The 288,358-nt window shown below is 45.7% G+C and overlaps 1 protein-coding gene across 1 annotated transcript; it reads left to right on the forward strand.

The window, feature by feature from the left end:
• Positions 1–46,346: 46,346 nt before the first annotated feature.
• On the forward strand, positions 46,347–207,318 carry GAL3ST3 (galactose-3-O-sulfotransferase 3). Its single transcript, XM_086938497.1, has 3 exons — positions 46,347–47,017; positions 196,556–196,826; positions 204,978–207,318. The coding sequence occupies exons 2-3, from the start codon at positions 196,684–196,686 to the stop codon at positions 206,176–206,178; spliced, it is 1,344 nt and encodes a 447-aa protein (XP_086794623.1). The 5' UTR covers positions 46,347–47,017; positions 196,556–196,683; the 3' UTR covers positions 206,179–207,318.
• The last annotated feature ends 81,040 nt before the right edge of the window (positions 207,319–288,358 follow it).

The following is a 288,358-nucleotide window of genomic DNA, read 5'->3' on the forward strand; positions in this document are numbered from 1 at the left end:
AGGAGGGGACAACTTTCTGCACAAAAGCAATCAATGGAGGCGATGTCCTCCTTCTATGTATGCTGCTGAACGCACCACACTTAGAAAGAGGTTATTTCTTCTAGTTGTACCTCTCCCATGTCACCCCTGGGGAGGTATAGGCTTTTGACACATTCCCATAGTACGTTGTACATCTGGGAATGTGTCAAATGCCATGGGTGCTATGTGGGAACACCCATCGTAATCCATGGAACGCTTCCTCATTGCCGTGTGAGAAAACGCAGCGACTTGCGCTGCGTTGCCTCACATCATATCTACAAGGCCATGAAAAACCACTCAGGGTGGCTTTCTATGGCCTTGTAGATATGGCACTGCACTGTGCGCCACTGGAACATCAATAAAACAATTCTGTGGCACACAGAGGCTTGGAGATTAGGCCCACAGTGTTCGCATCTCCCTACACTGGTTGTATATCATGACAACGCGTGATATTACCAGGCGTGCCATTACAACGCGGGGATTACAACGAAAGTCGTTACAACGACTTTCGCTGGAGGGCGGTGGATAGTGGAATAGTTTAATTTTGTATTCCAACTCCAGCCCACGTTGAGAGTAGGGAAGGTGTTGGATAGAAAATTAAACTATTCCCTATCCAACAGCACCCTCCAGCGAAAGTCGTTGTAACGACGATCGTTGTAATCCCCGCGTTGTAATGGCAGTGCGGGGTAATCTCCACATTGTCATGGCTGTTCCCCTCTACACTCAGACTCTACCCACCTGTACGTAGCACATGAATACTCAAAGTATAAAACACAACTCACAGGGTCAGAGCTGATTTGCATATAGCCAGTGTCTAACCCAGGGTGGTGTGGAGTGCAAAAAAACGATGGATTTAGGCCCAGATCCTTGTACTGGGGTGAATGTATGACATTGTTCTACATTCTGTCCATCAACTGTGTGTTTTGCAATTTTTACCCCTAGTGGGCTGGGTATGCTCAGATGTGAGTCCCAGGCTCTCCACACCACTGGAGTCAAGCTATCCAGGCTGAAGAAGGCTGATAGCCAGAAACCGGTCCTTGGATGCTTGATTCCGGTCTGGGAAAGACATGGCTTGGTAGTTCGGACTGGACTGTTCCCATGAGGCACAGGGTCAGAGCTGATTTGCATATAGCCAGTGTCTAACCCAGGGTGGTGTGGAGTGCAAAAAAACGATGGATTTAGGCCCAGATCCTTGTACTGGGGTGAATGTATGACATTGTTCTACATTCTGTCCATCAACTGTGTTTTTTGTAAAACACAACTCACGCAATCACTAGTTTTTCTCAGACTTTGATCCCAGCACTTACTAGCATCCACCCTAACCCCCCATCCCTCACTTCCAACTATACTCTCACATGAGCCCTTTATTTTGTGATTGGGTACCATCTCACTTTCTTTTTATTACAGACGCTGTTTCCTCTTCAGGGCTTTTGTGTAACTCCTAATGAGTTATGGCCCTTGGATTCTTAATCCGCTTTCATTCAACTAGTTAGAATGTAAATCATGATAATCAGGAGTTTTAGATGAATAGCCAGTATTGGAAATAGTGTTTATGACAACCTGGAGACTAAGATGGCCGCTCTAAACAGCAGTCGTAGCCACTCTGTGATAAACTGCCTTTCTTTCATATAACACCCTCTCAGGATCCTCTAATTTGCCTGTTATCCCCGAATTATAGAATTGCACACCATACCGTGTCTGTCGTCTGCAAATGCAAAGCTGTCAGTGGACCCATGTCATGTGTGACACATTCAGCCCGATCTGTATTTTTATCTGGCAGCACATTGCATGTTGGGATTCTTACATTACTGAAAATTCCCAGAATGCAAAGTAATGCAGTTCAATACCTAGAACTGTCTGAGGAACGGCCACCTGACAGGCAAGTGAATGCTTAACTACACTAAAACGGCACGCACTGCCTCAAACTGCATCCCCGAAATACAACCACTACCCAGCCTCTTCAACTTCTTAACAGGTAATTCATTTTTTTAGCATTGTATTGTATAATTTATAGAGCAATGTACACCCCACAAAGTACTCCCATTCACATCAGGTTCTTGTTGTCCTTTTCGAATTTGTGTTTTTTTTAACAACAATTTTTATGATGTCAATCGTCAAATACAATGCAGAGCTCTGTGACCCAGAGACAGACTGCCACATAGTACAAAAGAAATATTGCATTGACTTTTAACATGTGCATTCTGCAAACAACTGAAACAATAAAAAACAAAATCCCCCCCCCCCCCCGCACAGTCTGCACCACACAATGAATCACACCAATTCGCGGGCACATAAGAACATTCTCTGCAGGACCCAAAAGGTACGGGACCACAACTCCTGCCCAATTTAACCCTCAACAGCCACATCCCTCATGGCAAGGGGCTCCAGGTCCAAACCCCGGAACGTCGCCCACCACTTCCAGATTTTAAAATGCTTCAATGGGCACCCTTGTAACTGAAAAATAGGGACCTCCAGACCCATATTAAAATCCAAAACATTTTTCCATGCTGAAAGCAGGGGTGGGGCCCCTGCCTTCCACCTACGAGCAATGTCCCGTTTAGCCAGCGTAAACCCCAGGAGCATCAGATGACGCTTATAAATATTTCCCCCACCCCCTCCATTATATGTAATAGAACCACTTTTGGGGAGTAAGGGAGCTCCCATCCCAGGACCTCAGCAAGGCAGGCTAAAACCCACCGCCAGAACCTTTCGAGCCCCGCGCATTGCCAAATTGTATGAAGCAGAGTACCATCTGTGAGAAGTTGGCCCGATATGCAACGTTCGCTATTCTAGCGACCGCTATGTATCGTTCCAACGACCCTTATGGTGATTGGTTGTAAGTCAACCTTAGACCAGCTATCCTAGTAGCGTGGATACGAGCAGTCTTCGGGCTAAACTCTAGAGGGCGTGTTAAGCCAGCTGTTATACCATCACATACCCCTTGAACCCCAAGTGAAAGGACACCACACAAGTGTTATGAAAATAAACAGAATATTTATTAAGAATCACAACAGCCCTGGACTCTTTATGAGGACAGGGTACTAAGCACAAACCAAAACTCTTAGGAGAATACTTCAAGTGCACAATTTAAACAAGTGTCCGGGGACACGGGAAGTTTAGCGGTCTCGGGCGGACCCGATAAGGCAAGTCGGAAGCGAGGGACTCGGGACCCTAGAGTAAGGAGGCTATGCAGGCACCGAAATGCCGAAGTTACCTAGCCACGAGGGCTGCGGCTGCACAAGTCTTACAGGCGTCGGGGTCTTCGCTGACGAGCCAGGAGCCGGAAGAAAAGGAGTTGCTGGCCGGCGACCAGTGCTGAATAGTTCGTAGAGATCCAAGCCTGGATCAGAGATCGTTGATACCTGAAAGCAGAGGGGACCAAGTTCGTACTACTAGCCAGTAGTCAGAGGGTACCAGGAAGGCACCGGTTGGCCGTCACCTCGACTAGGTGAGTGGGCGACGCTGGGCTCTGCAGTCTCACGGACCAGGAGGTGTTGTCGGCGACCAGGATGGAGGTGCGAGCTGTCCCACGGAGGTTGATGCTGTCGGCGTCGCTGGGCCCAGGATTGGGGCAACAAGCCTTGGCAGATTTCAGGGCCACGGGGTGGGCCTAAAATGGCGTCTTGAGTGGACCAGGAGGGTCCGGGGGGCTTCTCTCAAAGATGGAAGCAAGAGCCAGTCTGGAGCAACCAGACCAGCAGCGTTGGTTGTCGGATGTCGCCAGGGAAGGGCACAAGCCAGCGGCTAGTGACCAGACAACGTGCTGAGCAGCGAGCAGAAGGGCCCCACGCAGTTCGTGGAGATGCTGGGAGACTGCACTTCGGTGCTGGAGCTACTCAGGGTCGGGGCTTCTCGGACCCCAGAGCACTCACCAGAGAATTGATTCGATGGTCGTGCTGATTAAGAAAACGTGCAGGTTTTGTTGATGGCCGGTCCCTCGAGGTCTCGTCGCACCCACAGATCACAGCTGAGCTGATGACGTGGGTAGAGGTCAGAGGTGCCAGGGAAGCCGGTTCTCGTCGAGCTGGGCTGTCGGATTCCTTGAGGAAGGACTTGCAGCAAACCGCAGAGTTCTTAGATGGTGCCCGCTGGTGCAGGGTGACTACTCCTTAGCCACAAGGGAGAAATCTTGAGAAGAGTCTCGAAGTCCTTTCGTAGAAAGTATTCTTGATTCAAAGATGATCTAATTTGGAAGGGTCCCCGCTCCGGCCTTTATCCTAAAGAAAGGGGTGGGTACATGACTAGGTCCTGCCCTAAGGGTGGGACCAGGAAGGGGGGTAGTTACACCCCTCTCCCCTGCCGGACTGTCCCCAGGTCAGGGGCTGGCGCCCCTGGAACTGGTTCTGACCGGCAGATGCGTAGTGAGCACCGGGGTGCCACTCCGCAGTCACCTTCTCGCAAAGCCCTACCTACCCAGAATACACAAACCCTGTCTGGGACGGTGCGAACACCGCCCTTGACAGGAAACCCTTTGTACAAGCTCTCCTCGCTGGAAGGACTCCCAGCAGCAGGAGTTCAGACTCGTGTCTGTGGTGGCAGCATCCATTTTGTGGAGCTGAGGCTTTAGTTAACTTTAACCGGGGTTCACAGTTACATACATGTCGTGTCCCTCTGGAAGGGCGGAATGCTAACCTCGTCGCCAGAATTGGTGAGGGGGTAGCATCCCGATTCGTATGACACCTTACTCGACATGTCTGGATAACGCAATACCGAAGTTACCGATATGGCACGCGTTATCATGGAACAGCCATTGGGTCTTGGTTCCGCCAGCTGCAACCGGGCTCGGCTCGGGCCAGAACCCAATTCACACGATTCCAAGCACTCTGCCTTCAGGATTGTCAAGGCCTGCCATAGGAGTGTCTGATAGGAACTCGGGTGTCCATTGTGGTTAGATATAGGGCTACTATACCTAAAGCAACGAGCGGGTACGCTACGTTGCCCCAGCTGTCGTGCAGCCAGTTGTGTCAGATTTAGATGGCCATCCAGGGGTGGCATAATACATGCTTCAGCCCCTGGTAGGCCCTGGGTACACCGATGCCCTGAGTTACAGGGTCTGACAGGGTGGCCCAGTTCCAATTGGGTAATGCACCTAAGGTACATGCATCAATTTAGAGAGAGAACAGCTAGGCTGTGGGTCTGATTAGCAGGCCCGCAGCCCGAGAAAGTCGTAAACCAGTGAAACAAAAGCAAAAAGTCCGGGTGATCATAGGATTGCAGACCCTACTCTCCTACATGACCCCCCCCCCAAACGTTGGGACAATAAGCTAACCTTGACCAGGTGAGTCTTCTTGTTCTAAGTGGAAATACCTGGAGAGCCCATCTGCATTGCCATGATCAGTACCAGGTCTATGCTCCACTGTGAAGTCCATCCCCTGTAGGGAAATGGACCACCTAAGCAGTTTGGGGTTTTCACCCTTCATCTGATTTAGCCATAAGAGGGGCTTATGGTCGGTCTGAATTTTGAAATGAGTGCCAAACAAGTATGGCCTCAGTTTCTTCAGGGCCCACACCACAGCGAAGGCCTCCCTCTCTATAGCTGACCAATTTTTCTCTCTGGGGGTCAGCCGTCTGCTTATAAAAGCAATGGGCTGGTCATTACCATCAAAATTCAGTGGAGATAGAACAGCTCCCACACCCAACTCAGAAGCATCTGTTTGGACAATGAATGGTTTGGAGTAGTCTGGACTCCTGAGGATAGGTGCCGTGCACATGGCCTGTTTTAGGTCATCGAATGCTTTTTGACAGCTCGCTGTCCACTGAACCTTTTTTGGCATTTTCTTACTCGTCAGTTCATTGAGCGGAGTCACAATCGATCCGTCATTTCTGACGAACTTCCGGTAGTAACCAGTCAGGCCCAAGAAAGCTCGAACCTGAGTCTGGGTGGTTGGAGGAGCCCAGTCCCTGATTGACTGTATCTTGCTCTCCAGTGGCTGAACTTGACCTCCCCCGACGAGGTGGCCCAAGTATACAACCTGTGTCTGCCCTATCTGGCACTTGGTAGCCTTGATAGTGAGACCTGCCGCTTGCAGAGCCTCTAACACTTTCCGCAGGTGGACCAGGTGATCCTCCCAGGTGGAGCTAAAGACAGCAATATCGTCAAGATACGCCGCACAGAAGTCGTCCAGCCCAGTGAGAACGTGATTCACCAACCGTTGGAAGGTGGCAGGTGCATTTTTCAAACCAAAGGGCATCACCACAAACTGGTAGTGCCCACCAGGGGTAGAAAATGCGGTCTTGGGCTTGGCATCCTCAGCTAACCTGATTTGCCAATACCCAGCTGTCAGGTCAAACGTACTTAAGTAGTTGGCCGAAGCCAATCTATCGATAAGCTCGTCTGCCCTTGGTATTGGGTGGGCATCAGTCTTAGTGACTGCATTGAGACCCCGGTAGTCTACGCAGAACCTCATCTCTTTCTTACCGCCCGGGGTGTGAGGTTTCGGCACTAGAACTACGGGACTAGCCCAGGGGCTGTCCGAGGGTTCAATGACTCCCAGCTCCAACATTTTCTGCACTTCGTTCTTAATGCAGTCTCTAACGTGATCTGGCTGCCGGTAGATTTTACTCTTCACGGGCAAGCTGTCACCAGTGTCGACCTCATGGGCGCACCAATTGGTCTGACTGGGTGTTAGAGAGAACATATGCCGGAAGGATTGAAGAACCTGTTTACAATCCTCCTGTTGATGTTCGGAGAGGCTGCCACAAAAGACAACACCATCTACCGATCCATCGTCAGGATTCTGAGTGAGCAGGTCGGGGAGAGGGTCACTCTCCTCCTCCTGTCCCTCATCCATGGCCATGAGCAAACTCATGTCCTTCCTGTCGACATATGCCTTGAGCCTGTTGACATGGAGCACCCTGTGGGGGCTCCGGGGAGTTCCCAGGTCTACCAGGTAGGTGACCTCTCCCTTTTTCTCCAGGATGGTGTAGGGCCCGGACCATTTGTCCTTGAGTGCTGCCGGGGCCACTGGCTCCAGCACCCACACCTTCTGTCCGGGCTGATAAACAGTCAAGACAGCCTTTTGGTCATGCCAAGTTTTTGGGAGTTCCTGGCTGGCCTTAAGGTTTTCGGATGCCTTCTCCATGTACTCAGCCATCCGCGAGCGGAGGCCCAGCACATAGTCCACTATGCTGGTTGCAGGCTTTTTGAGAGGTCTCTCCCATCTTTCCTTCACCAAACACAGGGGTCCTCTCACAGGATGCCCGTACAAAAGTTCAAAAGGGCTGTAGCCAACCCCCTTCTGTGGGACTTCTCTGTAAGCGAATAAAAGGCAGGGGATCAGGACGTCCCATCTACGCCGAAGCTTTTCAGTTAGTCCGTGAATCATCCCTTTCAGGGTCCTGTTGAATCTCTCAACAAGCCCATTGCATTGTGGATGATAGGGTGTAGTGAATTTGTAGTTGACACCACATTCCTTCCACATAGCAGTTAAGTAGCTCGACATGAAGTTTGCACCCCTGTCGGAGACGACCTCCTTAGGGAAGCCCACTCTGGAGAATACTCCAACTAGGGCTCTTGCCACAACAGGCGCTGTAGTGGTCCTAAGGGGAATAGCTTCAGGATACCTGGTGGCATGATCCACTACCACCAGTATAAACTTGTGCCCTGATGCTGTTGGTGGTTCCATGGGACCGACGATGTCAATCCCCACCCGTTCAAAGGGCACCCCCACCACAGGCATTGGTATAAGGGGGGCCTTCGTCGTGCCACCTGACTTACCACTGGCTTGGCAAGTGACACAGGAGCGGCAAAACTCCTTGGTATCTTCGTTCATGTGAGGCCAGTGAAAGTGTGAGACAAGCCTGTCCCACGTCTTCGTCTGGCCTAAGTGCCCTGCTAAGGGAATCTCGTGGGCCAAGGTAAGCAGGAAACCACGCTGAGACAAGGGGACGACCAGCCTCCTGGTCATGCCAGGCTTGGGGTCTCTTGCCTCAGTGTACAGGAGTCCATCTTCCCAGTATACCTTGTGGGTACCTGTGGCGTTCCCAGCAGCCTCAGCAGCAGCCTGCTGTCTGAGGGGTTCAAGAGAAGGGCAGCCTAACTGGTCCTTCCCCAGGTCCTCTCGTGTGGGTCCCCCTGAGCCCAGAAACTCAACTTGATCAAGTTCGAGTTCTTTAGGTTCAGTTTCCCGCAATTCTTGGAGGTCAGCCTCCTCTGAGTCCTGATCCTCGACCTGGGGCAAGGGGGAAGGCGAAGCCTTAACCCGACTGCTCCTCTTCTTGGGAGGTGTCTGGTCCGTTGTTCCAGGATCCAGCACCTGCTCAGTGGGGCATCGTCTGACCTGTGACCTGGTCACAGCAAACACGTGTGCTGGCAAGCCTAACATCTCCATGTGAGTCCGTTGCTCCACTTCTGACCATCGTGATGACTCCAAATCATTGCCCAACAAACAATCCACTGGGAGGTCTGAACTAACAACAACCTTTTTCTGGCCATTTACCCCTCCCCAGGAGAAAGCAACAATCGCCATACTATGACGGGTAGTGGCGTTGCTGGCATTGGTCACCAGGAATTCTGTACCTGGCATGATCTGTCCAGGGTCCACAAAGTTAGGCGTCACCATGGTGACGCTGGCACAAGTGTCACTATAGGCCTGGGCCATTCTTCCATTTATTAAAGGCGTCTGTCGGTATTTGCCCAAAGTATTGGGACTGATATCAGGGGATATATCCACATCCCCTGTACAGACAAGGACAGCCTGAGTGAGTGTACCAGCTAAGCCGTCACACCCCTCAGAACCCAAGGTTAACCCAACTAGTCCCTTGGGAGGCGCACTACTACTGCTGGCTGTACTAGGGGGCACAGGTGCCGTAGGGGCTGCAGTAGCAGGAGTCTGCCCTCCTTTCTTGGTGCACTCACTAAACCAGTGAGTTTTACTTTTACAGTATTGGCACCACCTTTTCGATTGACCTTCTTGATTCTTCTTTTTCTGGGAAGCCTGACCCCCCCCCCTCTTTGGGTTGTTGGGGACCTGTCAAAGACTTCTGGTCAGTTTGTTCCCCTTTTGAATCTTTACCCTTCTGGTCTGCTTTCTTCTGACCACCCTGGTTCTGGCCCTGGTTTTGCTTAACCCTTGTTCTGACCCATCTGTCTGCCTTCTTTCCCAATTCTTGGGGAGAGGTCAGATCCGAGTCGACAAGGTGCTGATGCAACAACTGGTTCTGACAATTGTTTAAAATCTGTTCTCGCATGATCAAATTATACAATCCTTGGTAATCAGTAACCTTACTGCCCAGCAACCAGCTCTCAAAAGCCTTAGTGGCACAATCAACGAAATCAGACCAGTCCTGAGACTGAGTTTTCTGGGTATCCCTGAACAGCAACCTGTACTGCTCAGTGGTTAGGCCGAACCCATCAATCAGTGTGTTCTTCAGGATCTGGTAATTGTTAGCGTCCTCGACCCTTGTGGTGAGGAGCTTATCTCTACCTTTACCTTCAAAGGAGAGCCACAAGACAGCTGCCCACTGACTCTGGGGGACGCACTGTACAGTGCAGGCCCGCTCCAAAGCAGTAATCCACTTGTGGATGTCGTCCCCTTGCTTAAAGGGGGGCACTATCTTATTCAGGTGCTTAGTGTCTAAACTCCTGGGTTCCCGTGGGGGAATGCTGCCACCAGTGGGAATCGTCCCACTCAACTCTTGCTCTCGGGCAAAGGCGAGTCTCTCTTTGGCTAGGGCAAGTTCTTCCCTTTCGATCCGCAGATTGACTTCCCGCTCCTTTGCTTCGTACATTCTCCTCTGAGGTGATGTCATCCCTCTTCGAGCCGAACCTCGAGAGCCATTGGTTCGAGCGGATCTGTTAGAGCCTCTCGACAGAGACCTAACTCGTCCGTTGCCAATGTTAAGCTGGCCCGAGAGAGGCCCCAGGGGTCTCCTAGTACCAAACTCGTGCCGGCTTAAGTTGTCCTGAGTTAGCTGACTAACTATGACTGGACCTTTGTCTGCCTCGTCCCCAGATGTCTCTGGTTCCTCGTCCTCCTCTTCGCCCTCGGCAGAGAGATGGATAAGGTCAGGGTCACCTCGGGTTCCCTCGAGGGGAGGCATTTCCATTTCGGGATGAGAAGGGTCGGTGTTACCCGCCTTCTTGGCATCATAAGTCTCCAAGAGACCAATCAGAAACGGAATGGTAGGGTTTGCACCCTGCTTAATCTTTCGAGACGTACAGATCTGTCGCATCTCATGAAAGCTAAGCGCAGCATATCTGGAGGTGACCTGTGGAAGGTCGACTGACACGAGGGGAGACTCAGAGTTTCCGCCTTTGTCCGACATGCTGTTTCTAGTGTGGTGTAAGTGATGTACCTACCTACACTATGGGTTTACCTACTGAGCCCTTGCTAAGAGTTGTAGCCAAGGTGTGCTAAGCCTTGAAGAGCTACAACAGCTGGTTCAGTAGAACTCAGAGTATTCTAATCTAGGTTATATGTACCTGGAGTACTTATGCGATCTTTCACAAGATGTTCTTAGGATACACGTGGTAAAACAACAGCAAGCTCAGTACCCAACCGCTGCTCACCAATGTGAGAAGTTGGCCCGATATGCAGCTTTCGCTATTCTAGCGACCGCTATGTATCGTTCCAACGACCCTTATGGTGATTGGTTGTAAGTCAACCTTAGACCAGCTATCCTAGTAGCGTGGATACGAGCAGTCTTCGGGCTAAACTCTAGAGGGCGTGTTAAGCCAGCTGTTATACCATCACATACCCCTTGAACCCCAAGTGAAAGGACACCACACAAGTGTTATGAAAATAAACAGAATATTTATTAAGAATCACAACAGCCCTGGACTCTTTATGAGGACAGGGTACTAAGCACAAACCAAAACACTTAGGAGAATACTTCAAGTGCACAATTTAAACAAGTGTCCGGGGACACGGGAAGTTTAGCGGTCTCGGGCGGACCCGATAAGGCAAGTCGGAAGCGAGGGACTCGGGACCCTAGAGTAAGGAGGCTATGCAGGCACCGAAATGCCGAAGTTACCTAGCCACGAGGGCTGCGGCTGCACAAGTCTTACAGGCGTCGGGGTCTTCGCTGACGAGCCAGGAGCCGGAAGAAAAGGAGTTGCTGGCCGGCGACCAGTGCTGAATAGTTCGTAGAGATCCAAGCCTGGATCAGAGATCGTTGATACCTGAAAGCAGAGGGGACCAAGTTCGTACTACTAGCCAGAAGTCAGAGGGTACCAGGAAGGCACCGGTTGGCCGTCACCTCGACTAGGTGAGTGGGCGACGCTGGGCTCTGCAGTCTCACGGACCAGGAGGCGTTGTCGGCGACCAGGATGGAGGTGCGAGCTGTCCCACGGAGGTTGATGCTGTCGGCGTCGCTGGGCCCAGGATTGGGGCAACAAGCCTTGGCAGATTTCAGGGCCACGGGGTGGGCCTAAAATGGCGTCTTGAGTGGACCAGGAGGGTCCGGGGGGCTTCTCTCAAAGATGGAAGCAAGAGCCAGTCTGGAGCAACCAGACCAGCAGCGTTGGTTGTCGGATGTCGTCAGGGAAGGGCACAAGCCAGCGGCTAGTGACCAGACAACGTGCTGAGCAGCAAACAGAAGGGCCCCACGCAGTTCGTGGAGATGCTAGGAGACTGCACTTCGGTGCTGGAGCTACTCAGGGTCGGGGCTTCTCGGACCCCAGAGCACTCACCAGAGAATTGCTTCGATGGTCGTGCTGATTAAGAAAGCGTGCAGGTTTTGTTGATGGCCGGTCCCTCGAGGTTTCGTCGCACCCACAGATCACAGCTGAGCTGATGACGTGGGTAGAGGTCAGAGGTGCCAGGGAAGCCGGTTCTCGTCGAGCTGGGCTGTCGGATTCCTTGAGGAAGGACTTGCAGCAAACCGCAGAGTTCTTAGATGGTGCCCGCTGGTGCAGGGTGACTACTCCTTAGCCACAAGGGAGAAATCTTGAGAAGAGTCTCGAAGTCCTTTCGTAGAAAGTATTCTTGATTCAAAGATGATCTAATTTGGAAGGGTCCCCGCTCCGGCCTTTATCCTAAAGAAAGGGGTGGGTACATGACTAGGTCCTGCCCTAAGGGTGGGACCAGGAAGGGGGGTAGTTACACCCCTCTCCCCTGCCGGACTGTCCCCAGGTCAGGGGCTGGCGCCCCTGGAACTGGTTCTGACCGGCAGATGCGTAGTGAGCACCGGGGTGCCACTCCGCAGTCACCTTCTCGCAAAGCCCTACCTACCCAGAATACACAAACCCTGTCTGGGACGGTGCGAACACCGCCCTTGACAGGAAACCCTTTGTACAAGCTCTCCTCGCTGGAAGGACTCCCAGCAGCAGGAGTTCAGACTCGTGTCTGTGGTGGCAGCATCCATTTTGTGGAGCTGAGGCTTTAGTTAACTTTAACCGGGGTTCACAGTTACATACATGTCGTGTCCCTCTGGAAGGGCGGAATGCTAACCTCGTCGCCAGAATTGGTGAGGGGGTAGCATCCCGATTCGTATGACACCTTACTCGACATGTCTGGATAACGCAATACCGAAGTTACCGATATGGCACGCGTTATCATGGAACAGCCATTGGGTCTTGGTTCCGCCAGCTGCAACCGGGCTCGGCTCGGGCCAGAACCTAATTCACACGATTCCAAGCACTCTGCCTTCAGGATTGTCAAGGCCTGCCATAGGAGTGTCTGATAGGAACTCGGGTGTCCATTGTGGTTAGATATAGGGCTACTATACCTAAAGCAACGAGCGGGTACGCTACGTTGCCCCAGCTGTCGTGCAGCCAGTTGTGTCAGATTTAGATGGCCATCCAGGGGTGGCATAATACATGCTTCAGCCCCTGGTAGGCCCTGGGTACACCGATGCCCTGAGTTACAGGGTCTGACAGGGTGGCCCAGTTCCAATTGGGTAATGCACCTAAGGTACATGCATCAATTTAGAGAGAGAACAGCTAGGCTGTGGGTCTGATTAGCAGGCCCGCAGCCCGAGAAAGTCGTAAACCAGTGAAAGAAAAGCAAAAAGTCCGGGTGATCATAGTCGTCAATTACAATGCAGAGCTCTGTGACCCAGAGACAGACTGCCACATAGTACAAAAGAAATATTGCATTGACTTTTAACATGTGCATTCTGCAAACAACTGAAACAATAAAAAACAAAATCCCCCCCCCCGCACAGTCTGCACCACACAATGAATCACACCAATTCGCGGGCACATAAGAACATTCTCTGCAGGACCCAAAAGGTACGGGACCACAACTCCTGCCCAATTTAACCCTCAACAGCCACATCCCTCATGGCAAGTGGCTCCAGGTCCAAACCCCGGAACGTCGCCCACCACTTCCAGATTTTAAAATGCTTCAATGGGCACCCTTGTAACTGAAAAATAGGGACCTCCAGACCCATATTAAAATCCAAAACATTTTTCCATGCTGAAAGCAGGGGTGGGGCCCCTGCCTTCCACCTACGAGCAATGTCCCGTTTAGCCAGCGTAAACCCCAGGAGCATCAGATGACGCTTATAAATATTTCCCCCACCCCCTCCATTATATGTAATAGAACCACTTTTGGGGAGTAAGGGAGCTCCCATCCCAGGACCTCAGCAAGGCAGGCTAAAACCCACCGCCAGAACCTTTCGAGCCCCGCGCATTGCCAAATTGTATGAAGCAGAGTACCATCCACCGAGCCAAAACGTAGGCACACCAGGGACTCTATCAAACAAGCCCTCGACAGACTAACACGTGTATAATATACACAATGAAGATAATTAAATTGGATCAACCTAAGACGCATAGCGATCGGGGCTGCTCTAGGGGACGCAAGTGCCTCCGTCCAGTCCTCCTCATCCAGGGGGCCGAGTTCTTCCTCCCACCTCTCCCTAAGTTTATCTAACATAGTGGGGCAATTCATCACCAACATTTGATATATCTTGGAGATTTTAAGGTCTTGGAGGTCACCCATAAATACTTTAGCCTCAACTGGACTGAACTCTGGAAGAGACTCCAATTCCGCTATGCTGGGAAGTTTAGCATGTCTAAACTGCAAGTATTTGAACAATTGTGTTTTCGGCATCTGATAGTATTGCTGGAGATCCTGGAAAGATTTTAAAAACGTTCCACGCATAACGTCCCCTAAGGTAGAGATCCCAATATTATCCCAGTCTCAGAAAACCTCCAAACCTGCAAGTTGTGGCAATCTACCATTGGACCAAAGGAGAGTCTCTCTTGTCATCCCCATCTTGCGCAGGGCCTGCCTCCACACCTGGAAAACTACCCTGGTAGCGGACGGCAGTGTCTTGCGTACAGAAGCCAAGTATAATACAGTGTAACCTTCCGCCTCCAGGCCCTCTCGGCTGGCTGGCTCAGTGCGGGAGCGTTTGTGATGGGTGACCTATTTCAGCACAAATATTCTCTAGCGGGAGTTGCTGCGGACGAATCCAGTTCAGAAAGCACCTGACTTGATGCAAACTACTTCCGGGGGAACGGGGAAGACAGAGGTGCCCAACCGCTCGGTGAGTGACATCGGTGCGAATCAGGCAAAGACCCAGCCGCCATTTTCCACTTGATGAAGCACAGCGTGGGGAGAGGTGCAGGCCACCCAGGAAGGCATTGCAATGGCTATCTGGGGGCTGTGGCAGGCACAAATACGGGTGTGAATTGCCCGGGCAATGGATATATTCTACAGATCTCTTATTCAAACTGGAATCGGCGCTGCCTGACTTCAAAATGGCGCCTGTGACTGACATAATGCCTCGAGATAACTCCGGACCGTCTCACCAGCCAGTCCCTCTACAGTAGTGGCAGGAGGCGTCACCTATTCCCCAGCGGGCGCTCCATTTGAGCCTTCAGCCGCCCATAGCCCTTTGACACTACAGAAAACATTCCAGCTTTGAAAACCAAAGAAAAAAATTCAGATGCCCACCTGAGACTGGGGACCAGCCAAATGGAACACCAGAGGCAGAATCTCTTGCCTGACCCCATGTTGGCCCCCATGAGATCAATTTGACTCAACTGCCTGACTATAACATGGCAGCCTATCCTCATTCCCTTTCCTATCCTGCCACCCTCTTCTTCTACACTCGCCCGTCGCCTTCGTTCTCTTCCTGATCTTCACACTAAGCCGTCTGAGCATGAATCACATGGCCGATTCCCGGTGGACCTGCTCCAACAGCTATAGGGGAGATTGGCTCTGGCACACCACTATGGCCGTCACCTACCCAGCCGGACTTCGGACATTTGCCTCATCAGTTTCTCCGCTGCTGTCTCCCTCCTGTGGTCTCCCAACTCTCCTTGGTACTTTTTGGGTCTTGATTTTCTTGTTCGCTAGTAACTGATCTTCACTCTAATCCGGCTGAGCACGAATCACATGGCTGATTCCCGGTGGAGCTGCTCCAACAGCTATAGGGGAGATTGGCTCTGGCACACTGCTATGGCCGTCACCTACCCAGCCGGACTTCAGACATTTGCCTCATCAGTTTCTCCGCTGCTGTCTCCTTCCTGTGGTCACACAACTCTCCTTGGTCTTTTGTTGGGTCTTCATTTTCTTGCTCGCTAGTAACTCCTGTCTTGACTACGAAATCATGCTGTAACTAATGTGAAAGATTTGTAACTTGTAACATGCTGTTTCCTTATGTAAAGCGCTCTGATACCTCCGGGTCTAGCCAGCTTTATATAAAATTAAAATAAATAAAAAAGAGCGATCCCCATACCACCGAATTTGTGGTTTTTAGGGTGCAAGTTGAAGTTTGGCCTTATGCTGATGTTGGGTAAGGAGTCACTCAAAATCAAAAGGGAATGGATCACTTGACTTGAGTAACCAGGGTTTGCAATATTAGTCTAGGTTGTCAATAAAACACCCTGATTCACGTACTCAAATCGTAAGGCGGTAAATCTTGGTTCTCAGCCCTGTGTTAAAAACGTGAAAGCATCATCATTGGGTTTAATTTTTGTCATATGCTTCCTCCATCCGGAGGGTAACCACTGGTTATTGCAGTAGTGATCAACTTAAAAAGGGGGATAGTGAACAGTGCTTTAGGAAAGTGGGGGTTGGTTGTGAAGTTTACAATCTTGTGTACCTAGATTGAGAATTTTAATCGGTCTAGGTACAAGACTGTTTAAAAACCGTGTTGTGCGTGTGTGGACTTGTTATTAGTCCGACGCAATATAGCGTCCATAAAAAGGTCTACATGTTTCAGCCCTTGATTGCCCAGGAGGGTCAGGGGGGCTTTCTTCAGGACCTATGAAGAGTGTGGGATCTGTGTATTGTCACATTTTTGATGAAACAGAGTGTTTTTTACCCGTTTCTAAAGGTCAATAAGTACCTGTTCGAAAAGAAAAGAACAGATGGGGAAAGAAACATAAAGGAATGTTGTGCTTCATTTTCCTAAGATCATGCTGTCTCTCAAAGTGTCGTTTACATTCATGACATTGTGTTGAAAGGTCTCAGATATACTCCCAGAAGAAATTAAAAACTATAAACTAAGTAACTATGAAATGGCAATTCTTTAAACCCAAAGTGGACTATGAAATGGAAAATCTTTAGATTCTTTAAAAAACTGCAGTTGATAGGCATCGTTAGTAAGTTTCACATTATCCCACAGGGTGTAAAGTCCAATGCGTTTCAACTAGGTGTCTCATGTTTGTCTTTATGGTGGAGTTTCATATTTGTTTATATTCGATTTTCTAAGCACGCTAAAGTGAGGGTGCGGTTGTCTCTATTTATAGCCTTCCGCATTGTCCCAATTTATGTACGGATGAGGTCTCGATTCTGTGTGGTAATGGGGTGGGAGGCATTGACGCGCATTTTAGTAATCCCTGTGTGGCACATCCATGTGGTGTAATGTACAGTGATCACGTTTCCCAGTAAAGCGTAGTGCGTGTATCGTAAATGAAACTACTATCTTCATATACTCCACCTGTTTGGTGCCTAAATGTGGTTTTCACATAGCGCGGTGTACGTCTCTGAGGTAGATTTATAAAAAATCACTAAAGTTTGTGTGTGGGCTCTTTATGTTTATGGTAATTTTTTTTTTTTTTTACTTTATTTAGCATTTTGAGAATACAAAAACACAGAGCACTGAGTTTAGACACATTACATATCATATATATATATCTCATGTTTAAGGTAATTCGTAATGCTGCCTATGCTTGCTTATCAACGCTCTTTAATTCGGGTTAATTTTTTAAAAGTGGCTGGCAGTTTTGGCATAGCGCGAGCAGCGTCTGGCTACCTACGCTCCTGTGCACTTAGGTAGAAATTTATAAAAACAGTGTGTGCGTATGCTCACAGTGTTTGCGGTCGTAGGAAACTTTATCTATTTTTGCTTAACAACGCTCTTTTGTACGGGTTATTTCTAGAGACTCACTCGGCTGAAAGACTACTTGAGGCATTCAATAAGGGAAATGGGGTTATGCCGATTGTGCGTACCTTTAAGTTCTCGATTGTGGACTTCTGCAGTATTGCCATAGAGCGTACTTGCCTGTTGGGAGAAAGGATTAGTAATTCACATAATCAGTCAATGATAATACGTTACGTGTTGTCATTTTCCTTCTTTTCCTCTGTCCTTGTGCAATACCTTCTGCAGGGCGCAGCGTGACTTGTGCTTGCTCTTCCCTTGGCAACCTGGATATGGTTGGCCTGGGAACTTGCAGTGAACTTGTATTTGGGAAAATACAGGGAAGAGAGACTTAAGTCTCTCTTTCATGGTGTCAGTGTGAAAAAGTTTCTGATAAAAACTTTTGTTATTTTGCGATTAGGTTATTATTTTCGCTACAATTATAAAGGTTTTGTTTAATTCGTAAGCGGGCATGGTAGGTGGTTTTTTGCATTATTCTCTATTTATGTGGCAATATTTCTTTCTCCATGTGGCAATGTTCCTTTTCAGTTCAGATTAGTTCAGGGGAGTCTCTCTTGTCAGCCCCATCTTGTGCAGGGCCTGCCTCCACACCTGGAAAACTACTCTTGTAGCGGACGGCAGTGTCTTGCGGATAGAAGCAGAGTATAAGACTGTGTGTAAAGAATAGGAACCCATCCAGCACCGCTCCACTGCACATGCAGGATCAGAGCAATCCCCATACCACCGAATTTGTGGTTTTTAGGGTGCAAGTTGAAGTTTGACCTTATGCTGATGTTGGGTAAGGAGTCACCACTTCTTTACCAACTTCACCTTTTTCTACTCTAGTTCCAATTTCCTGCTCAGCCCTCTCAACCTACTTTGCTTATTTTGTTTGCTATGTAGAGCAGGTAGATGTGATAAAATATAGAGACTACAATGCAGGACAGCTGATTGTGAAAGGTTGGAGGAATCAAACTCAGTCACAATCAGATGCAATGGCCTGGCTAGAGATATCACAATTTAACATGAGACAGCCAACATATGATGGTAAAGTCTCTCAGGCCATTGTAACACCTAAGAGTGCCATTTGTCACAGAGAGTGTGCTCACTCTCATAGGACCTGTACCCTCCAGATATGCCCCCGCTGCCCAACTACCCTAGACATGCAAGATCCCCACATTTGAAATCACCAGAGATTCAGGTGGGGTTAAAAAGGCCATGTTTATTCACCACATTGTATAAACATGACAAGCAATAACATGTATATCTAAAATCACAAGTTATAACATAACTACATTTATGAGCATATCATGCTCCATCACCTTCCCAACCCTAAGGGAGGAACACCATCTGGTTCGCATCTCGCAACTGGGTATCCCTACGCCAAGTGCCGTGCACCTGCCCCTTAGAGTGGTGGGTCCCGCCCTTTTATCCTTGTCCGCCATTACCGGGGCCCACCTCTCGACCACCAGGCTGCCCAGGGTCGCCCGGGAGGCTCGAATTCTGTCGCCCTAGCCTCCCTAGCCGGTGGTCACTTCCTCCCAGTGGAGAGCTTGCCATATCCCCCCTCAGAGCTGGCCTATGGAGCCCGGCAAGCGGGCTCCCATCCATCTTGTTTAGCCACTATTTACTGATCGCAGGTCTCTTCTCTGCCACAAGGGTGGCCACAGGTCTGACACCCTCCCCACCTGCGTTCAGAATAAATGACCAAAGTTCTCGGATAAAAGTATCAGTTCCATAGTTCGACAAATGTACCCCATCCTGGTGGTACATTGCTTCTCCAGAAATCATCCGGTGCTGGAGGTAGCGCCAGCGGCCCTTCACTGAGCACAACCTTGCTAGTTCGCCGTTCAATCGCCTCACCGAGACGTTCAAAGATCTAGGACGTACTCCTGGGCCCCATGCCCTGCGTGATATCATGCCAGACCAGACTATTTTTGTTGATGGGAGCTCATGCCCCAGCCAGGCAAATTCTGCTAGTAGGGCTTCCTTGACAGCCAAGCGCCCTCTGTCGACCATGTCGTTGCCACCCAAGTGTAGAATAATCCAATCCAGCGATTTGTGCTCTTGTGCCCTGAGCTCCTTGACGATCCGCCTCAAGTGTCGGATACGCATCCCTCCAACGCCGTGGCATACGAAATCGGTCTCGCCCAATGCGGCCGGTTTCACCACCTCTCTTCGCTGCAAGCGCACCGCCGCGCGACGCACGAAAGAGTGCCCGAGTACCCATACCACGGAAGCGGGCATACTAATCAGAAAGGAGAGAGATGAAGCCGTTAGATACTGCACACAAATGTTTTTACAACAGTTCAGGCCTCACATATCGCTTATAACAGTCAGAGGTCCAGCGACCTACACCTTTCACTACGTTGGGGGCGAGACCGGCCGCTGCCGCCAAAGTTGCGGCGTCAATCCTAAAGGAATGAGAAGAATAGCCCACTGCTCCCAGACCCAGTTTCCCCAAGGCCAACCCGAACACTGCTTTAAATTGGTATTGAGACAGGCAATCCCCATTTTCGTGGACGAAGAGAGCCAACCCCCCCGCTGCTGGGCGTCGGGCCAAGTACGCCTGCATACGGGATACGGGGCAGGCTGCTATCCCTGGGGCTGGCAGCAAACTGATGGTGACCCCCCCTTCCTGTTTGGTCTGTCTTGGAACGACCCAACCGCAGTACTAGGCCCCCCGAGGAAAGGGAGATATCCCTGAACTGCAACCCTCCCCCATGGTCCACCTTGGAGGCCCCAACTATCTCACCCAGGCGAAAGGCCCCGTAAAAGGCTAGGCAGAATGCCGCCCCCAGCATGATTCCCTCGAACGATGACTGGCAAATAACAGGCAGTACCCCCAAAATATCAATCAAGGTCGGGAGATCCAGAGGCCTACGACAGTCCCGCCGTGGCCCGTCCAATCGGGCCCAACCCGCTAAGGCCTTCCTGATCAAAAATGAAGCCCCAGGGTACAGCTCCCCAGCCAGTTTAGCGAAGAAGCCTATCGCTGCCAAGGAGGCCCTAGCATAGGACACTGATTTGCCCTGATCCCGCAGAACCTGTAAGAAGGCATACATTGTTTCAGTTGAGAAGATCCTAGCCTCTCCGGCTTGTTCCACAAATGATCTGTAAACATTAAACTGTGACTGATAGGCACGTTTGGTGCGGTCACACAGAGCGGCACCTACCAGCCCCGCTAAAGCGGGGCTCCAATTTTCCACAGTGACGTAGGGAACGTCGTCATGCGCTCTTCCGCCTGCGGGTGGAACCTCCGGAAGTCCTGCAACTTGGAACGAGACAAAGCGTCAGCAGCATGGTTATCAACACCAGGTATATGCGCAGCCTTAAAGGTCAAATTAAATTTCAAGCATGCCAACACCAACAACTTCAGCAACCTCAGCACATGTGGGCAAGTCGCCCCTTGCCGATTGATAACCTGAACCACTGCCATGTTATCCGACCAGAAGGTCACGACCCTGTCCCTGAAGCGCTCCGCCCAAACCGTAACTGCCACCCAGATGGGAAAAAGCTCTAGAAAGGCTAAATTCTTAGTCAAGCCTGCTAAGTGCCACCCCGTAGGCCAAATCGCCCCACACCAGGCAGGGCCCAAGATTGCCCCAAAACCAACACTTCCCGCTGAATCGGTGTATAATCCTAGCTCCACACTGGACACCGGCGGCGCGGGCCATACTACCCGCCCGTTGAAATCTGCCAGGAAGGCTTGCCACACCTTGGGGTCCTCCTTAACCCCTGCTTTTAACCTCACCCGGTGATGCTTCTGGGTAAGACCCACCACCGCTCTGGCTATAGACCTCGAGAAAGGGCGTCCCATGGGAATGATACGCAAAGCAAAGTTTAGCTGACCCACAAGAGCTTGTAACTGATGCAACGTCACCTTTGGACACGCCAAGGCAACCTCAATTGGCTAGGGAAAATGGCTTCACTTTATCCATTGGCAATCTACATTACCCCGCTACTGTGTCAATTTCGATGCCCAGGAAGGACATGCACGTGTCGGGGCCGACCGTCTTGCTCGGTGCCAGCGGCACCCCAAAATCCTTTAGCATAGCCACCAGCTGATTTAGGGCCAACGCGCAGGCATCCGACAATGCGGGACCCATCACCATGAAATCATCTAAGTAATGCACCACATCTGTACATCCTGACTTTTGCGAAAACACCCATTGCAGCATGGAGCTAAAGGTCTCAAAGTACTTGCAGGAGACCGCACAACCCATAGGCATACATCTGTCGTAATAAAATTGCTGTTGGACCTGAAAGCCTAGCAAATGGTAGTCCTCAGGGTGTACCGGTAACAAGCGGAATGCTGACTCAAAGTCGGTTTTCGCTAACAACGCTCCACGGCCTAGCTCCCTCACTTTCTGAACCGCGGCATCGAAGGACGAGTACGTCACTGAACATATTGCCGGGTCGATGGCATCGTTTACAGATGCACCCTTCGGTGCAGATAAGTTATGGATCATTCTGAATTGTCCCTGCTCCTTCTTGGGCACTACTCCCAGAGGGGAGCACACATAGTTCTCCCAGGGAGGAGCCGGGAACTGGCCTGCCACTCGGCCTAAGGCCCGCTCTTTTTCCACCTTTGTAGCCACTACTGAGGGATGGGTTCTTGCTGAAACTTGGTTCTTACACTGAGTAATAGGGGGGACATGCGATGCTGGGATACGGAAACCACTGGAAAAACCCTCAAACAACATCCTAGCAGCTGCCCTGTCTGGATACCTGTCCAACCAAAAGATCAGCTTCTCAATATCAACAGGAGTAGGCAGTTTAGACTTGGGGAGGCTTGATATCCTTAGAGGCATTACCTCCCCGTTCTTTGGATTTCTTGTTGCACTTTGGTTCGGGATGGGACGGGTGACCGCAGTAGGCGCATGCGTGTTTAAACTTGCACTGCCCGGGGGGCCATTGTGCACCCTTTGCCATTGAATGCCCAGCATGTACCTTTCTTCTCGCCCGGCCCTCCCTGGGAAGTCCGAAAGGGCTGCCTAGCAGGGTGTTCCCTAGTGCTCACGCTCTCTAACCAGGCATTGACCTCAACCTGATCCCAACAAATGGAGGGGTTTTCTTCCTTCGCCCAGCGAAACTCCGTATCGTATGTCAACCAGGCTGAACCACCATGTGTGGAGTGAGCCTTCACGATCTTATTGGTATAAAACACCAGCGGAATCGCCAACTCTGGCCTTCTTTCCAACAACACTGTCATATAAACGTGAAAGCCGCACAACCAATTGGTAATCGTCTCTTCAATCCTCGGTCTCCGCTCTCGGAAGGAGTGTTTTTCCCCTCCCTGTCTTTGCAATCTTCCTCTCTTCTCTTTGGCCTGATAAGGGAGAATATGTCTACGTAGGCACCCTTCCAAATCTTCTCTCGCATTTCCACACTCACATGCGTAGCTAACATCCCTGACTGGGACAATACGTTCCCCTGACTAACCCCCACTTCGCTGCTCCTTGCTGTAGCGTCACCAGGCTTACCTCCTGAAGGTGTTACAGCTATCGCTGTCGCGGGGGGATGGGATCCAATCGCTACACTAGGCAACGCCTTGCGCGACTCGACTACGAGGGCCAACTGCCTCTGAATGTCCTGCAACGCGCCCTGCTCTGTGGCCGGAGGGGGCCCCCACGGTGCCGCCGCTCCAGCGCTCACTCTCTCCAATACTTTTTCCGGAGCTGATAGTTGGCCCACTAATGTGGAAACCGACATCAGCAAGCTATCTAACAGATCGCCCACGGCCGCCACTGCGGCCACCGGCTGCGGTGGGAGTGGGGCCGGGGGGACCGTGACTACTGGTCCCGGGCCTCCCGGGGCCAACGCCCAGCGCCTCCCTAATCTCGGACAACACTAAACCCACTGAGTCTACTGGCGCGGGTACATTCGGACTGGGGACAGAAGGGTACACCTGCTCTGCATCTAACGGAGGCGTGGGGACGGGACCTACTGATCCCTCGTCCTGTTTCCCCCTGACAGGGCTAGGCCTACCCTTCCCCTGCCTGGCTCCCCCTTTCCTTTTAGGCTGTGCCTTGGGTTTCTTCTTTAATGGAGGATCCGCGACCTTTGGTGGCACCCCCCTGCGCGGCCGCTCTACGACCTCGGGCTGATCCCCCTGAGAAGAGTCGCTCTCATCCCCGCTATCGGGAGCCTCCTTGCTCAACTTCCTCAGCAGTAATTTCATAATCTGCGCCAATTCAGGCTCAGAGTCCTTCCGCTTTTGTCCTCCCTTTTTGGGCACCATGCTAACTATCTCGCGCTTCGCGCTACCTAGCTATAACTCCTAGCGCGCCCTGCGTTCCCTGCTCCCGCACCCCTAAGCACCGTTCACGCCGCCCGGCAGGAGCCCGCACCCCGAGGATCCACGCACACAGCCGTAAACCCCGTAAGGTAGCAGCACTCCTATCCCCTCCCAGCACCCACTGTGACTCACGGCTGCCCACAACGCCCCCCGAGGCACTCGACCCCTTACCTGGCTACGCGAACGATGCTCGAGCCTTCTGCTTCTAGAGTTTCGGAAAGCCGGCCCGGATCACGAGAATGGCCAGGTGCCGGCGTAAGCAGTCGGGTATCAAGGAGTGATAGCGGGAACAGAGAACCCAGTCACAGGGAGTTGACCCTAAATAGGCCCAGAGTCTCCACCCCCTAACCCTCGGGTCACGCGATATCGCCGGACCGGAAATGGGTCGGCCTGACGCCGATTGGGCCGTCCGCCCGACCAACCACCAGAGACCAGGAGCAGGCGGGGTCCGGAGAGGCCGGGTCCTAAGTGCGCGCGTCGCGATTCTCCGCACTTGTCAGTTTCTGTCTTTACTGGATTCTGTGGGAAACATGCTATAAGGGGTTGTAAAAGGAAGGGGTGTGCAGAGTATCAAGGGAGTTGCATATTTTATACTGCTCAAAATTACGTATGATTATTTCTCTTTTTTTCCACAAAACATTTCACTGCTATTGTGTGGTAAGAGTGAAACAGTAAAACAAAACATATATCAAAGTTTGTTTAAAAATTGCCAATCTCCCTCCTGATTAGGGAGAGTTGTCAATTGTTCATACAGTACCATGACCCTTTGCTGATGGCTAAAAAGCATGTAGGATACAATTAATAATGCAGTTATACAATAGTTTTTACAAGTGCTGCGTATAATCAGTTTTGTTATTTACATGTACGGATACAGTGCCTCACCTTTTGTTAATTTACAATATTGAAGTTTAGGTAGGGGAAATAATTTGCTAGGGATGACAGAAATGAGAACTTCTGGATTCAAAGCACAGGCCTAAAGGCATGCAAAGAAGTGCTTTGCACTCCTTTGATTCACTTTGCGTCACATGAGCGTCCCATGGATGGCTCATGGGCAGTCTTACACATCCGCCCATGGTTTTTGATGCAAAGCCCTATCTACTAAAACAGGTTGACAGCACGGGCACAAAGTGAAAAGAATTGTTTTCTCCAAACTTTTCAACTTTACAAGTGTGCTGCACAGTACAGCACATAAAGGGCTGTATGACGAAACAACACTGGGAAATACTCTGCATGCATTTATCACACATTTTGCACCCCACAATTTTTTTAAACGCATAAGCTTTTACCACATATGCCTTTACCACACATTGTTTGTATATATATTTATATATAGAAACAATGTATTTGTGGGGGGAGACCTCCCACTCCCCTGAACTTACTTAAATGTGTGGTAAAGGCATATGTTGTAAAAGCATATGCGTTCTAAAACCATGTTCTAAAACCATGTAAGGTAAAACATGTGTGGTAAAGGTGAAATGTGGGAAAAACCTTGTTGTAAAGGTAGTTTCCCATTTTGAAGTATGCGTGAGCATATGGTATTTTACTAGAAGGTAAGTATTCCAGTGCAAAACATGTGCTAGATATAAAACACATACCTTCGCACTATAAAAACATTTCTTTCTTAGGGAGACGTTATTTTTTTTTTAAGTCACGTGCGACAATGTTTGTAGATCATGCTTTGCATCAAAAACATGGATGGTAGCGTTGGAATGCCCAAACACCTCTCAGGGAACACCCCTTTGATACGATGTAATGTAAAACAGAGCATAACACTATTCACACTACAAAAAAGGCATCTTTTTAGTGCAAAAAAAGTTTTGTGGCGGAAAGTAAATCCCCAATCAAAACTTTGCACCACTTTGTGTGAATTTCCATAATTTTGTGAAAGCATACCATCTTTATAAATCTGTGTACCCTTGTGTTATGCTCCTGCCCAAACCCCTTCAATCAAGTTAGGCAACAAGAATTGTGATGAAGTTTAATTCTGAAAAAAATCGATGGATTTAGGCCCAGATCTCTGTACTGGGTTGAATGTATGACACTGTTCTGCATTCTGTCCATCAATTGTTCTTTTTGCATTTGTCACCCCGAGTGGGACGGGTTTGCCCAGACTTGGGTCCCTTGCTCTCCATGCCACTGGAGTCAAGGTATCCTGGCTGATCTGGGGTGAAACCCTGAAACCAGTTCTCGGATGTTTGTTTCCAGTCCAGGGAGGACGTGGCCTGGCAGTTCGGGCTGGACTGTTCCCATTGGACGCAGGGTCAAGACTGAGTTGCATATGACTGGGTTCAAACTGGAATAGCATGGTGAGCAAAAAAAATCGATGGATTTAGGCCCAGATGTCTGTACTGGGGTGAATGTAAGACACTGTTCTGCATTCTGTCCATCAATTGTTCTTTTTGCATTTGTCACCCCGAGTGAGACGGGCATGCCAAGACGTGGGTCCCTTGCTCTCCATGCCACTGGAGTCAAGGTATCCTGGCTGATTTCGAGTGAAACCCTGAAACCAGTCCTCGGATGCTTGTTTCCAGTCCAGGGAGGACGTGACCTGGCAGTTCAGGCTGGACTGTTCCCATGGGGCGCAGGGTCAAGACTGAGTTGCATGTGGCTGAGTCCAAAATGGAATAGCATGGTATGCAAAAAACGATGGATTTGGGCCTGGATGTATGTACTTGGGTGAATGTATGACATTGTTCTGCATTCTGTACATCAATTGTTCTTTTTGCATTGTGTTTTATGTTAACAAAAGAAATTACATTTGTAATTTAGAAGGTATCAATAGTATTCATTTAATATACATACCTATATGATGTCCCTTACCGTTCACTTACATTCTCCTTTCCATTTAGTTTCTGTGGATTACCACTAGTACCTGTTAGTTAAAAAGTTGTATAATAACCAGCTCTTTATTATAATAAATCTGAAAATTGTTCTAACAAGAACTTTTCTTCCTTCTTTTTATCTTGCGTTTTTTTTCATAAACTATAGATCAACGGGACCAACTATAAAATGAAAAAAGTGCACCCAACAGGGCACTAAAAAGCCTGTGTAAGAAAAACAAATCTGAAGGTTTTTTGGGAGGACTGCATCGAGCTATCACAAGCTCGCAGTGGTTTAAGTTTTAAATTTATTGTACAGTTAATAGAAACTCACAATATTAAAATGTACAAATATTAAAAGTTAATGACTTCTTTCAAAACAAAGGGAGCCGTGGCTCCAGTGTTTAAGAGCATAAAAGTCTCAGCTTGGGTTGCGTAAGGACCAACCAGTAGGGTTTACGTGGATGTGATGCTTCCAGATTTCGAAGCGAGGATAACCAGGGGAGTTTACTTTGTTATTGTTTGGCTAATGTTTTGACTACACCCTCTGGATTTTTTATTTAGTCTTGTGGCCACTATGTCGAAGTGGATATTTAGGTGACTCTCCCCTGCGACAATAACTGTTCAGCAAAATAAACAGTACATTGCTGTAGACTACATACGGTTCAACAGTGCTACGCTATTGGCAAAGGCGGTTGACTGCAACTTGAGAGCCAGGTGGTGGAATGGAGGGTGGGGCCGAAGTACGAGATTGTGGTCATACTTGAGTGGCCACTGCAGAGGTGGAAGGTGCAGCAGGTGGAACATCCCAAGATCCACCACAGGTCCCCTCCTCGAGTTGGGCCAAATCCAACTCTCACTTCCTTTCTGAAAGTGCCAAACAGGTGGAATGCATGGCACACAGGTGTTTACATATTCCTGTGGTCCCTAAGGAGTATTGCTCTCCTATTCCACAGTATATTACTTTCTGGCATGATGAACATGTCGAATCAATCAAAGGAGAATTAAACCTCACCATTCTAATTCCAGAATCTGCCTAGGCATTTCTTAGAGACCCTCACCCACTAATTCTAGCCAGAGGTGTATATAATCTCCACTAGTGTATTATTACTGGACAGCTTCATCATCAGGTTCCCTACCTGGGCATGGCCTAGCCCACTTAAGTGACGCCTCCACCAGGAGGGTGAGTGTCTGGATGTAGAATTAAGGTTGGGTCTGTGGGTATAGTTGAAATTACCTCCTATACCAGTACATCTCCTTTAATGTGAATCAGAATAGGGGTATGGTGAAAAACTGAGAGATGCTTTCAGGACATACTACTAGTCCTTCAGATCGCACAACAACGGTTTACATGTTTCAGCCATTGGTGCCCTCTTGGGTCAGTTGGCTTTCACCAGGACTTGTAAAGTCAGATCCCTTCTTTGGTGTAAAGGACAATGCCTTTCTGACGCTTTTCAAATGTTAAAGTGAATACATCCACTCACAGATCTTCTTAAATGGAATTTGTTACCCATATCCTGGGGAAACAAGAGAACACTACGGATGTATGTCGTTACTACGCATGCTTTTACAATGCATGCCTTTACCAGGCAACTTTTACAACGCAAGTCGTTACAACGACTTGCGTTGGGGGCGCTGGATAGTGAATAGTTTAATTTACTATTCCAACTCCAGTCCCTGTGGATAGTAGGGAACGTTTTGAATAGTAAATTAAACCATTCCCTATCCTACAGCGCGCCCCAGCGCAAGTCGTTGTAACGACTTGCGTTGCAAAAGTTGCGTGGTAAAGGTAGTGCGTGGTAAAAGTTGCGTTGTAAACGCTGTTCCCCGAACACTACTTTACTGTCCCAAACATCTTTTATGTACACTAGAACATCATCAGCTTATAGGGAGACGATGTGGACACTGGTGCCTGCAGAAATAACCCAGCCAGCACTAGACTGCTGAAGGCACTGTGCCAGGGGCTCTGTTGCCAGGACAAAAAGCAACGGAGAGAGGGGGCAACCCTGGAGTGTGTCCCTACTAATGGGAAATGGGCTAGATATCCTATGCCAAATACTTACCCTCGCTGACAGTTCATTGTAAAGAAGTTTGATTAATTCTAAAAACATACTCATGATGCCCATTTTTTGTAAGACCCCAAACAAGTAGCACCAATCAAGGGTGTTAAAAGCTTTCTTGAGGTCTATCACCAGGCAAGTGGGGTAGAGCCAGTGTGTTGAAGCTCCCTTCAATATTCTATGCAATCGACAGAGATTGAGGGTCGTAGATCTGCCGGGGATGAATCCGTTCTGATCGGAGAGGACTAGTGTCGGCATATGATCCAATAGCTGTGCCGCCAGCCCCTTACTAAGAAGCTTATAATCAGTACCCATCAATGACAGTGCCCTATAGGAGCAGACTTCCAGGGGTTCCTGCCCCGACTTGGGGACTGACACGAGAAGGGCATCCCTCATGGATGGGGGAAAATGCCTCACTGCAAGGGCAGTAGTGTACAATTCCACCAATTTGTGGGAAATAAGGCTTCAAAAGTAAAAATAAAAACCAATTGTCAAGCAGTCAAGCCCCTGGGTTTGTAGGTAGGAGAGTCCTGTATAGCACCCCAATTTTCTTGCTCTGTTACAGGAGAGAAGTGTGGCTCAATGGTTAGAGCGGCAGACCCTCATGCAGAGGTCTGGCCTGGGAGCAGGTTTCAACTCCCCGCCTCGGCGGGTCTTGGGCTAAAAAATTCCACGGACCTGATAATTCTTGCCTCGGTGCCTATTCCAATCATGGAGTCCCACTCTGCAACTCTGGGCAATAGCTTGCTTAATCTCCACAACGCTAAGGATGCCTGGCCTCCACCTTGGAGGTGCCCAGGAGTGGACGCCTCACAGGGAAAGCCAGGATGGGTTCCAAAGCAGTATTCGTACAAGCGCCTTGAGACCCTAGCGGGTGAGTAGTGCGCTATACAAGTATCAATTTACATTTTTTACTATTCATGGCCTCTCTGTCCTGTAGTCTGGGAGCCTGAGTCATTAAAAATGGGCCTCAGGGTTATAAAGTGCCTGGTAGTGCACACAGAATTTTTAATGTATCGCTTCTTGGGTGGTGGCGATTCTGTCTGGGAAAATATAGGGATGTCGGTCACCGGTACGATGTCCGATGCACTCCGTAGCAACCATGCCAGTAGGCATCCCCTCCCGCATGGACCTGGCCTGATACGCCTCGTAGTCCAGGCCCCTCAATGACTCTAGTAGTTGGGCATGGTGGTTCTTAGAATATGTTTGTGAGACCCTAGTGGACTCATCCTCAATTGCAGCTCACTCAAGATCATGCTAGAAGGTGTCTACCTGGATGTGGTCCTGGCTGAACGAGCTCCACGCTCCTATAAGTGCGTGTATGCAATGCCCTCTAATCACAGTTTTTAACGCGTCCCATTCTACCAACCGTGTGGAGGCTGTGCCACTGCGCCGTGTTATAAAATTAGCTAGTGTATAGGGGACGGAGTCCCAGAACACAGCGTCCTTTAGCGCTGTGAGCTGCATACGCCATGCAATAGCAGCAGATTGTGATCAGATATGGTCTTCCCCAAGCATGCCGCTGACATGACCTAAAACTGTGTGGCATTGGCAGAGGAAACGGTCAAGCTAGACATGGAGATCATGGGGTTAAGCGTAAAAGGAATATTCCATAGCAGCTGGATTCCTGGCTCACCAGCCACCCACTAAGGACCAGTGTGCAAGCCATTACGACAGGTGGCCGTCTACCAATCGATTCATAGAGTTGTTACCTATCCCACAGACGAATACCTGCCATTTGTTTACATTTTAAAAATTTACAAAGGTAATTATGAATAGTTATTGATATAAAATCGTCTGTTTTAATTTTTAACATGGCCTTTCTGTTTTTGTTTACTTCGATTATCAGTCAGGTATCATTATGGCAGCTTTAGCACAGATTTTACATTTTTTTCCTCTTATATTTACTATTTTATGTACGTCCTAATAAGGGGGAAAAATACTGGCTTTCGGTGACTTTCCTAATATTTGTACCGGGTCGGGACATTACATGACTTGTCATGCCGGTACAAAACCAACCAGGTGGCTACCCTACCTGTGCAGCGAGGACACGTGGCTGAGGTGATATCTGACAACCCGTGTAGCATTTCAATTGAAGGGAAGTTCGACAATCCAGGTAACAAAGAAAGGAATCACACTTGGCAGAGCCCCTGTGGCTGCCTGTGCAACCTGCAGGCCGTATGGCAGCAGTAAGAAGAAGGGATAGTGATTGTAAACAGGTATAGGCATCATTATGTTTTGTTATGCATATTTGTTGAGCGCGAGGAGGGTGTCCTGGCCCATTACTGCTAGCTCTTAAGTGTGATAAGAGGAAGATATCGTAGACAAAATGAATTATTATAATAATTATTGAATGAAAAGAAGGCAAAATGTGAATATAGCAGTTGGTGGGACCATGATGAGCCTATGAGAAGGACTGGGTGCATAGTGCCACATTGTTGGAAATGGCCGCCAGTGAATCTTGGTAATTCCAGAAGTGCACATCGCAGTCGACCTCTGGCATGCATACCTCTCACCCTTGTACCTTACTCCTAATACCATGTATGGCATAGACTCTCGTCTCATAGCAACAACATTCGAGCAGATGCACACTGAACCGTTTTCAACGAGTAAATGACTCATGCAGGCGATTATTTGACTTAAAAAAAGGTCTTATGTATCGGGTCGGACAAAATCCTGGCCGATCGGTATAGCGAAGAGCCCATTTTATAGTAAGTAAATGTATTAACCGTTAAATTATTTAAAATCTCTACAGAAAAATGAGCTTAAAGGCGGCACCCCTCAACCCTGGTCCCCCCGCCCGCCCCCCCAACCACAGTCACTTAGTTTCGTAAATCCAGCGATTCATACTGTTTCCTTTTTGCTGATAAAATCCTTCATTTCCAACAAGGAGGGGTTTGATTTTATATTACGCCTCATTTCATTAAAAATAAAAAAAAACATCTGTGAGTTCAAAGTTCCTCTAGTTAAGCGCGGGAGACCCGTGAAGTGAGTCATTAAGGGTCGCCTTACTGGTGTGTGGGCGCTCAGCTCTAGTTCATGGCCTTCAACCCGGCCATTGGATGTTCAAGCGTAGAGGTCACGAATAGGGTACTACTTCCCCATACCACGTTGCTGTCATGATAACTCAAAATACTCAAATAAGATCCCATCTTATGAGGAAGATATATCGAGGGCCGCTGGAACTGTCCCGCAGGGGAGGACCAAATTATGTGGCATGGTTCAATAATTTAAGCGTCAAGAAAAGTGAAATTATGTGGCATAATAAGCCTCATTTTGAAACAGTATCACCTAATTTGTTTGTCTTTTTTACACGTTGACACTATCTGAGCTACGGTGTTACCTCAGTAGTACCAGTTTGACACCCAAATACAGCAAAAAGCAACAGGAATGTGACCAGTCATCCTTTGCGAAGGGCCTTCCACTGCACAGCAGCGTGTTGCCACATTTTTAGTAACTTTTCATTTGTTTGCGCTAGAAACATTTTTTTGTTCAAACCTGCAGATTAGGCAAATTTAAAAAAATGTCTCAGCTGCAAAATCACATACTTCTTGTGGCCCTAGATATATCACCTTTGTAAGCAAAGCTATATTGATTATCACTTCCCACTACCTACCTGGGAGCAGCAATGGTACCCATATATGACAAAGGTGTTAGAAATGAGGCAACCATGGCCCAATAAGCCTTTTAGACAACTTCTAAAAAATGAGTGCCTGTGTATTGACCTCTAGAATAGAACAAGCATTGGCAATAGCCAATAGGTCTCGCCTATGTGAGATCTATTGGCTTTGTCAGTGGTTTTTTTAAAATATGTTGTATGGTATGGTTTGGTATGGTGTGTCTTTGTATAGTATGGATTGGAATGGGCTATCGTGTAGTATGGCGGGGCCTGTAATTCTATGGTATGGTGTGGCTTGCCATAGTATGCTATAGTATTGTATGGTTTGGTATGGTATGGTATGGTATGGTATGGTATGGTATGGTATGGTATGGTATGGTATGGTATGGCATGGCATGGTATGGTCTGTCATTGTTTAGTATATCAAGGTATGGTGTGTTGGCATTTAGTATGGTATGATATATAGTATGCCATTGTATAGTATAGGATTGTGGGGCTGGCATGGTATGGTATGATGTCATTGTTTCATGGTATGATATGGTATATTATTGTATAGGATGTTATAGTATGGCCTGTCATTATATGGTATGGTTTGACCTTTCACTGTATAGTATACTATGATTAACACCTTCCCAGCTTCGAACGTTCAGCGCCCAGTGCTGAATGTTCGAATAACGAATGCTGACCCGTCGGCCAAAGGTCGTGCGCAGCACTGGCAAGGTAGTGCTCATGACGACCGTTGGCCGACGGAAGCACTTAAAGGGTTAAGAAAATGACAACACTTGCATTGTTTACAATTTTTTTAACTTAACGATAGATTGTTACAAAGGACAGCGCATGTGCCGACTCAACAATATCTAAAAATGGGCTGACGAAAACAAGATTCTACCACCTTGCAAGGTGGGTTTTAGGGGAAAAAACCCATCATGATCAATAAGCTATTCATGTTTTACATTCTTCCGCCGAATAATGTGGTGCTTAGGAGGGAACAACTTTATGCTCTATTTGTGGACTTGCGTCTCCTTTGTTTTGATAATATCACACAGTACCTTCTGTGGATCACACTTGAGGTATTTCCTTGGGTCTTGGCGAAGGTGTCAGAGATGGCACTCATTGGAGGGTATATCTTCCAGCCAACGTGAGCTGTAGAGCGATGGCACTCAACAGAGTGTGTATGTAGGAAAGTAGGATCTGCTTCTTATGGTTACCCCCAATTTTTGCTAAATGTAATAATGTTTTTGACTAGTCTGACTGGAACCATGCTAATCAGGGCCCCAGTTTATCTGCTTTCTCCGTACACGGTTATGCTATGTACTAAGGTACACTCCAGATTAGATACTGGGGTACCCTTGTAAGTCCTAGTATATGGTACCCATGTACCCAGGGTATAGTTACCCCAGAGGCCTCCCATGTGCTAAAGCATGTATTATGCCACCCATGAACGACCATGCAAAATGGAACCACACGCCTGCCATTGTAGCCTGTGTAAGTTGGTGCATGCACCACTTACTTAAGATATAGGTTTACTATATCTGAGGGTCACCGCACTTAAAGCCTATAAGTCACCCCCTATAGCAGGCCTTTACAATCCTGAAGGAAGGGTGCTTGGTTATTAGTGGTAGGGTTCCATTAAATGAGCAGAACACCTCCGCAGCCTACGGAGTCCATTCTCCCGGGTTGTCAGTGAAGCAGCCATATATAACATATAGAGGGGCATAATGTGACCGCGTGATGACCAATTCTAAAATGGCTGAAACGAACCCTATCGTGTTTGGTGTCAAACATGTTGGAATCATACCCCCACACTGGTAACCGCGGTGCAAGGTATGATTCCACCCCTCAGAAGAGAGCTTCATGGGGTCTCTGGTGTTCCTGGTACCAGGGGCGTAGCTAGAGCTTGTGGAGCCCTGGGCTATCCCTTGGATTGCCGCCCCTGGAGGGGGGGATGCTGGGGAAAAAGGACGGCGAGCACTTGAAAGAGGTCCAAGAGACACGTAATATTGCCGCTAATAGTTACATCGATCATGCAAGTTGCATGCACATACATGACGCGGTCCAAGGCTACACAGTTGAATACACCGGTGACTGGCAGTACAAGAGAGAACACACAGACAATTGCTTTCTTCCAGACTTGAGGTTCCACACCCCTCTTCAAAGATTGCTTGCACGCCTGCAGTGTAAGAAGAGTGAGATCATCGACCAGCTCTTTCCAAATCCTCAGAGGTTAGGGGATCCAAGGGAGATCCCGAGGTAGTGGACCAGGTGATACCTAAGAAGGTCTCCGAGATAGCATCACAGGTTAAACCTGTCATCATGGTTGTCAGCAGAGTCCTTTAGGGTCATAGGTTCACTTAGCACCGATAATTCAGTACAGCTCTGGTCACCAGTAGCTCTGAACAGTGTCTCAGATCAGGGGATGCTGTCTTAACAGATGTAATTATGTCCTCCAAAATCTGTATGATATTTTTAATCAAAGAAATCAGCCAGATCATCACAGAGTTCCTAGGAAGATGTAACCTCTTGCTTTGAGCAATCCAAGTCTGTAAGTCCCCGAAGAATTTCAAAACCCTTTTCTGCCTCATTGTTGGCTCCAAGAATATTATTAGCATAAAATGGCTTTACCGACCTCTCTTTTATAATCACCTACCACACTCTTAAGACACTTTTTATCTGCACCGGAATAACCCCTAGGCCATTTGCCAATATACATCAGCCTAACACTTCTATGCGTTACAACTCTGTGTCTTGTGGGGTGATTGGCTCAGCCTGCTGGGGATCCACTGATGCAAAAACTGGTGACGTGTTTAATATTGGTATAAAACTGAATGCCCAAAAGGCATTTGTGTTTATGTGCTAATAAACATGAAAACTTGTCAGTGAGTCCCTCATCAGTTACAGAATTGATATTAGACTTGCTTCTTTCAAAGGACCTGGGTTTGAATTTAGGACTATAAGGCAAATTTTAGGGGCCATCTTTAAATCTGAATAGCCTTATGGCCGTCACTAAGGTGGCACATTAAAATGCAAACAACAATTAAAAAAATAAGAAATTGAAATGCACCCCCATGTAAATTTCATAAACAGATCAAAGCAATCGACTGAACGACCTTTGAATGCACGGAATCCGAAATGAGCAAACAATGATGGCCAATCATGTGAGTGCAATCCCAGGTAAACACCATACACAGGTCAAGCAGTGGACCTCTGAAACTCTTGCTAAGAAGCAGTGCTCCTAGAGCATGATGTATGACATATCTGAATGCAATGACAGAAACAGCAAAATACAAGTCAGTTGACACACCATGGTAAACACAGCTTTTTAGGGTGTTTTAAAAACACGCCCTCAGCGCTCCTAGACAGAGTGAGCATGATGTATCACATATCTGAATTCAATGACAGAAACAGCAAAATACTAGTCAGTTGACACACCATGGTAAACACAGCTTTTTAGTGTGTTTTAAAAACACGCCCTCAGAACTCCTAGACAGAGTGCGCATGATGTATCACATATCTGAATGCAATGACAGAAACAGCAAAATACAAGTCAGTTGACAGACCATGGTAAACACAGCTTTTTAGTGTGTTTTAAAACGACGCCCTTAATTTGAGAGAACCCCCCCCCCCATTTTTTTCATCCCACTTAAAGCCCAGTTGGTATCTATGCTGCCCATTGAAAGCTCTCTTACCTCACTCGTGAATGACTCGCTCCAAACTCCACAGTCTCTATACCAGGCAGCCAGGGGTGGTTGACTAGAGAGCAGCACAGCGCCGACTGCCCCAGGCCAAAATGAGCACGAGAGCGCGTAGCGGTGAAGCGCCTGACGCTCACTGCTACGTCCTACTCATCGCGACGCGGGGGCAGGGCTAGCAAAAATAATACATTATGGGCCGTCATTGGTAATGCTTGCGCGCTACAAGTCTGATTGACAGCCCTGGGGGCTAGGACGGACGGACAGCAGCAAATTAAAACGCGGGAGTCGGGATCGGGACGTTGTGGCCGCAATTTTTGAAGAACTGACCTGACCTGCTGCTGGTGTTATAACTGCGGCAGTCACACTTCAGGTGTGCGCATCGCGCACTTTCAAACTGGGCCACGCACAGCCTTTCTAATTTATTTGTGGACAGTACACATTGTCCCAAGGCCCAAATAAATTATAAAGGCCGCAACAGGCCCATAGCTGCCAAGGTTTCAGATTGGCTTGTGTGACATTTTTTAAATGACAGTGTCATTATGAGTGACATTTCAATGACTATGAGTGACACTTTCTTGTGAACAAAATTCGCCTGGCTATACCCTGTACACCAGAACGCTATTCCCAATATGAAACAACCTTCCTCAATAAGTGCATTTAAACACTACAAAGTCACTAGAACTAACTCCATTTATATCCACCGGAACCAATCTGCCCCTTCCCAGCCCATCTTAACCCCATGTACATCCGCAGTGTTCAGCTCACCTTTGCCAGGCAAGACTCATGCCAGGTTGAGATGGGGGTAGGGGCCAACTGGGTTTCTTTGCTGATTATTGCAGGACTGGCGTCATATAGTATTGACCGGTGCTCCATTATGGCTACTGTTTTCATCCTTTGGGCTGTATCAGCAGAGATGGGCCGCTGCCTGTGTATCATGGGGGTTGCACTGCTCTGAGTCCTCAGGTAAGCAGCACTGAGTAGCACTTTGAGTATCCGCTCGCTGTCACCTGGGCCTCATGGTGACCCTGAGGCCAGTGCAGTGTAACTGTCACATGACTGATGTTGAGTCAAAAACTGAACAAAATTCGGCTAAATAAACCTTGATTGGGGGCTGCAGAGGAAGTAAAGGGAAGAGAGTCACAAAAGACTGAATTTGAGAGTTGGAAAAGCAGGGACATTCAAAGAAAAGAGAAATCAGCAGTAAATGAAAGAGAAGAGGAAACACTAAGAAGAGGAATTAGGCTTGTTCCCAGGCCCAGGAGAGCCCTATGCAGCCCCAAAGGTAGGATCGCACTGCCTGGTCCTCACATGGATGTTGGTTACATGGTCTGAGAAGACAGCCCTGGCTTCTGAAGTCTCCGAAGCAGCCATGGCTGACAACCAAGCTTGTCTCTCGTACCTTTCCTGCAATTCTTCCAAATAGTATGATTGCAACCCATAGTTTGTGAAGTTTTTAAAGTCAAGACTTTTGTGTCCCTTTTCAAGTGGCTTGAAGAAAATATTCACCATTTTCCATCGGGTTTAAAAGTTGAGGTGTTTACAATGTTAAAGTTAACTGACGAGAAAAGGACACATTCCTTTCCGACACCATGTAGCTCTTGCAAGGTCATATTATTTAGTTTAGGGGAAGAAACTACACTAGTGCATACATTATGTAAGAAAAACTGGAAACACCAAACTGTAAAATAGCAGTAGCTCACAAAATGACTATGCTCATTGTAGAGTAGGTGCTGTGTAACACGTGTTACGTTCTGAGGGTGGTTTCATCATAGCTGTTAACTGTTCCTCTGCTATGTTAGTTGTTGGAACCACCTTATAGGAGAACAAGGCTTTTCTGGAGTTATTAAATAATACAAATGTTGCCACGCACACTATTTAAAACGAGTCTAGAAGAAGGCAAACGAACGAAATGAGAAGCACTCAGCACTGAAATAATAAAAGGAGAAATGGCGAAAGGGGAACAAACAGTAGAGGGCAGTTAAAGATTTGATGGTCAAACACATCCTGGGGTGCTCTGCACAGCACTTTCTCAGTGACTAGCAGTAAACACAGTCTAGAAGGCTCTGCAAGTGACTGGGCTGCACAGGAAAAAGCATTACAGGCGTGATTTGTTTATTTAACCCACACTTGTGTGCCGGGCTGCTTTACGGCGGGGCCGCCGCCCTCAGACTTAGCAAGCTAAGCTTGCGGTGATGATGATCAGGCCTCTTCAACAGCATGCCATAGTTTTCTGCCAGCATGACCAAGTGAAGGCTAGTTGCACTGTGGAGCTCACCTGTTACTTTCACAATACAAGCAGCAGTCCCCTGTGATGACTCACTCCCCTGCAGGGGCCAGGCTGCTAGGCAGCGGGTGAGGTCCAGGACGAAACAAGGACGATGCCTCAGCCTCTCATGACTCTGTGTGGCGCCGGCCATGCTGAGGACTTACTGGTCGATGCTGCAGCTGGCTTCCCGCTGGGAAACGGGGTATAAATGTATGTGCAAACAGCAGCGCACCAGGACTCTTGACTCTCAGATTCAAGTCCCCCGCTGATTTTTGTTCTGACTAACCTCACTTCCTTCTCCTGTGTTCCAGGACGTGACGGAGGGAGAGGTCATATCCCGAGAAACCCCCCCCCCCCATGGTGACAGCCAGTAGCAACCACTGCTGAGGGCAGACCCCGCCCGGGTTTCGGTAATTCAGCAGCGCCAGTAGTCTGAAGTCAGTGACTTCAGTGAAGTCAGTGATACGGCCGCAGATTTGTAACATTGTACCAGAGCTGAGCTGCACTTGCAGACAAGCTCTTTAACTGTTTTTTGACTGAGCAACTACCTGCTGGCAAGTATGAGGGGAGCAGCAGAGCCGGCGCCCACTGGTGCCACAGGTGCCGGCGTGCGCGTTAGCACCCTGGAGAGCTAGGTTCAGAGTGCCATAAAAAATGTGTGACAATGCATTTCAGTGCAGTGATGCGGAACACTGCACTGAAATGCGTTAGTGCCACACACCTAATACGTGATACTTGGCAGGCCTGCAGGCCACCAGTGCCACGCGACGCCCCCGAAATTGTGCTGCCTGGTGCGGACCGCCCCCCCCCCCCCCCCCTTGGCCCCCCCTAGCTACGCGGCTGCCTGGTACCAGCCTTCTAGTCCCGAACAACCCAAAATGGTTGATACCGACCAGAGACACAATTCTGCACTGCTGCTGCTAAGCCAAGCTCAAGCAGGGATGGCAGAACAATAGACATCCTGTCACAGTGAGGTGTGACCACTTCCCAGATGGGATTTAGTGTGTTAGAGCTGGGTGAGTGCATTTGCCAGCAACTGAAAGTCTGCATGAGGGGCACATTTAGGGTCCCTATGCATAGTCCAGTTCAAACCAGTCGCTCCGGTGCGAAACTGGGCAAAGGACATGGGAGTAACCTGCCCACTGTCCAGGCCCTCCCTTTGGAGGGTCCCCTGAATCTTTCCAATCCTCTCCTGTGGGTACATAAGGGCTTACCTGGATGTAGGACCTTTGATTCGATGTGGACAAGATTCTGAACAAGAAACCACTGCACTTCGATGGTCTCAACACTATGGACTTCGCTGGACTTCGTTTGGGCCCAACTTCTTCCCCCTCTCAGTCTGAAGCATCGTCTGTGCCCGTGCACCATACAGGATCCATGTAGGACCTGTGGAGCATCAAGGACAACCAAAAATAAACTCCCTTGGATTGAAGGAGTCACTCCCCTGCATTCACAGGCATCTCAACACTGCTGACGGGTCTGCTGATCCTGAGCTCCTACAGACTCCGATGGGTCCAGCAACACAGGAGGTGGGTTTCTACATCCCTCAAGGCCCAAGCTACCCTCTTACCAAGTTTGAGGCCAGTGTCCTTCGTGGACGCTGCAATTCTTGAACCCCTGGCAAACCACGTGTATTTGTAAGTGCATGTGCTTGTTGGCAATTCCCAAACAAATACACTGGCCTCCGAGTAGCCCCAACCTCTGGAACCATTTCATACCAAGAACTTTGAACTACTTGCACTGAGTTCTCCGTGGCCTGTTGTTTGGTGAAATTGCTTGAGGTCCTCATGTGACTTGTGTGCCTCTGGCCTATGGGTCCAATTGAGGGTCATCTTTGCTTTTCTTGGGTTTCCCTTGTTGCTCCAGGCCTGCCCTGACTCACCTGTGTTTGGTGAGTCTCCTGGGCTCTGCTGGTCCGAATCGTACACTGCCTTGACCTTCTGCGTAGGTTGCCGTTGCCAAGGCATGTTGCTGCTCCCGCTGGACACCGACCCCTCAGCACTCGACATCCATCGTGGGTCAGCTCGCATCCGGCTCCTGGTCATCCCCAACATCTCCTGGTCCCCCCAGCTGCAGAGTCAAGGACTCCATCAACCAAGCACCAGACATCGGAGGGCTTTCGTTTACTGAGCCCCTGGTTACTCCCAAGGGACCCAGACTCTGTCCCCTCTGCTTTCAGGTACTTCTCGACAAGAATCCACCTTTAGATTCCAACGGACACTTTTCTTCCTTCCAGCAACGGCTCTTCTTCAAAGTCCTCCATTGGGTTTGACTGCGGTTTCTGACGCCACTTCAGACCTATGCATCCCGCTTTCCTGGGATAGGTAACTTGATTACCTCACTATCCACAGGTGGGGCGGCTCTCCAACCTCTGTCTTACACTGGATTTCTTTGAAGTCCACAGGGTAGTAGGGTCCTTACTCTATAAAACTTCAACCGCGACTTCCCCATAGACTTGTACGGAGCACGCAGTTGTGTTCCCACACTGCACACGCATTCCGCGGGGTCCCTATCAACTCACCTTGGTGGTTCCTTGGGGTACCAGCAATTCTTCGTTCTCTCTGCACTGTCTTGACTAGAGTAATGGTTCTTATACCACTTTCTTAGTATGTGGTTTGGTTCCCCCTGTGGCCCACTGTGTATTAGTGCTATTTACTGTCATTTCTGAGCTTAAGTATTGTGTGCTTTGTGATTATCTCCATATAGGAGATACTGTGTCATACTAGATAGTGTTATATTAATAAATACATATTGTTATAACTGGTGTGTGGTTCTCCTTTCATTTAACCAATACTATAAGATTGCATTCTGGTAAAACAAGCTGCTTAACATTCCTTGAAGACTAAGCCTGAAGGCTGCTCTCCACGGCTACCTCTTGGATGGCTTTCAAACGGTTATCTTTGACCTCTTAAATCACCATAAGGGTTGTTTGGACTGGTGCAAGGTGCCCCCTTTAATTAGTGAATAGCATATACCACACCAACGGCTCACTCACAGTGTATGTAGCAACATATGTAAGCTCTAGATAGAGTGGGACACAAATGGGGCCGCTGGTAGACTGCCTGAGTTGTACAGAGATGGCACTCAGCAGAGGGGGCGTCCGTAATGTGTGAGCTGTGGGAAGATGGCACTCTGAGGAGCCAGTTGGTAGCATGTGTGAATGCTGGAGTTGGCATTCATTGCCATGACCGTCTGCCAGCCTCAGTGGGCTGTAGAGAGACAACACCCACCAGAGGCAGCGTCTGCCATCATATGGGAGCAGTAGAGAGATGGCCCTCATCTGAAGGTATGTATGTCAGCCAAAGTGAGCTGTAGAGAGATGGCACTCATCCGCAGGTGTGCCTGTCAGCCAGAGTGAGCTGTAGAGAGATGGCAGTCAGAAGACGGCGCATCTCCCAACCTACGAGAACTGTAAAGAGATGGCGCTCATCCGAAGTTACGTCTGTCAGCCAGAGTGAGCTGTAGAGAGATGGCACTCATCCGAAGGTGTGCCTGTCAGCCAGAGTGAGCTTTAGAGAGATGGCAGTCAGAATACGGCGTATCTGCCAATATACGAGAACTTTAAATAGATGGCGCTCATCTGAATGTACGCCTGTCAGCCAGAGTGAGCTGTAGATAGATGCCGCTCATCCGAAGGTATGCCTGTCAGCCAGAGTGAGCTGTAGAGAGATGGCACTCTTTCGAAGGTGTGACTGTCAGCCAGAGTGAGCTGTAGAGAGATGGCAGTCAGAAGACGGCGCAACTGCCAACATACGAGAACTGTGAAGAGATGGCGCTCATCCGAAGGTAGTCCTGTAAGCCAGAGAGAGCTGTAGAGAGATGGCATCCATCCAAAGGTGCGCCTGTCAGCCACAGTGAGCTGTAGAGAGATCAATCAATCAATCAAGAGTATTTGTAAAGCTCGCTACTCACCCCCTAGGGTCTCAAGGTGCTGGGGGGGAGATGCCACTCATCCGAAGGTGCGCCTGTCAGCCAGAGTGAGCTGTAGCGAGATGGCACTTGTCCGAAGGTATGCCTGTCAGCCAGTGTGAGCTGTAGAGAGATGACACTCAGTCAGAAATAGTTTATTCGTTTCATGACAAAAACCACAAAAGTATACAAATGTCCAAAGAAGGGCCGAGGTACCAAATTACAATAAGGTTAACAGACAGCAAAAAGATATATAATGAGATAAAAACTGTACAGAGTAGATACCAAATTCATGTGCAAATTTAAAAAACATACACAGTCGATCCAATTTAATTAAAAATTCATTATTAACCAACTCTAAAAATAGACCATGCAAGACTATTATCTCAGACTAACTAGTTTTTTCACTCATCTGAAGGTGCGCCTGTCAGCCAGAGTGCGCTGTAGAGAGATGGCACTTATCCAAAGGCATGCCTGTCAGCCAGAGTGAGCTGTAGATAGATGGCGCTCATCCAAAGGTACGCCTGTCAGCCACAGTGATCTGTAGAGAGATGGCACTCATCTTAAGGTACGCCTGTTAGTCACAGTGAGCTGTGGATAGATGGCACTCATCCGAAGGTAAGACTGTCAGCCAGAGTGAGTTGTAGAGAGATAACACTCATCCGAAGGTACGCCTGTCAGCCAGAGTGAGTTGTTGATAGATAGCACTCATCTGAATGTACGCGTGTCAGCCAGAGTGTGCTGTAGGGAGATGTCACTCATCCGAAGGTATACCTGTCAGCCAGAGTGGGCTGTAGAGAGATGGCACTCATTCGAAGGTGCCCCTGTCAGCAAGATTGAGGTGCAGAGAGATAGCACTCCTTTGAAGGTGTGCATGTCAGCCAGAGTGAGCTGTAGAGAGATGGCGCTCATCCGAAGGTACGCCTGTCAGCCAGAGTGAGCTGTAGAGAGATGGCGCTCATCCGAAGGTACGCCTGTCAGCCAGAGTGAGCTGTAGAGAGATGGCGCTCATCCGAAGGTACGCCTGTCAGCCAGAGTGAGCTGTAGATAGATGGCGCTCATCCGAAGGTATGCCTGTCAGCCAGAGTGAACTGTAGAGAGATGGGACTCATCCAAAGGTGTGACTGTCAGCCAGAGTGAGCTGTAGAGAGATGGCAGTCAGAAGACAGCGCATCTGCCAACATACGAGAACTGTAAAGAGATGGCGCTCATCCGAAGCTAGGCCTGTAAGCCAAAGAGAGCTGTAGAGAGCTGGCACTCATCCGAAGGTGCACTTGTCAGCCAGAATGAGCTGTTGATAGATGGCACTCATCTGAAGGTACGCCTGTCAGCCAGAGTGAGCTATAGAGAGATGGTTCTCATCCGAAGGTGGACCTATCAGCCAGAGTGAGCTGTAGAGAGTTAGCACTCCTCTGAAGGTATGCCTGTCAGCCAGAATGAGCTGTAGAGAGATTACACTTATCCGAAGGTGCGCCTGTAAACCAAAGTGAGCTGTAGAGAGATGGCACTCATCCGAAGGTACGCCTGTCAGCCAGAGTGAGCTGTAGAGAGATGGTTCTCATCCGAAGGTGCACCTGTCAGCCAGAATGAGCTGTAGAGAGTTAGCACTCCTCTGAAGGTGTGCATGTCAGCCAGAGTGAGCTGTAGAGAGATAGCACTCCCCTGAAGGTCAGCCAGAGTGAGCTGTAGAGAGATGGCAGTCAGAAGACGGCGCATCTGCCAACATACGAGAACTGTAAAGAGATGGTGCTCATCCGAAGGTGTGTCTGTCAGCCAGAGTGAGCTGTAGAGAGATGGCAGTCAGAAGACGGCGCATCTGCCAATATACGAGAACTGTGAAGAGATGGCGCTCATCCGAAGGTAGGCCTGTAAGCCAGAGAGAGCTGTAAAGAGATGGCATCCATCCGAAGGTGCGCCTGTCAGCCACAGTGAGATTAATCAATCAATCAAGAGTATTTGTAAAGCGCGCTACTCACCCCCTAGGGTCTCAAGGCGCTGGGGGGGAGATGCCACTCATCCAAAGGTGCGCTTGTCAGCCAGAGTGAGCTGTAGTCAGATGGCACTTGTCCAAAGGTATGCCTGTCAGCCAGTGTGAGCTGTAGAGAGATGACACTCATCTGAAGGTGCGCATGTCAGCCAGAGTGCGCTGTAGAGAGATGGCACTCATCCGAAGGTACGCCTGTCAGCCACAGTGATCTGTAGAGAGATGGCACTCATCTTAAGGTACGCCTGTTAGTCACAGTGAGCTGTGGATAGATGGCACTCATCCGAAGGTAAGACTGTCAGCCACAGTGAGCTGTAGAGAGATTAATCAATCAATCAATCAAGAGTATTTGTAAAGCGCGCTACTCACCCCCTTGGGTCTCAAGGCGCTGGGGGGAGATGCCACTCATCTGAAGGTGCGCCTGTCAGCCAGAGTGAGTTGTAGAGAGATAGCACTCCTCTGAAGGTGCGCCTGTCAGCCAGAATGAGCTGTAGAGAGATGGTACTCGTCCGGAGGTACGCCTGTCAGCCAGAGTGACCTGTAGAGAGATGGCACTCATCCGAAGGTGCCCCTGTCAGCCAGAGTGAGTTGTAGAGAGATAGCACTCCTCTGAAGGTGCGCCTGTCAGCCAGAATGAGCTGTAGAGAGATGGTACTCGTCCGGAGGTACGCCTGTCAGCCAGAGTGACCTGTAGAGAGATTACATTATCCGAAGGTGCGCCTGTCAGCCAGAGTGAGCTGTAGAGAGATGACACTTATCCGAAGGTGCACCTGTCAGCCAGCGTGAGCTGTAGAGAGATGGCTCTCATCCGAAGGTGCCCCTGTCAGCCAGAGTGAGCTGTAGAGAGATAGCACTCCTCTGAAGGTACGCCTGTCAGCCAGAATGAGCTGTAGAGAGATGACACTTATCCGAAGGTGCACCTGTAAGCCAAAGTGAGCTGTAGAGAGATAGCACTCCTCTGAAGGTGCGCCTGTCAGCCAGAATGAGCTGTAGAGAGATGGTACTCGTCCGGAGGTACGCCTGTCAGCCAGAGTGACCTGTAGAGAGATGGCACTCATCCGAAGGTGCCCCTGTCAGCCAGAGTGAGTTGTAGAGAGATAGCACTCCTCTGAAGGTGCGCCTGTCAGCCAGAATGAGCTGTAGAGAGATGGTACTCGTCCGGAGGTACGCCTGTCAGCCAGAGTGACCTGTAGAGAGATTACATTATCCGAAGGTGCGCCTGTCAGCCAGAGTGAGCTGTAGAGAGATGACACTTATCCGAAGGTGCACCTGTCAGCCAGCGTGAGCTGTAGAGAGATGGCTCTCATCCGAAGGTGCCCCTGTCAGCCAGAGTGAGCTGTAGAGAGATAGCACTCCTCTGAAGGTACGCCTGTCAGCCAGAATGAGCTGTAGAGAGATGACACTTATCCGAAGGTGCACCTGTAAGCCAAAGTGAGCTGTAGAGAGATAGCACTCCTCTGAAGGTGTGCATGTCAGCCAGAGTGAGCTGTAGAGAGATAGCACTCCTCTGAAGGTACGCCTGTCAGCCAGAATGAGCTGTGGACAAATGGCAGACAGAAGAAGGCGCGTCTGCCATTTGTGAGCTGTAGAGAGAAGGCACTCAGATGGGGCATCTGGTAGCATATATGAATTTCAGCGATATGGCATTTCTCGAAGTGTCACGTTTTAATCTGAGTGAGCTGCATAGCGAAGGCACGAATTAGCGACGAGACGAGCGTCAATCAGCGGAGCTGGCGTCTGTGACAAGAGTGAACTGTGGAGAGAGGGCCCTCGGTGGGGTCGGCTGGTAGCCTGGGTGGATGGTAGGGTCATGGCACTCATTGTAGGGTACGCCAGCCAGCCAGCGTACCCTATGGCGAGGGAGGGGGGCAATATATATGAGCTACAGAGAGATGGCGGTGAGCAGAGGGGTCGTCTGTAACATCTGTGAGCTGTACAGATGTGGCACGAGAGGACAGAGAGGACGTTGCCAGCCTATGTACCGTAAAGGGTTAGGGCTCACAGGGATGTATCTGCTAGGATAGATAGTCCTGTAAATCCTTTATTTTAACGCGGAGGAAGAATTATTCCAGTATGTGCCAGAAAAAAAAGCCCGGATCTGCGCTCCCTCCGCAGTGCCCAATCCCTGGAAGATTTTATTAATAATCTGAGAGGGGAGGAGGCATGGGGGGCTTTGTGTCCTACTCCCCTCCCCCTCTCGGCCCAAAGAGCCGCACCGCCACCTGATCACAGATGGAAAGATGGAGCGTTAAAAGGAGGAGGGCGGGGACAGAAGGACAGGGGAGCACGGGCGAGGAATGAGGAAGAATGCGGGAGAGGGGGGGAGAGAGGAGGCGCTAGACCACTGGAAGGAGGAAGGCAGGTGCAGGTGGATTGAGGGGAGGGAGGAGAGAGATATAGAACAGAGGGGGTGGGCGGGGTTATAAGCCAGATGCACTAGGAGGGAGGCAGAGAGGCGGGGAGATCGGCTCCACTTTGAATTAAACACCCTGATGAGAGAGCGGGCCACCGCGGCTCTCCAGAGCTTCATCCGGGAGCTGGCCCCTACAGAGAGCGGCAGCATCCCTCGGTGCTGCTGCACCCTAGCCCCGCTCCCCTCGCCAGCCGCCCGTTCTCTCCCTCCTCCCCGCAGCTCCTTCGGCACACCCACCCCTCAGAAGCCACATGCGCTGCTCCCCGTTATCCGTGTGCCCCTTCTTCCCCGTGAATCTCCTCTGTTGACGAATTTTCTTTGCCCTCCATCCCAGCATCCCCCTCCTGCCCCCCTCGCCTCATCGCGCATCCTTCCTCAAGGCTCCCGGACATGACGCGCTTCTCAGCCGGCACCACTGCCCCCCATCTTTATTTGGGAAGCCTCAGTCCCCGTGCCATGTAGACCCACGCTGAGAGGGGCGTATATTTTCTGTTCTACGCCTCCTTGTACTCCTCCCGGGTGGTCCTTATTTTCCAGTATCCCCTCATCACCAGAGACAACCCCCTGGCACACGGCCTTACATCCTCACCTTCCTCCAATGAGCTGGTGACCAGGACCGACGACGGGCACACAAGGGAGGCGGTGGAAGAGGACGCCGACCGTGCCTGCTGACGGTGAGTACCTACCTGCAGGGGTGTACACGCAGGTCGGGGAAGGGGGCTGGTGTGGGGGCGGCACCCTCCACTGTTTACGAAGGTAGTGGTGGGCTGCTCCTAGAAATAAATACATTTAAAGAAAAAACATCATTGGGATGCGCGCTCTGCCTCCCGTGTTTTTAAGTAATAGGTGAAAATCCTTCCGCCTCAGATGCACCGTGAAACAGGCCGGGAATAGGCAGGTCAGACCGGGATAGAGACTGGTTTAGTAGAGATCTATTACCAGTGGCGTAGCCAGTGTGTCAGGCTCCCTGGTGCAGGTAAGGAAATGCCCCCCCCCCCCCACCCCGGCCGCAGTCTGAACTCTGAAGTGCACCTGCTGCACCCCGCCAGCGGCTTAGCCAATGTGTCACGAGCCCTAGGGCAGGAAAGGAAATGGCCCCTGGCAGCAGTTAGAATTATGAAATATAGTAATATTCATGGTTTAGTGGCCCCCTCGCACCTTTGCACCCGGTGCCGCTGCACCTGCTGCACCCTTCCAGCGGCGTAGCCAATGTGTCACGAGCCCTAGGGCAGGAAAGGAAATGGCCCCTGGCAGCAGTTAGAGTTATGAAATATAGTAATATTCATGGTTTAGTGGGCCCCTCGCACCTCTGCACCCGGTGCCACTCCACCTGCTGCACCCCGCCAGCGGCTTAGCCAATGTGTCACGAGCCCTAGGGCAGGAAAGGAAATGGCCCCTGGCAGCAGTTAGAATTATGAAATATAGTAATATTCATGGTTTAGTGGGTTCCTCGCACCTTTGCACCCGGTGCCGCTGCACCTGCTGCACCCTTCCAGCGGCGTGGCCAGTGTGTCACGAGCCCTAGCGCAGGAAACGAAATGGCCCCTGGCAGCTGTTAGAATGATGGAATACAGTAATAATCAGAATTCCGTGGGCCCCTGCGCCACCAGAGTTGCTGCACCAATTGGAGCTATGCCCCTGTCTATTGCAGGAGTCAGTCGAGGCCCAATCACCGAAGGCAGAATGAGGCTATTAAAGCTTTCTTATGCACCTGGTGCCTTTCCATTTGCCCATTGTTTGGAAGGCAGCACCAAGCAATTGTAGGATTAATTCCTTTGTGGACGTGCCCCCCCCCTTCCCGGAGGAGGTGTGGGCTCAGAGAAGAAATCATTTTAAAGCTCAGCAAGACGCAAAACGGGTGCAAGTGAATTTGCAATAGGCTCGAGGTAAGCGTGCCAATGAAGGCTCGCGCCTGCTCCAGCCGAGATGTCTGACCTGCCTCTTGCTCGGTCCTTCCTCCCATAGGACTGCTGAGTCAATATAGCGCCTAGCATCCTACCCCATGTCGGCATCCCTAGCAATATCGCTCAACCCAAATGCACTATTGAAAACAAACAGACACCGGCATCCCCTCTGGACAGCTGTGTCTTATGCAAGGCTATGCCAAGGCGCCCGACCATTCCAAATAGAAAAGTGTGTTTCTTTGTGCCGTTTTTCCGCTGAGAAGTAGTAGCCACGTGAAAGCGTACCTACAGGATGCAGCGCTACTGCACTTGGCAGGTGTATTACATTGTAAGCCCGTATAATTCTCTTCCTTACATATAGCTTTTCACTCAGCTAATCTGCAGCATGCACCTTTTAACCTCATTGTTAGCTAAACTGACCAGCCCTCCTGGCCTGAAAGTTAATCCTCTTTTGTACTTTTTCACCCTTTGAGAGTGACTCAAAATCAGTCAGTTTAACTTATTCTTGTAAGATTATTGCTTTTATCTATGTATTTTGCGAGGTGTGTACTTAGCAAGCCTGCCTAAGTGAGTTCTGCTTGTGCTACTCCTTTTTTGAAAGACTAGTATGCAGAAGGGGTTGATTTTCGGTGTAAAATTGGATACCTGAGAACATAACACCCAGCCAATGCAAAACAGACTCCAATCCAGGCTACCCTGCTATACCAAATTGTGTGTTTTTAGGCAAACTACATCCCTTCACTGTGTCTCCTTTTGCACCACCGCACCATTTAAGAGCACACCTGAGCTCAAAGTGCACTTGAAAATACACTCAGTTATTTTCAAACTCTGTTTGTTTAAAAGTCATTAATTTTGAGTGTTCATTCTTCATTTCTTGACATCACAAACGCTGCCCGTGAGCACTGTGTCCTGGCGATACAAAGGATTTCGCTGAGTGTGGGTCTCTGTGACCCATAGGGAGGTGTGTGGTAAGGTGACGTGGGTGCCCGAGGGGGGGGGAGGGGTAGACTCGTCAGAGCTCTGCACGTCTCGGTTCTGATATAATACATAGCGCATGGCCATTGTAGGACCCTGGTAGGTATCTGAAGTAAAATGACGTGTCAAAACTCTGTTGATGCTTTCACAGTTTTGTAGCCTCCTGGATTCACACAAGCTTGCTTTCACATCCTGCGAGGTATCGAGCCAGCACCTTATTATCCTTTGTGAGCATTCCAAGTTGAAATGTGGCCTTACCTAATTAAATTGACTTCGAGTTCTCAAAATGTATCATTCGGGTCACACCGTCTCCCTATAGCTTCACCTTCCGAACTGCATTGTATTGTATTTTCTTGGCATTTGTGTAGTGTGTACCACACTCCTCCAGGGCATAGCGGCCTTTCCTGGGTGGTTTGGTTGTATCGTTTTGTAGTGCCTTATGCTCATGGCTCAAAGTCTTCTAATTTCCGTTGGGTTCCTGGGTGCCCTCAGAACGCCTGGATTGGTCTATTTGAGATATGGCGATGTTTCTGTGCATGGCTCGATGGTGTGGTTGGTGCACAGTTGATCAAGTGTCACTGCGCATAAGCATGGGTGTTGCAGAAAACTATGAAAGTTGAAGGTATTGGCACTGAGACATCCACATATCTCTAACAGTTCATCTCTATACTGATTTGCACTCTGCACAAGATCTTATAATCAACATATTGATACCTAACATTTGCATTATGATATTAGACCTCAGCTATATAACGAGCTCTTACAGTCAGGGTCACTTGAATTATGAGATTGTGCAGCTGCAGCGATTTTTGAATTTTTATAGATTTGCCACATTTGCCATATAATCCATCAACTGCCACATAATGTGCAGATTAAAAAAAAATGTTTCTAGCTCATATGGTTCAATTGTTTAAAAAAAATGCAGCAATGGAAGGCCCTTTGCAGTACTGGACTGATCATCTTTCTGTTGCTTATTGCTATATTTGGGTGTTAAACTGATACTAATGCGGCGACATCAGTGCCAATATAGTCTTACCAAGTTAAACAATTTGAAAGAATGAAGTAACAGTGTTACAAAACGTGCTGCATTATGCCGCATAATTTGCCCCTTCTTGTCGCATGATTTACTCAATACTGCTGCATAATGTGGCCTTCTCCTGCCGCATAATTCCAGTGGCCCTGCTTACAGTACAGCCTCGCCTGACCCGCAGCACGTGCCATTATAGTAAACAGATATACACAAAGTTCTGACGTTTTTCCTTTTCACTTCCCTGTAGTGCACAAGGCTTTGTCAGTACTGAGATATTCACCGAGGGGGTTATATACAAACCCTGGGCGCCGCAGGAATCATACTTATAATGAATGAATGAACCTTTTTCTAGAGATTTATAGGTATGCTGGAGTTAATATTATTGTTGAAATGTGGAGTAATGCTACCCCAAAAAAAGGTGTGTGGTGGTTGTGCTATAAGCAACAAGGATGTGTTTAGTGCACTAAATGTATTAGGTTGCAGCAGCAGCATCACGAGCAGAAGTAGACATAAATAGTAGCCCCAATTTAAGGCTGAGCAACAATGTTATTATTAATGAAAATAAATGAGAGCCCCAATCTGCGGCCATAGAAGCATTAAGTAACGAGAAAGGGCGAATTAGCCAGTGTCCTCCAATACAAGGTCCCATGGTGTTATTATTTAGGAGAAAGAGTGTGTGTGACCCCCCCCCCCCCCCCCCCCACACACACACACCCCCACACACACTCTGTGACCTTAAGGGCAGGTTCAATGCTTGAGGCTAAGGATGCCCCAAGGGGTTGTTCTGCATTGTATTGTATTTGCACTATATAGCTCTTACTATCCCGTATGAGCGCTTTACAGCCAGTAGACGCTACACTGAAACCAGAGGCTAGCGGGACGGTGGTTTTAGAGAGGATTCGTCCAGGCCAGGCCTGCGTGGCGGAAGCTGGACAGGGCATTGGCAGGGCCTCCCGTCGGTAAGGTGCACTCCTCCCACCCGCTCACCCGACTTCTAAAGCTCCCCCCGCTCTACAACCGTGGCGCATTGTATACGGCATCGTCAGTGTAAGGGAATATCGCAAGGGCGCATTATAGGCCCGAATCGAGGCACGCAGTCAAAAGAACGGGAACAGCGCGCCTTTGTGCTCTGAAGAGACCGTAACCCTGATACCAGGCGTCAGAAGCGAAAGAGGAGCAGCCGTGCAACGAGACACAAGAGGAGACTGGAGAAAGCAGGGGGAGAGGAGAGGCATGGTAAAACCAAGGGAAGAAAGAAAACATAGGAGAAAGGGAGAGAGAGCAAAAGCGCGAGTACAGGACTAAAAGGAAAAGACAGAAAGGAGAGGGTAAAGGGACAGAGAGAGTGAGAAAGGAAGAACTAAACTGAGACAAAAAGGAGAAGAAGAATAACAATGAATAATGGAAAAATAAGGCTGATATGGTGACAAGGGAATAACGCAGAAAAAGATAACATTGATAAAACGATCGAGAGATAAAAAAGAGAGAGGAGACAACTTTATAAAGAAGCGGTAAGGAAACAACCAGCAGGACATTTGGAGGAAGGCCAAACGACACCGAGAAATGTAGAGAATAGGTGCTACTGTCAGCCCTGTATACTTTTCCCTGCATCCTATATGTATTCTTTGTCTCGTGCATTTAAAACTCTCTCTCTCTCTCTCTCTCTCTCTCTCTCTCTCTCTCTCTCTCTCTCTCTCTATATATATATATATATATATATATATATATATATATATATATATATATATATATATATATAATGTGTTGGGAGGTTATATAGCTCAGACACGACCCAAAGGTATCAGAGCTCTTTCCACGAGCACCAGTTGCTTTACAGACTGACGCATTCATTTTGTTAGGCACCGGGAGATTGGGAGATTAAGGGGCATATGTAGGAAGGCGTTTGCGATTCGCAAACGCCGGAATTTGCAGAATTCCGGCGTTTGCGAATCGCAAACGGCCATTTGGTATGTAGGTGCCACATAGCAAAATGAGGAATCGCTAAAATTGCGATTCCTTTTTTTGCTCAAGCATTTAAGGAATCACAATATTGCGATTCCTTAAATGCTATGTAGGGGTGACTTTTAAAATGCAATTTTGGCTTCAGAAATCGCAAAATATCACCTACTCCAAGTAGATGGTATTTTGGTATTTCCTGTCAAAATGCATTTTTTTTTTAATTCAAAGTGCCATGTGGTGCACAGACATGCCCTTAGGGCATGTATGTGCACCACATGTACTTACAGGCACATTCCAGGGGTGCAACAGGTGTCTTTTGGACACCCTGGCACCCTTGGAATTGTGATTCTCAAATTGCGATTTTCTCATAGAAAATCGCAATTTGAGAATGTATCCCCATTCATTCCTATGGGCCTCTTGGCCCTTAGGAATGAATGGGACACTCATTCCTTAATTGCGATTCGCAATTTGCTAATCGCAACTAAGGAATTTTAGCAATTCGCAAAAATATTGCTATTTTTTACCTACATTCCATTTTGCAATTGTCAAATAGTGATTCCTTAAAAATCGATATTTGAGAATTGCAAAATGGAAATTTCCTACATATGCCCCTAAGTGATTTGCCTAGAATCACAGGATGTTGAGAGTCCCTGCCGAGACTCGAACCTTTTCCCCAGCTTCAAGGTGGACGCTCTAGCTGTTAGTGGCTGTAATATATTCTGTGGTCAAACCATTTAGACCATACAGAAGTCAACTCTGTGAAGCTACCACACTAGCCAAACAGCAGAAAGAAAGAAATGCAACACAAAGATGCTTAAATATCCAAATTATTGTTATTTATAGAAAATTGTCCCGGTTGGTTCATCAGTTTACAGAATAAAACATAGAAGATTCCAATGTACAAAGAAAATATCAATTGATCCAATAGTACAAAAGAATAACGTCCCAGCTATTACATATAAGGTCCTTCACGTCCACTCCTGCTATCATTGACACGCGGCATCCAGTTTCTCACTGCAAATTCAGCAGTAGTCACTGTACTATATGTAATACCTGGGACGTTATTCTTTTGTACTATTGGATCAATTGATATTGGAATCTTCTATGTTTTATTCTGTAAACTGATGAACCAACCCTGACAATTTTCTATAAATAATAATAATTTGGATATTTAACTACTTCGACGCTACTGACGGAACCGTTCCGTCACGCCCCTCGGGTGGGCTGTGCTCATGACGGAACGGTTCCGTCACGGCCCGGCCGCCGCGCCTGCGCGGCGCTGATTTCGCGCCTGCGCGGCGGGTTTCATTAAGCGGGCGGGGCCGTGACGGAACCGTTCCGTCACAAGCACAGCTCACCCGCGAGCCGTGACGGAACGGTTCTGTCACCAGCGCAGGTGAGCCGCGCGCCTGCCCGCGACTGTTAGTGCTGCGGCGGAATAGCCGTCGCAGCGAAAGAGTTAAGCATCTTTGTGTTGCATTTCTTTCTTTCTGCTGTTTGGCTAGCGTGGTAGCTTCACAGAGTTGACTTCTGCATGGCCTAAAATGGTTTGACCACAGAATATATTACAGCCACTGATGTACATAGTTAGGATCTACAACTCTATTTACTAGAGATCCTTTTTGCTGCAAATAATATCGTGAAACAAACCCCTTGCTGGCATTTTTTTGTGATACATTATCTGCCCAAGCCCGCAAGGGTTTATTGGGTTACCCACCCCTCTTTGCCTATTGCTCTAGCTGTTAGCCCGCATATTACTAAAACACATTCTTTAATGAGTGTGGTGCACTTATCATGTAGCCATGTGGAGGTTCTGATGACATCTGCAACAGGGATGGAAGGGGCAGCGACACACACTCAACAACGGTAAAAAATAACATAGTGCGTCATAAATCAACGTAATCTATATGTCCCGCTCTCCACTCAGCCATAAAAAGTCCTAGCTCCAACGGCCCTCGTAAAAAAATACTTCCAAGCAGCATAAGACGCTGTGGTAATGCATGCACCGGCAGGCTGCGCGTTATCGCACATATGGTCGCTGTTGAGAAGTCCGTTTGATTTGTGGCCTGCGTCACCCCGCTCGCAGGAGCCATCATCCGAAAACGAAAAGGCACGCGCCATGGCGCGGATAAACAGCTCCGAGGGATCAAGCCTCGAGTGGGGTGTGACATGGCCCTCTTCAAAATCTATTGCCCGTAACCTAATGACTCCATAGGCAATCCCACTCATGGCGTCTTTATGACTCCTGGGAGCAGGAGGTGAAGGCCCTACTCTGAGGTAAACGTCTTTCCCCGTGTTTGTACAAGCGGTGCTTGGTTTAAGCTGGCGGTCGCTAGTGGGCGACTCTGGCATTCTTTTCCGCATTAGACGTTTTGTTTATTTTTATTCTTTTTGCATATTTTATATAGCGCGAACTTGACCCGAAGGTATTGGAGCGCATTACATGAGCACCTTATTTACATTACACATTCAGACACGAAGTAAGAGAGAGGGAAAACAGTAAACACACCAAGTGTAAAGACGTGGTAGAGACAGACTGAAAACCGTCACAAAGAGAGAAATCCGGAACCCCAGAGTGAGATAAAAAGGCGGGGAGTGCCTGGTAGTGGATTAAAGAGACATGCGGGAGATTTAAGACTACTCAGCCTTGTTAATCGGACATGAGGCAGATTTAAGACGACTCAGCCTTGGTATTTGGAAAGCCACCGTTTAATTTCGCCGGTCAGGGGCTTCTGATCAGAGCTTTGGGCACCAGCAGTCATTCTTTTACAAATTCAGCACCGTGTGAAAGGATTCCCTGCACTTAGATCTTTCTAGAATATGACATTGGATAAATGTCACCACACCCTCTCACGACTGCCCAAATCCTTCTATCCTGGCACTCATTCAGAGGGCCGCACAGTTCTGGAGGCAAATTGTGCACTTGGTTAATCTTGAGTTTTAGGGTATGGTATTTATCATCTGCAGAATTCATGCCTAATTCTGAGGTTATGTTTTTGCTTTGTTTCCCCTAAATTGGCAGGGTATGCCCAGACGTGGGCCCCGTGCTCACTTTACCACTGGATTCCAGCTAGCCTGGCTGATGACAGCTGATTACCAGAAACCGGTCCCAGTGAAGACATGGCTTGGCAGTTCGGCATGGACTGTTCCCATGAGGCACAGGGTCAGACTGATTTGCATATAGCCATGTCTGAACTAGGGTGGCGGAGTGAGCTAAAGAATGCTGATGGATTAAACCCAGATCAGTTGACTGGGGGTGAGTGCTTGCAATGTTCAACACTCCGTCCATCATCCCCTTTGGTTTTGCCGAATTCTGAGGTTAAGACATGAGGATGTGCAAAAAAGTGCTAACTGTGCATGTTTTCCACCAGTTCGAGGTGCACAAACTCAAAATGTCTGGTTTGCCAGCATCGTATATCAGTGGCCTAACAAAACTTGAGGGGGCATCCTGCAAAGTACATGGAGGGGGCCCCCATGCTCTGGATCCAGTCATAAGCTCCCCGGCCAGGGGCCCGTGGGAGCTCGCCCCCCCCCCCCCCCCCCCCACACACACACTACATGGGCTGCGGGGCTATTGCTACACAACTGCCGTTTATGCCTGAGTTAACCTGCGCAAACTATTCTAGTTAGAACACTGTGGTGAATTGGAAGCGCTATTCAGGTGCAAATGGGAGTTGCCACCAAAACTGCGATTTGTGCGGCCTTGAATGACGACAACCTTAATCTTTGCTTTGTCTTACGGTCCCCCATCCAACTCCTCCGCTCTGAATTGTAGGCATCTGAGATTCTGTTTCATAGATGACCATAAAGTTTTCATGAAGTTTTCTTAGGCTGAACTTGTCAAAGAAATACCTATTCTAAGCATGCTTTCTTTTGCACTCCATGGGCCTTGACATGACCCCCCCCCCAAATCCTGGGTGGGGTAATTACTAATGCCATTGGATGTCCTATTTTCCAGAGAAGTTATTCTCTCCCTAATTTTTGCCCACCCCAAAGTTGGGGATAGTGTAATGATAGTAAATATATTTTCTCTCGTTCCAACTTATGCATATTGAGTTTTGCAGACACATTTTGGACCAGCTGCATATCAAGTGGATAAAAACGCTTGGTTTGGTTTTACAGCACCAGTTATAACCGAGGCCACTGAATTTATGTAATTTGTCATTTAAATTTGAAAAGCGCATAAAACCATAAGGCATCAACTAGCTATAACCAGCAGGAGCATATGGGGGACCAACAAAGGCAATTATAGTTGTGAGAAAAGCCAAGTCTTCACATTCTTGCAAAATACAGAATATGAAGAAATGCTAGCGATGTGTACAGGCTGAGTGTTCCATTACCTAGCAGCTGCCATAGAAAATGCACACTCACCCCATATTGCCTTTCTAAAATAGAGAACAGTCACTTTCCCAGTAGCAGCTGCTACCAAACAAGGGAGGTGGGTCAGGGCGGTTTGAACGGATTGAGGGGGTGGGAAATAGATTTAAAAAAAACACTTACCTATATCGCTGACCACCGCCTGTTCTTCCTCCATCCTCCTGTTTTCACTCGGCAGGGAGCACACAGCCTCCAAGAATGCCCTGACCAATCACAACGCTGCCTTACATCAGCGTTGTGATAGGTTTGAGCGCCATGGTTTGGTCCTCAGACAGGGGCTGGCAGGCTGTGCATGTTCTCCACCCAGGCTGTAATGCAGCCTGGGTGGAGAACATGCAGAGTGCGCATGGCAATTTGGCTGGCCGGAGATGGCCTGCCAAACCATCATGCGCGCTTTAGGTGCTGCCACTACTCCTTCCCCAGTGACGCGTGGAGGCCAGCCCCTCCCACCTAGCTTCAGCTGCACGCTGAATACAGAAAACAATATGGTAATAGCGAACATTATTGTCATAACATTTTTTTTTAGCTTGCAGTTCAATCAGTGGGCAACACTCTCATCCTTAGCGGAAGAGCCGGCACTGCACTTTCCTCTGACCGGCCGATTTCAACTGTCTGTTGGGAAGATACCAGTTGAAAACAGTTCTTAAATAATATGAGCCTTGCTGGTTAAGGGCCTTAACAGCCCAACACAGTGCTTTGGAAAGCAGCCTCTTCCCCACTGGAAGCCAGTGAAGAGTCCTGAACCCCTCCCTCACCAATAGATGTTTAGGAACGCCCAAAACCGGTAGCACAGCCGCATTTTGGATAATCTGAAGTTTATTAAGGGATTACTGGTTGGTGTTCAAATACATAGCATTGCAGTAGTCAAGGCGAGATGTTATTAGCTCAATGACCACCGGGTGAAAAACATATACAGCAGGGTTGACTAAATTATGAGGCAACAAAAGTCAAATTATGCTAAAGAATGCAGACGATTATGTGATAGTAGGGGAGTATTGTTTACAACGCGGTGTTTACACCGCAGTGCCTTTGCGACGATGCCATTACAACGCAAGTCGTTACTACGACTTGCGCTGGATGGCGCTGTTGGACAAGGAATGTTGTAATTTTATATTCCAACACCTTCCCTACTGTTACGTGGACTGGTGTTGGAATATAAAATTATAAAATTCCAAAATCCGCGCCCTCCAACGCAAGTCATTGTAACGACTTGCGTTGTAATGCCCGCGATGTCAAGTACCGCAATCTAAAAGATCGCGTTGTACTGACATACATCCGTGATAGTATTACTTCATTATTTTAAAATGTGTACACATGTTAACACTTTCTGGGTAAATGATTCACCTCATTAGTCATTAGTCCCACGTTGACACCCAAATACAAAAACAAACTACAGAGAGGTGACCAGTCAACCTTTACAAAGAGCTTTCCCCTCCGCAGTAGCTTGTGTTGCCGCATTTCTAGTAACCTTTGATTCATTTAAGATTGAAACAATTTTTTCCTGAAATCTGAAGATTGTGAAGCAGATTTAGGAGTTTGTGGAAAACGCAACAATGCCATAATAATTGCAGAACACAGCGAAGACACAAAATTGCATAATTCCAGTGGCCCTGGTTAACATTTCTTTTCAACTTAAACTACCTTTTGCTCTCCATTCAGGATCTATGCTTTTGCTCTCCATTCAGGATCTATGAGTTATTGGGATTGAGGACCTTTGTCTTCCTCAAAGCTACCGTACACCCCAAGGGTGGATGACCATTCCCTCCAGCAGCCCCTCCTTTGGCACCCTCTGACGTAACTGACTCTGAAAATTACGATGCAAATGCTCTCTGTATACAAGCTGAGGCATGCACATCGGTATCACAGCAGTCCTGAGGTCAAATCGCTATTTATGGATAATGAAAGTCCACAACTCACTGTCGGTAGCAACAAAATTGGAGGACTCAAAGGCCTTTAAATTACAAAAAAGGTTCAACTAAGTTAAACATTAATTCTGCATGCTATGGCTCATATCCAAGTTAACAACTCTGAATTAGAAGTATTTCCTACATGTGGAAATGACCTAATCCTTTGGTAATGGTGTTCCATATGTGTGGTAAATCGCTCACCCTCTTCCGCCCTACTATAATGAGTCCCAGGTAAATATTGAGATCCCAGGTTCTGATATCCCTGGGTGCAACATTTACCCAGGTGGCAAATACTTCATATTCCAAATTTTGATTTAGAACCAGAATATTGTGGGTGGAATATCATCTCAAAAATATATATTGTGCCCAAAAAAAAGAATATTAAAATATTGTGTAAGTAAGTAGATATAGGGCAAGTATAGTTCTACTATACTTAGCTCGCCATCATTATACCTGGATGATATACATATTCAAAATGTGAACCTGAAAAAAACAAAGGTTAACCCCTTCTACGCGGGGCTGATTCCCCTGCAGTGCGGGGCCGCGCGAGCGCCGCGGTGCTCGTGACGAGCCCAGCTCGTCATTCTGCACAGTGGAGCTGTGCTCATGACGAGCTGAGCTCGTCACGTCCACTCCCGTAGAACGACCGCGCAGGGGGGGAATTAGCCCCGCGTGGGCCGTCCGCGGCCGTTATGACGGGCTTAGCTCGTCATGAGCACAGCTCCACTGTGCCTCATGATGAGCTGAGCTCGTCATAAGCACGCAAGGAGTTAAAGTGGTATAGTTAGGTAATGTAATAATATCTTACTTAACACAAAAACCTTACAAATTCTGTGAAAGAATCACATGTTTAAGTTATGGTATAGTTAGGTGAAAATATCAGTTTACCCAAACATTTTAAATTAAAACCCCCCCACTGAGCTTTGGCCTCACATAATACGTAACCCATGACATGTTCTATGACATCATTGATAACATCACTGATGACATCTGAAACTAGATCATTGATGATATGACTGTGCGTAGCAGGAGGTTACAAGTTATAGTTAATTCAGTTAAATATAACTGGTGAATTTCAGTGGTTTTTACCAATTAAAATGTAACATTTAAACTAACATTTATCGCCTAATTATAACTTCACTTTAACCTTTGATTTTTCAGTGAATTTCTAAGTTTTTTTAAATGGAAAGCAAATAATTTTTGCCATACCTCCATAGCTCAATACAACGTCACCATAAACTAAGCTATGTCTATCTATCTATCTATCTATCTATCTATCTATCTATCTATCTATCTATCTATCTATCTATCTATCTATCTATCTATCTATCTATCTATCTATCTATCTATCTATCTATCTATCTATCTATCTATCTATCTATCTATCTATCTATCTATCTATCTATCTATCTATCTATCTAAATACAGCAGAGTAAGGACAACTTCGCAATATTATCCAAGCAACTAAAAAAGAATACACCACACTCCTCTTGGATTTATCAACTCAACTTTTAACGACCTACACCTCCTCTCCACCTACGCGTTTCGAACTTTTGCAGTTCCTGATCACAGTAGTAACATTAGTCTTATGTTTGTATCACCAGTTATACCACGGCTCCCCACTCCATTATGTTTGTATCACCAGTTATACCACGGCTCCCCACTCCATCCCATAATGAGGCATTATGGGCTTGGTAGTTCCTTCACTACATTGTGCACGCATTTTGTGCTTACTAATCCTCAGTTTGTATTGCCTTCTGACATAGGCGTTTCACATCAGTATGTTAAGAGCCTTATCTGTACCTGAGTGGTGTACGATTACCAAAGAGCCCATAAAGAGTGATAAAAGTTTGTCACTCTGTTTTTACATGCATAGCACAATAATTAATTATGCGCATATGGGGCTCACAGTAGAGCAAATGCTCACTGTTGATTTTTGACTGAGTGTCAAACTGGTCTCGGCTGAGTGCCTATTAGTGATTCTTAATTCAATCAGTGTTCTGCACGATGTCATGACAGCAGCACAAACCAAGGACAAAAATTATACTAACAGTGATTTTATCTTTAACTCATCAAGATTTTCCAATCAATTCATGTGTTCATATTTACAGTGATTATAGAGCAGCAAAGAAAGAGGAATAGCAAAAGAAGACTTCTGGAGTAAAGTCAGTCCATTTTCAAAGTTTGAAATTCAGAATATATTATTTACAAATGTACATGCCTCTCTTCGTCTCCATTGAGGCCCTGAGGGCTTCTGGTCTTGAAACAAATTATTAGTTTGGACTCTAGGCGTCTCAACTTTTGAATTCTGTTTCCTTCTCTTTTATGTTCAAAGATGGTGGCTAAGCCTGAGTATTTGATATCCTGTCAAGTTTTACCGGTATGACTTAGTACATGCTTGGCTATGGCTTTGGTTGCATCTTTATTCGGGATCGCTCTAATGTGTTCTAATATTCGTTTTTTCAACTGAGATATAGTAGAACCTATGTAGCGTTTGCCACAACAACATTCTATAAGGTACACCACAAATTGTGTTTCACATGTGATTGTATCTTTGATTTCAAATGTTAAACCTCTAGGGTCCTTGATGCTCTTAAGATTTTTAACTACTTTGCAAGCTTTGCAAGTCATACATTTTGTGAATCCCCTTTGTCGTTTCTGTAGCCACGTTTCTGTTCGATCTCCTATTGTGGGACCAATATCTGGATCTTTCTTGATCACGTTCCAATATTTCATCAGAGTCTTACGAATTTGAAAGCTCTCCTTGGAATAGGCTAGGATTAATCGTGGCTTTTCTTCACTCTATGTTTTTTCATCATCTCTGTGTTTTACAATGAGGGTTTGAGCTCTTGTTTTCTGTCTTGCTCTAATCTATCTATCTATCTATCTATCTATCTATCTATACATCCATCTATCCATATATATATATATATATATATATATATATATATATATATATATATATATATATATATATATATATATATATATATATATATATATATATATATATATATATATATATATATATATATATATATTTATATATATGTATGTGTATATATATATATATATATACTTATCAACTTCTCCTCCCATCCAAGCAGAACAAGGGACACAGCGGGGCTTCACAGGTCGTTTATTGCCATGCCATGCATGCTGAGCTAGAAAGGGACAAAGACTTGCCATTCCTGCAGCAAAGGCTACAAGTATAGGATTGTCCAGAGCGATAAAAGGCTTTTGCCATTTTACAGCTCAGCATGGATAGCACTGTGCTAATCTTATGCTTAAAGACTTTGCTTTAAGACTCTGCTGAAGAAATAAATGGCAAAAGAGTTTGACCCTTTCTCGCTTGGCTTGGATAGCAGTGTGCTAATTCTATGCTTAAAAACTTTGTTTGATGTTATTTGGGTTGTCAATATTCTGGCCACAATATTTTCGTGAGCCAATATTTATGTGCTTGAGTTCCTGACATGTAACTGAAAGTTTCCTCTGAAAAATGTGGAGCAGCATACAAAAATACAAAATCAGTGTTTTCTACTCTCTCTCTCTCTCTCTCTCTCTCTCTCTCTCTCTCTCTCTCTCTCTATATATATATATATATATATATATATATATATATATATTACTATTAATAGATATATATACACACACACACATACATATATATATTTGCATATATATACATATATAATATGTGCTCTTTACAACACTGATACTTTTCAAACGGCATCTCATGTTTCATTTACTTAGTAAGCGTAGCCATTCACAGATCATCTGATGTTTTTGTGTATATTTCCACGAGGAAAACAGAAAAGTAACAAACCACTGTATAAGGATGATTACAATTTACAGGAACAGGAAGGGGCGATTAGGAGAATTCTCCAACCACACTGGGATTTGAACAAGGGAGGCATTATGGTGGGACCTGCTATGTGCAAGACACCCCAAATAACCTTTAGGATGGCCCTTCCATGCAGGATATGTTGGTACGCAATAGTCCCGAAGTTGCGAGCCCAAGAACCTGATTACAACAGGACAATGGGTTCCACAAATGTCATAAGTTCAATACATGCATACAGGGAGTGAACTCCAGAGAGTTCCATCTAACATGTCAACAAAGAAGGGACTGAGGGCATTGTTCAAAGTCCAGCATACGCGTCCCCGGTGAGACAATAGTATCAAATGGAGTATGCTGTTCCTGGAAAGCAAAGGTAGTCAAACGAGGAGGCTCGGAAGGTCTTGCCCTGAGCTGATACTGGAGACAGGGTGTCCCCCAATATAGGAAGTGGAACCCTCACACACACGGCTGGGTGTCATGCTTCATCATAGGGCTTGCTCCATGTCAGGCCGGCACTGCAATGCCTGATGGGCACCCTATAAGGGTCTCTTTCTCTGAGATATTTGGTCACAAGCCATTTGATGTAGTGAGGGTAAGGGGTCCTGGAAGTGTAGAAAAGTGAGTGCAGATGTGTGGTGAAGTTGTGAGGGGGGTTTTAGATAAAAGGGTAGCCCGTGGTACTCCAGAGTAACATTTTTTTTCAGATGAGCTCCTGGTCCCTATTAAAATCAAACAGTGAGTGCCACTTTAGGAATAATGTTCACTGGTGGCTATGAGGTGACATAGATAAGTCAATGTTTCATAATCTGTACCTATTGGTCAAATGGTTAAAATAGGGTGAAGATAAAGAGAATAAACTTCAGCATGTGAAAACATAATTACGTCATCAGTAGCCCTACTGCTATTCACTAATCTCACCTAAAAGAGAAAGGTTGCACAAGTAGGTTGGACATCTCTCTCCTGTGCTGATTAACTGTCTGTACATGGCTAATTTCTGGTCTTCAGTACGCTCAGCCCAATGGCCATGTAAGAAAATAAATATGTATTGTTAAAGTACAAAATAGACTCAATTCATATGAGACACTCAGGCCAAAATCAATAAAGTGGAAATCTAGTTTGGTTACTTTGGTTAGTTATCCTCTGTCTCCTGTGTCACTGTTTTTCTACCCACTTTCACCTCAGTCAAAAATATATACTAACAATGTAAATAAATGTTAAAGCTGTGTTTATTGCAGAGGCTCATCAACATTAAGCATGGGCGAATTTTGCGAATCTCGCGTTCGCGAATTTTGCGGATTTGCGAATTCTCGCGAATTTGCGGATTTTTTTTTTTGTGTTCGCGCGGGTTTCTGCCAGTTCGTGAGGGTTTTGTACAATTTCGCAAACGCGAACTTACCTGTCGGGTCGCAAGTTTTGCGAACTTGTTGTTTCTACGTGTCCAGCCTGTTTGGGACACTCTTCCTTCATCACTGCCACCCTCTGTCACCACTGCCACTCTCTGACTACTCATGCCACCCTCTGGCCCACCCATGCCACCCTCTGTTTCATCACAGCACCCTCTGGTTGTCCAGTGTACATTATTGTGGCAAAGCAAAGCACACCTTCCCTGCCTCAAGTGACCTGAATTAATTTGGGGCTGATTAATGTGTCACAGAATATTTTTTTAGCTGGCACCTGCTTCCTTAGTGCTTCCTGATTAGTGATCTTTTGCACTTGCTAAGTGCTTTCATTGTTGCAAAATTAGTTACAACACCTGTCCTGCCCCAACTGACAATAATGAATTAGGGGCTGATTAATGTGTCACTGGATTTGAACTTCCAGCCTGGCTCCTGCTTGTCTCCCTTAGCTGTAATTCAGGACCTTTGTGGCATATGTGTAACTATTCTGAGGGTCAGAGCAGGGTCACATAATAGTTGCAAGTAGGCAACTGAACTCTGGAGGGGCCCCTCAGGAAGCACTACAGGAAATGGCTACTAATGATGAGCTTGAACTTTTGAACCTGGTAAGTAGTTTCAGTTTTGCTAAGATCGTATTTCTGCAATTTAGCGCTTATTCGTGGGGCGCGAAGTTGAACTGGGAAGCCGCGAACTCACGCGAACAGTGCGAGCAAGCCATAAAATCCGCTGCTCGCGATTTGCGGATTTTGCGGGAAATTCACGAATCTCGCGGATTGCGAATTTACCGAAAATCCGCAAAATCCGCGAGCGGAACGGATTTTCCGCCCATACTTAATCAACATTATGCCCTTAAAATGTGAATGTAATTTTTCATAGCTATTTATCCCCTGCGGGATAATACAACAAGCATGAGGATGAATCAGGATTCCAGTCTATGTAATGAGAACAATCTGTTCCCACCTCTGGAGTGTTTAGGTACTGAATCAACACCAAAATATCTGCCTGTCGTCCAGTCCACATTTTTTGCTTCCTGGAAATGTTTGGCAGTGCTATAGCTTTGGTCATTGTTGGTTATCAATCTCCAGTGTTCCAGGATGCATTTCTTGACGGGGAAGGTTGTTGAGGCAACGTACCACTTCCCACAAGGGCAACTTATCACATAGACTACAAAGTCAGTCTCACAAGTTATCAATCTGGGAATCTGCTACTTTTTGTTCAGTCTGTGCAGGGTGACTTCCTGAATGTTGCGGCTATACTTACATTGTTTGCATTGCCTGCAACAACGGAACTGACTCAGTCAGTTAGTAGTTTTGGGTGTAAAGTGACTATGGACTAGCATGCCTTTCAAGGACACATTTCTTTGGTAAGTCATTGTGAGATTACACCCAATTTTTCTTTCAAGATGTTATCCTGTGTCAAGATGCCCCATCCATGTTCAGAATATTCCTCAGCTTACCTGCTTGGTTGTGGAATTTCATTATGAACCAAATAGGTTCACTGCCTGCTTGGCCTCTTGTTGGGGTGTGGGGTGGGGGTGTGTGTGTGGAAGAGGAGCAGAATAGAGCTTCCTCTCTCCTGAATTTGTCTGCCCTATGACTTTCCTGTTTCAGTTACTTGCATGGGTATTCCCTTGCTACAAGTCTCTTAGTCATCTTACTTTTTGTTTTCTGGTAACTATGTTTTAGCTTGGAGATACACACTGTAAGGGATACTCCATCTGAAAGTGGGTGGGTGACAACTTGATGGATGCAAAATGGAATTACCCACTGTTTGTTTCCTGAACAAATCAGTGTTTAAAACCCCATCAGTAATCCTGAGTCTGATGTCTAAGAAATCAATGGTATTTTGACTGTATTGCATGGTGAATTTTAAGTTAACTTTGTTTCTATTCAGATGTTGTACCAAGGTATTCAATTCCGTTTCATCACCTTTACAGATAAAGAAAATATCTTAAATATTGAACTAAAATAAACAAAGAAATTCTCCAGTTATAGTTAGCAGAGCCAAGTATAACCTAAGAACCAGACATGCACTGCATATGATCTTACATATTACATCACTCATGAAGTTTTCTGACATAATTTATGACTTCACTGATCACATCTTATGCCATCACAAATGACATCATCCAATGACTGCGCTAGTTTGTTTTATGGTTTATATAGTGCCGATTGGGTACCTGTTGGACTTGGCCCTTTTTGCAGGGTCATCCCTAAACTTTTTGCCTTTCTCCTAGCCTTTTCTCTGACACGGTGTTAGTGGTTTTAGGACTCTGGGCACTTTAGCACTGCTGTCCAGTGTAAAGTGCGTGTGCTCTCTGTGTTACATATGGTAAGTGTTAGAAATGGGATCCCTGGCTGGCCAGGGCTTGCGCCAAAGTCAGTCAGAGACCACCACTCCTAAGTCAGGGCAAGGGAGTTACACGCCAAGATAACCGCTGCTCACCCTCTAGGTAACGTGGCGCGAGCAGCAAGGCTAAACTTGGAGGCGATATGAGTTAAGTATTTGCGCACGCAGCCCAGCAACAACACCCAAGGCCCACCACAAAGGAAACTCCACACAAGGTTATATTGAAAAATAGCCTTTGTATTACAATAAACACATTAGATAAAAACACACACTTTACAATGTGCCAGGGGCACGGGCAGAATTTACAGGGGATATTTACAAGACAGGGCCACCTGGACCACTGTCAGGAATCAGCACTTTTAGAAGTAACACTTTTAGAACATAGCACATAGAATGTAAATTACTGTAGCACAAAATATAAAAATAGAGCACACAACCAGTAATCACTGGTAACCAGGACCTCACTAGCACCACCTGCACTAGGAGAAAAACCACCTAAGTATCACAATACCTGTAGGGGTGTAAGAACATAACACATGATGCAATGCATAACATTCATTCAGAGGTGTAAGGAAGGAAAACACATGATGCACCAACAATACATTCAGAGGTGGATAACAATAACAATTGCGCCAAACTCACAAGTCACCAACTGTGACTGTCCCTAGGCCAACTGGCCTCTCTAGGGCTAGTACGCCCTGTGTCCCAATGTCAGGGGGCCTAAATGGAGCAGCTGCCCACGAAGTGCTGGGCAGCTGGGTAACACTGTTGGGCCACTGCTGGAGCCTCGCAGGCTCTGGCCAGAACAATGTGAGCAAAGAGTGAGCCTCTCAGGGCTCTGTAGAAAAAGAGATATGCCTCCCTGGGAACCTCTCAGGGCTCCAACAACAAAGGTGCAGCCTCGCTGGGCTGTGGGGGTCCCTCACGGGGGACTCAGAATTATTGGCGGTGCCTCGAGCATCGACGGGCTCTCAACAAGGGGGGGGGGGGGGCACTCCAGAGCCTCTCGTGGCCTCACAGGAAATGCCCGGTTTCACAGGAGTCCCCCTCGGGGGACTCGGAATTACTGGTGGTGTAGAGCCTCGCAGGCTCTCAATAACTACCGGCGCGAGGTCGCGCTACGGGGGAGGGGCGGACACCGACAATGTGTCTCGACACCCCTCTCCCTTTGCTGCCCTTCTGGTTGGAGTCCCCAACGGGGACTCGGAATGCACTTGAGCCCCTCAGGGCTCGTCCAGATCGGGCCCGACACTGCCCCAGGCAGAGGCGCGACCCGGGGAACGCCCGCACTCACCGTTAGCTAGAGGCGGCGTCTCCTCGCGGCGTCGGCTCTCTCCGCTGGGCTTCCCCTTCTGGCTGTGGCGAGGTGTCCTCTCCTTGGTGCGGGGCTTCGTAAGCACCGCAGCCCTGCTCCTCGGGGCCCCGGCTGCAAAGGCTGGACTTCCGGTTTCCTCTCTCGGGGCCGCGCTGCAATTGGTCGGCCGGCCCCACTACTTCCGGGTCGTCGCGGGCAGCACGGCGGCCCGTCTCCGGCATTTCCAGGCGGGGGGTGAGTTTACCGAGGAGTGGGCTCCCTCGAGGTAAACTTAACAGATATCGGCAAGGTCCCTGGCAGGGTGGGCACCTGCCAGAGGGCAAATGAATCAAAAATAAGCGAGGTGGGCACTCGCTAGGCAGGCAAAGCGCTCCTCAGCGCTAAAAGGCAATTTACAGCGCTCCCTGCGCTAAATGCAAGATACAGCGCTCTTAAGCGCTAGTAGGGGAAAGAAAAGCGCTCCCAGGTGCTAGGAACATCAGAAAGCGCTCCCCAGCGCTAGCAGTAGATAAAGGTCCAGAAAAAGTCATTTCAAGGGGCAGGGGGCAAGGCTGGGCCCAGAGCTAGCTCACTGGGTCTCCAGGCAGGGAGACACTCCAAGTGGCGGTCCTCTGGCCCAGCAGCAGCAACAGCCCCCTTAGGATCCTGGCAGAGAACAACTTCTGTGGGGACACAGCCCCATTTTTATACACCTAAATCCTTTGTTTGGAGGTGCAGGGTGGGGGAGAAACCAGTCGCAGCTGGTTTGGGAGTACCCTTGATGGCCCAACCACCCCTTTCTTTCACTGGCAGGGCTAGGGTCATCAGTCACACCACAGGGGGGCGGAGCCAGCATTGTGTGGGGAAAACCCAGCTCATCCAGGACACAGGTACACTCCTCCCACACATCACTCATGCTAATCTCACACTCACCACCGGGCAGACCCACCCAGCCTTCCTGGAGCCAGGCTCACCAGCCAGCTCCAGCCAATCACACGCCAGGCATATTTTATATTAATATGCCAACTCCTAGAAGTGGCACTTCTACATATGACACACTCATGCAGCACACACCATTGCGAAGCATTCACTCTCACGAGTTCGCACATATCAAATTCGAACCTGTACACCCAACGCATCAGGAACTACCAGGGACACATACATTCCCCATGCATGCCATGGGAGGGCAGGCCTATCTCATCACATGCACTCAGAGTGCGCACGCACTTTCCACTGGGACACAGTGAAAGTGCGCAGAACCCCAAAAATCATCATCACCAGGTCACCATTACAAGCAAAAAGTCTAGGGGCGAACCTGCCAGAAGGGCCAAGTCCAACAGTAAGATTGGTCTACACCTGTTTGGTCTATTTAATTTACCTGTCAGTCCCTTGTAAAGTGGTATCTCATATATCCAGGGCTGTTAATTAAGTGCTACTGGTGGGCTTGCAGCACTGGTTGCGCCACCCACCAAAGTAGCCTTTCAAAACCTGTCTCAGGCCTCTGCCATTGCTGGGCCTGTGTGTGCAGTGTTACTGCTGCTATGATGTGGTACCTCAAGTGTGTGCCATGTCTGTGACCCCCCTCTTTCTGCATGTCAGTCACCCCCTAAGGTAGGCCCTAGCTAGCCCTATGGGCAGGGTGCATTGTAGGTAAAAGGTAGGACATGTACCTTAATTGTGTGACATGCCCTGGTAGTGACAAACGGCCATTTTGTTTTCTCACTACTGTGAGGCTGCTCTCCCATAGGAATGCATTGGGAATTCCCTGATAAGTGTTTCAGTGGTAATTCCTGATATGAGAGGAGCAGCAAGGTCAAGTTTGGTATATTTGGAAACGTGATAATAAATGCTACGCAATGGTGTGCGCAGATTTATTATAACTAGAAATGGCACTGTTAGATGTTGGCATTTCAGTGTGCTATGTGTCTGTCTGCCTGATGTGGATTGCATGTCTGACTTCTGAGTAACAGGAGCTGGTGAGGTGTGTGTGGCTCCAGGAGGGGCAGGGTGAGTCAGCACTAGGCTGAATTGGACGTCTGCATTTGGAGTAGTGGGAGGAGAAGTCCCTGGTCCCTGAATAGGTCTGTGCCTAGCCTGTACAATGCTGGCTCCACCCCTGTGGTGTGTCTGATGATGAGCCCCCACCTGACAAAGGGGAAAAGAAGCATGGTAACCAAAGTGCTCCAAATATCCCCTGAACCACTTTTGGCTGGTTCCCCCAAGCCCTGTGCCAGGGCAGCCAAAGCCAAGATGCCATATAAATATAGGGGCTAAGACCCCATGAGATGTGCTATTCTTGTGCCTATGGGCTTGTTGCTGTTGCTGGACTCCAGGAAGAACCGCCACGAGGGACTGCCTCCCTGCTGGAGGGCCCTGTGTGCAGGCCTACCTGGGCCTAGCCTTCACCACCTTTAACTTTCAGGACTTTCTAAGGCTGTGTGCTTAGCGCCTTGTGAGCGCTACGCTGATGAGGAGCGCCGGTTCCTTGCAGGTCTGTGCTGCGTGGTGATTATGAGGGTATCTTGGCATGAGGGATTCCCCCCATGCTGCTGGGGAAGAGTGGGGAGCCCACCCCACATTGGTGCATCTCCAGCGGGTGCCAACCCCAGGTTTCTGCATCTTTAAAGTGCGGGTGCCCACCCGACGTATTTGTGCTCTCTAACGGGAGCCTATCCCCGCATTGGTGCTTCTCGAGCGGGTTCCCACCCCACAATTGCTTTTATTTACAGCGGGAGTCCACTCCACTTGTCAAGTGAAGAGCGGATGCCCACCTGCACTTGCTTTTATTTGAAGCGGGTGCCCACCCCGCACTTTGCTGAGAGGAAGACAGGAGCCGCTGAAAATTACCGCTGCGGCCTGGAAGCCAGGCATCCTCCCTGGTTGGGTGCGGAGCTTCCTGCTACCAGGAGGGAAGTTGCGCCGGAGCCTCGCAGGCTCCACGACAGGAGGGAGCAGTGCTGCCAGAAGCCAGGCGGCTGTTGCCTGGCCGTGGGCGGTGCTCCCCGTACTACAGAGGAGAGCCCCACGTATTGTTAAGGTGGGGACCGAGCCTCGCAGGTTCACCGGTGAAAGAGTGCTCCACGAGTCTTCGCTGAGGAGTCCCCGCGCAGCTCCAACAAGTAGGGGCTGGATCCCCTTGTGCAGTGTGGGTGCGGCCAGAGGCACCAGAAGAGTCCCCGGTGAGTGGGGGCATTTGGTTGGAGTACCAGAGGGGAGCTCTCCCTGAGGCACAGTGGTTCCAGTACAGCCTACATTCTTCACAGCTGCACCACCATTGTGGGCAGCTGCACCGAGGGGGTACTTTTGTTTTTTACGAGTCCCGGAGTGGGGCTCAGGTGGCACAGTGGTGCCAGGCCTTTTCCACAGCTGCACCGCAGTTGCGGGCAGCTGTAACGTTAGGCTCCTTTGTTGTGAAGAGTCCCAGTGGGGGACCAAGGCCACAGGAGTGCCAGTGCCATTATTTCTTTGGGGGCATTTTGGAGACCGGGGTGAGTTGCACCCCACACCCCAGCGCAATTGCACACTTTGATTTTGCTGCATTGGCAGCCAAGCCCTGACATTCTGGACACAAGTGCATTGGGCACCAGAGAGAGGCTAGTTGGCCTGGGATCATGGTGGGTACCAGTGTTGGTAGGGCGCAAGGCCCTGATGTTATGCCTACTGGGATTGTTAGTGTTTATGCTAGGATATTATTGCATAATGTATTTTACGCCTAATTTATTTATTTTATTTGGTGATTTATAAAGCGCCTGGTGACCCGGAGGCATCCCCGCGCTATGAGGGTTTGTATATCCAGAAGAGATGGAAGAGGGGGAAGGCATTACTTGGGGAATAGAAGAGTTTTCAGTTTTTTTCTGAACCCTAAGTAGTTGGGTTCGAGTCTGAGGGCACGTGGGAGAGAATTCCAACCTGTGGAGGCTTTAACAGAGAATCGTCGACCTCCCGTGCGAGTCTTTTTGAATTTGGGGATGTTAGCTAGATGTTCATTCTCGGACCGCAGGGATCTGGAAGCTTTATAGGGCGTAACTAGGTCGCTGAGGATGGAGGGGCCGCTTCCGTTAATCAGTTTGTACGCCGTACACATGGCTTTGAATTCCACCCTTTGACGAACAGGGAGCCAGTGCAGGGCCTTAATGGCAGGTTTCGCTGATGCTCTGGCGGGAAGATTCATGATTAGACGGGCTGCTGCATTCTGAGTACGTTGCAGTTTCGCCAGGGTGTACTCGGGGGCCCCCAAGTAGACCATGTTGCTATAGTCCAAGCGTGATAGTATAAGCCCTTGGACTAATAGTTTCCTGGATGCAAGGGGGAGTAGGGGGAGGATCTTGCGTGTGGTGCGCATGAGCCCAAAGCAAGTACCTGCGGTTTTGGCCGCTTGTGTTTTCATTGATAGCTCGGGTTCGATCCATACTCCCAAGGTCTTAATTTCGCGTTTCGGGATGGGAGTTTCTCCGAACACTTCTGGCCAGACTGTTGAGGGAATAGTCGCCCACTGTTTCCCCATGAGCATCACTTCGGTCTTTGACCCGTTAAGTTTTAGAGATGACTCACACATCCAACCATGGATCTCTGTGAGGCAGTTAGCCAGGTTGTCTGGGTGGTCGTCAAGTTGTGAAAGGGAGACGACCAGTTGTGTGTCATCGGCGTAGCTCACAATTTTTATACCGTATGGTGTTACCACGTCCTCCAGGGGGGCCATGTAGGCATTAAAGAGCGTCGGGCTCAGGGACGAACCCTGAGGGACTCCGCTCGTGAGGGGAAGGATAGAAGAGCGATGGTTGCCGTCCCACACTTGGAACGTACGCCCGGCAAGGAAGGACTCCATCCATCTGAGTGCCGTTCCGGTGAGCCCTGCTGCTGCCAGCCGCTGGAGAAGGACACGGTGGTTGACAGTGTCAAAGGCAGCACTGAGATCCAGGAGGATCACTGCCACTGACCCTCCTGAATCTAGAATGCGCCTTGCCTCCTCGATGACGGCAAGAAGGGCCGTGTCCGTGCCGTGGCCCGGGCGGAACCCAGTTTGGGATTGTCGAAGGATGTCGTTATCCTCCAGAAACTGAGACAGTTGTCCGTTGATCAGTCTCTCGGCTATCTTACTAATGCCTGGGAGGAGTGAGATTGGCCGATAGTTTGCCAAGTCTGCTGGGTCTAGCTGGGGTTTTTTGAGGAGTGCCTTCACCACTGCACTCTTCCAGCTGGCAGGAACAGATCCCTGGGCAAGTGAGGTATTTATAAGCTCCGTGATAGTAGGGATGATGACGGGTGCTACCGTTTTGAGGACTCTGATGGGTGCTGGGTCCAAAGGAGATCCGCTTTTCATTTTAGTTAGCGTGTCTTTAACCTCGTTGCAGGTTACTGGCCTAAATGTTGCCAGTTGGGGGTGTGAACTGTCATCAATCTGCCTACGGGGTGGGTCATTGTCCGTGTGACTGGAGGGGTGGGGAGGTGGAAGTGATGCTAGGATACGGGCAATTTTATCATTAAAGTAGGTGGCTAATTCATTGCTCCGGTCTACCAGGGGGGAGTTGGTGGGAGGGGTGGAAGGGACTTTCAGAAGCTCTTTTACAATTAGGAAAGATTCCCTGGCTGAGTTAGTGGATTCTTTTATCCGTGTATCGTAGTGTGCGGTTTTAGAGCGCCTAATGGCAGTTTTGTAGAGTTTGACTGCATTTTGATAGGCTTCCTTGTTGGAGTGCTGCCAATTTTTCCTCCAACATCGTTCGGCTTTCTTGCACTCTTTGCGTAGTGAGCGGAGTTCCGCGGTATACCAAGGTGCAGAAACTGGTTTGCCAGTTTTGTTCTCCCGATTTCTAAGTGGGAGGACAGAGTCCAGGGAGGTGGTGATCCACTCTCTATATTTACCGTCGGCGATGGCCGGGTCATCTGCGTAAGCAGGTGTAGATGACTTTAGGGTCCTGGTCCAATCTTCAGTGGAGAGTTTGGGCCATGCCCTGTCCCTGGAGTATGTAGGTGGATTTTGGGGTTTCTTAAACATTCCCGGTAGTTGGAATGCAACTAGGAAGTGGTCCGTCCAGGGGAGAGGGAGGGGTTCATTCGCATGCATAGTGAGGGTGCTCGTGAACACAGGGTCCAACAGGTGCCCTTTGTTGTGAGTGGCCCCGGAGTTTAGGAGGTGGATATCGAGAGCCTCTAGATCGGCGATCAGGTCGACAGCCACCGAGTCTAAAGGGTCATTAAAATGAATATTAAGGTCCCCTAAAATCATGAAGTTGGTGATGGCATGGGCCTGTGTGGCAACCGTATCCAAGAGGGCGCTAGCAAAGATGCCTGGGGAGCCCGGAGGGCGGTACACTAGGAGCCCTGTAAGTGAGATGGTCGGGTCTAATTTAATAATGAAATGCAGGCTTTCAGATTCGGGGATCTGCGCATCATTAGTTTTGCAGAGAAAATGATCTCGGTGGATGATGGCGACCCCACCACCCCTGCCTAAGGGACGCGGTAGGGATTGAATGAGGAAGCCAGGTGGAGTTGCCAGCACCATATCTGACGCCGAGTGTGGCGAAAGCCAGGTTTCCGTCAGGAACAGGACGTCTATATCAAGGTCTTCTATAAGGTGGTTAATCCGAGTTGCGTGCTTGGGGAGCGAGCGACAATTTAGCGTCGCGAGTTTAAGGGCTGAGGGTTTTTGGGGTTGGGTGGGGAGTTTAAGCTGGACTGGGTGACAGTGAGTGCAGCTACTGAATATTCCGTTTAACTCGTGCACATATTTGCAGGAGGGAGCCCTAGGGGGTCTTAGACTGAGGAGGTCCCGACGAGAGTATCTTACCTTTATGGCGGATTTATCAGACAGGGGTTCTGGCCCTAGGCCCGGCCGTGCGCAGACGGGCGCAGACGGGCTTGCCTTAGGCGCGCCTTCGGCGCGCAAACGGCGCTCCCGCTGCGCTCGTCCGCTGCGCTGGTATGGCCGGCACATTTGTAGTGGGTATAAAGGGCGTGGTCACGCAGTGGGCGTGGCTAAGCCTTTGACCGCGCTGGCGGTGAGGTGAGGGCGTTCCCCTGTATCAGCGGTGGGCTCGCTGTGTCAGGAGAGTTGGGAGGGCTGCTTAGCGCTGACAAGCTGGCGCTGTGTTTAAGGTGAGCTTCGTTCGATTTTTAAAAGCACAGATAACAATGAAAGTGACAATTTTTAAAATCAAAAGTCAAGTGTGAGTGTGCAGTCCTCCGGCTTCCGCCTCAGAGGATATTCAAATGCGAGTGGATCGTTGCACTGTCTAACAGCGTTTAAGTACTATTTCCTGGTGGGCGTGGTCACGCAGTGGACGTGGCTAAGCCTTTGCCCGCGCTGGCGGTGAGGTGAGGGCGTTCCCCTGTATCAGCGGTGGGCTCGCTGTGTCAGGAGAGTTGGGAGGGCTGCTTAGCGCTGACAAGCTGGCGCTGTGTTTAAGGTGAGCTTCGTTCGATTTTTAAAAGCACAGATAACAATGAAAGTGACAATTTTTAAAATCAAAAGTCAAGTGTGAGTGTGCAGTCCTCCGGCTTCCGCCTCAGAGGATATTCAAATGCGAGTGGATCGTTGCACTGTCTAACAGCGTTTAAGTACTATTTCCTGGTGGGCGTGGTCACGCAGTGGGCGTGGCTAAGCCTTTGACCGCGCTGGCGGTGAGGTGAGGGCGTTCCCCTGTATCAGCGGTGGGCTCGCTGTGTCAGGAGAGTTGGGAGGGCTGCTTAGCGCTGACAAGCTGGCGCTGTGTTTAAGGTGAGCTTCGTTCGATTTTTAAAAGCACAGATAACAATGAAAGTGACAATTTTTAAAATCAAAAGTCAAGTGTGAGTGTGCAGTCCTCCGGCTTCCGCCTCAGAGGATATTCAAATGCGATGCTGATTGCATAATGTGATTTATTGCATAATGTGCTTGTGCTGCTAAGGTGATATAATGATGCGCACAGTATTTTACCAGTAGCAACTGGTTCTGCTTTCTGAGGTCATTTTTATACCAGTAGATATCGGTTGTGCGTTATTTGCTACTTGTTACTAGTGCTTTCTACAGGTTCTGACCGTGGCCCGATTGGCCCTGTCTTGTGTATATAATCCCCTGTAAATGTTGCCTAGTGCCAGTTGGCACATTGTATATTGTGTGATTAGTATTCTAATGTGTTTTGGATAATACAAAGGCTATTTTTATATAACCTTGTGTGGAGCTTCTTTTGTGGTGTGCCCAGTGTGTTGCTGCTGTGTGTGTGTTGTGCAAACGCTTTACACATTGCCTCTGGGATAAGCCTTATTGCTCGTGCGCCAAGCTACCAAGGGGGTGAGCAGGGGTTATCTTCAACGTGTTACTCCCTTACCCAGACTAGAGTGGTGGTTTCTGCCTGGCTTGGGCGCAAGCCTTAGCCAACCAGAAATCCCATTTCTAACAGTACCATATTACTTTTCTACCTATATTTGCACAGCCTGGGCGTACATGTTTACAACAAAACAGATACACTTCTAATCCATCATAGACCTCGGGTCCCCATCCCCATGCCATAATAGACCCCAGGGAGCCCACCCCAGGGACAAAACATACAAAAAAAGGGGAGGGGCCACACAGTCTCACTCCCCGAGTCTCTTTAGGCCCTGGGGACCCTACAGCTTTTTTTGTATTAAAGGGAAACTCAGAGTTAATTTTGTCCTTGTGTTCCCGAATGCTGTTTGGTGCCAACATTTCGCTTTCACCTTGCGCGGAGGTTGTGCCCGCACAACAACTAGAAAATGACATTTGAAAGAGATCCACCCCAAATCAAATGCTCAGCCTTAGACAGTAGATTTAGAGCCCCTGTCTTCTGTCTGAAAAATGAGTATAAAAGTATAAACCAAACCATCTCACTTTGTGCCATTTCTCAGATCTTCTTGAAGAAGTAAAGGAGTACTCCAAAAAGTACTCAAGGTCTGCTGTGTAACAAGGGCTGGTGTCTGCATGACAGCCTAACTTCCAGATGTGAGGGGGCATCCCCTTAAATCTGCAAAATGTACTAAAGAAGCAGCAGGTCTGCCTACTCTATAGAAGAATGCAAGTCTGCTTAGAGAAGGACAGTAAGTGTCTGGCCCAGCAGGAAGAAAAAAGACTTTTCAAAAGGAGAATCCCAGCCGTTTATGCACGGAACACCCAGAAGAACCTAACTTGTGTGTGGGAATGCTGTTGTGAGATGAAATATGGTACCCCTCCCTTCCCTCTATTGTTATTCTGGCAAACTATGTAAAGCGACATTAACTTTCAAAATCAGTGTGCCATCCAGCATGTCCTCCAGGTGCTGAGCTTTGTGTCCAGACCTCATCACTGCTGCAACAAAGGGCTTCCTCATGGCTTGCAGACCTCACCCGCCATGGAGACACAGCCTCTTATCCCATCCTGCTGACCTGAATCGCAGTGACCTGAGGGGCTTCCTGCTGCTGTACACAAGGGGTGTGTCCAGCCGGCATCGCTCAAGCAGCAGAGGACTACCATGATGCCCCCGAGCCTGCGTCTGCCACAGAGGGACAACCACTGATCTCAGTCTGTTCTGCTGCAACTCCAATGTGACCCAAAGAGCGAGGCCGCCACTGTGATCCAGTTCCCGCTGCCAGAGGACTTTGTCAGAACTTTTAGCACGAATACTAGACTAAGTGGATCTACTGGTCTCCCCGCTGGGCAATTGACCACACAACCATACCAGTGCCCTTGCACCCGTGCCAATCCTTGCCGGAGATTCCCATTATTTAAAGCTGTGAATGGAGCAGCAGGAGCTACAGCCATAGAAGGATAGTGCTGTGATGCCAGGCTGGTGTGGGCACTGTGCTCATTGGTTACATCCCATTAAGATTTGAATAACCCTGTAACTGAGCCCCGTTACTGTGTGTAAAATAAAAATGTACAGTCTTCTTAAACTACTTCCCTTTTTACACAGCACTGAACTGAACTGAAACACTTTGTTTATTTAGACCATGGTCTATAAACACTACAAGAATCACAATAAAAACAATCAGTACATTAAACATTCCTTACAATAAAATTCCTAAAAAGGATACAAAAACAACTTCATACCAAATTCATACACCAATAGCAGCAATTATTACATTTCACACCATTCAATGAGATATATCTTTGTCTAAAATGTTTTGCCTAAGCTAGATGGGGAAACTAAAGAAGGAGGGACAGATTTGCTAAACCCCCTTCAAACTGTCCCTCAGAAAGGTTTTTATGCTTTTCATACAGTTTCATACAGTGGCAATTACTGAATCAGTAAATACCGATTCGGTAAAAGGGGGAAAACATTGAAGGGTGGCAGGGTGTCACTTTGACACCCTGTTGCACCTCTCAATTGTGTATGGGTGCACATGTGGCACACATACATGCCCCAAGGGCATGTATGTCTGCCACTTTGCACTGTTGGAAAAACAAAAAAAATGCTTTTTCAAAGGTTTTCATTATTTACCACCAACTTGTAGTTGGTGGTAAATAACAAATCCTTAACTGAGGAATGCACCAACTTGAGTGCTCCCTACATCCTGGATTCGGTAATTTACCGAATCGGTATGTTAAGAATTCAATATTTTACAGAATCCTTAAATTACTGATTCTGTAAAATACCGAATCCTAAAAAAAATGCAACCTACATCTAAAAAGCCCAATACCGGTCGGTAACGGCCGAAATTCGGTAATTTCGGCCATTACGGACCAGTATTGGGCGACCTACATCTGGCCCTAAATGTCTTCGCTGTGGATAAGATCTTCTTTTTTACCTCTCTTGCCCACTTTAAGCTACTACTTCAGATCTCCTCCCTACACCATTGTGATACCTTCTTCACACGCCCCGGGTCCTGGCGTTTCCAGAATCTTAACAGTGACATTTGGATCTGCATGTTCCAGGCTGTTGTTCCTGTCTCCATTCTTACAGCCTGGATCATAGCAGAGCTTGGTAAAGACAGTAAGGTTTTTAGGATCTTCCCTTCTTCCTGGTCCCATCTACATTTGCTGCTTAGGTACAGGACTTCCGCCCCGTACAAAAACTGCGGAGGTATCATGGCATCAAATGCTTTTAGCATAGGTCTGTGGGACATTTCTCCATATTCTTTATTAAACTTTTACTGCCCACAGATTGAGGAAAAGGTTTTTGCTTTTTGTGCTTCCATGTGGGTATACCATTTAAGGGCACTGTCAAACCAGAGGCCTAAATATTTATATTCCTTTACAATCTCCAGTTTGATATGCCCTAAAAACCAGCAAAAATTTTTTTGTCTTTTCCCGAAGAATAAAATCTTATTTACAACTAATGATGAGTGTGGTGGTGTGCCCACCATATGAACCAAATTAATCCAATCCAAATTTCTTTAGCATGTTTGACCTTTTGCGTGCAACATGGGTTTTGCCTTGCCATCGCGCAATTTGAAAAATTCCAAAAGTGGGGAGAGCAACATTCACACTCCACACCCTAGTGCACTGCATTTATTTCGGATACTAGATCCACCATATATTTATACGTTTGTCTCTTGCATATTTATCCATATTTTATCCTTCACTTTGTCATATTATCTTCTATGATTCCGTCTGTTCCACTTTGTCGCCAAATTGCTTTTAAAACTTTACGTATCAACATGTGCTCATCCAGGCCTCCTTGTAAATATGATCCATACACAAAAAGTAGTTGTCAGCAGCATTCTTTTATTCGTGACCCAATGCATTTCGAGCAATTGCTTGCTCTTCGTTAGTAGGCCATTAGGCCACATATTTAGGCCACAGGCGTCCCCATTACCTATTCGACATCTTCTAAGTAACCCTCTTCTCCATACTCCTCGCTATACCTATTGGAAGGACCTACATAGCTAGAAACTTGGCTCCAATTTCCCCATCATTTTTCTGTGTCTGAGTTGTTAACATCTATTTTGAGGTTTCCCAAACTTACAACTACTTCTTTCTCTATTATCCTCACCTGTCTCTTACCTAGGCCGGCATGGCACCTTAGGAAATCCTTTCCTTGTGGCTTTGTTCGTTCAACCTTTATTTCTACAGCTTCTTCGCGTATTAGCATTATCCCTTCTTTTAATATCTCTCTCTCCGCTTTCTGAATTGCAAAATTCACCATGTCCGAATAAACCAATACCCTAGTGACCTCCTTTCCTTCCTCATTCTGTGTAAATCCAACTTGATTTTTTGTCCCTATGCCCTTGAAATTTGGGCATTGGGCAAATGAGTGTAAAAGTTGTGCCCTATTTAGCGTCCCCCTCTTCCTCTGTTTCTTACCACCTTCACCTGTTTGAATTGGTACAAGGTATAGCCACTTGCTCTCTACACCCTCTTTTCTTATCCCAATTGGTACCATATATGACTGTCTGGAATGCCTTCTGGTTCCTATCTCTAAGGGACTACCTACTTGTGGGCTTACTTTATTACTATCAATGTTGTTGGTGTTCTTGGTCCCTGAATGTGGTAGATACCGTGCTTGCTTCTCCTGGCCCACTGGCTTGATTTGGGGTGGCACCTTTTTCACCTGCTTCTTTATTGCCATCCTCGTTCCTATTTCTCTTTGAGTTTTACTTGGCAGGATTTCCTGCTCAGAATTTCTCAAGCTTACCTCTCTAACCCCACTTCTTTTCCTTTGTTTAAAAAATCCCTTTTTCTCTAAATTCATTCCAGTTAGTCTCATTAGGTTATGTTGACCATTTCTAGAGTTCTCTCCCCTTCTTATCACCCTCATCGGCCACCTCGAGATATAAACCTCCTGATTTATCTTAGTGGGGTCAACCGTCGCTACCTCGGCCCTAGCTGATGCAGGGGACTGCGGAACCGGTACTGGTCTTACCAATGCTGGCATTTGGCTTCTAATCCCTTCCAACTCCCCCTCAATCTTAGCTAGATGTTTTTTTTGTACTTTTAAAATTTCATTATTTGACAAAGTGACTTCTAAAAGCCCCTGGAAAATTCTCTGTAGAATTAGCATTAGGTCTATCATAGAGGATGCAATTGTTGCTGAGAGTTCTAGGTTCAACACTGAGGTTTGATTTCGGTCAAAGCTTTCTTTTCCCACCGAAAGCTGGTTCTCATGCTGGCCTTGCTTTTCAGACTCATTCCCCCTTTTCTCGATGTCTGGTAAAATCTCTCCATCAGCTCTTTCATCCTCGCTGTTTGAGTCTGGGCAATCCTGAAATATATCCTCTAAGTCCTGCATAAACAACCCATGCGGGAAGAGGACAGCCGAGGAGATATTTTATCCTTTTGTCCCAAAAGAGATTGGAGAGTCTGGTTAGCCAAAATTACTGACTCCATCGTAGACTCCTCAAAGACTAGTGAGGTATTCCCAATTTGCAAGTCGGGCTCTGCCTCTACCTCAGCCTCCTCTAATACAGAGGTCTTTGCAGGAGAAAATACTTTTTTGAAATGCTTCCCCACAAAGTCTTTTAGTGAGCTTGAGGCCGTGCCCCCCCTTTTTGCGCTTGCGCTTGTGTCTATGGCCCTGTTTCTTTTCCCCCTTTTGTTTCACTCCTTTTTTTTGGTCCTACTCCTGGGCTCTTTATGCTCTCCACAGAGTCTCCCAGGTCTGCTAAGGCCTCTTTTGGTTTTGGCTTTGGGTCCTGAGTATTTTTAGTTTTTCTGGGTGCCATTGCTAGTATCTATACGTGGCCAAAGCTGTTATCAGCAGTTCCATCCAGTTCAGCTGTCCTCTTCTATGATAGTCCAAGCAGCAAGCAGGTTTAAGCTCAACAACTTTTAAGGTAGCAGTCCAGAAAACATAGGCCCAAGCTCTCACTTACCTCTGATTGTGCCTCAGTCCAGTACTCCCCCTACCCTTTTATCTCGCTGCAATTGACGTCTCCGCCTTAATTCAAATTCTTTATCAAGAGTAGATATTGTATTTAAATTTGTATCCGTATGCTGAGTCCTTCCTTCCACCTCCCGGTATTCTCAGTGCTGCTGCCTGGGCTTCACTCTCTGCAGGCGTCTCTCAGCACAGGTCCCCACCCAGGACGAGGCAAAAGCGCTCTCAGACAGCACGCAGTTCGATACTGGGGGGGTCTCCTTCGCTGCAGCGGCTGGACCCACTGTGGTGGCTATCCCTGCATCCTGCAGTGGGCGGCGTCCCGCGGCGGGCAGCTTTGCATCGGCGGTCTCAACTGCTGTCTCGTTCTCGCCCTCCGCTTCTGCGGTTTCCGCGTCAAGGCGTAGGGCAGGGCTACGTGGGTCAGCACGGCATGGCACGGCACTGCACAATCAGAGTCCTTGCTCCACTGTCTAAGACCTTCAGCAGCACAGACATCCCAGCTTATATACTCAGCACTGTGCTGGAGGCTCTTATTGTGTCTGTTGGTTGAATGTTGAGTTCTGAGTTCTTACCCCCCCCTCCCCACACACACACACACACTAGCTCCCTGGGAAGTCTTTCACCGCTTACCCTCACTACCTTGACAGTCAACGTGCAGAAAGGGTATACTTGGCCTGGTAAGTAGAGCCATAGTAGGACGGACCACAGGACACCCAATGCAAACCACCCCAAAAAACACGATTGTCGCCCAGTAGGCCACGTTTGCACTGTGGCCCTCCCAAAGCGGTGCGTACAGTGTGCCAGCAAAGGCACATTTTGTATACAGGTCCAGGTCATACCGCGTTACTAATGCCAAAACACATTATCCATTTTCAGTGAATACGTTGCCAGTCTATTGCAGACTCCAGGCCATGTGAATTGGTTATTGCATGTTGTTGCTGCATGCACACTACATATCTGCCACAGAGACTCCCTTGTTTTTTTGTGGACTGTTTCGTTTGGAAGTCGCTGGAGCAGGTCTGGATTATTTGATCTCTTTCCTTTCTGGATTGTGTTTACATCGATTCACCCAGACTTGGATTACAGGTGATATGTGACCGGTGTTGCCAGAGTTTGGTGTGTTATATTCTTGGTCCTATATAATTTGTTAGTGCAATTTATGTGTTTGTTGTTTAGTCCTGGTGGGCATGTCGCTAACGTTATATTGCAGGTCTTGGATTTAGCCTAGGGCCCGGTGCTTGTACGTCGATGTTTAGTTATGAAAATTAAATATATACTTGGATGTTTGTGACCAATATTTAGACCACTATATTTGTGTATCACAATATTTTTTTCCTCGATATTCTGACGTGCACACATGAGTGGAGGGTTGTTAGTGTGACTCTGCTGTTTTTTTAGGTCACCCCACTTCTAGAGTAAGACTGTCTTAGTACGACTGGGCTGTCTGATTGCGACTCCGGCTTGATATAGTAGGCAATGGATTTCAAAATACGTCATCTTTGCATTCCTCTACACAGCATGAGAACATCAGTTTTGAATAACTATCAGTCAGTCCAAGCCAGAAGCCTGGCACAATTAAGTCTCTATATTAAGGTTGCTGTACCTGGGACAGACTACAAGGGACAAACATACAGAGAAACCTAACGCATTGGAAAAGCTAATAGAGTTGTGGTGGTTTATCAGCCAACATATTTATTTATCTGCTACTGTTTCGCAACAAATCAAAGCGAAAAAGGATATGAGAGTCGAAGACGCAGGGGGTGGCACACCTACCTCCAGAGGTAGGCAGACCCAGTTCAGAAGCTAACACCACGCGGTAAGGTAGAGCCCTGCAGGCACCTTTATGATTCACCGATAATATCCAAGAGCCCACAGTAACATTCAGACATGAACTTCAAACACCTGGTCACACCAAGCCCACCAGAAGTTGGTCAGTGACATCTATATTCCCCAGGCTCCTTGCGTTTATTTGGTCCTCGTGCTGTTGCTGCGCCCCTTACGTAGATATTTTAACCCAAGCCTGCTCTAATTATTAATGATGATGCATCTAACATGGCTGTTACCTGTTTTTAGGCACCAAGGGCCAGATGTAGGTAAATCCTATTTACCGACTCTAAAATACAGAATTTTACCGATTCGGTATTTTAGATTCGGTAAATAAGATGTAGGTAATTATTCGGTAAATTTTACAGAATCTGAATGATTCGGTAATAACCGAATCGGTATTTACCGATTCGGTAATTGCCATTGATTCCTATAGGCCTTGAGGCCCATAATGGGCCCGATGATGAAGCGTGCCACCAACTAGGTTGGTGGGTGAGGGCTTCATGACCAAACCAAATGGTTTGTCAACATACGTACCCATTGAGTCCTTTTACACAACTTAGCTAGTCCTTCTTGATAAACTACATGATTGGCTGAGCGCCATGGTTCGGTGCTCTGACAGGAGCTGGAAGCCTGGGAATGTTCTCCACCCAGGCTATGCAATACAGCACGGTGGATAGATTGCTAAGTGCACATGACTGTTTGGCCAGCCCAAGATGGCCAGCCAAACCTTCATGTGTACTTAAGTGCAATAACCACTCCTCCCCCTGCTGGCTGACTGTAGCCGAGCCCTGCCTGCCCCAAAACTGGCTTCAGCATGGAAAAAAATATTCATAAAAACAACATGTTATTATCACTTTATTTGTTGTTTTTTCCATTGCTGACAAGCAGCGGGGTAACACCCATTCACCTGAGCAGAGGAGCCACCACTGTGCTACCTGTCTTTATCTGCCTTCTTTGACTGTGACACGAGTGCTTCAAGCTGTTTATCTGTATCTACCTGATTGTAATGTGCGTGACAGAGTTGCACTTTGCTGCCACATGTATCTTTCTCTTTGACATAAGCTAGACACTGTGCATTTCCAGCTGGTCACCTGTATGTGTGTGCTTCCATCTGTCTGTTTTGGCTGTGATGTGTGTGCCCCCACCGTTCATTCAAGCTGTCACTGATTAGTGTTAGCGACTGAGTTTGTTCTCATCTTTACATTTGGCTTAATGACAAAAATCACTCACGCTTCAACATAGGCTCTGGAAGTCGGGGTGCTGGATGTGCCCCAGCACCCCCAAAATAACAATGCCGGCATTCAGAAGGTGAATGAGCAATAAAGATGCCCTTACATTTTTCTTTTAATTTGACACATTTGCAGTGCAGGTAAAATGTCGAGCCGTGTCTTCTGACAAAATGCTGCTTATTTCTTTTAACCCCTTAAGTGCTGCTGACGGCCAATGGTCGTCAGCAGCGCTACCTCCCCAGTGCTGCGCACGACCATTGAACGTCCATTCAGCACTAGTTCTAATGGACAGCGCAGCACTGGGGAGAAATGTTTACACGCAGCTAAGGTGTTAACAAGGACTTTACTGTTTACATTTCTTTCTCTGATTGCAAAGTGGCAGGCTTTTGTAAAGTGAACTATGTGACAGCCTTGCTAACAATCTTGCTGGGACACAGCAAGTGAGAAACGAAGGCTGTAGGATTTTATTGTTTTTCTGAAACGCAAATTTGCCTGTAAAGGAATTGTACAGATATTTCAAAATATATCAGCATCTAAGAAAGCACACATGAAGCACACTTTTAATTCTGTGTGATGTAAGCAAAGATTTTAATAGGATCAAAACACATCAAGACACCAGTTGGTGAGGCACTAATGAGAAATATTCGCTGAAACCAATTTTATTTTGTGCATTATAGTTGTATCAGTAAAACTGTATGTCTGTGCAAATATAGTGTCCATTTCAATGGGAAAAATTGAAAATGTACAGTGTGTAAATGACAATGCACTACTACATCATGCTATCGTTATATATTTTAGACAGTGTGCTCCAAAATGCACCACCATCTACATACCACACCTTTACCACTCTCCTGCTAAATGGGCATTGTTCATTTGTTATACTTGCTGGATGCTTGGATTTTTCACAATCCCTATGACTTCAGAGATGTAACATTGATAGCAGCACCACTACTCTGGAAATTGTTCCAGCACCACTGCCTTTCAATGATTTAAATGATTTCAAAGCTCACTCTTCTCCTTTAAATAGGTCAGAGGTTATTAACCTTTTGACTTCTGAGCCCCCCATCCACCCCGAATCACTGTTGAAATCCGGGGACCGCTCCTTGAATCTTACCCTCCAATTTCTAAATCCTTCACCTATACAGAACTTTAAATAAAAACTCTGTTTTACATTTTGTTTCTTCATTTACATATATTAATTTCCAAATATTATTTAGTTTTCTTAACAGTTGCGGATGCTCTGAGTAGGCTTTGCGGTCACCCAGGGGTCTGCGGACCACAGGTTAAGAACTGTTAAATTAGGTGTTCAGTAGTTTACATGACAAATAAAACCGCAATGTTGAATTTACCCATCCTCTAAAGCATCCGAGGAACAAGCTGTAAACCATACAACAAGGTATTCATTTCAATATATTTCCATCTTATTTGTCAACTTGCTTATTCATGGAGAGTAACAACAATGCATTAGTGAGTCATTGAATTTTTATACTTTGATGCATTTTCATCCCTCACCTGGTGAGGCTTTGATTTAATTTCAGATTAACAGCAGTACCACATTACAACCCTATAACATAATCTATAATATAATATACCCTGTGAAGGTTTTTAGTTCTTGGTTTTTTTTAAAAACAGAATTTTTCCTAATTTATTTTTTGGAGTCACAGAATGAACATTTTCAAGCATTCATTTGACAGTGGAAAGCACTCTGCAGTTTATGGACATTTGGATTTGGGTTTTCAGTTATTTAAACACACAGAGAGCATCTACTTTGAAATTATTAATACTTCTCTGGGACTGTTAAATGGATTATTGAGTCCCGATTCTCCATTGACAGAATATCGCTACAACGATATTAGCTCATGTGTTGAAAGCGATAAGCCATGGCTGGGTGCGTATGTAGGGGAATAGAAAGCTCTAGGCTGTGCTCAAAGAAAGCAGTAACCTCAGTATCACAGCAATGCAGGAAAATATATGGGTAACTAATGCTAACATTGAAAATGGTGGAGATTGTCTGATGTTGGTCATCCTCATGTGTGGCTCCGAGAATTAATTACAAAAGCAAGTGGGTTCCATTTGGATGTGTCTGCTTTGGCATGGGACAAGTTAAAGATAAAGGGCAAGTACAACTTCCATAGTAACTTGAGGAGAATTCCATTTGCTGTGGAGGAGGCAGCTAATGCCACTCCAAGTGTCCAGGGCCTTGTCCAGGAACTTAAGCACCTTTTGGGGATCAGGAACTCAATCCAGCAGATGTCAACGGGGCTCAGGCAGGTCCAAACAGCAGATCAAGGCAGCAGGTCAGCTGCACAGTTGCAGGGACAGCTCTGGAGCCTGTTGCACCCCTGTAGCTCAGAACATGAGGTCAGTCAGCTGACCCTTAGAGTCACTTCTGCCTAGGATGAAGGGTGCAGGTCCATCCTTCCTTCTAAGAGAGTAGGGCAGCAGTCAGCAGGGCAGCAGTGTAATGGGGCATCAAGGTAGCTGTTAGTTCTTCTTCTGTAGTGTCCACATTTCCAGGAGTGTACTGAAGAATGGGTGTCAGAAGTGTGTGGAATTTCTTGCTTCCCTGCCCTGGTACCAATCTGACTGGGGGCACAGTAGGTTATTGTGAAGTACTTTGTGTGTGAGCTGGGACAGTGCCTTTAAAGTGCAAGGGTGGTAGGTGGCAGCACCACCCTCCCACCAAGTCAGGATCGTCAATTCTTCCAACACTCAGAATCTCTATTATGATATTGTCAGGAATAAATACACCAAGACCAACTGCCATCTAAACCTAGTCATGTGACCCAAAATATAGACTTAAGGCACTAAATGGTTAGGACAAGAAAATACCAACTTTCTAAAAGTGGCATTTTCTAAATAGTGACTTAAAATCAGTTTAGGCTTAGCAAAATGTTTATTTTGCCATGTCGAAATGGCAGTCTAAAACTGCGCAACATGCTGCATTGTCAGGCATGAGACATGTTTAAAAAGGGCTACAAAAGTAGGTGGCACAATAACTGCTACGGGCTCACTATGGTATTGAATTTACAGGCTCTGAGTGCATGTAGAACCACTTTACTAGGGACTTATAAGTATATTAAACGTGCCAATTGGGTGAAAGCAAATTTGACCATGTTTAAAGGAGGTGGCACAAGCACTTTAGCACTCTTTAGAAGTGGTAAAGTGTGCAGAGTCCTAAAGCGAACACATTTAGCAAAACTGGGGGGTTGAAGGCAAAGCGTTTGTGGGTGACTCTGCAGAGTGGGCGAGGCTCAACAGCAGGTTTATCCAGGCCCATATTTTTAGGCTGAACTGAAATCGCTCCAGGGTTGGGTCAGGCCTTGTCAGCCTTTAGGTTCAGAGGCCTTTTCAGCATCAAGGGACAGGATAGACTTTGGGAGCTCAGTATTTCTCATTTTGTCTAGCGAGTTGTATAGACACCGATTCAACCTACTGGGTCTTTGCGGCATAAAACCCAATTAGTCATGGTGGATTGGCATTGTGGTTATTTTAAAAATGGGATTTCCTGTCACTTAACCTTCATTTTGAGAAGTGAAATCAACCGATAAGATGAATAATCGGACCAAGGCCTCATTGCGTGATGGTAGTTGTAATGATGGCATGCTGAAGATCCGTAGGCAGCCCACCCTTTGCCACTAACTTAGTGAACATGTTAAGCAGATTGGGCCCCAACTAGATGCTAGTGTTTAAAGTGCTCAGCAGGGTGACAGTTTAGTCCGGAGAGCCTGCTGCTTTGCATCTGGTGGATTGGCCCAGTCACCACTTCATCCGTTACATTGATATCAAGGTCAGAAGAGACCTGTGTTGTTAGTCCTGAAAGGATCAGATATAACAGGAAGTTGCAAGTGTTTGATACTGTATAATTTTCCCTTGCACAGTAGAGATCTGTATAATATTTTGTGAAAGTTTGCGCTATCTCTTAGTCAGAGGCAGTACTAGTAGTTCCTTCGCTAGTCATTATTTCCTCTCTTCACCATAAACTCTTCCATCTTACTGAGCCAGGCCAGGAAATGACCTGTCTTAACCCCCACTTCATAGAGCCTTTTATGCTCTGGAAGCAGAAGTAGTTGGCTGCTGTCAATCACCCAGGCAGGTCGCGCCAAAGCTGCTTTACCACACTCTTGATGATTCCAACTTCAGGATGCAGGAACACAGCAGCAGGGGTCATTGCAGACATTGGTCGCTGTGAGGAACTCTCGGGCTGGAGATGTTGTCCAAGGGATCGATCACCCAACTGGTAATCACCAAGCCTTGGCTGCAGCAAATGTAATCCACTATTACTTCAGCCGCTGGAGGTTGACAGGAGTGAAGAAGCAGCTTGAAACTTGGGGAAAGAAAGGCTACCACTCCGTGCTTGCAGAACACCACTTCTCTTTGGGCTCACTCTCGATAGGCCCAGCAAGTTGCAATTCTTGTCATGCAGCAGGTTGATTTTTCTGCAACTTGCAGGGTACTGGTCCCAATAATCTATGGGAGTCGGCTTCAGTTTCTGGCATCCACTGGAGTCCCTCTTGGTGGGAGCAATGAGCTTTTGCCACAGACATACTTTGAAAACATGGATCCAGCTTATGGTCTCTTCAGTGCATTAAGTGTCCTATCTTCGCCCGGCTGCAGAGTCCAAAGTCCTGTTGTCGGTGACGGCGTCTTCGTTGTGCCTCTTCTCTAACTCAAAGTCAGATCTGAGGTTCTCATGTCAGGGGAGCTCCTTAAATCCTAGTTAAGGGGGCATTCAGGGTGTGGGGGCTAGTGGCCAGTGGGCTACTTGCCCCTGTGGTTAACCCAGCCTAGTAGTGACAACATACTGTGGGTGTACTTCACATTTCTACCCAGAGTCCTTTAATTTAGGGTCTTCCAACATGGCACGATCCTACCTTGGTTGTACAGACATCCTAGCCCATACCAAAGGTGTGGCTAGCCTTTTGAAGTTGTATGCCTCCTGAATACCTAACTTACTGCCTGTTGGGCTGGACAGAGTGGGATGGGCTTTGTCCTCAAAGGGGGGACAAGGGCATCAAGGGCAGTGAAAACCTTTGAGAGTCACTCCCTTGTTGACTGTAAACACTAGCCACCCTGGGAGGGAGGAGGTGTGACTTCCTTCCTGCCCAGGCTTTTGTCTCCCACCAGGGGAAATGCTAGCACATCCCACCAGGAGGTCAGCCTCTTGTCCTGGTGGAAAACAGCTTGGGGAAGCCCGTGAAGGCACCGCCTCACTGTATCCTGGGGGGTACCCACTCGCGGTGGCACCCCTGTGCATGCCAGCTTACTGTCGACATGAGAATCGTGTTGGGGTGAAAAATCACTGTGTTTGACCTGGTTCTCCCAGAGATAGATGTGAGAGACACCTAATACCTCTCTTTTCACAACTTGCATTTTTTAATCATACCACTACCATTGATATTCTTAATAAAATGTGCCCTTTCTAAAGGTACATGGCGTTCTTTAACTTTATTTTTCCCTCACATGGTGGATCCCATAGGTCTCAGATTCAAGTGCACTATCAGAGTCAAATACCAGCACCTAGCAGTCTAACGCGGGGCAAAAAGTAGGGGGCATCGGCAAAGAAACTCAGTTTGCAAAACACACACTGTTTTCAGTCAAACCAGCTCAGTATTCCAGTGATATGATCACAGATTTTGGAGCTTATGCAGGTAGTATAGTGGACCCTTATGGAAAGATAGATTGCATGCAAACAAAGCACAGTACAATCTCAATCAAAATGTGGAAAAAACAAAACCCAACAACCAGTTATCTGATTCAAAAACTCATTCAGAACCATAGCATAGACCAAATGTACCCCAGTCCTGCTTCTGCCAAACAATTCACAAACAGAGAATTCTTGGCCCTGTACCTTATGTGTGCTACCATTAAAGATGAGTAGAGAGAAATGGGAAACACGTTCAGGGCCTCTGTAAGAATGGAACTAGGTAGTCTGATATGACTCTTGCAGTATAATGGATCATAAGAGGTACTTTAGCTCAGATAATCTTTAAACCCCAAAGTGTCAACAACGAACAAGTGGAGGTGGTGGCGGTCAGCTCTGCTTGAACAGGTTGTGAACGGATGCAGAAAAGATTGCAGAGAGGATGCTTGTGCCGGCCATCTCAAATAATTTTCCCAATGAACTTTGAACTTTTATCCACTTTTACAGCACCCACTCAAAGAATAATCATTAGGGTTGGGCAATAATTCTGCTTCACCAGCGGAGTTAGTGGAGGTATGGCCACTCTGTGTTAAGCATGTTATGCGGAGTTCCGGACAAATTCCGCCAACTGTCGCGTGGTGGAGTTTTTTCTTAGCACGTGGTTCGCCACGGGTAAGTAGCAAAGCACAAGCGAGAATTGGTGTCCTCTACAGCGATTTTTGGGTGCTAGGAGGGCGCCCAAGAGAGATTTCCCGTTGTGGGCCGTCATGACCGCTGGCAGTGAGAAATCTGCCAATCAAGTACAAAATCTACTGGAGCAACAGCAAAACCAACTCAAAAAGCTACACTCTTTGGCCAGCCTACGGTGCCATTCATGTGGAAATTTCAGCGTGGAACAAGGGCCCAGTGCAAGAAATAATCTAAAGCAGCGCGACATGTCAGTTTCCGCCCGTTCATGGAACTCTGTGAAATCTCGCTGAGGTTGCAGGTAACTCCGCAGAATTCCTTGGCGTGAAACTCAGGCTATCCAGCCCACCCCTGATAATCAATCTCTTCTTTTTTCTTTATCTACTGAATTGTGAACCCTACATCTTTGCAAACATCGTGTCTTTTTGTGGTATCAGTTTTTTTTATTAATAAGTTGTATGCTGTCTCTATTGAATCCCGCCCCCACTGCACCATGTGCTATTGCTGTTATGTGCCCACCTGGTGGCCGCCACTCCTACAAAATATTGGTTTAATCTGTCAGTGGGTTGAGTGGCCAAGAGTTAGGAGTCTTGCTCCCTTCTGCCAATAAACTGACAAAGTTGTTTCAGAGTTGAAAACTGCTCTTTCCCTGTGCCCAATGCTGGAACCATCAAAGTCTATAAGGAATGGGCATTGCATCCATATGGCAATCCCCTGAGACCACCCAGCCATCAAGATGACAGGCTTTTTATGTAGTAGTTTAAAGGGCTTGTTTGCTCACGGCAAACCCATAATCTCTTCATGTCCTAGGGATGCCCCTGTGTCAACCCCATGAGGATTCCAACACTACAAATGAACGACTCACTCCGTATTCTGTGTCAGTGTTGTACATCATGCATCCTGTTAAGTTTTAGGAACCGTAAACCTGAGCCAATCACCTAGCCCATCTAGCACTAACCCTGCCAATCTCATGAGTACGATCACCTATAGAAGTGACAGGTCCTGTAACTTCTCCCAGTGTTATTAAATCATGCAGCCATATTGGCAGGGCCACTGGAATTATGCAGCTGGGTAAGGCCACATTTAGTGAGAGGATTTAGAAAAATTATGTGGCAAAAAAAGGCAAATTATGCAGCACAATGCAGCACATTTTTGGAAAGTGTTACTTCATTATTTTGTACTTTTTACACTTTAACAATGTCTTGGCATTGGGTGCACTTTATTGGTACCAGTTTAACACCCAAATATAGCAATAAGCAACAGATAGGTAACCAGTCAAGCTTTGTAAAGGGCCTCCATTGCACAGCAACATATCGCTGCGCTGTTAGTAACTTTGGAACCATTTTAGATAGAAATAATTGGTTCTTTTGTTAAAATCTGCCGATTATGCAGCAGATAATGGGTTATGTGGTAAATGTAGCCGGCTGCACAATAGCATAACTCCTGTGGCCCTGCATATAGGTGAAAGTCTTAGATGAGAGACGTTAGGCAACTCTGCGCCAATCCACTGAAACACCCAGTCCTCGATTTGGAAGACTGGAAATCTAGGAACGCATCTCTCTAACTCATCCAAGCACATAGCATATAAGCTCAGTACCCAAATACATTAACCTAAGTGCAGCCATCTTAAAAGTGAAAGGCAATGGCATCCTGCTGCATGTACACTAGTATGTAGAGAACAACATGTATGTAAGCATACACAGATAAACCTTTGGAAATCCAGCCTCCGTTACATACCTCTGTCCCTGTTCCCTCACTCTGGCAGCTCTCCTGACCTTGCACACTGGGAGGATGACCTTGAACAAAAATATCCCTCTATCGATCTGGACCAGTGCTGATTCCTCTCCCTAATGATCAGCCTCTTCAGAGCAGTCGGCCGAGGGACTCAAAGGACACATAGGCGAAGGGCGGGTATGATGCTCTTGAAAAGGGAGTTTCAGGGAAAATGTGAGTGAAGACAGGGAAGGAGAAGGGCTGGGATGCTTAACTTCTAAAAGTGTTTTTCACCTCCATATGCAACACACTAACATCCATAATGACGCATTACTGCAAACGACTAAAATACATGCAGCTGAGCCTAGATACACTATATAGTTTCGATCACATGTGCGGGCGTTATTATAATGAGTTTATTTTATATCAACCTACAGTTGTTAACTTATCCTTTGCGTATCCATCTTGTGACTCCCTTCCGCGTGTCTCCAGGAACGGCATGCTCCGCTGCCGCAACTCTGCAGCCACAGCCCTTGCATCTTTTTTCTTTGATTGGTGCCTCTATTAGCCGCACGGCTTCAAGAGCTTAGGGCCAGATGTAGGTGGCCCAATACCGGTCGGTAACGGCCGAAATTACCGAATTTCGGCCGTTACCGACCGGTATTGGGCATTTGGGATGTAGGGGCCAGATGTAGGTAGGACTCAGTTACCGATTCTTAATTACCGAATTTTACCGATTCGGTAATTAAGAATCGGTAAATAAGAAGGGGGGGTATGTAGGAACAACCAGATGTTCCTTTTACCGAATCGGTAAAAATCGGTGAAGCCCGAATGGGGCATTACCGGTCGGTATTTACCGAATCGGTAAATACCGATTTTGACAAGGGTGCAGGGGGTGTCACTTTGACACCCTCTAGCACCCCCAAAAAAGGTTCGGGGGCCATGTGGCAGGCATACCTGCCCTAAGGGCAGGTCTGCCTGTCATATGGCACAGGTGTGCATGCACACATGTGCATGCACACCGGAATCGGTATTTTACCATCAAATATATTTGATGGTAAAATACCGATTCGGTAAGGGTTGTGGGACTCAGAAGAGTCCCACCTACATATCAAATTTACCGAATCGGTAAAAATACCGAATCGGTATTTTACCGATTCGGTAAATTTACCGATTCGGTAAAATACAGGGCCCTACATCTCAGATTGCATTTACCGGTCGGTAACGGCCGAATTCGGCCGTTACCGACCGGTAAATGCCTACCTACATCTGGCCCTAGGTGGCTACATTTCAGATTCGGTAATTTACCAAATCGGTAAGTTAAGGAATCGGTAAATTACGGATTCCTTAAAATACCGAATCGGTAAATTACCGAATCTGAAATGTGGGGAGCACTCAAATGAGTGCATTGCACAGGTAAGGATTCGGTAATTACCACCAAATAAAAGTTGGTGGTAAATTTCGAAAACCTTAAAAAAAAGGCAAATTTGTGCTTTTTTTACTGTGCCGTGTGGCAGACATACATGCCCTTAGGGCATGTATGTGTGCCACATGTGCACCCATGCACTATTCAGGGGTGCAACAGGGTGTCAATGTGACACCCTGCCACCCTTGCATGATTTCCCCCTATTACCGATTCGGTATTTTCCAAATCGGTAATATTGAATGGCTTCCCATTCATTCCTATGGGCCTCCAGGCCCGAATCCTACAGATTCTGTAGTTTTTACAGAAAATGTATCTACATCCCATTTACCTATTCTTAAATACCGAATCGGTAAAATTCCGTATTTAAGAATAGGTAAATTGGGATGACCCTACATCTGGCCCTTGGTTTCTCACCCGACCCGAGCTGTGTTCCAAGTCTAGGTACTCGGTGGTGGCTCTGGAGGACACACAAGGGCTGTGGAGGTAAACGGGGGGGTGGGGGATTTATGTTTCTTGATGTTCTATGGCTATTGTTGCTGGTGTGTGGTGAGTTTGGGGGAAAACATTTTTGATGGTTTAGTGGACTAGCTTGAAGGAAAAGTATAGGCAGGCCCTCAAATGCCCCTTTAACTTTAGGTCATGAATGTCGGGGGCCCACCGCAATGAGGCATCTCTGACTCCGAGTGGACCACTGCTCACAGCTGCTAGTGGAAATGAGTAAAATGAGAGATTTGCATGCAGGGATTTTTGAGTCAACAACAACAAATATGTTAAAGAAAAAACTTCAAATCCCAGAATTCAATGTTTTGCTGTCTAACGAGTCTTCCTAAAATGTAGAAACCCCATGCAGTGTATGTTCAAGTCATTTGAGCTAACATGCCTGAATCATCATGGGAAGCTAAGCCCTTTCCTGCAGTATGGATTTTTATTTGTCATTTACAAAAAAAGTGCTTTTCCCCTGCCTGTGTCTGTTTACAAGAATCCATCCACCCGTAGCCAACCTATTATCAACAGAAAAGAGAAGATACAGATCCCTGGGGTGTGGGGGTCAGGGGAAGGGTGGGGAAAACCACCCCACTAAGGGGAGCAGAATACATCGATAACTAACATTGAGGCCGCCAGAGCTGGGGTCCTCTTAGCCTTCCAAATGTAACTATGGTTGAGAGAGGCTCAAGGGGATTGGGTGGGGAAGGTTCTGACACCAGCAGAATTCCAAATGTAATTCCTTATTTTCTGTGTAATACTTGAAATAGGAGGCATTTATTACACCTGCTAAATTCATCAAGCAGGGAAATTGAATTTTCTGGGAGCAATAAGTGATCCACTCGGGTCTACGCTGGCTATCATAGAACCCAACTTAACTTGCCACTAAGACAACACATACATAAATTGTGATCCTCTATGGCCTCAGCCCACACACTACCAAGTCATACATCAAGGATATAGAATGTACTAAAAAATAGAAGCAGATCACAACACGTCTAATAAATCCTCAAAGGCGGGACCAGATTCCAGTCTGTGTTGGGATCCTCTGAAGCATGTGGAGTGTCACCAGGCAGTTGATACTGCTATAATTTACCGCAGTGGTGGCTCCTCGAGGGAGGGCTGCGGGGTTCTGGGGCGAGGAAGGGGCAGGGTGGGGGTAGTAAACTCCGACATATGACCATACGGAGTAAAGTAAATAAATAAATAAAACCAATTATATTGCACACACTACAACACCAAAGGGTGATGCAGCGCGCCAATGTCATTCGTTTTACTTATTTATTTAACTCTGTACGGCCGTATGCCGGAATTTAGTACCCCCACCATGCCCCTCCCCCACCCCGCTCCACCGCCCTGCAGCTCTCCCTCGAGGAGCCGCCACTGACTTACAGGCCATCCCAATGGCACTATGAGTGATTCATAAATTCTGATAAGAGTGCACTATACACATGTTAGTAACAAAGTGTAATATAACATCTTGCTGACTTCTGAGAACTGAAGAAGGGGAGCAATTTTCTTTAGCTCCCAAGCTCTTTTCATTAAAATGAATGTGAAGATAGATGAAGAGGGCTGATTTATTGAGATCAGAGGACACTTACTGGTGTAATGATAATATATTTTTTATTACCATAGCATGCCTATTTGTAAAGCACACATTCAGTCTTCAGAGCATCTAGATGCTGAGTAACAGGCGTTTGTTATCACCCAACTCTATGGTGTTTATTAATCAACCTCAGAAGGATGAACGTCTAACTAGACTGGCCAGAATTTGAACCTGTGGCCATGAGGTGAAACGCAGATACTTGGAGTGGTCACCTTAGACAACTGAACCACCATGCCCAAACTATGAGCAACCACTCTCAGCTTTGTATATGTCGGATGTGCTTCGATGTGGAGAGCAGACAATACCTTTCTCATGGAATGGCCATTTTTGAAGAGGCTGTGTGATTGCAAGGACCGGTGCAAATACAGTTGTTGATCATTTCATGGACAGATCAGGATGAAACATACCTGGAAAAGCTGTGCTAAGGCTTTAGGACTTGACTTACAGGAGTTGGGATGGGTGGCCAGCTGGAGGGAGCTCATTCTTCCTCTCAAACAATTTTATAACAACTATTCATGTTTATGGTTTGCTTGACAGTGCAGCTCTCACCAGACAATTATGTGGGTATCACTAGAGAGGAACTTTGGCTCTGCCCACATGTTGGGAACCAGGAGTACTTGTTTTGATTGGGAAGAAGTTGTGTGCTTCTACAAAAAAAGTGCTTGCCCTCTATACAGCTGGGATCATTTTATTTATTGATCTGCTTGAGGTTGAACTTTCAGGGCTGCAAACATTGTAATGCTACTAAAGTGTTTTAGATATCTAGATCATTTATGTGTTTTTTCTCTAGCAGCAGCACAGGTAGGATGAGAGCAGTCCTTAAGCTATATGGATGTTTAGGTCTAGCTTGCCAATACAACCGTCACTTGACCTTTCAACCTGCACCAATGTTACTCTACAGTTCTTTGCTTCCCCACAAATCCATTTTGATTCCCATGCTGTTTTCTTGTAGAGCTTCACATCCCCATACAACATTAATTTGAAGTCAGACCTATTGGCTTTGCAATGCTTGTTTGTGTTTTCACCTATAAACAAGATAACTATGTGGGCCTATAGATGCTCAACCGTTAAGGCTTAAGTATTTATTTTATTCTATTATACTTTTTCCTACGTTTTCTGAAAAGCACAGCAAAACACCTTGCAGAAGCCTTGATAGGGGGAGGGGGAAACAAGAATAGTGTACCCTAATTTTTGTAAACGATATTTAGAACCCAATATTTATCTAATTTGCTAATTTTGTAAACAAAATTCTGACGTGCATTTGATTGATATTGGTATTGTAAGGAAGGTGACAGTTCTGAATAAATAGCCAGACAGTCAATTATCTAGTTGTGATTTATAAACATCTGACATAAGCTCCTCTATAGTGCTAACAATTCGGAATCATAGAGAGCATAGGATGAAATCTTGAAGGGGCGTACGCCTTCTATGTCTGCTGGGTGAACAACCTTTACAACGAAACTTTTACAACGCACTACCATTACAACGCAGACATTACAACGCAAACCATTACAACGCATTGCGCTGGGGGGGCGCTCTAGGATTGGGAATAAGCTTAATTTTCTATCCAACACCTTCCCTAGTGTCCACGGGGACTGGAGTTGGAATAGAAAATTAAACTTTTCACTATCCAGCACCCCAAAGCGCTATGCGTTGTAAAGGTTTGCGATGTAAAAACCGCGTTTGTAAAGGCATGCGTGGTAAAAGTATGCGTTGTAACGTCATACATCCGTCTGCTGTCCTTAATTATTTTTTTAGTTAATTACATAGTGCCACTAGTTCCAGATGACGTGTCAGGGCACTTTACAAGAAACACTATCCAAATAGCACAACAGAAGCTGAGGACATAGGAGGACGCTTTAAATTGAACTTTATTTTTATAGCGCACCCAGGACCAGAGGAGGCATGAAGGCGCTTTGCATGAGACCAAATGTTCTAGTCCAATATATAATACAGCGATTTAATAAAATCAATTCTTCATTTGAAAGGACACGGCCAGAGAGCTGATGATTAACGAGAAAGAAGATGATACAATTAAATAACAATTAAACCCTAATACACATCTAATAAAATAAGAAGCGCTGAAGAGTGTGAACCCGGAATCTAGAAGAACAGGAAGGACTATTCATCATTCTGTTATTAAAATTGATTGCAATAAAAAAAAACGCCAGCAAGGATTTGGGAAATTTCACACTTGGTAAATATGGAGAAATGTTCTACCTCAATTAAACTCTGCCTTTATGCACATACATTTAAAAAAGAAATTTTGGGATTGAATTTGCACCCAAAGCATTTTTGAGAGAGAATTGTACAACTAAAGAAGAGGGTTTTTTGCTGAGAACGTTTCCCGACAGAGCCAAAGTTCTTGCATTCTTTTTTCACAGATAGAACTCTGCAAACTTTGTAAATCCTCGCAAAGATTTCAAAGTACTGACAAAAACTACACGGTATTTCCTGAAAGAAATCTGTGGAGCTTTGCCACACTTACAGGTATGCATTCATTTACACTCTTTTAGAAAAATAATTTGCATTGTCTCTTGGCCCTTGGGTCAGCTTCTTTACATCAGACACTTTTTGGGCTCAGATCTTTAATCAATTTCACAGGCCCAGGTGAATATGTCAGGGGAAAGTAATATGCACCTCGCTCCCAACTTCTTTTGTAAGTACCTGGCTTTAAATTCTCATTCTTGTCCATAACGAGGGCCACTGGAATTATATGGTTCTTCAGCCATAACATCCTTTGCATAATTTACTGCACTTTCTACATAATGCACAATCTGGTGCATAATTTGCAGATTTAAAAGAAATATTGATTATTGCTCAAATTGAATCAAAAGTTACTAAAAATGCTGCAAGTGGTACAGCACAGTGGCAGACCCTTTGGAAATGTTAACTGGTCATCTTAAGTTCCTGATAGGTGTAATGAAGTGTAAAACGTGTTTGAACATCTTGTGCCCAGATAGTCGGAATGTGTAATGAAAAGACAAACAAGTGAACGAATACTTCTACAGATCTTGCTATCTTATGCCACACAATTTGCTTTTTCCTATTGCATACAGTGTGTCCACCAGAGTGTTCCTTTATTTTGCCTTTGAGCGGGTAGGCTGGTTCAAGTAGACACAGGAGAAATATTTTTTATACATTCTTTAAATTGGCCTCCTTTTTTCACTTTGGCTACCCTACAGATATTTGCAGTTGGCGATTTTTTTATGGCCTTTTTTTCATGTTACTATATAGCTTCTGCACAACAGCTTTCAAAAATGTCCCAACTCTCTCCTCATTTTCTTAATTTTTTTTCAGGTTTCCTCCCAAAGCCCTGTACCTCACTCCATCATTTCTAATTTATGTTTGACTTCTGTGGCTGGAATTTGTAGGCCACATCTGGGTCTCCACGCACAGCGTTTTGGCATGGTAGGGTATATTTTCGAGGGGATAGCGCCACCAGAACGTCTCTTTTAGCACTGTTCTGGTTGTGCTATGCCCTTCTCCATATTTACAAAGCAGCGCTAAGCCACTTTAAGTGGCTTAACGCCACCTTGTAAATACAGCCCTTTACACGCATCACTTTGCGTGAGGGGGGCGTGCAATGGGTGTTGCTGTGGGTGCTCCTACACAGTTCCAGATGAATCTGGTGTGAAAGATCTTAAACTCTGCTTGGTCTAGGCCGCCTATCTAGTGGAGATAAAAATCTGCTTCTTAGGCCTTGATTACACTTTGCTCTTTAAATTCTGACCCATGCATAACCCCGTTTACGCCTGGGGCAGAATTACAAGACTGGTATAGTTAACGTATCTGATATTTATCAAATTCGTTAAATAACTCAACATTCATTAAAGTTTGGCAGGTCAAACCTGCCGAAATTGAATGGGAGAAGCATTTGGTATTAACCATATCATGCAGATTTTGGTGGGTTAAATACCAAACACCCTGAGTATTATGTCTCCAGCAAGTGTACTAACCATAAAAGTTAACCTGCCACTATTATACCTTGAAACCTGCTTAACAGATCTCTGCTGCAGCAGCCTTAACACCTTAGGAGCGTCGAACGTTCAGCTACCAGTGCTGAACGTTAGAATAACGGGTGTGGCCCCGTCGGCCAACGGTCGTGCGCAGCACTGGCATGGTAGTTCTCGCGACGACCGTTGGCTGAGGGAAGCACTTAAAGGGATAAACCAAGAGTTTTCAGTTGGCGAGTTCTACCAGTGAAAAAATGGGTGATGCTGGTGTAATGAACATAATTTTGCATTACTCTTCTTAAGCAAAATTCCCCAAATTACGCATTATCACATAATTATACACAATTCACTGTAAAACTATTCAGCAAATGCGCCATTCATGGAAATCATTTACAGAGCATCAAAGGGAACAAAAAGGAACAGAGCACAAGTACCTGTTGTTAGCAATACTTTTGTTGTTTTGCACAAATTGTTTAGCACAAAATGCCTTCTTGCATCCAAAGTGGATGCAAGGACGCATTCCGTGTTACAATACAGTGCCAAATGCCAGTTTTGTATTTCAAGGAATTACACATCATTTGATTAATTTTGCAGAAAATACGTGTACATTTGCGAAGCAAATTACGTGAATGTTGTGCACACCTAGAAGAGTCCAAGCTGTCTTTCTTTATCTATCCTCCAGCCCATGGGTCCCAGGTTAAAAAGCTGCAAACAGCTAACAAATAGAAAAAAGCCTGAATGATAGGCTTCAAAGTGACCCAAGGTTCATTTCAGGGATCAAGAGGAGGAGCACCTGGAAGAGGAGGGCGAGAAGTACCCGCAGGAGGACTATCAGCAGGATCATGTGAACCAGGATAATGAGGGGAACCAGAAGAACTAGGACCAACACAATCAGAAGTGAAGATCTGAAGTGTCAGAACCAGGATAATCAAAAGGATCAGGGAGAAGAAGGGAAGGGTTCAGAGTATCTGGATGGGTGGAATGCAAAGAACCCAAACCCAGATGGCCATGGGACAAGGACTTGATGACCCTTGTCATTAGAACCAAGGCCAATAGCACTATAACTAGGAAGACCAGGACAAGGAAAAACAGATGGCCATGGCAAGGCGCAACAGCCCCACTTGGCGGACAGGCATCAGAAAGGCTAGGACTAAGAGGACCAGAAGGAGCTAGGGAGGTAAGTATAGAACCAAGCATCGGACGACAGGATCAGGATTATGGTCTGAAGGAAAGAGTATAGTCCAGGGGCCTTATAGTTTGTAGATTTAAAAAGCGCAGCTCATCACCCATCAGGATATCCAGGCGCTGTCCATGGGCCTGGGAGATTAAGTGATTTACCCAGAATCACAGGCTGTTGCCCTAACGCTGAGACTCAAACCCAGATCCCCTGGTCCCGATTCGACAGCTTTGCCTGCTGCGCCACATCTTCTCCACAGGACCTTATGGAGGATCGGGACCATAAAGACCATCTGGACAACCAGAACTAGAAGGAACAGTAGGCTCAGGACCAGAAGGACCAGCAGACCAGTGTTACCATGACCATCAGGTCCAGGACCAGGAGGTAGGAAGACTAGAACTAGAAAGATCACAGCCATTGGGGCCAGATTCAGAAGGACCAGGCATAAATAATGTTAGAGGGGGCAAAGGAGAGGATTAGGGGCACATTGGAGGGTGGTACAGAGGAACTCCATCAAGAGAGAGTGCATTGTAGGGGGCACCATCAAAGATTGTTGCACTGATTGCCACCAATTCTAAAGCCGGCACTGCAACTATGTTTGTATGTATCTATATACATAAGTATAGATAAGTTACTTTACTCCTACTGTAAAAAATCCTTTGACTCTCTCCAATGCATTACCATATGTTTCATCCTATACCTCTCGAAATATATCCTTTACCTCCACTCTCTTACTCATCCCAAACCTCATCTTACTACTATGATTTCTCAATAAACACTTTTTAGACTCTTCCCTCATCTATCCCTGCATTATCATTTCAATCCAACCAACAGACTCACATGTCTGGCGCTCAAATGAACTCATATTTCCCTACACTAATCCACCACTAATCCTTTTTGGGTTCCGGAGTAGCGTGCTACTCGCCGCAAAGAACTTCAACACCTCGTCAGGGGTAGTAAGAGATATATAAATACAATTACAATTTCAATCTAAAACCACTTACCAGGCAATACCCAACAGTTCGGGCACAGAGGATTCACAGACTCCAGCACCGATGATCAGATCAAATCCAGGATATATAACAAGATTTTAACCTCATTAGCAGGGCGCTAAATGATTTAAATCGGACCAAAAGACACATTTCATATACTGTCCTGCCATTGGTTGTTAGGAAAGAACTTAGTTGCATTCATTTGTAGTGTTTGACAAACTTCATTTAACTAAAATATTTGGCTTAAATTATGTGGGGTGATAGTAGGGAAAAGAACAGCTTTAGTGGAATGCTGAAGGACTAAAGCATAGGGGAATGTTTTGCAGGCAACTCCTTCAAATGGCCAGAATATTAAGTCTGATTGGATATCTGTCACGTTTGTGATGGAGTACCTGTTCATTAATCCATACTTTCGTGACTAGACTAGTTATAGTATGTGCATATTCCTCAACCTGCCCTTGCCACCCGTTCTTCTGTATATCCACTGGGACTGCACCAGATTTAAGCCTTTGTATAATTTTTTATCATCAGTACCCTCAACTAGACTAGTAATTTGTGAATTTGCATAATATGCATTTTGCACAATTACGCGAAATCTCAGAAAAATTACATGAAATAATGTAAATTGACGTAATTAAGCAAATGCTAATTCGGCATTTGCTGCTATAATTTAGAGTCAGATACATCCATAATAATACTGAAGGTGCAATTTGTTCTACAAATAACACAAAGAACACAATCTCTACAGCCATCACTCATGTTCTAGTTGTTTGTGTTTTCCCTGTGCTAAATTCTTACTACTAATGGCGCATAAGTATGTGACATGGCATAATAGCATCATTTTGGGAATTTCACAAGCGTAATTTAAAATTATTGAAAGTATGCAAGATTAAGCCAGCGTAACAGAAATATTGCCATGGCCTAAAATAGACCCTGATTATTGTCACTCATAGCTTGTGTAATTTCCTTATTTTTTCTACTTCTACACTGACTGTGTAGCATTTTCTCTGGTGATATTTGGTTCAAGCGAAAATGTTTTATGGGAGCTAAGCAAACAATGTGGCCCGCAGGTGCTGTATTACCTGTGCTGACTGATTGATCATCAAATCAAATAAACTTTATTTGGTTTCACATTGAGAAAACCATAAAAGTTACAAACCTTCAAAATACATTAAAAACATGATTCCATAAAGTTACAAGACAATTAAAATACGATTAAAAAAACCATAGCACAACCTCCCATAATAATCTCTACCAATAAAGTGCACAATTCGGGATCAAACAAAGTACCCCTAAAGTTCAGGCTTACCCTCTGCGGGTATCCTACCCTTCATAGACATTCATTTACCGAGCATAATCCTCCTTTAGATCATTATTCGTCTAAACAAGCTCTGGTTTTCACAACGGATTTCAAGTAGCCAACAATAAAAAAGATACAATCAGCCTTCAACAGTTGTAGATAAAGGAGAGCTGGACGAGCCTGATTAAAATTCATGTTCTTTAAAATAGGTACTAAAAACTATCTCTGGGGCACCTCTTAAAAGTTACAAAAGAACATAAAATGTAGCACATCCTGTGGAGACTCTCCATTGCAGCCACAGGGTGCTAAGAAGTGACCTCTGCTGCACCCTCTTGGAATGTCAAGCAAGAGGTGGAAAAGATCCAGGGGAAACCAGGACAGGAAAAACCGCTCATAAGTGGATAAGGACCCCCGGGGATAAGGCTCAGCAGATGGGATTGTTTTTAACATTAGGAATTTGCAGACACTAGGCTTCTGCAATTCCCGCTCATCCCTTGCCAATTTCCATAAAGTTGGGAAGGATTTCCTATTTATTTCCACATCCTTTTTTACAATAGATTCAGGGTTGGAAAATAGGTCAGCACGCCCTACCCCTTCAAAGCTACTTTTGATATATCTGAGCCACGGGATTCCGGATGCATTGTCGAGAGACATGCATTCTTTTAAAATCAGGTGACTAAGATTTATCTCCTTGTTCAACCAACAGTTTAGCCAAAACACAAGGGGGCGCAATGCAAGGGTGTCTCTTAAGTAAGGCACCCCCAGTTCCTCTTGGACCACCAGATTCAACAGACTGCTCGGAACACCCAGTAGGAGCTTCAGGAAGGTGTTCTCAACCACCTGAAGTGCGACTGTGGCGGTATGCCCCCAGACTTCACTGCCGTAACAGGCTATAGCTATACTTTTGGCCTGATAAACTTTCAGCATAGCTGCAATTGGTCGCTTGCCTAATTTAGACGTAAAGTTAAAAATGGCCGCATTTACTTGAACCAAATCCCCCTTTTTCCTCTGAATCAGGGGTCCCCTTTGAATTGCTCATCCAGTAGGACCCCCAGGTGTGAAAAAACATCTGTCTGGAGAACTTTGGCAGGGCCAACTCTAAATTGAAAACTTATTTTAGGGCGAGTCCCCACCTGCATTATGTAGGATTTCGAGTTATTTATAGATAAATCTCGGTCAGACATAACATTTGAGAAGGGGTCTAGCAAAGATTGAAGACCCCTAGCAGTCCTAGAGAAAAGCACTGCGTTGTCCGTGTATTGTAGGACGGGAAGCCCACGTCACCCTACATATGGGTAATCTACCCCTGTTGCTAATAAAACTCTATCTAGTTCATTAATATAGAGGTTGAACAAAAATGGGACCATAATACAGCCTTGTCATACACCTCTCTTTATATCAAAGTCCCTGGAGACACGGAGGTCCTGAGAAAATCTAACATTGGACTTTGTTGCCCTATGGAGGTCCTCAAGGAGGTTAACAATATTGCTCTCTACCCCCAAGCCCTTCATGGACTGCCACAATTTGACCCTATTTACGCAGTCAAATGCGGATGATAAGTTCATGAAGGCTAGGTAAATGATTCCGGTGCGAGCGACCGTGTATTTACTAAGTAGCATGGTTAAGTTAAGGCATTGGGACACGGTTGACCTACCCGGGAGGAATCCAAACTGGGTATCCGAAATTATCTGGTGCTCTGCAGCCCAAGTAGACAGTCGGTGTAGTAATACACGGCCCACAACCTTAACCACTGAATCAAGAAGTGAGATCGGCCAATAACAAAAAGTGCTATTACGATCACCCTTCTTGAAGATGGGTACGATGGCTGAGGTGCCCCAGGACTCAGGGCAACCAGCCCTGGCCGCTGCATTAAAAACAGCAGTGAGTACCGGGGCCAAGAAAAGTGGATCAGACTTAAAGAGGTCCGGGGGGTTGCCATCTGGACCTGGAGCTTTATTGCAGGTTAAACCGGCAATACCAACCTCAACCTCTCCCTGCTCAAAAACCACTACGGGGAGTCCCTATCCCAACCTGTCTGACTAATTTGCTCCACTGGACTTTCAAACATGGTTGTAAAGTGGAGCACCCATTCGCCCTCTGAGATGTAGGATCCTAATTCACACCCTGCTTCCTTCTCAGGAAGCGGTCTGTTAACAATGCTCCATAACCTAGAGCTATTCCTAAGGGTACTAGAGTCTATCAGCTCTCTCCATGCCTCCTCCTTTAGGACGCCTTTCCGTTTAGCCAGTGACTGTTTATACTCTTTACGAAAGGCTCTAACTAGAAGTTGGTTTCTCGGGTAACCATTCAGGGCTTCCCTCAACTTCCTCGCCGCCTGAAAACATGTTGAATCAAACGATCTGGGGATTGAATTAACTACTTTACATGCTGGAGAACTTAAAAGTTCACCAACTTTAGTAGAGATAATGTTGAAAGCGCTGATGACCTCCCCCGGGGGAATACCTGGGGAGGTACACAACGCCAATTCCGAAGTACAGCATTCTCTAACTTCACTATAAAAGTCATCTGGCGAGATCTGGGACCATTTAAGCCTATGTCTACCATCTGTTGGTCTTACCCCTATTTACCACCCTTCTATTTCCCTGTAATAAGGGACCATGCAATTGGACGTAGAGCGGATTATGGTCACTAAAGACACTTTCCACGATAGTGAAACCACAGAATAAAGTCTGTAAAGAAGTTGAAATTAAATTATAATCAATAAAAGTACCACTACCTAGCAATTGTGACAATGAATCCAACCAATGGTAAGCAATAGGTGGGCTCACAGCCCCATGTTGTATACAGTATCTCTCACAAGCAACAGCGCATGCTCGCTGTCGTAGGCGAGACCTAAAAGCACCTAGCACAGGAAACAGCCTGGCAGCGCAACACAGAAAACCATCATCAGTGTTTGAAAAATGGGCAGACCAAGTGCAAACACTGGCTGGATTTTAAGGTCAATTAGGGTTTTTGCAATGTTAAACTACAATCTCCCCTATGAGGCATACAACCTAATAGGTACCTCCCAGTATAATGCACATCTGCACTCTTGCCATTGCCTACAAATCAGCGAGCAAAATATGCAGGGTTTGGAACCTGAGTCCTACGCATGCCAAAACACAAGTTCCAACCCTAACCAGACAAAAACACATAGAAGGTGGCCTTGAAGCAACCATCTTTGAAACTTAGGTCAAGGTCCTTTATTTATTTATTTATTTTTTGCTATTTTTAAAGCGCGCAAATACCCATACGGGTGTCTCGGCGCTAAAGATCAGAAACTCCTTACTCTTTGAGGGTAGTTAGGCAGAGGAGAAAAGCCATGTCTTGAGGCTCTTTCGGAATTTGATGAGGGTGGGGGCAGTTTTGATATGCAGAGGGAGGGTATTCCATAGTTTGGCCGTAGCTGTAGTAAAGCACCTGTCTCCCCAAGTGGCCTTTTTTGTCCGAGGGACAGACAGCATGCAAGTAGTAGAAGATCGAAGTGTTCTACTATGCTCCGGAGGATGAAGAGCTATTTTTAGGAACTTAGGCCCTGGATAATTAAGGGTCTTGTAAGCTATACAAAGAGCCTTGAATTTTATTCGGTTCCTGATTGGGAGCCAGTGGAGCTCTTTGATGCGGTGGGATACCGATGTAAACTTGGGGATTGAAAGTAAAATTCTTGCAGCCGCGTTTTGAACGGTCTGGAATTTGTTAAGGACTCCTTCCTGCGCATTAAGAAGCAGAGAGTTACAATAGTCCGTTTTTGAGAATACAAGGGTACTAATGAGGGTTTTGCCCGCTGACTGAGGTAGATATGGAAGAAGTTTCTTGATTTTTTTGAGTACAAAGAATGCAGATGATGTCACGGCATTGGCGTGGTGGTGAAAGGTCAGTTTGTTATCGAAGATAACTCCCAAATTGCGCACCTTCATCACCGGTTTGGTGGGGGATCCCAGCTCCGGAGGCCACCATTGTGGGGACCATGCTGGTCTCAGGCTCCCGAATGTCATCACCTCCGTTTTATCGGTGTTAAGCTTGAGGCAGTTTGATGACATCCAGGAGCTTATTGCCTTCATACCTTCCTGGAAGTTGGCTGCTATGCTAGCTCCGTTATCATGCACCGATAGCACTAGTTGCGTGTCATCGGCGTATGTGGTCAGTGCAATGCCATAGGATTTTATCACCCTCGCCAAGTCCGATACATAGATATTAAAAAGCGTCGGACTTAGCGAGGAGCCTTGTGGGACTCCACAGGGGAGAGAGAAGGTCTGGGAGGTGTAGTTACCCATTTTGACAATCTGTGGCCGGTTGGCGAGGAAGGAAGCGATCAGGTCTTTGGCTGTTCCTCCTATTCCCAGGGCTGCGACACGGTCGATCAAAATGATATGATCGACCGTGTCAAATGCAGCGGAGAGATCTAGGAGTATCAAGACAGCTGATCCTCCCTTGTCCATAGTTGTTCTAATTTCGTCCGCGGCTTTTAGTAGTGCCGTCTCAGTCCCGTGTCCCTGCCTAAAACCGAACTGAGTGTCGTCTAGCAAGTAGTTGTCGTTTATGTATTTTGACAACTGCAAGTTCATGGCTTTTTCAAAAATCTTCGCTGGAAATGGGAGACAAGCGATAGGTCTATAGCTTGCTGGAAGAAGAGGGTCTAGCGTGGATTTTTTTAGCAAAGGTTTTATGATCGCTTCTTTCCAGACTGACGGATATGTTCCCGTAGTGAACATGGCATTACATATAGTGAATAGTGAAGGGGAGATTGCTTCCGGTATGCGATTGAGAATGGAGGGGGGACAAGGGTCCAAGGGGGAGCCGGATTTGGTGCTGGCTACTAGACGTTGAATATGATCTTTATCTACAGGGTTAAAAGATAAAAAAGTTGGTAAATTGCTAGTAGAGGGGGAAGTCACAGATTGTGGAGAGGTAGGTCGCGAAAAAGTCTGGAAGATGGAGCTGACTTTTTCCTCAAAGAAACTGGCCAAGGCGTTGGTCAGTGATTGAGAAGTCTCTAAGGGAGGCGTCGGGGGGTTGGATAAGGTGGTGACTACCCTGAATAATTCTCCTGATGAATTTTTTGCCTGATTGATCTGAGTGATAAAGTAGTGACTTTTCTCGGTAGTTATCGCTCTTTTGTAGATAGCGAGGGCATTTTTGTAGTTGGATTTGTCTGGCGGGCTGTAATTGCGACGCCATTGTCTTTCCAGGTTCCTGCAATGTTGTTTCTGCATGCGTAGGGCCTCCGTGAACCATGGGGCTGAGGGTGTAGTTCTATTTCGGCGTGTTGATATGGGAGGGGCTAGTGTGTTACAGGCCAAGTCCAGGTTGGTCAGGTAGTTTAGAGATGCTATGGTGGGGTCTTGCTCAGTAGGGATATATGTATCCTGTATCATCTCTGCTAATTGCGATATATCAATGTTTTTCCAGTCTCTGTATGTTGATCGAGCTGGTACATCAGTGTTTGATTTAGTGGCAGTTGTTTGTATTGTGAAACAAATAGCTGAATGGTCTGACCAGATCAAAGGGATTATCTGGGTAATATTTACAAGAGGACTATTTGTAAATATGCCGTCTAATGTGTGACCGGCCTGATGAGTCGGAGAGTTAATGAGCTGTGTTAGTCCCACAGTTTCAAGATCTGAGATAAGTTGCATGGTATCTAGGTTATTTGAAATCTCAAGGTGAAAGTTAAAGTCACCTAGTAACGTAAACTGGGGGGTGCCAGCGACTGCTTCCAGTAAGGTACCTATGTTAGATAAAAACTTCGCTCTTGAACCAGGAGGGCGGTAAATCAGCATCCTGAGTGCAAATTACTTAGTGGAGACCATGCCTGCACCCTGGACCAGAGAAGTGATAGTGTCAAACCATTCATTGCGTGCTATGTGGCCCCTAGTCTTAACCCTGATACATTTGTTAAAGCCTGAGCACCTCGAGAAGTGTACACACCCCCAGCTCCCTACCCCTTTTCTAACCTCTTCTTCAGTTGTGGACAATATGAATAGACTGAAAACATTGTTGAGGTGGGCACAATCTCCTACCTGGCATAAACTTATTGTATAAATATCTTAAATAGTTCACCATGTTTTTTAAACCTCTGTTCTGCCTTACCTCCCTCTCAAACTCTTTTTCTTATCTTATAGCTCATTTAGACCCAATTACAGGTACTCCTTGCATATGGCTCCCTCCCTTCCTGTCAGAGCAAATCCCCAAGACTGCCAACTCTCAACATATGAATGCTTTGTTCGGTTGAGATACTGGTGTGTAGTGGATGAGCAACGTCATCCTCCTTTGTAGGCCAACCTCTACCTCGGATTCTGTCTCTCTCTCTTTACCGAGTGTCAGTCTAAGGATTTTGTTACCCCATCCAAAACTGATATTGGCTGTTTTTCTTTGAACCGGTACAGAAAATCTAACACATCATTCAATATATTTTGTAATCTTGCTGGCTTGAATGAGCAGAAAATAGGTAATAAAATTCAAAGTTATTCTGAACAGGGAGCACCAAACTATTTCTTTCCCCGCAACCATTTTTTTAGATAACACTGGTCACCCTAAGTGTGCCCCAATCTTTTGAAGTGATTCTGTCGCGGGCCAACTGAGACTTATCGAGGCACGTGCTTAGCAGGAGTCCCCTTATGTTCCTGTGGACCTAGAAGCTTCCTTACAGTATCCTTTCCTGGCGCTCCGCACACAGTACTGTAGTTTCGATGTCAGTCCTATCCGGTAATCAAAGAGCAGAGTTGGTATCACACACACAGCACACTGGGGATCCGCTTACCACAGGAGGAGAGTCTATTATTCACTTCTCGAAGGCAGCGGGATGCCTGCCAACTCTGCACTGCTAAATTGTAATTATACGTGGCTTGTCCATGTGTATGTGATGCTTAACCATAGCAGAAGTTCATTTGTAAAAAAAATAAGCGCAGGGCTCTCGTCAGGAGGCAGCTTGCACCAGCCCATTTCTCCTGTTAGTGCAGCCTAAAACAGAACCAACTACTAACCGTGAAGGCTAGGAGAGGATGTGGTGTAATGGCCAGAGCTACTGACTTTAGAGCTGGGGAACCAGGTTTGAGTCTGGGTGTCTGCTGTGATTCTGGGCAAATCCCTTAATCTCCCAGTGCCTACCACGAATATGTCCTCAACTGGTGCTCAAACAAAGCACCACCGGCTCAAATTAAGCAATGGCTTAGCAACAGGGGTCGGTGGGATCAATGAGGGGGCTTTTCGAGGGCCTAGTGATCAAACATGTGAAAAGTAGTGCATTCAGGTGTATAGGTCCCTTCTACACTGTAGATGGTGACAAGCCTGTGTCTCTATATACTTTTTAAAGTGCGGAGACTTGCCCTAGACCGCATTTTGAAATACAGTAATCCTCTTTTTACCACTCTTTCAGAGAAAACCTTCCCCTTCTGAACCACGAGTGGATTCCCTGTGACAGTTTGGACGGATTATCCTTGAAGAGCTGCAACAGCACCTTCATTGACAGAAGAGCGCCACAACCAGGGCTAGAGTCGGGGTACCACATGGGTAGACGCGTTCCTCCACTTATTTTGCTGGGGGGACACCGTCTCCCCTGCCAAACAGCTGGACTTCACTCTTTGGCCTCTCTGGGACGAGGAGCTCGGAGCTCACAGCATGCTGCTCACGAGCTGGCTTCTCAGATGCAATTGAGTCTAAGGGGTGAGCGAGGGGAGGCAATGAGCCCGATGGTGCAAGCCACCTTTTGTGATGCCACTTCCTGTCGTGACGTCACTTCCGGTGACCGCATCCCCCCCACTTCTTTTTTTAGGACTTGTGCCCTGGCCACAACCACTGGTCAGATTGTAAGATGCTGCAAATGCAACTCACAAGATGTTACACCAACCTCAGGCCTCCCTTATTATACCAGCCCAGGATGATAAAAAGAAATACTTGCAGAATAATGTCCTCCGTCATTATACGAGTTGTCCAATCAACTTCTGTCTGCTGTGCTAAAACATACTATTATTGGTGGCTTGCCATGCTTCACGAACCAGCTCGGCTTAAGCAAATCATCATCTGGCTGCCACTACTGACAAGTCTGTGCTTTCAAAATACCCTGCTGACTTCCCACACAGGCAAGCTTTGCCTTTCTATGAATGAAGATCCAATGTGGAGCTGAGGACCAAAACAGTCAGTTGCAATAGAAGAAGCCCGTGCCAAAAAAGGATGCTGCTCAGTCTTCAAGAGCCCCTACTTGAAAGAGGCATTTTTTGTTGTAAAATGAAGAAAACCTCTTACGTGAAGAGAAGAGCTTTATTGAATGTCATACACCATCACAGGTTTCCAGTCAGCTGGAGTCAGCTGTAGAATCTTCGTTTGACAGTTGGGAACGGAAAGTTCCAAAGGAGCAAAAGGAAAAGGGAGATAGGAATGAACCAAGGGAAAAGTAATTACAACAGTTTTTTCCAAAGATCTTTGTCATGTTTGCCATTTTATATTAATCTAAGATGGACACTTGTGCTTTACATTCCTATTTTTTCTCCGAAGTCTATCATTAGTACCAATATCTGAAATAGAGCTCACCTAAACAAAATGTGTTCATGTGTCTGTAGCTTCCCAGTTGGTATGCCCTGTGATGCAACGTAGGTGCAGTATAGCTTGCATTCTGGCATCTCCAAGACTTTTAAAAACTGACCAAACCAAGCGATACTGAGCTTTGTTTCTATGATCTTCAGGAGTGGACAGCCAATATACTTCCAAGAATAGCCAGTCAAATAGATTACCCGAAACACCCTTCTGTCAATGTGAATGGTCTAAAAAATGTGGTGAACGTTCAGATGGGAGAGAACAATAAAAAATGAAGAAATACTGATGAACAAACCAGCGCTTTTTATGTTTCTACTCTATAGAACATGCAAAGACGAGCCATTTCGCCTGACTCCATTGTTGCATCCACATATGATACTGCTCCACTTAAAACATCAAATCTCTGTCTGGGGCAGGTGATATAAACTGCATTTAATGCTCTTTTATTGCCTTCATGCAACTATAACTCTTTGAATTCACACAGCCTCCCAAAATGCCCATCTACCCTGCCTGCCACCGGTTAGAGGCGGCAGACCCGAGAGCAGAGGACGGCCCGGGACCAGGGTTCGATTCCCGGCGCGGCAGGTTTCTGGACCAGGGTCAGCGGACTCGATAATTCTCTCGCCTCGGTGCCCACTCTGATCAGCGATCACACTCGGCAACTCTGGGCATTAGCTTGCCTCATCTTCACTAACGGCCCCACCAGACCGCCGGGGATGCCTGGTCTCACCCTGGAGATACCCATTAAGGGACCATCTCTCAGGGAAGCCAGGAAGGGTTTCGCAGCGGTCGAAGCGCCTTGGGACCCTCCGGGTAAGTAGTGCGCTATATAAATGCCTATACATTTACATTTATACATTTACATTTACACAAGCCAACCAGGCGGGAGAGAAAGCGATCATTCTTTTTTCCCCAGTTTGTGCCAAAGCATAATGAAGATTAAACGGACTTCCATTGTAGCAAGCAACATAATAAAACTAGTGGTTAATTTTGATTTGTATAAAGTGAATCCCTCTGTAACTCTCAGAAATATTATTGCTGCTTTTCCCGGTTTCTTAAAGAGCTTGCAAGATAATGTATTGCTTTTACTAGAAAAAGCCTTTTTTTCAGGGAATTTCTTCTGGAATTTACCAAATAGTTCCTGCCAGTTTATGGTGCTCCTGAAAACAATCCAGCTAAAGCATTTCAATGGAAGCACTCCATAGAAGGTGGGTTTATATACCCAACAGCCAATAGCATAACAGGGAGAAAGAAATACTCCAAGGGAGCTGACCCAAATCATCTTTATTTATATTTTTTAACTGGCATCTCAAAATATCTGACAGCCAGCTAAAGGTGTTTATATCCAGGCCTAAAATAGTTCAAAGCACCACATCTCTGTTGCCTGAGTATTAAATGTGTGTTACATATAGTAAAATGTACTGGTCATTTGTTTTAGTTTTTACAAAAAAAAGCTTTGTTATGGGGAATAGGTTTGTAGTAATAATGCTGTCTTACATTTATAGTGTGGTAGGGACATTAGGCACCCTTTTATTGTTAGAGCGTGTGTAAACCGAGGGATAGTAATTCTGCATAAAGTCTGAGCTTAGATGTATATGTAACCTGTTGCCTAACACTACATCCCCAGCCCAGTTTATAAGATTTGTAAAACGTGAGGGTTTGTAGGAAGTTGGCTCTCTACAGTGTTCTAAAATAAAATACACTACGTAGAGAGTCCAGAGAAATCTCAATTGGTATTTAGAGGTACAAGTAGATGATACTACTGCTCTTTTTTGGGGTAGCATTGGCGAGCAGTTAGGCTTATCAGAGGGTAGTGCTAATCATATGTTGTTCTCACAGAGGCAATAAATGAGACACACTCAAGAATAAATCAAAAGACCAATTTATAAAAAATAAAGTTGATTTTTTATGTAATTTTTAAGACCAAGAACACAGTTCCAAGTTAAGTACTTTCGAAGGTGCGATTTTTCAAAGTTCGGAAAATATATCACTTCTGTGCGCAATTACGCAACATAGGACACAATGGGGGAAAATAATAAAAAATGCACAGAAAATCAGGCAATGCTTTCAAGAAGTTCACCTTATCGTTTTAGGTCACTGTTGGGCCCAGGTTCAAAGTTCCAGCAGTAGAAGTTCTGAGCGATTCCTGAGCACGTACCATTTAAGTAACCCCACGATAGGACTGCTACCTGCGGCCTGAGCTCAGGAAGCTTGTATCACCTGATACATAGCTCTAATGTCTGAGCCTTGGGTTGTTCCGTTCTGTGCTTTAACTATTTAGACTGTACTCTGGCAGTCTAGGAGGATTTTGTTACAGTCGGGCTCGTTTCCGTTCCTGAACCAAGAATAGCGTCCCTTGTTAGACAGATTTGGAAATACACTGAAATAGTTCCTCGTCTTTCACAGCCTTCTTGCTTGCTGACCAGTGCTCGACGTGGATTTTGTATTTCCTTAGTAGAAGAATCTTAGGTGTTAAGGTGCAGTGCACACTACAAACAAAGCCCTACAAAGCAGAAATCAGTGGCAAAATTTGAGGGAACCAAGGTAAGAATTGGAAGATCTTGATCATGGCCCTGTGTGTGGTGTGATCCAGGCGCGGCCGGCACAGATAAGAGCGTCGGGGGGCAGGGTGGTGGGGGAAAGTCGACAGATGACAGGATAAATAAGATTAAATAAAAAAGAAATGAAACCACTACCTTGCACTCACCGCACCGCCAAGTCAGCAATGCAGGGAGCGCAAGGTAAGAGTTATTATTATTTTTTTATTTAATTTTACCTATCCCGTCATCAGTTGACTTTGCCCCCCTACTCCTGCCCCACCCCGCCATAGCTCTTACCTGTGGCTGATATGCCTGGTGTGATCGTTGAAAGCCTTAGACTAAGGGCTGGTTTGTCAAGGAGTCAGATTGTGCAATCATGTTGAAAATACTACAAGAATACTTATTTCTTTGACATTTTGTGATTCACAACATTACCCTGTGCTACAGCCCCAGAGCATTTTGGAATTAAATTTCATATGAGGGATTGCCAAATCAAAATATACTGTTCTGGTGATCACAATTTAAAAAAGAGGTAGTCCGACATAAAGTTGGACGCCCGCTTCCTTGTGCATAAATAATTAAGCAATGTGAAAGCCGGGTTAAGAATAAATAGAGTTCTATAGTTTGGCATTGAATTTGGAACTCAAAATGAAGTGGTATGATCTATTAATTGGCCTAGGAGAGGAGATATGTTTTCAAGCTCTTGAAATCGAGGAAGTCATTTTCAAGTCATAACTGGCAGAGGAGGGCGGTCCACAGTGAGGGGGGCTGAACATGGAAAGGCCTTCCATCAAATTGCTTAAATCTGATTGGCTGTGTGATGAGTAAGTTGAGGTTTGTGCATTGTGGGCTTCCGGATGGCTGATATGTAACATACAACATGGAAAGATATTGCAGTGAGCAGACATGTAAAGCCACAGATATTCCAGTGAACAACCGTGTAAAGCCAGAGATATTCTATTGAGCGACCATGCAAATTTCTATGGACATGACGCTGACAATATGTCTTAAAATGTAATCTTTGCTTTACTTTTGCTGTTCCTGCTGATTTGTGATTCCTTTTAGGTATCTAGAGACTCAAACTTCGGCACAAAGAGTTCGGCAGTAGACCTGGTAATAATTTAAGCACCAGGTAAATAGTCTAAAATGAAAATGGTCTGATGGATCTTAATATCCATCAGACCAACAGCTGCATTCTGTGCAGTCTGAAAAGTAGAACACAATTTTGAAGGGGACTTCTGGTAGATAGAGTTGTTGTAATCATCTGGTAAATGATGTCACGATACGTCTCATCACCAACAGAGTGACAATCTGCATTGTATTGCTGTTAATAATAGTTAGCAAACTTGGATAAGGTAAAGAAAACTGTATTTTGGCTGCAGGCGATTATCCCTTTAATTGATCGTTGCATCCATCACTTTTTCATGACCCACCACACAGAATAAAGTCATAACCAACTCAAGGTTTAGATGCTAGGACTAGAGACTATGTTACTTAGATATAGACTTATGAAACACTTAAACTGAAATTAGTTTTTCTCCTGTCTTTTATTTCCAAGTCCTTTTACGGTCTCTCCTACCTATGAAAGATCACATGCATTGTCTCTTACCAAAAGTATTGTCAGCTTACAGTGGGCTAGAAGCCCATCAATTGTTTAGCATTGATTGGCTTTATTTTCATTCTAATTTGCTTGCTTCTTATTTGTTAGCTTATGTGTGCTTTACTTCCTCTAATTGTTTGTCCCTCCCCAGGAGCATGGACACATTACTTGTGTCCTTCCACTTCTTGCTTTTCAAGCACTACCACGTACTTTTAGGATAAGCATTCAACGGATGCGCATCTATTTTCCAACTCTCTCCTTTGTGTATGTCTCTCCCACCACACTAATTGTTGCTCTCTGTACCTGTATATGCCTCCCCCACTACCCGTCGCGTGGAGCTTAGATTTGTACGTTACCTTTCCTCACAGACAAATGTATTGAGCGACAGCATCATGAGACACATGTTCCTCACTGAGCTCCTATTCCCAAACAGAAGGGAACACAATGCAGATAAAGAGTGTGGAGTGGAAGGAACCAACACAAGAACAAGGAAAAATAGAAAAAAGGAAATTAACAGTTCTATTAATATTTGTACAAAGTTGATTGAATACAACACATCTTCCTACAGGAATGAGAAACAGAACAGGTAGAGCTCATTCACATACTATATAGCCTTGATCCAAACAGGTACATTCCAACACCTCTGCCTTTCGATATTTTTGTGTAGACAACTCTCCTTCACTTTGACTTGGGTCTTTTCTGACTGTTTCTCATGGTTATATTTAACAAGTCCGTCCATGTTTCACGTCGGCCTTTTTTCAAGGTCACCACATTCTTTTTCAATTGAAATACTTTGAAAGGTAGAGAAAACTTGGAGTTTGCCTTACAACTGTGTCTTAGTAACTTGATTACCACTAAGTAAGTATGTACATTTATTGTTTAAATCTTCGAGGCGTTAAAAACAGAAAATGGCGATCCAGTCAAGGAATGAAGTGCTAATGCATAGATGTAGTGACCGCACCCTCTCAAAATCAGACTAGAGCTGAATATCATTAGATCTCCAGTACTCCAAAAGGCTCTTAGCTCAACCAATCTGCTATTGTATCTCTCTACATACTTCTTTCAGTGAGCAGGCACATGGTTTATGATAAGTTCTCTAGCCACCTCCACTGGATTTCCTCCACACAACCACACAGGAGTCAATTTGGTCCCCAGTCTTCTGCCTTTCAATTACTAGAATGGCGAAATACCATTAACACTACAATATGCCTTTTTTCATGTTTGTGCTGTTGCTCATGTTAGGTTAAATACACTTGTTGATCATTTTGTTAGAGCGGTCAATTAACCCATTAGCTCTGGGGCAACATAAAGCAGAGTGCAATTGTGTTATTGACATTCCACTTTTATTTGCATAGAAGTGAATTTATTAAAAAAAATGTTATTAAAAAATATTTCTCATACGAAGTCAAAGACAACTGTAGTCTTGGGGTATCAAACTACTTTTACCTCTACAGATTGTGTGGGGTAGTCAATTAAGGTCAAGATTAATTTTCCAACTAATCCAATCCATTTCCGAGTCCCAATGATATCAAGGTCCACTTTGTCCCATGGTCTACAGATTGTGTGGGGTAGTCAATTAAGCTCAAGTTGAATTTTCCAACTAATCCAATCCATTTCCGAGTCCCAATGATATCAAGGTCCACTTTGTCCCATGGTCTACAGATTGTGTGGGGTAGTCAATTAAGCTCAAGTTGAATTTTCCAACTAATCCAATCCATTTCCGAGTCCCAATGATATCAAGGTCCACTTTGTCCCATGGTCTACAGATTGTGTGGGGTAGTCAATTAAGCTCAAGTTGAATTTTCCAACTAATCCAATCCATTTCAGAGTCCCAATGATATCAAGGTCCACTTTGTCCCATGGTGTAGATGGTACCTGCACAGGAACGATAGGGGAATTCTTTACTTGCCCAGTTATGTCACTATAAGCACACTGTACACAATTTCTTGTTTTTCCCTCAACCATGGGATTTATGAGGGGTCACCAATTATGCTGTCTCACCTTGTTTTTAGTAAGGCTGTAACCTAAATGGTCTTCATGTGCTCACAAAATTAACCTATCCTGAAGACCATGTGCGGATACCAACTCATCCCGAAAAAACATGTTTTCTTCTGACAAATATAATTCATCACAAGCTTCCCAAGAATATCTCATAGACTCCTCTAATTATGAATATCTCCCTGGCCAATCTTGAAGTATCAACTCTTTAACTTTGGTTAACACTATACCAGCACTCGTGCTTTCTTTTAAATCTTTAGGTCACGATCCTTCAAGAATAGCCATAAATACACATTCATTGATGGGTGGTTCTTCTACACTCTAGTGTGATATTGGCATAATAGAAAGACAATCACTGGCCAAGATTGTAGTTCCTAGAACATAACTCATGTTAAAGTTATAACCTTCTAACTAAGAAACCATATGATAATTCTAGAAGTAGAGCTCGCCACACATTTTACAGTAAAAACAAAAATCAACGGTTTCTGGTCTGTTCTGTGGACAAACCGTACACCCTCAAAGGAAAGTAATTGAAATGTGTTGTTGCCCAATAGCATGCAAAGGACTCTTGCTCCACCACTGAATATTTGGTTTTAGCATCTGCCGGTGAATGGGAGGCAAATGCAATCACATTTCTTTCCCTCCAACCATTTTACCCCAAATCCTTTAGTACTTGTATCTTCTATCACATTTATGCAGACGACACCCAGAGCTACTTAGAAATATCCTCACAAGAAGGCATACAACGACTTAACTTGACTCTCAGAAAAGTCCAAAACTATCTCTCCCTTAATCACCTCATACTCAACCATGACAAGAGAGACATTCTACTCCTATCCTATAATGGACTGACCTCCCAGGTCCAAGAGTGGATAAACTCCATTGAGGCGTTGAACTGTATACTGACACTTAGAGAATCTGTCAACTCATGGAGGATCTCCCTCGACCCAACCCGAAACATGAACCAATACATAGAGAACACAGCTAAGAGTGCTTTTAACAACCTAAAACTCCTATACAAAATCAAACCCTTACTCCCCCCAAATGAGCTAAAAACCGCCACTCAAGTGATAGTACTGTCTAGACAGGACTACGGGAATGCTACCCTCACTGGCTTTGTGAAATCTCAACTGGCTCCCCTTAGAGACACACTTAATGCAGCTCAAGGATGGTCACAGTAGCAAGAAGCCATGATCACATCTCCCCTGCCCTAAAAAATCTTAAATAGCGCCCGATCGAAGCCCGCTGGCTTCAAAATGGACTGCCTCACCCACAATTTCCTCCACCAGCCTACATTCCGCCCAAACTAGGCCAGACCAGAAACCTAAGAAGCGCCGACACCCCGCTCTTCATCCCACCAAAAAACACAAACAGAAAGCCCTTACATGCTCTTTATCTGGCAATGTACCCAAAATCTGAAACTCTGTCCGGGTGTATATCTGGACTAACCCTTCCTATATGGGCTTCAAAGGACAGCGAACAGGTCTTCTCCTCAACCGACACTTCAACCCTTCAGACCACAACACCTAATACCTCCTTGAACTTTTTCCTTCATATCTGTCCCCACGAACTACTGTAACCTGACCCTTAATTAATATGTATACTGTAATCTATGCTCTATGTATATTGCATTTTGTAATGTGCACTGTTTTACCGATCATGGCCTTTGTCCATGGTCTTTTTGTGTCTGTCAAGTGCTTTGATACCCCAGGGTCCTGCCAGCACTATATAAACTCTTTAAATAAATAAATTAAAATAAGTGGCAATTATAGTAAGTTTATTTACATTGAAGCTGCCTTGCAACAGAGATGGCAACAATTCCTTTTTTTTTTCAAAAATGATTCTTGGCTTGTTTATTCCCATATGAATATTGCATTTTTTATTTGCCTTTTTAAAGGTTCTGTTAGAAATGCAAAATTTGTCACAAGTTTGAAATATTATTGTAAAAGTCTAAGGAAAAATGTTATCTATTACTTGGAGGGGCATTCACTGTGGCAACCACAAGATCATGTTTGGGTTTCACTCCATAATTAGACAGAGCATGACATAAGTACTTGAATGAACTTATTCCTTCTGGCACTTCTCGCTTTGTGAGGAGAGTCTGCTCAAAACTGTTCTGAGAGCATCATGTGTTCTTCGACAATGTTACTATAAATAGGACATAATCTTGAAAACACAAGACATTATTTACTCCTTTCAAAATGTGCTACCTCACCATCTGAAAAACTGCTCCATCAGATGTAAGCCCAAAGTGCATGCTGCAGAATATATATTCCTCAATTGATATGACAAAAGAGGTAAGAGACTTACTATATGGGTGCAGCTCCCCCTGATGCGAGACAGTAGATAAATCTATAACAGAAAAATAACTGGCTTCTCCTATCATGCTCAACATTTAATTGATTTTAGGAAATGGGTGACAGTCAACTCAAATATTGTCATTCACATTGTGAAGGTCTATACATAAAGAAACGGTTCACTCTAGAGCTTTAGATGTGATCGCAATACGGGGTACCCATACAGAACTTTCTATAGGTTCAATTACCCCTTGTGCAGGCAAATTTTCTAGCTCCTTCATTCAAGGTTTCGTCATCAAAAGAGGTATCAATCTACACTCACACATGTTTTTACTTTTGATTTCCTGATCCATTTCGGACCAGCAAATAAAAAGAAAATAAAGTAGCTATGTAGGCACAATGCATGGATAGTACCTGAAAGTACACACCGATGTGGCTGGCCACATCATAGGCTTTTTTCCCTTATTTAGCATCAGGAGGCCGTACTACATGGCTAAAAAACATTGACCCATATAATAGGTTCCAAAGGCAAGACCTATTGGCTTGGTCCATGCTTGTACTTATTACAGGTTGACTTGGATGGCGCTGTACAAATCCAAACTTGAACAGAATGACTGAAACTGGGACATAGCTTCACTGAGTTACTATGGTGCAATACCCCGCCACAATATTTTTTCCAACCAGTTCACAGTTCACAATGGAATGGGGACATTCATCACATCACTGTTAAGTCGGGTGCATGCAGTGTTGGCCCATACAGTGGTGTCCTACATGCTGGTAGGACACATGGCAGAGGATGGGTCTAATCAGGTCTCAATTTGCAAGGAAAAAAGTGTTAAGGCTCTCTTTAAGAGGCTACTGCATTTTGTACCACTCGTTGCCCCTGCCAGCGCTGCCAATGACAGTAACAACACAAGTTCTAACATTCACACTCCTACATGTGTGGGCGTTCAGACTATTTCATGCCCCCAAAGCCATAAGAATGGCTTGGAAAGGGGTAATATTCATTTTTAATGTGTATTGAGTTAATAATTAACTGTTGTTGTGGTCATCTTTAAATTGGCCAGACAGCACCACCTTGTGGCAGACTGTCACAGGCCCAAATGCTGACAATTAAGTGCTGGTGCCCAGCACAGGAAACCACTGGCTCAAATTAACTACTGGGTCTGATTCAAAATGACGCACTGACTGGCTCTTGTAACACTGACCGACACAATATAAGCTCAGCAACAAGTGCTAAGCATTCTCTGCTGAGGCGCTTGGGACAGACTTCTACTTGGGTCTCTATGGTGGATTTAAAGGATGAGGCCATGCCTTGCCATCCTGGACTTCACTTAGATAACTGCAGGATTTAAATTAGTCAGACCAGAAGGAACATGTACTTGTTTTAGATTGATCTGTGTTCTGAAAGGCCTGCAGTTTAGAGGTTGTGAGAGTCAAACTAGGTAAGGGATTACAGATTGCCTCGGTGGTGTTAGTTTTGAAGACAGAAAGATGGCTGTGAGCATTTTAACTGAAAAGGTGACCTTTTTAACTTTTAAGGAGTATTTTGAATTGAAAAGAGGAGATGTGACACTTTCTATACATTTTTTGATCCCTTTGTTAACTTGTCAAAATGTTCTGCTTTTTTGATGGTGAACATTTTTGGTGAAAATATGATACTTTTAAAGATTGTATAACTTTTTGTGAGATCTGAAGGAGAAAATGTAAATTCTTAGCATGATCGAATTGGTCCTTACTTCTTCCTAAACTGACAAAGTGAATACCTTGAAACTGGGTGATAATAGCACTTAATGGTGGCCAATTTAGATTGATGTTTTCACTCTATAAATAGTAAACAGGAATACTGGTCTGTCTCATGCTGCACCTGTTATTTACAGTGCTTATAAACTGCAAAAAGAAGCAGTACAAAACCATAGTTAAATGCAACCTGAGAAAACAACTGTCCTTAATCTCTCAAATACCTTTACTATTTTCCAATAGTTTATTCTGTGGGTCCAGAGCACGCCATTAATCTGTGGTCCATCTTGGAATAGAAAATTGCTATTATGCCACTCCCATACAGAAACCAAGGCATACAATTGCAGGGTGTGCGCATCTGGTATGAACCCTGTAGGAAGGTACATCCTGACTATGGTTGCCCCCAACTTTTTGCCCTGTGTTTTAGCTGGTTTTGGACATAGTCGACCTGGGACCCTGCCAATCAGGACCCCAGGCCTACTGCTCTCTCTTTAAAATGGATTCCATGTACCCTAGGTACATTTCCAATTGGTACTGGGACACCTTATCAGACCCTGTAACTCAGGGCATAGGTGTACCCAGGGCTGCCAGGGGCTGCAGCATGTATTATGCCACCCCTGGCTGGCCTCCTAAATTCGACACAACTGGCTGCATGACAGCTGGGGCAAAGTCGTGTAATCACCCTTTGCTGTAGATATAGTATACCTATATCTAACCCTAAAATGGACACACAGATTCCTATCAGTCACTCCTATGGCAGGCCTTGACGATCCTGAAGGCAGAGTGCTTGGAATCGTGTGAGATGGTGCTCTGGCATGAGCTGAGCCTGTCTGCAGCTTGCGGAATCAAGTCCTAATAGCTGTTCCATGATATCGCATACCATATACTCTTAAGTGCATTATAATCCTCGCGGTTAAATGCTAACTTTGGTATTGCTTTATCAAAACATGTCGAGTAAGGTGTCATACGAATTGGAATACTAACCCCTCGCCAATTCTGGCGACGGGGTTAGCATTCCACCCTTCTAGAGGGACACGACATGTATGTAACTGTGAACCCCGGTTAAAGTTAACTGAAGCCTCAGCTCCACAAAATGGATGCTGCCACCGCAGACACGAGTCTGACCCCCTGCAGCTGGGAGTCCTCCCAGTGAGGGGAGCCTGGACAAAGGGTTTCCTGTCAGGGGCGGTGCTAGCACCGTCCCAGACATGGTTTTGTGTATCCTGGGTAGGCAGGGCTTTTCAGGAAGGTGACTGCTGAGTGGCACCCCGGTGCTCACTACGCATAGGCCAGTCAGAACCAGTTCCAGGGGCACACCAGCCCCTGGCCTGGGGAAGTCCGGCAGGGGAGAGGGGTGTAACCACCCCCCTCCTGGTCTCACCCATAGGCAGGACCTAGTCACCGGGTCAGCCCCCTTTTTTAGTATAAAGATAGGAGCGGGCCCCCTGTTCAAATTAGATCATCTTTGGAATCAAGATACCACTTTCTTCGAAAGGACTTCACGATTTCTTCTTCAAGATTCTCCCTTGTGGCTAAGGAGTAGTCACCCTGCATCCGCAGGCACCATCCTAAAGAACACTGCGGTCTGCTGCAAGTCCTTCATCACGAATCCGACGACCCAGCACGACGAGACCCGGCTTCCCTGGCACCTCTGACCTCTACTCACCTCTACAGCCAAGCTGAGAACCGTGAGTGCGACGAGACCTCAAGGGACCGACGATCGCCAAGACTGCACGACATCTTTACTGCAAGCCCACCGTGTCCTCCACTGGTGAGTGCTTTGGGGTCCGAGAAGCCCCGACCCTGCGCAGCTCCAGCACCCAAGGCCAGCCTCCCTGCATCTCCACGATCGGCGTGGGGCCCTTCTGCTGTTTGCTGTGCACCGCGTTGTTTGGCTACTAGCCGGCTGGCTTGTGGCCTTCTGAACGACGCCCGACGACATCTCTTCTGCTGGTCTGGTTGCTCCAGGCTGGCCCTTGCTTCCTTTTTCAAGAGAGGCACCCCGGACCCTCCTGGTCCACTCCAGACGCCATTTTAGGTCCACCGCGTGGGCTTGAATTTGCCAAGGCTTTGTTGCCCAATCCTGGGTCCAGCGACGCCGACAGCTTCTATCTTCGTGGGACAGCTCGATCCTCCATCCTGGTCGCCGACAACGCCTCCTGGTCCGTGAGATCTTCGAGCTCCAGCGTCACCCACTCACCTTGTCGAGGTGGCTACCATCCGGTGCCCTCCTGGTGCCCCCTGACTACTGGCTAGTAGTCTCGAACTTGGTCCCCTCTGCTTTCAGGTGTCATCTATCTTCGAGATCCAGGCTTGGATCCAACTGAACTTTCTTCACTGGTCACCGGCCAGCATCTTTTCTTCCGGCTCCTGGTCCGTCTACGAGGATTCCCGACGTCTTTTCAGACCTATGCAGCTGCAGCCCCTGGGCTAGGTAACTTCGGCATTTCGGTGCCCCAGCATAGCCTCACTATCCAAGGGTCAGAATCTATCTTCGTTTTCTCCCTACCAGGTCGGGTTCGCCCGAGAACTCTAACTTTCTATTTCCTAGCTACCATAGACTTTTGTCCGCATCTCGCGTGAGAGTGCACACACTGCACCCGAGTCCCCTAGGCCTCCTAGTCGTAATCTAACGATTCCCTAGTCAAGTCCTAGCGATTCCAAAAGCTATTAGTACTGTACTTACCTGCTAGGAATTTCACATTCCACTTTTAGAGTATATGGTTTTCCGTGCCCCTCGGGCATTTGTATATACTGTGCTAACTTAAGTATTTTGTAAGAGTTTTTGGTTTGTGCTTAGTACCCTGTCCTCATAAAGAGTACAGGGCTGTTGTGATCTTTAATAAATAACTGTTTATTTTCATAACACTTGTGTGGTGTCCTTTCACTGGGTATTCAAGGGGTATATGTGTGGTAAACAGCTGGCTTAACACGCCCTCTCGAGTCTTTAGCCTTAGACTGCTCGTATCCATGCTACTAGGATAGCTGGTCTATAAGGTTGACTTACAACCAATCATCAATAAGGGTTGCTGGACTGATACATAGTGGGCACTAGAATAGTGACCACTGCATATCAGGCCACCTTCTCACATTGGTGAGCAGCGGTTGGGATTTGAGCTTGCTGTTGTTTTACCACACGTATCCTAAGAATATCTTGTTGAAAGATCACATAAGTACTGTAGGTACATATAACTAAAGCTTAGAATACTCTGAGTTCTACTGAACCAGCTGTTGTAGCTCCTCAAGGCTTAGCACACCTTGGCTGCAACTCTAGCAAGGGATCAGTAGGTAACACATAGTGTAGGTAGGTGCATCACTTACACCACACTAGAATCAGCATGTCAGACAAAGGAGGAAACTCTGAGTATCCCCTTGTGTCAGTGGACCTTCCACAGGTCACTTCTAAATATGCTGCTCTTAGCTTCCATGAGATGAGACAAGTGTGTACTCTCAGGAAACTAAAACAGGGGTCTAACCCCACCACTTCCTTTCTGATTGGTCTCTTAGAGGCTTATGATGCCAGTAGGGCTGGTAACCCAGACCCTTCTAATCCAGAAGGAAGTTTGCCCTCCTTACAGGGTCCCTTTGATATCCATCCCCTCCATGAGGCAGATGATGCTGAGGAGGAGGATGAGTTATCAGGGGATGAGGCAGATAAGGGACAGCTAGAGGTCAGTAGACTAAGCAGGTCCAACTTAAGCAGACATGAGCTTGGTACTGGGGGACCCCTGGGCCCACTCTCAGGTCAGCTTAACCTTGGGAATGGACGAGTTAGGTCTCTATCAAGAGGCTCTAACAGATCCTTTCGAACCAATGGCTCTCTCAACTCTTCTCACAGAGGGATGTCTTCCCCTAAGAGGAGAGTGTATGAAGCTGAAGAAAGGGCAATCAAACTGAGGATTGAAAGGGAAGAACTTGCCCTGGCCAAAGAGAGACTTGCCCTTGCTAGAGAGCAAGAATTATGTGGGCTACAGCCCACTGGTGGCAGCAATAATCCTAGCAATAGGGAAAGGAGTTTTGATAAAAAGCACCTGAATAAGATAGTGCCCCCCTTTAAAGAAGGGGATGACATCCACAAATGGATTACTGCTTTGGAGAGAGCCTGCACTGTGCAGGGTGTTCCCCAAAGTCAGTGGGCAGCTATCTTGTGGCTCTCCTTTGATGGTAAAGGTAGAGATAAGCTCCTCACCACAAGGGTGGAGGATGCTAACAATTACAAAATCTTGAAGAATGTACTGGTTGATGGGTTTGGTTTAACCACTGAACAATACAGGATGCTGTTCAGAGACACCCAGAAAACTCAGTCTCAAGATTGGACTGACTTTGTTGATTGTGCCACTAAGGCTTTTGAAGGCTGGCTACTGGGTAGTAAGGTTACTGATTTTAAAGGATTGTATAATCTAATTATGAGGGAGCAAATCTTAAATAATTGTCAGAACCAGCTATTACATCAGCACCTGGTAGACTCTGAGTTGACCTCTCCACAGGAATTGGGTAAGAGGGCAGACAAATGGGTCAGAACCAGGGTTAGGCCTAAAAACCAGGGTGGTGACCAGAAAAAGGAATCAACCAAGCCTCAAGAGAAGGGTGGGGATAAATCCTCAGAGAAGACTTCCCAAGGGCCCCAAAACTCCAACAAGGGTGGTGGGTCCCAGAACACTCCTTCAGAACAAAAGAAACCTTATTGCCATACCTGTAAACAGGTGGGTCATTACAAAAGTGATGTCAGTTGCCCTAAAAATGGTAATAAGGGAAACATACCCCCAGGTAATACTCCTAAACCTCCTGTTACCACTAGTGGTAATCCCCCAGGTGGTGGGAGTGCCCCCAAGAATGTGGTGGGCATTACTTTGGGCAATCAGGAGGACTATGGCCTAGCCAGGTTCCCTGACCACACTCTTGTCTGTGAGACTGGCATGGGGTTTGCCAACTTCACTACTGGACCCCACATTTTGGGAAAGTATAGACAAGAAGTTTTAGTGAATGGTCAGAAAGTTGAGGCATTCAGAGACACAGGGGCCAGCCTCACCATGGTGAGTGACCATCTGGTCCCCTCTGCTCAACTGACCCCTGGTTTTACTTATCAGGTGACAGACATTCATGGAGTGAAGAGAAGGCATCCCATGGCAGTAGTCAAGCTCAGCTGGGGTAACGTCACAGGGCCCATGAGAGTGGCAGTGACAGATAACCTACCTGTAGATTGCTTACTGGGGAATGACCTGGAACTCTCAGCATGGGCTGAGGTGGAACAAGAAACTCATTCCAGAATGATAGGCCTATCCAGACAGGTTAGTGGGGCAGTAATAGCTACAGCCCCAGTCCAAGCACCATTCCTCCCTGAAAAGGTTGGAAGGGCAGTGGTAGCCACTGCCCAGGCCCAGACAGACTTTCCAGAACAGGATAGGAGGGCTGTGACAGTCACAGCCCAAACACAGACTGAGTGCCCTCCTGAAAAGGTTGGCAAGGTTGAAATGGTCTCAGCCTCTACTCAAACAGATAGTGAGGTTGTGAAGCCTGAAACAATGGATCACTCCACTCAAACAGAGAGCATTGAGGAGGAAGAAGAGTCTTCCCCCTCCCAGACACTAGGTGAGAGCCAGCCTCCTCAGGGAACTGACTCTACCCCTGTTGAAGGAACTGCCCCAGAGGTAGTCAGGCCTAGCCTGGCAGAGCCCCTGATGGCAGTGGACCCTTCCCAGGTGGGACCCAGTCTGGAGCAGGTAACCTGCACCTCTCTACCCTGCCTCAGTCAGCCCAGGGCTGTGGAGGTCAGGGAGGCCAGTGGTGGACCCAAAAGGGCCCCCTGTCCAAAAGAACCCCTTAATCAGCAGATTAGGATCACTGAAGCTGGTAAACCCAGCCAAGTAAAAATAGAACAGACTCCTGAGGGATCCCCCTTAAAAGTAGTTAGGGAACTCCCACAGCTGGACACTGTTGGGCACAGCCAAACATGGGGCCTAAAAACCCCAGACCTGACCTGTACCTCCAGTAAGCCAAACAGAGGGACTCAGCCTCCAGCTTTAGGTAGCCAGAGGCTGACCCTGAGAGCTCAGTGCATCTCAGCTAAAGAAAGAAAGGCACACATGATGGATGGTGATTGGAGGAAGTTGAGCCCAAAGGTAGAGGAGCCTCACTTCAGTACTCCATCCCAGCATCAGCCTTCTTCTTTCCCAAGACACACCAGAGACAGAGATTCCCTATGGTGGAGACCCTCAGATACCCTTAGGGTGAGGGGTTGCCTAGTGGACCATGACACAGGGGGAAACCAAGCCAGAGCTGGTCCTTCCTTATATGGCCACTTAGGTAATAGAGGCTTACCTGGACAAGGATAGCCTTATCTCCTTTCGTTTGGGGGGGGGGTTGTGTAGGAAGGTACATCCTGACTATGGTTGCCCCCAACTTTTTGCCCTGTGTTTTAGCTGGTTTTGGACATAGTCGACCTGGGACCCTGCCAATCAGGACCCCAGGCCTACTGCTCTCTCTTTAAAATGGATTCCATGTACCCTAGGTACATTTCCAATTGGTACTGGGACACCTTATCAGACCCTGTAACTCAGGGCATAGGTGTACCCAGGGCTGCCAGGGGCTGCAGCATGTATTATGCCACCCCTGGCTGGCCTCCTAAATTCGACACAACTGGCTGCATGACAGCTGGGGCAAAGTCGTGTAATCACCCTTTGCTGTAGATATAGTATACCTATATCTAACCCTAAAATGGACACACAGATTCCTATCAGTCACTCCTATGGCAGGCCTTGACGATCCTGAAGGCAGAGTGCTTGGAATCGTGTGAGATGGTGCTCTGGCATGAGCTGAGCCTGTCTGCAGCTTGCGGAATCAAGTCCTAATAGCTGTTCCATGATATCGCATACCATATACTCTTAAGTGCATTATAATCCTCGCGGTTAAATGCTAACTTTGGTATTGCTTTATCAAAACATGTCGAGTAAGGTGTCATACGAATTGGAATACTAACCCCTCGCCAATTCTGGCGACGGGGTTAGCATTCCACCCTTCTAGAGGGACACGACATGTATGTAACTGTGAACCCCGGTTAAAGTTAACTGAAGCCTCAGCTCCACAAAATGGATGCTGCCACCGCAGACACGAGTCTGACCCCCTGCAGCTGGGAGTCCTCCCAGTGAGGGGAGCCTGGACAAAGGGTTTCCTGTCAGGGGCGGTGCTAGCACCGTCCCAGACATGGTTTTGTGTATCCTGGGTAGGCAGGGCTTTTCAGGAAGGTGACTGCTGAGTGGCACCCCGGTGCTCACTACGCATAGGCCAGTCAGAACCAGTTCCAGGGGCACACCAGCCCCTGGCCTGGGGAAGTCCGGCAGGGGAGAGGGGTGTAACCACCCCCCTCCTGGTCCCACCCATAGGCAGGACCTAGTCACCGGGTCAGCCCCCTTTTTTAGTATAAAGATAGGAGCGGGCCCCCTGTTCAAATTAGATCATCTTTGGAATCAAGATACCACTTTCTTCGAAAGGACTTCACGATTTCTTCTTCAAGATTCTCCCTTGTGGCTAAGGAGTAGTCACCCTGCATCCGCAGGCACCATCCTAAAGAACACTGCGGTCTGCTGCAAGTCCTTCATCACGAATCCGACGACCCAGCACGACGAGACCCGGCTTCCCTGGCACCTCTGACCTCTACTCACCTCTACAGCCAAGCTGAGAACCGTGAGTGCGACGAGACCTCAAGGGACCGACGATCGCCAAGACTGCACGACATCTTTACTGCAAGCCCACCGTGTCCTCCACTGGTGAGTGCTTTGGGGTCCGAGAAGCCCCGACCCTGCGCAGCTCCAGCACCCAAGGCCAGCCTCCCTGCATCTCCACGATCGGCGTGGGGCCCTTCTGCTGTTTGCTGTGCACCGCGTTGTTTGGCTACTAGCCGGCTGGCTTGTGGCCTTCTGAACGACGCCCGACGACATCTCTTCTGCTGGTCTGGTTGCTCCAGGCTGGCCCTTGCTTCCTTTTTCAAGAGAGGCACCCCGGACCCTCCTGGTCCACTCCAGACGCCATTTTAGGTCCACCGCGTGGGCTTGAATTTGCCAAGGCTTTGTTGCCCAATCCTGGGTCCAGCGACGCCGACAGCTTCTATCTTCGTGGGACAGCTCGATCCTCCATCCTGGTCGCCGACAACGCCTCCTGGTCCGTGAGATCTTCGAGCTCCAGCGTCACCCACTCACCTTGTCGAGGTGGCTACCATCCGGTGCCCTCCTGGTGCCCCCTGACTACTGGCTAGTAGTCTCGAACTTGGTCCCCTCTGCTTTCAGGTGTCATCTATCTTCGAGATCCAGGCTTGGATCCAACTGAACTTTCTTCACTGGTCACCGGCCAGCATCTTTTCTTCCGGCTCCTGGTCCGTCTACGAGGATTCCCGACGTCTTTTCAGACCTATGCAGCTGCAGCCCCTGGGCTAGGTAACTTCGGCATTTCGGTGCCCCAGCATAGCCTCACTATCCAAGGGTCAGAATCTATCTTCGTTTTCTCCCTACCAGGTCGGGTTCGCCCGAGAACTCTAACTTTCTATTTCCTAGCTACCATAGACTTTTGTCCGCATCTCGCGTGAGAGTGCACACACTGCACCCGAGTCCCCTAGGCCTCCTAGTCGTAATCTAACGATTCCCTAGTCAAGTCCTAGCGATTCCAAAAGCTATTAGTACTGTACTTACCTGCTAGGAATTTCACATTCCACTTTTAGAGTATATGGTTTTCCGTGCCCCTCGGGCATTTGTATATACTGTGCTAACTTAAGTATTTTGTAAGAGTTTTTGGTTTGTGCTTAGTACCCTGTCCTCATAAAGAGTACAGGGCTGTTGTGATCTTTAATAAATAACTGTTTATTTTCATAACACTTGTGTGGTGTCCTTTCACTGGGTATTCAAGGGGTATATGTGTGGTAAACAGCTGGCTTAACACGCCCTCTCGAGTCTTTAGCCTTAGACTGCTCGTATCCATGCTACTAGGATAGCTGGTCTATAAGGTTGACTTACAACCAATCATCAATAAGGGTTGCTGGACTGATACATAGTGGGCACTAGAATAGTGACCACTGCATATCAGGCCACCTTCTCACAAACCCCTCCTCGCCACTGTGCGGATATCTGCTTCCGGGTCAGATCTTGTACTTAAAGATAACTGTTTATACAGCTCAGACCACAAACTGAATTTTCCCTTGAATAATAAATGCTGTGATTAAGAACCATAATGGTCTTCATGTCATGAACATAGAATTGACAAAAAGCTAAGCTGGCGATGTCAGTGTTCAAAACTCTCAGATACGGGTTACACGCAGAAGTCTGAAGCAGTCACTCAGTGCTCCAATCTCTCCTAGGTGTGGGTGGCAAAATTAATACTATTACATTTTCCAGTTAGCTAGCTCAGGGTGGCACACTACAAAAGACCCTACATCTTTAGGAGCAGGTGTTCCAGTGGCGGCTGCCATGTACCGAGGGTGGTGAAGCAGGAGGGACGCACAACAAAAAAATAATAATAAAACACTTACCTTGAGGCATGTATTTGTATTTGTATTTTGGCTTTATAGAGCGCCTTATCACCTGGGGGTCTCTGAGCGCTTGACGCGACATCCTCCTCCACTGGCAGTCTCCGTTCCAGGCAGGCTTCAACACTGGACCAGGAATCTGCACTAACCAATCCTGGTGCTCCTCTCCCAGCATGAGAGCAGTGCCAGGATTGGATAGAGTGGCCTCTCTCAATGCTCCTAAGAGCACTGGAGGCCTGTGCTTCCTCTAACTCAGATTTCTAAGGTAGCTAGGTTAGAGAACTTTGAAATTCGCATATTTGGCTGGCTGTTCCAAGATGACCGGTCAAAGAGACATGTGCATTTTAAAGCACACAACTCCCTGCTGCCACTCGGCAGCACTGGCCCCGCCTCGTCTTGTCACTCAGTTCAGAATGGGTCGGTGGCTGAAAAATAAAATTGTAATAAATAAAGTTTATTACCATTTTATTTTTTCAGCTCTGGCCTGGTGGGCGACGCTCCTCCACTCAAACGTTGAAGCTGCCCCTAGGGTGTTCTATAAAATACAAGTTATTAAAACTTGCTTCCAAATAGGAAGCTAACCCTAGGATGTCAGGGGCTGTATCCCAGAAATTCTTACTCTCCACATAGGGAGAAATAGTATCATTCCTAATCAAATCAAATATATTTTACTCTTGTTACATATTTTGGTGTCACCGGTGAGGCTTTGCTGCTTTATTTCCGAAACCCATCCACAGGTGCTGCGGATGACAGGCTCACAAATGTAAGCATGAAGTCATGAGAAAAGTACTGTGATGAATCAGCTGTGCATACTTTGGATAATCTTTTGAAATAAGCTACAAACACTGTCGCACCTGGTGACCTTGACCCCTTTTCCACAACGTGCTATTTCTCATGATTCATGTGCCCTGACATACTTACCTCTGCAGCTTGTCTGCTGCTTTTGCACCTTTTTAGGTCTGGCTGGCAGCTGCAGTCTCTGGGCTCATGTCAATAATACAAGAACATTACACAGGAAAGGGCTTTGGGTCAGCCCCCTCAGCAATTAGCTTGTTTGGGTGAGACCCTTTCAGACCTTGCCTAGGTGGAGTGTTCCTCTCGTTTTGGCAGTAGTCGTCGCGGATGTTTACATTTAACAGGAAATAGTCCATCTAGTTTGAAATGTATTGCTTTCATTGTACCACTGTAAGCAATAAATGTTGTCTGGCAATCCGTACAGAAGTTGTTTTTTAATGTCTTGCTTTCACAGTTTCTCTGAAAGTAAAACATTTTGACAGACAGTATGTGTGGAAGTCGTGTTTTATTTTACATGTATTATTTACACCCAGGAGCGCATGAAGCTTGAGAAGTCTGTAGCAGCATTGGCCCTGGACTACAGGAGTGCTCTCGAATTTGTATTTGTTAGTGATGGAAATAATACAAAGAGGAAACGGTCTCCTATCATTAAGTGGGATAGGATGACGGGTAAGGAAACAGAAGAACAAGAACCGGAGATGCTGGAAAGGGACTTGCCAAGGGCTTCCAAAAGCAACTTGGTTAAAAAAATTCATAAGAAAATACAGTGCAACTATTATTACTACCGGACCAAATTACATAGGTTCCATGCTTGCTTTAGTTTCCTTTGCTAGAGAGGTTGTAGAGGGAAGGAGACCCGTGGCATATCTGATGGGGCTATCTGGCAATTCTACCTCATTTGAAAGAGGGTCTGGCATTTCTGGGGGAGATTTTAGGGTATTCAATCCCTTAGGACTTGAGGTCTGCACTGTTGGACATACGTTTCCCACACCCCCAAAACACTTGTCACACTTACAGGACACTGATATTGAATTGTTTGGGAGTCACAAATGTAGCCATGGCAAATCAAGAACGCTTTAAAAACATGGCTTTTTGCAAATTAAGAAATCAAAGAACTGCAGCTTTTCTCGCTTGAGCTAACGCCTTGACACCTATGGGTATTTGTTTGCGCTCTATAAATTATTACAACATAACATAACATTCCACTGGAAGAAAGGTTATTCTGCCATGCATGACAGCGTGGTCCTCGCCATTATGGGCAATCTTGGTGAGGGAATGTCTGTTGTCCCATAACCTGGCTAAAAGGTCATCTGATTTTGAAGTGGGTTAAGATCCTTGTTCATCTGATGATATTGATGAACTCCTTAGCCCTTTGTCCTGTCTTTCTTTTTGTATATAAGGACAATGCTCTTGGATACAAGATCTCTCATGATGGAGATGAATCCCTGAGGATGCCGGCTCACTTGTGATATAGGTCAGTCTTGTGACCTAGCTATATGTACATACAGAGAATCACAAAAGATTCGGGCTCTCTCATGATACAGATGAAATCTTGAGGATATAGGCTCTCATGTGACATAGATCAGTCCTCTATCCTATCTGTATGTACGTATGGACAATACCCGAGGATACTGGACCTCTCATGATATAAAAGAGCCCTCTATCTTATCTAAATGTACATACAGGCATTGTCACAGGATACAGACTCTCATGATATATATGCAGATCAATCCAATGCCATAGGATACAGGTTCTCTCATAATGAATAGATCAACCTTTGAAGGTCCATGTCCTAAAACGGTGTCATTTTATTTGGCTCCCTGGGAAAGGTATATTTTCTGAACTCTCACTCTACAATAATGATTTTCCACGAATGTGTAGAAGGGGTGGGAAATGTATATATGCTTTCTTTGCCTCTTGATAAAAAAAGTATTTACATCTAACCTGAATGTTTCAGCTACAAAAACCAGAGTCAAGTCAGTTTGTAGTGTTTACAACAAAAAAATCTTAATTATTTGTTATATATGTGTGCAATATAATGTCCATTAAACTACGTATGTTTAAGACTTTTTGCTTGTGCACATACAGTCCACTAAATCACTACTGCTCAGAATCACCAGTTTTGTCAGCTGTGTGTTCCTCCCGTTTTACTTCTACCACAGTCATCAGTTTAGATACCACTGAACCATAGCTTCTGGTCTCTTTACTTTTACAGATATGCATAATGATTTGCCAATTCTCTTTTTCTATAATTCATCTAGTACAGTGTAGTAAAAATCTACCTGAAGTGCTCATATAGGTTGATAACGCTGACATGTGGTATACTGTCCATTAGCATACAAAACAGTTTACCGCCCCCATACGCAACTCAACTATTTGACAGACAGTGAGGTTTTATCCATTCTGTCTACATATAAACCTACTCACACTTCTCCACTAAGATAGGTGAAAACTATATCCAAACAGTCCCAACAAATGCTGGCAGAACTTCTAAGACTAACAATAGAAGGCTAAATTCTAGCAACCTAAAGAATGTTTCATTAAGGCCTGACAAGTTTGCTTCGCCAATGATTAATTCTCAGAAACACATTCGATGCATACTACTCAACTGTCGATCAGCAAAAAAACATGCTGAGGACATAGCCAACCTCATACTAAACCAAGAAATTGACGTAACCATTTTAACAGAAACATGGCTTTCTGACTCATCCTCCCCATGCTTAGACCTGTTAGTCCCCCCGAATTACCGGATTATGAGACAGGGCAGACTAGACAGAATGGGAGGAGGCATTGCTTGTATACACAGATCAGACATTACCATCACAAAAATAAATTCTGACCCCTTAGAGTTTTGTAAATATCTGGGCATGTCTTTAAGATTGGCAAATAACCAAAACTGTAAACTCCACGCACTCTACCACCCGCCAGGGTACAAAGACCAAATTCATAGACCAGATGATAGAAATCATCCCTACCAACTCTAATCTGCAGTCTAATGATATTTTCTTAGGAGACTTCAATCTTCACTGGGAGGATCATACTGACAGTCAGATCACCCTTCTTAAAGCCTTCCTGGAAGAACAATTGTTGATCCAAGGATGTCATCTTCCTACCCACTCCAAAGGTTCCACCTTAGATTGGATCATAGCTAAAGAGAAAGCGATCGAGAACATTGTAATCACCCCCTGCGATTGGTCTGATCACCACATAATTACATTCGAAATTCCCTTCATAAAAACCAAATCGTCCTCACAATCTATTAAGCCTAAAAAATGGACCTGTGGCACTAGAGGAATCAATATGGAAGATGTAGCAGCTCGCTGTGAAAGAGATTTGCAGCCACCTAAGAGCATGGTTGACGTCAGTGACCTCACGCTGCATTATAACAAAACAATGTCAAGCATTATTGAGGACATAGCCCCTCTAAAACTAAAAAGGATCTCTGACAAAGACAAAAACCCATGGTTCAATGGTGCCCTCAATGAAGAAAGAAGGTCTCTGAGACTTTCAGAACGTAAATGGCGACAACACCCTTCTTCGCCCCACTTAACCCAACTGAGAAAGTCCAGGAAAGCCTATAAAAAAAGCCTTTTAAAATCAAAAAAAGACTTTTTTAGAAAGAACTGGATAATGCAGTAAACAGACCAAGGAAACTATTCGATTTACTAAAAGAACAATCCAAGAAATCTGCCAAATCGGCACCAGCCATTACAAAAACAATATTAAATAGTGAAGACTTTTCCGTTTTCTTTACAGACAAAGCTAACTCACTGGAGGGGGAGCTCAAAAAAGCAGTCGAAGACATTGAAAGCGATAAGGGTACTTTAGATGAACAACAGGGTCAACAAGAATTAGAAAAACCTAAAAACAATTCTCGATGGTCAGGATTTAAGCTGGTCAGCGAACTAGACATTGCAAATATCATGTTGACCACTAAACCTAACAATCACTATAACAATCCTTTACCGGCAAAGTTCTGGTTTTCCTCAAACCACCTGCTAATTCCGTCATGGACAAAGGTCATAAATGCCTCATTGACACAAGGCCAAAAAAGGGCATGCCTAAAAACTGCTCAAGCCAATCCACTCTTAAAAAAAACAACAGAGAACCCCTCTGATCCTAACAACTTCAGACCAGTAACAAACATTCCCATGTTAGCTAAAGTAGTGGAAAAATGTGTCCAACAACAACTGAGTCTTCATATTTCGGAATTCAATCTGTTAAATGATTTCCAATCTGGTTTCAGACCAAACCATAGTACAGAAACAGCAATTCTGCACACCGTAGATGACGCTGTACTGGCTCTCGACCACAACAAAACATGTCTCCTAATCCTGTAGGACCTGTCGTAGGCTTTCGATACGATAAACCATGCCAAAATATTAGATCGGACAAAAAAACAGAATGGGGCTAGAGGGAACAGTCCTAAAATGGTTTAGTTTCTTTCTTGAGAATAGATAGCAAAAATTCATTGTCAACCAAACCCCATCAGGCCCAACCAGAAACACAATCGGAGTGCCGCAAGGGTCAACACTATCTCCGGCGCCATTTAACCTATAGGTAGAACCACTCACGGATATATTACAAAAAGCAAACATTTCTTTCCACATGTACGCAGATGACACTCAGCTGTACATCAAGGTTGCATCGAGAGAAGAGATAAAGACCATGAACCAGGCACTAACGAGAACCCTCCAATGGCTAACCATGAACCACCTGAAGCAAAACCCTCAGAAAACCGAATCCCTACTGATTACACCCCAGAAAAGCAAATCAAATATAGTAGAATGGATCAACCTTATTATATGAAGATTGTCGACCCTACTAAATCTTTGGGAATTACTCTGGACAAAAACCTGAACATGTTAGCACATATCAACACGATGGCAAAAAATGCCAGTTTCCATTTAAGCTACCTGAGAAAACTAAAACCATTCCTAAATAAAACAGATCTCAAAATAGCAGTTCAGGCACTGGTCATTTCAAGGATAGAGTATGGTTGCACAACTTTGGCCGGGCTCCCAAAGATCTCATCAACCCCACTGAAAGCATGTCTTAATGCAGCCACAATACTTATATCTGAATCCAAAAAATTAGACCATATCTTCCCTCATTTGAAAGCACTTAACTGGTTGCCCTTCGAAGCAAGAATTCAATTCAAGTTGGCATGCATCACTCACAAAGCGCTAAAACCACAAAACACCAGTTTACCTAGTACAGAAAATCACGCTATCAGGAGGGTGCCGGGTCTTCAGGAGCCACGCAGACCTACTACTGAAACCGGCTCGTTTTTGTAAGAAAAGAACTTATGACCGAGCGTTCTCCGCGGAAGCTCCAAGAATCTGGAACGCATTTCCCCTAACATTAGAAGAATCCCATCCATCACGGCATTCAAAAAGGAAGCAAAATCGTTCTATATGAGGACATTTCTCCCTTAAGTCCATATAGCAGAGCTACTGTCTACAAACTTATCGTGACTGTTTCCTTGCTTCCTCTAGCCGCTCATTAAACCGATATGAGCTTGTATATATGTCTTCCTTGTAGCTTAATGTTTTAGTCTAGTCTTTTAACTGATGACTTATATATATGTTTTCCTTGAAGATTAATGTTTTGATCTAGTCATGGTAAATTAACTGATGACTTGATAACTTATAAGGTTTTGTTTGTTGAAATGCATCTGTAAAGAGCTCTGATACTCTATACAGGGTCATGTGAAGTAGTGTGGCTGTGAAGTAGTGTGGCTCACTGGTTAGAGGCGGCAGACCTGAGAGCAGAGGACGGCCCGGGACCAGGGTTCGATTCCCGGCGCGGCAGGTTTCTGGACCAGGGTCAGCGGACTCGATAATTCTCTCGCCTCGGTGCCCACTCTGATCAGCGATCACACTCGGCAACTCTGGGCATTAGCTTGCCTCATCTTCACTAACGGCCCCACCAGACCGCCGGGGATGCCTGGTCTCACCCTGGAGATACCCATTAAGGGACCATCTCTCAGGGAAGCCAGGAAGGGTTTCGCAGCGGTCGAAGCGCCTTGGGACCCTACGGGTAAGTAGTGTGCTATATAAATGCCAATACATTTACATTTACACATTTACATTTACATTTACATTTACATGTTCCAGCTATAGAAAACACTAAATAAATAAATGAATCATCTTAAAAAAGTATAAATAACACGTAGGAAACCAACCTACAGCACTATTAGGCGCAGAGTAAGTTCGAGTAATTAGGTCAGCTCTCTAATGTAAATACCAAAAGGTCCCCAGAATAGTTTGAAGTTCAATATATGCAGAGATGCTTGAGCAGACAGGAAGAGGAAAGGGCCCCTGCCATTGGCGGAAGCTTCAGCTGGAGCCCAGGTGGGCCACCCGCTCTCCCCAGGGCCATAGCTATCAATAGTGCAGAAGGTGCATGCACACCAGGGACCAAGGGCCTGAGGGGCCCATACACCCAAGTTATGGCTCTGTTTTAGCCCTAACAAGGAGTGAGGGAGTATTTTGTGGGAGTGAGAGAGTATTTTGCGTGCTGGTATTGGGTCCATTAGGGCCCCTATGTCTCTGCTACCCAAATGGACACATCCTATCAAAGGGCAACTTATGCACAGTTGTAGGCGCACTAGGCCTTGTGCTGGCCTAGAAATTTTGTCTTGGACCTTTCCTAAAGTCTGCACGTTATGTTCCCATGCTGGGGACAATTTACAGTACAACCCATACACCATAGCTGTCTGTAGTCAAGTGGAATTAATATTTCAAGAGGGCCGCGCCATCGTCTTCTCTTCTAGAATGTCCTGTAATCCCATCCCCTGAGGGACCCCGGGTAAAGGCCTTGCTCCTCTTGACTGGTAACGGATCTACTGCTGGGAACGCAGAGCTGATGACTTGGTGAAGAGAAAGTGAACCAGCGTGATTAAGATTCATTTCCCTTCTCAGTGACTGTCGATATAAGATGGGTGCCAGTTACCAAACAGGCTGTCCTATTGAGGCCACGGGGGGAGGACCGAGAGAGGAAAAGCTGTGTTCCGTGCATTTAACGGGAGCAGAAAAGAAGCATTGGTAACGCCAACAGGCCTGGCCTTGGTTGCCAACATTTTCTCTTCCTCGATGCTTATTTTATCATGGTTTCCTTAAAACAATATTGCTGAGGAACCTCCATGGATATTGGCACTATACAATTTTTAGCTTAAAGCGAAAAAATGTTGGGTCACACATTGTCACTGTAATACGTTGCAGTGAAGGGAACAACATTGCGCGAGGATGTATTCCTTTTGAGAGTAGAATGCCGTTCCTCTCAAAGAATTCATCCATTGCCCCATGTTGTAGGCCTTTGGTGGTGAAAGAAACGTGAGTAACTCAACAATAGGATAAAGGTAGCTGGCTACTTGGTAGCCCCTATAAATAAATATATTACATATACCTAATTTTAGTAAAATCACGCCAGCCCTAAATATGGGGTATTCACAAAACTGAATTGGAGACATGGTTAAGGATTCATGGTGGGGGTTAATGGGCAGAACTAAAAGAGTTTCCTGGAACTTCCGGGTGTTCTAGGTGTTCCTGCTCATTTCTGCCAGCTGTGCATGGGGAGTCTCTTGTCCTATTTCCCTTTCTTGTGACAATGGCCCATGATTTAACGTTTTCTTTTCATTTACCCTCAACAATAGTGCCCCTGTGCTCAGCAACCATCATATTACTAAAAACGTTATTAAACCTGGAGCACCTGGTGTGCAAAATTGCTTTAGAAACTATGAAAAAGTTAACTGTTCACCTCCAAGAAGCTGTTTTTTTTTGTAAACGTGACATTTTGCCCAAGTAGTGTAAACTTTCCCAATTGGAAGAGTGGGGAAAGCTCTTTTTGTTGCCACAAGATATACAACATCAAACACTAACAAATAATTTCTCATTTTTTGGAAAGCATGATTCCTTCTTTGTCATGAACATTTTTTGTTATTGTCTTCTCACAATCACGTCTATCAAACATACTGTTCTCAAAGCAGCACTCATTCAAAGAGTTTGGGAGAATCCCAATAATGCTGTTCCTCTTTTTAAGTTCTTATGTTGTGGATAATTAGGTGAATAATAGTAAAAGACATGTAATAAGTCACCTGGGCTTAACATTCCTACATATTAATAAAATAACTAAATATAGGTCAGCAGGACTGCTTCTTGATAGGAAGATGGGCATCCAGAGGCCTTCTGTGTAAACTTAAGGTAAACCTGAAAGTGAAGACAGGTTTTAGTTGCGGACTTGTTCTCTGATGAGTGACATTTTGTCTGTTTACCACAAACTATTCTACTCTGGGAAGAAGATCGGTGCTAAGAAAATAGCTTTTTTTGCAGCCGCGGCCGGTGCAGGTAAGAGCGTTGCGGCCTGGTGGGGGAGGGGGGATTTCGATTGACGGTGACGAATGAAAATTAAATAAATAATTAACTTTCCCTTGTCATCGTCCGTCAAAACCTGCCCCACCTCTCTTACCTGCACCGGCCGCGGCTGATTTCATGTGCTGCCAAGCAAGATAAAATCCTTCTTCGTTAATGAACATTACTTCAAATAGGATATCAGAATATGGATAGTTTTCTTCAGTAAGAAACCAATGAATGTTATTGCATCAGGGTCAGTTTTGTAGATGAAAGTTTTTAAATAGGTGCAAATAGCTAGGTAATATTAACAGAGAATATGCCCTATAATTTGTCTTTAACGACATAAGGGACCAGATTTTCTCACAATTTCCAACGGGGTTTGCATCACAAAAGTGAAGCATGGCAGGCTAGTGGGGGAGCCAAAAACAGGGCTATAAATTAGTAGATATGCTGCTTTTTATCTTTGATGCAATACAGTGCCTCAATGTTGGCTGCTGTATTGCTCCAAGCCTTAGTACACGTGCTCCATTTTGTTATTGCCTTTCCTTGCTACATAATTCCCCTTTTTGCTGCATAATTTAGTTAGCCAAATTCTGGTCATTCGATTGGCATAATTCCAGTTTACCTGGATAGATCTCTCCTCTGTAACTATGTAAATAAGGGTGCCTTACTCTACTGCTCCTGACCCCAATCCATTGTTCTTACTAAGGCAAGGTTATGTTTTTGAAACCCATGCTGCACCTGCTCTGTGTGCACGAGGGAACTGCTCTGTCTTGTACCCGTACAAAGAGGAGGAGATGATGAGAGCGAGGGTTTCTGGCACCAATATCAAAAGAATACTTTCTATAGAGGCCGAAAACAGGGCAGCTCCCTGGAGTGAGTCTTTGATTTAACACCAGCTCTTTATACAACAGGGCTGACACTCTAAGGGCTACTCTGTGTATAAATGATGTCTTTAGGGGACATCGCCTGGGTGGGTCTAAGTGCATTTTTCACAAATGTTCTTGTTGAGGAATATGACCTATGTGAGTCTAGATTTCAGTAACTTGTGGATTTCCTGGCCCTGCCTTCAGGGCTCTCCTTTCACCAGTTTAAAAGAGGAAATGCCATTTATGTGTAGGGGTATAACCTCTGCAGCCCTGTCAGATGACACTACATGACTCAAGGCATCAATGGAAGCCTAGTAAGTCAGAAGTTAAATAACTTCCAAATGCCAGCAGGCAACAATACAGTGAGACAGAAACACTTTGCACAACACTGTACAAGAAGCAGCTGCCCATATTTCAATGGACCAATTTTTTTAGGTCTGCGGACCTTTCGTTTTTATTAAAAATACTGTCCAGTAGTGGTCACCACTGGGTATTTACAGTTAGGACCTTGTTTCTATAGGAAAGGAATTTTTTGGTTTGTTAATAAATTTGACATAGTTTGACCAATCTTCATGAAACTTTCCATAAAATAAGTTCATCCACTGAAGCTCCTTCCTGGTAAGTTTTGTGGTGATCCATCAAGCGAGGTCGAGAAAACAGAGGTGGTCCCAAAAATAATTTTCTCCATGCTAGTTTCCATAAGAAAATTAGACATAGCTGTAGCCAAAACAGCTGAACAGAATGACACCAAATTTGGCAGAAAGCTAGACCTTGGTCCAGAAAGGGTGCCCAAAAGTAACTATAACTTGTTCCCTTGCTATGCACTGCTAATAACCTCCCACATTACATCACGCATGACCTGTTCTATGATATCATTGATAACATCTCTGCAACATCTGAAATTACATCATTGATGACAACACTTTGCATGACAGAGGCGAGTATTATGGTTACTTTAGAACACGAGTTATAGTTACTTGAGATAACTATTACTGGTAAATTCAGTGGTTTTAACTGACATTTCACCTAACTATAATGTACCTTCAACCTTTGTTTTTTTCAGTGAATTGCTATGTTTTTTTAAATATAAAGTAACATATTACAATTCCTAACTATACCTTCACTTTAACCTATATTTGTTCGATGAAGATATACTATCTAAGGGTTTTTTGGCGAGCCTTTTTCATCAACTGGTCTGCTGTACTTTCATTTACAACTTGCTTCCGCCACTACAGCATGCATCATGGGACACAGGGTCAGCCCATTCCAGCCATTGGTTTACATAACTGTAATTGACTGCACTATGTTCTTCCTCAGTGAGTACATCCACACAATAAGTAGGCCCCTGCAGTGCTAAGTACTACTGGTGCAATGTGTGTGTGTTTACGTTAATAAAAATATCTATTAATATTTAGGCTGTTAGACAATGCTTATTTTACTTAGCTGAGTGACCAGTAACTCCTCCAAATACTGGGCCACTCATTTGACACGTGCCTTCATACAAAAAACATTAATAAACAAATGATTCACTGGAAAAGGCCAAAGGTTGACAGCTAACACCAGTTCTATTGGCTTTGCCAGTGCTTGTTACTACAATTGGGCACCTGTTGGTAAGAACTATACTTCTTTATAAACCAGTTATACAGCGCCTCTTTCTCAGTGCATAATATATGAATAATGTCTCAAGAATATATAAATATATTTTGTATGCGTATTGTATCAATGCCTTTAATCCCTTCCATGCTGGTGACGAACCCCAGCCGTCATGCACTAAAGTGCTCGTGTGCTGATGACGGCTGGGGTTCGTCATGGCCCGCCCCTGTTCGTTTGTTTACCGCACAGGGGCGGAAACGTGCCAGCATGGAAGGGGTTAAGAAAACAAATGGCTTCAGGTGTGAAATAACGCAGCCAAAGTATACCTTTTGATTGAACAGAGAAAATCTATTATAGCACTTTTCGTGTTACCCATTGTCTTTGTGCTGTGACACCCAACACCCCTGTAACATGCGACTTGAAGCCATGCTGTAAGATGATCACCTCTCAAATTAATGAAACTCGCATTTCCCCATCCGAAGTTGACAGCCTCAAGGATCATTGTGTGTTCAGAGGAGTGTTTAAGAGGTTTAGAAATGTTGTCTTTCACCAGTCGCTTCTCTTTTTCATATTAGTGTGTACAGAAATGCAATCTAAATACAGAGTCGATTTCCTGAGAAACCCACACTGTAATTTGCATTCTGATGAGGGCTGTTAGCTGGAAACTGAGACAACCGCTTGTACCTATTTATCTCTGAGACACCAGCGCAGGGGCAGTGGCACCAAAGCAGAAGGTGTGGCCTTTATGTGCCCAGTCTCTCGGGTAAGACTAGGTCATGATGATTTAGAGAGCAAACAAAGCATGTGACATAGAATGCCAGAAAACATGCCGCATGCCAGGCTGCTTCAAAAGGGCGGTCGGTGTCAGTCATTTTATGGCAAATTTAGAAAGAAGTGGCAAATAATGGTTGTTTCCTTAGGTTTTTCCAGATTTAAGTGTCGATTTTTAGCACCATTTTTTTGCTCGGGATGGGCACGGATTTCTCAGGAAAAGAAGTGGTATTAATTCATTTCTTGACTCACAAAACAACTTAGATCTAAGTACCAAAAATCACATAACATGTGAAAAAAACACATTTAGCACGACTTTTCTTACCTCATTGATATCTCTAAATAAGGGCCTTGGTACCCTTCTACTCTGTAGTCACATTGAGAACTGGAAACGCGCAGGACAAGGAATACTGGGAAAGTTCAAACTATGGCCAAGGTGTAAATCCCAAGGTACACAAACTAGGGGTGGGCAATAAATTCTGCTCCGCCGACGGAGTTCGCTGAGTTTTGCCCACACCCTGTTAAGCTTGTAACGCAGAGTTCCAGCAAAAGTCCGCCCACCGCTGCGTGGTTGAATTTTTTTGCACGTGGCTTGCCAATTGTAAGTTGGCGAGCTTGAGCAAGAAGTAGTGTCCCCCTCGTGCAATTTTGGGGTGCTAGTTTCGGCACCTGGCGAGATTTTCCCAACGGGGCTGGTCACAGGAGGGGGCAACCAATCATGTTGAGCATGCTGCCTCTCAAGTAGAAAATCTACTTGAGTGGCAGCAAAGAAAGAGCTCTCTCTGGCACGCGGCATGGTGCTGCTCGTGTTCATTTTGCAGCGCAGAGCAAGCTCCCAGCAGGGGCGGCTCTAGGCTTATGACGGCCCTGGGCAGGGAGTGTAGATAGGGGGCGCCGGAAGAGGGGATCCAGGCAGGGCGGAGCGCAGAGGCCAGTGAAGAGGGGGGGTCAGGGTGTTTGGAAGTGGAACAGAGCCGGAGACTGCCAAATCCCTGCCAGGGGCCGCCACACACATATGTATCCATCCTCAGAGGAATATTATATTAAGGATATATATTGGCGTGGTGGCCCCTGTGGTTTGGTGGCCCTGTGCAGGTGCACAGCTTGCACATGCCTAAGGCCGCCACTGCTCCCAGCACTAAAAATCAGTGCTATCAGCGTGACTTGCCGATTTCTCTCATTCGCAGAACTCTGCGAAATCTCATGGAATGTTCATGTAACTTTGCCTAAACTCTCTGGAGGGAAACTCCGCAAGTTTTGCCAATCCCTAACACAAGCGTTCATGGGTGAAACAAGTCTTTGCACACACTTAATAAGATCGCTTATTCTCAGTGCCTAGAAATGATTTCTGTTGTAGTGTGTGTGCTATGTAAATGTGCTAATTATTAATCTTTCTAATAGCAAGATGAATTCTGGGGTAGTGTTGGGAATAATGAAGGATCTGTTGTCATGATAGATCAGAAGTGTTTTTTTTACTAAGATGAGGTTCAAACCTGTGCATGGATGCAAGGACCAAGGGTGCTAGAGGCTAAACCCAAACGTAGGCACTCTGAGAAGGGCTGTTAATTTTCCGGACTTTGCTGTACGTGTACATGAATCCTCGCTGAATTCTCACGAGAGCCAAAGTTTGCTGGACCTGGTACTTAAAAAACATAGGTGCAGGGGCCCAAAAGTTTTCTTAAAACTCTGCTGTTGAATATCAGGGTTGAAGATTATCAGGGATGCCTACTCTGAATTCCATCCTATCACTGTCTCTCACCACCCAACACTTCCTATCTCACCCTTGTAGCTTCCTTTTCATGCTTGCTTTCTTACTTTTTCACTGTTTTCAAACTTTTCTCTTCCTTTCTCCATTTCTGTTTCTTCTGGTCAAAATCTGATGATGAAAACTAAGTCCACGTCCTGAAATATTTGTGCCGGTGTCGAACACCTGCAGCAACTAGAATAAATTATGCAATGTCACTGTGACGTGAAACTACCATAAACATTTCCAAGCTTAATGGGTCAATTAAGGCTTGAAGCTGTATGTTAGAGTGTTGTCTCCTTCTCACACCTTAAGGACAGTGTATGATTAATAGGTGATGTGATCTTTATTTCTTCTTTCACCATGAACATCACAATTCGAAAAAGCCAAATTATCAATATGGCGAGATAGTAAAACAATAATTAATATTTAAAATGCTATTCTTATTCAAAATACTCACAAGGAGAAAGGTTAACGCATTATTACCTATAAAGATTTATCCCTGCATTGACATAGGAAGGAAGCACCCTGCATAACAAGGCCAACTAACTTTTAGACCCGGCCTTAAATAGGTGACACTCTGAACAAATACTGGACAATAATGGTAAATGAAGCTGCAAAATATTGCTAATAGACAGTGTTTTATTTAATAGGTTAAAGACAGTCACATCAACCTCAGAAGGATGAAAGGCTTATTGTCACAGCCAGATTATTGACCTTTAAGCAGCAGGTTGTACATAGAGGCACCTATTATCAGTGGCACCTGGTAATATGAGAATAGTGGGTGCGAGTGGGCTACACATGCACACACATGCACTCGCCCATCTACATGCACACTCACTCACATCCAAGCATTCACAAGTATACTCTCATATACCCACCATTCACAAGTACATACATATGCACACACCCATTTACAGAACTCATGCATAAATACACATACATTCATAAATAAACAAACGCACACACCAATCTATTTTAAAAAAATGACCTAACAGCCTCAGCGGTGATCTAGGGAGGTGGGGAGGGAAGCCTTGTTGGTTCCTGGAGGATTTGGCTGCTGTCTTCTCTAATTGGCCTACCTGGTTATGGATCAGCCAATTAGAGGAGGCAGCAGTCCCTTACTCGTCACAGAGTGGGATGGGGTTAGTGAGACTAGTAACCCCATTCCAGTCTGTGACAAGCATCACTGGTGGACAGTTAACCCTGGGGATGCCATGCTTGAAAAACTGATGTGCACAGTGTGAGAAGTTGGCCTGGCATATGCTGTCCACTAGTTATAGTGGGCACCCTGCACTAGTCCAAACAACCCTTATTGATGATAGGTTTAAGACAACCTTTATTGAAAGCTATCCTAGTGGTAGCTGTGGAGAGCAGACTTCAGGCTAAATCTTGAATCGTGAAGGAACTCTCCAACCCCAGCTACAACACCAATGACATCCCCCCTTCGCAGGACCTCTGCGACTCACTGGCCACCTACTTCCACCGCAAGATCGCAGACATCAACAACAGCTTCAACGCCACAACCGCCCCGCCAACTACCAAGACCCCCACCGCCGCAACCACCTGCCGCCTGATCGCATGGTCCAACGTCAACGACGATGACACCATCAAAAACATGAACTCCGTCCATTCTAGATCCCAGTCTGACCCATGCCCACACCACGTCTTCAACAAAGCCAGCACAATCATCGCACCCCATCTCCGGAAAGTCATCAACACCTCGTTCGAGACAGCAATCTTCCCAGAGAGCTGGAAGCACGCCGAGATCAACGCCTTACTCAAGAAACCCAAGGCGGACCTCAAGAACTTCCGTCCCATCCCCCTGCTCCCGTTCCCAGCGAAGGTCATCGAGAAAATCGTCAACAAGCAACTGACCTGCTACCTCGAGGACAACAACATCCTGGACCCATCCCAATCAGGCTTCCGCAACAACCACAGCACCAAAATCGCCCTCATCGCCGCCACCGACGACATCAGGACCCTAATCAACAACGTAGAAACAGCAGCCCTCATACTCCTGGACCTGTCAGCCGCCTTCGACACGGTCTGCCACCACACACTACGAAAACGCCTACACGACGCGGGGAACCAAGAAAAGGCCCTGGACTGGACCACATCCTTCCTCTCCGGCAGAACACAGAGCGTCCGCCTCCCCCCCTTCAGCTCCACCGCCATCGAGATCATCTGCGGGGTACCCTAGGAATCCTCCCTCAGCCACACGCCGTTCAACATATACATGGCACCCCTCGCCTTTGTCGCCCGTCAGCACAACTTCAACATCATCTCCTACGCCGACAACACCCAGCTGATTATCTCCCTCACCAAAGACCCTCACAATGCCAAAACCAACCTCCACGAAGGAATGAAGGCCGTCGCCGAATGGATGAGGAACAGCCGACTGAACCAGAACTCGGACAAGATAGAGGTCCTCATCCTCGGCCCAAACCCCTCAGCCTGGGATGACTACTGGTGGCCGACATCACTGGGAACAGCCCCAACACCAACTGACCACACACGCAACCTGGGGGTCATCCTTGACTCCACCCTCTCCATGACTAAACAGGTCAACGCCGTCTCCTCATCCTGCTTCAACACCCTATGGATGCTCCGCAGGATCTTCAAGTGGATCCCCACAGAAACAAGAAGAACAGTAACCCAGGCCCTCGTCTCCAGCAGGCTGGATTACGGAAATGCCCTCTACGCAGGAACATCAAGCAAGCTCCTGAGACGGCTGCAACGCAACCAGAACGCCTCGGCACGACTGATCCTCAACATCCCCCGCCGCAGCCACATCACACCCCACCTTAGAGACCTACACTGGCTCCCTGTCAACAAGAGGATAACCTTCAAACTCTTCATCCACGCACACAAGGCCCTCCACAACTCCGGCCCTGCGTACCTCAACAAACGACTCAGCTTCTACGCCCATACCCGCAAGCTCCGCTCAGTCGACCTTGCCCTCACCAGAGTGCCACGCATCCGAAGGACAACCGCCGGCGGCAGATCCTTCTCCCACATCGCCACGAAGACCTGGAACACCCTCCCCAACAACCTATGGCAGACCCAGGATCTCCTGGCCTTCGGATGTCTTCTCAAGACTTGGCCCTTTGATCAGTAGCAGCACCCCCTCCCCCCCCAGCGCCTTGAGACCCCCAGGGGTATGTTGCACGATTAACAAATGTCCTGATTGATTGCTTGATTGATTGATTGAAGGAGTGTAAAGCAGCTTGGTTGACCAGATTATAACCTCTTGAATGTCTAAATGAAAGGAGAATCACCCAAGGTATATATAAAATATATGTATTTATTACTAAACACTCTCTAGTAATCTCTTTATGAGATTATAGAGCAAGATAAACAATATCAACATGATAGAACTTAAGTAAATAGCACAATATACAATGGGCCCCATGGGGAGACCAAACCATATATTAAAAAAGTGGTATAAGAACCACAGCTTGACTAGACACAGTGCCTAGAGCACGTAGAATCGCTGGGACCCCAAGGAACCACCCAAGGGAGAGACACAGGGGACCCATGCAGTGTGAGAAGACAGCCGTGAGCTCTGTACAATCCTATGGGAAAGTCGCAGTTGGAAAATGAAAGCTTAGGGACACTTCGGAGAGGACTTGGAGAAAACCCTTTTAGACTTGGAAGGTTCTAAGGCCAGCACCCATGTGAGCACCAGAGTACTCGGGTTATCTCACCCAGGAAGCTGGGTGCATAGGTGCGAAATGGTGCTGGGAATCTTCGCTGTTTTCAATGGCGAGTTGCTGCAAAGTGCTGCTGCTGTGGAAAGGAAAAGTGTCCTTGCGATCCAAGCCTGGATCGAGGATGTGAAGAACCTGATAGCAGAGGGGACGAAGTCTGAGTCACTTCAGGGGGACCAGGGATACGATAGACCAATGCCCACCAATGTCGGTTGTTTCAGGTGCGATGAGGTGAAGCTTGACTCCACTGCCACGGGGACCCAGAGATGTTGTCGATGACCAGAGTCTGCAGGCAAGCTTTCCCATGAAGGATGTCGAGTGCTGGGGGGTTGGTGTCTGGATTGGAGACCAACACGCCTTGGCAACTGCAACCCATGTGGTGAGAGTAAAATGGCTTTGGGACGGACCAGCAAGGTCCTGGCAATTCCCCAAGCAATGGAGAGTCAGGGCACGTCTTGGGCAACCAAGTAAGCCCGTTCAACGTTAAAGTACCTTTCTCAGGGACCCACAAGTCGAAGGACAAGGGATCGCAAAGGGACCTCAAGAGGAATCACTAAATACCAGCCCAAGGGTCACTCGTACAGTGTAGGCCAGTAATCTTCGGTGGAATCGCTGCTCGGGGTCTGGACTACAAGTAGCCCAAAGCACAGCCTCAGGGATCGCCAAAAAGCATATGCTGCTGCAAATGTGCACGTTGTCCAGGGTTTCGGGTTGCAAGGTCCCCATGAGGGCTTTGGATCTCAGGTTTACTGAGAGCATTGATCGGCCTCTGGGAAGCTTGTAAACCCACCTCATGTGTTGCAAAGTCTTCGGAGTCCTTCAGGAGCTGCGTAGTTGCAAACCGGAAAGATGCCTCTTTGGTGCCTGCCTTGCAGGGGAATAACTTCTTTACTCCAAGGGAGATTCTTCGGTCATCCAATGAAGTGTAGATTGTTGAAGTTCTGGGATTCTGTAGCAGAGTTTCGTCCAGGTAGAATGTAAAGTCCTGTAGTCAGGGGTTCCTACTTTATACCCAAGGAAGGGGTGGGACAAACTCTGGGGACCCACCTATGGGAGGGTCAGGACAGGGAGGTGGTTACAACCATATCCTTTGTCCAGTTTCGCGCCAGAGCAGGGGCTGCGTGCCTTTGCAACCGGTTTGAGCTGGACTGTGCACAGGGACACCAAATGTGCCCCCAGCCCAGACTTCAAAGCACTCTTGGAGTGCACCCACACAGCTCCAATACACTAAAGCCTGTCTGGGAGGTGGTTACACCTCCGGGTGACAGGAAACCTATTGTCAGGCCTTCCCCTGCTGGAGTTTCATCCAGCAGCAGGAGGGCAGACCTGTGTCTGTGGCTACAGCATCCATTTTGTGATGTCAGGGTTAAGGAAAGCTGGTACTGTGGAGCCCCGTGCCCCACACTAGTGGGTCTACCATGGAGGAATCATACCTCCCACACCAGTTACTGGTGTGGTGGCATGAATCCAAGATGTTTGACATCAAACACGACATGGTTCTGTGCAGCCGTTTTAAAATTGGCATTTACTGTGAGGTTATAATGCACTTAAGGGTATATGGTCTAGGCTGCATCACTAACAACCCCGGAGGAGAGATTTCGAAGGCTGCAGAGGGGCTCTGCTCATGCATGGGCACCCTCTCACACAAAACCCAGTACCCTGCCTTCAAGATTAATAAGGCCTGCCATAGGGTGACTGATAGGTGCATATGTGTAGTGATACATTAGATATAGGAAACCTATATCTGAGTAAGGGGTGCATACACCACCTTACACAGTGGATAAGTGTGGCTCACTGGTTAGAGGAGGCAGACCCTGATGCAGAGGTCAGACCCGGGACCCGGGTTCAATTCCCAATGCGGCAGGGTCTTGAGCTCAAAAATGTCAATGGACTCGATAATTCTCGCCTCGGTGCCTACTCCAATCATGGGTTCACACTCTGCAACTCTGGGCAATAGCTTGCTTAATCTCCACTACGGCCCCACCGCGATGGGATGCCTGGTCTTCACCTTGGGGATGCCCAGTAGGGGTTATCTCGCAGGGAAAGCCAGGACGGGTTCCCAAAGCAAGCGCTAAGAGACCTGTCGGTGATTTGGCGCAATATAAATCGATATTAACATAACATAACATAACACAGGCTGTTGTAGCAAACCTGTTGTGTCATTTTGCCTGGTTTACCAGGGGTGGCATAATACATGCTGCAGCCCCTGAGAGGCCTCTGGGTTACCTATGCCCAGGGTATATAGGATACCATATACCAGGGACTTATAAGGGTACCCCAGAATCCAATCTGTGGTGTAACCAAAGTACATGCACAATAAGGAGGGAGTTACCCTTTTATCCGGAAAAGGAATGGGTCAGTAATCAGAAACAACAAGTTTCCTTTTCCTGCACTTTACACCAAGGATGTGGTCCTAATGGGCCTCTGTCTTAAGACAAAGTATTGGTCAGTCTGGTCTATGCGCGAGTTACCAAATTTACAGGCTCATTTTAGAGAGAAAGCAGCTAGGCTAGGATCGTGGATAGCAGGGCCCCAGCCAGACTAAAGTCGAAAAACAGTGAAACATCAGCAAAAAGTGTGGGTACCTATAAGAAGCAGATTCTACTCTCCTACACACAGATCTGTGTATACCAGTGATGCTCCCCTTCGTCATGAGAGGGAGGACCTCCAAGTGCTTTGCCGGGCTAAAGAGGTCACGTCCACAGGGCTGTGAAATTTTCAGCCTGGCAAAGTTCACCTCAGGCAAACAGGCACCTGCACATCTAGCTCATGTATAGTGCCTGGCTCCCTGACCTGAACATGAAGAGTGTCTGTAAGCTGACCAGGAGTTAAAATATAATTTAATTGACCCAGTGCGAGCTGTGGGCGGTCGAACTTACCAGTTTTGTAAAATCAGGATTATGCCCAGAAAAATGTCCATTATGCTGATATATTCTTGCGTAATTTCATGATTTTCATGTTATGTTTGTTACCTAAAATTTCCAAAATTAGGCCTGTCACGTGGCAAGGTTTTAGTGCTGAACTGCACCATGGGAACAACATGAACACCAGCATGTGAGTGGCTGTTGTTAGTGGCACTTGTGTTTATGGTGATATTTGTCTTAGCATTAGATGCATTCTTGAGTCCAAAATGGATGCAAAGACGCATACTGTGCTAAAATGTAACGCTAAATGCTGATTTTGAATTTTGTGTAAATATTTGCAGAATTTGTCAGACTTACACAAAAATGAATTATGTGAAATTTGCAAACAATTCATCAGGATTCTATGGACTGGTTTTGATGTCCTCTTGGGTTTTCTACCAAAATATTGTGGACAGAATGCAGCTATTACTAGGGATGGGGAATGGGCGTCCTGTAGAGTTCTCTTGAAGGTCCTTAAACTCAGGCACACAGACCACATACGAGAGAGTCTCACACATATAGGGGACAATTTGTACTCTTTTAAGTCACAATAGGTTAAGTGTCACCCTTGGTAAGGACAGGAATCTGAAATCTCTCTTTTATCTCTTTCAGTAATATGCTCTATGCAAAGTAGGAAGCCATTCCACCCAGAGGGTCCTCCTATAGGCCCCTTGATTTGTTTGGAAAAGTCATTTTAGATACATCTGTATGCTGCTCCACTAATTTTGTGAGCCACGAGCCTACTTTAGTGGTGGCTAGGAGCTACTCAATTTATTTTACATTTATTTCGATTTCTGTTCATTCCACTGCTGTCCCTTCTCGCATTGTGCGTGACGTCAAACGTTGTGAGATGTCGCTTTCTGTGATGTCATTGAATTTGCAAATCACTTTCCACTCCTGATCATTTAGAAAACGTGATGATTTTGCTGGCATTCTTGGTGCGGAATAGAATGTGCTGTTCTTCTCAAGGACCCACAATAATTGCACGTGTTCTCAAGCCTTTCCAGCTTTGTATGACCTTCCTTTGCCTATTCCTTCCGCTCAATGTTCTCTCCACAGCCTTGTTCCGCTACCCTTATTGATTTACTAAACTAGAACTGTGAAACCCGGACCAGCAACTCATTCACGCACAAACAGTGCGAACAGGCGCGCATACACAACTGCCAACATGCAAAAATACAGGCAGACAAATATAGCGAACATTAGAGTGAAGGAATCTGCACAAAAATATGCTACAACAACCCGCTATAGCTACAGGCACAGACAGGTTCGCGCGCACGAACTTGGCGTAAGCACGCTCTTGCGTGAAGCTACAGCTGCTCGCGCGCAGTCACGCTCCTGCGTGCGGCTGCAGATGCCGGCGCGCAGTCATCCCTCACCGGTGATGGCCATGGCTCCAGGGCAGTGGTGTTCTGCGCTAATCCGCTCCCCCTCGGGATTTGTGGGATTCACTGGTGGTGATCCAACATTGCTGAAATATAAAGAGCTATTGTATGCTGAAATGAAATATATAAACCTCGGTGCAGATTATGTCTAGGCCGTGAGAAGCCGATGCTTTTCTGAGAGAGGGCCTGACTGGCCACCATCTGCCGTGACATTAGAATCTTCATTCCGAGCAGTGCTTAATTTTTTATAAAAAATAAGTGCCAGGGATCTTGTCAGGAAGCCACTACAGCTTGCACCGCACATTGCACCTGCTATGCTGCCAATAATAGTAACAACACAACTACCAGGGTTGAGTTGGGATCAAAAATAGGTCTGGGCATTCTATAGAAAAAAAAAGAGACCAACATTGACGGATTGAGCCTTTTTGCAAAACACTGCTTCAGTGTTTTAAGTATTATGAAAAGAGTGGGGGCGCCCTAAAAGAGGCATGTTTTCTCAACTTCACTGATGTAACAAGATGCAAATGTTGCCAAGACTCTGTGCACCGATTAGTACACACTAGTGAACCACACCTGAATATAAGTGAGGCCACTTCTGCTAAAGCCCCCTGCCCCTCCTCAATCTGCATATATTAATTGGTCGGCCTGAGAATTACACCTCTGCCCCCTTGGTAAAAGGGAGGTAACAGAGGCCCATCTGCCTTGGAAAGGTCACTCAGGCCCCCGCTGGGCTGCTGGAAGCATTTTAACAGCACAGGCACAGCCTAAATCGGCCACTGTAAGGCAAAAATGCAAACCATGGTTGCAACTCCGATACCGGCTCCTCACCCATTGCCCGAATGTCCGCCTTACCAATCTGACCCTGACAACTAATAACCATCACTCTCCTACAGGTGTGACAAGTCAGACCATTTAAGGCCCCAAAGCAATGAGAATGGCTTGGTCAGCAGGTACTAATCATTTTAACACACATTGAATTGTATTGTATTGTAATTGTATTTATATAGCACTCACTACCCCTGACAAAGCATCAAAGTGCTTTTAGGCAAGTAGCACACTACTCTGGAACCCAAAAAGGATTAGTGGTGGGTTAGTATAGTGAAAACTTGAGGTCATTTGAGCGGTGGACATGTGAGTCTGTTGGTTGGATTGAATAGGATAAAGTGAGACAGAAGAGGGAAGAATCTAGAAAGTGTTTATTGGGAGATCCTAGTAGTAAGATGAGGTTTGGGATGAGTATAAGGAGAGATGGAGGAGGGAAGAATCTCTAGAAATGGATCAGGGAGATCATACTAGTAAAATTAGTTTTGGGATGAGTTAATAGGTAACTATTGTGGGCATCTCTAAATTGGCCAGATAGCTCTACCTTCTGGCAGACTGTCACAAGCGGCAGTGTTGACAATTAAGTGCTGCCGGTGCTGAGCATTTGATACCACCGACTCAAATTAAGGACTGATTCTGCATCATCAGAGGCCTACGTGCCCCCTCCTTCGTTCATCACCTTATAAACATGGGGCAGGGAGAGGGAAAACCTGTGTGTATAATTAGCAAAAAAAGACACACGCGGAAGGTGCCAACGTTGTCTTGATCTGAACTATTACCAAACACTTCCTCTGCATGTGAGGCAGGCCAATATGGGCTTGTGCCTAGAGCTGGCCTTTGTTCAGAGAGCACAGTGCGCAAAACATAATTTAGCACCCTTCCTACTCCTCCTCTTTAATTGTCTGTGTATCAAGGGCGTCAGCATCCTCTAGAAAAAGCTTTTCATTCCACTTTTCTTTGAACCTAAACTGTATGAAGACCGCTGCAGGGAGCCACGGCCAAAGGTCGGCCCTTGTTGTGCCACTGGTCACATAATACTTAATAAGCAGAAGGAAAATAAAATATGAAAGTAACCTTCCTTAAGACTGTATGTAAGATAGGCTTACAATGAACAACAACTTTATGAACGAAATGCTTGAATTAATCTGTCACTGAATATTGCTCAGGGCAAATCTAAGCCACTGAATATTGCTCAGGGTAAATCTAAGCCACTGAATATTGCTCAGGGCAGTATTTCAGGCAATCATTTTTGCCCATTATTCCACTCTAGACAGAGACATGCTGTATGCAAATCAGTCTTGGGCCTGCTCAGGTAGGAACAGTCCAACCCTAACTGCCAATTCAAACTGTCTCTTCTAGTTGGGAACACAAGCAACCACAGACCAGTTTCGGTCTACAAGATAGGGTTTTTATTCATGGCTGTATGGAATCTGGTGGACAGCTGCAGTGAAACAGTATTTTGTTCAGAAAAAGGCAGCTGTCTATGATTGTAGCAGAGTGTGATGAACATGTGTTAGGATAGAACTTACTTTAGAAAATTTGTAAAATTAAAGACACAGTCAGATAAAACACATTTCTGGTCTGAAGCTAAATGGATTCATCGTTATTGCAATTACATTTATGTAGTGTTTTTACACCTTGTTGTTGGTTTCTAAACACTTTAGACCAATGTCCTTGATATATCATACAACTAGCAATCTACTATATTCAGATGAATCCTAAAATCATGTACAACCTTCGTGTCAAATTAAAGTTATAGATTAGACATAATCATAGTTCTAGTTTTTCGTACACATGAGCTGTAAACAAACAATGCTGCAGACGTGTACTGTCACCAGAACAAAACAACAGAATAAATAAGCCCTGGAAAAGCCAATAGGTCCGGATTTCCTTTTCGAGTAGAGACATTTTTTTCAAAAGCCTTCTTCTGCAACCCCCCCCCCCAAAAAAAAACTATTGTTTTCTTTAAACAATGCATCTGCGAGATAAAGAATGTAATGTGTCATAATTCTGTGTACTTTTGCTATGTAACATAGCCCTGCATCTAATTTAAACCAATAGTTGAGGTGCATAAAAAAAGTTTATCAATTATGATGATTGCGATGGGGGTGGGGGTTAGTGAATTTGAGGGTGAGGTTACATGCAGTATGGGAACTAGTGTTAGTGTAAAATTGAAAAAGATTGGGAAAGCCATTCGCAATAGATCCCACCCACCAGGGATTTGAACAAACACTGTGGAAGGTAGAATTTTATTTATTTTTAAAAAGAGTTTTATATAGTGCTGGCAGGACCCGGGAGTATCCGCGCGCTTTACAGAAATGACCAAAACAGTGATAAGGAAACATAAGCTGCATAAATCACAGACATGTTTGGCATTGGGTCACATAAGTTTTGGAGAAGAACAAGCCTACAGTAAATAGCAAGAAAGGATAGAGTACGGAGGGTTGAGGGGTTGATTGGGGTGAAGATCTGTTAGCTGTCTTTTGAAGCTCATATAGGAGGGGTTTGTCCTGATCTGGACTGGGAGGGAGTTCCAGATTTTGGGAGCATTGCCTTGAGGTAATATAAATTTTATGGTCATGTTGTGTTCCCTAGCGAGTACCCCACCGACTCCATGTACGAGTTAAAAGTGCATGTAACTTCCCTCCTGTACCAGCTATGAAGACGCAAATACATTTGCGTCCAACGTTAACTTGTCCTCTTTCAGACCCACCATGAATGGGTTTGATGGTCTGTTCCTAAGTATGCTATGCCAACGTCTTTTTGAAGTGTACTCCTACGTTTTTCAGCCTGACTGAAAGTAGGCCCTGAATCTCTGCCATCGAGCCTCTTTTCTGGCTTCTGACTGCGAGGGCCTCTGCCCAAGCAGCCCCCGTACCCGTGAACTCTGACTTACTTCTAGCGCGGCCCTCCGTGCTCAGCTCAGCCTGCTGCCTGCCAAGATTGACTATAACCTTCGAGTTATCTGTTTTCCTCCCCGAAGATACATTCCAGTCTACTAGCTTCAGTAAACATCCTTCCTCAGCTACAGGGCTAAAGGGCCGACCTGTCTTTATGCAAGTAATTCATAGCCTCTGTTGCCATGCTTCCATGGAAGGCCCCGTGCCCCACGCTTCTCATACAGACACTCAGGCGCTTATACACGCACTCACAGCAAGTATAGAATAGCTTCTGCTCTAGAGACCTTTCTGCCCAGATAGCTTAGTTCCTAAACATCAGATATCAGATATGATAGAAGTACAAGTTGATCTGACATGCCAGACTTCTGTCTCTTCCCGTCAGTGTAAATGTCAAGTCCCCTGCACCCCGTCTATCACACGTCATGCAGCTGCGCACGCATCCAAGCTTCCGATTTCTGCTGACATTGCAACATTCTGTTAGCACCACCCCTTGGTGCCACCCACTTGCGTCACCTATCAGTGACGTTTTCTAGCACACACCCTAGTTCACGCCTAGTTTACGCCTCTTGATGATGTACTAGCACCACGTGTATACTGTTATCTTGTCTTCTCTCAGCTGTTACGCCTCTTACATTGAACATTATGGTGTAAATCAAGTATATAAGCTATGTATTGTCAATAAACGTCGGCGCGCTCATCTATCCCTTCTGACACCCTGTGTGGTGGTCAGAACATGATATCCTGATTCCTTTATGAGGAATAAAACCCTTAGAAACTCTTACACCACGGACTCTGTTTTCCTTCATTTCGATTGAGTTATTATTGATTAAGTACTTACCTGCATAGAAATTAAGAGAGTAAATTAATTATTTACATCATTTTGGCGCCCGAACAGGGACCCCTCCCCCACCTCACGCGCCGGAAGGTGCGTTGCAATCCGTGTCCCCTGCCATCAGTTAGACGGACAACACGTGTACTGGCAGGATTTCCTGCATTCCCCTCTGACACACGGAGGTGACGAAGACTGCGATCAGTGCCCAGACGAGGCGGTGAGGAGTGCGGAGGATCCCGACCAGAGCCCAGCCGAAGGAAGCAAGGTCCGAGGTGTGAAGAGGCCCACCAGTTTTCCGAAGTTTTCCGAAGTTTTCCGAAGTTTTCCGAAGTTTTCCGAAGTTTTCCGAAGTTTTCCGAAGTTCCGAGTCGAGTCCAGTCGAGTTTTCCGAGGCCTTCTGTTTTCCGTGCTTCCCGGTGAGTACCATTGCTGGGTCGTATCTAGACGGGTTTGGGTACGCAAGTCCGGTCTGCACTGTTTTTAGGCAGTGTATCTGTACTGTTTAGCAGTATATAAAGTATTCCGAATTTCTGCACTGTTACAGCAGTGTATCTGTATCGTTGAGCGGTACATTCAGACTAGGGGGAAGTTAGCTATGTCTTTAAATGTTTCATGTGATTAATGTCGTGGTATGAATGTGATTGTTTTTGTGCATTATTGTGTTTTTGTATAAATAGTTACAGTTGACATTAAGTATCAAGGATCAAGCATTCCAGTATCAAGTAGGCACAATGCCGTTTTTCAACAAATTAAAGCAGATAGGAACTAGGAAAGGGATGTTAGAGGAAGAGATTCCAATCCCCCCTAGGGACACTCCAGGTAATTTCATGTATAATAAGCATGGCATAGACGCCATCTTGTATCTAGAGTTATGGACAGATTATACCAAGCACCTAGAGGAAAGATACCGATGGCCAGTTAACGGAACATGGGATGCCGAGTGCATCATAAAGGTAGAAGAAATATTACGGAAAAAGAAAGCTAGACAATCTCAGAAAGACGCCATAGAATTTTGGCGTAAGGAATCACGTAAACGTGCTGATAGAGCACTCCGTAGAGAAGACAGGCTTAAAGAATCAGAAAAAGCCCAAGAAAACGAATTAGTTACTGAGGGAATTCGAGTAAAAGTAGAACAAATAGACCGTATCCAAAATAGCAAAGTGAACAACATGTATCTTTTGGCCGATGGTACCCCTGACGCCATTTCAGAAATACCGAAAAATTTGCCGTCACCATTAGTTCCAACTAAAGTAATGCATAAGACTACTAAAGACATATTCCTAAATTCATATCTCGAAGATGTAGCGCCAGCTTACACCAATCTGCCTGTTCGTGCCCTGCCTACTGACGGGGCCGGGGGTGGTACTGCCCCCCAAGATCACTCTCAGCCAACACCGAAAAAGACTAGTTCCGTTCCGCCAGCTCCGCCACTTCCCTCACCTAAAACTGAGTTACCGAAACCACTTCAATCAGATCCTACTAAGAGACAAATTCAGATACTGACTACACACAGAGATAATGCCCAAGCTTCCGCTTCAGGAGGTGCGACCGCGGGTCTCCAGACCCCGCCACCGACTCACAGATTAAATCTCAGAGGTATGCAGAGTCCTCTTACGTACAGATCCCCCCGTTCTTCTAATTCATCCCGTCTTGATGCACTAAAAGAAAATATGTCAGTTTGTAGATACGATCCAGAACCTGGACAGGACGACTTAATGGTATTAGCGTCTTTACGGTTAAGATCTGCTACTGATAGTTTGTTATGTTATGCAGGAATGAAGGAGCACCTAGATAGAATATATGAGTTCGTTCAAACGGGAAAGGACCCCGACAGTATTAAGGATGCCCTGGAGAAACAGAAAGTTAACATGCAAGCACTGATACTCCGATTTTTCATAAATTGTCTAATAAGAGAACGAGACAGGCCCGGAACAGAGCAGAGTGAATTAGATGCATTGAACAAGTGGGGTCAAAATATAGCTGATGGAAAACATGACAGACAAAATTGCATAGAGGCCATGTATAAAAAGATTAAGAAAGCAGTGATAGCAGTACACGACAAAGAGAAAGAAAAGGCTCCCTCCGAGGAGGAAGAAGAATCTGAAGAACCAGAACCAACTACAAGTACTATAGCATATGTAGGTAGGGGAAACTACCTTAGGAAGGGTATCCGTCCAGAAAGCAAGAGAGTTTTCTTCTCTGCCTTAACGAATCCGAATTCTGCTGAGCATCAGTTCCAGGAAACTGATAAACGGCTTCGAGATCGAGTTGGGTACCATGTACTCAATTCTATGGATGAACAAGAACTAGCCCGATCAGCGGTATCATGGGCCGAAAATGCAAACATATATAATGATGACACGGTAGCACAGACATTTCTGAACCTCTCCCCCGACGAACAGAAATTAGCAGGGGTATATATGATTCAACACCTTCTCATCAAATACAGAAAACATTATTCCGATCCAGGTCCCTTACATGAGACACTAGAAGCACTACTGATGGATAGATGGAGAGGCCTAAGCACTAAATTAGTTCAAATAATTCTAGAACAACGACGCAGATATGATACTTTTGTAAGTCCTGAATATGTCCCCGCCCCACCCCCAGAAAGGAAAATGTACCATATGCAGTGCGGGAGTGGTATAGAAAGTCAGAACCCCTTGCGAGAAGTGCACCCTGTTATGGGTGAGGATAAAATTTTGAAACGCGTGTATGTACACACGCCTCTGACTAAGTTAGAACTGTTAGAAATGAAGAAATTAGTACCGTGCCATGATAAAGACCCTGCAGGTTTTCATAGAGAGCTCAAAGACATGTTACTGATGGGGGACTACACATATGATGATATCATGAAAATGTTGAAAGTATTATTGCCTACGGGTATATTCGAGAAATTAAAGGAAAAGGACTGGGAGGTGGGAGACGCAAAGATTGCCTGGGCAGAAATAGAGGATGAAGAAAAGAAACGGGTTCCAGGGTTAGGCCTTGGGGACAAAACTAAAGCATTACCAGGTTTAATAGTACAGGTCCTGCCCAGATTATTGACAACTAGAAAGGAGGATTGGGATGCAATCTCGTCCTGTAAACAGAAACATGATGAAGATACTAGCGACTTTTATTCAAGATTCGAGAAATGTTTTATTATCAATAGTGGCCTCCAGCCAAGTAGCGAGTCGTACCCACATCTTTTCGTATCAAAGTTAGTCGAGAATTCCCTACCGCTAGTTAAAAATAGAGTGTATAAAGTCGAGAGTACATGGCAAGCAAATACGCCATCCCAGATGTTACAAATGTTACAATATCACCAGAATAGAATTAGGGAAGAACAAGATCAGGAACAGAAGCGTATGAAAGACACGAAAATGAAAATGTTAGTAGCCCAGACGGTTCCATCCGACAGTCACAGAAAAGGTACGACCCAGACAAGTCACACTGCAGCTCCTGTGAAAGGGACATGCAATTATTGCAAGCAGCCAGGTCACTACGTACACGAATGCGCAGTTCTGAAACATAACATAGCGACAGGTAAAACTAAAGAGAGACCGCATCCGCCTAGACAAGATCATAACCAGCATCAGTCTACACAGAATACACAGCCCATGCATGCATCTGCACAGACAGCACAAACCGTAGCAGTACCACAGCCACAGCCCATTGCTGCAACTCAACAAGTCTCACAACAGATGTACCAATATGCTCAGTCCGCTTACCCCGAATATTCCCGATATACATGAAACAGCCTAGAGAGGGAAGGTGGCTTGCCTCTTATCGAGATTCCTGTAGATCAAGAAGGTCCTTATGTACATAGTCAAGTATTGGGGAAAGATAGAAAGTTTTTAATTGACACAGGGGCAAGTCGCACTACAATAAGTCATGACGAAGTTCCAGGGGCACCCCTCTCAGGCTCACAAAATGTTTCCCTTGGTTTTTCAGGACAACCTATTGTAAATGAAGTATCAGAACCAGTTCCCCTGGCTGTGGGTCCGTTATCACGCGTTACAGACCTATTACTAACAAAATCATGTCCGGAAAATCTGTTAGGAATTAAAACACTGAAGGCTCTAGGAGCTATAATATGTTGCTCCCCGGAGGGGGTTAGACTCTTTCTACGGGATTTCAAGGGTCATTACGTCCTTCGTGAGTTTGACGTCAGATTGAAAAATGTACCTGATTACCTGTGGGCAAAAGGCCCAACTGATGTAGGATGTATGCACATTACACCATACCGCGTTACCCTCAAGGCAGGTGTTGTATTACCCAGAATCAGACAATACAAGTTACCACCCGATGCTGTAGCGGCTTTACTGAAAATCATTGAAGAGCTCATTGCCCAAGGAGTGGTCGTCGAAACCGACTCCAATATCTGTAATTCACCCATAATTCCGATTCTTAAACGTACTGATCCCAATGCACCGCCAGTATATCGGCTGGTGATTGATCTTCGAGAATTGAATAAATGCATTATCCCACAGTATCCTGTGGTCCCCGATATATCATCTCTCTTGACTGCTATTGATTCAGAAGCAACGTTCTTTACTGTAATTGATCTCAAGAACGCCTTCTTCAGCGTGCCTATTGATCCCGAGAGCCAATATCTCTTCGGATTCTGTTTAAATGGACGCAGTTTCAAATTTTCGCGCGCACCTCAAGGATTCACAGAAAGCCCCAGCATCTATAGTCAAGCACTGAAAAGACAACTAGATTGTATTCAAATGCCAGTTAACACCGCTTTACTACAATACGTCGATGATCTGCTGATCACCGCACGAAGTGAGCCCGAATGTGAAAAAGCATCACTGACAGTTTTACATTTCCTGGCTGACAAGGGACACAAGGTGTCTCCTTCGAAGCTACAATTCTGTGCTCAGCAAGTTGTGTACTTGGGTCACTTACTGTCCAAAGTGGGGAGACAGCTCACTCCCGATCGCATTCAGTTAATTGTGAACATGCCGCAACCCAAGACACAAAAGGAAGTGCGGGCCTTCATAGGCCTCACCTCGTACTGCAGACAATGGATTCCCCAGTATGCATTTTTAGCTAAACCACTCATCCAGTTAACGACACAGGAGGCAGCAACTTCGACTGTCCTCCCTTGGACTCAGGAACACACACAAGCTTTTGAAGAATTAAAGAAAGTTTTATGCCAAGCACCAGTTTTAGCGACACCATGTTACAACAAACCGTTTACACTTTTTGTTACAGAACGTGAAGGCACAGCGTTGTCTGTCCTCACTCAAGACCAAGCAGGTTCACATAAGCCTTGTGCTTATTTTTCTAGTACATTGGATTCAGTAGCTCAAGCACTCCCTGCGTGCTTAAAGTCAGTAGCAGCAACAGCGCTAGCAATAAGACAAAGTGATTCAATTGTTTTAGGTCATCAGTTAACAGTTCAAGTACCACATTCTGTAGAGGTTTTGTTAAACAGAACCCAGACTCAACACTTAACTATAGCACGACTGACAGGTTATGAATTAACACTATTCCAGCCACACATAGAAATCAGACGTTGCAGCATCCTGAACCCAGCAACACTGTTACCTACAGTTACGACAGATCCAGCTCCGCATGATTGTATAGAAATAATTAATGCAGTAACTAAGCCTAGACGAGACTTAACAGATGTCCCGTTGACAAATCCAGACCTGACACTTTATGTGGATGGTTCATGCATGAGAACAAGTACAGGAGAATTAGTGGCCGCGTACGCCGTGACCACTGAAACTGAAATTAAAGAAACACATCGTATTGACACCCTGTCTGCTCAAGCAGCAGAGCTCATCGCTCTGACCCGAGCTTGTATTCTAGCCAAAAACAGAAATGTTAACATATACACAGATTCCCGCTATGCCTTCGGAGTTGTACACGACTTCGGAGTCCTCTGGCAAGAACGAGGTTTTCTGACTTCTCATGGGGCCAAGATACAACATGGCCCCCTCATTCAAGCACTGTTAGAAGCAATACATTTGCCCTCGGGCATATCAGTCATGAAGTGTAAGGCACATACCAAAGTCACAGATTCTGTTTCCCAGGGTAACGACCTGGCAGACCAGACAGCAAAACATACAGCATTGACTCACACCCAGACTACTGATGGGACAAAGACAATAGTACAAACACAGTGTATGACAGTTAGAGATCCCGCCCTAGACGTAATTGACATCCAGACACATGCTACTCCAGAGGAGATAAAGAAATGGACTGAACTAGGAGGGATTCAGACAGACCAAGGTTGGGTGACGAAGGGAAAATCTATATGGTTTCTCCCCGACTCAATGGTTCAAGTCATGATAAATACAGCACATAGTCCTGCCCATCTTGGAGAGAAAGCCATGTTAGACAGTTTACAGAATCTCTGGTACAACAAACACTTACGAGCAGCAGCAAAACAGAAAGTGCGTACTTGCATGATCTGTTGTCAGTTCAATCCAGGTAAAAGCGTCCCTGTTGAGCAAGGTGGATTCCATCCTCCCGATCACCCTTTTGAAGTCCTCCAGATGGATTATATCCAGATGAATAGCTGTAGAGGATTTAAGTATGTCCTTGTAATTGTTTGTGCTCTGTCCCGCTGGACCGAAGCATACCCAGTCCCAGACTACACTGCTCCGACCACTGCCAGACAGTTGGTTCGTGAATTCTTCCCACGGTACGGTTTGCCCCGTGTCGTGTACTCAGATAACGGACAGCCGTTCTCGTCCGAGTTGATGAAACAAGTTTCCCTCTTGCTAGGATATCAGTGGAGGTTCCACTGTGTCCGACATCCCGAAGCAGCTGGCCTTGTAGAAAGGCATAATCAGACACTAAAAATCCGTCTTGCCAAGATCTGTCAGGAAAAAGGGGTCGACTGGATAGTCGCCCTGCCCGTGGCACTATTCTACATGAGAATGGTCGCCCACTCAAGATCAGGGCTATCCCCGTACGAAGTGGTCTTTGGCAGACCGCCGAATATGTGGGGGACGCCCGTTCCGAAAAAGATCACTGATGTTGATTGTAACATGTTGACAGATTACCTTGCCTCCTTGATGTCTGCACTCCAATCATGTCGTTCACAGGTCGCCGCAGCCTTCCCCGACAACACCGATGTAAAGGCGAATGAGGTCCGTCCAGGGGACCTGGTAGTCGTCCGGAATTTCGACCGGAAAAGTCCGTTGGAGCCCCGCTGGAAGTCTCCGAAGACCGTTCTGCTTACCACCAGGACCGCCGTGAAAATCGAGGGGAGAAAGGGGTGGGTCCACACGAGTCACATCAAGCTATGCAATGAACTAAAAAACGGACTGAAACAGGACGCTGACTCGTCCACCCCCACCAAAGACTGTGTTGAAGCACAAGACGTTACTGTGCCTAAAAGAGAAAAGACTCCTCAAGAACTTTTCCGTATGAAGCTTCGATCTAGCAAGTCAGACAGTTTAATTGTTTAAGTCCTCCCCTAGGTGAATCGGTTAAATAGTTTCTGACATGTATCCCCTAGATCGAGTTAGAGAGAGAGAGGAAAAGAGAAGAACATATTGCAAATCACTTCGTAGTCACTGCATAGTGACACTAATAATCATGTTTATTCTGAGCATTCTAATTATTATTGCCAGCATTCTGCTTCCTATGTACTGGCCTATTTTCAGGCGTAAACAATCTGCTTACAATGTCTCTGCTGAACACACTTTTAGTGAACTTCCTGCACATGAACTCTCTTACAGACTTGCGCTGCGCAACAATACATTCATTAGTATGTTACACCATTCCCATCAGACAAGTAATGCTACAGACTGTTGGATATGTGGCCGACTCCCTCCCTACCAGAATTACAAGGGAGCTCTGCCTCTCTTTCCGTACCCATTCACTCACAATGGCTCTTGTGGAGCATGGTTTAAAATAATTAATTCTTTAGATCCTGATATTGCTGTTTTCGATGGGGGCTGGGTTTGGGGAAACTTGAACTTAGTCCTGCTCAACGTCTGTTATCCTGATAAAGAGGGACTTCCCACTCGAATAGGAACTGATCTAGAAAATGAAGTATATGGATTAGGTAATTACACAATTAGCCTTATGATCCTCACTGTTGAATCTGAAACTGCTCCAGTTTTGCCCCATATGTTAGTACTACCAGTCACAGGTGAATTATGTGTTAGCAAGAAAGGTTCAGTACACGTAGGTCATAGTAAATGCACTACTGTGGTCGAGTTCAGTGACCATGGTAAATCGTCTTTTAAAGCTACCAGTCATTCCTATTTTGTTTGTGGTCATACCGCATACATACGTTTGCCTCCAGATTGGGACGGTACCTGTTACATTGCATTCCTTCTGCCACCTGTTTTCCTAGCTCCTCCTGATTACCATAGAAACACGAATCTAGCACCGAATAGACCCAAAAGAGATATTCCCCTTGTCGACTACACAGAAACGGCATGGGAACAGTACACTGATTTCAATAAAGGATTCTTTTTCTTCCTAGGACCTGTCCAAAACAGTAAATTAATACGCAGATTAACGAGAACACTTGAAGCAGTAGTGAACGAAACTGCCTCCGCTCTAGGTAACCTAACAGAGGAGCAGTCCGCTATACGGACTGTTGTCCTTCAAAATCGTCTTGTGATTGACGTCATCTTGGCAGATAGAGGTGGAGCCTGTAAGGTCATCGGGTCAAGTTGCTGTGTTTTCATTCCACAAAATGCACCATCTGTCTATCAAGCTATCACCCGTTTACATAAAATTGCAAATCAGATACATCAGAATCCAGGCACCTGGACTTGGTCCGGTTGGTTCTGGACTACGTTAACAGCTTGGGGATGGAAGATCTTATCCTTCCTAGGCATTGGTCTTGTTATAGTATTCAGTTGTTGCCTATGCCTGCAGTGTGGGCCAGCGATATGTGGACTGTGTGCCACATCCTGCATTGAGCATTCCAGTTGCCTCTCAAACAGTCAAAGAAAGAAAGACGAACATATAATGTTACAAGAACAAACCGATCGATTTATGAGGATCGATATATCATGAAGGGTCCGTAGGGAACAAGGAGGGAATGAGGTAATATAAATTTTATGGTCATGTTGTGTTCCCTAGCGAGTACCCCACCGACTCCATGTACGAGTTAAAAGTGCATGTAACTTCCCTCCTGTACCAGCTATGAAGACGCAAATACATTTGCGTCCAACGTTAACTTGTCCTCTTTCAGACCCACCATGAATGGGTTTGATGGTCTGTTCCTAAGTATGCTATGCCAACGTCTTTTTGAAGTGTACTCCTACGTTTTTCAGCCTGACTGAAAGTAGGCCCTGAATCTCTGCCATCGAGCCTCTTTTCTGGCTTCTGACTGCGAGGGCCTCTGCCCAAGCAGCCCCCGTACCCGTGAACTCTGACTTACTTCTAGCGCGGCCCTCCGTGCTCAGCTCAGCCTGCTGCCTGCCAAGATTGACTATAACCTTCGAGTTATCTGTTTTCCTCCCCGAAGATACATTCCAGTCTACTAGCTTCAGTAAACATCCTTCCTCAGCTACAGGGCTAAAGGGCCGACCTGTCTTTATGCAAGTAATTCATAGCCTCTGTTGCCATGCTTCCATGGAAGGCCCCGTGCCCCACGCTTCTCATACAGACACTCAGGCGCTTATACACGCACTCACAGCAAGTATAGAATAGCTTCTGCTCTAGAGACCTTTCTGCCCAGATAGCTTAGTTCCTAAACATCAGATATCAGATATGATAGAAGTACAAGTTGATCTGACATGCCAGACTTCTGTCTCTTCCCGTCAGTGTAAATGTCAAGTCCCCTGCACCCCGTCTATCACACGTCATGCAGCTGCGCACGCATCCAAGCTTCCGATTTCTGCTGACATTGCAACATTCTGTTAGCACCACCCCTTGGTGCCACCCACTTGCGTCACCTATCAGTGACGTTTTCTAGCACACACCCTAGTTCACGCCTAGTTTACGCCTCTTGATGATGTACTAGCACCACGTGTATACTGTTATCTTGTCTTCTCTCAGCTGTTACGCCTCTTACATTGAACATTATGGTGTAAATCAAGTATATAAGCTATGTATTGTCAATAAACGTCGGCGCGCTCATCTATCCCTTCTGACACCCTGTGTGGTGGTCAGAACATGATATCCTGATTCCTTTATGAGGAATAAAACCCTTAGAAACTCTTACACCACGGACTCTGTTTTCCTTCATTTCGATTGAGTTATTATTGATTAAGTACTTACCTGCATAGAAATTAAGAGAGTAAATTAATTATTTACATCAGCCTGAAAAGGAGCGCACAGGGCTTTTTGTTTGTGTTTTTTGGTGAGATGAGCAGAAGAGTGTTAGTGCTTCTTAGATTTCTTGACTGGCCTGCCCTTGATAGTTTGCACGCAAGGTAGGCTGTTTCCCGGGGTGTGGAGGACTTGGTGTGTGTGGCAGGCCATTTTGATTCTGCAGCGGGCTTCGAACAGGAGTCACTTGAGATTTGTTAAGGAGGGGTAGATGTGATTGTGTATTTTTATTCCAGTGACCATCCTTGCGTCTGCTGTTAGTGTGGCTCTTAAGGGGGCTAGGTGTGACTTTGTGGTGTCAGTGAGAGTGACGTTCCCATAGTCCGGTTTAGACAGTACCATCACTTGTGGCATGGTTTTTTCAGGTCGATCAGGCGAGGAAGGGTTGGATTTTGTGTAAGAGTTTTAGATTGTAGAACACGCTTTTGGCTGTATTTTTTATGTATTGTACAAATACAAAGACAGAGCCAAACACCAATAGTGACCACTGAACAACAAAAGTCAGTAATGTATTTAATTACAAAAGTGCAACATAGAAAAAATCAATCCAAATGACAAGAGCATCAAGAAGCTAAATATTATCTCGCAGTGTTGACACGTAGTTGTAGTATGTAGACAGCCGACACGCGTTTTGTCGTAGACTGACTTTCTCAAGGCTTAAAAGTTGTATTAGAATTTCCTGGAGTCCAACAAAGTTAAGTTCCCGAACAATGTTCATAAAAAATATCCAGTTAAGTGTGTGTCCGTATGCACAGAAACCTTCACAAACTGTCGGTGAGTCGAACGTTTCACAAGACTGCCCTTATCTTATACAAGGTACCACGGAAGGTTAAGGGACCCACATCAAAGTCTTCTGTGTTAAGTCTCCATCTCGTCGCAAGTACTTGCTGTTCACCACAGGAGATGGACTACGTATTCTGCTGATGTCGGGACGAGATGGAGACTTAACACGGGAGTCTTAGACGTGAGTCCCTTAACCGTCTATCAAAACGGGGTCTTCATCGCTCACTTTCCTGCGAAAAGACTCACCATAGGCTGGTGGAGTCCACGGACCAATACAGATCCTATTAAGACTTCTGTGGTACCTTGTATAAGATAAGGGCGGTCTTATATTTAGCTTCTTGATGCTCTTGTCATTTGGATTGATTTTTTCTATGTTGCACTTTAGTAATTAAATACATTACTGACTTTTGTTGGTCAATGGGTACTATTGGTGTTGTGCTCTGTCTTCCTATTTGTATAAATTAATGTGTATTGAGGAAGTGTTCCTCATTGCACTGAGTGACACTGTAGATGCACAGTGTCGACATTGAGCACACTCAAATACGTTTTGGTAGACTCTTGTGCAAACTACAACAGAGGTGCTGTCTGTTCTGTCTTGATAACCACTGCCGTCGTTCTATTATAGCATTTTTTTATGTATTAGTTCAAGTTCAGATTTGGGTCCAGGGTGATCCCCAGAGATTTGACAGATTCAGATAGCGCCAATTTGCAATTCAGAGCATCAGTGGTTTTTAGCCACTTCTGGATCTGTGTTGTCTTTCCATTTTTGAATAGGAGCAGGATTTTCATCTTATCTTGGTTGAGTTTCAGGTGGCTGTGAGAGAGCCAGTTTTGGACTTTTTTGAGAGTTGAGTTTCGTCGCTGTACTTCTAGTGAGGAAACTTCTAGGTAGATATGGGTGTTGTGTGCATAGAGCTTGTAGAGGATCTTTGCTTGTTTCAGTATAGTAGTGAGGGGTTCCATGCAAATATTGATGAGAGTAGGTGAGAAGACTAATCCTCGGGGACACACCTGGTTATTGTAGATGTGTCAGAGGTTGAGTTGTTTATTTTTACTTGTTGGGAGCGATTATGAATATATGAGGCGAACCATTTCAAGACCAGGCATGTTTCTCCAATCCGCTTTTGAAGGGATTCAAGAAGCATCCTGTGATCAAACATGTCGAAGGCCGCTGATAGGTCAAGGAGGGTGAGTAGGCAGCATCTACCAGAATCCAGCAATTTGTAAATGTCATCTGCCATGTTAAGTAGGGCTGTTTCCATGCTACATCCTTTTGTAAAACCTGATTGGAAAGAGTCAAAAGATTGTTGTAGTCGATGTATTGGTTAATTGGGGAGAGGACACATTTCTCAAGTATTTTAGCCAGGAAAGGAAGGATAGAGATGGGCCTGAAGTTGTTGAGGTCCTATGGGTCAGCACCTTGTTTCTTTATCAAAGGAGTGACTTGTCCTAGTTTGAGGCATTTACCCATTGTTTAGGGAGCTTTTTATTATCTAAGTCCAAAGGGGTGGTAGGACATGGTTGAGGCTCTTAGCTATGGAGGTCGGAAGAGGATCTGCTAGGTAGGAAGTGGGCTTGGAATTCACAAACATCTTTGATCTGTCTTGCTCCGTGAGCAAGTTGAATGTCTTCCTGCTTTTGAGAGTTGAGGCTCATCCAGAGTATATATTGCATCAAGAGGGTTCTGGGTGGGTGACCACCCTTGAGAGTTTGGCGAGATGGAAGGAGAGTCGTTTTCCTCCATTTTGAGGGGGCAGTTTCCAGTAGGAGGCGGAGTTTGGGGGTCTAAGGAGAGTTCGATCTTCGAGATTTTGTCATTGAAGAATTTTGCAAATTTGTCACATAGTTCTTTGGAGACTTGGAGATTAGGTTTAGCTTGTTTTGAAGTTTGCAGTTTAATGATATTGAAAAGTTATTTGGGGCATTTTTGCTTTATCAAGCACTTTGCAGAAGGTTGCAGCTTTTTATTTTACGATGTGATTTTTATATTGTTTGCTTTCTGTTGTGAGCTGTTGGAGACTGATGGAGGAGGGCTTTATTCTCCAGATTCTTTCAGTCGCTCTCAGTATTCTTCTTTCTGCATTGAGGTCTTTGTTGAACCAGGCTCTCGAGTCAGTATCTCAGATTTTTTTAGGTTTCTGGGGTGCTAGTTAGTCTAGGATGGATGGCATTGTAGAGGTATAGTGGTGAGTAAGATAATCTGGATAGAGTTTGTCAGTAGGGGGGAAGTAGAGACATCATTTTATCTTCCAGATTGTCAATGGGAATCTGACTTAAGTTGTGGGACCATTATATGTTATTTTGAATGCAAGTGGAGAGGTAGTTCCAATTGATTGATATGGAACAGGAACATGCGGTGGTCTGTCCAGTCAACTGGAAGGATGTTATCGAGGCTTACTGCTTCTTTGAGTGCGATGATGGCATCTAGGGTTGCGCCTCGGTGTGTGTTTGACCTTTGCAGTGCTGGATGAGGTTGTTGCTGAGTAGGAGATCTTTTAATGATTGGAAACATGTGTCATTCTCATAATTCCAGTGTAAGTTGAAATCACCTAGCAATAAGTTGGTGTCATTGGAGAGTGAGCAGTAAATTATCAGATCCAATAGGTATTCACCGAAGGCAAGTGAGTTGCCTGGAGGCTGATATAGCAGGGGACATTTCATAGGTTTATTGTTTTTATGTTTATGCTGATAAGTTCAAATGTGGGGTGTTTGTTTCTGTCATAAGAATGTCACGGTTCAGGATGGCTCTGGCCAGATCTGTGGGATATATGTAGGGGGTTATACCCAACTAATGTCACTGGGACCTGGGTGATCAATGCAGTGAGAAAAAGTAGTAGAAGGACAACAGCATACTCCAAAAAGTTCAATAAATGAAAAGTCAGGTAGACTTGCTATCCTTGCTGTGGGGTCTTCATCCAGGTAGACTTGCTATCCTTGCTGTGGGGTCTTCATCAAGACCCCACAGCAAGGATAGCAAGTCTACCTGCGTAATAGAGGGTCGAAACGTCGAAACGTCGACAACCACCCTTATCACCAACTCCACGCCCTGACTTTTCATTTATTGAACTTTTTGGAGTATGCTGTTCTTTTGAAATGATAATTTGAACTTTGCGGTCCCCATTCCTGCACATATTGTGTAGTATGGACGAATGACGCCAATTGACTGATTTAATTGTCACAACAAACTTCCTTCTTCTTCCCTCCACTATCTCCTCACAGGATCACTCCCCCCTCCCTTGTCCTTCTACTACTTTTGGGGCACTTCATGAACTATATTTACGTGTCAATATACGTTATATATTTGTAACAAGCATTCACATTGTGATTAAAACAATGTGAACAGATTTCTTTTGTGATTGGTTTATTTATTATTTTTTGCCTTGTAAATCTTTTCTTGATTACTGGGACTCCTTCTTCTCACTGCATTGGCCAGATCTGTGGCATGTTTAGTGCTGATCTGCAGTTTATTAGCATGCAGTTGATATTACTGTAAGGATTCCGTGGGGGTGGGGTCAGGGGGGTCTTGTTGTGGTGGATTGGAGGTCCAGCATCTTTTGGTGGGTTGATGTCTCTCTCCATTCCAGTAATCACCTGTATCTTGGAGATGGTTGATTTTGGTAGGAATCATGTTGCAGGTGGTGGCTATGGCAGTTGCTTCTTTCCAAGACATTTACAGGGTCAGTCTTTTCGCCCTGTGCGCTTGGTTGTCGGGAGAGTTGTGCCCCAACAGAAAGCCTGGATCTTAGATATTTGGGAAAGTTGTCTTGAGGACTAGGAAGTGGGGCGAGGTTGGGATTTGGCCAGTTCAGGATAAGATTTGAGGATCCTGATGACCTGTGTTACCTTGTAGAGTTAATTTTCCAAGTGAATAAATCAATCATTTAGATCTGTCATGGGCATAGGGTTAGGTGAGTAGGTGAGTAATTGTTGAGGTCTGAGTTGTTATGTGTGTGGGATTCTGGATATGAAGAGTTTAGGTCAGAGAGAGCAGGGGTTGAGTTGCCACATGTTTCTATTCATGTTTGGACAGGATTGAAGTAGGGATTGAGCTTCAAGTCCAATGGAATGGGGTGTGTCGGGGAAAGCTATAAGTAGGCACCACTAGGTCTGCATTCCATCGGGCATGGAAAGGAGGGGGTAGTGTAAGGTCGGGTTGCTGGGAGAGCCGATAGGTTGAGAATTAGGGTTGTTGTTGTTGCTAGTGGCAGGTCCGACATCTTTACTCTGATTGGCTGGAAGGTTTATAGCGTGAGGGTGGGGGGTGGAGTATTCAGGCGAGGTGGAGTACGCAGGTTCCGTTGGGGCAGAGGAGTGGGCATAGAGAGTTATAACGATGGGGCTGAGGTTAGAGTGATTGTGGAGTATCATTAGTTTTCCATCTTGCATTACGGCCTGAGCTGGAGTTCGGGTCAAGGTGGGTGGGTGGCTTTGAGGTAACAGAATTACGTAATGGCGGGAATATGTAGTCAAAGGAACGAAGGTTGGAAACATTATCTAGGATCAGGATATTTCCATTTCTGTAGATGGTTATGATGGTTTTTTCTTTGAAGGTGGGGGAGGTGGTGATCATCAGTTTTCCGCCGTACAGGATGTAGGTGGATTTTGTGATGTTAAGAAGGCTAGTTAGGGTTGAGCACTATTTCACATGTCGGGTTGTGTGGAAGATGAGATTGATGTTCTTATGATCTTTGGAGGTGTTGTAATAGATATCCGCTATGAGTGTTTCGGGGGGTAACCTATAGAGAAGGAGTTTAGTCCATGGGGTTTAGGCTGCAGGGGGTGTATCGGATAGGGTTCTGCATGATGATTAAATAATAAGATATTAAGGCATAGGAAACCTAGAGTGGCTCCAAGTAGTCAGTCCTGTCTGTAGGGTGGAGGCATATTTAATGGAAACAGGTCGGCCTAGGTGGCTACCACCGAAGAGCCACTGGGGACTCTTGGAATGACCAGAGTGTTACATGGATTCGGACCTCCTGTTTGAAGACTGATTTTCAGATAGTGAGGTAGATAGATTGTATCCTCAAAGTTGCGGTGTATACAGTTTCTGAACTTTCTGTTGTAGTACTCCTGTGAGTGAGGTAGAGGTGGTGTCTTACTCATTGAGGTGACTGAGTCGATTAGGTGGTCCCTAGATTCAGGAGCATCAGCTATGCTGGTGCTCCTGGATCTATCAGCCGCATGTGAAACAGTGGATCATGGGAGATTGTTGCTACGGCTGAAGGACATAGGCTTGGAAGATAAGGCACTGAGTTGGCTACACTCCTATCTTACAGATCGTTCCCAGAAAGTAGCTTTTGGCACCTTCTCCTCAAAATCTAAACGCCTCTGGTGTGGCGTCCCTCAGGGGTCGGCACTCAGTCCTTTACTTTTCAATGTTTATTTAGCCCCACTTTTTACCCTGATTGCTAAATGGGGTGTCAAGGCGATTTCGTATGCAGATGATACGCAATTAGTCTTCCCCTTTTCTGATGTGTCTGAGGCAGCTTTTAGTAAAATGAGGGACTGTCTTCGAGATCTTGCCAGTTGGATGAATGCCAACAAACTAAAACTGAATGCAGGTAAAACGGGGGTCGTCTTCTTTGGCAAACACACTCGTCCCCCCTCGGACCTGTGCTGGCCTCCTGAAATGGGTCCACCCCCTCTACCTAGCACCAATGCGAAAAACTTGGGAGTAAGATGGGACTAGAGTCTCTCCTTTTCTTCACATATACAGCAGGTCACAACTGGGTGTCTCTACAAACTCAGAAACCTCTGAAAGTTCCTTTCTCTTTTGCCAGAAGACTGTCGCAAAACGGTAGTCCATGCAACAGTTACATCCAGATTGGACTACGCGAACGGCCTTTAACCCCTTAAGTGCTGCCTCGGTGCATTGGCCGACGGCAGCACTACCTCCCCAGTGCTGCGCACGACCATTGAACGTCCATTCAGCACTAGTTCTAATGGACAGCGCAGCACTGGGGAGGAATGTTTAATAGCAGCTATGAGGTTATCTTGGCCTACCCAAATATTTGGTGCAACGCCTGCAGATCGTGCAGAATGCGGCTGCGAGACTGTTAACGAAGAACAAAAGGGGGCTGGCTCTAATCAGTAAGGCTGAGCCTAATACTTATCAAACAAAATCGAAATGCCAGTACTGATGAGTATAATTTCACTGAACCACTCACCACCTGAAATCTGCACCAAAAATCAGAAATGGGGAAGTACTATTTAATAGTGTTTTTATTCAAAAAGATTTTTTCAACATATATATCAATTTTAAATTCTTTTAATACATAAGGGAACTTTGTAAGAACACATGGGACATAGGGATATTGGTCAAACATTTAACCATTCATTCTAAATTCAAGCATATCACAGGCATTCAGCATATATACATACTTAGGAAAGGATAGGGGGGGAGTTAAAGAAAAGGGAAAGTTAAGAACAAATACCAGTGTCTACAATTATTTGCAAAACACATTTTGTCTGTTTTATCAGTACATTCTAGTGTTTCTGTGAAAACCTTTTAAGTTTGAAAATAATGGTATAAAGTAATGTACAACACTATGCTCAGGGTTAAAAAAATGGTGGCCGAGAGCATTTGTAGACAGGTGGGATGGAGCCTACGCGTTTCAAATCCCGCTGAGGTCGTGGGGGATTCTCATCAGGGCTTTGACAAGTCCTGTAAGGAATAGAAATAAGGAAAGCAAACATAAGTAGTAGCATAAATATGATTAAAAAAGGCTTCTCATAATATACAGGTGCCACCTCAAGAAAACTGCTCAGCGATACAAACGACCAGTTATTCAGACGGTAACTAAAAGATTGAGAGAGGATATCATTTCCTGTAGGTGGAATTTGGACTAAATAGAGAACAATGCTGCCTGCATTCACTTGTCTAACAGAAAAAAGGACTGATGGGAAGGATTAATTGACTATTGAATTACTTACCTTTACTCAAATTAAAGGTCTGGATCAATTGTCCACGTGTTAGGCCACTGTGTTTTAACGTACAAAAGAAACTACCTACAAAAATGATATGAAATGAATTTAGACTCATGGGGAAGACAGAATCGGTGCTGTTAGGGGGGGGAATCATGTATACTTACCCTTGAGTTGTATGTCCTTGAATTAAAGACTTATACGGGTGCTGACTGTAGATATAGAAAGAATTGTGCGAAAAACTCGTAGTCACATATTCGAAAGAATGGGCTGGAGCATTTTTGTCGAGTTGCTGCAATAGGAAAGGAACAAGAGTAGGATCACTAAAATGAGCACTAAGTACAACCGGTCTTAGCATAGGGAAACAGATGTGATGGACTAAACCTTACCCACCGAGGGTGTGATGTCTTTTTCTATTAAATGCACTGTATTTCACTGCCGTGTTCGTCTCTATATTTCTAATTTTCTATGGAAGAAAAAGAAGAGTACTTCTAATCATTACGGAATGCAACGAGTCTCTAAAGGCGTATGCAACGAGTGTTACAAAATCTCACCTTAGCAAAGCGGCAGAAATCGGAATGCCCAAAGTGAAGTAAATATTTAGGTCATAGATGCTCCTGTTGTGGAATTGCCTAATGTGAAAAAAGGACAGCTAGTGTCAAAAAATATATTAGGGACAATTACTGGAACTAATTAAATAAGTCCGCTGAACAGCGGAAAAGCGCTTACGTAAATAGCTCGATAGGTATGATTCAAGCCACTGTCAAAGTTTTTTTCAACCGCGGTGAAAGGTGACTATAAAAAAGACAGAGGAAGACACCCAAGGAATTAAAACGCTACTCCAGTCGTTAGGGGGACGCGAACTGGCATAAGAAGCATAGAAGGTAGTACTTACTAAAGAATCACGATGATCGCACGTCGAGGTGGCGTCCCGGTCAGCACTATTCCCTTCGCGCATGGGTAGACCAGTGCGTGAGCCCGAGAAAGGCTTTTTAAAGGGGAATCTACATGGGGCGTGGTGATACCACCATAGCATTAACTCCTTAGTGCATGGGAGGAAATGCTCGTGTACTGGTCAACAGCTAGTGGAAAGAAAAGTTAAAGAAAATTGGAAATAATTGCGATAGCGTCCACAATACGCGTGGAGACTAAAGAAAACAATATAAAAGTACTGCAGGACATATGGGTTAAGACGATTTTCTTATCTTATAAACTCAAGTGGAGTTAATCAGAGAGCGGTTTTAACAATAAGCCAAGCGAAAGTATGCTAACGCAGTTATCCATGGGGCAGCAACAATTGTTGCAGGAATCAATCCTAAACAATCTTAAGGGGGCAGTTGGGGGGGGCCTAAAGGGTCCTCATAGTTTATACATTTCACTCAATTCGTTCAAGCCAGACACTGCTGTGTCAAATTTGACAATAAGCATTGCCTCTCTCTTGGACAACTTGAGATTCCAGTCACCTCCGCGTGGGTCTTTTTCGACTTTAGAGATGGCCATCCACCGTAGGTCTCCAATTTGGTGTTGCATCCGCGTCCAGTGATTGACTAAAGGAGCATTTTCTACTTTTCTTTTAAGTCGTGACTTATGTTGGCTGATGCGTTGGCGTACTTCTTGGTTGGTTTTGCCTATATGAAGGCAATTGCAGGGACATTTTATACCGTATACTACAAATTTTGATTTGCAGTTGCTGAAAGCATTATGCTTCCAACTAACTCCATTATGTTGGAATAGTGACCCTTCCAGCGTAGAGTCGCAGCATAAACAGGTACCACATCTGTGGTGACCTGTAATTGGGGGCATCCCCATTAGATGACGCAATGTAGGTTGTGTTTTCGTTGGCATGCCTGCTCTTGTCGCATAATTCGCCACGCTGTTTTCCTTTCTAAAGGCGAATAATGGAGGTTGTTTTAGGCTTGTGTCCAAATTTTTAATCAAATGTCAGTTTTGTGTAATAACTCGTTTGAGTTGATTGGCATTAGGGCAGAAAGTAGTGACACACACTTGGCGTTGTAGCTTAGATTTTTCTTTCCGCTCTAGGAGTGTTTCTCTGGGGGTGTACTTAGCCCTCTTCATGCAGTTTTTGACCAATTTTTTGGGATACCCTCGGTTGCACAATTTGGATATCAAGTTGTCTGCAAGGTGTTGGTAATCTTCATTGTATGCAGTTTCTGCGAACCCGCAGAAACTGCCCGTAAGGTAGGTTCTCCCTTAAACTCCTCGGGTGGTTACTGTCAAACATTAAGGCCTTGTTGCGGTCAGTCGGTTTTATAAACAGTGTGGTTGCTAATCTGCCTTCTTTGGGGAATACCTCAACATCCAAGAATGCAATCCGGGTGGTGGATTGTGCCATACTAAACTGTATATCTGGTGTTCTCGTGTTCAGCCACTGATGGAATAGGGACAAGTTGTTACTGTCTCCTGTCCACACCATGAAAACGTCATCAATGAAGCGGAGCCAAATCCTTATATGCTGACTAAACGGATTATTGTTATGTATGTAGGTGTCCTCATACAATGACATAAAAAGAACAGCCAACATTGTTCTTAACTTTCCCTTTTCTTTAACTCCCCCCCTATCCTTTCCTAAGTATGTATATATGCTGAATGCCTGTGATATGCTTGAATTTAGAATGAATGGTTGAATGTTTGACCAATATCCCTATGCCCCATGTGTTCTTACAAAGTTCTCTTATGTATTAAAAGAATTTAAAATTGATATATATGTTGAAAACATCTTTTTGAATAAAAACACTATTAAATAGTACTTCCCCATTTCTGATTTTTGGTGCAGATTTCTGGTGGTGAGTGGTTTAGGGAAATTATACTCATCAGTACTGGCATTTCGATTTTGTTTGATAAGTGCGAGACTGTTAAAGCACATCCCTTTCAGACAGCACGTCTCTCCGCATCTGCGCGAACTACACTGGCTCCCTGTGGCCAGCAGAATAAAGTTCAAAGCTCTAACTTTGGCGTTTAGAGCACCTGTCCCAATTACCTAAAACTCAGACTCCCCCAATATCATCAGGAGAGGTTCCTGCGATCTAACTCCCTGCTCCAGCTACGCGTCCCCCGCGCCAGGAAAGCTAGACTTGGAGGCAGGTCCTTTTCTGCTGGCACGGCGATACTCTGGAACGCCCTGCCTGCCACCATCCAATCTGCTACGACAGAATCTAGCTTCAAGAAGCTACTAAAGACTTGGCTCTTCACGCAGAAAAGCTAAGCACTCCCCCCCTTCTTGCTCTGCCTAAAGAAATGCTCACATAGCGCCGGGACACCTCCTTGCGAGGTAGCTGTTCACGCTCTATAAATATCAGTATTATTATTATTATTATTATTACTATTGAGTTCATGTGCTCCTGGTGCCAGTAGTCCTGAGAGGGAGGCAGAAGAGAAATTAGAGTTTGGTTCTAGGTTTAGTGAGGCAAGGGGTGATGAGCAGCAGAGGGTTGAAAGTGAGAGGCAACTGACCAATCCAAAATGGTTGCCAATTCCTGGTGATTGGGACATGGGCAGAAGGCCACTCTAAGAATGCTACAGAGATAGCTGTTAAGTCCTCTTTCTGTTCTTCCTAATAGGCCGAGTTAAGAAAGAGTGAGCAATCCCCAAACTAAGATGGCCACTGCTACTGGTGTTAGGTCATCTTTCTAGTATTTTGATGTGTCGTTCTCAGGCATTAAGGGAGAAAATGAGTTAAAAAGGACCTCTTCTATCACAATGGGTTTCACCAACAGCGAGCACCAAGATGGAGGCCAAGTGCTAGCGGGAATTCTCAAAATGGTGCCCCCTCGTAATAGTGCGTGGTGGAGGCTTCTGGACGGAAATTTGGTCAGGAATAAATATCCTAACAGCGAGGATGCAGGGGGAAGAGGAACAGAGAATACATTTACCAAGGGAGGGACGGGTGCACAGAGAGGAGTCTCCATGAAGGGCAAGTTAGCTCCAACTTACCCTGAGTTCGATCGGTCGGACTTTGTTGCCTCTTTCAAATGTGAGGCACTCCTCCCTCAGATTCCTGGGCAGTCATTTTAGCTGCCATCAAACGGGTCATACAGCAACAGTCGCAGTCACTATCCTGCAGCTTCAATACGGAGGGAGGAGGCTCACTAAAAAAGAGCTCCAGTGTCAGTAAACATTGAAAGCGAGTGGAGGGAGACTGGCAAATGAGCCTGGATGCCTGTACTTTTTCTGCCAGGGTTGCGGGAGGGCAGGTAGCCAACAACCTTGGGAAGCCAGATTCTGTGTAAGAATTCTCCGCAGCTCACCCTGATGCCTGCAACTTCTTTACAGTGGTATTGTGGGCTGCTGGAACCATCACCTGCAGCCAGTCATGAAGAATCGTTCTCAGCACTCGCTCTGCCACAGGATGAACGCCACTGCAGGCTGGATCAGAGTGGACAGCCTCCCGTTCTGGGTCTTCCAGGGAAATGCCTCTTGTCCCGAATATGGGCCCCCAGAGACGACAAGGGCCGGCGATCGAATGTAATTTTTACTGTCCACCATGACCCTCACAACCAATACAGATTGGTAGCCCTCGATTCCCTCAGCTGAGGTTGCACGATGATGGCAAAAGCTGGGAAAAGGTTGGTCCTCAGTTGAGAAGTTGGTCGCCAAGGCAGTCGATTCTCTAGCAATAGCTTTGGCGATATTGGAGGGTGACTTTGGAGGTTGGATGGGCAGGGCAAATCATGGATTTACACAGAAAGTGATCCTGGCCCTCGGGAGCTCACAGCGAGAACCCCTGTTCTGTCGGCCATCTTGAAGAACTGATATGGGGTGATACATTAAACAGCCAATAGCATGAGATGAGAGAGTACATCAATAACAATAGGTCCTCGACACAGCTGCACAATCAAGCCAGACATAAAAATGGCCGAACATTTATGCTCAATTTGTGTCAGATTGGTGATTTTTAAATAAAATACGAGTATTTCCACATTTACGTAGCAATCTAAAATAGATCTATGCTCTGTAAAATATACCAAATCATCTTTGGTTTTTTTATTACAAAAATGAATAAAGGATAATGTTTTTAGTGTTACATTTGCTGTACAATGTGAATGCCTAACAACATGCCATCTCCTATTAAATACACTGAGGAGTGAATTAACACATGCTAGTGGTCACAGGGTTATTACCACAAGTACGAAAGGGGAAACAAAAGGTTGCAGCTGCTACCTACAGTGAGCCCTAAGGGACAGCCACAAAAATTAGAGCTTTAATCTCCTTCACTTTTGTATATCAGGCACTTCTCATGATCTGCCTCCTCTTTACCCCTGTCTGCCCTGGGCAGCATCTCTCTCTCTCAGTTGCTTGACTCCCCTGTGGTGCTGGGCTATGAGTTTAGCACCACTTTCTCCTTCTTGCTAGGTCTCATTCTGTTTATCCCTGCCTTATATTTCATCATTATTTCTCTTTAGACATTGTCTTTCATTTTCGCTGCCCCTTTCATCTTCTTCTGCTCCTGCGATCTTTGAATTTAGGAGGGAAAATCTAGAGTTATTTTTTTTTTAATACAAGGGCTAGTCTAGAAATTTGAAGCTGCATTTGGACACTAGAGGCCCATCAGGGCCGAACTGGGACGGCAAACCAGCCATGGAAATTATGTCAAACTGGCCCCCGGACTGGGGTGGGTGTATCGGGTGCTAGTGGACAACACTGCTGCTGCGTTTTTGTTACAGGAGGATGATTTTGCAACACTGCTGCAAAACCGACCCCCGGTAACAAAACCGGCCCCTACCCTTCCTGCCCACCAGGAAAATGCCTGGAGCCCGCTAAGGCCTGTCCGGCCATGAGGCCCATTGAGAGGGGCCTGGTTGTCCAGATTCTCTCCATTCTATTACAAGAATTACCAATAATGATGGAATTTGATGTGTGTAATTTAATGGGCACCAGTAGGAAACGGTTATCTTTTAAATAAAAATGGCCGTGAAATAGTAGTCAAATTTGCCACACAACTCTCAAATCCGAGATCTACACAAAACTGGGGGCCACCCACTTGTCATGATGTGTGGCAACAAGAGCAAAACACAACTCGTAACATGAAGATCTTAGATCTGCATTGTATGCGTATAGTTCAGTGGGTTACTGCTTATGCCACAGAAATCCTTTTGCTTCTTGCTGTCAATTTGTTGCGTTCCTCCTAAAACAGCACTGTGAGCTATGAACCAGCATCAAGGAGCTGCATTCAAACTGCGGGACATGGGTTTAGAACCTTATTGGTTTTTTCTGAGTCTTCTTTTATTCTGAGGAAGCTAAAAGGATTCCTTTGGGTAGTAATAATGTCTTAGTAGTATAGAGAGCCCCAACCACTGTGTTTTAAATCTTGACTTTGTGTTTCTTCCGACCGTGCCCTCCTAACATGTAATCAGGGGTGATTGGAACTCGTGGAGTTACAGAAAAACTCAATGAGATTCGGCGGAGTTCCGCCAACGGGCAGACATATGCATGTTGCTCTGCTCACGTTACAATTTAGTGCGAGAAGTCCTGAAAAATCCACCCAAGAGACACCATGTCTTACATATTAGTGCACAGCCATTCGAGATGATTTTGCTGCCGATTGAGTAGAAAATCTACTTGAGTAGCAACCCTCTGACTGCGACCGCTCGCAGTCGCCTGCGAGTGCCAACATTATACAAAGGCACTAGGGACGCCAAATCTCGCTCACGCGTGCATATCTGGAGCTTCGCAGAAAACATTTTTGCCATTGGGGATTGGCAGAATTTGGCCAGAACTCTGCGTTACAAGAGTAACACAGGGTTGCCAATCCCGCGGATGTAATGCCCGCCTGTGTGGGTCAGATGCGACTTCTGCACCTTGTACTGTCTTATGTAGCCTTCCCTATGCATTGATTCACACACCTGTGTGGTTCATTTTGAAGTATAATATGTGGTGTAAAGCGCTCTGACACCCTACATGAGTAGCACTATAAAATAAATTAAATGTGAGAGAGTGGCTATACGAAGAAGGAAGGGACCCCTTGGAGGGGGGCAGTGATGGAATCCGTGGAGAAAGAGGCCATGGAGGGAGGACGCATGAGACAACAACGATTGTTGCACCGGGCGCCACCAACACTATAGCCAGCCCCGTATTGTGTAACTTTTACTAGATTGTCCACCTCCTATCTCCAGGGCACAAGTCCTAAAAAAGAAGTTGGTGGACGCTGACGTCACAACAGGAAGTGACATCACGAAAGGTGGCTTGCACCATCAGACGCATTGCCTCCCCTCGTTCACCCCTTAGATGCGATTGCATCAGAGAAACCAGCGCGTGAGCAGCGTTCTGAATGGAATGAATGTGTGGCTTCATTTGCTCCAGTTATCGAGCTCCCGGTAAAATAAATGGGGGGACGCCGTCCACCCGCGTGGTACCCCGACTCGAGCCCTGCCTATCTCTCTCGGTTTCCTGCATGCCACTGCGCCGCAGCTTACTGTCCATTTCTGCCACAGCAGCATTTTTCCTTTCCCCATGAGGACTTTTCACCTTTGTTCGTCCTCTAGTGCAGGCAAGACAACTGGCTGCCCGGGTGAATTACTTGCGGCAGCAGCGGGCTCCTTTGTTCATATCTAGGACATCGCATGAAGAAATAAAGTGGATTTGATTTCAGCGCGGCCTACGTCAAGGACGAGCAGCTCCCTCGGGCCCTGCTTCTCAGAAGCCCAACAAATAACACAGTCCGTACCCTCTCCGGCTGTTCCTCGAGCTGCTGCCGTTCTAGTCACCGGCTGTGGAGCTCCATGGCTTTTATTTTGCTTGTTTGGCTCGGAGCTCCCAATCTTCCCAGGTCCATGCACGAGCAGTTCATCAAGTGCAGGTTTTTTGTTTGCATTCTGGGGATCGAAGTTCTTGTACTGTAAACTGATAAACTGAACTACAAGTCACAGAATTCAAATAAAATCCAGGATTTTGGGGGTATACACCACTGTCACTGATCAGAGTGGGTCTGTGTGGACTCCTAAAAATATGAGCCAATTGGTGTGTGATCAGATAAGTCGAGAGTGGAAATGAAGGATGGGTTTTTATATTTTTTACCTGATTTCAATAGAAGCTGTTATATGCTTTACATATTTTGCCTGAGAAGTTTTATAAATGCTATTTTGAGATTACCTATTTTTAGTGGACTCGCTGTCGTGCATTTTCTGATCTGCCAGCCTGAATTAAACTAGTCATAACTGTTCAATATGTCTTACACTTCACTAACCAAAGTACTTCAGATTTTGATGTTATATACCTTATTGGGTGGCGTTTACAGAGAGCTTGAGATTTCTGTAGTTGAAGACTTATAGTCTACAACAGAGCACTAAATATAATTAGTTGATTTCTAGTATGAGCTCTGTCTCTCTCTTTCTCTCCCCCTCTCTCTCTTTCTGTCTTTATCTCTCTCTCTCTCTCCTTCTCCCCCTTGTGGTGCTTACCCTCTAAAATCCTGCTATAATTTGCTGCCGGGAAGTTCTTTTCTGCAAACACACATTTGCACACTTTTTATTTGATGTACCACTCAAAGATTGGTGTCTGTCATCTTGGAGCTATAAATATAAAAAATGTCTGCTGAATCATAAAATAGAAATAAGCACACATCATTACTCTGGGCTGTTGTTGCGTCATGCTATTCATGGGGGCACATGCATTCATATACGTCATCACCCGAGGGTGAAGATGCTGGTCATCATCGCTAATAACCATTTTTTTTTGCTGATGCTGAACAGCATTAGCCAAAAAGCACTGGCAAAGCGAAAAGGTGAGCCCTATTGGTTTTGCGAGTGCTTGTTTGACTTGTTATTGACTCATATTACTTGTTCCTGTTTCATACTGTTGGCATTTTATTCATGTAAATAGCAGAGGTGGACGAGCCACCTGGTTCGAGCCAGGTACCCGGCTCTGGCTGAGCTTGTCGTCCTCAGGAACTCTTGATTTCAAAGCGAGCCAAGCTTTAAGGTACACACATGTGCCCTCTTCGCACGCATCAAGTCTGCTAATCAAGTAATCTAGGGGCATATTACCAAGGTGGCGATATATGAAATTATCACCGCTTTTGCAGCCGTTTTTGGCCAAAAAGTGGCGATAATTTAATCGCCTTACCAGCAAAGACACGTTTTTGTGTGTTTTGCTGATTTAGCGCCCTTTTCAACAACTTGGAACGCCCTCCCCCCGGACATAAGAAGAATTCCATACATCTCAACATTCAAAAAGGAAGCAAAACTATTTTACATGAAGAAATTTCTTCCCTAATACCCTACTGCCGAACTTTGTAAATGTCATGCTCCCGTGCCGTTAGAAGGCAAACTCAAGCCCTCCTTGCAATCATGAGACCTGTTCAATCATGATGTGTTTCATGGCGCCAACTACAGGAACTGTATAATCTTTTTAGTGCCGTATTATGTGGTTTAATGCTATAATAAGCTGTCTGTTTGAATACTATATATTGGACTATGCCGTTTGCAATTCTAATTGTTTCAAACCAGTAATGACTCGGAATATGTATGATTTGGATTTTTATAAGGATCTTTAAAGCGCTCTGATACCCTGTTTCAGGGTCATGTTCGCGCTATAGATATGATACTGCATCTAGGTAGATGCGTCACTTTGTAAACCCCTGCGCCATATTATGCCTGCGCCAGGTATTATATATGCAGGGGGGGCGTTCTGACGCAAGAAAGGGTCATAGAAGTGACACAGTGACATCTATAAGATTTCACTGCGCCACTTCTAGGACGCATATGCGTCAATATCTTACTGACGCAGGCACACTTCACATGGGACTTGCACATGTGTAATGAACCATTGCTGGAGTTGCGTCACTTTTGTGACACACTCCAGCAATGCGTCATTTTTGCGCCTACAGATACATCAGAAATACTGACGTATCTGTAACTCCTTGCACCATGAAGCGTCATACTGTAAATATGACGCATCATTGGTGTCGCAAGGAGGGCGCAATGAAAAGTGACGCTTCGCTGTTTTCACGCAGCGATGCGTCGCTTTTCATAAATGAGGCCCTATGTATTTTTCTCAGCTAGGTTTTAGACGGCCTCAAGGGTAGACTTCTTTCCTACATCCGATTCCTCATCAAGGGCTGCTGCTTCTTATGTGCCAAAATGTTTCTCACACCATGCAGGAGCCAACTTGGAAGCTCCTTTGCCATCTATAAATCAACGTCTATCAAGGACACTTCAAAGGGATACATTTGGTATTAGAAGCTCCAAATCAAGCAGACATATTCAACTAAAGAAGTGGCAGAGAAGGAACTCTAGACTTTTTTTTCTCTTGAAGGAAATGATAAGTGCACCGTCCTATGGCCTACAGTCATATGAAGAAGGGGAAACCAGTGTTGGATTACTGGCGTGGGGTATTCAGTCTTGAATGGTGAGGAATAATATCACTAAATAGAAGATCCCTTCACAAGGAAATTAGAGAGGAATAAAGAGGAAATAAAGAATATTTTTACTAGATACTTTTGTAGAGTTTACATGGAAGGTCTTGGCCCCACAGATGAAGATAGTTGCAATTTTTTGTACCTGGCTCAAGTTCCCTCATTGGCAACTGACGCAGCAGGTAAGCTTATTTGCCCTGTAGAGATAGAAGAGGTGGTGAAGGAGGGACGCAAACTTTTAAGATGTAAGGCTATGAAGGAGGATGGCTAGCCCTCTGAGTGGTACACATTATTGACTATTAACTCCTCTAAAATAGTTGTTTAGTTATATTCTTAAAGGAGGGGGCCCCATCCCCTTCATTTAAGAGATCAATCAATCAATCAGGAGTTTGTTAAAGCGCAACTACTCACCCGTAAGGGTCTCAAGGCGCTAGGGGTGGGGGGGGGGGTTCAGGTTCCATTCCATCAAGGAGGGGGTCTGTCGAAGAGCTAGGTTCTGAGGTTTCTTGCGAAGATGGGGAGAGATGTTGTCTGTCTGAGGTGGAGCGGAAGGGCTTTCCATGCTTTGGCCGCGAGGATTGAGAAGGAGCGGCGTCCCGATCTGGTCTTTCTGGTGCGGGGGACCTCGGCGTAGGAGAGCTGGGCTGATCGTAGGGTCCTTTGGGGTGCGTGGAATTTGAGCGGCTGTTCAGAGAGGGATACTAACATGCTTCCCCAAAAAGAAGAAGAACCTGGAGCAGGCGTACTCTTACCGACACATCACCTTACTTATTCCAGATTATAACATCTTTATGAAGATACTAGTCAAGAGAATATTGGAGGTAATAACTAAACTATTTGCAGCAGATAAGAATGGGTTTGTACCCTTAGGCCAACAATACTCCAACACACACTTTTTAATTGACGCCGTGGAGTATCACATGACTAACCAGATTCCTGCAGTAATGTTGTTTATGGAGGCTGCAAAATGACTTGATTTGGTGAATTGGATTTTTTTTTTTTTAACTTTGGAAACAATTACATTCCTGTGCCAGTTTATTAAGATGGTAGCCCAAAGACATCAGGGGTCCAGAACTCAGTGGGAATTAAATGAGAAAATGTTGGACCCTATAAATATTTCTCGGGCGTTAGACAAGGGTGTCCATTGTCGCTTATTGTTTGCAACCTTCATTTAACGCCTTGCATGCGCCTTGAGAAGGATGGAAGATGTTCAAGCCAAGGAACCAGACTCCTCTAGACTTCAACTGTGTGCCGACTCTCTAGTTCTTTACATTCATCCATACTCTGTAGCTGTTTAGAAACTTTTTGAACTTTTAAGACATTTTTGAACTCTGGCAGAATATCCAATTAACATCGCCAAAACAGAGATGCTTCTTTTTATGCGAAGGACCCCCAAGAAGTTCTTCAGAAGGAGTATAGCAGTAATTCTAATAGGTATCTGGATTTTAGCGTCACAAGTTATCCAGATGATTTATATAAGCTAAATTATTTCCCCCCTATGATGAAGATCAGGGATAAATTGGAATGGTGAAAGAAGCTTTCAATCTCGATTGTTGGCAGGGTGGCAATGGTTAAGATGCATATTTTGCCCTAGCTGAATTTTTTTTAATGACAATTCCAGTTTACCTAATCAACACCTCCCTGCGCATAAACAATCTTGAAGGGCGATTTGCTGTTTCTATGTGTACTACAAAGTGCAGTACACATAGAAAGATATGTGTGCTGCAGAAAATTAACGATTTCTCATCGTATCGCCATCCTAAGACCAGGTTTTTCCTGGCCTTAGATTTTGGCGCTGCCCCGTCCTTGTGGGCAGAGCCAAAAAGCAATGGGTGGTGCAGCAGAACACCTACTGCAACACCCATTGCATGCCCCTTTCACGCTAGGTAAAGCATGAAAAGGGGCCTTATTTACAGGGTGTCTATTCCGCCGCAGCGCTAAGGGGTTGGGGCGGCCGCGCGGCGGTTACGTGCTTGTGACGGAACCGCTCCGTCAAGGCTCGCGGGTGAGCTGTGCTTGTGACGGAACGGTTCAGTCACGGCCCCGCTCGTTCTTTAGAACGTTAGCGCAGGCGCGGAATTCGCGCCGCGCAGGCGCGGCGGCAGGGCCATGACGGAACCGTTCCGTCACCAGCACAGCCCACCCGTGGCTTGTGACGGAACGGTTCCGTCACGAGCATGGAAGAGGTTAAGTCATGTTAAGTGACTTAATGCTGCTCTGTAAATATGGAACAGGGCCTATCGGTACCAGAACGGTGCTAAACGTGACGTCCAGGTGGTGATAGCGCCTTGTAAATAGGCCCCTTTAATATGGCTAAATTAAATGTTAATGTTTTTTTCACATTTAAGTAACTGATAACTGGCTGCCCCAAAGCTCTTTGCTGCCTGTAATAAAGCGGACCATTAGCATGCACCCTTCTATAGCTGGCTTTATACCTGCAACATTAATATTGCCAGGCAGCTGTACTTCATATGAACACAAATGATCATATTACTGTCTTAGCACCTTAAATGGGTCCGGTGGACACAGGAAGAGGTGAAGGTTTGCCACCTGCTGGGCTCAGTGTGGCGCCGGGAGCACTCTTTTGCTTGGAGGTAGGGTTGCCCAGCTGAAGTTCTCCTGGCAGTCACCTCAGCCAGCAATGGGATAAGACACCTGGAGCATAAAGCAGTTTGCAGAGTGACCTGCAAATCTTCAACTGTTTGCATGCTGCACTCAAACTTCAAGGAACTGAGAATGTGTCAAGAATAATATCAGAGAAAAGGGCAGAACCTGGCTTGAAAGTTAATGCTCAGTGAGTCAAAAAAGGAAAGTGAACCCTGTCACATGTGACGCCTTCAACTAGTCCTTACTATTAACAGCACTTTGCATTCTGGAAGTTGTGCTTTCTCCTTTAGTGTTATGAGTAGGGGGTGGAAAACCCCAGCATGCTTTTTTAACGTTTTTTTTAAAGTAGTCTTGGCATATTTGTAGATCTGTTTTGCACAACGCATGTTATTTCTGTGATTTCACCATTTTTTTCTGTGTTATATTTAATTCTATTTTTTCCTGACCCACATCTCCTCTAAGGGCCAAGCTGGACAAGTGGCTCAACTCATACCACAACTGTTCTGGCTTGCCCACCTTCCAGTACATAGTAGATAGAGTGAAAGCCATGTTTATGTTTACATGTGTAATGTGCAATGTGGGTCAATGGCCTCTGTGGTAAACAACAATATATAAAATATATTGTAAACATTACTGTAGCAAAGTGGGCTCTTATACAGTGTGGTTGTGAGGCCTGACCATCTAACAATCACACTCCACCCTTGACAGGTCGAGTTAGGTTTGTCTATGTCCTATGTAAGTGTGGCACTCAAGCAGCCAGGCCTACTTACAGGAACAAGTGTAAAAGCATTTAACAACCCCAAATATAACAAGAACAGAAACTCAACACAATAAAGAGATGACCCCCAATGTATACTCAAAATAGTGTATATTATATTTTAGACACCTTAGCAGGCACTCTTTGTCAGAAAGTCGGGCTGAGCCCCAGTCAGGGGATACCAACCAGGTTGCCAAAAACAGACAAAAGTCCTGGATCCTTTTTGGGTTTTCGGCACCAGTGTGGTCCTGATACTGCAGTAGATTAAGTCACAGTGAAGCTGGTGATAGGTACTGTAAAGATGCAGATGGGAGTCCTCCAATGCCTACCTCTTGGGTGTACGAGGGTCAGGGGTGATCCTTGGTGTTGGGGCTTGGCCTCCCGCGATGACTTTGACAGGGTCCAGCGACAGACCAGTGCCCACTGGTCTAATGGGACTGAAAATACTAGTGTACTTGAACAGAGGTGGAAAACCACTTTGGCTGCTCCTGGGGCTGTGTAACCGGGACAGGGTCACTGACACTCTTCAAGGGGTGAGGACTACATCTCCCAGAATGCATCAGCCGACACCAAAGGGGCAAATCCCTCGGTAGGCCTGATAGCCAGTAGCAGGTTGTTTCTTTGAACCTGTTGTAGTCCTGGGGCTCAAACAGGAAGCTGGTGCCACTAGCCTTTGGGAGAACCTCTGAGGTCCGTATGCTTTGGCAGTGATCCTGCTGTTTGTATCCCGCTCCGCATCCTCAGCAGGTCGTAGTCTCTCTTTGTGATCAGGCAGGTGCAGCAGGCGCAGTCCTCTGTGCCACCTTTCTCTTGCGCCACCCTGGGGTCACAGGCTAAGCTCCTTGCAGTGTTGATCTAGTAGATCTGAATTCTGGGGGTCAGAGGGGCCCTACGTAACCTAAACTATGACACAAGAGAAGGGGGCATTCCTCGGGGTGCCCCGTCGACCTGGTGACAACTCCCTGTGAACTATGGAAACTGGGCATCCCACAATGTAGTATTCTAAGCAAAGGAAATCTCGCTCTGCACAGCTCACTAGCCCAACCCAGAAGGGTGGCTAGCTAGGGGCTTGACCCCACCTCAGGTGAAAAAGTTCTACAAGGGTTCTCTTACTGCTCTAGGGATGCCAAAACATCAGGGGACAAAAAGACATGGGTGTGAGCAGAATTTGCTCAACACAGGCAATGGCTTCTTTAAGACTGTGCTCTCTGGCTTCACTCACTCCTTGGCAACCTGCCAGGGATGAGGTAACACCTCCGTTCCTGGCAGCTCTTTGTCTGCCGCGGGCAGGGTCATAAGCACCATGTCAAGTGGGGACTGCAGCATGGGGACAGTGGATGTTTACTGCCAGGGCCGGACTGAGAACAGAAACCGGCACTGGCAAACTGCTCAGCTGGCCCCCCTGGGGTCAGGTGGAGTGCAGGTGAGCAGTTTGCGACGGCCGGTTTCGGCCGATTTTGTTACCGAGGGCTGACATTGCCGAGCCCGGTAACAAAAGCGGCCCCCCAGGGGCCCAAACCCGGCCCCCACCTTAGCGGCCTACCGGGGAAACGCCCGGTGCCTGCTATGGCCAGTCCGGCCCTGTTTACTGCCCAGGGTGCCGGCAGACTGGGGCCACCAAAAGCTACTTCAGAATAAAGTCAGGTATAATATAACAATTTCATTGATACCAAACAACCCAAGCCTTAGTAGTTCCATTGCAAAGTTAGACCTGTGGGGAAACTCCCACGTTATTCAATAGAAGCTATTACCTTCCTTTCTTCAGTGAAAATTGCACGGGGTGTTTCTACTGCTGCAATATGTTAAAAAACATATATCCTCTTGTAATACCATTTACCCTTCTAGATTCAGAAAAGTCTGACATCCTCCTGCTCACGAAACTTGGCTCACTCCTGAATCCTTGCCGATACCCTAGCTGTACTACCAAATGAATACTATATTCTGCAAACAAACCGCCCGCCAGGCAAGATGGGTGGCGGAGTAGCAGCTATCATCCACAAGGATCTCAAATTCACTGCCCTCACCCCACTCTGCCTCCCCGCAGTATATAACACTGTGATAAAGCTTGAGTCCAACTCTGCCCCGCTCATATGTGTATTACTCTACAGGCTCCCACAGCACATGCCCCTGTTCTCTCGCTCTATGGGAGAACAAGTCGGCAACCAAGTAACAAACCATGCCAGAATTCTATTGATAGGCGACTTCAACTACTGGACAAAAGACCCTCACCAGGGCCGCAGTATACAGAGTTGACTGAATCTTTAAACAACATGAACTTCACCCAACAGAGCTCTTCAGCAACCCACACAAAAGGGAACACTCTCGACCAACTTTGTACCATCAATTTGGTGGTATCTGCACTATCCATCACACCCTGTATATGGTCTGACCATTACCTGGTAAAATTCACTTTAAATAACCCGACCACCGGTAAAATTCCCACCTATAGGGGGGGAATGGCGAGAAAATGGAACACTATCGACAATAACAACTTGAACACCACACTGGTCAACACAGCTCCCCACCCCACACCCGACGTCAACCTCCATGAGCAGACTATCCAGCAATGAACATGCCCCACTTAAACAAAATAGACTAACCCGCCGTCATGAGGAGCAGAGATGGTTTTCCCCTGAACTAAAACTACAAAAACTCACTCTCCGCCAATCAGAAAGGAAGTGGAGGCAGAATTGTTCACATGCAGGAAAAATCACCTACCTAATGGCCATGAAGGAATATAAAAAGGCAATTTCAACAGCTAAGGCAGCACATTTCTCCTCTAAAATCCTAACCTCAAACAACCAAGCCAAGCTAAGGAAATGTTTGCAATCGTAGACGAACTGTCCAACCCAGAGAGAGTACTAAGCAAACCCACGCCGTCGCAGGCTCTCTGCGACTCGCTGAACAACTTTTTTATTGATAAAATCGTATCCATCAAAGCCAGTATTCTCACCCATACTTCTCCAGAAATCTCCCCTCCTACGCCCAGGAATACCCACTCCCTTGATTCTTTTCTGTCAATTGACGCTGAGACCTTGCGCGATCTACTATCAAAAGTCAGATCTGGTTCCCTTTGGATGACTGCCCCCGCCTGTCCCTAAAGCGGCCTTCACCACCTTCCTCGACCCTGTCTTCCCTCCTTAACAACTCCCTGTCCCAGGGCTGTGTCCCTAATGCCTTGAAGGAGGCTATAGTGGTCCCCCTATTAAAGAAACCAGGGGCCGACCCTCAAACACTGGCAAACTACCGCCCTATCTCCTTGCTCCCATATCTGGCCATGGTACTGGAAGCCCATATCGCGAAATGCTTGTCCAATTTCATGGAACTGACTGATTTCCTTGACCCACGGCATGCGGGTTTTTGACCAACTCACTCCACGGAAACAGTGATACTGGCGGTACTGGACTCCCTACGAGAAAAGGCTGACAGAGGCACTCCCCAGGCCCTGGTGCTGTTAGACCTCTCGGCTGCATTTGACACGGTCCACTATGATATATTGGCAGACCGTATCAGTGAGGCAGGCATCCAGGGCCCAGCCCTTGGTTGGATTAACTCCTTCCTGAAAGACCGCACTCGGGCAGTCTGTATTGGCCAGTTCACAGCCCCCAAACTCAAAACCTCAAGCGGGGTCCCACAGGGTTTCTCGCTCTCCCTGCAGCTGTTCAACCTCTACCTTCTCCCACTGATCAGATCCTTGAAGGAAAGGAGAGTGGTCACTTTCAGCTATGCCGATGACCTCCAATTAATGTTCACAATTGATAACTCCCCCAGTCAATATCTGACTTCCAGTCCACCATGAAATTAATTTGTCACTGGATGGACCACAATCACTTAAAACTAAACCCAGGCAAAACCAAACTGGTTCTGACAGGTGGGGGCCACAATCAGTGGGGCCCACATTACTGGCCAAACAAATTAGCCCTGTCCCCTCCCCCTCAGTGAAAAGCTTAGGGGTCACCATAGGCAATGACCTTTCCCTAAAATCTCTTGTAGTCTTGGTGATTTCCACCTGCTACTTTCAATTGCGAAAAATTAGAAAGTTAAGCAGGCTACTGACCCAAGCAGCTCTGTTACAGGTCCTGATAGCCATGGTCATATCACGTCTAGACTACGCCAACGCAATATATCTTGGTCTAACCACTTGGCTTTACAAAACGGTTACAGATGGTACAGAACCAAGCTGCTAGATTGATATACAAACAGCCCAGGTGGCAACAAGCTTCCTCTTTCTTAGGAAGCTGCACTGGCTCCCTATTCCCTAACGCTGCAAATTCATAGTTGACTGCCTGGTGTTTAAATCCCTGAATGGCGGGAGCCCTAAATTCATAGATATCCTGATTTCGAGCTACACCCCTTCACGAAACCTCCACTCGGCCCAGCTCCAACTTTTGACTGTCCCTACCTTCAAGCTGAAGCACCAAGGGGGATGTAGCTTTGCAACTCTGGCCCCCCGATTGTGGAACTCTATCCCCCTGGAAATCAGGTCAAGCACTGACGTACTGAGATTCAGAAAATCTCTCAAAATATGGCTGTACATCCAAGCATACAAATGAACTGTTTCCGGGTCGGCCACCCCCTGGTACTAAGTGCCATGAAACCATCCGGTGTACGAGCGCTTTACAAATCATTTTTCACATAACATATTAACATAACATTTACCCTAACTGTTGGGGATCACAGGCCTCGCTCAAGGCTGACATAAATAATACAGGGGAAGGTTTGGGCTTTGCCATAGGTTTAAATGAGTTGGCAGTTGAGCTGACTCCCAGGCAGCCAGGCAGCAATGGCAGTCTGGGAGTCAGGTTTGTCTTTGTCCTTATCTTGCACAGCTGTGTGACTTTGCAATTAGATCACTGTAATAGTCTGTGGCGTGCTACCTGGGAAGTACGCTGTCTGAGCCTCACAGCGTGTAGAACGAAACTAATACAAAGCTCCCCCCAATTGGAAGGAGACGCCCTGTAGCACAGCGCATGAATAGACACGGTACCTCAGGCTTTAACTAACCTCCCCCTCGGCTTAGTTAAAGCCTGAGGTACCGACGGACAGAGCTGTCCCCTGAGGAAGGGCTAGTCATCTGCCCGAAATGCATTGGGAGGATTTATAACTGGATGACTTTTTTCGTTGGATGAAGTATATGCTTTTGTCAAGTTTTGATGAACTTTTGATCATGTATTAAAAACCTAAGGAACCTCAATACAGCGTGAATTCAACTTTGATGAACTGTTCATAGACATTGGTGTCTATTCATGCGCTGTGCTACAGGGCGTCTCCTTCCAATTGGGGGGAGCTTTGTATTAGTTTTGTTCTCCACGCTGTGAGGCTCAGACAGCGTACTTCCCAGGTAGCACGCCATAGACTATTACAGTGATCTAATTGCAAAGTCACACAGCTGTGCAAGGCCTTTACTCATTTGCAAAGTGGGTAATTGCCATGACCCCTCCTTTTTCAAGGCTCCCTGGGAAAGGGAGCATGCTATATGACCCCTGACTACTATATCTATTTCACTTTGGAAACCACTCCCCCTCTCTTTGCCTGCCTGTATCAGCTCAAGGATTTTTATGGTGTTGGGAAATGCATATTTAAAATATTTTTGTGTGACACAGTGTCTGAAAGTTTAACAAATATTTCATATATCTTGGGAGATTTGGGCTTGAACTCGCAGAAAATGCATAAGAAAATGAAATGTTCTCCCAATTGGGTCCTCCAACATATGTCTTGCCCCCCACCCCCCTAAAATCAAATCCTTAAGATGACACTGGCCTGCTCGTCGTTCTCACCTCCCCCTTCCCTCTGTTCCCTGACCCTCTCACTGTACTTTGCGCCTCTCCCCTCAAATCCCGTCCTTTCAACAGCTTGCCTCTTTTGCTCTCCCTTTATCTTTCAATTCTTCTCTCTAGCTTTTCTTTTTTATTTAAGTGTCCTGAATTTATCCTGCATCTTGTACTGCTTGTTGTCACACGTTGTCCGTGTCTCTTTTGTAACTATCGTTGCCTCGCTTCTGTCTCTCTTCTTTTGCTCTCTACCTCAAATTCCCCCTTTCTCTCTCCTTTTTCCTAGATGTCCCTTTCTTTGTTTTCTTCATTAGAGCTCTTACTCCTCTCTAGACCTCGTCTTCTCTGTCTTACCCGCTCCTTACCCCTGGTGTATGTCCCTCCCTCCATCTCTCTCTATTGCTGCATCTCTCTCTTTCATCTCCTTGCATCATGCTCACTACTTCTCGTTTTCACTTTCTATCGCTTTGTCTGTCTCGCTCTCTCGCTTCTCGAGCTAGCTTTCACCCCCTCACCAGCCGTCAGTGACGTCACATCTTTCTTTCTTCTCTCCCGCTCTCCCCATAGCCCTCTTCCTTCTCTCGTCTCTCTTCTGTGTTGCTTCTCCCTCTCACTCACGCGCTGCCCGCCGAAGCTCTCCTTTCCTCTCACTCACATCCTTGACAACCCTCTTCCACTCTCTCCCAGCCCACGCGCGGCCTCCTGAGAGCTCACCTCTTTTGTTTCTCCCGCCAGTGATAATTAACCCTCCTCCTAGTCTCCGCTCTGGCGCTCCCAGCAGCAGCGGCTCCCGGCTCCTGACCGCGGCTCGCAGGACGCTCGTGGGCACCCCCGCTCCCCCCAGGGACGCCAGTCAGGCAGAAGGCATCAAAGTCCAGAACTTTCTCTTCACCCTGCAGCAAAGACGTCCAGATAGAGCGGAGCCATGAGAGCCCTTCTGCCTCATCTGCTCTTCTCTGTCGTGCTTTTCTATGTCCGCCTCTCGCCCCTTCCCCTGCCCCTCTTGCGTCTTAACCAAGGCCCCCTCAGCTGAGCTCCTCTTGTCTCCCCGCAGGTCTCCTCTCAGGACGCCTCGATGCCCCTGCGATGAAGGACGCCTCCGCGCCCCTACTGCCCTGGACGACGCGCCCGCGCGGCCTCCATGGCGAGTGAGCTGACGGACTGGCGAGTGCCGGGCTAGGGATGGCCAGCCTGGTGGGGGCCGTGGCCCACGCCCTGCCCTGTGTGCAACGAGGCCTCAAGATGTCGCACAAGAAGATCCTGCTGGCGCTGGTGGTCTTCAGCATGCTCACCCTCCTGCTCCACCGGACCAGCCGCTCCAGCTGGTACGTAGCTCTTACCAAGGCTTGTTTGAGAGAAATAAAATGTGCAGGGATCCACGGTGTGTGCAGCTAAAAGCCAGGACTGTCGAACACAAAGTCTGCCTAATCTTGACTCCATCACAAGACAGTTCTTTAAATGGACAGGTACTGAGTAACTTGGATTTCTTAGATTGAACGGTGGAGTATCAGTACTTCTCAGCATTGGTGCAGACATTTTAGCGGGAAACAGGTACTCTGGTATGACTGCTCTTCTTTACTAGCACGGCCTCAGGCCACAACCTTCTCACGTGTCTCCTTACCTTGCAGGTTCTTTCAACCCCTGCGCTCTATCTTTACCACTGTGTGCCCATCTTGCTTCTCCTCCTCCTTTCTCCCTCTTCCGTCTTTCTTTCTTTCTCTTGCCCTAGGTCATAGTCTGATGCTGAAAATTAAGCTGGGTCCGCAAAAATGAGATCTTGTGCCCACCGGCCCAAATTAAGCACTGGCGCAGCCACGGTTTCACGAATGTCTCAATAGAGAGAACTAGTCCACCCTGGTGCTAGGATGGTCTCCCCCGCCTGTGTCACTCTTGCTTGTCACGTGTAGGGCCTTGGCGGCCAGTCACTTAGAAGTGCCATGTTCGGCTCCACGTTTGTGTTTATGTGGGAATTTTGAATTAAATATTGTGAAGCACTGTCAGCCTTCAGGAAACAGTAAGATCTGCTTGGGCCTGGGAAGAGTTTTGTTGGCTCTCCTGCCAAATCCGTCTAAAATAACCCTGCACAAAAATAGAACCCGTCTCTCTCACGAGAATATTTTGTGTACATTTTGAGAACTGGGCATGGACAAGGCACTTCTGGTAAAATGTGTGACTGACAGTCTTGCAAGGAAGCACAGTTGATCACAAGATTGAATCAAGAACACTATTTCCAGACCTGCAAATTCAAAAGAAAGGAAATATTGCCCAAGCTTAAACCTTGGAAGTTCAGGAGTAAATGAGCAGGCATGACAGAAGTTCCCGGAAGCTAAATAACCATGGTGGAGAAGTTCAAATGTTACAATGAAGTCCCAAACAGGAAAAAGTCCCTAGATGCTATTTATTAACAATGTCCTGTTTACTCTGCAGATAGTCCGCTGTTTCAAATTCTCTAATTAGATAACTCAACGTAACGTGATCTGACATAAATAACACATCACATAACAAGGAAGAACATAACATGGTATAATGTAACTTAGCCAACAATTCCCTGCTCATTTTCCTGATACCCTATATGATTTTGGCGTTACCTTAAAATTTGTTTTACTGTATTAAGGACACAAATATGCCTTTTCACAGTAAATAAGTCACTGTTTCTTTCGTGTTCGGGCCACTGACAGTGGGACTAGCGGTTCAGCTGCAGAACTAGGTATTGGTCAGGCTGGAAGAACCAGTCTTCTAATGGTGCAATTGTTTTTTCATCCTTTTCTTGTGAGTTACTTTACAGTCCCCACCTTGCTCCCCATCAGGTCAAACGCTACCTGTCACAACAACTGTGGGCTGGTTGCAATCTAGGTAGCCAGGATCCCCACTCTACTGCCCCCCCCCCCCCCCCCCCCGCGGGTCGCAATGCAAATAGGACCGCACACCAACACAAAATTGGTCCCAGTTAGTGAATTACGTAGCTAAAAAAATGGTTCATATTTCACGTAAGGACAGAATGAATTGGTGTTTTGCCAGGTGGACCACATGCATTTGTGCTTGCAGCACTTAATGTTTCTGGTAATATCAAGGAAATCACCAGTTCACACCGGCCTGCTGGTCTCTAAAACAGGTCCACAAACAGCCCAAAAACTGCCGACCCACTGACCGGATTTCGGCACCTCTGGCACTGCCAGTTTGCCCCATAGGCCAGACCGACCCTGGCTGTAAAGAGGAGGCCCTTCATAACTTCAGCCAGGGCAATGACCTCAATAGCCACTAGATGTCAGTGTTGCACTAGTGTCCGATTGCTCTTTAAGAGAGTTTAGCCGAACTTAACTCCAGTGCAGCTTCAATCAGCACTTTCCCCCAGGTTTCTTTCCGTTTCAGGTGCTCAACAATCGTCTCTATGCCCGCAGTTAGCATTTATTTCTGCAAGGGTCTCTTCTCGCTCCAGAAGGTAAAAACAATCTCTCCCTGTGCTTAGTCACTGGTTGTCAACATTGCAGCTAACGTTTTTTGCTTTCATTGGGGCTTCTGCCGATCCCACGTTTTAACTAGACTGCAACCTCAGGGGCGACTCATTTCAGAGACTCACGCTGACTGAGCGCAAGAGGACACTGCTGACCCCAGGCCTGTCTGGATCTCAGTGATACCAAAGGGGATGATGGACGGAGCTTTTGAGCAAATCAAACACCCACCCCCAATCAACTGATCTGGGTTTAATCCATCACCATTCTTTGGCTCACTCCACCACCCCAGTTCAGACATGGCCATATGCAAATCAGTCTGACCCTGTGCCTCATGGGAACAGTCCAGCCCGAACTGCCAAGCCATGTCTTCCCTGGACCGGAAACAAGCATCCTGGGACCTATTTCGGGTTTATAACCCTCATCAGCTAGGCTATATTGAATCCAGTGGTAAAGTGAGCAAGGGACCCACATCTGGGCACACCCTGCCAACTTAGGGCGTACAAAGCAATTCCAAAAGGGATGATGGACGGAGTGTTTGAGCAAATCAAACACCCACCCCCAGTCAACTGATCTGGGTTTAATCCATCATCATTCTTTAGCTCACTCCACCACCCCAGTTCAGACATGGCTATATGCAAATCAGTCTGGCCCTGTGCCTCATGGGGACAGTCCAACCCGAACTGCCAAGCCATGTCTTCCCTGGACCGGAAACAAGCATCCTGGGACCGGTTTTGTGTTCATAACCCTCATCAGCTAGGCTATCTTGAATCCAGTGGAAAAGTGAGCAAGGGACCCACGTCTGGGTATACCCTGCCAACTTATGGCGAACAAAGCGATCTCAGTCATACTCTTAACCCTTTCGATGCTGATGACGAGCTCAGCTCGTCATCACCCACGGGTGTCGTGTGCTGATGACGAGCTGAGCTCGTCATGAACAATGGTGATCAAAGCTTTCCAGCATACGGGAAAAATCCCCGCAGCAGCCATGTGGTTAATCACCACAGGGTGAGGTGATACACTGATGTCAAATGGGGGTATAACCTGAGTGACCACCTGGCGTCTCTGTACATTATCTACTTTCTCTAGGAATTTGGCATTATTCTTTAAGGGCCCTTGGTGTCACTGTTTAGCTAATGTCTTGATGCTCCCCCCCCCCGGGTTAAAGAAAACCCTTACCCTCCAGATTCCCAAAATCCAGAAACAAGTAGCAGCAGCCATATTCTGCACTGTCTAAAAATCATTTAAATTGAGGTTTTTTTCAACATTGTATACGATTGAATACATTAAGATGACACAATTCTGACTTTCATATGAAAGAAAAGCATTTGTCAGTATTCGCATAGCACCTGCAAGAGTATAGGCTCATGATGATTCCACAGGGAAAGAGATAACAAGAGAAAAAGAAAACAGTACATCAATAACTGTGAGCCTGGTCACGTGGTGTGGTTTTGAGTATAGTGCTGTATGTAGTGTCCCTCCCTACTAGGCGCTCCGTGTCCTACTTTTGAGTGCTAAGCTGGAGTGGGAGAGAGTTTGGGTATGGCAAAGTGGTCAAAATGGGGGGTAAAAAATAGGGGAACTGTTTGCCGAGAATCAGAAGACGGGAATAACCCGAGGATTGGGTCAGTGGGAGAAGTCAGAGGTGTGGCCAGAAAGAGAAAAACTTTCCAATTTTTAGTATTTGTTTGGCATTTCACTGACCAGTTGCAGCTTATTACTTTATTAAATTCAACAAATGGATACAAGTGTTATTTAAGGTTTAATATGAGTTATTGACAATAAAATACATTCACAAAGTGGGATACATTTCCAATCACGGAAAGTCCCAAATACGCTTAAAAGTGGAATCACAAGCCATTTGTGTACGAGACATGCAGTTTCTGTCATCAGCACTTCACCTCCGTTTTCCCACAAGACCAATTCAAGCAATGAATGGCAAAATATTCTAATTTTCAAATGTTTTCCACAAATTTTGGCTCTGCCATATTTGCCACATAATGCATCATCTGCTGCATAATTTGACGATTTTAACTAAAAAAAATGTTTGTAGCTCAAATGAATCAGGCCAGTATCATTGGAAGTGCCAGGAGTAGCAGGGAGCACGCTTGCGGTCTCAGCTGCGAACCCTGACTACTCCAGAATGATGTCCATGTGCTGATCTCTGGTGAGTTGCACTAATACTGCTGAAACAAGGCCAATGGAGGTGGTTACCATAACGCATTTACACTCATTATTCTGAAATCAATGAGTGTGTTTGCCTGAATAGTTAAGGATGTGACTACAGGGCCTGAAAGAGACCCGTTTCAAGTCCATTACTTATATCCTTACAAATCGTAATCGGTACACATTTTAAAACGATAATAAGGAAAACAGCTGATAAGAGTCACAATAAATGTTTTCCACTCCATGCATAAACCAGGTATTGGAGTACCTCCAGGAATGGTGCACCTCCTCACCGGGAAAAACAATGTTGTTCAAAGAAAGACGAGATATTAAAAGTAGGGCTTCACTGACAAACTCTTTAAAGTGGCACACATGTATGTGGGTGTGAATAACGCCAATGTGGCATATTTACAACCACCCTGTCTTGCTTTATTCACTTTATTTTTTGTTGTTGTATTTTTAACTTCGTTTTTCTCTTCCTCCCGGGGCTGCACTCCAGAACAGATACATTTCATAAAAAGACAACATTTCCAGAAAAAGTATTTCTTTCTTTTTTGGATCCATTTCACAGGATAACGAATGAAGGAATAAAGATAAAAGAGAGGGTAAAAGCAGTTTCTTGAAGTCACAGTTTTTAGCAAGTGTGATGGAGCAAGACTGAGACAGAAAAAGAGGGACTAAGAGGATGAGGAAGAGAGGGGGCACCTGCCAGGGTCAGAACAGGAGAAGTGTACACTGTCCTTGTCTTCTCTGGGCAATAAGGAAGATAGAAGCCCTTTTCCTTCTTTTCTCACCCTGCCCTACCCTGAATGGCGGAGTCTTATCTATAGGCCTTGGCTGGACGCATTTTTAAAATAAAAAAGTAGGGGAATGAATTCCATTAAATTTAAAAAGTAGTGGCACGCCCTGCCCTGCTGATCCCGCCCACTTCGACCACTGGTCTGGCAGTGGCCATGACCTGGAACGAGCTCCCAATCGACATCATACGCACTCCCTCCCTGAACACCTTCAAGAAGGCACTCAAGACCTGGCTCTTCGGTTAAATAGAACTGCTGATCCCCCCCAGCGCCTTGAGACCCTCATGGGTGAGTAGCGGGCTTACAATTCCTTGATTTATTGACAACCTGTCATATGATATCCTGGATATCTCGTGTGTAAGTTTCATAGATATGTGTAATCGTTGGGATCACTTTGGAATGTGTGTAGGAGATTGTACCGGTATTAGGGTTAGGACGTTTCCGTAGGCTGCGCAGTTCCGCTCAGCGCCACGGATTCCATCCCAGCCCAGAGTATTTTGCATGCATTAAAAGCGGGCACTGCGTAAGACCTTGCATGGTAATAGGAGTTCTCTTTTCCACTCTTTGGGGGTCAGAGGGTACCCTACGTCATGATTCCACCTCTGTCGCAGGTTAGCAAGGGAGGTCATTGGTTTTATCTGGTTTCATTTTGATGATCCAGGAGATAAGCCTTTGTCCAGTTCCCACGGTGAAGAGTAGCTGGGTTAGTGGGAGCATAGTAGGTTCATAGGCTGCGATTCCCAGAGATACTCCATCTCGACAACCAGGCATCTGTGCATCAAAAGCTGCCCTGACGGTAGGGCGGTCTGTTCCGACAGTGGGTCCTATGGATCAGATTGCGTTTATGGAATAGGTTGCCCAGCGTGTCCACCCCTAAGGACTCCCAAATCTCCATTGCCTCCCAAAACACAGCAAAGTAACTCAGTGGGGTATCTGGTGCATATGGCAGCCTGCTTGAAGAGGTTTGCAGGGTCCAATGATAACTGTTGTTATGTATGCAGGGTAGGGTTTTGGGGGTCAAAGACAGTGGTGACTTTGGGAGAACCAGCTCCTGTGTTCTGTTCGCCGTATTGCCACTGATTGCTGTTGACACCTCTGCTGGGTTAAGTCCCGCAAGTCATCCGGATGGACATTGAAGTTGAGCAGTAGTGCTCGAATATCAGAGCTCCAAGCCCCTCGCTAGGCAGTTGTAGCTTATCTAGGGCAACTCTACGTTTCTCTGTGTTCCAAATCAAATCCTCCATCTTTCCATCTAGTAGGCGGAATAGCCTGCAGTAAATGGGGACTGGTAAATTTGCAAAGTAATAGAGTAGGCTTGGCAGCATTGCCATCTTGGATAACGCGACCCGGGCCTGAACAGTTATGGAAAGTGTGCGCCAAAATGCATTGTGCAGTCGCAGAGAGGAGATGGCTTTCATCAGATCACGGGCGGAATGGTATATATTAATGGCCAGATATCGGAACCTGTGGTCCTCCCATTTGACATGGTGGGTGTCTATTGTGTGAGCAGGGCAGTCTGTGTGTAACGGAAATAGGCAGGGTTTTGACCAAATCACTCCTAAGCCCAAGAACTCCCGGGCATTTACAGCGTTTTGGAAAAGAACATCTTCCATATATAAGGAGACTGCATGTATTTCTCCTCAAAGAGGCAAAAAACCAAGTTCTTCCAGACTGGTGTAGGTACTGCACCAATGGTTCCATTGCCAAAGCAAAAAGCAGTGGTGAAAGTATGTGTAACGCTGCCCACCGCAATAGGGCAGAAATCAGTTGACCAATTTCAAGTTGTTCCAGCTCGTAACTTAATGTGCCTCTTGCACCTATGATTGCATGTGTATAGTATCCTCATCACTGTCATGTGGTGGCAGTGTTGGTCTTTTCAACAATATAATTTGTGAGTGTGTCATGAGTGGTTGCTCAGAATACTTGGTCTTCCACTGCTGTGATTTGGAGTTTCCAAGTGGCGTAACAGTGGAGTATAGTCCCCAGGCGTGTAGTAGCAGAAGGGGTCTGTGATCAGAGAGGGTTCTACCAAAGTATTTGGCATCTGTTATGCGCTGATGCGTAGCAGGGAGCCATAGAAACTATTCCATCTAACATATAAGTCATGTGGGGAGGGGTACAAGGAATATTCCCTAGTGTTGGGATGTAATGCTCTCCAACTATCAACTAAGAACCAATGTGTTATCTATTATGAGAAGTAGGCCACAGAGCAGACCATGGGGAGTTTTGGGGGTGGGGGGGAGGTGTGGGTGGTCCATCACAGACCCAAGGATGTAATTAAAATCCCGCCAATTAGCCAGGGTATGTAAGCTCAGCATATCAGGTGTGCTGAGAGGGAGCTAAGTAATGCGGTTGACCAGTATTTGGTGAGTAAACACAACCCAGCAATACTGCAGTACTGTCTAATATCCCTTTAACCAAGACATATCACCCCTCTTAGTTGGTTTCTACTGTGATAGGGTGAAAGGGAGCCACCGGTCGGATCCGGACAATCACTCCTCTAGCATAACTAGAGTAGCCAGAGCCATAACATTGGCTCTCCCAGTATTTCTTGAGTTTGGTGTGTCCCCCCCCCCCTTAGCAAGATGTGTTTCTTGCAAGAATGCACTAAGTGCCCCTCACATTTTAAGGTACTGATGCACAGACAGCACTTTCTCGCGGTGTTCATGCCATGGGTGTTCCAGGTCAGGTCAGAAGAGTTTACCAATTCTGAGTGGGGTAAGGGTGAGGTTTAGTGGGAAGCAGAGGCTGTGAGGGAGAGTAAGAATCAGTAATGCACGGTTACACATCCCTGGACATTCAATACAGTGCTATACATTGTAGGCCGAATGACGTAAACATCCCAACTCCAAGATTCAGGGAGGCACCAGCCATATTCCTTACACTGGTTTCTCTCTTTAATACGAGGACAGCTAGTAGAGTTTCCCCTTAAATATCCAACATGGACAAGTGAGTCTTGGAAATGCCATGTCGCTGGTTCTCTGTGTCATTCTGCTTTTCATTCACCACATTTATAAACACATAAGTGATTATTTTCTTGTCTTTTTTGTTTCTATTTAACCAGGTACCACAAAACATTTTACTACTCCTGCTCGGCTTCTGGCAGGGCCCCCAAGCACACAGCCATCGCCTTCCTGAAGACACACAAGACTGCTAGCAGCACAGTACAGAACATTCTCTTCCGCTTCGCTGAGAGGAACAACGTGACTGTGGCACTCCCCCACCATAGCTGTGACCACCAGTTCTGCTACCCGCGCAACTTCTCCACGCGCTTCGTTCACCCTTACACGTTGCCACCTCGTATCATTACCAGCCACATGCGTTTCAATGCCTCGGAGCTCCGACGACTCATGCCCAATGATACTTTGTACTTCACCATCCTCAGAGAGCCTGTGGCAATGTTTGAGTCCCTGTTTAGCTACTACAATCAGTACTGTCTTTCTTTCAAGAGAGTGCCCAATGGCTCGATGGAGACGTTCCTCAACCATCCACTCAGGTATTACCGTCCCAACGAGAAGTTCTCCATGTTCGCACACAATACGTTAATTTATGACCTAGGTGGTGACAATGACCATGGCACCGGACCTGCAAGAGATGTCTACATAGACGGTTTTATCCGGGAGATGGAGACGATCTTCTCATTGGTCATGATTGCAGAGTACTTTGATGAGTCTCTGGTCCTCATGAAGCATCTCCTCTCCTGGGACCTGGAAGACATGGTCTATGTCAAGTTGAATATGAGGACCAAGGAGTCCAAGCTCAACATCACCTCTACTCTACCCGGCAAGATCCGGGCTTGGAACAGCCTTGATTCAAGGCTCTACAATCACTTCAATGCTACTTTCTGGAAAAAGGTCCATGAGGTTGGGGCTGCATGCGTAGAGAAGGAGGTGCAGCTCCTCCGGCAGGCACAGGAGCGACTCATGAGAACCTGCTTTGGGGATCAACTGAGGCTCCGCTCTGCCACGCAGATCAAGAATAAGGAGCTCCGCCCCTGGCAGCCCAGTTCAAAGGTGAACATCATTGGATATGATCTGCCGGGCAACCTCAGCTCTAGCTCCCAAGAACACTGCCTGAAACTAGTGATGCCTGAAGTTCAGTACTCAAGGTATCTGCTGAAGAAGCAGAGCCTGAAGAACCGAAGAAAAGTGGTCCAACGACAGCCACCCAAAGCCGTGGTGAAGCAGGCATACAATGGAGTTGGACTAGTAAAAGCTACAGCGGTGAAGCCAATCAGGCACCATTATCTGTCAACAAAATTGTAGGAAGATTGAATATGTAGCAGGGAATAGGCATGCAGATGGAACTTCAGAGGTTACCTTCACAAACCATTGCCATCTAGACCATAGTTCATGAATGACTGCCATAATCAGAACCCACAATTCAAGCAACAGCTGTTTAGGTGTGCGCCAATGAGGGCTGTGGGCACAAAAAATGCACAACAAATTGACTTTCGTTTCCCACACCAGATGAATGCCACTACACTATCAGGCAATCCGTTATGGGACAAGATGGCTGCCTGGGCTGTGTTCCCAGAGGTCGCATATCAACATGACTCAAGGCTCTCTGGAGCGGCCATTTTGGAAATTTCTCAAGTGAAATAAAGAAAAAAATAGACCTCCTTTTGGCACGAGAAGCAACCCCACATCTTGGAGGCTGAGAGCTTTAAAAGAATGATTATGGACGTGATCTGAGATTCCTCCTCACGGCCCACCCAAAGTCGAACTCACTCCAGACAGCAGAATATGTATGAATGGCCAGGATGAACAACGAAGCTGTGAATGTGAACATATCCGAAAGAGTCACAAAATGAATGTGTGAAACACGAGAAACCCCTTTCATCCCTCGACATTGGTGAAATTAGCACAAGGAGAGGATGTCCTGTCTGTATGTCATTGGGAAGGAGCGCTCTGACGTTGAACGCCGAACTCAGGATGATTGAAGGACTTAATTGTCCATTTCCATTCACCCCAACCCATCCTTTACACCAGCACTAAAAGTATTTAAAATGTACATAGTATTTATCAGGAGTAATAAATGATCAGATACTCTGCATTAATGTATATTATAGTTGAAAGAGATTTTGTGGAGAGGCAATAAGCAGTCGCATCAGAGTTTATGGGAGTTGTTTGGGGAATCCCATCCTTCTTTGCTTGGGGTTTGAACAACCTGAGCCTGCAGGGAGCAGGGGACCGGTGTTAATGGACCGAATGGGCTACGGGGATTCTGTACTCTCTTAGTGATGTCATGATGCACCAAAATATTTTCAGAGCACGGAAAATCAGCAACGCAAGATGCAGTGAGCCAGCTGACGTGCACGTTAGATAAAAAGGAGCAGAACATGTCAGAAAACAACAAGCGAGAACAATATTAAAAGTGTTTATTTTTTATTTGGGAAGATGAAACGTTTTCTTTTAGTGTTTTGATCTCTGTGAGTTTGTGTTTATTAGACTTCAGTGCGTGGCTGACTATGTTTTCCCTTTAGAACCTTCATTTTAGTCTGGGATCTTTTTTATGACATCATAGCAAACCTCTTTGGCAAAGGGTCATCACAAATCCTCTTGAGAAGCAACACGGAAATGGCAGGTCGGTGAAATAGCGGGATGTATGACGTTACAACGCATACTTTTACAACGCCTACCTTTACAACGCATTTTTTACACCGCAACATCCATTACAACTCATTCCATTACAACGCATGCATTTACAACGACTTTTTAAAAACTACCTTTACAACGCATTCCATTACATCGCATACTACCTTTACAACGCATACCATTACAACGCATAACATTACATTGCATATAAGGTAAGTATTGGATAGTGTAGGGGTAAAATTACTATTCTAACTCCAGGGGGGGGGGTGCAACAGTAGGGTAAGTGTTGGATAGTGTAGGGGTTAAAATTACTATTCTAACTCCAGGGGGGTGCAACAGTAGGGTAAGTGTTGGATAGTGTAGGGGTAAAAATTACTATTCTAACTCCAGGGGGTGCAACAGTAGGGTAAGTGTTGGATAGTGTAGGGGTACTATGTGTTGTAATGCTATGCGTTGTAATGGTATGCGTTGTAATGACTGCGTTGTAATGACATGCGTTGTAGTGGTGTGCGTTTTAGTGTCATGCGTTGTAATGGTTGCGTTGTAAATACATGCGTTGTAATGGATGTTGCGTTGTAAAAGTTTCATTGTAAAAGTTGCGTTGTAAAGGTTGTTTCCCGAAATAGCGCCACCCACTCCCGAGCTCTGCATTTCCATACATTTTGGCTGACGATCTGCCAGAGTTCTGCTTCTGCCACTGCCCAGATGTTAAATATTCCTGCCCGTAGGTGGTGGCGCAACCTACTCTGCCTACCCTGGGTACGGGTGGGGCGGGGGTGCCTTCCGAGCACACCCAAAGCTGGAAGTTGTGCACTATCAATTGTATCGTGATGAACCAATGAAGGCAATGTTGAACACAACAAGACGTAGCAAAGCCCCTAGGCCTGGATTTTTTTGTTACAGGAAATGTTTGGTAATAGTTGGGGGCCTCTCTGTGTGTGTCTCCCAGATGTTGTATGAAAAAAGTCTGAATAATGAAGCAACGTTTTGGGCTCCAAAAGTAGAGCTGGGAGTAGAACGCTTTTGCTGGACAGACCACATTAGCAGTGCTATGTTGAACCCTAAAGAAGAATGTTATAAAAAGCACTCAAAATATGAAGTTTGCACTATCAGTGGTCAGCCTAAAAGGTACACCGAGACAAAGACTGCATAGTAAAATGTAAATTGATACTTGTATAGCGCACTACTCACCCGCAAGGGTCTCAAGGCACTTGTATGAATACTGCTGTGGAACCCATCCTGGCTTTCCCTGTGTGGCGTCCACTCCTGGGCACCCCCAAGGTGGAGGCCAGGCATCCTTAGCGTTGTGGGGTCCGTTGTGGAGATTAAGCGAGCTATTGCCCAGAGTTGCACTCCATGATTGGAATAGGCACCGAGGCGAGAATTATCAGGTCCGTGGAATTTTGAGCCCAAGACCCGCCGAGGCGGGGAATTGAACCCTGGTCCCGGACCAGACCTCTGCATCAGGGTCTGCCGCTCTAACCATTGTATTGTTAGAGTGAAGGAGTTAGGTCCTTAGCAAGTGGAGAGGCTGGACCTTAGCTATAGTGGTTGAGAAAAGAAAATGCCTCCCACTTATGTTTCAAGAAAGCTCTTACTTATGAGCAACACATCCACTCGGATTAGATATGTTCGGTATGTTTATTTATACCATGAATTCAACCATCAATTCAGAAAATTCTGTACATTTCATGTCAGACAAAGAACACCAAATAATTAACTCAAATTTTGAAACATACAAAAAGAAAAAATCACAAGTACATCTACTGTACACAACAAAGCATGACATTAATTTTAGAAAAATTCACAAAAAGTCAAAAAATGAGAACTTCTTTTTACAGTAATAAACAAAGTCACAAATGAAAAGGGATATCACGATACATCAATTCATCAATTGTTGCACAACACTCGTTTTTCTAGGGTCGTGTTTGTTATATGTAATGGATGCCTGTTATTTCTATCCCCTTTCTTGCCGACGCGTTTCGAACTTCGTACATCAGTTACGAGTTCTCTTCAGGGCCTTGTTATTACTATATGCCTGTGTGTAGAAAGGAAACGCTATTTAAAATCCAATCTTGGGTCTCATCTCCTAAGATCACTTAGGATCTACTGCAATATTTAAAAGGACGATTTACCTGGACAGTGGCCGGGTTTGACATATGTCTTGTTCTGGGTCATTGAAATTTCAGTCTGGAAAACGTTAAAAACCAGTTTTAGAGTCAAATACCAGTATTCACCCTGCAATCACATCGCGTAGACGTTACAAGACATACCTTTAAAGAGGTTTTTGGTACGGCGGGGCCTCTCCCTAAGGCTCGGGGAAGCTTCAGTCACCTGGGGGAGGGGCGAGGACGGAGTCAGTACAAACAGAGTGAATCTATACAGAAGCCAAAGCAAGTGGTTGTGGGGCCTCTCTTACCTCGTAAGGTGCCCCCTGGGCTTCGGGAGTGTTTCACTTTGGGCCTTAGTGGATCGGTGGATTTTCCGTCACTGATCAACCGTGCCGCGTAATGACTCACAATTATTCTCCGGTCACATAAGCTATTGGAAAAAGGGAGGATTGGTTTTACATATTGTTCCCTCTACAAAGCAGCCCGTCTCAGTTGGGCGTATCTTGTTTTCGCTCACCTCTCGCTCAGCGGTTCGCTTTCCAAATGACTCAATGTCGAGGGCGGCGGTGAGACTGCCCCGAGACTAAATGTGGTCACATGACCTTAGGTATTCTGGGAGTTGTAGTTCTAGTAACTCGCATGCGTCATCCTGTAGTCCCCATTCCTCAAGGTGGGACCGTGTGGCCTCACGGAGTCCTACTCAACCTGTGCTTCATAATCTGGACACCTCGGACAGAGTGTTCAATCCGTTTTGAGCGCTATTGAATTTTAAGATCAGGTACGCCTCTTTCCTTAACAGGGTCTCCTCTATATCAATCGGGCCTTGGTTGCCTGATGGCGCTATTATACAAAGTACGGTCCATTTGAAATCCGTTTCACTGTGCTCTAGGTCGAGGAAGTGTTGGACCATGGGGGCGCTTAACACCTTCTTTTTTATGCGTGACCTGTGTTGGGTAATGCGACTATTGATCTGTTGTGTCGTCTTCCCTATATAGAGTTTCTGGCATGCGCAGGTGATAGCATATATCACGTTGCGGGTTCTGCAGTTAGAGAATCCATTGTTTTGATTTTTGACACCCCTATGTTCGAATTCGGACCCTTCAATTGTGGACTCACATGATATACAGTTTCCACATCTATGGTGGCCTACTATTGGCTTGAGGCCCCATATTGACATGAGATCACTTTTGGGCTTGGGCTTGGGGGTCAACACATCTGTGACCGGAGAATAATTGTGAGTCATTACGCGGCACGGTTGATCAGTGACGGAAAATCCACCGATCCACTAAGGCCCAAAGTGAAACACTCCCGAAGCCCAGGGGGCACCTTACGAGGTAAGAGAGGCCCCACAACCACTTGCTTTGGCTTCTGTATAGATTCACTCTGTTTGTACTGACTCCGTCCTCGCCCCTCCCCCAGGTGACTGAAGCTTCCCCGAGCCTTAGGGAGAGGCCCCGCCGTACCAAAAACCTCTTTAAAGGTATGTCTTGTAACGTCTACGCGATGTGATTGCAGGGTGAATACTGGTATTTGACTCTAAAACTGGTTTTTAACGTTTTCCAGACTGAAATTTCAATGACCCAGAACAAGACATATGTCAAACCCGGCCACTGTCCAGGTAAATCGTCCTTTTAAATATTGCAGTAGATCCTAAGTGATCTTAGGAGATGAGACCCAAGATTGGATTTTAAATAGCGTTTCCTTTCTACACACAGGCATATAGTAATAACAAGGCCCTGAAGAGAACTCGTAACTGATGTACGAAGTTCGAAACGCGTCGGCAAGAAAGGGGATAGAAATAACAGGCATCCATTACATATAACAAACACGACCCTAGAAAAACGAGTGTTGTGCAACAATTGATGAATTGATGTATCGTGATATCCCTTTTCATTTGTGACTTTGTTTATTACTGTAAAAAGAAGTTCTCATTTTTTGACTTTTTGTGAATTTTTCTAAAATTAATGTCATGCTTTGTTGTGTACAGTAGATGTACTTGTGATTTTTTCTTTTTGTATGTTTCAAAATTTGAGTTAATTATTTGGTGTTCTTTGTCTGACATGAAATGTACAGAATTTTCTGAATTGATGGTTGAATTCATGGTATAAATAAACATACCGAACATATCTAATCCGAGTGGATGTGTTGCTCATAAGTAAGAGCTTTCTTGAAACATAAGTGGGAGGCATTTTCTTTTCTCAACCGCTCTAACCATTGTAGACACTTTTGCCAAAGGGCCAGTACTTTGATTGCGCCTATAAGAAAACTTGTCCGTAGACACATCTTTTGCCTTAATTCTAACAAAATGTAGTAATGCGAACGGAGTAAAACACGCACGCTAGTATGATTTATCAATAGCAATAGGGCTTTAGGATAAGCTAAGGCATCCAAAAAGCATGCACTTCCTAAACAAAAAGCCAAAAACGAATCAATTAAAGTGTCTTCTTGTAAGCAAAAAAAACATAAAAGAACACACTGGCTCTCACTTACAATCTATGTGTCATGTTGCATTGCATTCTAACAAAATGACTACTTAATGCCCCATTACTGTCAACTGATGGGATCACAAATGGGACAATGTTACCATCCTCAAAATACCATGGCACTGATGGACAGCACATCCAAGAAATGTCAAACCACGAAAAACACATCAAAGCTAATAGGTGAAGGGGCAGACACAAAGTACATTTTTAATGTACTTCTTCCTTTCTGAAAAAATGATTACTTCAAAACTTCATGTGTTTATCATTAGAAATTGTGCTGCTGCACTGTGTTACTTTTTGTGTCCCAACACCTGGTGCGTAATCTGTAACAAATATAAGTGCAGGGCCCCCAGCTTTTTCTTTAGAGCCAGTCCCCGGTATTCCAGAGTACTGATGCCAAATAATAAGTCTGCCAAGGTTTGATTTCACTTTTGCCTTTTTCCGATTGTACTACAAAATACTGAGACTAGAAATATCAAAATACACTACTATCATGTACAGAATATCAATGGACAAAATATTAAAAGGTAAGTGCTTATAGACGAAGTATAGATGTACTATCCTTAACTCCACATCTATGCACTTTGAAGACATATATACATCATCATGGTACATATATGTGGAGTTAAGTATTGGAACTATGTAGTTACTTACCTTTCAAAATGATCCCCTTTGATATTGGGCTCATGATATTTTGTGCCATCAAGAATCCTGCCTTGATATTCAGTGGCAATCCTTGTTTCTTCTACCATCCTACACTGCCTGTCCCTTTAGCTAACTTAGTGCAGGTTTGCTTTCATCTCTTCTTTCACTTTTCCTGTCTTTAAATCAATCAATCAATCAGGTGATTAAAGTGCAACTGCTCACCCATTAGGGTCTCAAGGTGTTGGGGGGGATCGAAGGGGGGAACTGCTGGTCCGTCGAAGGTGCTGTGATTCAGTCGAAGGGCCAGGTCTTGAGGTCCTTCCTGAATTGAGGCAGTGACAGTGATTGTCTGAGGAGGAAAGGTAGGGCGCTCCATAGTCTTTTCTGTGAGGTAGGAGAAGGTTCTTCCTCCGGCCATGGTCTTGCAGATACGTGGGACAGTAGACAGAGCCAGTTGGGCGTTGAAGAGTTCTCTGGTGGGTGTGTGGAATTTGAGGTGGTAGTTGAGGTATGCAGGTACCGCGTTGTGTAGGGCTTTGTAGGTGTGTGAGGAGCTTGAAGGTGATCCTTTTGTTGACTGTGAGCCAGTGGAGGTATCGCAGGTGGCCTGTGATGTGGCTGAGGCAGGGGATGTTGAGGATGAGTCTGGTGGAGGTATACTGAATGTGCTGCAGTTTCTTGAGGAGTTTCTGGGTGATGCCGGCATAGAGTGCATTGCTGTAGTCGATTCTGCTGCTGATGAGTGTGTGGGTGACAGTCCTTCTAGACTCAATGGGGACCCACTTGAAGATCTTTTTGAGCAGTCATAGCGTGTGGAAGCAGAATGATGAGATGGTGTTAATCTGGTGGCTCATGGTGAGCGAGGAGTCCAGGATGATGCTGAAGTTCCATTTGTGGTCTGTGGGTGTTGGGGGGGGCAAATGTTATGGACCACCAGGAGTCGTCCTAAGGAGCGAGGGTCCAGCCCATGATGAGGACTTCGGACTTCTCAGAGTTGAGCATAAGGCAGCTATTGTTCATTCAGGTGGCGGCAGCATTCATCCTGTCGTGAAAGTTGTTCTTGGCGATGGTTGGTTCGTTGGTGAGGGAAAGAATAAGCTGGGTGTCGCCGGCTTAGGAGACAATGTTGAGTCTGTGGTTGCTGATGATGGCTGTGAGCAGGGCGATGTAGTCGTTGAATAGAGTGGGGCTCAGGGAGGAGCCCAGAGGCACTCCGCAGCTGATCTCTGTAGGTTCAGTGAGGAAAGGTGGATTGTTGTCTGACTCTCGGTGTTCGGCCGGTGAGAAAGGAGCAGATCCACTCCAAGGCTTTGTTGCAGATGCCAGCATTGTGAAGTCTTCTGCATAGGGTGTAGTGAGAAATGGTGTTGAAAGCAGGCGAGAGGTCCAGGAGAATGAAGCTGCAGTTTCACCTCGGTCCAGGAGGGCGTGGACATCATCTGTGGAGGCGAGGAGGAAAGTTTTGGTGCTGTGGTTGCTTGGGAAGCCGGATAGGGAAAAGTCCAGGATGTGGTTCACTTCGATGAATTCGGTGAGTTGAGCATTAATGGCCTTCTTGATGACCTTTACCGGGAAGGGGAGAAGAGAGATGAATCTGAAGTTCTTGAAGTCCGTCAGGTCGTCAAAGGGTTTCTTCAGCAAGGGATTGATCGCTGTGTGTTTCTAGACTTCTAGAGAGGAAAAGTGGTAGAGTTGATGGAGCAGTTGATGGTGCAACATAGTTCGGGGCAATGGTGGTGCCGGCTCTGTTGAAGATATGGTGTAGGCATTGGTCCAAGGGTGCTCCAGAGTAGATGCTCTTCATGGTCTTGAGAGTGTTGTCGCAGTGAGGGGAGTCCAGCTGAGTAGGGTCTGCTGGGGTCCGGTCTCATTCGGTTTGGTGGTTTGGATGCTGGTGGGATGGGGGGGTCTTGGGTATTGTGGTTGTCAAGGCTGTTGTATATTGCCTTAATCTTATGCTGGAAAAAAGTGCAGAGGTTTTTGCAGAGGTCTTGGGAGGGTGGGATGTCTGCTGTGTCTGCACTGGGTCCAGCAAATTCTTTGACCTTGATCAATCAATCAATCAATCATTTGTAAAGCGCTCGACATACCTGTGAGGGTCTCAAGGCGCTGGGGGTGGGGGCACTACTGATCGAACAGCCAGGTCTTGAGTATTCTCCTGAAGGTCAGCAGGTCTTGGGTCTGTCATAGGCTCAGTGGGAGGGTGTTCTGTGTCTTGGCGACGAGGTGGGAGAAGGATCTCCCACTGGTGGTTGTTCTTGGGACGCGCGGGACGTGGCGAGTGACAGGTCGGTGGAGCGTAGCTAGCGGTTGGGAATGTAGAAGGAGAGCCGGCTGTTGTGGTAAGCTGGGCCAGTCTTGTGGAGTGCCTTGTGTGTGTGGGTGAGGAGCTTGAAGGATATCCTCTTGTTGACGGGGAGCAAGTGCAGGTTTCTCAGGTGGGGGGTGATGTGGCCATGGTGTGGTACAACGAGGATCAGTCGTGCCGAGGCGTTTTGGATGCGTTGTAGTCGTTTGATGAGCTTGGTTGGAGCTCCCGCTTAGAGGGCGTTTCCGTAGTCGAGTCTGCTGCTGACGAGGGCCTGGGTGACTGTCTTTCTTTTATCTGTCGGGATCCATCTGTAGATCTTGCAGAGCATGCGGAGGGTGTTGAATCAGGAGGAGGAGACGGCGTTGACTTGCTTGGTCATTGATAGCGTTGAGTCGAGGATGATTCCCAAGTTGCGTGCGTGGTCAGTGGGTGTCGGGGCTACCCCAAGTGCCGTCGGCCACCAGGAGTCGTCCCAGGCTAAAGGGTTGAAGCCTAGGTTGAGGACCTCTGTCTTGTCCGAGTTCAGCTTCAGACGGCTTGTCTTCATCCAGTCAGCAACGGCCTTCATTCCTTCATGGAGGTTGGGTTTGGCGGTGATGGGTTCCTTGGTGAGGGAGAGGATCAGCTGAGTGTCGTCGGCATAGGAGATTATGTTGAGGTCGTGCTGTCGGGTACGTGTGCGAGTGGGACCATGTAAATGTTGAACAGTGTTGGGCTGAGGGAGGATCCCTGGGGTACGCTGCAGATGATCTCGGAGGCTTTGGAATAGAATGGGGGGAGGAGGTCGCTCGCTCTGGGTTCTGCCAAGGAGGAAGGAGGTGGTCCAATCCAGAGCCTTGTCTCGGATCCCTACGGCGTGGATACGTGCGCGTAGTCTGCAGTGTCAGACGGTGTCGAAGGCGGCAGAGAGGTCTAGGAGGATGAGTGCTGCAGTCTCGCCGTTGTCCAGCAGGGTCCTGATGTCGTCGGTGGCGGCGATGAGGGCAGTCTCGGTGCTGTGGTTGCGGCGGAACCTTGACTGGGAAGGGTCCAGGATTCTGTTTTCTTCGAGGTATCGGGTCGGCTGTCTGTTGACGGTTTTCTCAATGACCATGGCCGGGAAGGGGAGCAGAGAGATGGGTGGGAAGATCTTGAGGTCTCTTGAGTCTGCCTTAGGTTTTTTGAGTAGGGCGTTGATCTCGGCGTGTTTCCAGATCTCTGGGAAGGTTGCGGTCTCGAGGGAGAGATTGATAAAATTGCGCAAGTGGGGTGCGATGGAGCTGCTTACTCTGCAGAAGACGTGGTGTGGGAATGGGTCTGACCGAGAGCCGGAGTGGATTGTGAGCATGGTCTTGATGGTGTCATCGATACTCACGCTGGCCCAGGTTAGCAGGGGGTCGTGGTCGATGGTGTACAGAAGGTCTATTGTATTGCTGTCTGTTGGGGCTGTATGGGTGTTGAAGCTGTCGTGGATGTCTGCTATCTTGCGTTGAAAGAAGGTGGAGAGGGAGTCGCACAGGGCTTGCGACAGCGGGATGTCGTTGGTGTTGGAGCTGGGGTTGGAGAGTTCCTTCACGATGTTGAAGAGCTCCTTGCTATTGTGTCTGTTGTTTTCGAGGCAGTATTTGAAGGAGGTCCTCTTGGCTGCCCTGATTAGGTGGTGGTGGTTGTGGATGGCGCTGTTGTGTGCTGCGCGGCTGTCCGGAGCTTGTTCACTATGCCATTTCTTCTCTAGTTTCCGGCAGGCTTGTTTGGAGGTTAGGAGTTCTGGGGTGAACCAGCAGGCCCTCTGGCTGGTGTCTCTGTGTGGGGGTTTCTTCAGCGGGGGAGGGTGTTGGCGCAGTCCTCGCTCCAGCATCTGAGGCTGTGGGCAGGTTTGTCGGTGTTGGAGGGTTCGGTGGGTGGGCTGAGAGCGAGGTTTACGTGTAGTTGGTCTTCGGTGATTTTGCTCCAGCAGCGACGGGGGATCTGTTGGGTGCGGTGGTGTGTGGTAGGTTTCTGGAAGGCAGAGTGGATGCAGTGGTGGTCCGTCCAGATGAGTTTGGTGGTGTGGCTGACGGAGACCTGCAGGCTTGAGGAGAAGACGGGGTAGAGCATGTGGCCGGTGGAGTGGGTGGGCGTTGTGATGGGTTGCTTCAGTCCGAGGTTGGCGAGGTTGTCGATCAGGGTTGTGGAGTTGTTGTCGTTGTTGTTCTCAAGGGGAAAGTTCAGGACTCAGAGGAGGATGTAGTCGGTTGAGGAGAGGGCGTGTGTGCTGATCAAGTCGGCGATGGAGTAGCTGAACTGGGGGTGGGGTCCAGGGTGTCGGTAGACGAGGGTGCCTCTGAGGGTGGAGTTAGGGTCTGTGTGGATCTGGAAATGCATGTGTTTGGCGGTGCTGAGCACGCCGTCGGTGCTAGTCAAGACCCTGATGCTGTTCTTGTGGACGATGTTGATTCCTCCTTCGACTCCGTTGGTGTGGTCTCTGCGGGTGATCTTGTAGCCTTCTGAGATGGCTATGGCAATATCGGGTGCAGAGGAGGCGTTAAAGCAGGTCTCTGTCAGGAAGGCGACGTCCGGGGATGTTGTGTCGAGCAGGTCCCAGAGCTCAACAGCATGCTTGCGTGCAGAGCGGGTGTTTAGTAGTATGCATCAGAGGTGGTTGGGGTCTTTCTTGGCGGGTAGTTCGTCAGCTCTGAGGCTGGTGTAGCTGCAGTTCCGGCAGGTGTAGAGGCCATAAGTGCGTTTTGGGGCGGCCTTGAAGCAGGTGTGACTCCGTCTGGAGTTGAGAGCGTGCAGAGTGCTGACGTTGTAGTGGCGGGTGCGGGGGCCAGGGGATCTGGCGCTGGGCGCGCTCCAGGCGCAGACGGGCACAGACAAACTCGCCTTAGGCGTGCCAGCGGCGCGGCCGTGCAGCGGCTGGCATATATGGGGAGGTGGGAGGGAGGAGCAGCTGGGAGGCGGGAGGCGGGGGCAGTGAATGGGCAGTGGGCAGTCAGGGTGGCTGGGCCGCAGGGGACGCAGCGACGAGGGCTGTGAGGGACAACGAAGGTAACAGAAGGAAAAAGGGGTGCTGAAACGAAGGAAAAACTAGTGGAACAGAGGACAGATTGGCACAAAAAACGAGCGGAACAGAAGGAAAAAGAGGCACAAAATGAGGGAAAAACGAGTGGCACAGAAGGCAGATGGGCACAAAAAACGAGTGGAACTGAAGGCAAAAGGGACACAAAAACGAGGGAAAAACAAGTGGCACAAAAGGCAAAAAGGAAACAGAAATACCGGAAAAAGGAGTGGCATAGAGGCAAAATACAGAATACAGAAATACAGGGGCAGCTAAGAACAGAAGGTAGAACGGGCAGAGAGGCATGAGGGCAGTGAGGGGAATAGAAGAGAAAACTGGGCAGGGACACGGGGCAGCGAGGGGTATAGAAGGAAAGACAGGGCAGAGAGAGCACGGGGCCTGCAAGGGGAACAGAGCGAAGAAAAAGGGGCACGGACCACGTACAGACAGCGGGGGAAGACAGACAACAGCAGTCACAGACACAACAATGAAAATACAGGCAATACAATAAAAGCAATAAAGTGGAGGATGAAAAATCTACCTACGGCCTACCACTGGCCACCAGGGATGAGGCGCAGGTGGTAGCCTGCGGGTGGTGCAGAATCTCGAACGTCCTCAGCAGCAGCAGCAGCAGCAGCAGCAGCTGCAGCTGGGAGACACAGGCAGTGTTGTGCGGAGGGGGAGCGACCTACCTGGTGGGGTCAAGGGTCTTTAAAGTTCTTTACTGCTGAGTAGGTTGGCATTGATCCTTTCCTGTAGGGCCACTTTCTTTGTTGTAGTAATGAGGTGGTGGTGTGCAGTGGCAGTGGTCTTGAAGGCTGAGTGGTCTTCTGGTGTCTTGCTGGTCCTCCATTTACTCTCGAGCCATCTACAAGTGCATCTGGAATCATGAAGAGCAGGAAGGAACCAACTGGCTTTCTTGGAGTGTCGCTCAATTGGTGCTTTCTTCAGGAGAGCCATAGTGTTAGCGCAGTTGGTGATCCAGCAGTGGAGGTTGCGTGCAGCAGTGTTGGTCGGTGGGGGGGTTCTGCAGAGGGAGTTGGTGGGCTGCTCTTCGGTGGCCTTGTTTGAACTACTTCGAGGGTAGCGGTAGGAGTGCTGGTGTACGGCAAGTTTGGTGAAGGAAAGTGGACCCAGCAGTGGTCGGTCCATGGAAGCTCAGTGGTGGGGCTGAAGGTGATGTTGTTGCTGGCAGAGAAGATGGGGTCAAGCGTGTGTTCTGCTGAGTGGGTTAGGGAGGTGACCCATTGTTTGAGTCCAACAGTGGCGAGGTTCTCCAGCAGGGATGAGGTGTTTTTGTCATTGTGTTTTTCTATTTGAAAGTTGAGGTCCCTGAGGAGGATGTAGTCTGTGGAGGCGAGAGCCTGTGGTGCGATGAAGTCCATGATGGAGTTGCTGATGTATGGGCAGGGTTTTGGGGCTCTGTAAATGAGGGTGCCATGCATAGCGTTGTTCGCGTTGGTCTGGCCCTGGAAGTGGAGGTGCTCCATGTTGGTTGAGTGGTCATCTGCGTGGGTGGTGAGGCTTTTGCGTATCATTGCGATGCCTCCCCCCGGTTTGTTGATGCAGTCCTTGTGAATGATTTTGTAGACGACTGGGATCGCAGTGGCGATGTCCGGGGCAGAGGTGAGGTTCATCCAGGTTTCAGTGAGGAAGGTGATGCCAGTGTCTACGGAGTTGAGCAGGTCCCATATCTCTATGGCGTGTTTGTTGAGAGAGCATGTGTTGAGCAGGATACAATTGAGGCATTCAGGTACAGTTATTGTTGGTTGTGCAGTGGTTTGGGTTGCTGTGTGGTGACAGGCAAAGGTGGAGCTGCAGTTCCGGCAAGAGAAAGGGCCCTGAGTGTTTTTCGTTGGTGCCTGGCGGCAGGCGAAGTGACGTCTCCATTTTCTTTCTCCATTGATTGCATTTCACTCTCTTGCTTTGTGTCAAAGTCTGATTATGAGAAACAAGTAATGTGCTCAACATGAGTGCTGGTACCCACCACATGCAACAACCAGCACAAATTATGCACTGCTGTTACTGTCTTTCCGATATGGGACCCTATTGTAAGAGTACAATTCACTCCTCCATAGGTGTGCTGCCACTCCCAAGATTAAAGACACAACACAATGATGTGAGATTACTTACACTGTAATCATGTGTAGCCCTACCAGGATACTGATAAAGAAGGCTAAATGTTCCATTCAGGAGCAAGGGTGCCAAGCATGCATAAAGTAATAACAGCCCAGGAAGCCTCCATAAAACATTATTGTCAATAGAGGTGACCTGAAATACTGTAAGTATAAGAACACACTGTGGACCAACATCTCAATATAGACATAGTTGTGATGTGAAAAACGACATGTAACAGATTACAGTGGGGGCCAACACTTGAATACTATAATTTATGAAGCTGACGCTAAGCACAAATAGCCTTCCAACATTTTTTTGATTCCTGGGATGTGATGGTTAGCAGGCAAGAGAGTACATCCTGGCCTCTGAAAGAGGACATTTCACCCTCACTGTTTTAAGCAATTAAGGCTGGCAAAAACCATGAAACATACATAAAGATATTATTTACATGCAATCTATTACTGACTGTAAATTAGAAAAAAATGTATAAGCTTGCCATGGTAAATACGGCAAACTACAAGAACAGCTTGTGGTGTTGCTAGGGGATTGTATTTCAGATGATTGAGAACATTGTAAGAAATATAGTTGGAAATAAATATTGTGTCGTAAATGATGCTTTCAAAAATATTGTCCCGTTAGGTGTAGATTTTATATTATTAGATGCATAGGGCGATATTTTTGGAATTAATATTCTTTTTTTTTTAAAAACATTTTTATTGATTGCAAGAAATGATATGATTCATTACAATTCAGTTCGATACTTAACATACAAATACAGTTAATATGAGCAGCAACAAAATTTGAGGAATGATAACAACGTATAGTTAATAAATAAACCTATATTTCACATTAGCTCTACTATTCCAGTAATAAGCTACTAGAGCAGATAAACAAAACTAAACTAAATCATGCATCTTGGCTTTCAAAAAAGTGCTTCCATACCTTTTCTTTTCTCAGAAGAGCTTTAGGGCCCCTAAGTTTAGCTAAAGCAAATTCCATAGTTCTAATTTCATAAACCAAAGCTAACCAATCCGCAACATTAGGGGGTTCTTTAGAAATCCAGACTCTAGCTATTGTTAATCTAGCGCATGCTAGCAAAATCGTTAAGAGATCCTTATTGGGATAGTTCTCGTCTTGGATGTCTAATAATACCATTTGTACCGTAAGATCCGATGAATTTATCTGGTTAAATTGATGATGGTACGATATGCGATTCCAGAAATTGGAGAGTGCAGGACATGAGAATAACATGTGTTCAATTCCAGCCGCAACAGTGTTACATTTAGCACACCTAGATTTCTCTGTCAACGAATTACCGTGTGCCCATCTGGATATTCTTTGCGGCGTGTAATACAATTCCGTGATTGTCCTATATAGCTGCATTTTCAACTTAGACGAGTGAACTATTTCACTTAAATGAGTTAGGGCATTTCCAATTTGTGCTGAATTTATGTTTTGATTTAATCTACGAGACCATTTGGCTGCAATTTGAGATGTGTTTTCGCCTTTCTCCTTAATAAGCCATTGATATCCCAACCTGATTAATGATTTAGTTTTTTCTGAGTAAATACATTCAATAATATCAGATTGTTTAACTTCCGTTATTTTCAGTTTATTACAGAAATAGTCTCTTAGTTGTCTATATTTAAAATGCATGTCATCCGTAAGCCCGTTGGTAATTTTTAAATTCTCGAAGTCCCTCAACCCAGTAGTGCAATAAAGATCTCCCAGTGTACTTATATCCTGTCTAATCCATCGATTACCCAAACCGTCCGAAAATATGTCAGGAAGACCCGGATTGTTCCATAATCTAAGTTCAGTATTGTAAAATGAACTATTGCTAATGTACAGAATTTTATCCCAAATACGTATAGCATGTTTTGCAGTCTTGAACTTTACTCTTTTGAAATAATTTGGATCATGGACCCGTAGTAGAAATTGATTAGCATCTGCCCCCAACATGTATTGATGAAAAAATAAAGAAGGAGTATTTTTTAATAGGCTCCTAGTGCGTAAAAGAAAAGTAGCTAAAAAATAGCGATTAAAATCCGGTAAGGTAAGACCCCCTTTAGAGATTGGAAGTGTCAAAAATGTTACCGCCCTTCGTGCATTTTTATACCCCCAGATAAAGCTACTACAAATGCCATCTAGTTGTCTAAAAAAAAGCTTATTTGGTTGAAGCGGTATAGCTCTGCACAAATAAAGTAACTTGGGTAAAATTTTCATCTTTATCAGGTTTAGTCTCCCTAGCAAACTCAAAGGTATCTTGTGCCATTTTTTAAAGCTCGCAGCTGTTTCTTTAAGGAATAACCCATAATTTAATTCCACAATTTTCTCCACTTTAGCAGTAAGTTTAATACCTAAGTATACGGCTTCTTTACAAGTTTTATAGTTACATATAACCGGAGTATAATTAAGTATAATTTGAGTTTTGTTAACATTTAATTTATACCCGGAGATTTTCCCATACTTGTGAGCTTCTTCTATAATTGCGGGCATAGCTTTACAAACATCCGGTGTATATATTGCGATATCATCCGCAAAGGCAGTTAGTTTAAGGGTTATATCCCCATGTTGAGCTGGAATTATATTGGTTTGATCATTTAAAGCATTTAGAAAAGGTTCTAGAGATAAAGCAAATAATAATGGGGAAAGAGGGCATCCCTGTCTTGTACCTCTTGCAATCTTGAAGTTGTCAGAGTCTATACCTCCATAGCTGATCACGGCTCGTGGATCATCATAGAGAGATTTAACCCAATCTAGATAAGAACCATTTATGCCCATTTTAATTAATACTGTCCACAGATATTCCCACCCCACTCGGTCAAATGCTTTTTCAGCATCTAACATTATCATACCGAGTGGGGTGTTAGTAGTTTCAGCTACATCCAAAGCAGTTATGGAAGTATTAACATGCAATGTAGTATCTCTACCAATCACAAAGCCATGTTGTTGGGGATTAACAATATCCGGCATATGGGGTGCTAGCCGATTAGCTAAAATTTTTGCAAAAATTTTCACATCAGAGTTGAGTAGAGATATGGGCCGGTATGAGCCACACTCTTTTTCCGGTTTTCCCTTCTTCAAAAAAAATATGATTTTAGCAAGTTTCCATGAAGATGGTGATTGTTTAGAGACAATAATTGAGTTAATGACTTTTTGAAGTAATGGAGCCAGCTCTTGATAACACACTTTATAAAGTTCCCCTGGTATGCAATCCTCACCTACCGCCTTACCTAATGGTAAATGGTCGATAGCCAATTTAATCTCCTCAGTAGTGATATCAGTGTTTAGTTGCTGAATTACTTCGTGATTTAATGCTCGCGATGGTCCTAAGTGTTGATCTAAATATTTTACAACCTCTGCTTCATTCGATGGCTCCTCAGGGGTATATAAGTGTTGATAACATTTTACAAATTGCTTTAATATTTGATCCTCTTGTCCATATATCACTGAATCTGGTCCAATTATTTCCTTTATTCTAGTTTTTGCTTTTCTATCTGCAGTTTTAAAAGCCAATATTTTTCCGATACAGTCCCCACCTTCATACTGATCTAACTTATATTTATGTAGTTTAGTTGCATATCTTTCTCTCAGCACTTTTCTGAGTCCAGCTTGCAGTTCCACCAATTGTGCTCTAAGCACCTCAATATCGCTTTTTGATTGCAAAGTCGCTTCAGCCAATTGTGTTTCCAGGTCCAACAATTTAGATGTCATATCTTTGTTCTTATTGTAATTTTCTGCATTGAGCCTGTATACATATTGCTGGACACACCCTCTAATGCTACACTTACAAGCATCCCATACCGTGTTGATACTAGCTGTGTCAACATTTAACTCAATAAACTCTTGTATGTGTTTTTTAATTAGTGAAATGAACGTTTGGTCAACTAGCAAATGTCTAGGAAAGGTGAACTTTCGTGGTTTTACATTCTGATTTTCAAAATTAACATCCAGAAGAAGAGGGTTATGATCCGATGTGACTTTGGGACAGATTTCAATCGCACAATTTTCTAAGATTTGTTGCGAGGCCCAGACCATGTCAATCCTAGAGCATGACCTGTGCGGGGCGGAATAGTAAGTAAAGCCGGGCACCCTAGGATGTTTGGACCGCCATAAATCTCTAATGTTGTTTAATCTTGCAAGCTCTAAAATTGCAGCTCTTACTTTATACATTCTTTTAAAGTTCATTGGCCCCGTAGAGTCTATTTTATAGTTCATAACACAGTTAAAATCTCCAGCAATCATAGTTTCCCCTTCCCACTCTAATAGTTCTAAACTTAGGTCTTCATAAATTTTAGGCTTATCAATATTTGGGCCATATACCACACAGAGTACCAGCTTAGCCTTCACTCCTTGCATCTGTGCTATTACCCATCTACCTCTAATATCAGATGCAGTTTTAATTATCTCTAATGGGAGTGTTTTTTGTTTTAAAATAGCGACCCCCCTTATGGTCTCATTTAAAGAAGTACAAACAACCAATTCATAGCCTAATTGGGTTAACACCTTTCTGTCTTGATATTTTATATGAGTTTCTGTCAGCAGCACTATATTGGGGTTATACAATTGAATCTCTTCCTGTACTAATTTTCTTTTACTTTTACTGTTTAAGCCATCTACATTCCAGCATAGAATTCTTAGCTTAAGCATTTATTTGATATTGATCGTAAATATGTTGTTCTCCTTTTCCTCGATATGTTTTACCTTCGTTACCATTTCGTTTCTACGTTTCCTAAGCAAAAATAAATCGTCAAATCTTGCAATCATATTTTTTACTTTTATCACCACCCCCCACCCACAACACCCGTTGCCACCCCTGCCCTTGTGGCAACCCCACCCCCTCCCTTGCTGCAACCCGTTTCTTGGGGGGGAGCTCCCCTCTAGCGTTGCTGCCGCTAGCGTGGCAGCGCAGTGAAGAAACATGTATGAGTGGCTGCTCTAACCATATTTAATTCATGCCTAATTGTATCTTATTGTGTCTAAATTCAATTCGATTCAATTCAAACCCAAAAAATCCACCTAAATCAAGTAGAAAAAGAGAAAAAGAAAAAGAAAGAAAAGAAAGAAAAAGAGAAAGAGAGGGAGAAAAAGTATAAACATATATAAACATATCAATATATATAAGCCTGTCTCTCTAGAATTTTACAAAAGAGTGCAGCACTAATTTTCTTTTTCTTTTTGCTTTCTTCTTTCATTGTCCCGGGAAAATTTTTCCAGACATTGTTCCGCAGATAGAGGATCAGTAAAGAAGACCACTTGCCCATCCCGAATAACCTTAAGACGAGCAGGCTCTTGAAGATAGGCTAAACATCCTAAATTTTTAAAGGCATCGATCAGCTTCCGAAGTTCCCACCGTTTATCCATGGTGGCCTTAGTTAGGTCTGACTTCACAAAAAAAGTGAAGTTATCAACCGTAACCGGGTTATTAGGTTTTGCTTTTAATGCTACTGCTTGTCTCAAAAGAAAGTTGCCAAAATAAATCAAAAAGGGTCTCGGAAATTTGCTGTTAGTGTTTCTTTGGATTAGCGGAAGTCTATGTACTCTCTGGAGTTGGGAGTCCCAGTCCCAATCCATGAGGTCCAGGAAGGCCCTTTGAAAAAGTTTAACCATAAAGGCTCTCGGATCTGACCCCTCAATTCCTTCAGGTATTCCGAAAAGTCTAAGGTTCTGTCTCCGGGCCCTATTTTCCAAGTCTTCCACTTTAGCTTCCAGAAGGGACACTCTTGAGGTATTTTGTCTGACAATTGATGTAGTTTGGTTCACATCTTCCTCCACCTCTACTATTTGTGATTTGATGTCTTCTATTTCTTTTGTTACTCCTCCTAGATTCTGGCATATCTCCATCATAGTTCCTTGTATTTTAGTATTGTCTTCTCTTAGTTGAGAGTATTGTTGTTGTATCTCTACTCTCTGTTCTATCAGAATCTGCATAATTGCCTCCATTGAGATAGCTTTCGGAGGTATAGGATCTGAGATGTCGGAAGCGCACTGTAGCTCGGATTTACTAGTTGGTGTAGTAGATGTATCGGGTACTGTTTCTCCAAAATTTATCTCATCGGACACATCAACCAAAGAATCATGTTCCGCATTTTCTCTTGGTTTAGCACTAGAGTTATGTTCTAACTGCGTTGGAATTTTCCTCAAACTGGATACTGTAGTTTCATTCATCGTTTCAGAATTCAGAATTGAGAGTTCAGGATCTTGCTCCTCACTGGATTTCTCAGTAATGTTTAGTATGGTATGAGACAGCGGGGTATCTGAAATATCATTAAGTGAAGCTCTAGAAATCCCTGAGTAAATCTCAGTACTTAAGTCCCCATTTCCTTCCTCCGAGATTATAACCATGTTGCCAGATACCTCTTGGTTTAGGGGAAATGCACTTGAGCTAGGGTCAGTTGATAGATCCATAGGCTTGTTCGGTTTTAAGCTTAAGTCATTGCTTAGGTTGTCTTCTTGTATTTTACTAAGTTGACTTTTCAGCTCGTCAGGACTTGCCCCTGAGAGTCTTAGGGCCATGTTCTTTACCCCACCTTTCGCCTCTATCCATCTTCTCAGAGGGCTGTCGTCTATTAACCGAGTTTTTTTGCTTTCTGCCATTTCTTTCCCTGTTGTTTTTAGTAGGAGGATTTTTTGTTTAGTCTTGACCTTTCTCTTGGTTTTCCTCGATAGCAGTTTTTTGTTAACTATTGCTTTGGAGGCCTCATTATGCCCTTCTTCTTCAGGTTCTGTTAACTCCTCGTAGTCAATGTTTGAATCTTCATCTGATTTAGCCTCAGTTTCAATCACCCCCTCTTTCACCTTCTCTTTCTCCTTTGAGTTGATCTTTTCAGTCAGTGCTGATGCCGTGTTATTAACCTTAAGGTGTACAGAGCCTCCTGCTTGGTCTTGTACTGCGTGCAGAGGGCTATTTATTAAGTCACTCTCTGCTGCAACCTCCACATTTTTACCAATTTCATTTGTCCTAACCAGCTTTATCTCACTGGCTTCTTTCACTGCTAAACATGTAGGCCCTTTATCCATGTAAAGTTTATCTGACCCTTTCTTGCCTCCTCGTGTCTCAGTAGCAAGCCCATTATCCTTAATTGCCTGTGGAGTAGTTTTTCCTGACAAAGTCTCTCCGTTTTTGTTACATGGCACTGTGGGCACTGTGGACACCATAGGTACAGCAAGTTCTTTATCTACCAATATCCCATTGGATTTATCCCTGTTTTTTTCCCCTTTGTCGTTGCTACTCCTCTTTTGTTTGTCTGTGACTTGTATCTCTATTATATCTGAGTCCACATTGACTTCACTACAGACACTAGCACCTCCCTTTGTATCCACAGGTTTTAAATGCTCAGGGTGCTGTTTGAGTTTAACAGAGTTCTTAATCTCATTTTTATCCCCCACCACCGTTACCCCTGTAGCCACTGCAGTCATAGTACCTGAGAGTGCTTTTTTCACTGTCGGAGCAGTCTTCCTGGATCTGGTCTGGCGCATTGAGATTAGTTCATGTGTTGTAGTCGTTTCCACTGTTTCTGTCAGTTTCAGCTGCTTTGGCCGTGTAATCAGGGAAGACCTCAGGTGTGCACTTTGCTGAATCGGGGCTGGGAACGCCCAGCCGACTGAGAGGTTAGAGAGCGGCGATAAGCGAGTGAAGCTCGCTACGTGAATCCAGGAGCAAAGCAGTTTCCTGCCTCCCTGCTGCAACAGTTTCCAGAGCATCGGCCCCCGTCAAAACCCGGTCTTCAACCGGATCCCAGCCGTTCCTCACGTACTTCTCGTTAGAAAGGTTCAGGTAAGCGAGCGCTTCGTTTTCTTCACTTTCTCCCTTCCGCAAAACGCCTAGCAAATCAGCCCCTTGCCGAAAGCACCGAACTCCAGCCAGTCGCCTGCCGATTTTAACAGCGAGTACACGGGCGCCTTTAAACTTTCTTTTCCTTCATCCTGTATTAGGGTTAAAAAGCGTAGCTTTGCTCATTTAAGGCAAACGTAGTGAGTTACCGCTGCAGACCACACATACACGTCCTCACTCGGCGGTGCTCAGCCCGCCATCTTGGCTCCTCCCGCTTCAAGGAATTAATATTCATGACATAATATTTATGTCAGACAATATTCTGAGAACAATATTCTGGTACCACAGCTCAAGGGACCAGCACAAAAAATCTATAAATGCTGGACTTGTCATACCTGACCCTAACCACACACTTTCCTAAAACTCACATATTCTTAGCATTCCACATGCCGCCTCCTTTGACAGCCACGTTCTAATCAAGTCAAGGATAGGTATCTCAACAGTTGTGATTGTGTGCCCACCAAAGGTAGACCAACTATATGCCAACCAAATAAGTATCAGCCAGAGGCACTGAGGCATCATTGTTCAGGGTGACAGTAGTACCAATGCCAGACATCCCCATCACTTGCTCTAGCAGACTTCCTTTCTTTGGTCCAAGTTTCTCCGACCAGGAACATTTATTGGTTACATTGCCCAGATGTCATCCTTCAGGATTCCTTCTTCTAAAGTTTCCGTAGTAGCTGAGACAAAAGAAGTACCAATCCTAAGAGAGTATGCATATGCCTGAACCACAACTTCGCACTGCCACACTCATAGCACTGTTGACCTAGAAACAAGAGAAAATTTATGCTTGGGAACCAGCACCCTATTACCATTCCAGTCCACCCCAAAAATGGACTTTCATATTTATAGAAAGTACCCCCTTTACATTTGAGCCAAAGATTACTCAATCCTTTTACCAGAGCTTTAAGTGGGATGAAAAACCTTGGGGGTCTCTAATAGGGGTGTGGCACATGTAATTAAAGGTGTGGCTTAAAACATTTAAGCTAAAAATCTGCACTTAGAATAGCGTGCCTCCCAACTGGTATTTTTTTTTTTAGTTTAAGTTTGTTAAGAAATAACTGAAGAAACAAAAGAAAGTATCATATGTAAAGAGATTCAATATATCAAGATTATAATCTTCAGCAAATAACAATTTATAAAAAAGTGAAAAGGAAATGAGGGTGAGGGAGTCAGGGAGGGAAGAAGAACAAGGGAAGGGAAATACAATATCATATTAAACACTAAAAATAGAAATAACACCTAAACTTATTCTCTATACGCATAAAAAGGCAGTTGAAAAATACAGAGTAACTGTAGTAAGCAATACAACGAAAGGAGCAACAGTGAGAGCATATGTAGGTATAAAATAAAAAGACAACAAGTGAGTCAAGGAGGTTTTCGGACTTCATCAGGAGAGTTAACCAGTATAGCACTAGTTGAGGCAATGCATGTTAAATATGTGGATAGAGGGAGCCATAAAAGATCTCTTTTAATGGATAAAGATATGGGATTAACGTAGCTAGTGTCAAGTCTATGATGAAAACAAACAACATTCCACCATGCTCTGAAAGTGACTTTGTTGGTCTGCTTCCAATTGGAAGATATTAAGTGGAGGGCTATTGCTAATAATAAATCAACTAGTTTGGAGTTGGATGATGAGTGAGACCAGAAAGATGATAGAGAGCCTACGAAAATGTTAGTAGGTGAAAATGAGATTTGTATTTCAAATATTTTATTAATTTGAGACCAAACTAATTGCCAAAAACCAGAAATGGGTGGACAATCAAAAAGCATGTGCTTTAAATCAGCAATTGCACAAGGGCAGGACCAGCAAGCCGAAGAAAAGTTTGTAGAAAAAGAGCCTAGTTTTGCGGGAGTGAATAAAAGGCGTTGGTAAATGAAAAAAAAGTGTTTGAGAAGTGTAGGCAGCTCTAGAGGTCTTATGAATCTTGAGCCATAGTTTATCCCAAAAGGGGGTAGGCCAACATTCTGCTAAAACTTTTCCCAAGCCAATTCAGCCTTCCTTTTGTTCCTGTCAGAGGAAAGAAATCAGCACTTATATAAAGATGGAGCTGGGGAGTTGGCAGATAATAAAGAAAAAAGAATGGAACATCTGGTGGAAGGAATGGGAGTAGACAGTAAGGAAAGAAGATACTGTGAAATAGAGGAGCAAAGTAAATCATATTGTGCCATTCAGGAAGATGGTAAAGAAAACTTTGATTGCAGGTCCAAAAGGATAAAGGAACATTATTGAGTAATAACTGTGGAATCCAGAGCAATCCTTTGAGTCTCCAGGGTTTCCAGTAAATGGTACGACCTTTAATGCGTAGTAAGTTATTATGCCAACGAGGAAGAGGATGGATATGAGGAAGGAAGAAGAGGGACAATGATTTTACATGTATGAGAAATGACAGGAGAACAAAAAGGAAATATTATTAGTAAAGGCAAAAGATTCTTTAAATTCTTAAGGGGATATAAAATATTTTTCTAATTTCATCCAGATAGGAGGATTAATACATTGATCAAGAGAAACCCAACGGGAAGATTGTTTTAAAGCAAAAGCATAATGATATGATTTAAAATCAGGAAATTTAGGGCCCCCAGAGATCTTGTCAGCCTTTAGAGCAATCAGGGCTATTCGATGAGATTTGTTTTTTCAAAGGAATTTGGTTAAAAGAGAGTCAATTTTCTTAAAATAAACTCCGGGGATATTTACCGGAATCATACAGAAGATAAAGAATCAAAGGAGAAAGCATAACTTTGATTGAGTCTAATCGTCCCCACCAAGAGAGAAAGAGCAGATGCCAGCGGTCAATAGAATCAGTAGATATGAAGTCTTGCTTTTGACAAAGTATATTCAGGGGAAGTACCTCACATGCGTCTGAATTAAGACGATAACCGGATAATTGAGAAAAAATATCAACTTGATATAGAAAAGAGGGGATGGATCTAGACGGATTGGAACAATATAGAAAAATATCATCCGCATAAACGGACATTTTGTCATTAACAAAAATAGAAGTTCTAGGACCTGAATATAGCAAAGAAATAAGGGGTATTAGTTAAGAAGGGAACCCTACCCATTTTAGTGCCTGAAACATGAAATCCCATCTAATTCTATCAAACGCCTTTTCTGCGTCTAATACTATAGCAGCAATGGGGTAATCAAGAGAGGAAGCTTTACTAAGAATATTAAAAAAGACTCTGATGTTATCAGAAGATAAACGGCCTTTTACAAATTCCAAATGTTCCGGACCAATGAGGTTAGGTAGAAGAGGATCAATACGGAGAGCAAGGACTTTTAAAGATCTTATAGTCCAGATTAACTAAGGAAATCGAACGGTAATTTTTGCAGAGAGATGGATCCTTATTTTCTTCAGGTATTAAACAGATCATGGCCACTTGAAAGGTTCCTGACGAAGATCCAGCCATGATAAAAGCATTATAAAGTAATAAAAGATGAGGAAGTGGCAGATTTGCAAAGTGAGTGTAAAATTCAATAGTAAAACCATTTGCACCTGGAGCTTTCCCTCTTTTCAGTACCGCAACTGCATGTGTGATTTCGGAAAGAGTGATATCGGTTTCTAAAGAAGTGAAATCGGTGTCGTAAGGTGGACGGGGTTCGATAGATTGAAAATGAGTAGGAAGATCAGTTGAAGTTGGTTGTTGTTCAGTGGTATATAAATTTATGTAAAAGGAAACAAACTCATTTAAAATATTGTTGTCTTGAAATAAAGATATACCGGCGTTATTCCGTAATGATTATATTTTAGTCCGTTCACGTCGTATTTTCAAGTAATTCGCTAACAATTTCCCCATTTTATTAAGGCCTCCATAATAACGAGCACTGCATTTTAAAGATAAAAGGATGCAGCTTCAGTATATTATTTATTTAAGGTGAATTATGCTTCAATAAGATTCTTTAACGAAGATTCAGAGTTTGGGTGGTAATAAGTATATTCAAGTTGTTTTAACTTGGCGAGCAACTGGGAATTTTTAGCTTCAAAAGATATCTTCTTTTGTGAAACAAAATTTATGATAAAACCTCTGGCAGCAGCTTTAAAAGAATCCCAGATCATTACAGGAGAAGAATTTGGAAAGAGTTAAAAGAAAAGAATTCAGAAGCAAAGGAGGTGAATTGCCTTGTAAAATTAGGATCAAATAATAACGTATTATTGGAGCACCATCTACCTGCATGAGGGGAAAAAGGTATCAATTCAAAGTCAACAAAAACTGGAGCTTGATCTGATATTAAAATAGAACCAATTTCGGAGTGGGAAACTTGTTACAATAGAGATTTACTAAAGAAGAGACAGTCTATTCGGGATTGTGAGTGGTGATGGAGGGAGTAGAAACTATATTTCGTATGTCTGGTTTCCAAAGCCTCCAAATATCAACTAAGGATTTGCGGTGTATGGTGGAAGTGAATTGTGAATGCATCTTTGTGTTAGAGAATTTAACAGAAGAGTGTCTGTCTAATATGGGATCAAAAACCTGATTGCAATCACCACCTAAAAAAATATATTCATCATCAAACAAAAGAAGTTTATCATATACATGAATCCAAAAAGTATTGTCCATATTAACTGGTGCATAAACATTAAAAATAACTAAAGGTATTTGATCTATAAGTAGTTTGACAATTACCCAACGACCTTCTAGATCAGATTCTTGGTGGACAACTGAGATCTGGTATTTCTTATGACACAGAATAGAGACTCCATTTTTCTTACCTAGAGCTGGGGAAGAAAAAACATTGCCTACCCAACCTCATTTGAATTTATACGCTTCGGTGTCAGATAAATGGGCCTCTTGAATTAATGCAATATCAACATTTAATCTAGCTAAATGATTTAATACTCATTGTCTTTATATGGGGTTATTTACTCCTTTAACAAACCATGTTACAACTCTAAAAATAACCAATCAATTTGAACATGAACAATGATTATGTAAACAATGAAAGAATCAAATTTATTGTTGAAAGAAAGAGAAAAATTAGATGAGAGAAAATTGGAAAAGAGATTCAGGATTGAAAAGAGGAAAGAGGAGTGCATTAGAAAGTCATTGCAAGGTATATAAAAGAAAAAAGAAAAGAGGAGAAAAGAAAGGGACAGAGAAGGAAAGAAAAGGGGGTGAGCAAAACACAGAACAAAAATACAATACAAATCAAGCAATTGATAATAAAGAAAAATGTCAAAAAGACATGCCACAAACAAACAATGAGAATGTGGATGGTGGAGCCACATGAGGGAGGTAGCACACCGGACTGAAGACTCAATGAGGATGCGGCAAAGGGGAACAGCCTCCAGGTATAAAAGAAGAGAACATAATCATAGGATCACAAAACCTCACCTAAACGAACCAAAAAAGAGGGAATATTAACAAAGGATCTCACAACGTGACAAAATACAGCAGAGAGGAGGATAAACACAAATAACGGCAGAACAATGTTGAAATTTTGTAAACAATTAAAGTCGAAGGATGTCCATAGATTCGTCTCTGCAGGAATTCAGGAATTGTTGAAGTAGCGCTGGATCTTCATAGTTTGTCGTCTTGTTGGTATAAGTCACTTTGAAGAGGCAAGGGTGGAACAGGCCATAACGACCAATCAGAGTGCGGAGAGTAGGCCTCATCTCTAGAAACTTCTTACGACAATCTGCAGAAACCTTGGCGTAGTCTGGCGCAAAGAAAAGATTAGAACCATTCCAAGTAATCTTCCCTTTCTGTTTAGCAGCTTGAATGACTTTAAGAAGATCTGTGTACTCTAGAAAATACAAGATAACTCTCTAGGCCTCATTGAAGACGAGGAGGAGACAGAAGAACGAGAAATTTGACCTAAGTGATGGGCTCCTTGAATATTCAAAATTTAAGAGGTTGGAAGTGCAAGAAGCGTAGGCAGAAACGATTGGAAAAAGGATATGTGATTAGATCCTTCGAGACCTTACGCAAGCACGTAAATGCGTAGGTTATTACGTCTATTGCGTTTTTCCAAATTCTCAACCTGTTGCTTAAGGTTTTGTATTTCTCTGTATAGGCATGGAACTTGATCAGTGACTACTTGAACTGAAGCAACTCTTCTCTCAAGATCAACAACTTTTTGTTCAGTGTGTGACCAGTTATCCTCAAGGCTTTGAAGACAAGAATTTGTTTGTGCCATGTAGGCTTTGAGTGAGCGAATTTCTTCAAGTAACAGCTCCATTGAAATGGAAGAGGAAGAGTTGGTGGGGAAGGGGGGATTCATTTTCACTCTTTTGCTCGGCGTGGAAGCAGATGTGGAGGGTATTTTGGAAGTATTTTTAGAGCCTGGACGTGAGGTACGAGGGGATGATCCCTTTGTTGTAATAGCATCAGTAATTGCGTCTTCCATATTATCCTGCAATACACTGATGGATTGGTATCTTCGAATAACACACTGTTTGTACTAATTTGTTGAATGCCACTACAATTGGAGCGTTGTATTGCCATTTAAGGAATGAGAGAAGAAAATGGGTGGAAAAACAGTTCCAAAACTTAAAATGGCGGTCAGAAATGTTGTAGATATTTTTTAAGCTTGAAATATATATAAATGACAGCCAAAAATCAGCATGCTGTTAAAGTTGAACCCAGCGGGGAAAGAAAATGAGGAGGAAGTTTAATCATGTCCAAGCAAACATGCTTTTTAAAGTGAAGCGTGCGGCAGAAGTCAAGCGGGAAACACGGGGATCGGTAATAAATCAAAATGGCGGCCGCGCCTCAGCCGGAATCCGCATTTAGCAGAAAACCGAAAAAAGTCATGTTATCTCTCACCCCGTGGAACAGCAGAAGTCACATTGTATGCAGCAGGCGTTCCACTTCCAAATGCTGCGGCTTTGAAGATCGGGTGACTGGAAATAAAGCCTTGCGAGCTCCCGTCGCACTATGCTCTCACGGAGCTCCCCAGAGCGGTGGCCATCTCCTCTGGCTCCTTAGCTACGCCCCCCAACTGGTATTTTGCTGCTTCTCTCCATACATCCAGATATATTATTCATCAAGTAACATTACACCTACAACAAGCCAGAATTATTGGCTTTGCCAATGGTTGTTAATTGCATAAGATAAATAAGCAACAAGTATGACTTTGTTGTGTATAATTTTGAACATGTTTCCATTCTTGTGGGCGGGGTTGTGACGTAAGGCTATAGCTGCTAACTTTCAAGCTGAGAAAGCAGGTTCAAGCCTCAGGTCAGCTCTACATCCTGTGATTCAAAACACGAATATGTCCTTATGTGATGGTACTTATGCAAAGCGCTCCAAGGTTGCGCTGTATAAAACTGAAATGCAAGTTTCTTTCGAGTTGCACCAAAAGCAGTGACGGTGCAGAGTTAAGTTTTTCTGTTTTTTCACCCTAAGGGTAAACATGAAGAGCCCGATAGGGACCCATCTTGGCACCTGCTTTTCAGAACTGCTGGTGCTGAACACTGGCCAGACCCGGTCCACTTAAACCCTGCCTTTTACCCGATTGATCAGTTTTCAATCTCGATAACCTGATCCTCACTCGATCTAACTCCATCTGGCAACCTTCAGAATTGATTACCTTCTGTCCACTGTTGAGATACTGACTGTGTCCTACATAAACCTAAACCATAAGCACACGTGTGAAGCTTCCGGTAGTAACTGAGATCTCTGCATTGTACCATCATGCTTGCCATGACAGGGTTAGGGATGACCCCTTTCTGCTGGGGGCCACTTTTTAGCTATTCCCTCAGCCCAGCAGCATGTTCTTAAATTGGGCAACTCACTGGAATCGCACTCTTTTTCCTACTTTTGACCACAAATAGCAAAGTGGCACTCTGATATCTTGACATTTGGCATTTGTCTGAGCACACTGTGTCATTTGTAAAGCAATAAGTGCCAGTGCCTAAAATGCTCCTCAGTAGCATGCAGCCATCGCTGCAAAAGGCCAGGCTTGTGGAACACCAAGCCTTTCGGGTCTTGATTCCACCCTATTCCTCTTCCATCCATCACCTGGCAGTGCCTTTCACTTTATCACAATCTGGCAGATTGCTTTTTCTTCACTACTTTATCCCATCATCTCTGTGTCTACGTATTTCTCGTCTTCCTTTATTAACCATTTTCTGCCCTGCTCTCTTTTATTCGGGGCCACTGGCCGATGATGAAACATAAGCCACTAAAAATGAGTGCAGGTTGTCAAAATAAGGACTGCATCCTCATAATCGTTCAGTCTCACGCAGAGAACAAAGACACACATTTTGCCGGGTACAGGTTTGATAGGCTACCCCATCCCACACAGTTTGGATAGGGAAGTGCATGAGATATTGCAATAGAAGCTCACAGGATGTGACGTTTTATGTTTGCACACCCAACATGAGGAATGAGGTGAAGGCCTCGCTCCTCCTGTTGGGAGGCTTATGGCCTCTCACACATTGGGTCATTACAAACAACAGTCAGAATGGTGTGGCTACTGCCCATAGAATGGAAGCCCATAAACCCTCACTCACTGGGTCGGCAACACGAAAAGCGGGCACTGTGTGTCAGGTGCTAAGGGGAGTCACAGGTCTATTACAAGGTGATCAGCAGCGGTACCCTCCAATTGCATAACAGTGGTGCATGGCACAGAGGAAACAGGTGCTTTAGGAACCTGTGATTCTCCAGTGGTCTGGCTGGTGGCAGCTTCACTTTCCCACACTTCAGTAGTCATTCTGGTGCTGCAGACTTCATAAATGCTGGGCAGCAGGTTCTAGCTCCAGTATTGGAGGTCGCGGATAAACAAAGCTCCACAGAGCACTGTACTAGATACCGAACAAAGGCTCTCGACTGAATTAAGGTGGGTTCTTCATACACCAGTCCAGTGCCTAATGTGAGCCGGTGGTTTCCAGTGCTCAGCACTGGCACTTAACTGTCAACACTGGCACTTATGACAGTCAGCCACATGGTAGCACTGTTTGTCTATTTTAAATATGAGCTCAACTGTTGTTTATTAATTCAATATACATTTTAAATGACTAATACCTGACTCCCAAGTCAAGCCAAGCTTTGGGGGACTGGTATAGTCTGAATAGTCTCACTTATAAGGGTATAAGATTTAGTAGTTGTGTTGTTACTGTCATTGGCAGCGGTAGCAAGGCAGTGCGTGGTGCAAGCAGCAGTGGCCTCCTGCTGAGGGCCATGGCACGTATTTTTGTACAAGTTAAGCACTACACCAGTCTACTCTATTCTCTCCTGTTGTTTAAGCAGATGCAAACAAATTCTTCAGCACAGGGGTCTATTCCTTGCCCTTTGGTCACTATGCTGGAACAATCTTAAGGGCCTCATTACGATGTCGGCGGGAAAGTATCCTGACCGACTCCTTGTCGGAATCGTTTATGACTGACTCGGGTTCGGGGAGTCTGACTGACCAATTACGATGTTTCTGAATACCATTTGGTTGTGGGAGCTTGTGTTTTGACCGACGACACATGCTCTCATTGAAAAAAGAGGTGGTTGTGGAAAACCTTGCATCCTGTGGCGAGCACCCCATGGTGCCTGCCACATTATGCATGGCGTTACAGGGGGTCCCTTGGGTACCTCTATGGCCCCCAACTGTTGGCCGCAGGATGAACGGGGGCCTGATAGGGGACCCCAAAGTCAGTTTCCGAAAACCTTTCCATGTCGGACAAACCGATTCGGAAAGGCTGTCTGAATCCGACATCGTAATCACTCGGTGGGAAACGTGGTCTTTTGAGATGTACGAGTCGGCTTTGACCGACTCAAAGTCTCAAATGCCGGTAGGAACCTTGTCATAAATCGGGTGGTCGAAAATGTTTCAGAGATGGTCAGAAATATGATTCCAATACTGGTTAGGAAAATCCAAATGCCTTTCGGAGCCCTTCTGAACATTGTAATGAGGCCCTTAGAGTGGGGGTGCTGGTCACCTCAGAAAAGGAATACTGGATATTTGATAGTGATTCCTTGACAACAAAAATATGCTGTGAGAAGAAAAACATTTGAAGGGACTCTTTATGGTGTGTTCTCTATTTAAAGTATCTCAAGTTTTATGGGCATACTGCAGTGCCTCTCACACCCCTAATTCTCGCCCCACTGCCTTCCAGGGTAGCAGTCCACGTGCACCAAGCACGGCCTGCACGTAATGAATGAGGGGAAGTCTGCCCAGGAAATATGTACTATTCAGCTGTGCTGTGCCCAATGCGCCATTTCTGTTCATTAACATATGCACCATGCGGTCGGTTAGAATTCTGCAGACCCTTACTGGTCAGCTGTGTAACCTGTGGATTTCCTTAAACCTTGATACATTTGTTCTGCGGTCTCCAAACCTCAGAGAAAAAAAAACATTCAATAAAGCATTTTGCCATCAATATTGCTCACATAAACACTGGACACATTTATGCAAACACAATATATTCCATTACTGTTGTATTTATTAACAAAAGGGGTTTTACGTTGGTATGGAAAGACAGTCTCTTTCTTCCCCGATGCATGCTGGTAGCTGTAGTCACAAACTATCGTTTACTTCCTGTAGAATGCTGTTGCTTGCATAGTCAAGCACAGCCTAGTGCTTGATCATCCTTGAGGGGCAGGTCTCGCTGCTGTGCTATTCTTGGATTAGTACCAGCACAGCTCCCAGGTGCAATCCTGTGGTTTCCTGGCAAACCGTTGGCTTTGTTTCTGGATCCCAGGATCAGCAGCTGGGAGGTGAGCTGGCATTAATCCATGAATAGCACAACATCAAGCACCCCTCTGATGTGTGATATTAATACTGCCAGTGGCTTCAGGCCCCTAAGTTAACACTGATGCCAGAAACATGGTTTGACTTGCAAACAATGAATGTTAAAAACATTGCGGTAATACATTTCAGTGATTATGGCCCACATGCATCAAATAAAGATTTAGTGATTCTAAAATAGCGAGAAATAAGGAATCGCTATTACTGATTCGTAAAACCGAATGCATAAATAAATAGGTAATATTTGCGATTCCTTAAAAATCGCTAAAATATTTACCGATTACTTATTTACCAAATCTGTATTAGCAAATTCGCAATTACAGAATCGGTAATTGCGAAAGCGTCAATCGTCTCATGGAGATGACATCACTAGCAAGAAGTGATTCTCAGATTCCACACAACTGAACACAGGGAGAGACTGAGGAGGAGGAAGACTGTTAGTGCTCAGCTTGGAAAATACTTTTTCCTGCAGAAGTTGAGACAAATAAACACCATGGACACAGTAAAAAAACAGGAGAAGGCAGGAAGAGGAAGATTACATTCAGTGAGAGGGAACATGAGATCCTCACTGAGGAAGTTGTACAAAAACATGACCAGCTGTTTGGGAAACTATCCCTGCATGTTGCAGAGTCAGTGAAGAGGAAGATCTGGCTTGGGATACAAGCCAGGGTCAATTCTGTGGGGGTAACACACCGAGACAACACCAACCTACAGAAGAGATGGTACGACCTTAGCAGCCGGGCAAAAGAGAGAGTGGCTCAAAAGCAGGCATCTGCAAGAAAAAAGGAGGGGGGAACATCCACTCAGCTTGCAAACACCCCGCTGGACGACTTGGTGGAATCCACTCTGTAGCCAAAGGCAGTTGTCGGGAGCAGATTGACACCTCAGGACATGCGGGGACCTCCCAAGGTAAGAACACAACCAAACATATTTCTATAGAAATGTAACCCAAACTGCCACAAATGCATACCCTGCGTAGTGTAGCAGACATGAGTCCAGGCAACTTCTTACTTGCAACCTCCAAATGCATTGTGGGAGTTGTATGTATACAAATGATATGGCAAAGCATGGCGGTAGTAGCACAGCTCAACTGCAGCAGAGTACAGCAAGGAGGTGACAACAGTAGAATTTCTACATCACAGGAGTCAATTTATTAGACCTTTGAAAGCTTAATGTCACAAAAGTGAAAAAAATGATTACATTTTTCTAAAAAAAATGATCTTACACTGTTTTCCTCACAGATGCTTCACAGGAGGGTGACGTGGCAGACGTCCACGATTCTGAGGGACATACGGAACAGCCAGATGAAGAACAAGAGATGCCAGCATCCTTGACCCTACCTGTTTCCACTCATCGCAGGAGAAGAGTCCGACCACTGCTGGGTTTGGATAGTAAAGAGGACACCCAAATAGGAGCGCACCCAAAGGGCACTGCCCATACACCACTACACCATACACCATACACCATACACCAGAGGTAACAATCCCACAACGTCACAGTCCGTTCCGCAGGCGAAGGCCAAGTGCATTTCTGAGGTCTGCTGAGGACGATGGTGAAGCTGCCTGCAGTGTGCTGGAGTCCAGGATGCTGAGGGTCCAGCGCCTGCAACAAAAGAACCTGCATATTATGCCAGAGCAACTGGGAACAATAAGCATGGGCGAATTTTGCGAATCTCGCGTTCGCGAATTTTGCGGATTTGCGAACTCGCAATTCGCAAAATCCGCGAATTCTCGCGAATTTGTGGATTTTTTTTGTGTGTTCGCGCGGGTTTCTGCCAGTTCGCGAGGGTTTTGTACAATTTCGCAAACGCGAACTTACCTGTCGGGTCGCAAGTTTCGCGAACTTGTTGTTTCTACGTGTCCAGCCTGTTTGGGACACTCTTCTTCATCACTGCCACTCTCTGTCACCACTGCCACTCTCTGACTACTCATGCCACCCTCTGGCCCACCCATGCCACCCTCTGTTTCATCACAGCACCCTCTGGTTGTCCAGTCAGTGTACATTATTGTGGCAAAGCAAGCACACCTTCCCTGCCTCAAGTGACCTGAATTAATTTGGGGCTGATTAATGTGTCACAGAATATTTTTTTAGCTGGCACCTGCTTCCTTAGTGCTTCCTGATTAGTGATCTTTTGCACTTGCTAAGTGCTTTCATTGTTGCAAAATTAGTTACAACACCTGCCCTGCCCCAACTGACAATAATGAATTAGGGGCTGATTAATGGATTTGAACTTCCAGCCTGGCTCCTGCTTGTCTCCCTTAGCTGTAATTCAGGACCTTTGTGGCATATGTGTAACTATTCTGAGGTTCAGAGCAGGGTCACATAATAGTTGCAACTGGCAACTGAACTCTGGAGGGGCCCCTCAGGAAGCACTACAGGAAATGGCTACTAATGATGAGCCTGAACTTTTGAACCTGGTAAGTAGTTTCAGTTTTGCTAAGATCGTATTTCTGCACTTTTGCGCTTATTCGCGGGGCACGAAGTTGTACTGGGAAGCCGCGAACTCACGCGAACAGTGCGAGCAAGCCATAAAATCCGCTGCTCGCGGATTTGAGGATTTTGCGGGAGATTCGCGAATCTCGCGGATTGCGAATTTACCGAAAATCCGCAAAATCCGCGAGCGAAACGGATTTTCCGCCCATGCTTAATGGTCACACACATGGGTGGTATACGTGACTGCATGAAGGAGCAGACAACTGCAGTCATTGAGGGGCTCAGGGTAAACAGTGAGAAACTTGACCATGTAGCAACAGCCACTGAACAGATGTGCATGGTCATCCAGGCTGAGCATGTCTCTAATGCCAGGAGGCAACACCATTCAATGGGGCGCATGCGCGGATACACTAGGGCCATCACCAGGCTGAGTACTACAACAGCTCAGCTTTACAGGCGTGCAGTAAGAGTTAGACATTTGGACATTTAAACAATCTGGTGAGGTAACCAGATATGCGTTACTTATTCACACTGTAGTTGCAGTCCCAAGGCAATAGAAAGTAATTGTCTGTACATGGTATGTGTGCGTTAACATAACCACACAACTGTCACATTAAACCTTTAACCAAATACTGTGTTGTCATGTGCTTACTCACCTTAGAAGTAATGTTGCGTGATTTCTGCTCTTCTTTGTCTGCCCTCTGCTGCATGAGGTCCACCTGCTGCATGGGGTGGTTGGGTCGGCTGTATGTCCTGTTCAGTCCACCAAGGATATGCCTCTATTAGTGGCTATGTTGTGCAACATAGCACACGTTGCCACAATCTTACAGCATGTCTCCGGTCTATACTGTAATGCCCCACCAGTCTTGTGTAGGATGCGGAATCGTGATTTTAGAACCCCCAAATGTCCTTTCTATCACACTGCACGTCGCAATGTGTGCTCCCTTTGTGTGACAGGATTCAGGTATGGGGTGAGTATGTAAGACCTCACAGGGCATGCACTATTATCTACAGGTTGTGAGAGATAAACATACATTAGTCACTGCTATGTGTCACCATGGCGAACAGTTTTGTAATACAGTATTACATTGATTTACCCAGAAGATATCCTTCTCCAAAATCCCCTGTAAGTAGACGTCTGTATATACCACTGTGCCGGAAGATATAGGCGCCATGTGCACTGCCAGAGTAACTTGACGCTATGTCATTGATTAGTGTTTTGGAGTTGCATGTTACCTATATGTTGAGTGAATGGTAAGATTTCCGATTGCGGTAGATATACACTTTCACTGCAGGGGGCCATATGGGTACATGTATCCCATCGATACAACCAATCACACGTGGGAACTGTGCAACCTGATAAAAATCGAATTTGGTTGCATCAATTCCTGTGGTGCCATGGGGAACCTGATGTGGTGGTGTATCCTCTGCATCATGGCATTTAGGAAACTTTTTTTGTTTTTATTCGGTTATATTACATAAATAACCATAAAAGCTCATAAAATCACAACATTAATAACAGTCATCACAATTAGTAAAATCAAACCAAACACATATGTCATAGGCTCAGAATTAAAAAATGTAAATAGTTATTGTCTTCCGTGAATAAAAAACATTTTTAAGGAAAGCATAGACAGATGCCACTGTAAATATATCATCCAATTTCTGGATCGCTAGGAAGGCAGGACGGCACTGTCTTAAATTCATGTACCTTAAAATAAGGCCTGATCCACCTTTTCCTTGGTAATGAATAAAATTTACAAAAAAATAAAATATGAATGTCCGATTGGGTCGACAGATCATCACAGGGACATTTACTAATTCCATTTGACCAATCATTAATTACAGGAAAACTCAGCAGCCTAAACAAAATCCCAAATCTAAATCGAATCAGCAGGAACCTTTCGTGATCTTTCATCTGTAGAGTTAGGTAGGGTTGAATAACCTGCGGTATTAATATCAATTGGTGAGAGATCACAGTCTTTTTGGTAAATTCTTTTTGTTCTCTCTGATTCTCTAAATATGTTAAACATAACTTTTTCAACGCTTTCCTAGGGATCTTAGACATTGATAGGGGTTCATCATAAAATTCAGGATGGTCTATGTTACCACAAAATGACTTAATGTAGCTCAACCACTTCACCCTGTGAACACCGTCCAATTTCAGGGCATCCCGCAAAATGAGTCGGTTCAGGTGGCATTCATCAGTAGTCCATACCCCGTGCCACAAAAGGACCGGTTGGACCTTGACGATGTCTTCTAGGTACAACATACCGAGTTCAGTGTGACAGTTATGGGTGGACATACTCTCAGGGGTGGATAAGAGATATCTCAGGAAACCATTTTCGGTTTGCTGTAAACTAATGACATTAGAATAACCCCAAATTCCCGCCCTATAGGTTGCCACCGTGACACAACTAGCTTTATAAATACATAAAAGCTCCTTTACTGTTTTTCTCCCCGTCATTTGACTAAAGAGCTTAAGGGCCATTATGGACTTGGCAAATAACAGGTTTCTACTTTTAACTGCACTACTCCACTGAGCGGTTCAGTCAAACAGAATTCCTAAATAGGGGAAAGTTGGAGTGTGATCTAGTGGTTTGCAGCCAATAAACATAGTTCTTTTCCTCTGATTCGCTCTTCTACCACAATTCATAGAGAAAGTTTTAGTGCAATTCACCTTCAAGTCCAGATTTGTCATGAAGGTAGTGAAAGAAGTAATCATGGTTTGCATGGCTACGGGAGTCCTTGCCATTAGGACATCATCATCTGAATAGATAAGTGCAGGTATTTTGCGGTTTAAAGCCGTAGGCATATCTATGCAGTCCCACAATAAAATATCCTCTAACTCATTGATATAAATGGAGAATAAAAAGGGGGCAAGGACACATCCTTGCCTCACTCCCCTTGCAGTGTTGAACAATCTGGTACACTCCCCTCTCTTGCCGTATCTAATCGTTGCCCTTGCCCCGTTGTACAATTCTCTTAGGAATTGAATAATATTATCCTCTACACCGAGCCGGGTTAAAATTAACCATAATTTACTATGGCTAACACAATCGAAGGCAGATGTCAAGTCCACAAAGGTTAAAAACATCCTCCCTCCCTTAGCCTTAGTGTATTTTTCTAGGAGGATAAATAGGTTAAGTCCTTGATCTATGGTCCCAACTCCCTCTCTGAAACCAGATTGGAGGACGCTAATAATCTTCTGCTCGTCCGCCCATGAATGCAATCTGTCTAGGATAACCCTACCGATGATTTTAATCGTCGAATCAAGCAAGGATATTGTCCGGTAACACATTCAGCTAGCCCTATCCCCCTTTTTAAAAATGGGTACTATGATAGATTCGTACCAGGTACTAACAAGACCCACCGAACAGGCAGCATTAAAAGTTCTTGTGAGCAATGGAGCCCACAGTGTTACATTATTTTTAAAGATGTCCACCGGGACGCCATCAGGGCCGGGTGCCTTACCTCCCTGACTTAAGTTGATGCCCGTAATTACTTCTTCCAGGGTAAAATGAAGATTCAACCCCTCATTGCTCAACTCCATCTCAGGTAGCTCCTTTGATGGATCAACCGTAATAGTTACAGAGCTATACAGAGTTTCAAAATGTCTCACCCATTCGTCCTCAGAGATAGCAATCTCTAGTCGTGCCTTGGTGTTATCCTTAAAGTATGGCACGTTAACTGCTTCCCAAAAAGCTGTCATATCCTTCAATTCGGAAGCCTCAATTAGTGCCTCCCATGCATCCTTCCTCATCATCTCCCTTTAAGGCAGATTTATATGCTTTGCGAAGCCCCCAATCTGATTCTGATCTCTATCATGCCTGCACAAGGCCCGTTTAAGTTTCGAGTACGCCTTAGTACACACTGATTCAAACCAACCTCTTTTTTTACTTGTAGTGTTCTTGCATTGACCCATAGACTTCCTTAATGCGTGTTGTGATTTGCCTGAAAGTAATAATTATATCAGTATCATCAGAGCTCATATCCAGGCAAGCAACAAAACACGTATTGCAAGCCTTAATTAGGGTACAAAGAAACTCATCAGGCACAACCTTAGACCACTTTAGAGCGTAGCCATTCTGTCTAGCAATTGCAATATCTCTAGAGTGTATCACGGGTGTTTGATCAATAGTGGCCCGAGGGTCTGATATAACTACCCTGATAGGGAAATGATCACTTAAGGGGGTCTCCAACACACTGTAACTGGCAACGCTATCCCCATAACATGAAGAAATCAAAATATAATTGATCATGGAGGATAACCCTCTGCCATTAAAAGTTACAGAAAACTGTACCTCTGGGTGACTCAGTTTATTTGCAAAACCTAGGTCGTTCATGAACAAAATCTCGTTCAGGGCATCCCCCATAACTGAATGTTCAAAGTGTGCCAGTATGGATTCCCTATCTACCATTAGACCACAATTCCCTGTTCCCTCTCTGTTACAAAGGGCACAGTTAAAATCGCCCCCCCATATAACGACAAACTCTTTATGTTCGCTACAAGTTATACTGTTAAGTTCGGAACTTAGGGTTTTAAGCACTGAGGGTAAATCTGCTAACGGTACATTGTTATAAAAATTTACAATCAGTATACAAAAAGTATTATTCATATGCAGACCGGCTATATGATAAAAACAGTTATTATAAAAAATCTCAATACTTTTGCAGTTAAAACAGTTTAAAACATAAGTGCAGAGCCCTCCCTTAGCTCTGCCGTGTGCTGAGCCTATAGCTGGGGTAAATAAAGTTTTAAAACCATTCAAATGATATACTTCCTTGGCCCATGTTTCTTGCAAGCATATAACATCACATTAATTAATTAATTTAAGCCAGAGCGGATTGTCTATTTTAGCTCTAAGTCCGGCAATATTCCAGAAAATAATCGACCATTTATCCCCTTTACCACCTTTTAAGTCAACAGCGGGGTTCGCAACATTTTCAGCAAAAGTATCTGGTGTCCCCCCACTTAAACTTCGATCCCTCGAAATTATAGCATCTGGCCTTTCTGGGGATGGAAGTTCTTTGCTAACCTTGGATTGTCCTAAATGCTCAATGTGCTCAATGTTCGCCTGATGGTCCGTTAGTTGGTTAGACAAAGGATTATCAGTACTATTCACAGTTACCCTATCTCTTGCTGGTCAATCCACCCCCCCAAATCCAGACAGGGATTCTAAGCGATTGCTAGTTGAAACATTAAATAAATTCCCTGCCGGATAACTATTATAAAAATTATTAATCGAAGAACCTCTGTGTGTTATAGGTACCAGTGGGGCATTGAATTGATTTCCAGCTTGAAAGTGATTTCTTCCATAGTGTAATTAATAGGCTCTCTGTCTACCAACCACAGCAGGGGCCGGTGGGTAAAAATAACTTAGATCGAAGGAAAAGATTCCACCAGAGTTATCATAATTCGGGAAACCGCCTATAAACTGTACAACTCGGGGATGTCTAAAGTTTACTATGATACAGTCTCCTTCAATGTCCTTTACTTTATGTCCCACCCAACTTGCTCTCCGAACATTTATGATTTCCCCTTGTAAATCTGGTCTGAGGGGTCTATTTTTTCCTAACCAGAACATAACTTTATTTTTTAATTCATGAAAGGCTTCATCCCTATCATGCTTCCATTCAGGGACACCAGTCAGCACGATTACATAGGGGGTCCGGGGGCAAGTCAATTCTCTTCCTATTTCCTTTACATCTAGTTGCCGCGATTTTATCTGGTTCCGCTACAGCTACTATTTTCAGTGTCCTCTTAGTAGTACTATTTTTACTATTTTTATGTCTGTCTTCTTAATTACACTTTGACTCCAAGCTAGCTAGCTGGGGGACCTTACCAGTTAACTTTCCGCTTACTTGCTTTGGTAATTCTTTACCGCCTTGTCCCAGCATCTCACTAAATAAAAACTTCTGATTATTATTGGGTAAGACAGGTGCGCTAGTTTGCAAGGGTTTTGTGTCCACTATCTTTTTTAACATTTCTGAATTTACCTGTATGATCTTCTCAAGGGTATCTAGCTGATTGCCTATCCTTCTAGTCCGTTCCACTAAACGAAGAATTAGGGATTTAATCAGTTGTTCGACATTTTCTAACGAACAAATTGTACTCCTAACATCTTCTAGCGGAATTTCAATTATTTTGTCAGTAGGACTAATCTGATTAGTGCAAGTTTTCGCCGCCTGTGTAGATGTCTTATGTCTATCCACAATCACCTTTTCCCTACATTTAAGAGGGACAACTTTTATTTTTTTAGTGCACCCGCCCTTCTGTTGGTTTCCACCGCGTTTGCGTTTAAGTGCGGAGACAGGCTTACATTCAGTTTGATTATGTTCTATTTGTGATTTATTAGCTAGCTGAGAACTTTTTCTAATGGCCGGCTCAGCTCTCGGATAAGCCATAAAGGAATCCAAGCTTACATCAATCCCACTTATATCTAGAATAGTTGGTAAATCTCGATGGTGTTGGGGTATTGGTACGAACCGTACGATCTGGGTAAGGGGTTGTTCAGGTGACGGTGCTAGTACTATGCTCCCGAGTTAAGATCTTCTCAAGAACACGGGGTCAAGGGAAAGTTAAGTCAATCTCCTTCTCCAAGACGGAGGCAGCCTAGTAATAAAAGCATCTAAAGTACCAGTAATTCCTCCACCCCCTCCCCTATTGCCCGTTTTGTTTCCCTTTGAATTTTTAAGTGCCATTTATTTCCAGTGATGCCTAAGCTTGTACCAGGATTCTAAAACATATCATTAACAAAACCAAATACGTAGAATAGAATTACTATTAAACACATATAATTAAAGTCTTACTAATAATATGGGAAATTCAAAGGCAGTGGCCCAGTCCAGTCTCTTTATGTCTCTGACGGGTTCAGACGGGCCCGCCCTTGGCCCGGGCTTCGCCCGGCTCGTACCGTGTGCGTCCCGCGTTGCGGGAGGTTGAGTCCGGTTTTAAACACCTGTGGGGTCGTGACCTGACGATAGCGTGCCTCTATGCAGCCCAGGAGGATTGTGGCTGCTGTGGTTCACCTCTCCCTGTAGTTCCTTTGGCCCCCAGCTGCGAGCGTTTCCCGCGGAGCAGGAAACGCGAGAGGTGGTGTCGGGTCCGCAAAGAAAACAAAGGAACGTAGGTGTCTTCCTAATCGTAGCCCGCAACAAGTTCAACAAAGGTGCAGGGTACAGGAAACTGTTAAAAAAGTGCGATAGGGCACTTTGGGAGACCCCTCCAGCTGCAGCAATTACTCTCTGGAAGGTCCCTGAGGCTAGGAGATGCAGGGAACATAGGACCTGCACATGGGTGGGTATGGCATGTGTCCTGCAGGTATGCCGCTGCAATATAGGTTCTAACTCAGCAATTACATCTAAGATAGCTGCAGCATTCAGCCTATATTTATCATAGATCTCCTCCTCCGTCTGTCCTAGCAATGTGACGCTCACTCTAATGATTCTCTCCTGGATCCTCCTTCTCCACTGTGCTGCTGCTCTCAGCCTCATCTTCCTCGCCACGACGTAGAGCGCTGCCAAAGTGAGACATAGTGATGCATTCTGGGACTGTTTAAGTAGTTTGCTGATGATTGCACATGTATGTTTTGGTCAGCCTGAGAAAGCCGGCCAAAACACATATGCACACTTAGGGTGTAGAGTGCACGTCACACTCCTCCAAATGCCCTGCCCCACCCTTCGCAAGCTGGCTCAGAGCCAGTAAATGAAAAAATAAAAACAATGACATAGTTTTATTTTTAATTTACTGGCTCTGAGCCAGGCAGTGGGGTGACGCTCCGCCACCATTGCGAAGGAGCCGCCCCTGTTCTTTTAGGACTTCTTGTATTGTAACCTGGCCTAGCTAATATTTGTTTGGCAGCGAGGATTTGACTTAAGGGCATTTTTAGCACTTTCTTGGCAGTAAAACAAGCTTTATTTAACCAGCGATGTGTAGAACGTATTGAATTAGAGCTATGTATTGTTAGTTCCTTTGTAATGGCTTCACATATTAACTCATATTCCCTTAAAATAAGTGGATGCGTTGGTCTGTACACTAGGCACATCATGACGAAGAAAACAAGTTACTTACCTGTAACATTGGTTCTCCAGTATACTAGCGAACCAAAGTTACAGGTATGTAACTTGTTTTCTTACTCCAGTATTGGAACTTTCATAGATTTCCATGCTTGTATCAGAGTAGCTAGCAGTTATCAGCACATTTTTGGAACCATGACCATTATACAACCAAGAACAAAGCAATAGCATATTCACCATAATGACAATTTAAGCGGTCAACAACATACTTAGAAACATTAGAACATATGAACACATGAGGTTCAAAAATGTGCAAAATATTAAAATACAGTAACATGGAAGGAGGGATGAAAGGGAAAGCTCACCACTAGTGAAAGAGGTTCCTCAGGACTGCCTGGCAGACTGCTGTGTCACTCTGCTTTGCAGAATCTAGGCAGTAATGCCTTGTAAACATATGAGTACTGCTCCAGGTCGCCGCCCTGCAGATCTCCCGGATAGGAACTCAGGCAAAGAGGGCCGTCGAAGAAGAAATCGCCCTTGTGGAGTCAGCACAGACCCGACCTTCCAGGGTCTTACCCGCTGCTCTGTGACAATACTGGATAGCGCTGATAAGCCAACGAGCAATCCCCTGCTTGGAAAGGGAAAAGCTCTTACGAGGGTCACGAAAGGACAAAAATAATTGAGAAGACTTGCTGAAGTACTTAGTACGCTGGAGATGGATTTTTAAGCCCCTCTGAATGTCCAGAGAGTGAAGTGCTTTTTCCGCCAGAGTAGCCGGGTGAGGGAAAAAGTTTTAAGTATAAAGGGCTCATTCAAATGAAAGTCTGAAGGTACTTTCGGTATGAACTTTGGGTTGGTACGCAGTAACTTTCTGTACCCTTTTTGAACTGGAGAAAAGGTTCTTGAATGGTGAGAACCTACAATTCACCCACACGTCTAGCCGAAGTCAAAGCTAACAGAAGAGCTACCTTCCAAGAGAGGAATTTCAAATCCGCCCGGTGTATAGGTTCGAAAGGAGGCTTCATGAGTTGGGTGAGAACCAAGTTAAGATTCCAAAGAGGAGGAGGAGGGAAAACTCTTAAAAGGCCCTTGAGCAACTGTTTAATTATCTGTGCCGACCAGAGGGAAGGACCTGAAGATGTAAGTCTGAAGTGAGAGATGGCTGCAAGGTGCACCTTTATAGAAGAGTGAGCCAGTCCCGATTTTGCAAATGAAAGAATGTATAGAAGAACTTCATGCGGTTCAGACTTAAAAGGATGGACACCCTTTTGCTCGCACCAAATGCAGAAACGCTTCCACTTCAACTTGTATGTCTTATTGGTACTTGGGGCTCTTGCCTGAGAGAGAACCTCTCTACATTCTGTAGAAAGGGTCAAATCAAGAAATTCTCACTGCTCAGGAGCCATACCGAGAGCTGCAGAGATTGCAGATCCGGATGCCAGACTTGACCCTGGGACATCGTCAACAGTGAAGGAATCGACTGAAATGGAAGTGGAAGGTCCCGGGAGAGAAGGTGCAGTTCTGTGAACCAAAACAGTTGGTCCCACGCAGGAGCTATCAGAATCATCTTGCAGGGTTCCGCTTTGAGCTACCTGAGAACCCTGGGGATCAGAGGAATGGAGGGAAAAGCATAAACAAATGCACCTGACCAGGCCATCGAAAGCACATTCCCCAATGATCCCGGATGGTGAAGCCTGCTTGCATAAAATCAGCATTTCGTGTTCTCTGGCGTGGCACCGAGATCTATGGAAGGCCTGCCCTATTTAGGAAAGACCTTCTGAAGAGTGGAGTTCACCAGTTCCCATCAATTTCAGTCTGCTCAGCGTTCCGCTGCCTTTTTGAGAACACCTGGAAGGTGCTCCGCCTTGAATGATACCCCCTGCTGGATTGCCCATTCCCAGATTGTCTGGGCTTCTTGAGACAAAATTCAAGATCTGGTGCCGCCTTCCTTGTTTATATAATGCAAGGCTGTCGTATTGTCTGTACGTATTAGAACTGCAGACTGCAAGGTCAGGCGAATCGCTCTCAGCTTCAGCAGATTGATATGTAGAAGATGATGTTGGGGTAGCCAACGGCCGCTTATATGAAGGTCTTGCAAGGCTGCTCCCCAGCCCTCCAGCGAGGCGTCTGTAGTTATTATCTGAGGAGCAGGGGTAATTCTGAAGGAAAGACCCTGAGAAATGTTTTCCTTGCTCGTCCACCATGATGCTGCATCCCTCATGACTACGGTAACTGAGACCTTGTCGTCGAAGAATCCGTCGACTTGGCACAACTGCAAGTCCAACTCCTCCTGGAGAGGACACATCCACAACCTGCAGTGAGGGATCAGAGAGATGCAAGAGGAAATGGACCCTAGGAGGGACTTGTAGGGGCTAACTGAAAGTTACTGTCTTTTTAACAGCAGACGGGCCATGGCCATCAGCTTTTCCTGCCTCTCCAGGGTCGGAAAAGCTTTGTTGATGGACGTGTCCAGAATGGCTCCCAGAAATCTGTCTGTTCTTGATGAAGAGAGAGATGACTTTTCTGTGTTGAGAGTTAGTTTGAGATTGTCGAACAGGCTTGTGCTAGATATGACTGAATCCTTTGCTCCGTGCTTGGTAGGAGCCTTCAGCAACTAGTCGTCCAGGTAAGGGAAGACCTGATGCTGTTGTTTTTGTTGAAATGCTGCTACCGGAGCTAACACCTTTGTAAAGATTGGCGGAGCTGATCAGAGTCCAAAAGGTAGGACCTTGAAAAGAAAGTGGCTCTTGGCTACTGTGAAGTGAAGAAACCTCCGGTGGACTGGATGTATGGGTACGTGAAAATAAGCATCCTCTAGATCCAATGTGGCCATGTAATCCCCTGAGTTGAGAAGACAAAGGATGTCCTGCAGAGAAACCATCCGAAATGATTGCTCGATGAGGTAGGTGTTGCACTCCCTCAGATCTAGAATAGGGCGCCATTTTTCTAAAGTCTTGCGGACCAGGAAGAACCAGGAGTAGAAACCCTCTCCCTGCTGAGAGATAGGGACCGGCTCTATCGCTCCTTTGAGGATCATTTGATGGACTTCCAATCGTAGAAGACAGGGATATTTTGACACAGTGGTGCGAGAAGGCTAGGAAGGAGGTGCTTGGACAAACTCTAGAGTATGGCTGCATTGAATGATCCCGTTAACAACAAGCGGGGGTTGCTGAACTGTTCCTAGAGGGTATTGAGGATGATTGGCTTTACCGAAGGTGTATATTAACACCATTGGGTATCCATTATGTTGGACGTGTTTGCCTCACACATCCCGAAGGATGTCATGCTTCATCATCGGCGGTTGCTCCTCGTCGGGGAGGCGGTGCAATCCCCGACGGGCTCACCTCAAAGAGGGGCTCTTTGGCGGAGATCTTTTTGTCCAGCTGCCTGTTGGTGAAGTGCGGGTATGTGGGCCAGGGCCAGGGCAATCAGTATCCTGAACTGGAAGGGTGAATTAAAATGTAGTAGAGGGTTCCTTATTCAGTTTGGCTAATTTTGTTTTGAATCCCGTGTTTTGGGCTGTGGTCTTTAATGCTGCCTCAGCCTCCTGAATCCGGACTAGTAGAGCATCTGCTAGTCGTTTGGCGGTATTGACGATGAGGATCAAAAGGTCATGGGTGCATTTCCATGCTACTTGAGACCACTCAATTTTAAACTGTCCATCTTCCCAGAATATCCTAGGGAAGTTCTTAACTATTAGGCCATTTGGAGCAATTTTGGCTTTGAAGTATTTTCTCCATCCTCCAGGCATAGGATTATCCCCTGAGGTAAACCACATGAGATTCATGACACTAGCATGGTTTCTTTTTAACTTAACTCTCCACTCACTACATCACTAGGTCCTGACGAATCGCGGGAATTTCCCATGCGAGAAACATGTTGACCGACCTTCACTTTAGTCTTGCTTTGGGTTACGCTACTTAACTCACCGTGACCCAACGAGCTAACCACACCTTTTAATGGTAGTAGGAGGACCTCCAGAATAAAGTGTTTTTCCGGCACCCTCTACTACATTTTAATTCACCCTTCCAGTTCAGGATACTGATTGCCCTGGCCCACATACCCGCGCTTCACCAACAGGCAGCTGGACAAAAAGATCTCCACCAAAGAGCCCCTCTTTGAGGTGAGCCCGTAGGGGATTGCACCGCCTCCCCGACGAGGAGCAACCGCCGATGATGAAGCATGACAACCTTCGGGATGTGTGAGGCAAACATGTACAACATAATGGATACCCAATGGTGTTAATATACACCTTCGGTAAAGCCAATCATCCTCAATACCCTCTAGGAACAGTTCAGCAACCCCCGCTTGTTGTTAACGTGTTCTCTACACGGGCACACGCTGAAACTGGACCTTCCACCCTTCTTGGGGTGGTAATTGGTGCCCGTTTGATCAACTGATCGCTCTCCCTCCTTCTTGACGACTGCATTGAATGATCATCAGCACCCAACGGTCTGATGTTATTCGTTGCCAGTTGTGGAGGTATTGAGATATCCTGCCTCCCACTGATGTCACAGGAAGAGAAGGGACAGTAGTAAGAACCAGCAAGCCGCTATTGACGCTTTGAGGAATCTCTCCCCTGGCGTCCTTGTCTTCCTCCGTTTGACGATCTAGAGAAAGAAGATTGATTTTGCTGCTGGTTGTAACTTGGCCGGTAAGATTGCGATTTAGATCCGTATGAGGAATACTGTTGTAGTTGTTACCCTCCTCTATACGGGGCATTACCTCTCCCTCTGGCTCCACGGAAAGGGACCTTGAGGAAATGCAGAGTCCTTAAGGATTTAGCGGTTTCCTTGTCTTTTTTGATGTCTTGAAGTGCATCATCAATATGTTTCCCAAAGAGCGCTTCCCCATCAAAGGGAAGATCCAAGATTTTGTTTTGGACCTCAGGACGGAAACATATAGCCCGCAGCCAGCCTTGATGGTGAAGGACAGCAGCGCCCGCCAGGGAGCAGAACGCAGTTGTAGCAATGTCCATTGCACAGTCAATCACTTGAGCCGACGTTAATTCTCTTTCCTGAAGAATCTTCTTAGCCTCTTTTTTCGCATCTTCAGGCAATTGGTCCAGATATGGGAAGAGATTGCACCAGATCTGGCGATCATAGCGGCCAAGTTTTGCTAGGGCATTAGCAGCCCTGACCAACAGACTGGACATGGACAAAAACCTCTTGCCTGTATTATCCACGCATCTGCCCTCTTTATCAGGAGGTGTCATGAGGGGAGCTGAAGGATTTCTCGACTTTCTCTGGGGCCACCTCAGAAATGACAGTCTGGTTTAGGCTGACTGACCAAACAGGCTGGACTATCATCTGGAACCCTATATTTCTTCTCAAGGCGAAGCAAAACTGGAATCACTGTAGCAGGATTCTTCATCACCTTCAACCCCTCATTCCAGACGTGACCAACAATAGGAATAGAGCGAACCGCTTTTCTGTACGGCTCTTTGAAGTCATAGAGGAAGCATTCAGACTGCACCGTGTGCATGGGTAGCTCAAACCTCTTTGCCGCCCTCTCCATCAAATTATGGAAACCCCCTATGTCTGCAGGGGAGTTAATCGACAGGTGCTGGTGCAGGAGAAGCCAGATCAGGAATGACATAGTCATTCCACTCTGCGTCTGGATCTGGTATTGTGCCAGTGCCCTGATCCTCATCAGAGGAATCATCGTGAATGAGAAAAAGAACAGGTGGTGCATCCTGAGCCATAAGCATTGGTTGAGGCGTTGGTAATTGGGGGGTAGCAGGCTGAGAAGGAGAAACAGTAGTACCTGGTACCATAAATGGAACTAGAGATTGCGCTGCAAATCTCCTTCTATCGTCCACAAGCATAGATTGCAAGTCCGCTAGTAAGGAGGAAGGCATGGAGAGTATCTCCTGCTGGTAGTCCTCCTGATAATCCGAGGAAGGACCATAGTGCTGCTCCTCCCCATAATCCCCCTCAGAGTCTGTGTCCTGACAATTGACGTGTAATTGGGAAGGGCTATTTGCATAGGAAAAAGGGCCATCATCTTCAGATCCCTCTTCTTCCAGAAGGAGTGCCGAAGGTAGAGGAGTCACCCTTCTGGGGGATGTCTTGTCAGGCTTAGTTTGGCGTTTTTTTAGAGAAATAGTAATTTTTCCACCGTCGACGCAGATGAAAGAATCGTTGATGATAAAATGGACATCGTCGGCGCAGCCATCGTCGAGACCGTTGACACCCCAGCCATCGTCGCAGTCGTCGTCGAGGTGGTCACCGCCGTGACCCTCGTTGTCGACATCCTCGTCAACGTCGACAATAGCATCGCCGACGACACAGGCACCACCGGCGTGGAGTCGTCGACGCAGAAGTCTGACCCAGTACCAGAGACGCTGAAATCACCGTCAACAAGACCATCGACAGAGCCAGAGATGAAGGAGAAGACTGGACCTTTGATGACGTCGGCGCCGAAGTCATTGACAGCGTCATCGACGAGTGAACTTTCTTCACAGATTTTACCTCAGAAGATAATGAGGAGGGCTTTTAAAAGTCTTTGGAGCCTCTGGAGGAGAAGCTGGAGGAACAGAGCTGGATTTCCTCTCAGATAGTGCTTCTTTTGACAGTTCTTCCCTCACTTTACACATCAGTTAGGAGATTCACCAGGACTACGCCCTTCAGACCCATGAGAGGTCTTTTTTAAGGCCTTACCAGGACGTTCTTCAGAAGGTGACGGAGAAGCTCTACCTCTTTTTAAAGACCTTCTGGAAGATGTAGCAGAGGATGCCTCATAACTGTCACTGGAGACTGGTTCCGAAAAGGGGGTGGTGATGAACAGAGTGTCTGAATTGAGCAGACCACTCTTACCCAGTCAAAAGATCAGGGCTTGATCCATCACCGTTATTTATCTCACTGCCCCATCCCAGCTCAGAACCTGGCTATATGCAAATCAGTCTGTCCCTGGCCCAGTGCATCATGGGAACAGGGCAGACTAAACTACCAAGCCAATTCTTCACCAGAAAGGAGACAAGCTACCGGGGACCGGTTTCTGGCATTTCAGCCGTCTTCGGCCCGGCTTGCTTGAATCCTGATGGAGCAGTGAGAAAGGGACTCATGTCTGAGTATACCCTGCCACACCTATAGTGGCCAAAAACGATTCAGAAAAGGGGGTGGTGATGAACAGAGTGTCTGAATTGAGCAGACCACTCTTACCCAGTCAAAAGATCAGGGCTTGATCCATCATCGTTATTTATCTCACTGCCCCATCCCAGCTCAGAACCTGGCTATATGCAAATCAGTCTGTCCCTGGCACAGTGCATCATGGGAACAGGGCAGGCTAAACTACCAAGCCAATTCTTCACCAGAAAGGAGACAAGCTACCGGGGACCGGTTTCTGGCATTTCAGCCGTCTTCGCCCGGCTTGCTTGAATCCTGATGGAGCAGTGAGAAAGAGACTCATGTCTGAGTATACCCTGCCACACCTATAGTGGCCAAAAACGATTCAGAAAAGGGGGTGGTGATGAACAGAGTGTCTGAATTGAGCAGACCACTCTTACCCAGTCAAAAGATCAGGGCTTGATCCATCACCGTTATTTATCTCACTGCCCCATCCCAGCTCAGAACCTGGCTATATGCAAATCAGTCTGTCCCTGGCCCAGTGCATCATGGGAACAGGGCAAACTAAACTACCAAGCCAATTCTTCACCAGAAAGGAGACAAGCTACCGGGGACCGGTTTCTGGCATTTCAGCCGTCTTCGGCCCGGCTTGCTTGAATCTTCAGATCCCTCTTCTTCCAGAAGGAGTGCCGAAGGTAGAGGAGTCACCCTTCTGGGGGATGTCATGTCAGGCTTAGTTTGGCGTTTTTTTAGAGAAATAGTAATTTTTCCACCGTCGACGCAGATGAAAGAATCGTTGATGATAAAATGGACATCGTCGGCGCAGCCATCGTCGAGACCGTTGACACCCCAGCCATCGTCGCAGTCGTCGTCGAGGTGGTCACCATCGTGACCCTCGTTGTCGACATCCTCGTCAACGTCGACGTCGTCAATACCATCGCCGACGACACAGGCACCACTGGCGTGGAGTCGTCAACGCAGAAGTCTGACCCAGTACCAGAGACGCTGAAATCACCGTCAACAAGACCATCGACGGAGCCAGAGATGAAGGAGAAGACTGGACCTTTGATGACGTCGGCGCCGGAGTCATTGACAGCGTCATCGACGAGTGAACTTTCTTCACAGATTTTACCTCAGAAGATAGTGAGGAGGGCTTTTTAAAAGTCTTTGGAGCCTCTGGAGGAGAAGCTGGAGGAACAGAGCTGGATTTCCTCTCAGATAGTGCTTCTTTTGACAGTTCTTCCCTCACTTTACACATCAGTTAGGAGATTCACCAGGACTACGCCCTTCAGACCCATGAGAGGTCTTTTTTAAGGCCTTACCAGGACGCTCTTCAGAAGGTGACGGAGAAGCTCTACCTCTTTTTAAAGACCTTCTGGAAGATGTAGCAGAGGATGCCTCATAACTGTCACTGGAGACTGGTTCCTTCCCTGACTTTAGCTTTTGGAGCTAGGTGAAAAGACGGCCCTCACGGTCTCGCAGACTCTTTGTAGATAAAGTGTGGCATATTTTACAGTATGCTGCCTTATGGTCTGGGTACAGACCGTAAATACAATCCTTGTGCTTGTCCTCCACATATAACCTCTTCTTAGCACAAGTAGCACAGGCTTTAAAGAGGGCCTTCTTCTCCTTATCAGACATTCTAAAGCAGTTGTTGAAGAAAAAACAGGTAAAAAACTGTAGAAATAGAATTTACTGGAAAAAATTGAGCAGAGCTCAGTGGAGACTTCCTTGCACCAAGTGATTGGAAAATCTGTGGTTCTGAGCTTCTCTCTGGAAGGTTCTATGCGGCGAGGCTAATCTGATTGGTTGTTAATTTTTTTGGGGTCTCTTTTACAAAAAGAGGTGGCTACGTTGCAAAACAAGAAAGGGCCTAAGCCTAGGTTCTGTTTTGGTGATGGTTTCTATAGCTATTTTATGTATACCGGGGACTCCCATTCCGACAACGTGGAATGATACAAGCATGGGAATCTATGAAAGTTCCAATACTGGAGTAACTTTGTGTTTCCATTAAATATCTATCCTTTTAATTATCTACTTAATGCTGAGGCCTTGATTCTTGTTGTATTTTGGTTTCCGACTAAATGTTGCCCCTACTCTTATTGGGTAAACGTGCAGTTTAACGACTAATGGATTGTGATCACTCATGCATCTGGGGACAATTTTAAACTCTAAAATAAGGTGCATGCTTTCTTCCGAAATCAATATAAAATAAATAGTGCTACCCAGATGATTACCGATAAAAGTGGGGTTTAAAATAGAGGTTGACTAATCACAACTGAAAAAGGATCAAAAGTAAAAAGTAAGTCATATCTAGCTAATAATAAATTCATGGCAAAACCCAACTTTGTGTGTTTAAAATGCACCCTTTTAATAGCTTCAAACGAAACACTACATAAATGACTATCTTCCACCTGACAGACTGAAGTGTTAAAATTGCCTGCCCATGTTGTCATAGTGTTTCTATTCAAATGAAAATGGAAATTTTACAAAAACTCAGCCAAGTCATCAATTATATCTACCAGTAGATGATTAAACACATTATTATACAAATGTATCAGCCAAATGTCAGACTCCCCCAAGGTGTGATAATGAGCTATCACAGCTTGACCCGGGCGAGCAGAGGGACTGGGAAGGTTCACCGCCAAGGGAACGCTCTCATTAACTGATCCCAAACTTAAGGGGTCATTATGATTGCGGATTTTCCGCATCCTCGGGGCCGGCGGAAGCCACCGCCGGCCCCGAGGATGCGGAAAATCCGCAGCGGACTGACCAAAGACCCACCGCCAGATTAGGATGGCTGGTGGGTCCTGGTTTCCGTCCACAGCTTTTCCGCCGCGGTCGGATTACAACCGCGGCGGAAAAGCTCTAATATGGTGACGGTGTCTTCCATCCTTCCGTCGCAGAAAAGCATACGGAACTTCACTGCGGGGGCCCGTTGCGGGCCCCCTAGGTGAAGGGGGGGTGGGGGGTGCACATGGGGGGTACCTATGGTACCCCCCTGCATTTGCATGCTGAAAGCGGCAGGCACCGCGCAGTGCCTGCCTCTTTCTGCATGCAAATGCAATGCGTGCATTTTTAACATTGCCGCGGGTGAAGCTTGAAGCTGCACCCGCGGCAATGTTAAAAATAGAGGATGTGACCGCCAAGGTGGCAGTCACATCCTAATTGCACAGGAGGGAACTCCGCATGCCATGCGGAGGTTCCCTCCTGCTCTGGGGTCGCGGACGGACGCAAGTCCGTCCGCGATCCTAATCGACCCCTTAGTCTTTGAGGGACTCTTTTCTCTTCTTGTGATCTCCTTGTAGGTGGCACGTAAACGTTTACTCTCCCCCATATCCCTTGGGGAGCATTTAAGGGCCTTCATAAGGGCATGAGGGGGTTTAGAACAAGGCTCATTAAACCAGCGGCCCCCTCTGGATATATTATGGTCTCGGCTGCATACAGTAAGGGCCGATCTCACCTCCGCACGTAATCCAGTGAAGGCATTAAATAATCAATGGGGGTTAACTTGGTATTGAGACAACATTCTAACTTGTTACTCCTTTGCCTAAACAGGTTACCACAAAACTTCTCTGGTATCACTGTATCCCATTTCAGACATCTACTCTGGTCTGAGGGAGCCAGATAGTCAGTGGACGAGGCCAAAGGTAGGGGTCTCAAACACTAGAATTTAAGTTCTAACACTAAAGGGTTATGGTAACTCCAGCCAGCCCATTTGGTTTGATAATCCACTTGGAAGCTAAGAAGAGTTGAGGAAATCGTGATATACTCTACAATTGTTTCAGACCCTCTTCTAATGTAACTAGGGGCTACATGGACACTGGGTATAACCAGGTTCAGGGATTTAATTATGGAATTTGCCTGATCCCTTTGGGTGGGTTGTTAAAAAAGAGGAAACCAATTAGTCATCAGAAACTACATCCTAGAAAATGTGTATAGTTTCTATACACAGATGAATGTTAAAGTTGCCCAAGCACACAATTGAAATGAACCAATTGGAGTTTATGACCGAAAAAGGTGTCTTATATTTGTCTAGGATTGTTCCGAACAAGGAAATAACTTCAGAGTGAGGAGTGAGCCCATGAGGATAATAAAACATTTTTTTACTTATCCATGCAGGTAAGCAGTACCTCCCCTAGGTATGGGCAGTTTGTCTCTACCTCAGCCATAACACAATTCCAGGATAATGATATTGAATTACACAGCCCCGCCTTTACTCCCCCTCAGGAAGATGGATTTGCTGGGTGAAAAGAATAAGCATAGCCATTTAAAAACAGGTGTGTTCTTAACAGACCAAGTTTCCTGAAGAGCTAATATATGATATGGTTTGATAAAGTGTACCACATTGGGTCCCTGCCCTCCTCCACAAGTCCTACTATTCCATGAGAGGAAACTATTAGTTATTTATTTATAGGATTTGTAGAGTGCAACATTCATCCACGGGGGATATCATTGCCCCTGGTTGAAGGCATATTCTCTCCCCAGCAGCTTCGCACCTACAGCACCACCCTTGAGTCTCGAGCCTCCTCCTTGGAAGTGTTCGAGACCCTTGCCTGCCAGTGCTCCTCCGTGTGCCTTTGCATGCTACCCCTGCCTGACTTCACCTCCTGGGGCTTGTGATTCCTGGTATTGTCGTCATTTGATTTGTTATACCTATATTGTTGTGAGATTTTGTTTAATTCCTGGTATTGCCTGTATTTCTATTTTTCTTCCAGACACTTGTGCAAATTTTCACAGTCCCCCCTGCTTCTTCTCCCGCCGCTACTGCCCCTGCGGCCCGCCCCCCTTCCCACATCTGCTTCCACCTCCCAGCCGTTCGTCCCTCCCCCCTCCCCTACTTAATGGCAGCCGCAACCAGCACCAGGAACCCTGGATCTAAGACCTTCCATTATTACGGCTCCGCCACTCTCGCACTCAACCCCGTAATGCCCATGACTGCCAACAGGCTGCACCGAACATGACCAACGGCCAGTTCTCCTGCCTCAGCTGAACCTTCCCCACCACCTGACCCTCAACACTTCCAATGCCAGCACAAACAACACCCTCGGATGCATCCTCTTCAACGTGCGCTCCGTACACAAACACGCCACGGAAATCTGCAACCTACTCGACTCTCTCTCGCCCGGCATCACCTTCTTCACAGAGACCCGGACCAACGCTGCTTCCGCCCCTGACATCAACACTGCCATCCCGGATGGATACAAGATCCAGAGGAAGGACCGCCCCAACTGCCCGGGAGAAGGCCTCGCAGTCGGCCACACATACACTCTCTGCCTCATCACCTCCAGCGAAACCTTCCCCTCCACCGAACACCTGCATTTCCAGATCCAGACCAGCCCTAAGACCACACTCCATGGAACACTCATCTACAGCCCCCTCCAGCCCCCAGACACCCTTCACCACCACCATCACTGACTTCATCGCACCCCACGCCATCGCATCAATGAACTACATTCTCATTGGAGACCTCAACTTCCACCTCGAAAACCCCAGTGACCCCAACTCCACCATCCTTTGTGACAACCTCGCTAACATCGGACTCAAACAACTCATCACCACACCAACACAAAGAGCAGGACACACACTCAACCCCATCTTCTCTGCAGGCAACAGTGTTCACTTCATCCACAAAATGCAACCACAGAGCCAGGGCAGGCAGAGGATCGTTCTCTCACATTACAGCCAAGACCTGGAACATGCTATCAGCAGACATCAAACCCCCGTCCTACCTGAACACCTTCAGGAAGACCCTCAAGACCTGACTCTTTGGCTGAACGGAGTGGCGTGCCCTTCCCCCCGGCGCCTTGAGACGCTCACGGTTGAGTAGCACAGTTATAATTCCCTGATTGATTGAATGACTAGGATCCTCCTTTCAACCTTGATACTGAAATGGGTTTATGATGAAAGCTGAAATAATTACATTATGCTCTAAAAAAACATGCTTTTAGTTTTTCCTCAACTTGAGTTCTAGGGTTGAAGCATTCAATTCAAATACGAGTGGCGACCAGATCTGACTTTTTTATCCCCTTGTATTTGGCAAATGCGAGATGCTGTAATCTCAGATCAAGTGCTGGATCATAGAATTCCACTTTGGCTTGTAGAATTTCAGGCCTAGTGTTATATAGTGCCTTGTGTGCATAGCAGAGAAGTTTGAAATTATTGGCTCTTTTGCCCATTGGCCGCCAGTACAGGGTTGCCTGGCAGGTTAATGCCAAGCTGCATCTGTCCTCATTGCAGACAAGCTTGGCTGCGGTGTTTTCAATCACCTGGAGTCAGGTGAACAGGTAGTCTGCCATACCCACATAAAGGGCCTTATCATAGTCCAATCTACTAGTTATTAGAGCTTGGACTATGGTTCTTTGCCAGTCAACCAGCATCCAACAGAACAGCCTTCTCAGTATTTTGAGGATGCCAATGCATTTGCCACAAGTGGCAGTGACTTGTTTCTGCATGGAAAGTGAGTTGTTGATAAGAACCCTGAGATTGTTTGTTAATTACTTAGGCTTCGGAGTGGATCCTAACGAGGGAGGCCATTAGGTGGAGGCCCAGATCTGGTGGCCTGCCGAAGAGTAAAATCTGTTTTGTTGGTGTTTAATTTTAAAGAATGATGCATCATCCAGTTTGCTACTTCAGAGAGGCACTTTGTTAGATTAGCTAGGGTTTTGTCATGTCTTTACACTATTGATATGACCAGCTGAGTGTAGTCCGCGAACAAACCGATCTCAAAGTCTCATTTTCTAACAATTTTCGCTAAGGAAGTGACATATATATTAAAGAGTGTCAGGCTCAGGGAGGAGCCACGAGGGACTCCACATTCAGATACACGGGGTTGAGATCTGAAAGTGTTTAGCTGGACTCTTTGTGTACTATTCTTTAAAATTGAGCCAAACTAGTGTAGGGTTTTGGAGTGAAGTCCAGTTTCATAGAGTTTTTTGATCAATGGGCTATGGGAAACGGTAAGAAAAGCCGCACAAAGATCTGGTAGTATCAGGGCGGCTGCCTTGGCCTGATCCACTACTAACCTATCATCCTGAATGGCAAGAAGGCTGAACTCAGTGCTGTTTCTGGCTCGGAAACCCATCTGTGATGGGTCAAGCACATTTTTGTTCTCTAAGGAAATTGATTAGCTGGCCATTTGCTAATTTTTGCATGATTATGGTCCCATATGGGAGCAAAGGTATGGGCTGGTAATCGGAGAGAATGGAAGCATCCATTCCAGTTTTTTTTGGCCAATGGTAGTATTAAATCTTGTTTCCAGATGTCAGGGTGAATTGCGTTGGATACTGATTGGTTAAATATGTGGGTTAGATAACGACTCAATATGGGGGCTGTGAGTAGATGAAGTGGGGAGAGGGGTTAAGAGGTGAGCCGGACCTGACCTCTGCTATCAACTTCTTAACCTGTTCCTCTGTGATGGCTTTCGAATGAACCCTGGTGGATGGCTGCTTCAGGATAGGGGCCCATTTGTTACAGCATAAAAGATGGGACCCCCTCAAAAAATATATTATGACCAAGGAACAGAGGGGAAAGAGAAAAGTTCGTTCTAGAGAAAATGTTCCTTCAATGGTCATGGGCTTCAATTGACAATATACATAGAATTATTTGAATAAGGTGACAGAATAATATGACAATATTTACTTTATCATTATTTTTATTTTCATTTAGTATAATTTCTCATTTTTCTTTTTTATATAAAAAGGAGACAGTTCATCATAAATACATTTTTAAAGTGAGTAATTTTTGTTTTTATGACCGAGTACAATTATTAACACACTATTGATTGAAAATATATACACAATTATAATACACAGTTAATTTTAAGAAAACCACCTGATATCAAGCACTCAACTCAAATCACTAACATACACACATACATACTACAATCAACCCGCACTAATAAAAAGGAAAAAGGGGAAACTGAGTATTAGTTGACAAGATCAAAAATGCCAATACTAGGGTCTCAGAAGGTAATTCGAGACCCCTGCACCAGGTCGGTCGACGCGCGTTTCGGTGGGTAAACCACCTTCCTCAGGACCTTTTTTCTTTTTTGACTCAAAGATATCAGGGGACAGTGAAAAGCAAGAAGGTTCCTATTCCTTTGATACTCTTTTCCTACCAGTTGAACGATTTTAAAACAGGATATATGTTGAGAGACACCAGATCATGGTGAAAGACAGAGAGCGATGGTAGCGATTACTCCGGTCTGCTTGAAAATAGTTGTCTGTTCTCCCGTAAACCTGTGGAAAAAGGTAGGGCTATGACCTTTTTCAAGATTTGCCCGGCGCTAACCGCCCTTGTACCATTCAAATTACCAAGCAATGAGGCAGGCGCCGGAGACCAGAAGGCAGGAAACAGAAGTTTTATTCCGACGGAGCAGAACACATCAGATCAGACAACAAGGTATCGTCTCGAGGTGCTCTAACAGCCTCTCGGAGGCCTGGCCTCTTATACACTGGTTTATGGCATGTGACCTTTCTTTATTACAATCAGAACATTGTGAAGTAAGGAAAAAGACATCCCCATAATCCTCGTGTCAATCCCACCCCCATATACCTTCACAATAGAGGTCCTCAACCTGCTGATAAGAGGAGGGGGTCATCACGCAGCTGAGTGTTTCGCCAAGTCTTAGGATGTGCGTGCCTGATCATATCCCAGGGGGTGGGGAGGCCCTGATCAACAGTGTGTCCTTTGAAGAGGGGCGATTGCATACAATGAGGGGCAGTAAATGGTATCTCCCGGCTTAGGCAATGGCCTCGGACCTGTGTGGACAGTCGGACATGGGGTAAGGGGTCATCAAAGGAGTGGTATTCATGCCGCGTGGACAATCCAGCGCGGAGGGAAGGTTTATCAACAGAGGGGCATTCATGGGAGGAGAGGAGGTGCTGGTCAGGCGCTGGCGTGACTCCCAAGGACAGGGTCATGCAGAAGGGTTATGCTCATGAGGGGGAGGGAGGGGGAGCCAGGGTGCGCGGAGGATGCTTGCTGGGTCAGAGGGGCGCGCTGGCGATCGATCGTGGACAGGGAGACCATGATACCTAAAATGGCTGCCGTGCATGTCGTACGTGGGTGACAAGCTGGCGCAGATGATGTTTAGATCGCAAACTAAAATTCCACAGTCCTCCCTTTTAACATGTCTCGCCAACTTGTCAGTTTGGATTTATCCCCATAAGGCCACGTATCTCTACTTCATAGAGGGGACTCATGTGCTCATTTCGGAAGTCCAAAGTCTTTGGGCACATACAGTTAGAAACAAGGCCGCACAAAGATGGCAGACATTGGATACCTAAGCAACACCCACATAATATTACAACAGGTATCAGTATGAAGGAGAACAACCTCCAACCCCAGTTCCTCAAAGTGTCCCAAAACCAGCTTCCAAGCGACCATCCTTCTTGTTCTTGGTGAACCTCTGAGGAAAGTCTGTGGAGGTGTTCAATTGCCTTGTAGACGGAAGGCGAGTTGTCAGGCACGTAGGTGCAGCAGCTAGATCCGATGATGCGGCATGCTCCTCCTCGGTCGGCTAGGACCACGTCTAGGACAAGGCGGTTTTGAAGGGTCACAAGACGGACCGCCTGAAGCTCCGCCGTGTTGTTAGCGAGGATGCCAGCCGTGATGTTGATTGTCGTTTCTACTGCCTGGGTCAGGTGTCGGATAGCGCGGCTGTTTGCCATTGGGCCCCACAGGGGAACAAGTCCCTTTGCTGCATCCAGGAACTGAGCTCCAGTGGAGTCGGCTTGTTCCATGTCATCTGCACGCCTCTGCCGGTGATGGTTAGCAGGGGCTACATACGTGGGGGGAAGAATGAAGGCAATGTAGCAGATACCCTTCCAACCTTTCGGGAGCCAGGTGTAAGCTTTGGTGCCACACACAAAGTACATATTTGGAGAAGCAACAAAGGAAGGGGGGTCGGCTGAGTCCAATGTTCTAATGATTCGGCAGGAACTGCGACCCACCGGCTGTGATCCCTGGCCTTCGAGACACACGAGACCTGTGACATTGATGACTGAAAGAGCCACGGTCAGAGTGGCGGTAGTTTGTTTCTGCAGATGAGAGAACGTGGATCTAGCTGGATTGTGGAGTACCTGTACTTCAACACGTTCTTTGGCTGGAATGTTTTTAAGGAAGGTGGCGCCTGTGAGCGCAGGACACAGGGCAGCAGAGGTCTCTTCGGTTTTGTTCAGCCAGAAACCAGAGTAGAAGTGCGACACTGTCTGGCTGGAGGTGGCGTTGTCCTTGTGGCTCTCTTGCATGAGGATCAACCAGGCGAGGCAAGAGCCGTGAACTGAGAAAGGAGAAGGGATGAAGGGGATGGAGTGTCCAGTGGCATGCGGGAGCAACCCGCAGATCCAGCAGTTCGTAGCATTCGCAGCAAGGTTGTGTTGGTGCAACAGTTGCACGAAGGAATTGTTCCAGAACTCCTTCCGCCTTTCTCGGAGCTGAGGCGACAGAGAGATTAGGTGATGCTCTTTCAGGGGTGTTGGTTGTGCAGTAGGTAGCAATGCCTCATGAGCCGGTGCGCTTTCCTCCAGAATCCAGAAGGAGGTCATGAGGAGGAGGCAGAAGAGGAAGACAATAAAGAGGGCGATTGTCTTTGATTTGTGCAAATTGTCAGTCTTTGGGTTTCTATAGTGGGTATTTCCTGTTGCTTCCATCATCTTCTTATCTGGCGCTTCCATCATCGTCTTATCTGGCGCTTCCATCACCTTCAAGGGGCTCGGTAGTGGGCAGAACCACGGACTTCGTTTAGCTTCTCTCCCGGCAACCCTTGGTTGTGCTTAGGTCACCGTTCTGAGATTCAACTTAGTCCGAGGTCTACTTAGCCGAAGCTCCCTCCTTTCGACGCAGGAAATACCCTTCTCTGGATGGCACAGTGGGATCAGAGAATTTTGCAAGTTCGAGTGCCTCAGTATCGGGATAACAGTTCAATGTCGGTCGGTCTTTGTTCAGGAGCTCTTCTTGGGTGTTGACGTTTTCTGTCGTGGCCAGGTTCGCAGAGACCTTCCGGCAATGATGTGCGTGCAGCCAGTGCTTCTTCCCCTCCACTCGAAGCGCCGTTCGTGTGGTGATCAGCACTTGCCAGGGGCCCGTCCACCGGGGTTCCAGACTCTTGGTCCGCTGGAAATTTCGTATTAGAACGAAATCTCCCGGTTGGATGTTGTGGCCGGGGCCCCTGGAAGCATCGGGGATGGCCTGCTGCACCTGTTGATGAATGACAGACAACGTCTTAGTTAATTTGCACAAATAATCAGACAGTAGGACGTCCGGGACGTCATGAATGGAGGTCGGTTTGGGAGCGGTCCAGAGGTTCATCGGTCGCCCGAATACAACCTCGTATGGGGTCAAATGGTGTTTGGTGGGGGTGGAGCGCATCGATAGCAGGGCCAGAGGGAGAGCGTCTGGCCATCTAAGTCCGGTGGTTGCCACTATTTTTGACAATTTCAGCTTCAGTGTGGCATTATGGCGTTCCACCAGGCCGGCGGATTGGGGGTGGAAGACTGCATGAAATCTCTGTTTCACCCCCAACCCCTTTAAAATTAGTTGGATAACCTCAGCTATGAAGTGGGGGCCATTGTCGCTCCATAAAATTCGACAAAGGCCATAGCGAGGGAAGAATTCCTTCAGCAGTACTTTAGCAGTAGTCATGGCAGTGTTGTCACGGGTTGGATAGGCCTCTACCCATTTGCTGAAGGCACATACGATGACTAGTACATACTTCAAGCTTTGGCATCTCTCTAGTTGGATGTAGTCCATCTGAAGGACCTCAAAGGGGTGATTGGGGGTCCCAAACCCTCCCCGGGGTACCACAGTTCCTTTCCCGGGGTTGTGTTGCAGACAGATAAGGCACTGCTGGACTAGGCGTCTGGCTGAGTCAGGGATTTTGTCGTTGTGCCAGACTGTGGAAATGAGTTCGATCATGGGTGCAGATCCTATGTGTGCGGGGGAATGAGCCATAGTCAGTATGGGGATCAGGTATGAGTCAGGCAGTAACCATTTGTCTGCATCTCTTGTTCGCCAGCAGCCCTCATCATCCTTCAGACCCACCCCGGCCCATTTAGTTAGTTCGTGCGGGGTGCTGGCCGACTGGATGTCTCTGATCATTTCCCTTGCGTCAGTCCATTTCTCTGCTTGTGACCTGGTCACATACATGCGTGTCACCGTCCTATTCTCAGCTGTTGTTCGTGCAGTGATGTCGGCTAGTGCATTCCCTTGTCCGACTAAGTCTGTCACCCTCTTGTGTGCCTGGCATTTGATCACTGCTAGTCGTTTTGGGAGGAGAACAGCTTCAATCAGGGCAGAAACCAAATCTCCGTGAAGGATGGGGGTGCCGTGGGACGTCAGGAATCCCCTCTCCCTCCACAGAAGCCCAAAATGGTGAACCACCCCGAAGGCATACTGGCTGTCGGTATATACGTTCGCAGTGGTCCCTGTGGCTATGATGCATGCTCGTGTGAGGGCTATCAATTCTGCTGCCTGGGCAGATCGTTGTGTGATGCAGGCTGTCTCAACTACTGTTCGGGCTGTCGTAACTGCATAGGCAGCTGAAGTGGTGCCATCTGGGAGTTTGATGCATGAGCCGTCTACCCATAGCTCCCCATCGGGTTCAGTGAAAGCGGTGTCTCGGAGGTCAACCCTACTCCTGGTTTGTTCGTCCGTGAGGGTCACACAGTCGTGTATGGGAGGAACGTCGGGGTCATTTTCAGGCAAGGGCAACAATGTGGCAGGATTCAAAGTCGTGCATCTCTTTAGTGTGATGTGGGGTGCAAGTAGCGTCAGTTCGTACCCTGTCAGTCGTGCGCTAGTCAGGTGTTGAGTCTTGGTTTGGTTCAGAAGGGTGTCGACTGCATGGGGTACTAGCACAGTGAGGGAATTGGAAAGTACGATTCCCTCGCTCTGACGGATAGAGACAGCAGCGGCAGCTACTGCTCGAAGGCAGGCAGGCAAAGCTCTGGCTACAGGATCAAGAGTGGCGGAGAAGTAGGCACAAGGGCGCTGCTTAGGACCAATTGATTGAGTCAGGACAGACAATGCACACCCCTCCCTTTCGTGGGTGAAGAGGGAGAAGGGTTTGGAGTAATCCGGGGTTCCTAGGACGGGTGCTGAACAGAGTGCATTTCGTAATTCACAAAAGGATGCTTGACACTCAGGGGTCCAAGGGAGCGGGAAGGAGGCATCTTTGGTTAATAGGGCAAGTAGGGGTTTTACAATAAGGCTGAAGTTAGGTAACCACTGTCTGCAAAAAGAGGTTAGGCCAACCAAAGAGCGGACTTGCTTTTGTGTTTTTGGGATGGGGGTGTCTAGGATGGTTTGGATTCGGTCGGGTGTAAGTTTCCTTCCTTCTTTGGACAGGAGATGGCCTAGGTAAGTCACTTGTGGCTGGCAGAACTGCAACTTCTTTTTGGAGACCTTATGGCCATTTTCTGCAAGAAAGTGTAGGAGTTGGACAGTGGCTGTCGTGGCAAGTGGGGTGGTGTCGGCCGCCAAAAGGATATCATCAACATATTGGATCAACACCACTCCATCTGGTAGCTGGAAGGCATCCAGCTGTCTTTTGAGGGCCTGGCTGTAAATGCTGGGGCTTTCAGTGTACCCCTGGGGAGCTCTACAGAATCGGTACGAGCGGGATTTTAAAGTGAAGCCGAAGAGATAACGGCTGTCTGGATGGATCGGGATAGAGAAAAACGCATTTTTAAGGTCGATGACAGTGAAGGTGGTGGCAGTGGACGGGATGAGGGTCAGAATGGTGGTAATGTCTGAGACCACGGGGTATTGGGGTACAACCACTTTGTTAATCTCTCGCAGGTCGATGATGAAGCGGTACGCTTTCTCATCTCCTTCACCTTGTTTCTTAACAATAGGTAGGATTGGGCTGTTGCAGACGTTGCTAACCACCTCTTCAACCACTCCTGCATCTACCAGAGACTGAATGATCGCTACCAGTGCCTTCTCGCCTTCTGGGGATATCCGATATTGCGGGAGTTTCGGGAGCATAGCGTCCTGTTTTACAGTTATATGAATAGGGTCAATCATCATTCGTCCCACATCAGAGTCATTTTTGGCCCACAGGTACAGAGGCAGGGTGTCAAGCAAGGACAGGTCAGCGTCAGTTATGGAGCACATGTGTCGTAAGGGGCAGGGTCTGGGCATGCCTGGGTTGTCGTACAGGATGACTCGGATTCCATCCGGGGAACATCTAATGGTAGCTCGAAAATGTTTCAGTAAGTCAATGCCCATAATGGCGTCTGGGGAGTTGGAGGAGAGCAGAAATGTCATGTCAGTGGTGTTGCTTTCTAGGTCAAAGGTGATAGGTACGGACAGGGGGTTAGTGGAGGGCGTCCCATCGAAACCTATCGATGTAATGTGTGAGCCAGACAAGGGTGCCCTTGGAATCAGTCGTTTCGATAACACACTACGTGTCGCCCCAGTGTCTACCAAAAATGGAGACTCTGTACCCAGGACCTTAGCGGTGACGTAAGGACCTTGCTGGTCAACACAGAGCTCGACTGGATCCCTCCCTTGCCCCTGGCAGTCCTATGCAAAATCGGGGGCATTCTCACCATCAGATAGTTGATATTGGTTCTGTCGGGGCGGTCAAATGTGTTCAATCTCCCTGATCTGTCATTGTTGGTGTCGTTTGTGTGCCCTCGTCCTTGTCCTCTGTTTCTTTGTCCACCCACCACATCCCTGGGGTCCCTATTTCTATTCATCTCTAGCAGAACCGGACACTCGGATTTCCAGTGGCCGAACCCTTTGCAGAAGGCGCATTGGTCATTGCTAATGTCTCTACGTCCAGTGTGGGGTGTTGGGGTGTGATCTTTAGGAGATAGATCTCTGGGGGGGTTGATTGGTAGTTCCCCCTTTTGCGTTCCCGTCCCACCGCTATACCTTGTATCTGGGCTATCATTACCCTTTCTTTTAAATCTTTCTTCTTTTTCTCGGACGCCCTATCATTCTCATTCTTTTGGTGCTCGTAATACTGAGCCATCTGAAGGATAGCTGCGGGTTTGGAGGCCCCCCAACTACTCTCACTTGTCTGCAATTTTTGGGAGACCTCTTGTGTTAGGCCCTTTACGTAATTTTGTACAAACAGGTGCTGTCCGGTTGCAGTGGTCATATCTTGGCCACTGTAGTCGGAGAACACTGTCTCGAATCGGGAGAAGTATTCGGACACGTCTTCCTGGGGTTTCTGTCGACAGGCCGTGACTATCGACCAGTCTACCTTTCTTTCTGGGATCAGTGTCTTTAACTTCTGAACTAGTTTGTCTGGGAGCTCCAGTATGTCCTTCACTGGTTTCCTTCCTGGCTCTCGCTGTCTATCTACTTTACCGAGTTGGTCCCAGGTATGTCCAAACAGATCCGTGTGGTCAGCCTTCCGGATTTGCTTCCACATGTCAGCTGGCAGGCATAACCCGAAGAACAAGTCAATGTCCGCTAAAGTCATTATCGTCGAACCCAAAGCTGTGCCTAATTCGGTATAGAATGCTGTCGGGTTCTTTCTCAAATCGGGCAGAGTTTGTTTAAAGGTTAGGATATCTTGTCGGTCCCATGGTTGGTAAACCCAATTATACACAACTCTCCCTTTTGCATCTGCATGATTAATATCATCGCTTGTTCCCAGGCCACGTGGTGGGATCCAATAAGGGGCCGCCTCTCTGATGGGCATCATAGTATTGGCTACTTCTACTGAGGTCGTTTCAGGGACTGTAACCTTGGTTTCTGGTTTTTGTTCCATGAGGTGGCGGAAGACCTCAAGCATCTGCATGAAGAGCTCCGTCGCCTCACCTTCAGTCCCATCTCCAACATCAATCTTCCTATACAGCTTTGTTAGTTTAGCGGGGCCCTTACTTTGATACCTATCTTCATATGCGTTCAGGGTGTGGTAGCTGAATCGCAAAATGAAATGCCGTCTGTGGCTGTCGGTATGTGAATTATATATGTTCATTGTGTATTCTTCGCTTTCCCTTCGTTCTACTAATGTCTTTGCTATTTTGTCGATCCCATCCCGCTCATTTTTGCTCAACCTATTTGGTCTGGCTGGTGGTTGTTTGCTAGCCTCAGGGTCGTCTGACGATGTTGTTAATGTGGCTGGTGCAGAGGCCGTGACGGCTGGTGCACTAGCACTAAGGTCACTTTCGCTCGCACTCGGGGCTTGCAAACTTTGTTGGCAGGGGGCATATGGAGGGGGCATGTAGATGATTGGGGGACCTAGCAGTAACTCATCGTTCGCCCGTTGTTTGGAGGGCACTTCAGGGTAGAGCGCAGAGGGGGTCCTAACAGGACATTGACCTGTCGACCCTGATTCTTGGTTTTGTGTAGCTTTCTTTCTTTCATTTATTTCTTCTTCTAGTTGCTTAGCGGCTAGGTGGGCTGCCTTTCGTAATTCTTTCCCTATTTTTGCTTCTTCTCTTTTCTTTCGTTGTTCCGTTTCTTTGCGCCACATGCCTATACTATCGAGCATAGTGGGCGTGGTCTTATTCTTCTGGAGCGCTATTTCCAATGTTTTTATTTTGTTTTCATCGAAGGAACCTATCAGTGGCCACTGACTTTCAGGGTTCTTTTTTGTATATTTATGCCATAGCTTAGTATAAGCTATAGCGACTAGTCCATGCTTAGTGAACATGTCCTTATTAGGGGTGCCTTCCAGTGGAGCCGGATGGTTCATCTCTAATAAGCGGTCCGGGCTGTACAGGCTACCAATCAGTGGGGAGAAGATAGGCATGACGGGTTACAACGGGGACAAAGGTCTGCACTACCTATCTTATCACGGCGGGCAAAGACTAGACAGAATATTTCTATTCTCCGTTGTTTGCCGGCGGTGAATACCTCAAAAGAACCAATACCGAACAATCAGTGTTCGGTCAATCAAACAATCAGTGGGGAGAATAAGTGGGTACGAAAAGTTTGCGTTACCCACCCTTTCTCTACCTGCAAAGAGAGACCTTGTTCTTCCCTGTTTGCAGACAAAGAATCTCCAGACAATAATCCCCGAACGATAGTTCGGGAAAACAGTGGGGGAGGAAGATAGGCACTACGGATTACAACGGGGACAAAAGTCTGCGTTACCTATCCTTCACTGCTTGCAAAGAGAGAGCCTGTTATTTTCTCCGTTTGCAGACGGTGAATCTCCAGAGGGTTCAACAAAGCGTAATACTAGTATTATCCAAACCAAACAATCTTTTCTCAGTTCGTCGTGTCTACACGACCTTACCCGAACCGCATGGACGGTTTCCTGTCTTCTGAATCCAGCGCCCGATCGTCCTCTCTTCTCCGTGATGTTCGTAGCACTCCTGATGGTTCCCAGTCAGGACCGTAGATCACTCGAGAGAGGTCTGTTCGGAACTAGTGAAGGTCGGATGATCGGCTGTCAGACGAGGGTCTATCGGACACGAGCTCTCCCGATCGTTGCAGTCGTTCACTCTGTCGTCGGGACCTCTCCCACTGGATCCACGTGTCGCTGATGGGCCCTACGCTTTGGGACGCCAATTGTGGAAAAAGGTAGGGCTATGACCTTTTTCAAGATTTGCCCGGCGCTAACCGCCCTTGTACCATTCAAATTACCAAGCAATGAGGCAGGCGCCGGAGACCAGAAGGCAGGAAACAGAAGTTTTATTCCGACGGAGCAGAACACATCAGATCAGACAACAAGGTATCGTCTCGAGGTGCTCTAACAGCCTCTCGGAGGCCTGGCCTCTTATACACTGGTTTATGGCATGTGACCTTTCTTTATTACAATCAGAACATTGTGAAGTAAGGAAAAAGACATCCCCATAATCCTCGTGTCAATCCCACCCCCATATACCTTCACAATAGAGGTCCTCAACCTGCTGATAAGAGGAGGGGGTCATCACGCAGCTGAGTGTTTCGCCAAGTCTTAGGATGTGCGTGCCTGATCATATCCCAGGGGGTGGGGAGGCCCTGATCAACAGTGTGTCCTTTGAAGAGGGGCGATTGCATACAATGAGGGGCAGTAAATGGTATCTCCCGGCTTAGGCAATGGCCTCGGACCTGTGTGGACAGTCGGACATGGGGTAAGGGGTCATCAAAGGAGTGGTATTCATGCCGCGTGGACAATCCAGCGCGGAGGGAAGGTTTATCAACAGAGGGGCATTCATGGGAGGAGAGGAGGTGCTGGTCAGGCGCTGGCGTGACTCCCAAGGACAGGGTCATGCAGAAGGGTTATGCTCATGAGGGGGAGGGAGGGGGAGCCAGGGTGCGCGGAGGATGCTTGCTGGGTCAGAGGGGCGCGCTGGCGATCGATCGTGGACAGGGAGACCATGATACCTAAAATGGCTGCCGTGCATGTCGTACGTGGGTGACAAGCTGGCGCAGATGATGTTTAGATCGCAAACTAAAATTCCACAAACCAAATTGGCTCCTAAATAATTGGTAATGCCCTCAATGATGCGACCCGAGTAAAATTGAGATTGGTTCTTAATATGGCGTAACTTGGTCTTGACAATTGTAATGTTTATTGCTTCTGGGACGATATTTTCATGGAGAGTATATTTGTAACGCCGCTCACTATTTTGCGTGCATCCGAACGTCTTGTGTCGCGGAGTCTACTCTCATCTTCCTTTGAAATCGGCGGCAGACCAAGGGGCCCATTTTTTTCCACGGAAGCTCATTCAATGAGGGTTGGATGTTGAATGAAAAGTACATTATATCAATTTCATCATTGAAGAAGTTGTTGATTTCTTCACAATGGGCTGCTGAGGGAGTAATCCCTGGAGAAAGTCAGTAGCTGGACAACCTCTTCCACTATTTGGAATAGTTCTCTGGAGGAACTACTGTTTTTTTCTATTTGTTTAATAAAATTATCTTTTTTAACTCTTTGTGGTTCATTTTTTCACTTCACCTTTATAATTTTATATTTTTTGAATGTCTCCAAACGTGCTTCAGATTTTTACATTTCCTTTTTGCTAATCATAATTTGGGAGAACAGCATTTTTCAGAGAGCAAACATTGAACTCATTTGTTTGATTTGAAGGGTGCATAGTTGTCTAAGGAGTTTGAGATAGCCAAATTAAGGTTTTCAATAAAGTTAGCAACAGGTTGCTTTTGGTTGCTTACCGGTGAGGTGAAATGATTTAAAAACGACACAATAATAATAAGACTCCAAAGGTCATCTAGGGGCAGGGGTGTGGTCTGAGGGTATTTTTGGGCCAACTGGTAACGTAAATGAAAAATTAACTAGAGAATGATCCATCTCAGTTAAAGGATCAATGTTAAGAATTTTATTGGTATTGATATTTGGAAATAGAAGGTCGAATGTGTGTCCAACATTGTGAGTGGGGACAGTGATCCATTGTCTGAGTTAGAGTATTCTCATGTAGTTCTCCAATTGTCTGCATAAAGGGTTCTCTGTATTTTTGGAGTGTAGTTGAAGTCCCTAAAAACTAAGGGCACCATGTATCAAGCTATTTTGCGTTTGCAAATGGTTGATTAGCAGAATCTGCCTGTGTGCGAACAGCTTTTTACATGTATCAAAACCCATTTTGCGATTCGGTAACGTGTGTTCGGTAAAATGGGTTTGTGATTCGCTATTAGGAAGGGGCGTGTTTAGGGAGTCCCTTCCTAATACCGAATCACATCAGGAATGTTTTGTGACTGAAATGTGGTCGCAAAACATTCACATTTTACTACCTACTTCAAGTAGGTAGTAGCCCATTCGCAAATGGGAAGAAGTCCCCAGGGGACCGCTTAGTGATTGTTACAGCATTTTTTAAGAGCAGGCAGTGGTACTCTTTTCATTTTTGTTTTTGAAATGCATCCCATTTTCCTTTAAGGAAAAGGGGCTGCTTTAAAAAAAAAAAAAGATTTCTTTATTTAAAAGAAGTCAATCACATGGTGGTTTGCTGACCCCTAGCAGGCCATCATCTCCGTGATTTTAGACATTCCTAGGGGGTCTCAAGTTGCGATCTACCTCATCAATATTAATCAGGTAGAACGATTTGCGACCCCCTAGAAATCGCTAGATGAAACTATTTGAGTTTCATAAATTGTACTTTACGATTACCTAACTGCGATTCTCAGAAATTTGCAATTAGGTATTCACAATATACAATTTTGATACATGTAGCCCTAAGTATTGATCGTGTTTTATACTAATTGGAGTTAACCAAGGTTGGCGGTCATTAGGGGGTGATAACCAGGCGGTCTGTAAAGAACGGCACCTTCAAATAGCTTCTGCTCTTCAAAAGACAGCTGGAAAGCCAGGAATTTGCATTCTACTAGGGAGTTGAGTTAAGTGGAACATGTGTAAATGTATTTGAATATGATGGCTGTGTGGGCTCCTGTACAGCCGATTTTGTTGCATTTCAGAATCTTGCATCCTGATGGCATTGCAACAGTAATTTCGCGTAGAGTAGTGTCATTCAGCCAGGTTCCTGTGATAAATACTAGGTCTATACTGGAGTCTAAGATTATATTCCAGACCTCTTTGCAATATTTGAGTATGGACCTGACATTTAAATACAGGCATTTTTTTGTTATTTCTATGTCTTTGTTGGATAAGTTCATGTGTGGTCCTTTGCGGTTCAGCGTGGTGTGAACCTTATACTTCTGCAAATAATTTAAAATTAAGAAAATAACAAAGCCCTCTAATAGTGTTATATATGCCCCTAAATATGGTACTGATGTCTAAAATACATCGATTTTCAAAAGAATGTGCTCAAGATTTACCAGCTAGAGATTAGTGCAAACATTCGCATTTATTCAGGCAAGTCATTCTCCTATACCTATAAAGTGCCTTGTGTCCCATTTTCAGCTGGTCATTAGGATCAGGCCCTAGGGAAAGTCTATGGTCCCCCCTCCTATGTTGGTAGAATTATCATCGGGTTCGGTACAGGGAATCAGTCCACTCTATCAAGGCAGTCAATGACCTCAAATCTCTTGGCAAACATAAGAGAGGGGGGCAGACAGTGAAGAAAGACTTGTAGTTTTTGTGCTTAATGCAAAAGATGAGTTACAATTGAGACTCGGTGGCGTAAATCATGTTCATACAATTTGACCTGAATATAAGCGTGAAGCATATTAATGCTTATCTTGTTAATAGCTTTGATATATCACACTATAACAAGCTGCCTGGAGCTGCAAAGGCTTCTAAATCTGACCTTGCCTGGACATGCTTCAATAGCTGTTCAGAACCACCTTAAAGGTCTTTTTGCTTGTCCTGATGTCCATGTTATTTTGCTTATCTTGTTTTTCATGTTACTCACACATAATGTCTGTAGTATAATTTGCACAGTGTATAATTGGCACAGTACCGATCTTGCATTTCCCTTGTGACCATATTTAGCACATTGTATGTCTATAGTATAATTGGTATGGTGCTGATCTTGCATTTCTCCGTTGACCATATTTGGCACAATGTCCCTGTTTGTTGTGATAAGGTGCCATTGCTAAATGTATATAGGACCCAGAAGTCAGTCACTCAGGGAAGAAGCAGGCTGAGAGCACCAGTTGGTTCCCTGACTTCTTCCTTGTAGTCCAGTAAGTATGCATGTGTACAGACAAATACATTTAATTTGTTCTCAAGCAAACTGTTGTATTGAGTATTTTTTTATTGTTCTTGTAAGAAAAATTATTTATTTGCAGAAGACTGCCCACCTCTTCCTGGCGCAGAACAGGCCAGCCCTTTGGAAAGAAAGAGAGAAAATAAGAAAACTAGATTGAGAGATAGAAAACTAGATTGAGAGATAGAAATCTAGATAACATTAAATAATGATAATAATGACTATTTATGGAATGAAGAAAGAAAGAAAGAAAGATGTTATAATCTCTTTTAGATCTAGGCTTCAATCTCCTCCCACATCATGGCCAGAACGATTTGTGTAATTTGTGGCATGCCCTTGTATTGGCTACCACATGTCTCTTATCCATACCCATTTCCTCTAACCTCCCATCTTTCCTCTGGGATTATATTATGAAACTGGATTCTGTCCTATATGCAACCCCTTTCTGTGACTGCTCTCTCTGCCCCTAAGAGCTCTAGGTATTAGTTAGTACAATGTGATCTCCATTCCTCTATTATCCTGTTATTCAACCATGCACTCAGTTGGTTTTATCAGAGCTGCACTTTAGAAGTAGGACACATATGTTTCACGCATTGTAATGTATGACAACATCCATTCTATGTGCAGTAAAATAGTCCCTGGTGCTCATTCTTTGTTTCTGCTAACCCACTTTGCTAGTCTACCATATTCCCAAAGTGCATAAAACTCATTCCACACAAACAAGGCAATTAGGGTGTGAGGCTTCTTGGACTGAAATGAGAGACTGAAAGTGAGAGAAACCATATGAATGAAGGGAACTTATTCTTTGGATGTATGACGTTACAACGCATGCTTTTACCACGCATGCCTTTACAACGCGGTTTTAACATCGCAAACCTTTACAACGCATAGCGCTTAGAGGTGCTGGATAGTGAAAAGTTTAATTTTGTATTCCAACTCCAGTCCCCGTGGACACTAGGGAAGGTGTTGGATAGAAAATTAAACTTATTCCCTATCCTAGAGCGCCCCCCCAGCGCAATGCGTTGTAATGGTTTGCGTTGTAATGCCTGCGTTGTAATGGTAGTGCGTTGTAAAAGTTTTGTTGTAAAGGTTGTTCACCTTATTCTACATATCAGTGCATTATAAGCACTTTGTTTTCTGTGGTTTCTGCAAATCGACGACATTCACACTGCAAACTACAAAATTCAAACATTTTGCCTCCATCCTGTCAGTGGCGGAGGGCTGCTGGTATTTGCTCTTTTTCTATGAAATTGAAGGGAAAATATGATGATTATATTAGTGTATAAAAATGGGAAAAGTCTGAAATACAAAATTCTGAAGTTGTCTTGTAGTTTTCCCATGCTCAGATGCTGCAAAGTAGCATCTCCTGTGGTATGCCACTGTTAGGTTTCACGAATCCCATTACTGAAGAAGAAAACAAGTTACTTACCGGTAACTACAGTTATCCAGTATTGGTATATTTCATAGATTCATATGACTGAATCATTCTCTGTCGCTGAGATGGGAGTCCCACGGTAAAATACAAAAGTAGAGCCATAAGTAATAAGTAGGCCAGAGGCTATATCTTTGTAGCCTATCTATGTCCTTGTATGAAAAGGACCAATGTCAGCTCCAACCAATCAGCAATCAGCACTTACACCACTTCCAACAGAAGCAGTTCTCCGATTTTCCAAGCACAAGTGGGAAATAAATATCCCTAAAATCACTGAGAACTGGTTGCATGGGTAGGAGGGTGGGTGCATGTGAATCTATGAAAGATACCAATATTGGATAAGGAAAATGCTACTTACCAGTATGCATCTGTTCTTGGCATGTAGAGCTGCAGAGTTGCACACTATGCATAGATCACCACCTAGTGTTGGGTCCGGATGTTTGCAGTTTGTTGTTGTCCTGAAAAGTTCTTTGGAAGTCACGAGATAGGTGACTCCTCCTTAGGACCACATTGCGCATGGGCATTGGCTCCATCCCCAGATTGTATTTCGCCATTAGGGAAATGATGGAGCTTTGCAAGAAAAGGAAGGATGCCCATGTACTTTGTATCTAATTAAGATAATACTGGAACAGACAAGGGTAGCCGGGGAGGCGGTTGGGCGTGTGCAACTCTGCAGCTCTACATGCCAAGAACAGATGCATACTGGTAAGTAGCATTTTCCGTTTGAGATATATGAGCTGCAGATTGCACACTATGCATAAATTGTATAGCAGTACCCACTCTTAGTGGCGACCACCCCTATCTGTTGCAGTACTTTGGGATAATGTTTTGAGAACAGCCTGACCCACAGTAGCTTGTTGTTTTGTTTGCACCTCTACACAATAGTGTTTTGTGAATGTGTGCGGTGTAGACCATGTAGCTGCTCTGCAGATGTCATGCAGGGGAATGTTCCCTAAAAATGCCTTTGAAGCCCCTATTTTTCTTGTAGAGTGGGCTTTAGGAGGAACAGATAACGTACGTTTAGCTTTGTGGTAACAAATCTGTATGCATATGACAATCCATCTAGCTATCCCAGATTTTGAAATGGGATTACCCTTGTGTGGTGGTGAGAAACACACAAAAAGTTGTTTTGTCTTACGAAAAGGTTGTGTCCTTTCTATGTAGTATAGCAATGCTCTTTTGACACTTATTTGTGTGAAGAGCTCTTTATGCTACTGACTGTGGTTGCGAGAAGAAAATGGGCAGTTCCACAGATTGATTGAGATGGAATGGAGAAATGACCTTGTGCAGGAATTTTGGATTAGTACGTAGAACTACCTTATTTTGATGCATTTGCAAGAAGGGTTCTTGGATGATTAGTGCTTGTAGTTCACTAACTCTCCGCAGAGAAGTAATAGCTACTACGAAAGCAACTTTCCATGTTAAAAATTGTAATTCACCTCTCTGTAAAGGTTCAAAGGGAGGTCCCATTAACCGTGTGAGAACAAAATTTAAATTCCACACAGGCGAAGGTGGTACTCTGGGAGGAATTATTCTTTTAAGGCCTTCCATAAAGGCTTTCATGGCAGGCACTCTGAACAGAGATAGATGTTGTCTGTTTTGCAGATATGCTGCTATTGCAGCAAGATTTAGTCTAATAGACGTATAAGCTAAGTTACATCTTTGGAGATGCAGTAAGTATCCTATGATGTGTCGAATAGACACATTTAGGGGATCAATATTGTTGTTGTGACAAGATATCACAAATTGTTTCCACTTGGCCGCGTAACATGCCCTAGTACTTGGACGTCTAGCTTCTTTAATGACATTCATGCAGTCTGGAGGAAGGTTCAGATATCCAAATTCTAGGACTTCAGGAGCCAGATCGCAAGGTTGAGCTGAGCTGGGTCCGGCTGTCTGATCTTTCTACGGTTCTGTGTTAAGAGGTGTGGAGACAGGCGCAGTTTTTGGTGCGGTACTACAGACAGTTGGAGCAGTGTGGTGTACAACGGTTGTCTGGCCCATGTTGGAGCAACTAGGATGAGGGTCAGAGAATGCTGCTGTAGTTTGCGTACTGTTAGTGGCATGAGTGGTAGAGGTGGAAAAGCGTGCGCAAATCTGTTTGACCAATTGTTATGGCTGGATTTTCTGAGTAGGTGGGATCAGCCCCCAGGGGCCCCTCCAACCCAGCCAGAACGTACTCACCTTCCCTCCCCAGGACCACCTATATGCAGGCACCTGGTACCTACCTGAGGATGGGGAACTCGCAATATACAAGCTCATATTATTAAAAACACCACTAAATCTATAGGGATACTAAGAATACTCACTGATTACTAGGGATATCCATACCCTACACCACACTTATTCACATCAGTTGGTCTCGCGGCCAACCTGACCCAGACCGTTCTACCCTAGGGCAGATATTGCGCACAATCCGGTGCGACTACACATGGGCCTGCAGAACCCAATGCTCCCTTTTCCAAACTGTTCGCAATCCTGCGAAACTACACACTAGTTCAACCTCCTAGTGTTCTCACTTACTCAAGCCACAATCCAGTGGGTATACACACTGGTTCGACCCCCCAGTGCTCTCACTAACGCCGCATATCAACGACGACCACATTCCTATGAACACCTATACATATATATATATATATTGGGAAGTCTCTTCACTAAGGGTCTGCTACTACAATAATATTATGGGATGGTGTACTAACTTAGTCCCTTGGTTGCAAGTCTCCTCTCTCCCTCACTATTACTTACCTGATCAGGGGTAGCATCTGTTCAAACAGTAATACCTACCAGGAGTGAGTAATCTCACTGTATGGGGATAAAGATATACACACTATGTGACTGAGTTAATTTCTTGATTTAAGCGCTCCTACCCCGCTTATCCATCAGTGGCTCAACAGCAACTGGCTTGAAGCCAGGATAACTTTATCATAAAAGAACTCATGCACACTAATTCACTAATTAATGGGGTCATTTATTATTAGTACAATATAAACCTTCACACAGATATGACAAAGACTATAGGTAGAACACACCGCTTGAAAGAGAAAAGATTAAACATAACAGGAACACTCCGCTGAAAGGGAAAAGATTGGACATAAAGTGTAAATGTAACTAATTCAGACTACCTCACCTATTAGAAGGAAGATTTCTCTCTCTGCCTCTGGTGGGATTAGGGCTCTCTCTCTGCCTCTGGTGGGATTAGGGCTCTCTCTGTCTCTCCCTCCTTCACCACATCACCACGCCTCTGGTTCAGTTGCTCCAGCTGACAGCCTTATTTGATGCTCTCTGCACTGCTTTCTCTCTCCTCATCTTCAGCAATCGTCTGCCTTCTTTCTCCATTCAAGAACTGCACTCTATTCTGCAGCTCCCAGCAGACATCCTCTCTCTCTCTGCAAGCTATTCGGAGCTCCAAGCTGTTCTGGGCTCCCAGCAGTTCTGTGCTCCAAGCTGTTCTGAGCACCACGCTGAACTGCACACCACGCTGCACTGACTTCCAAAACTGAACTGACCACTCCTCCTCTCCTGTAGCTCGCTATTATGGAAGCTTGTCCTTTCATGGAAAGTTACGGCCAGTAACCTGCCGCCCACCAAATTCTTGTACCTCCCCGTACCAAGGACACGTTCCCAGCTGGCCAGCCTGAAGTTGTGTCTTCGGAGTGGAGAAAAATACATTCTTTCGATAAGGGCCAGCCTGAACCGGTTCTCTCCAAGCGAACAACAGCCTTAACTATAAACATTGCCTGTGCCCTGAAAAGCCTCTCTGCTTCCATCAAGATGGAGTCTCTCTAGCTCTAGGCCTGTAGGCCTGAAAGGGGTAAAATGCTCCTTAGCTCTGTCAGAATACCTACATAAACCATACCAATATGTCTAATATGTCAAAGCCAATAGGCAATAGACAGGTTAAAGTCAGGAATAAAGGCATATTAAGCAGCTATCCTCTTCTAAATCTGGAAAAAAGGGCTTAAAAGGGCCAACACAGGCTAAGAATACCTATACTAGATGCGAGCAAGACTAATGATCTATATCACTGCTAAATAAAGCCAAAAACTCTGCCATTACATTGCACCCTAGATCCTTATCTTGCGAGCATCTTATAAACAACAACAACCATCTAAACAAACATCAACATAATCTATCCAACATAGGCTAAGAATACCTATCCTAGATGTGAGCAAGATTAAGATCTATATCACTACTAAATATCTCTGCCATCCACCCTTAGATCCTTATCTTGCGAACATCTTACAAACAATAACATCTAGATAAACAAACATCAACACAATCTATCAACAAATCAAAACCTAAAAAACTCCCTAAAAAGAATGACAACTCAAGAAAATTCCACCTGAAACTCAATTGTAGGAAATAGAAACCTAAAAACAAATCAAAGCACCCTTGACTTGAATGCTGTAACATATCTGATAACAACAGAAACTAACCAAAGCATCCTCAAACTAAATGTGCCTCAACTTCTAATGATAACTGGTGAAATCTAGTGATGTAGGGACTTATGTGTTGAATGAAAACAGCAAGGGGCCTAAATGGGGCCTACTTCGGACAACTTAAGGCTAAATGAGGCCTACCTACTATTGTCAACTTAAGAACTAAATGTGTTTCAACTCCTAATGAGAAAACAAGAAAGGCCCTAAATGAGCCCTACATACTATAGGCAACTTAAGCTAATGATAACTCATGAAACTATTGGTGTAGGGGCTTATTTGTGGGATGAAAATAACAATAGGCCTAAATGAGGCCTACCTGCTGACATTTGTCAATTTAAAGTGAAATCTGAGAAATAAACATGATAAACTGTGTCAAATTTTGGGCAAACATTAATACATAATCATACTAAAAGACACACCACCCAGAACAATCCAAATTTTAAGGTAACCACCCTTTGATCAATCAAGGTGAAAATGTAAGAACAGTAAAAACTATAACCCCATTTGTACAGGATAGCAGGTGTAACATTAAAAACACATGTGGGCACCGCCATTCAAAAAAGTCCTTCATTGGCAAAAACTGTTTTGAAGAAAACAGAAAAACTATAATAGGTGAAATTCTTTTTTTCTTTTGCTTTAAAAGTGGGACCTGCTTGTCCAAGGGATCATGCATCACATTCTTTTATAATACTGTTACAAATAAAACATGTTTTAGTTTTTTGTTTTTTTTTTAAAAGTGGGGCCTGCTCGTAGTGATGTCAAGAAAAAATTGCAGGCCAAGCCATAATGTCCAAATTCTTCAGTGTAGGCCACCACCCTGCATCCTCGGTATCCGGACACTTCCTCCAATGCGGCCATCCATCACCCTTCCGGTCTGGTCTGGTCTGGTCTAGTTCCATCATCCAAAAATAATAAACTAAAATAAAAACATGAAAGTAAAAAGCTAAAACAATAAAGGGAGTGGGAGGGGGGTGGGCCGACGCACGCACGCACCACAACCCAGCAACCTAGGAACAAGAGAACAAGTATCATTATTCTTGTAAAATAAAATTTTCCATTTAAAAAGCACCCCGGGTGCCTTTCATTATTGAAAAGAAAATATCCTAATTAATTAAAAACATTCAAAATTTAACTTTTAATAACATTTTGCAGGGCCTAATCATACCCTAATCCTTACTAAGCCAGTTCCACCCTTCAGGGCAGGAGCCATGCTACAGTGGGAAGCTACTTTAAACACTGCAATATGATGAGCCTCTCTAAACCAACCCCTCCCTTCAGAGCAGGAGCCAGGCTACAGTGTGAAAAAAAATTTGGATTACCGCCAAATGATGAGCTCATAGCATCAGCAGGGCACTGCAAGCCTCCCATTTCCCTGGTCAGAGAGGCCCGCCCAGGCTCACTACGACTAACTAACACCAAGGGAAGAGCCAGGTCACCCCGCCCTTAAATAAACAAGCCGTTCGCGGAAGAAAATTGAACTGTAGCCAATCATAACAAACTGGGACGTGATCGAAACTTGCAGAATGAAAAAACTCGTCTGCACAGACCAGCTGGTCTGCCAAGGTCGAAAAACAAATTTCTCATGCCTTATTTTCTAACTAACGGAAGCTAGAATTTAACAAAAAACAATTCTGTTACAGTGTACTGCCAATTAAAAAAGCTCCAGTTTTGAAAAAGACTTTTGTCCAACTAATTCAGCTAAAGGCAAGACACTTAAAATATGGGCACTTATTTAGAAAGGGGAAACTACCTTTTGCACACAAGATTATACATTCTGCATTTGAGAAAAAAAACGAAGTAACATGGTCCATTTGTCAAAGAGAAATAATTTGTAAAACAACATAAAATGCAGATACATTTCAACATTGGATTTAATTTAAAGTTTTACTGACACATTTATAAAAGCATACATTTTAATTCATATGTGGGAAAATAATAATGTTACATTTTAACACTTTTTTCTTTCAAAGGCACATGGTTGCCATCCACTAATTAAAAGCACATGTTATCATGCACTATCGGGCAAGATTCATTATACTGAACCCGTCATTATTGCAACCAGCACATTCCTGTCTAGATGGAAACCCCTCACAGAAATAATTAATGAAAATAGCTCGTAGCGTGCACTCTAACGGGCCATCTTTTTAACATTTCACTCATTTTAAAAGAACACAGCTTCCTCCATAAGGTTGATTTATAACCACATCAGTTCCAAGGCAAACCCACACAAATTCGTAGACGCATTTCAAAAGGAATGTGAAATGAACAGAACCCTTCTCAAAACACAAGATGTTACCTTCCCGTCAAGAAACTGACAAAGCACATGGGCAGACCAAGAAACCAAACAAAAAGTGAAAATCAAACCATCAAATAATCCACTGACTTTTATAGTCAGGTCAGATAACCATGCATGTTGACAGCATGTAAAAAATAAAGACTGCCATCTCAACTCAAGATATTAACCCTTTGGCAGCTCAAGCAGAATCATTTCCCAACGTCCATTTATACATGGGAAAATCATTAGCACATTTCTTCACGTTTACAGATGATACGTACACATATTTTCAAAAACGTTATCCCCAAGCACCCGAGAGAGATCCAGCTCTCTCCTGCCAAACGTAATGATAACATGCCCTGTCCAAGCCATGACCACATGGCGCTATTCACGAGCCATATTTACAAGACAAGCTTTTCACAAACAACATTTCCAAGGCGCAATGCACAAGGAACACAGCAGATCAACATGAGAACATGCACCTCACAAGCCACAATAATATGGCGCTATTCACAAGCCATATTTACAAGACAAGCTTTTCACAAACAATGTATCCAAGGCGCAATGCACAAGGAACACAATAGATCAACATGAGAACATGCACCTCACAAGTCACAATAATATGGCGCTATTCACAAGTCATATTTACAAGGAGCTATATTCAAAGAACTCCACAGATCATATTACAATGAACACATTTCACATTGCACAGCATAAGCAGATGCAGCAAGCAATTTAATGGGCAATTTAAAAGCATTTTTACACACATTTATACAATTGGACCATCACATAGATGTAACTGGCTTCCTCATGTAATGCCATCCTTCAACTCTGACAGTTTAAACACCAAGATGAAAACCATTCCTTCCACCCTGAATAAGCCAAATGCCATGATGTAATGCACTCTCCTCACGCTGCAACTGTTCAAGCCAATAGGTCTAACAAGCTACATAAACTGCAACATTACGCCAGATGGAACCAGCGTTCAGGGCACTCCCTCAGAACACATGAGAAACTCTCTAAGCACATGGCAAGGTCACACAGGTTTCGTAAACTGTTCGTCGACGCCAGATGTTATGGCTGGATTTTCTGAGTAGGTGGGATCAGCCCCCAGGGGCCCCTCCAACCCAGCCAGAACGTACTCACCTTCCCTCCCCAGGACCACCTATATGCAGGCACCTGGTACCTACCTGAGGATGGGGAACTCGCAATATACAAGCTCATATTATTAAAAACACCACTAAATCTATAGGGATACTAAGAATACTCACTGATTACTAGGGATATCCATACCCTACACCACACTTATTCACATCAGTTGGTCTCGCGGCCAACCTGACCCAGACCGTTCTACCCTAGGGCAGATATTGCGCACAATCCGGTGCGACTACACATGGGCCTGCAGAACCCAATGCTCCCTTTTCCAAACTGTTCGCAATCCTGCGAAACTACACACTAGTTCAACCTCCTAGTGTTCTCACTTACTCAAGCCACAATCCAGTGGGTATACACACTGGTTCGACCCCCCAGTGCTCTCACTAACGCCGCATATCAACGACGACCACATTCCTATGAACACCTATACATATATATATATATATTGGGAAGTCTCTTCACTAAGGGTCTGCTACTACAATAATATTATGGGATGGTGTACTAACTTAGTCCCTTGGTTGCAAGTCTCCTCTCTCCCTCACTATTACTTACCTGATCAGGGGTAGCATCTGTTCAAACAGTAATACCTACCAGGAGTGAGTAATCTCACTGTATGGGGATAAAGATATACACACTATGTGACTGAGTTAATTTCTTGATTTAAGCGCTCCTACCCCCCTTATCCATCAGTGGCTCAACAGCAACTGGCTTGAAGCCAGGATAACTTTATCATAAAAGAACTCATGCACACTAATTCACTAATTAATGGGGTCATTTATTATTAGTACAATATAAACCTTCACACAGATATGACAAAGACTATAGGTAGAACACACCGCTTGAAAGAGAAAAGATTAAACATAACAGGAACACTCCGCTGAAAGGGAAAAGATTGGACATAAAGTGTAAATGTAACTAATTCAGACTACCTCACCTATTAGAAGGAAGATTTCTCTCTCTGCCTCTGGTGGGATTAGGGCTCTCTCTCTGCCTCTGGTGGGATTAGGGCTCTCTCTGTCTCTCCCTCCTTCACCACATCACCACGCCTCTGGTTCAGTTGCTCCAGCTGACAGCCTTCTTTGATGCTCTCTGCACTGCTTTCTCTCTCCTCATCTTCAGCAATCGTCTGCCTTCTTTCTCCATTCAAGAACTGCACTCTATTCTGCAGCTCCCAGCAGACATCCTCTCTCTCTCTGCAAGCTATTCGGAGCTCCAAGCTGTTCTGGGCTCCCAGCAGTTCTGTGCTCCAAGCTGTTCTGAGCACCACGCTGAACTGCACACCACGCTGCACTGACTTCCAAAACT

The sequence above is a fragment of the Lissotriton vulgaris genome, chromosome 9, assembly GCF_964263255.1.
Source record: "Lissotriton vulgaris chromosome 9, aLisVul1.2, whole genome shotgun sequence".
Lineage (NCBI taxonomy): Eukaryota > Metazoa > Chordata > Amphibia > Caudata > Salamandridae > Lissotriton > Lissotriton vulgaris.

What these genes read in the sequence shown, in the direction of transcription:
- GAL3ST3 (XM_086938497.1), top strand. Translation starts at nt 196,684, where the DNA reads ATGGCCAGCCTGGTGGGGGCCGTGGCCCACGCCCTGCCCTGTGTGCAA. An exon ending in CGGACCAGCCGCTCCAGCTG is followed by an intron (nt 196,827 to 204,977) that starts GTACGTAGCTCT and finishes CTATTTAACCAG; the next exon opens with GTACCACAAAACATTTTACT.